The 288,358-nt window shown below is 39.7% G+C and overlaps 2 protein-coding genes and 1 long non-coding RNA gene across 9 annotated transcripts; 1 reads left to right on the top strand and 2 right to left on the bottom strand.

Moving 5' to 3' along the window:
- Positions 1-18,150: 18,150 nt before the first annotated feature.
- On the bottom strand, positions 18,151-93,815 carry MFAP3L (microfibril associated protein 3 like). 2 transcript variants are annotated; one of them, XM_043971078.1, is made up of 3 exons: positions 93,692-93,815; positions 56,699-57,135; positions 18,151-25,514 (listed from the first exon to the last, which is right to left on the bottom strand). In XM_043971078.1, the coding sequence occupies exons 2-3, from the start codon at positions 56,997-56,999 to the stop codon at positions 24,562-24,564; spliced, it is 1,254 nt and encodes a 417-aa protein (XP_043827013.1). In that variant the 5' UTR covers positions 57,000-57,135; positions 93,692-93,815; the 3' UTR covers positions 18,151-24,561. The 2 variants fall into 2 exon arrangements, with proteins under 2 accessions (XP_043827013.1, XP_043827012.1); XM_043971077.1 differs by having other exon boundaries at positions 93,562-93,808.
- A 2,024-nt stretch (positions 93,816-95,839) lies between these two features.
- On the top strand, positions 95,840-181,221 carry LOC122732623. The gene is made up of 3 exons (XR_006353632.1): positions 95,840-96,063; positions 177,318-177,413; positions 180,483-181,221. It is a non-coding gene; the product is annotated as an uncharacterized LOC122732623 (long non-coding RNA).
- Positions 146,287-186,440, bottom strand: AADAT (aminoadipate aminotransferase). 6 transcript variants are annotated; one of them, XM_043972890.1, is made up of 14 exons: positions 186,160-186,440; positions 184,710-184,810; positions 183,366-183,534; positions 173,043-173,175; positions 168,834-168,908; positions 167,132-167,341; positions 165,611-165,676; positions 160,009-160,091; positions 158,963-159,059; positions 154,278-154,339; positions 153,016-153,080; positions 151,013-151,119; positions 149,426-149,527; positions 146,287-147,207 (listed from the first exon to the last, which is right to left on the bottom strand). In XM_043972890.1, the coding sequence occupies exons 1-14, from the start codon at positions 186,177-186,179 to the stop codon at positions 147,166-147,168; spliced, it is 1,332 nt and encodes a 443-aa protein (XP_043828825.1). In that variant the 5' UTR covers positions 186,180-186,440; the 3' UTR covers positions 146,287-147,165. The 6 variants fall into 6 exon arrangements, with proteins under 6 accessions (XP_043828825.1, XP_043828827.1, XP_043828826.1 ...); XM_043972892.1 differs by having other exon boundaries at positions 186,258-186,371; XM_043972891.1 differs by lacking the exon at positions 186,160-186,440 and adding an exon at positions 185,665-185,852 and having other exon boundaries at positions 184,710-184,812.
- Between the last annotated feature and the right edge of the window lie 101,918 nt (positions 186,441-288,358).

Raw genomic sequence — 288,358 nt, forward strand, 5'->3', positions numbered from 1 at the left:
AGTATCAGAGGAACCCAGATCTACCTGACACCAACTCAAAACTAGCCACAATGCCATAATGCCACAGTGCATCTGAGGAAAAAATTACAGTCATAGGATCCCATGTTGAGAGCTGGAAGAGATACCTAAGAGTCATCCAGTCCCACCCTTCCTCTATGGATGAAGAATTTTATCAGATTGACTTAAGCGACTTAATTAAGTTTACACGGGTAATAAATGACAGAATTGGGATTTGAACCCAGATCCTTGGACTCCAAATCCAGTATTCTTTCCACTGGTCTCTTTCTTCCCAGTGATCTTGTCACTTGAAATGGATTTTGAATTACCTTCAGAGCTGGGATCTTTCTCTCCTCTCTCTCTCTCTCTCTCTCTCTCTCTCTCTCTCTCTCTCTCTCTCTCTCTCTCCCTACCTCCTTCCCTCCCTCCTTTCCTTCCTTCCTTTCCTTCTTTCTTTCTCTCTTTTTAGAAGCCTATTTATTCAAATCAGTAGCAGAACAAAAACTCCCACTGAGAGAGAGATAACTCAACTCAACAAAGAGAGAGGGTCTTAGATCTCACCCAAGAGGAAACTCCCTGAAGTCTTTAGAATAGCAAGCTGGGAATCTGGGCATGATGGAGACTGCTCACTCCCTTCAAGTCTTCCCAGAATTTTTTCCTTTAGTAGTCTGAAGTGGAGTTCTCTCTCAAAGCTGGAATCCAAGCATGCTGGAATGATGAGTCTCCAAAGGGGAACTGTTGAGAACTGAAGCTCTCCCCTCTTGACAAGTCCATCCTATCTCTCATGCAGGGCAGGGACCTATGATACTTCTTTTACATTTTTTTTTTTTTTTAGGCAATGGGGGTTAAGTGACTTGCCCAGGGTCACACAGCTAGTAAGTGTCAAGTGTCTGAGGCTGGATTTCAACTCAGGTCCTCCTGAATCCAGGGCTGGTGCTTTAACCACTGCGACATCTAGCTGTCCCCTCTTTTACATTTATAAATGCCCTACATGACATATTCTTTGTAAGCTCTTTCATACAAGTAACCAGTAGTAATGCTGTTGTATAATTATAATACCCCTATCATCTCTCCATAGCCCTTTGTGTTGCCCATATTTTTTAATTCTTCTGATTCCACGATTCACAGCCATTTACTACCACTGAAAAGTACTACTAGCAATTAGAAGTACCTGGCTTCAATCCTGGAAGTGATATTCACTGGCTGTGTGACTGGGCAAGCCAATAAATCTCTCTGAGACTCAGTTTCCTCATCTGTAAAATAGGCATAGAAATGTTTTTACTACCTATTCCACAGTTTCACCGTGAGGAAACTGCTTTTCCAACCTCAAAGTGCTATAGAAATGTGAGTCATGATGATCATTCCACAGATGTACGTGCTTATTGGCAAAGAAGGAAAAGGAACTCAATGAATAGGATTTTTTTCCCCAGGCAAATGGAAGTGCAGGTTACATTGCAATCGCTTGTGTAATTAATAACATTGAATTCCAGGAGAGTTAGCAGGAACAATAAACCTTAAATTTAAACCATGTTCCCTTGCAAGAAAAACAACATTGTTGCCTTCTATGGGCACCCAGATCCAGTGGCTCATGCTAATAGGATTATAGGGTCATAGATTTAGAACTGGAAGAGAACTTGGAGGACGTCAAGTCCAACCTCTCGTTTTACAGATGAGGAAACTGAGGCCCATTGAGGATACATGTCTTGTCCTGGGTCCTCCTAGGGAGCCTAAAGAAAGCCCAGAAAACAGCAGCATGGAAGAGGGACTACTTTATGAAAAGAAGTTCAAAAGCATGTCTATGTTTTGTTTTGTTTTTTTTAATAGTGACTGTGGATCCTTTCTGATCTACAAACAGGACAAAAATGATTCACACACAGACTGATGAGGGCTATTGTTGATTAAGGAAATGGGAACCAGATTCAGCACCAGACCATGGAGAGCTCTGATTGCCAAGAATTACAGAACTGGATTTGGGAGAGATCTCAGAAGTTGTCTTTTCTAATTCATCCTTGAATACTAATCTCCTTTAAATCAGGCCCTCCTGAGTTTTTATTTTTAAAATAAATTATTATTGTTGTCTCTTGTTTTTACATTACCTATGTTTCCCTCTCTACTTTCCTCCCTTCTCCTAGAGAGTCTATGAAGAGTAAAAGAGAGAAAAGAAACTATTCAGCAAAACTAATATATAAAATGTGTAATATATAAATATATATTTTATATTATACATTACATATTTATATATCACACATCTCTCTCTCTCTCTCTCTCTCTCTCTCTCTCTCTCTCTATCTATCTATCTATCTATCTATATCTGACAATATAGGTGAAATCACTACACCCATATTGCTCCACCTCTGCAAAGAAGCCAGGGTAAGGTACCTTCTCACAGGTCTACTCTGGGATCAGACTTGGCCCTTATACTTTGTCAGCATTCATTTCTGATTATTTGGTTGTAGTTATTTCCATTTACCTTATTGTATTCATTATTAGTACTGCTTTTCTGATTCTTCTTAATCTCTTGCATCAGTTCATGAGTCTTCCAATGCTTCTCTGTAATCATCATTTCTTATATTCCATCGCATCCAGGTACCACAACTTGTTTGGACATTTCTCAATCAGTGGGCATCTACTTCATTTCCAATTCTTTATTACCACAAAAAGTTCTATTATAAATATTGTCTTGGATATGGGCCTTTTCATTGTGATTTTGCTCTTTGGCATATATGCCTATCAATGGAAACTTGGTGTCAAAAATCTTGGAAATTTTAGCCACTTTCTTCATAATAATTCCAAAGTGCTTTCCATATTGACCCAGCTTCTTATTGAAAATCACTATTAAACTCAACAACTCGGGAGGGTGTTTTAAGATGGCTCAGGAGGAAGCCTAATCATTTGCATCTTGGCTCTGAATCCATTTCCATCTTTCCCACTAAGAGTATTAATTAAATGTACATGCTCAGGAGGGTAGATCAGTGGGAGGGCTAAGGTAAGGCATTATTCAGGGTAGCAGCTGGTGTGATGTATGAACAAAAGGCCATAGCATCATGATGTCAGATACTACTTCTGCAATGTTCATATATGGATAATATGGTTTGCTACCAAAAACATGGGATCCCAAGATTACAGGATTCAGTTGAGGAGAGGTCTTTAAAGGTCATAAAATCCAAATTGTAGATGAATAAAGTGAATCTCTCCCAGAAAGTATGACTTTCCCAAAGTTATAATGCAAGTAAATACCAGAGGTATGATTTAAACTCAGATTTTCTGCCTCCATTAACAGTGCCTTTCCCCAGTATCAGTTCCTTTTCTTGTCTCTCCATTTATGGAAGCTACCACATGACCATAATCCTATCAGTATTACTTCCAATTTGCCAGCCCAGGTCATTGTTATGGTGTGTTTATTAATGGTGGGGTAGGAGAGGAGGAGGGGAGGTGGTCAGAGAGGGAAAATTCAAGATCATACTGCTAAAGAGAGAAGGAGGAAGGAAAGGGTACACATGTATCTTTTTTAAAAATAGTATTTTATTTTCTCCCAATTATACGTAAAGACAATCTTTAGCATTCATTTTTACAAAAGTGTGAGTTTCAATTTTTCCCCCCTCCCCTCCCCTTTTCCTAAAATGGAAAGCATTTGGGTATAGGTTATAAGGGGGCATATTTGTATCTTGTATCTGCTCTGGTAAGAAGAGCTAACAATTGCTAGCATTTATATAGAACCTATTCTATTTTAGGCACTGTGCTAAGTGCTTTACAAATATTATCTCATTTGGTCCTCACAACTACTCTGGGAGGTAGGTGCTATTATTATCCCATTTTACATCTGAAGATACTGAGGCAGTCATATGATAAACAACTTGTTCAGTGCATACAGCTAACAAGTATTTGAGGCTAGATTTGATTTCAAGTTCTCCTGATCCTAGGACTTAATAGAATATTCTAGATGTGGCTTGGCTAGAGCAAAATATGGTGAATGAACCATTTTTGTCTGTCTCATATTCCTCACTCATATATATTGAGCTTGAAGTACCCTGGAATGTTTATTATTCATGTGAATATGTGATCCCAGCAATGTGAGCATTTATTCCATACTGTGGATCACAAACCATTGATCCCTACCAATTAAGTTGTTTGTTCTTCCTTTCAAAGAGGACCAAGGACATCATGGGATGATGTCTTGACTCATGTATGAAATAGATTTAAGTGAAGCAGAGTTGCATAAAGTTGCACAAAGCCTCACTCTTCCAGAGTCATCAAAGTCCAGTGGCAAGACAAAAATCAGGACAAGTGGCAATGGCCTTTGATGCAGTGTGGATGATCTTGTCATCTTAGATATCTGACCAAACTCTTAAGTGCTTCACAGAGCCCGCTTCAGCCACCTGCATGGCCATTTGAACAAATTGCTCTCATCTATCTATTCTGTCATGGAAAGTCTTCACATGCTTGGGGAAGACATCCCTTTAACTCACCAACAGGTTTGAGGCTATTGGTTACCCTCAATCTGGTTTAGTTTCTCTACTGTGATGGTTTTACTAGAGTGTGGGCGTTGTATGTGTTACAGCTTTTTGGAACCATAATTAAGAGCTGGGTGAAGGTGGACACCAAAGGTGGGTGAGCAGTCCTGAAAAGGGCTCAGCAAACCCTTACACTAGAGGTACTAGTCCTCCCTGAACACCCCAGAATGTATGATTCTTATCAATGACTTCCATATGTTAGCCACAGCATATCCACCCAACATACTAGAGCCCTTTCTCACTTTTTTCTTGAAATTAGAAGGATACTAAATGATGTCAATAGTTATCCATTGGTCGTCCTTCATATTCACCACATAGCCCACCTCTTTTTTTTTTTTGCTCATTTATTTCTTTGATGACATTCTGTACATCACTGCTATTTCCATGTGGTTTCCTCTATTAGAATTAGATTAGCTTCTTAAGGGCAGGGGCTGCCTTTTGCCTTCCTTTTGTATCCTTAGTGCTTAGCAGAGTGCCTGCTACATAGTAAGCTCTTAAATGCTTCTGACTGTATAATTTTTTTCACTTTCATATTTCCTTGATGCCATTGAGGAGGTGTAGCCTGATCACACATACTTTGTACATCTATCTCCATTGCCCTTTAGATGATCCCAAGTTTCAATTCTTCAGATTCTATAGTCTTGTTATTCACACTACAGCCATACTACAACACTGGAAGGCTATTGGTATTAAAAAGTTGAGCAGCTGAGTTAGGGAAGAAGTTTGGGGTCATTAAAAGAGTTTCCCAGTTTTCCCAAAGGTGATTCAGCCCACTTTCTCCCTCTTGTTTAAATATGGGCATAGCTGATTGTCCATTTGAAGCTTTTTGACCTGCAAAGCAATTCATTAAAGCCTCCAAACACTTTTTCACACCAATGATGCAAGAGTGGCATTTCACTTATTCTCTACCTCATTTGTCCCATGTAGAGGATAACAAAGAAGATTTGCAGAGTAAAATTAATGAAAGGAAGAGGTAGGCTACTTCGAGAACACTTCATAAGAAACCATGGATTGGCTTTCCATAGTAGCAATATCTACTTTGTTGAATGATAACCTCATAGGAGGATTCTTCATTTTCATTATTTTCATTCCTTGATCTTTTGCATCATTTGACACTAGATTGTAGTTTTGGAGGGGCTTGATGGCAAGAATTCGGAAGTGTGTATCACAAACTCCTTGGGCAGTCTGATAAAGACTTTGGGTTCCATCTCAGAGTAATGTTTCTAAATGCATAAAATAAAATACATTGGATTACAAAAAAACCCCAATCATATTAATGTAAAGATGATATTTTTATTTCCCATTCAAATTCATTAATGCCCCGAAACCTATCTCTGGGTCTTTTGGGATTTGTTGGACCTCAGGTTAGGAAGCTTTGAGGGAGGAAGCCGGAAAGAGTTGAATTTATCAGAAATCATCTTTGCCAAAACCTGAAATAATTCTCAAAGGATCATGAGCCTTAGGCAGAGTGGAGCCAGCTATATAGTATGAGTTATAGTTCAGAGTCTCACCCTGTCTAGGGAGGGAATTGTGGCTTACAGGAGCTGACTTCTGTGTTTCTGCTTTTTACTAGTTTTCTTTTTGTTTTCCATAGGAAAAAGAAATCTGAAGCAAAGCCAAGGCATTTTGGCCAAAAAAAATTCACTGAACCAATGACTATCTGTAGTCCATTTGCAGGGGATTCAGATATTGTGTTCAGACAAGGGTGCATTTTTATTCTGCTTGATCCCCTGGCCAAATTAAGATACTTGCAGAGAACATGACAGTGTATTGCTACCAAAGTCATTTCAACGTCATAAATTCTTTCCTTTGGATTTTGTGCTGATTTGTAAATGCTCAAAATTGCCTGACAGTGAGAACCCAAAAGTGGACAAAGGCTCTTTCAATTAGTGGATGGAAGTGGCCCCAAAAGAGAGGAAAATTGTAAAAGGAACTTTATTTCATTGTTTAAAGAAGGCATTTATGTAGGGAAACAACAATAGCAACAACAACTTGGAGATGAGGCAGATGGGAGCTGTAAAAATCCAGAGCTCAGAAGTGGTTGTGTCTGCATATGGTTGTCAAAAAAGGAAGGAGGGAACCATGCATCTATTAAGCAGCTATTTTGTGCCAGGCACTGTGCTAAGTAAGGGCTTTACAAATATTCCCTTCTGATGCCTACAACAGTACACACATCAGAACACAAGCTCTCCCAGGTCCTACCCATCTGGGAAGGCTTCAAACTTCAGAGACAGACATAGGTAGCTATCGTCTGAGGATCACCCTAAATCCAGGGACTCATAACTAGGCTGGCTGAAGAGTGCTTAGTTTTCCGCCAGGGAAGTGTTCCAAGATACTTTCTGAAGAGCAATGGAGGGGTTTGGCTCTGTTGGTAGAGGGAGGAGCAGTGGAGGAAATCACAGATGCTTCAAGAATGGAAGAATAAGTTCCATTAAAATGCCTTTAGATAAGTTTAGGTCACCTTAATTCAGAGGAAACCTGCTAAGACCCTACTCCTGGCAAGGCAGTGCCATCCTCTGAGGAGAAGAAGTGGGTCATTTTCATTCAAGGCAATTCGACAGAGCTTGGGTTGAACTTTCAGTTAAGTAGAAAATCAAGGCTGGAGGATATATAAATAACATGAGTATTAGAACTGAGATAGCTCTTGGGGGAAAGATATAGATCAGAAACACTAATGAAATGACACTTAGACTAAGAACTTGATTGTAATGGGTTGTTTTAATGTGCCACACTTAATAAACAAAGAAGCATTTTAAGATGTTTTAGTATCTCTGTCTAACTAGAATCTTGGCCTGGGTTTTCATAAAAGGAATGGGGATTTTTTCAGAGGTTGCCATCTGGTTTCATTGAAGGGAGAGGGTATATTTTCTTTGAAATTTTTAGATTTTTAACAACTTGGGTTTTATACCCAAGAACATTAACTTGGATACTTGCTGTTGGATCAATCCAATCCAGTCCAATCCAGCAAGCATTCATTAAGCTCTGGCTATGCACAAGGCATTTTATGTGTTGGGCAAAGGAGATACAAAGACAAAACAAAATATCCACCCCCCCAAATCCTACTGCTGTTTATGTATCTCAACATCAAAAACAGAAAAGAAAGGCCCTATATATTTGTCAAAATATTCGTTCCAACACTTGTGGCAAGAAAGAATAGGAAAGAAAGTGGATGTTCGTTGATAAGCAAATTGATAAACAAATGGTGGTATATGATGTACACAGTGATAATGAAGTTGATGCATGCATTGCCAGTGTTTGGGGGGTTCCAAGGGAAAGTGTGGGAGAGAAGAGATACTAGGCTGCCTATCAAACTGAAGGTCTACGGAGCTGTTTTGCTGACCTCATTGTTGTATGTATGTATGTATGTATGTATGTATGTATGTATGTATGTATGTGAGACCTGAACAGTATGTCAGTGCCATGCCAGTAAACTGAATCAATTCCATTTGAATTGTCTTAGGAAGATTCTGAAGATCACTTGGCAGGATAAGATACCAGACACTGAGGTCCTTTCTTGAGCTAATCTGCCAAGCATTCAAATGTCACACAGAGAGTGCAACTCTGATGCCCTGGGCACATTGTTCAAATGCCAAATGTATGCTTGCCTAAAAGACTATTTTATGGAGAACTTATACAGGTCCAGTGCTCACATAGTGGTCAGAAGAAGCGATACAAGGACACTCTCAAGGTCTCCCTGAAGAACTTGTGAATTGATTGCGTGACATGGGACATACTGGTACAGGACTGCCTGGCATGGTATATCTTCACTGAAGAAGGTGCTGTGCTCTATGAGCAAAGCAGAATTGCAGCAGCTCAAAAAGAAACACGAGATGTACAGATTTAGAGACATCTCCATCCCAAATGTTCATATGGATTGTTTGTGGGGCACCTGTGGTAGAGCATTCCAAGTTCGTATTGGTCTGATCAGTCACAGTGTGAGATATACTGTAACTTGAGTCCAACATAGTGATATCATTTGATCCTCTTTGAGAATGAAGGACAACAACCAATTAACAATTATATGTGAATGGAATGGAATATGACTGTGCCATAAGGAATGGTGAATATGAGCAATCCAGAGAAACATGGTTGAGGGAATGAACTGATGCAGAGTAAAATAATCAGAACTAGGTAAACCATCTACACAATAACGACAACACAGTTAAAGAACAGAGAAATGAAAAACAACTAAATGCTGTAAAATTGTAATGAAGAATTTTGACCTTGGAATAGACATGAGGAGATACAAGTCTTTCATTAGAGAGGTGGAGGACTATGTATGTGACACACTGCATACATTATCAGATATGAGTATATGTCATTTGGTTTTCCAGTACTGTTTCTTTGTTTTTGTTGCAAGGAAGGACTCGTTTGGATGGATGGGGGAAGGGTATATCCAGAAATAAATAAAAATGAAGGAAAGGTATTAAACTTTTAAAAATAAAAGAGAAATTATAGGAAGAAACAAATTTGACAACCAAAAAGCAACGTCTGCCATTTAAGGAGATTACATTTTATTTTTTGTGGGAGAATATGTTATATAAACATATATATGTATATACACATATATAAATATTTGGAATTACATGTAGTAATTTGGAATTATACATATATACATATAAATATATACATACATACATATATCTATATCTATATCTAGAAAGATAGATAGATAGATAGATAGATAGATAGATAGATAGATAGTAATTTGAGGAGAAGGGAGAGATCACTAATAATTAAAATACATTCAGTTATTGTTGTAGTTGGTCCAGTGACATTATGAGACGATATCTTGATTTGGCCTGAATTGAACTTAAGTGAGGCAGAATCGCACAGTCACCAGCCTCACTCTCTCTTCCAGAGTCATCAAAGTCCAGTGGTAAAACAGAAGTCAGGAAGACTGAGAATGGTTTGGGATGCAGTGGATGACATTGACATCATAGATGTCTGACCAAACTCTAAGTGCTTCACATCACCTGCTTCTGCTGCTGTTGGAACAAATTGTTCTCAGCCCCAGTTCCACTGCCAGGGAAAGCCTTCACGTACTTTGGGTAGACGCTTCCCCAGCTCACTGATGGGTTTGAGGTTGGTTACCCTCAACCTTGTTTAGCCCATATGCCGAGAAAGTTTTACCAGTGTTTGGCTGCTGTGCATGTTACAACTTCTTGGAGCCAGAGGTGAGAGTTGGTGAAGGTAGACACCAAAGGTGGATGAGAAGCCCTGAAAAGTCCTCACACCAGAATTGCTAGTCCTCCCTGAGCACCCCACACACCCAATTTACATTCAGTAAATAGCATTTGGGGAGTTATTACATTTAGCACTGAGGTCGATACCTTTGAAGAAGAAATAAAGATCATGGATAAGACTTAGGACCAGAATTAATTTTAATCTTTATATTAATTTGACTACCAGAGGGCATTGATAGCCACTCAATTCTGAGAATATGGATCCTGGGGAGTCCTAGATTCATGTTATCAGTTTGTACATTCTCTGCTGGTCGGAGGTTGTAAATGCCACATTTTGTGGTTCTCAGAGTTGGTGACCTGCCTTCCAATTCTTCATATCTCATTGGTCAGTACCACTTCATTTTTAAGGGTGTCTAGATATACCCAAATAGAGGTTAACTCTGAGCCCTCACATATTGGCCACATCTTCTGCCATTTCTGAACTTGCTCTCTTTAAATGAACCCTACTGATGTAACTTTGAATAATGGAGTTGTTTCTCCAGACACATATAGCATTTACTATAGAATCAATAAGTAAATGGGTAGTGTGTAAAACAAGGGGGGCCTCCATCTTTCTCAACCACTTCTTGTGTTCAGCTGTAATAATGCATTTGATTTTTGGTTCTCTATAAGCTGTAGTTATTTTCAATGAGTGTTTGACTGCCTTGTATTTAGTTTTCCACTCCCACCATTTCACTCCAGATCACCTTTTCTTTTTAAATTTGTGAAACTGATTTGAAATGAACAAAATCCTCTTGGAACTAGGTGAGATTAATAGAATTAAATTCTAGCCAGTAAATAATGAGATGTGTTCTTAACAAATGTATTAGGTCTAAGTGGGGTGAGATGATTTCTTTTGGGGGGGATGATTTTTTCTTCCAGTTTTTAATGCTTTTTGCATATTTTTCTAATAATAAACATTTTATTTATAGTTTTGAGTTCCAAATTTTATCCCTCCTTCCTTCCCTCCTCCCACCCAGGTGGTAAGCAATCAGATACGGGTTATACATGTGCATTTATGTAAAATATTACCATATCAGTCATTTTGTCTAAGGAAACTTGAATAAAAGAAAAAAATGAAAGAAAGTAAAAAATAGAATGCTTCATTCTGTGTTCCATCAATATCAATTCTTTCTTTGGAGGTGGATTGCATGCTTCATCATTAGTCCTTTGGGGTCATTGTATTGTTGAGAATAGTTGTCTTTCCCAGTTCTTTATCAAACAATATTGCTGTCTCTGTGCACAATGTTCTCTTGGTTCTGTTCACTTCCCTATACATTAGTTCAAACAAATCTTTCCAGGCCTTTCTGAAATCATCATGCTTGTCATTTCTTATAGCACGATAATATTCCATCACCATTATATACCACAGCTTGTTTAGCCATTCCCCAATTGATGGGCATTGGATATGATTTCTACTCCATCCTTAAACTAGGCTGCTAGATTTAGAGTTGGAAGGGACCTTAGACATGAAGTGCAATCCCCCCAGTTTACAGATGGGGAAACTGAAGCCCAGAGAATTGAAGTGACCATCGTTAGGCAGAGCTGGGATCCAGACCCAGCTCTTCTGCCTCAAAATCTCTTGCCCTTTCCACTTTATTAATGCACCCTACAACTATATATATATATATATATAATCTTAAAAAAATCTACCAAGTGACTGTGAACCTGTCAATATCCTAGATTTAAAAAGTTCCCTGTAAATATAGGATTCATTTGGACCTTGGAGTCCTAGAAAATTCATAGTAACAGTTTATTAACTTCCCCTACAGCTGTGGTACTTGTGATCAGGCAAGGGAGTGCAAGCAACACAGTTTCCAAAGGAGGCATGGCTCACAATTTCAGCAGGATGGCTCCTGTGATGCTGACACAAAATCCTGGACCTGGAATTCATGGAATGAGCAGTGGACTTGGGAGCTGGGTGAATGCAGTAGAAAATGCCTTTTCTTCGTCCTGGCCTCCTATCACTGGGAAGGAACCCTGACCTCTATAGTTCATATCTAGCCCATGACAGGATAAGATGGGAGGACTCCATGTTTGATCTTCAGCAAAGAGAAACCTGACATTATGGCTGCTGGTCCAGGAATCTTTTACTAATTAAAACGATTGTGCATATGCGCAGCTGATTTAATAAATTTTCAGTGTGGTTTGGATTACTGACACACACACTAACACACACACACACTATTTTAGTTGCACATCAAAAATTCACTGATCTCAGGACTATTGCTGGACATGGGCAAAGCTTCGTAGAACTTTAGCTTTGGTGTCCTCCCACTTTCCCTCCCGTGAATCTCTTCCACCTCCCCCTTGACCTTCAGGGCTCCTTGCCTAAGCCTCCCACTAGAGCATCCCACCTAATCCTGCCCTCCTTGAGTAGCACTCGTCTCCAAAATTATATCCCATTCCCAATAGAATAGTGGATGGTACCCAGACCTCTCAGCACAGTGGCGGATGCTACGCTTATGAAACAGGAAGAGCTGGGCTCAAATGCTACTTCCTTGCTTGGAGGTAGTCGGTAGCATTGTTGATCACTGATCCTGGAGTTAGAAAGAGCAGACTTCAAATCCAGCTTCAGAGACTTCATATTTTTGTGTCCCTGGGCAAGTCACTTAACCTTTATCTGTCTCACTTTCCTCAACTGTAAAATGGAGATAAAAATAACACCTTCCTCCTGGGGTGGTTGTGAGGATCAAATGAGGCATTTATAAAGTGCTTAGCACAGTGCTTGGCACATACTAGCCAGTTAAGAAATGCTTGTTCCCGGGGGGGGGGGGGGCAGCTAGGTGGCGCAGTGGATAAAGCACCGGCCCTGGATTCAGGAGTACCTGAGTTCAAATCCGGCCTCAGACACTTGACACTTACTAGCTGTGTGACCCTGGGCAAGTCACTTAACCCCCACTGCCTCACACACAAAAAAAACCACAAACAAACAAAAAAAAGAAATGCTTGTTCCCTCTCCTCTTCCTTCTTGCTCCAAAAGGCTAGAGGATAAATGATGCTTAGTCCTGTAGCTCTTGCATTTTTCTTTCTACAATGAACTTAAACCAACATCAAGGTTGATATCCATCCTCTCCTGGGCCCTGGATATTGAATGCTCCCTTGTTTTCCTGAGGTAGTGAGAGCTGGAAAGGTAACATGAGACTCTCACTGGCACAGACCTAGATACGGTAGCCCACATTTCAGTGCCTGTCAGCCGGGATTGCCCCATACCTTTTCTTTCTGAGAAGGACTGGAGAGACCGCTTGGAAGCTCTGGGAGATAAAGAATGCAATTTCCTGCCTCCTTGAGAATAAAGGGCATGGAGGAGAAGATGTCACCATGCTGTCCTGTGATGTCTGCCTTTTAGCTTCCCAAGACATCCTGGGTAATGCGTCTGATAACAAACCAAATTAGCTCTTGATGATCTTGAAGCCTCGGCAATTACTAAACAGTGGGCCAGGATCAACTGATGGCTGATTAGGGATGCTTAGCCTAGAACAAGGGCTTCTCCATCTGAGGACCATAAATGTGGCTTTTAAGAAGATTCTGATGAATTTTTGTAAGTTTTTCAATATGATCAGTGTCCTTTGTAATGCCATGTGTTTTCTTTTAGGCATCTAAAAATATTCTGAGGGGCAACTAGGTGGTACAGTGGATAAAGCACCGGCCCTGGATTCAGGAGGACCTGAGTTTGAATCCAGCCTCTGACACTTACTAGCTGTGTGACCCTGGGCAAGTCACTTAACCCTCATTACCCCCCCTCCAAAAAAACCAAAAAACCAAACCAAACAAACAAAATATTCTGAGAAAGGATCCATGGGACACATACAGAAAGGTTAAGAACCCCTGCTTTAGAGGGATTCAAGACTTAGGAAGTAGGTTGAATGAAATGACTGCAAGGTCTTTTCTCACTTTAAGATTTTATAATTCTTTATCAGTCGACCTTCACATAGTAGAAAGACTAATGCCTTAGAGTCAGCTAACCAGCATTTATTAAACTCCTCCTCTATGTCAGTACTATATGTCACTGTGCTAAATCCTGAGGATTCAAACAAAGAAACACAAAAGACAGTCCCTGCTCTCATGAAAAAGGGGAGAAAACTTGCATACAATTATGTCCTACCAAGAATTTATATAGGATCAATTGGAGATAATTAAACACAAGAAATGCAATGGCATGTTGGGAAAAGGTGTTGACATCTTGCAGAAGGTGGGACTTGAGTTAAGAAGTGAAAGAAGCTTTGTAATGGGATGACTTTTTACAATGTGTGTCCTTCTGAACATGCCCTCACAGCTTCCGTTTTTCCCTCTTTCAAATAGGGGATAGTAAATAGCACCTACATCACTGGGGTCTAACAGCCAACATGATGTATTGCAAACCTTCAAGTGCTGCATAAATGTCAAGTAGTGATAGGAAGGAGAGCAGCAGGAGGAAATACTCTCCACATGAGGATTCCCAGCAGTGATGGAAGCCAATGGGCTCTTCCCCCATGCCCATGTCATTTGGAGATCTTATCATCAGCATCTTCACTAAGGGTGGAATGAAAAGTAGTGATCTCTTTCAAAAAGATTTGGAATCCTTACCTTGGTGATTTCAAAGCTTGTTTTGGTTTGGTTTTTACGCACAATGTTCCTCCTAAACCCTACCTATATTATCAACTTGGGAGAAAAAAATAATATTTTTCTATAGTAACTTCTGAGCCTCAGAATTAATTTCTCTTCTTTAAGCCCCTCCCCCCTTAGAAAAATGAAAAAGAAAATCAAAACACAAAGTCTATGGTATTGGCTCTGATTCTTACTTGCTTTGGGACTGTTGGCAATTTTACTTCAAACCGGTCAGTGCCCTCCATTTATATAACAGTAAAATGGTATATAACAAGCAGACACCAACATGGTGAATATTTTCATCTCAGAAATGAAGATGTAACCCAATGAAAATTAACATCTTATGAATTTTACTTAGTAGGATGTAGAAATACATTAAGGAGACACATTTTCTCTTTAGATTTCAATATCAGAATTCAGCTCAGAGGGATAAGGCACAGTTCCAGGGCACTCACTCATTTTCCCCTGGATCCTGAAGCTTAACCATGTGTGCCACCTCCAATGTTATTTAACCCAGCTGTGCTATGTAGTTCTAAATCAGAGTAGGAAGTTTCCAAGGCTAAAGTAGGTGAAAGCAATGGCATGCAGTCTAAGGCTTATGGTGGATAAAGTATTGGACCTGAAGATTTGGCCTCCAATGGTACCTCACACACTTACCAGTAATGCCAAAGTTGCTTTACATCTCTGGGTCTCAGTTTTCTTATCTGTACAATAAGCGTGTTGGACTTGATGAGCTTTGAGGTCCTTTCCAATTTTAAATCTACGAGCCTGTAATTGGTGAATGGTGGGAAATACATGGCAGAGAAATGGAGAGATTTTACTTACCTTACTTTTAATTACAAGAATATTTAAAACTCTTGTAGCTCTTGAGAAGTCAATTTACTATCACCACCAAAGGTCTTTGAGAAACTGGAACTTTTCAAAGATGAGTCTAAAGTAGCTTGATAAATTCTAGGTTAAAAGTTTAATTCTTTGAGCAACTGAATTCCAGGTGTGGCACAAGGGGGTAGATTTTAATCTCGTTAAGAATGAGGCACATAGGGGCAGCTAGGTGGCACTGTGGATAAAGCACTGGCCCTGGATTCAGGAGGACCTGAGTTCAAATTTGGCCTTAGACATTTGACACTTACGAGTTGTGTGACCCTGGGCAAGTCACTTAACCCTAATTGCCCTAAAAAACTGAAACCAAACCAAAACACAAACAAACAAACAAAGAATGAGGCCCCTAACTTGTAATAGGCTCCTATACCTACATCTGGGTACTCCTGCATACCCCTCCCAGGTACTCTGCTCTGGACTTTCTCCCTCTCAATATTTGGCTGGAAATTTTCAACTTTTTGGCTAATGGTCATCTATCCTCCAGGGACGTCAGAGATCCACCTATTGGGGATCCCATTCCTTCCTAGCACCTGTTGCTCTTCAACTCTCTTCTCTGTGGGATGGATTCTGAGAATGGAAACTTGGAAGAGTGGTTATAAATCAATCAAAGAGCATTTAAGTATCTACTGTGTCAATACTAATAATAGGTGATTTAAAAAAATAGATAGCATTTATTTAGTCCTTTAAGGTGTTTTACAAATATTATCTCATTTTATCCTTACAACCACCTTGGGAGATGATATAGTTATCCCCATTTTACAGATGAGAAAATTGAGATAAATTGTTAGCCTTAAGAAACCGAGCCTCCTCCTAATGTTCTGTTTTCCAAATTAGAGGCACAAGAAACTTTTTTTTTGGCACACAAGAAACTTAAAAAACTACATTTTTGTGCTCTAAATCACTATGGATTAGAGAAATGCAAATTAAAACAACTCTGAGATACCACCTCATACCTATCAGATTGGCTAATATGACAAAAAAAAGGAAAATAATAAATGTTGGAGAAGCTGTGAAAAAATTGGAACACTAATGCATTGTTGGTGGAGCTGTACCATTCTGGAGAGCAATTTGGAACTATTCCCAAAGAGCTATAAAGCTGTGCATACCCTTTGATCCAGTATTACTACTACTAGGTCTGTATGCCAAAGAGATTATCAAAAAGGGAAAAGGACCCACATGTACAAGAATATTTTTAGCAGCTCTCTGTGGTGGCAAAGAATTGGAAATTGAGGGAATGCCCATCAATTGGGGAATGGCTGAACAAGTTGTGGTATATGAATGTAATTGAACACTATTGTGCTGTAAGAAATGATAAGCAGGCAGGTTTCAGGAAAACCTGGAGACTTAAGTGGACTGATGCTGAGTGAAGTGAGCAGAACCAAGAGAACATTGTACACAGTCATAGCAACATTGTGTGATGATCAACTGTGATAGACTTGGCTCTTCTCAGCAGTGCAATGATCCAAGACAATTCAAAGAACCCATGATGGAAAATGTTCTTCTCCACATTCAGAAAGAACAACTGTGGATTCTGAATGCAGATTGAACCATACTGCAGCTACTTTTTGGTTGTTTTTTTTTTCTCCTTTTTTGAGGGTTTCCCTTGTGTTCTGATTCTTCTTTCATGACTAATGCAGAAATATGTTTAATGTGATTCTACATATGTAACCTATATCAGATTGCTTTCTGTCTTGGGGAGGGGGGAGGGAAAATTTTGGAACTAAAAATATTATGAAAACAAATATTGAAAACTATCTTTACATGTAACTGGAAAATAATAAAATATTTTGATGATTAAAAAAATTACATTTTTGGAAGTGTTACATTGATATTCATGAAATCTTTCTTGTAAATCTTTCTTTGCATTCTGAACTAACATTCTATTTTCTTCAGATGAACTTAGCTTTACCTTAGAACCAGAGATTGAAGAGCTACAAGGGAGGACTTGAAAGGTCATTTAGTCTAATCTCCTGATTTAACGGATGAAGAAACTGAAGCCTAGATAGCTGAATCCATTTGTCTAAGGTCCTTAAGGTATTAAATGGCAGAGCCAAGATTCGAACCCATGACCTTAAAATGCCACATCGCTATTACTTATGGGCTATAGGACTCAAGTTATAGCTATTACTTTTCTTCTGCTGCCTGTGTATTAAGCATTACTATACTAATTTTGATTTTTCTCTTCTTCCTCTATTTGTTTTCTATTTCTTCTCCATACTTCTGCTTTTCTTGTTTCTTGGTTCATCCCCATTTCCTTGTCTTCTTCCCAGTCGAGTAGCATTCTGTTTCTAGAGCTTCTAGGTTGACTAATTGACCAATGAGAACATTCTCTTGAAATCTGCTTCTATTTTAGGGCTTCTCTGTAGGGAAAGTTCTCCCTGACAGTAAAATATTCCAGTTATTTGAGTTTTCTGGATAAAAGGGACTTTACATATTAGGTCTGACAGAAACAGACTTGGGCAGGGGGACTTAAGGCTGCTGTCTACAGGGTCCTGACCCCAAAATTAAATTCTAAGGTAGATGAATGCTATAAATTATGTCAAGAGGAGACTATTTCAGGCTAGAGATAAGCTTTATAAAGGTTATTCCAATTTACCCTTCCCTCCAAAAGGCTGCACAGATGCAAAATGTGATCACCGAATTGGTTGAGTACAGGTTCATGTTGGGGAAAGGATGGAGAAACCCACAATAAGCTGCCCTTGTTTTCTGAAAAACTGCATACACATTCAACAAACCCTGTGCAAATTCTTTATTGAAGCAACAATCAGTTTACAGGATGAATCACACTTTTTTTTGGGCTGTTGTCACATCCACTTAGATGCTGCCATTTGTTTACATCTTTGAACTTCAAAAATGAACATTTACAGTTCACAAAATCACCAGACAATTTTCTATTTCTGCTCAATCTCTTTTTCTTTTACTTATATACCCATTCCATGGCAACAAAGGACTCCCAGAATGACTGAAATATAACAAATCAGACTTCAGTGCGGTCACTCTCTTTGAGCCTAACAAGCTTTTAACCACTCTGTGATGTCTGAGAGATACTTTGAAGGCTTCTGATTTTTGTTTAGATGGAAGGCAATTACGACTGTATTTGAGTAGAAATGCTGCTTTGTCGCTTTTTATGCTCTCTCTTTTCAATTTTTGAGTATAGTTATACCCTCTGGGACTTGACCATTTACATCTCAGCCTTTAAAAGTCTCAATTAAAGGCTCATTGTTCATTATTGTCCTCATATAGCATTTACTTGTTTACTATTCAGGACACTCATGCCTCTAGATAAGATAAAAAGTAGCTTCACTAAAATCCAAATCTCAAATGCTCAGTTGGATCCAAAACTAATTCCAATAATATTTTTTTTTCTTCTGGGGGTGGGAGAGAGGGGATTGTGTAGTGTCTGTGATACCACGAGAACTCCCAGTGTGGATACCCTTCCACCTTTGTAGAACTAAAACTCAACTACAACTTAGTCTTAGAGAATTCCCTGGTACTGAAAAGTTAACTTGCCCAGGGTCACACCACAGTATATGCCAGAGGCAGGATTTCAGCCTTGGTGTTTCTGACTCCCAAGGGCAGCTCTCTAGCCATTAAGCCACACTGCCTTTCATCAGGATTAACAGCAGCAACAAAATATTTTCTGTTGATTTTTAAAGTTAATATATCATTATAAAAATAATGAGTATCCCAAAGCCAATAGGTGCTTAGTAAATAATTACTTATTGAATGAACAATGAGATAAGATAAAGTTTTAAAAGGCAAATTATCAGTGAGCATAGAAGCTGGGTCAGAGATAGGGGAATTAAACTCTCCAAACAATAGCAAAAGGCTAAAATCTCCAAACAATAGCAAAAGGCTGTCTGAAGATTGAATCAAATAATAGCTAAACTGCATTCAGAGATCAGATTTTCAGAAAGATGGGTCCAAAATAACATTACCTTCCCATTACTGAAATGCTAAGGTGTGAAAACTATGAAACCTCTGATCAAACATTGACTGTGACTTCAAAGTATGAACAATGATACAGTGGTTTTCTAATGTGATGTTTAAAGTTTTTGTTGTTGTTGTATTTTGTTTGGGTGGGGCAATGAGGGTTAAGTGACTTGCCCAGGGTCACACAGCTAATAAGTGTCAAGTGTCTGAGGCTGGATTTGAACTCAGGTCCCCCTGAATCCAGGGCCAGTGCTTTATCCACTGCGCCATCTAGCTGTCCCAGCATGTTTAAAGTTAAAAAATAAAAACAAAAACAAAAACACGTTCCCTCTGTGGTTTAGGTTGGAGTTTCTACATATGAGTTAGTTGACGTTGGTCTTGATTTTCATTCATACTGTGTTAAAATTAGAAGCTACTTCTGAGATGATCCAGTTCCCTTCAATTTGCCAGTGAGGCCCAACGAGGTGCTCATAGTTACACAAATTGATAGAAGGACCATTACAACAATTTGGATCCCTTGGCTTCCGGGCCAGTTTTTTTTCTATTACACCTCTCTGCCTCTCTTGCCTAATCAATAACCCCCAAATGTTTTTTGGCACCTCACATTGATCACTAGAAACAATAGAAAGCCTGTGCTGATCTCACATCACAAAGTGACAATTGAAGCAATCACTTGCGACATGTCATTATTCCATTGAAATACATCTACACGATTGAAATATACATATATTTGTATACTTAAAATCGTTCATTTTTCCAAGTGAAAAGAGTCTGAACTTCTACCAAAAAACAGAACTTATTTCCCATAGAGGAAGGGATCATAGATCCAGAGCTAGAAAGGACCTCAGAGGCCTTATAGTTTAACCTTCTCATTTCATAGATGTGGAAACTGAGGCCTGGAGGGGGAGAAGTGACTTGCCCAAGGTCACACAGCTAGTAAGTATCAGAGGTGGCATTTGAACCCAAGTCCTCTGATCCCTAAGCCAGTGCTCTTTCCTGTTTAAGGATCTACCTCTTTGTGTAGGACATCAGGCCCCTCCACCTTGGTGCTGAATAGGATGCTCATAAGCATCCCATCCACATCCCTAGGGATGTTAAAGTCACAGGCCAAGAGTACTTGGTATGGTGGAGAACATTCAGATATATGAGAGATTTTGATACACCTTGTACCACATTTGGTTCCTAGAAAGTTAAGTCAAGTATTGATATTTCTGTTCATTATGATGTACAAAAGGATGTGGACAGTAGCGTATGTGCCTTAAGCATATGAAAATATAATATATAAAACAGAACTATTATAAATTACATATATTCTCAATATAAAATTCTGTATTTTCCACTTAGAGAACCCAATAAAGTTCAACCAGGCTGATAGGTCATTTAAGTGGATCAAATATACACACATTTCTGAGGCTTCTCCAGTCTTTTAAGAAGCAAACACAAGGAAGAGTCTTTAGAGAGAAGACAAGCATCAGGAAGTTGAGCATCTGCCTGATTTTAGGATGACTGCCTACTAAGATCCAAAGGACATGGCTTGGAATTAATTTGCTGTTAAGATTAAAACAAAAAGAAAACCCAAACATGCACACTCTGGGTATACTTCAGTTGGATTGCTCTGAATTTCTGTGCCACTTTTTTTTTTCCCTGACATCTTTGAAAATTCAGCTGGGAGACAAGAGGTTTTTTCAGATCTCAGATCCCAGCAGGGCCCAGACCAAGCTGCCAGGATGGGGAATAAGTAGGTAGTATTAATGAAGGGAGAGCTCTCCTTACCTTACACGACAAAGGACTGTTTTAGAAGCTTTACAGTTAGCAGCTTAGAAAAATCGAGTTACTTCCTTTAGCCCAAAGTGATGAAAACCAATCTTCTGAGTACCCATCTCTATTCCTGCTTCATGGGAAATCTCTCCTTTATTAGCTACCTTTTGCTAAATAAGAACCAGTGTGGAGTAAGACACCTCTGAAGGGAAATACACATGTGGTTGTGAGAGGGACAAGGGTTGAGAGGCTCAGAATCAGAGAGAGAACATTCTAAATCACAGGATTACAAGATCACTGATCTACAGCTGGAAGGCACCTTAGAAGCCATCAAGTCCAGCGCCTTCCTTTTTCAGATGAGGAAACTGAGGCCCCAGAGAGTTTAGAAGACTTGCCTAAGGTCACACAGGTAATAAATATCAGAAATCTGATTAGAATCTTCTCTCTCTGATTCAAGAGCCAACTTTTGTATGTAGACAATGTGTATTTAGTAAATTTTATCTGTTACACATCTTAATTCTTAGTGATCTGACATCACCATGAAATGTTAAAAGACCTAGGAAAGCCTCCAATATAGTGGGTTGATACTGGGTAATTTCTCTTTGGGAAGATGTCAGAAGACACAGGACAGGAATAGTGCAGGATGAGAAAGGGAGGATGGGTTTCAATCTGCACCAGTGGAGGAATTGTCCACATTGATGGGATCGTGGAAGCTGTCCCCCTAGGGAGGAATACCACTTGTTGACTGCTCATGGCAGGAAATCCACATCTTTGTGATTCTGAAGGGAAAGGGTTAGACCCCCTCTTCCACTTTTACCAAGTCAAAGCCCAGTGTAACGTCACCTTCCCTTTCCACAACACAATTTCTAGCCACTCATGATGGTGACTTCTCTAAAATAGATGAGAATTGTTATCAAACTCATCAGAAAGGAAGCTAAGATTTTCCTATGCAGAGATAAAGTGTTAGAAAGGTCATTCTCATTTTCTTTTTTCTTATGATTGCCACAGATGCAAAACCTATAACTATTACTAGTTTTGAGTGTAGCTTTGTCCAGTTATCATTCATGGTACTGGAAATTGTGGCTAAATCCATAATGGGCATGCTTATATGTGTTCAAACCACCTCTTTTCATGCACATGCTGTGATGCTCATTCAGTGGAATAATGTCAGCACTCTCACACCAATCAGCTTCTTACACCAAGCAGCTAGAAGTAAACAGAGATTCTTCTGGGCGATCCCTAAACTAAAGGCTTTGGCCCTTCACACACCAAGGAGACTGAGTTACCTTGGCTAAAAATGGATCATAGAACAAGAGCAGGAAGGGTCATCAGAGGCCATCTAGTCTGACCCCCTCATTTACCAGATGAAGAAACTGAAGATGGAGGTTGAATGCTTTCCAATGGTCACTTGGCTAGTTAAGTGTCAGAGGCAGGATTTGAACCCAGGTCACTGGATACCAGAATCAGTCATTTTCTACTGTGACACACTGACATACCAAGTAACAAGATGTATCTGGGAATCACAGGTGTGGTGTGTGGTGTGTATGTGTGTGTGTGTGTGTGTGTGTGTGTGTGTGTGTGTGTGTGTGTGTTGGGGTGGGTTCTGGTTTTGCCCCAATGTGGTTGTAGGGTTGTATAGTGAGATACTCTACTCTGGATATTAAACTACTGAAATCCACCCATTTTTAGTTTGCTAGTCCCACGCAACTCATATGATGAAATTTGGATGCTGTGAGTAGTGTCAAGGAAGTGGTAATCTATTGCTCAGAAAGGGGAGAGTCAACAGCTTTACTCATTCTTAAAGCAAAACAACATAGGTCATGTTAATATGATGAATTTCTTTTCAAAGAACATTCCAAAGCTTGAGAAAAAAGATGTTTCCTTCTTGTTGACTTTGATTTTAGTCATTTTGCTTTTATTAAGTAATATAAAACTGTTAGTATTCTAAGGAGGAAACTGAAAGAAATCCTTGATTAGCACAGTGCCTGACACAAAGTAGGTGCTAAATCCTTCCTTTCTTTCTTTCTTCCTTCCTTCCTTCTTCTCCCTCCCTCCTTTCCACAACCACCCACAGCATCTCATTTTTTTTGCTAGTAATAGCATAGAATTTTTTCAGAGCTGAAAGTACTTTTAGAGATGATTTAATAAGACCTTCGCATGAGATCGTCATAGAATCATAGATTTAGAACTAGAAAGTAGCTTAAGATTCCATATTTAACCCCCTCATTTTATAGATGAGGAAACTGAGGCTCAGAAGTTAAGGACCTTACCCAGGGTAACAAACTGGTTATCAACAGAACCAGGACTAGAGTCCAGGTCTCTTGAATCTAGTATTTTTTGTTTTGTTTTGTTTTTGTTTTGGACACTAATCTGCCCCTCACCTGCTTGTTTTCTCCCACAGACTCTAACAAGTTTTGGTAGGAGATCCGGTAAAAGTGTTAGATAGAAGGCTTCTATCTCATCTCTTGGGCCAGGAGCTGACTAGACATTCTCTTCAACACACTTGGTCCTATCCCTTCCCAGAGTTTCATTTCACCAAATCTCATCTTCTGTTTGAGTCACCTGATGGCAGGGACACAGCAGACATTTCCAGGGGAGCTGCTCGAAGATGACTCCTCGGAGCTTATGCCTGATACCTTTCTCTTTTGAAGCCATGTCTGTTTCTAGGATCTTAGTTATGGGAGATGACATTGTTTAATTGTGAACAAAACTGGATTGGCGGATGGGGTGTCAGGGAAGGGATACATTTAGCCTGTGAAAAATCTCCCTCCACATATCAGTGTGGCTCGCCAAAGGCCCTCAGAACCCAATTGGTAAACAGGTTTTTATTTGGCTCTTAAAGTGCTGCATCCTGGGCAGGAACCTCATGTTCACAACAGCAATTTCATTGTACAAAATGCAACAGAGGAAAGTAGGAAAGGGTTGGGGAAAGAAAGAGAAAACGGACTTCTTCTTCAGGAAGTCTGGTCACTCTTTGCAGCACTACAAACGGCTACTAGATGTCAGCCCTGGAACAAGGGACTGATACAAAAGCCTCTGAGGTAAATGTTTCAAGGGGGAAAAATAATATATGTATACAGAGAGACAAAAAGGGCAAAGACAACTAAACCAGAAAGAGCAATTAATATTAATATAATAACAATTACTCCATCATAACCGAACAGCATTGAAATGGGGGAGAAAGTGCCAAATAATCCATGGACATGCTTTTTAAAAGGGAAAAGAAATGCAGTGTACAAATTACTAGCGGAGAGGACTTTCTGGTGTCTGAAAGCAAAAGGAGTTCTCAAACTCAGAAGGATCTAGGGTAAGGGTGCCTTCTGCCACCAGGTCAAGCAGCCTGGAAGAGAGCATGGCCTAAAACATCCATGCCCACAACTCGACGGGGTCATAGTCTATCCTATGCCATCTCTTCCACCCACTGATGTCTCTGGTGCACTTTACTAGTAGGAGGAAGGCAAGAGGGAGGAGCTCTAGTCACACACACTCAGACACACTCAGACACATACACTGCATTAATACCTTTCCCCTTTTAAAAGAGCATCACTCCTATGTATGTATGTTATGATAAGTCTACTGGTAAGGCTTTAGCGGCAAGTACATACTATATCTGTGTTACAAGGAGCAGCCCCTGATTTTCTCGATATGCATAGCTTTTTCAGTGTTAAGTATTATACATGGCTTTCATAAATAATACAGGTATTTGTTACATTTGCCACGGCTGGCTCAGTAGGCTTCAGGTGAGCAGGTGCCGGCTGCCCTATAGGGGGCACAGGTTCCGAAGGGGGTGCTGACTCTGAAGGCTCTACCTCCCCAGAAGCCTCAGTTTCTGCTGACGGCTCCACGGGTGGTTCTGGCTCCTCTGGTACTTCATCTGCCTCTAGCACCTCCTCATCCTTGATCTCTACTTGTACCTCTTCCTCTTGGTCTTCCATGTGGTCCTTTTTGGACGGCGGGTGAACAGACACCTTGATGGCAATCTGCTGAGGCTGTTCATGAAGGGATGAGGCATCTGAGTCACCAGTGGGGGAGTCACTTCGCTTGAGAGAATTGGGGATCGTATAGACCTCATCCCCATCGGCGGCCTCTTGGCCCTCAGGGGTATGCCTCACAAAGTTCTGGCCTTGCTCCTCCAGGCCCACCACTTCCATGATTTCTTCCATTATCGTCCTACAGTTCATAATGAGGGGAGGCAGAGGGACGCTCCTGGCCAGCTCCTCGATATATCGGGCAAACTCCATGGTTTTGAACTGGGTAACTTTGGCAAGCTCAAGGGTTTTGGCTGAGGTGATGATTGGGATACGCTTAGCAATCTCAAAGGCCTTTTGTAGTTTCTCGGCTCCTTCTGTCCTAAAGAACTCATTGATTGCCTTCTCCGTCTTCTTCAAGTGGCTGCTCATCATGCACAGTCTGGTGATGTTCAAGACCATGACTATGGTAAAAGCCACCAGGCAGACAATCATGTAGTAGATGCCCATGTCCCCAGAGGTGAAGATGACTCTTAGTGTCACTGTATTGTTCACGGTGCCATAGATGTTAGAAGCGACACATGTGTATTTACCTCGGTCTGAAAATGACACCTGGGTAATGTTCAGTAGTCCATTGTCTTGAATCCACCATTTTCCTATTGGGAAGGAAGAAAAAAAATTCACTGAAGGATGTACAATGACTATGTTTCGGCACCTGCTGTGCAAGGCTAGCTAACATATACCACCAAACACACTCTCAAGTCAACGATAGAACCTTTAGACCAGAAATCAGCATGTAGGAATGTAATTTCTGTTCTTCAGACATCTTTACTTGGAGATGTCCAAGAACTGTTTTAATTTGCATCATGTATTCAGTGTTCCAGTAAGGATTTTTCTCAGGTTCGAGGGAGTTTAAAACTTGTTAGAGTCTAAAGGAAGTCTTCGATTTCCTTTGTAATTCCATGAATTTTGTTTTATGCACTTAAAAAGTTACTTTTAAAAAAGGGTTCATACACTTAACTAGACTATCCCAATGACACAAAAAAAGGTTAAGAACCACTGGTCTAGAGTGTGTGTGTGTGTGTGTGTGTGTGTGTGTGTGTGTGTGTGTGTGTGTGTGTGTGTGTGTAGGGTCAACTTAAAATGTAGACTTATTCAGAAATTTTTTAAAATTCGGACTTCCTACATGAATTTTAATAGAACAGAGATTGTTAACCTGGGGTCCATTAGACCCTTGCTTTGAGGGGGTCCAGGAAGTTCATTAACAAGTTTATTACAAGTTACTCTAATGTATTACTTAAAGGTTTTTTTTTTGTTTGTTAAGTATAGAATAACAAAAATCTTTTAAAAGAAACACTTTCATAAACTTTTATTGATTTTGGTTTTGCATCAGTCATTTCTGGAAAGCTGCTTCCCCCTATCTATTATTTACCTTCCTCCTTGCCCCACTCAGAGCTGAAGTGTCCTTTGTCAGAAAGGAAAGTTAAACAAAACTACCCAAAATGTTGATAGCATCCTACAACGTATACAACATTCTTTCCTAGTTGTGTCCCTTGCCTTTCTACTGAGGGGAGGGTTGCAGGAGTGTAATGCTTAACAATTATTTCTCCAGGAAAAAAAAAGTATAGAACATACTTTTGAGTTTAATCTGCTATTATTTCTCCATCACTTTCTTACGTCTAGGCTCTCAACAAAAAATTAAGTCAAGTCCCAATTTGTAGTGTTTGCTGATTTTCTCAGGGGTAAATGTTCCCATTGAAAATTTAACAATCATCTCTTAAGAACCTTTATGAGATGGTTCCAGCACAACCCTGAGAGATAAATGTTTCCTTCTCTGTTCCCCAGAACCAAAGCTGGTTTTTCAATTTCTTGCAATCTAGATTTTTTCTTTATCCTGCTATAGGTTCTGCTTATATCACTATCAATTTATGAAATTTCTGTTATTTGAAACAACCTGAAGTTCCTTGGTTGCTTCGTTGTAAGTTGCTACCATTGTAGAAATTCAGAGCCTGGTATTAATTTGCTTCCATTGAGTCTGGATGTACATTAAGAACTCATAAAGTCTTTACTAAACCTGAAAGAAATATTCTCCCTTTCCTTTTCCTACCTCATACCCCACTGAACACTCTTTCTCTCCCTGTTGCCCTCCCCGCTCTCTCTCTTTCTCCAAATGGGTGACATTGGCTAAGAATTGCAAATCAAAGGAATGCCCATCAATTGGGGAATGGCTAAACAAGCTGTGGCATATGATGGTGATGGGATATTACTGTGCTATGAGAAATGACAAGCAGGATGATTTCTGAAAGGCCTGGAAAGACTTATTATGAAATGATTATAGTGAAGAGAGCAGAACCAAGAGAACACTGTGCACAGAGACAGCAATATTGTATGAAGAACTGGGAAAGACTTAACTATTCTCAACAATACAATGATCTAAGACTATCCCAAAAGACAAATGATGAAGCATACTATCCACCTCAAAAGAAAGAAGTGATATTGATTAAACACAGACTGCAGAATTCTATTTTTCACTTTCTTTCATTTTTATTCAAGTTTTCATATACAAAATGACTAATATTGTAATATGTTTTACATAATCATACGTGTATAACCTATATCTGGTTGCTTATCACCTCAGGGAAGGGACAGAGGGAAGGATGGATAAAAATTGGAACCCAAAACTATAAATAAAAATATTTATTAATTAAAAACAAAACAAATGGGCCACATTGGTCCCAGCCTAACCCCAGGAATATAGTGTTGGCTGATCCACACTTTATGTTGAGGATCTTCTTGGATTTAGAATAGGTTATGGCTAGATTTGTGTCTCTCTCTATGGAAGACACATGCCAAATAATTCAATGGCTCTGAATTTTAATTTGCGAGTTTGGTCTGATTCTAAGTTACTTGGGAAAGGAAGAGAACAAGCATTTACTGAGTGTCTACTATGTGCCAGGCACTATTTTATATACTTTTTGGGAAAACAAATACTATTTCGTTTGATCCTCGCAACAACCCTGAGAGGTAGGTGGTATTATGTTCATTTTACAGTTAAGGAAACTAAGGCAGAGGTTAAGTGATTTGCCTAGGGTCATACAGCTAGTTAAGGATCTGAGTCTGGTTTTGAATTCAGATCATCGGACTCTAGGCCCACCTCTCTATCCATTGTGCTACCATCTGCCTCTGTCTATCCTGTAGAGTACATATTCTTAACCTAAGATTCAGAGATTCTAATTTTCAGGGGCTCCATGAACTTGGATGGGAAAAAAAATTTACAACTTTATTTTCACTAACCTTTGGTTTCTTTTGTAATCCTATATACTTTCTGCTTTTAAAAACATTACTTTGAGAAGGGATCTGTAGGCTTCAGCAGACTGCCAAGGGCATCCGTGACACAATAAAGGTTAAGAATCCCATTTGTAGAGGATGTTAACAGGGAATCCAAGTGAGACCCAGAGGACCTTGGCATCTAAGCATCACTCTGTCAGAAGGCTCATGAAGAGATGCAGATGAACTTCTTAGGGATACTTAAAAAATCAGCCATGTTCTGAATACATGCTGGCCACTCTGGGGCAGAATTAGTAAATACTAGCTTCCACTTAGGAGGAAGCTAAGGGTAGGCACATTTAACTTGAACTATTTCCTCTGCTAAATGTAGTTTCTAACGATCCTTTCCCTAATGCCGTTATCGTGTGGACCCCAATTGTGGCATTCAAGGATGTTTCACATTTTGGGGGGAAGGTTCCTTTTCTTTTTCAGTGGCACAGGGGACTGACTCGAAGGTTACATGGAACTATGGGAAAAAGTTTCTGTGCCCCTTATGTCAGTAAATTCCATAAATACAACATTAAAATGGGCCAGTCACTGAATCATATTACATTTGGGTTTGGATGCACTAATGTGACATTTAGTTGTAACATATTAATGATGTTGTTGGTGGTGGTGCTAGAGTAGGTGGATGGGAGTCAATGGTTAGCTGAGTCATGGAATCCTGTAGTCATGCCTATGGGGGCTGGCTTGAATCAAACCATCTTGGCAAGACTTCTCTCTATCCTGCCTCTCTTCCAACATTCCCCTTTTAAGGGGTTCCCTTAGAGACCCGGGAAGCATTTTCCAGATGATTTACAGTTTTGATAGTGAATACCTCTATGTCACCTCTACGTCAGCAAGTTTCACAATCCTAGGGGGTTGGCCTGTCTACTATGCCACAGTGATCCCTCTCAGGGTGGGACTAGAAATGAGTATTACATGGGATGGATGGCTAGGTTGACAGGGGTGAGATGGGACATTCTTTTATACTAGGCACAACTTGGTGCAGTGGAAGGAGGTTTATTAGACTTGGGAGTCAATGACCTGAGCTTTGGAAAAGTCACTTAAACTCTCTTGGCCTCAGTGTCCTGTAAACTAAGGAGGCTGAACTAGATGATTTCTTAGGTCCATCCCAGATCTAAATGAACAGTTCTATAATCCTGTAAATACTGATGACAAATGCTAATAAATTCATAAATACTAATGAATTTCAAGAATTCATAAATGTGGGGGCAGCTAGGTGGCGCAGTGGATAGAGCACCAGCCCTGGAGTCAGGAGTACCTGAGTTCAAATCTGGCCTCAGACACTTAACACTTACTAGCTGTGTGACCCTGGGCAAGTCACTTAACCCCAATTGCCTCACTAAAAAAAAAAAAAAAAAGAATTCATAAATGTGAATGAACTAATCTGCCAAAGAGAGTTGGGGACAGTCTGTCCTGCTCAAAGGGCCAGATGGCTGGTCCATCTTCATCCTTCTTGAGGCATAAATAATCAGGAAACACCACAGATACATGTTTCAATGTGTACTACCCTCAGTGACGTGGACATGGCTCATTTGAATAAATTTTGGGATGACAGATTGAGAGCTGAGAGGAGCCTCAGCAGAGGTTTGAGCCTCTCACTCTATAGCTTAAGAAACTGAGGCCCAACAGGGCTAAGTAACTTGCCCAAAGTCACATAGGTTCACGTATCAAAGGTAGGCTTTGAACCCAGGGTCAGTGCGGTTCTGCACTCTGCTGCCCCTGATACTGGTTTGGGGTCTAGTCCTTGATCTTCTCACAGGGCACAGGATTCCCAGGAAAGATATCATTCCGGCTCACTGACAACTCAGACTGAGACTTTTTCCCTGTATGCTTTTCTCCTCTCCTCTCTCTCCAGAAGGAGAGTATTGCATTAGGTTCTGTGGGCATAGATTGCACACCACTCCTGCCTCTGCTAGGATCCAAGAGAGATGGGTCTGCTTGCCAAGTCTGCTTGCGTGGATGAAGATAGGGGGCAATGAGAGCATTAAGAGAGTGGTGCAAGAAGGGGCGGTGTCAAGGGCAAAGAGCAATTGTCTTATAAAAAGTTACAGTTTCAATAGTGATAACTGCATTCAAGCCATTGCTGTGGAATGGGGAATCCTGAAATGTATCCTAATTACAACACACCAATGTTCTGATGGAACAAATGCCCTTTTGAAAGGCATTTCGGCACAGTTGGAGTTCTCTCCCGGCAGGAAGAGATTGCACTTAACTTTTCCTAGAAGGAAGGAGTCTGATGACCTTTACCAACCAGTTTAATCAGGGATAACTACTTGATAAGCTCCCACAACGCCCCTTATGCATAGTGAAAAGGAGGCACAAATCGCAAATCAAATAGGTAATATCTAATTAAATAACATCTGCAGACATTAGGGGGAAAACAGTGAGCTATTAAGAATATGAATGATGGAAAGAAAGAACACTAACGTGAGGCCAGACAGTGAGTAACTGTAATGATCAATCTTGGCCCTGGAAAAGAAAGGAGGAAGAAACGCCTCCCTTCTTTTAGAAGATCAGGTACAAAAAACCCAAATATACATCCCAGGAAGATTGCCATATCAATAAATTTTGCTTCAATGTTTTTCTTTGTTATTTTCAGTTGCCTTCTTGTGACCCCATTTGGGGTTTACTTGGCAAAGATACTGGGGTGGTTTGCCATTTCCTTCTCCCCCTCATTTTACAAATGAGAAAACTGAAGCTAACAGGGCTAAGTGACTTGCCCAGGGTCTCATAGCTAGTAAGTGTCTTAGGCTAGATTTGAACTCAGGAAGAAGAGTCTTACTGACTCTAGGCACAGCACTCTATCCATTGCATCACCTAGCTGCTCTTTGTTGTTATAAGACCAGATTTTTCTGGGGATCTGGGTAGGAGTTTGGCCAGCCCAGCTAATATCCAGATGGACATTGTTCTTATACGATAACGTACTATAATATGTTATGTTACTATAATACGTTATAATACGTTGATGTTGCTATACTATGAAATATATTTCTACTATCATATTATACTATAGCATAATATTATTATGATGATATTAATATTATTATATGCTAATCATATTTCTATTACTTATATACTATCATACTATTATACTATAGTGTAATTTTAGCATACTTTAGTAATTATACCATTGTATAATTACTATATTATACTACCACACTATTATTATAATGTAATAGAATTACTATAGTATAATCTTCTATAAATACTATAGTATAATTATTATAGTATAGTAATATGCCATTGTTACTATATTATTCTACAATGATAGATGACTACTACTCTGCTATAGTAATATTACCATTTGGGAAGGAAGGAAATGAGTATTTATTAAGCACCTACTATGTTCCAGACACTGTGCTTAGGGCTTTATAAATATTATTTCATTTGATTCTCACCACAACACTGAGAGCTAGATGCTAGTTTAATCTCTATTTTACAGTTGAGGAGTCTAGGCAGGCAGAGGTTAAGTGACTTGCCCAGGGTCTCATAGCCTGTAAAAAGTCTAAGGCTAGATTTGAATTCAGATCTTGCTGACTCCAGGCCCTATGTTCTATCTACTGTGCCCCATAGCTGCCTCTATGACATAGAAGTTGAGTATAACCTAGGGTTATACATCTAAAAAGTGTGAGAGGAGGCATTTGAATCCAGATCTTTTTTATACCATGCCCAGCATTCAGGGCCATGAGGGCTATTTTGGGTCCTTCTGTCAATCTCAGACCAATGCCTCCTGGAAGATATGATGAAGCAAGCCTCACACATGCTACAGTATGGAGTCTTGGGCACAATGAGCATTGTGTGAGCCTGCTGTTGGGAAGGGGCTTGGCTCGTTGCCTCAGAGCATGCACAGAAAGAGCAGAATCAATGGCAGGGCCACATGTTCATGGCTTCAGGTAAAGTCTCCAGGTTGACCAAAGACCCTCTGTGACCAAGGCACCCAACCAGACCTAACTTCTTCAATTGATACCCCTCTGACACAGGGCAGGACCAAGTTTATGGTCAGCCAGGATACGAGAAGAGAGTCATACTAAGTTGTTAATAACTAATAAATAAACCTCCCCCCCCAACACATACACATTATGTTACTATCCTTAATATGTTACCCTTCTCACAGGCACTACAGATGGCATATTAACAGAAGCAGTGCTTTTGGACAAACTGGATGATTTCTGCAGGCTTCTTTTTCTTTCACTTGGTTGTCCAATGAATCAAGGGAGCCTTGTATTCCAAATGGAATACTGTGCAGATGGTCTCTTGAGAAAGATTTACTCTTGCCCTCTCTGGGATGCCCGACCAACCCAAGACTGCTTGGAGGGCATCTGGTCCTCCTCTTCACAGCTATGTGGCCTTGTTGGCCATGCTGACCCTTCTCCCAGCCACGCAACAGCTGCAGCTGACGTCTTCATCGGCAGAAAGGCTGAACGAGTCACATTCCCACATGCTGATGCATTGAAATGAAAAGACAATAACTGCTGCCATGTATTCTGCTTTTTAAAGATTAACAGAGAGATGCAGGAGTCAGAAACCACCCATCTTACAAATTTTGAGAGGGTAATTATCTTCCAGTGAGGCAAGTTGCATTTTTGGGGACAGACAAGAAGGGGAATGGAACACCAAAAGCATGATGGTTGATGTGATGTGGTGGAAATAGCAAGGGGCTTCATTCAGAGTTAGAAAGACCTGGGTTAGTTCACTATGAAGTCACTGATGTCCACAGCCACGTTGTCATCTCTTTGAGCTTTAATTTCATCGTATAAAATGAGCTTACAACTAATATAGTTTTTGTTGAGAAAAGTGTTTTTAAATTTCTCTTTTCAAGTGTCTATATAAGAGTGAGTTACCATCTGTATGGGAGATTCAAGGTATGTTTTATTTTGTGGGGCAATGAGGGTTAAGTGACTTGCCCAGGGTCACACAGCTAGTAAGTGTCAATTGTCTGAGGCCGGATTTGAACTCAGGTCCTCCTGAATCCAGGGCTAGTGCTTTATCCACTGTGCCACCTAGCTGCCCCTCAAGGTATGTTTTATAAAAACAAAATTCAAACTCAGAAAAGTTTTTTCCTTATCATGTCCTTTGCAGTCTCCCCACCTCCTTCCCCATTCATCATATACATATTATCAAGAGTTCCACCTTTTGAGTTCAGGGATACTTTGCCTCTCTTCCTCAACTCATGGACGTTAGTCACCAAGGAGGAACTCTCCCATCCTTTCCATATAACAAAAGCAGAGTGTCCCCCACAGCTGCACGAGAGTATTACATGTTTATAAATTCAGGAACTCTCTATTTCAATACTTCAAAAAGGCCATTGTCAATGAAAACGTTGTTAAACTAGCCAGCCAAATAGAGTCTTAGGGCAGCTCGAACAAGCTATTTGCTATACCATGTGAAACAAAGGTGACCGAGAATAATATGAGCCCAGTTCAAGATTATAGCAGGAGGAAGGTAAAGGTGAGAAGAAATGATTGTTCCTGGCCCAGAGGTTTTCTATTCTAACTTAAAAGTTTAAATAAAAATGTCAGGAGGAGCTTAATGCTACATGGCATAGTATTTAAGTGATAGACTTCGATTAAAATAGACCTCAGCTCAATCCCATGTAAGGCATTTATTTGTTGTCTGGCTCTGGGCAAGTCACCAAAGGACATTTTTCTCATCCATAAAAGGGGGAGGGTAACTATAGGACCTCCTTGCCAGGGTTATATGAGACTCAGGGAGATAGTGTTTTTAAAGCCTTGAAATGTTATCTAAATGTGAGCTCCACTGTTTTTTATCATTACTATTACTCCTTATTGTTGCTATGTTATATCATGCATGCTCTTACCTCTGAGCTATATCATCAAGGCAGTTTGGTGTAATGGAGGGATAGCTGGTTTTGGAGCTAGAAAGACCCAATTTTAAACATCACCTCTGACCCCTGGCCAAGTCACTTAACCTCTTAGTGTCAGGGCAATTCTCTAAGACTTAGCTATAGAAAAGTTGCTGGTCTATGTTGGTAGAAGGACTTCCCTTAGCTGAGAGTTCCCTCTACCAATGAAATCAAAGGTCTACTTCCTATCTCTATTATATAATCCTTGGGGGAATCTCCGCATCATTTTCTGGACTCCATCATCTCCAGAAACTGATTATTCAGAAAGATAAAATCAACTCTGAAACTCATTGCTCCTCAGATCCCCTGCCTCTGGGGCCCCTCCCTCTTTCTGGTTGGAGAAAGTGGAGGGGAAGACATCTGGGAGCTCATCCCTGATCCTCTGCTATTGAAGGAGAGCAGCCAGGGTGTTCTTGATATCATCGTACCTGGATACTTTCCTGGACTTATCACCTCCAGAAATTCAACATTCTTCAAAATGAATCATTTCTGAAACTCCTTACTTCCATCAGATCTAACCCTGGCTTTAGGACTTCATCATATCATATTCCAAAGGGGGACTTTCTCTTTCCCCCTTCTCCCCTTCTCCCAGACTCTTAGCTTCTTTTTATGTGTCTTTTTGCATTTTTTTTATGTGTTCTTTTTACAGTTCACTAGACTGTAAGCTCCTCTAGGGCAAAGACTGTCTTATGGTTTTCTTTGTATTTCCAGGGCTTAGCCCAGTGTCCGACAAATAGTACATACTTAATAAATGTTTATTGACTTTGTTGTTGATATCATATCACAGATGATGGGCTGGGTTTTAGGGAGTTGTTTATTATTATTTCTATTATTATACTAGCCTAGCAAAGCCAACCTCATTGCATAAATCAAAGATTGACTAATGCCGGTGGGAAAAGATCAACACACCCAAGACATGTTGAAGCACAATGTGATGTCAACATGGATGTTATCTAGCAATTGGAAAGAGAGGCAACCACCATCATCCTGACTGACGCTCAGAGGCAAAGGTGGAACCACAAGAAAGTCTATAGAGCAACAGAGCCTAGTCTAACTATAAAGATAACAAATATAGGTCATGAAGATCGTAAGAGCTACTTGTGCCTCTGCAAGCTCTCCTTGAAAGGTTTAAACAAAAGGATGAGGAGGTTCTCTGGTTGTGTCATGCAAAGGGAATAGAGGTTATATGTCAACAGCTGGAACTGGAACTGAAGAAGGAAAGATCCTAGAAGAATCATTGGGAAACAAACATGTTGTTGTTCAGTCGTTTTAGTTGTGCCCAACTCTCTGTGACCCCATTTGGGGTTTTCTTGGCAAAGATACTGGAGTGGTTTGCCATTTCCTTCTCCAGCTCATTTTACAGATGAGGATACTGAGGCAAAGAGGGTTACGTGACTTGCCCAGGGTCTGAGGCTGCATTTGAACTTAGGTGTTCCTGACTCTAGGCTCAGTGATCTATCTATTCACTGTGCCAAACTAGCTGTGTTCCTCCTTCCCCCCAATCAGGACTCAAAGAATCTACTAAGTTTAGCCATTCAAAGAATAAGGATACATCAAGAGGCAATACTCTGGAAATTTCTTCTATCAATGTAATCAAAGGTCTAGTTCCTATCCTTATTTTAAAATCCTGTGGGAGGGGGAAAATCCTGTGGAAATTCTCCTTATCATTTCCCACTTAGCTGCTTTCCTGGATTCCAGCATTTCCAGAAAACTAGTCATTCTGGAAGTTTGTAAAATGGAATTGATAGCCTTGGGGTTGGGGGGCGGGGAGAGGTTCCTTCTAGGTATAGGTCTGTAATCCAATGATTTTAAATTCTGTAAAAAACTGCTCTTTCTAAACACTGTCTAGTAAAACTACAAACCTTCCGAATTCTTCCCCCACAGCCTCAGACTAGGATTTTGGGTGAAATTGATGTGTTCTATATCAATGTTTCTCAACCGGTGTTGCCAGGAACCCTGAATCATCAAGTTTGTTTGTTTTTAAATGAATCTTAAGTTGTTAATGGGCATTAAAATAATACTTTTGGATGATTTTAATACAAAGCTCTGCCAAAGTTTTATTTAAACTGAAGGGATCTACCGCTATGGAAAAATTCTGAAAGCCACTGTTGTATACAAATGTTCCTCCTCAAGGTCCTACATTGGTGCCCTGGGGGTGACCCTATGTTCCCAAGGGCTACCCCAGGGGAGTACAAGTCCTGAAGTTTCTATCAAACTGGAGAGGATTCAAGAATGGGCATGGGAGAGACTGAGTCCTCTGGCATAAGGATTCAGAAAGGAACTTAGAGGTTATATGATTCAATTCCTCCATTTTATGGAGGGGAAAATGAGGTTCATAGAAGGTACACTGCCTGAAGCCACAAAAGAAGTTGAGTGGCAAAGCTGAAATTCAATCCCAGGTCGTTCAATTCCAGATAATTTCTTCCCAATTCCTCCTCAGGTAGTGGTCCCTGTCCCCTTTGCAGAAGTCTTCAAGCCAATGCTGACCATCACTTGCTGGGTATGATGTATGGATACCTTTTTCAGGTAAGGGTAGGAGCCATGCACATATGTCCTTCCAAGAGGAGAGCTTGGTCTACCCAAGCAAGAAGTGGTTTCATTGAAGTGACATTGCAATGATTGTTCATAATTTGAATTCCACAAGCCTTCTGTAAGCATGTATAACAAAACTGTACTGTGTAATCTATTCTTGCTTATAAATGTTACATACACATATATGCATGTATAGGTATACACATATGCATATACACATACTATAAACACAGTATCAGAACTAGCTCCAGTTTATCCTGTATACATCTCATTCATACATTGTTGTCTACATATTGTTTCCCCCATTAGACTGTAAGTTCCTTGAGAGCTCTTTTTGTTTTTCTTTGTATCCCCAGTACTTAGCACAGTGCCAGAAGCATAGTATACAAGCTTAATAAATGCTAGTTGACTAGTACTGAATACTTTCAGAATACCCATACACCCACCCATGCACCCCCCCACACACACACACATATTGTGCTCTTGGGATGCTTCTTATTTGCATACACAAAAATATACAGAGGCAGGGTGGAATAATAATAATAGAATCCTAGGTTTACAGTCAAAGAGATCCAGGTTCAAATCTTACTTTTGACACTTGCTATATGGCTGTGGACAAGTTATTTAAACTCTGTATATTTCAGGCAACTGAAATAATCTAAATTTCAGGTAGCACTTAACTAAAGTTCTAGATAGGACTAGAACTTTATCTAAATCCCTAGACCTTATCTAAATTTCAGACTGGTTGCAGTGCCTGAGTGGAGGGAAATGAGTTTCCATCCTAGGAGTCTCCTATACTACGGAAATCACAGGTCCTTCTGGAATTTGCATTTAATATATTTAGAAGTTTCTTGTAGGTTATTGAGCTTGCGCTCCTTGGGAAAAAAAAAAAAGAATTAAAACCAAATATATAGGGGGTAGCTAGGTGGCACAGTGGATAAAGCACTGGCCCTGGATTCAGGAGGACCTGAGTTCAAATCCGGCCTCAGACACTTAACACTTACTAGCTGTGTGACCCTGGGCAAGTCACTTAACCCCAATTGCCTTACCGAAAAAAAAAAAAAAACAACCAAATATATAAGTGCACGACTGCACCTTCTACGGAGTCTTAATGGAGTTGATGACAGGTTCTATAGGAATCTAGACATAAAAACCATCTTCTGGATGATATTGGTGCCACGTGCTCTCTAGCCCCTCCCCCCTAAGAAGCCTCCTGAGAGTATCAGGGTAGACGTGTCCTATATCATAACCAGCAAAGATGATTTCGCATAATATTTAGAACAGAACAGAAATCTATGGGGGGGAGGGGTGTGATTCACAGTTGTTCTACATTCCCTTAAAGTTTCCCAAAAAAAAGGGAGTAGGTAGCAGAAGGCGGGTTCTTTTAAGATAATATAATATTGGTAAAAATATAGGCTGCATTTATTCTTCAAATCTGGCTTGTTCAGAACCAAAGTGCAGCCTATAATTATACTCTTAGTAGGGGAGCAAAGAGGAAAGTGATGAAGACAAAGAGAGCATTGATAAAAAAATGAATAAAACAGCTTTAATTCAAATATGAAAAATAATTCATAGTAAATATTAATTTTAATACAATATTTTTGAATCATTTCTCCAGGATGTTTCTATTTTTTTTTCCTTTGAAAGAGATGATACTTTTTTTTTTTAGTGAGGCAATTGGGGTTAAGTGACTTGCCCAGGGTCACAAAGCTAGTAAGTGTTAAGTGTCTGAGGCCGGATTTGAACTCAGGTCCTCCTGACTCCAGGGCCAGTGCTCGAGATGATACTTTTAATAACTGAATGATTCTATCCTTCAATAGGTAGAGAAAGAGACAAGAAGAACTGATATTTTGGATCTGGGTTTGAATCCCACATCTGCCATTAACAACCTGTGTGAACTTGGGCAATCAGTTTCTCTGGGATTGAGTTTCTTCATCCATAAAATTAAGATGTTGAACTAAATCCTCTAAAGTTCCTTCCAGTTCTAAAATCTACCAACTGGTGAATGCGAATGCTAACTCCTGGTCACAGTCATCTTTGAAGGATGATGAAGAACTTCATAAGATTATGAAACAAAGAATGAAGGAGAGGTGCTATGGGAATAAAGGACGAATATTCTATTTTTTTTTCTTTTAAAGGGAAGTAGTGGGGTTTTTTTGTTTGTTTTTTGTGGGGCAATGAGGGTTAAGTGACTTGCCCAGGGTCGCACAGCTAGTAAGTGTCAAGTGTCTGAGGCCGGATTTGAACTCAGGTCCTCCTGAATCCAGGGCCAGTGCTTTATCCACTGTGCCACCAAGCTGCCCCTTAAAGGGAAATAGTTTTTGAGTGGACTCTTCAAACTATATTATAGTGGGTTTTGCTTTGATTCTGGGAAAAATTCTAGGACCTACTAAAGTGATTGTGAACACAAGGAAGGATCACAATAAGGCAACATAGTACCAAATCAAGTCACCAAGCACCTACATGTGCCAGGTAGCTAAGCAGCACAGTAGGTAGCACACCAGCCCCGGAGTCAGGAGGAACTGAGTTCTAATATGACCTCAGACACTTCCTAGCTGTGTGACCCTGGGAAAATCCCTTAATCCTGTTAGCCTCAGTTTCCTCATCTATAACATGAGCTGGAGAAGGAAATGGCAAACCAGTCCAGCATCTTTGCCAATAAAACCCCAAATTGGGCCATGAAGAGTTAGACACAACTGAACAACAACAACAACAACAATGTGCCAGGACAAACTTTAAGTGTCTCAAGAAATGAAAGTTAGTCTTATCATATGAGAATAATTCCATTTCCCCTTTTGGCAACCTTACTGGACTGATGGATTAGGGGAATGCTACCAATAAAGTTTACACAGATTTTTAGCAAAATCTTTCAATACTACTGGCGTGGCCAAGACAGAGATTGTAGGCTAGAAAATGGTGGATTCAAGACTGGATGGATGACCAGACCCCAAGTGTAATCAGTTAGCTGAATGTTCCAGGGAGCTGTTTTACATTTTTACAAATGACTTAGATAAAAGCATAGTTCACATGCTTATCCAATTTCCAGATGGCACCAAAGCTAGGACTGATAATATCTCAATGACAGAGCCATAATCCAAAATAATCTTGGCAGGCCAGAATACTGGGCTGAATACCTCAGTCCCACCCAGCTTTAAAAGTATATCCCTAAAAAAAAATAAAAAAATAAAAGTATAATCCTATGAATCTGAGAAGATGGCATTTGGTTGAGATAAATAGCCCATATTTGAGTGTTCAAACTAAGTCGTTTTAAATTTTCTCAAGTACAAGATGGGGGGATGTCCACTGGGTAGGTTGCAACTCATCTCAAAGAGATCTAGGGTCTTTAGTAGCCTGCAAGTTAAATGGAAACCAGTAGTATGAGGCCACAGAATCTCTGAGGTCATTTCATCTAACTGCCCCCTTTTGTAGCTGAGGAAACAGGCCTAGAGAGATTAAGCAGTTTGCCCAAGATAGGATTTGAAACCAAGTCCTCTGGGTCTAAAACCTGTGCTCATACCATTGTACCTGTCAAAAAAATAAAAAGCTGATGTGATCTGAGGCTGCAGTAAGAAAAAGAAAGTGTCCAGAGGGAGACCACATGTGGATGTTGGAGGTACTTTTAAGAGCCACATTTTAAGGACTGACATTGATGAGCTGCACAGTCCAGAAAGAAGGATAGTGGAGGATCTCCAGATTACACCATAAGAGGATCCCACTGTGGATAAAGCACTGGCCCTGGATTCAGGAGGACCTGAGTTCAAATCCAGCCTCAGACACTTGACACTAGTTGTGTGACCCTGGGCAAGTCACTTAACCCTTATTGCCCTGGGGGGGGGCGGGGAGAAAAGGATCCACAGCAGGGGCTGAGAATTGTTTATTCTGGAGAAGATCATGGTGACAAGATAGTCATCTTCAAGGATAGAAGGCTGGCTGGGGGAAGAGGAATTGTCTTCATTAGGCTTGGTTCTAGAGGACAGAAGTAGGGTCAATAGGTAGCAGATACAGAGGGGCAAACTTGGACTTGATATGAAGAAAAACTTCTTGATAAGTAGAGCTACTCAAGAACGAACGGTTAACATTTTAAATAGTTTATGTGCCATTTCATATCATTTATATAACGCACCAAGAACTTTATCACATTTGATCCTTATGACAACCCTGAGAAGTATTTTCTCCATTTTCTCCATTTTACACATGAGGAAACTGAGGCCAAGAGAGTCAGTTGGTCAGCAAATGTTAAAGTGTCTTGCACTGGGTCACATGGCTAGTAAGGGTCTGGGGCAGTATCCGAACTCTTCAAGTCTTCCTTACTTGAAGTTCAGCACTCTATCTACTGATACCTCTTATAGCCAAAGGCAGTAAGTTCCCTATTACTAAAGATCTTTAAGCCAGAGGGCAGGATGACCGCCTATTGCAGATGTTATACAAAGGATTCTTGGGTGATTCAATTCAATTCACTCATTCATTCAGTTCTACAAATGTTTACTACATGCAGAGTATGCTTGGGCAAGGCACTGGGGATGCAAAGACTAAAAAGGGGTCCCTGACCTCTGTGAGCTTACATTCTAAACATATACACTCAGAAATAACTAGAGATGGTCTCTGTGGTCCCTCCCAACCTTGAGGTTTCTCAGATCTCATTTCAAGGGTACAATATAGATTTGAGGAAGGTGTGTACACCATTAGTAGGCTTCCGCTCGAGGACGACCATGGATCAGCGCCTTGAAGAGCCACAGGCCACAGTGTGGCTATGCAGTCGGATACAGGAGCCGCAGCTCCTGCTGCAAGGTGTGTACACCAATATTCTATTTTCCTGACATCGTGTACCCCCACAAAAATCACCTTACCTAATATTCATTTCACCTAGATAGTAAACTTTCCTTCAAAGGGGTAGGTCTGTAGGAAATGCCTCATGGGCTAGCTAAATAGCATTTGCATTGTCATGTTTGCCTTGCTTTTGACATTTCAATCCCCAAATCATCCTTGATATACAAACCACCAATTTGTAAACACTGGATGGGGATTCCCTAGTCCCATCACGGGGGAGAAGGTAGGGGAATTCCTTCTTATGTCTCTAGAGTAGCAGTATACCCAGGAGAAGGGGGAGGAGAGGGAAACATTTCTAGCCTAGCCCAAGTTGGAATGAAGAACACATATAAGCTACTGACAAACAAGGAGGCAATTTGGAACTACAAACTGTGGCATTTGTTGCCACCTCAAATTAAAAGACCATGGTGCCATTTTATTTTTTTTTCTTTTTGTGTGTGTGTATGAGGCAATTGGGGTTAAGTGACTTGCCCAGGGTCACACAGCTGGTAAGTGTTAAGTGTCTGAGGTCAGATTTGAACTCAGGTCCTCCTGAATCCAGGGCCAGTGCTCTATCCACTGCGCCACCTAGCTGCCCCTGTGCCATTTTCTTCACACAATTTTTGCCCAAGACCCATCCCAGATGCTAATTCCCATCAAACGAGTGACAGTCATTAATTATGGTGAGTTTCCTAGAATAGCTCACAAACTCCTACTACTACACAACATAGATTTCATGTCAGAAGAGTCCTTTGAAGTCATCTAGCCCAAACCTCTTATTTTATAGTTGAAGAAACATGGATTCCAAATTGGTTAGTGACTTACCCAAGGTCATGCTTAGTCCCCAGGTGGCAAAGCCAAGACTTGAACCCATGTTCTCTGACCTCAAATGTAGCATTATTTCCATTTTACCATGGTGCCTCCCATAAAATAGTTGAAAATAATTATATCATGAGTGAAACAAACTTGTGTTAGTTGAGAACTTAACCACATTCTGCAATATCTTTAAGGACAGGAACACTGTATTCTGGGGATGATGGGTAGGTAACAATACTTTAAAAAAAATCAGACTGTCATCACATAGAATGTGGAGGTAGATAACCAGAACATGGAGGCTTTATTTTGTGAGAGCGATACTTTCATTTCACTCTATGGCTTTGGCGTGTATTTCATTGGAAATCAATAGGTCCTTAGCTCATGAAAAGTTCCCTAGGCTTTCTTCAAAACTCCAGTTCGAAATTGTCACTTCCTATAGGAAGGCTTCCTTGATTTCCCCTTGTTCTTAATGTTCCCACTGGACAGCTAGGTGGCACAGTGGATAGAGCACTGGCTCTCAGGTTGGAAGGACCTGAGTTGAAATCTCACCTCAGACATTTGCTAGTTGTGACCCTGAGAAAGTCACTTAATCTCAATTGCCTTAATCATCCAGGCCCATTTCCAGTCGTCCAGATGTCTATCTTGCCACTGGACCCAGATGGCTCTGGAGGAGTGAGGCAGATGACCTTGCACAACCCTCCCTTACTTAAATCTAATTCACTACACATCAAGACATCACAAACGATAACAACAATGTTCCCACCTTTGCCAATTATATTGTAAACAATAAAGATTACACATCTAGAGTTGTAAGGGCCTTACAGATCATTTGGTCTAATTCTCTCAATTTTTAGATGAGAAAACTGAGGCACAGGAAGGTTTAAGTAACTTGCCTCAGGTCACACTTATTGTACTATTGGACAATTTCACACCCTGGTCTCCTCTGACTCTGAATCCAGCAATCCTTTTACTGTAAGCTTAACATATAATAGCACTCACTTTAAAGACAGGGCAGTTCTCCCCACTGAAGGACAGGACTGCTTATTTCCAAGTACATTTACCATTCAGATATTTGCTATTCCCTTTCCCCACTTGAAATGTGGCCTCTATGTCTGTCCCTGAGAACTCAAAGCACTCATTGTCTATGGCAGTTCATTGTATTGTCTTATTATTGTCGCCTCATATTATCTAACTTTTCACGCGTTTATGTCTAGTTTTCCACTGGGAACGGAAGCTTCTCTGGTGGGCAGGGAGCCACATTTGTATCCTACAGGTTTAAGACATGGTGTCTTGCAACCAAAGAATGTGTTTTGGCTGACTATCCTTCATTCACCTAAACAGATTTATTCCTGGGAAGTCAAGTGTAACAAATTTAAGTAAATTAAATTATATTTTAAATATTCAAGGGAGGCTTATTACCCTTTTTGTAGGATGAAGTATCCTTGTGTGATGCAAATAAGATCCTTCAATGTGTTTTGTTCTTAAATGAGGATACACACACACACATAGAGAGACAGAGACAGAGTGAGAGGGACAGAGACAGAGACAGAGAAAGAGAGTAAATAGTTATTCGACTTCCTCTTTATTTTTTTAAAGAAAAGGTAGGGGGAGAGAGTCTTTTTTTTTTCCAAAACAAAAACCGTTGATTTGAATATCAAAGTCAAAAGCAACAGTTTGTGAATCCTATATTCTGAAGATTCAGAATACAAACGTTATGCTTCTTAGGCCAAACATCATGGACACCTCCCCATTAGATTAAAGCAACCAAACCTCTAGGATTTTCCAATGTCATAAAAAAAGTATACTTCTATTAAGTTGTGTCCTTTCTATCCGCAGAAGAATGTAAGCTCCCAGAAGGCAGGGGCTGTTTTTCATTTTGTCTTTATATTCTCAGGGCCTTGCTAATAAAAACTTATTGAATTAAATTAAAGTTATATATCATCTGAAGAGAAGTGGGCACTTTCTTCCTTAAAGTATTTTGAGTTATTTGCTGCTGTTGAGTTGTTTTGGTCATATCTGACTCTTTGGGACCCTTTTTTTTCAGGGCAATAAGGGTTAAGTGACCTGCCCAGGGTCACACAGCTAGTAACTATCAAGTGTCTGAGGCCAGATTTGAACTCAGGTCCTCCTGAATCCAGGGCCAGTGCTTTATCCATTGTTAACATCTAGCTGCTCCCATTTAGGGGTTTTTTTTTCCTTTTTTCTTTTTTTGGTGGGGCAATGAGGGTTAAGTGACTTGCTCAGGGTCACACAGCTAGCATTTGGGGTTTTCTTGAAAATGTTTTGAGTGGTTTGCCATTTCCTTCTCCAGCTCATTTTATAGATGAAGAACTGTGGCAAACAGGGTTAAGTGACTTGCCCAGGGTCACACAGCTAATAAGTATCTGAGGCTAGATTTGAACTCAGGTTTTTCTGGCTCCAGGCCCAGTGCTCTATCCACTGTGCCACCTAGCTGTCCCATTTAGGGTTACAGAATTACCCAAAATATTTTATTTTATCTTTAATGTGGTGAAACCCTTTTGAATTCTCCACGATGCATTAATAATTCCATGAAATTTGCTCAATGTCTTTCTATGTGAATCACCTTAGGAATTAATGTCTTAGAAAATAAATTTGTATGACACTTTTTGGGGGTTTGGTCTGGTTTCATGCTGATGATTAGAAGTAAAGGACAATCAATTTTTAATGCTAGCATGCATACGAAGATTGTTTTGCAGCTGGCTTTGCCAGATGCAACACATTCTTCCAAAAACAATTAACTTTGTGAATAATAGTCTTATCAATGAAGATGGACCCTTCTCTTTGCCCCCTGATTAATCTCCTTAAAAGACAACTGTTGGTAGTAATCTTAATACTGCTCTAATATAACGTTTTACTTTCCTTAAGCAATTAAATAGCTACAAAGGTATGATTTTTCAAACCCAAGTAAATGCAGAAATGGAAATGTGAAAAATAAAGTAGGAATGTCAGGGAAATTTATAATTAGTCAATATGAAGAGTGACCATATCTGATGGCCAATCGTGATACAGATACAATGCCAGGCTAGAAAGCGAGTTCCTGAAGGTCTAACTGAGAGGGTCATGGTATCTAGTGTGAAGCCAGCCACAGCTTATGTGTCTGAAGTGCAGAGGCTCATTACCAGGTTGGCTGCAGGGCAATGAGTTTTTTGATAATAGCAGTTAACAAAGACCTTTCACTAAGGTAGGGCAGCTAGGTGGCACAGTGGATGGAGAGCCCGCCCCTGGAGTCAGGAGGACCTGCATTCAAACGTGACCTCAGATACTTACTATGTGACCCTGGGCAAGTCACTTAACCCTGTTTGCCTCAGTTTCCTTGTCTGTAAAATAAGCTGAAGAAAATAGCAAACTACTACAGTATCTTTGCCAAGAAAACCCCAAATTATGTCAGAGAGAGTCAGACACAACTGAAACAGCTCAACAACCACAACAATTCATTAAAGCAATGGCTCTTAAAATGTAGTCCAGGGACCCATGGGGTCCTCTGAGACATTTCAAGAAGTCCATGAGGTCAAAATATTTTCATAATAAAACCAAGACATCTTAGGTTTTTTTTTTGGTGAGGCAATTGGGGTTAAGTGATTTGCCCAGGGTCACACAGCTAGTGTCAAATGTCTGAGGCCAGATTTGAACTCAGATCCTCCTGAATCCAGGACTGTTGCTCTATCCACTGCGCCACCTAGCTGCCCCAGACATCTTAATTTTTAATACAGTAAGCATCAATAAGATATAATAAACAGAAACCAAGCTTAATTTTTAAGAGTGCAAAGATGTCAAGATCAAAAAATTTGAGGACCACTGGACATGGAAGGGATGGATTAGTAAGAGGAGAAGAAAGAGGAGCTATGCTTAAGAAACCACAGAAATACTGATATAACAATTCTGTGATCTTCTATAGAGGATTTAGATAATTTGTCCAGATGTTCTGCAATCTGCATCAAAGAAGGGAATACTGAGATCACAGACTCATCAAAGTATCATATGTAGTAGTTATTTTACTCTTTAAGAAACTGTAATTTTATCTGTCTATTAGCATGTTTACTATGAAAGCCAATTCTTAATTATTCATAATCAGTGATGGTAGTGAGGTTTGTGCCTGGATAATGAAAATGTATAAGTAATTCCAAGACTAGCCAGTCCTTTTCATCATTTTGCTCAGCAAGTCTTTAATCTAGGGGTTCTTATTTTGAAGTCCGTGAACTTTGAAAAAAAATATTTTGGTAAGATAAGTGTATTTCAATGTAATTTGTTTCCTTTGTAAAGTGAATTATTTTATTTCATGCATTTACAAACATTATTCTGAGAGGCAGGTCCATCACACACACACACACACACACACACACACACACACACACACACTTGTTGTCCCCCATGACTCTCATCAGACAATTTCTCTCTTCCTTTCAGTCATAGCTCAAGCAACATTACAATCGACATGAAACCTTGTCTCATCTCTGCCCCCTCATCTCCCAACCCCACTGCTGGTGTTCTCCCATTCTATATACCTCTTATTCAATTACATTGTAATTATGTCTAGTTATTTTCTTTATATTTATTCTGCATGTACTTATATATGTACATGTCGCCCCATATACAATGTGAGCTTAAGAGAAGGGATGGTTTCTTTTCTTTTTCTTTCTTTTTTTTTTTTTTGGGTCAATGTGTTCCCATCACCCATCATAGTACCTGGCATGTATTGGGTGATTAATAAATGCTTGTTAATTGATTTGATCTCTTTTACTCCCCAAAATAACCATTTGAGTTAGATTGTGTGAGCATTTATTATTCCCATTTTACAGAGCGTAAACTAAGGCTCAAAAAGTTACAGTTATGAAAATGGTACAGTCAGCACTCGAACTCAAGACTCTTAACTCCACATCAAGGCTTTAACTTGGGCAGGGCTATAAGTGACGCCAATTGCAACTGCCACCCATGAGGCAAGAAAATGAGCTTATCTGAAGTAGCAAGGGAGCCAGAGGGAGACAGGTGACATGTATCAGATCACCACTGCTACTCCCTCTCACCCTGATGGAGATAGCCCAGACCCCTGAACTCAAGAGCCTGGGAAATAGCAGTGCTTCCTCCTCTCCCCATCACTGGCCCTGATCCCATTTCATCTCTACAGCCTTCAATTAGGGGAGCAGTTTATGGACAAGGGGCTCCACCACAAACCAACAACTTCTGATCAACCGTCACCAATGGGCAGGTCCACCCTAGAACCCCAGAAATGTCAGCACACCCTAGACCACGGTGGGTCCTGTCTCCAAGTCTAGCCCCCAGGGATGCAATGCCTGTGCAGATGTGACCCGGTACACTATTTATAGAAGGGCTAAATAACCAGAGCGACTGGACACTCAGGAAAGAACATTCTCACCGACAAAGTCCTTGACATAAGGTGCAACAGCAGAAAGTGATCTGCTTTTTATCAGAAGAAATGATGTTAAAGAAGATGCATTAGCAAAAACTAAGCATCATCTTTCAGAGGCAAACATGGAACTTCAAGGAGAAAGAAGACTTTCAAGCATTTGTTATGAAAAGACCTGAACTAAAGAAGATGCATTAGCATCTGCTTTGCAGCCTCACCCTAAGGACTATGGGACCTTACCAGCAGACTTATAAGTGAAACCTCTGTGTTATCTCTCTTCCATAGAATGTGAGCTCCTGGAGAGCAGGGACTGTTGTTCATAGTAAGCACTTAATATGTTCTTCCTTTTTCCCTCCCTCCCTTTCTCCTTCCTTCCTTCCCTCCCTTCCTTTTTTTTATTCCTCTTCTTTCATTTTTTCTTTTTCTTCCTTTTTCTTTCCCTCCTCCCTCCCTCCCTCCCTCCCTCCCTCCCTCCCTTCCTTCCTTCCTTCTTTCCTTCAATGTAGGAGACATGATAGTTACCAATTCACACTGACCAACAAACTCAACATCTTTAACTACATGTTATTACTTTAATATTATGAATTAAAAAGTTGACCTGAAGGTACAATTCAAGCTGCTAGCCATGGATGCTTTACTGCTGTTTGCCTCAGGCACCAGATTCACTAGCTATGTCTCTGTTCCAAAACAAATGTTCTTTCTTCTCTATAGTGCTGCCTTACTTATATTTCCTTGACTTGTCCCACTGCTTGTCACCTGAAGGGAGTATTAACATTAAGTGGGTGAAAGTCAGGCAAGAGTCAACTTTTTTTTTCTACTACTATATTATGAAAATGCTTATCTTATTTCATAAATTAAAAATAGAATAAATAAATTTTAAGTAAAAAAAAAAGTCTGGCAAGAGGATGGAGGTGGGGAAGCAGAAATATAATGGACAAACAGTCCTTGAAATAGCTGGGAGTTGTTCTCATGACATAATAAGTATTGCATGCCTACTCTGTGCTAGGTTCCATGAAACACCTGAAGATCCTGATGCTGTTTTTTTCCTTCATCCTCTGTCAAAAAGAGCACTGAGGGGCAGCTAGGTGGCACAGTGGATAGATCACCAGCCCTGGATTCAGGAGTACCTGAGTTCAAATCTAGCCTCAGACCCTTGACACTTATTAGCTGTGTGACCCTGGGCAAGTCACTTAACCCCAATTACCTCACCCCAAAAAAAGAGCATTGAAAAATATCATTAAAGTTTGGGGTTTTTCTGGCACCACCTCAACACTGGATACTTTTGGCAATATATCTTGTAGCTAACTAAGGGTACACCCTTGAAAGAACTTAAAGGAAGAAAAAAAAGAAAGAAAGAAAAACCTATGAAAGCAACAGGCAGGTCAGTGAAAGAATGCTTGAGTCAAAAGAGGGCAGTCACAATCGTCCTTTCTCACCTACAACCCAAACTAATGGTGGCTGATCACAGAGTCTCTCCCAGAATGGGAAGAAGACTGGCCGGATTTTGTAGCTCTTTCTTCATTCTGTACCACCAGTCTCCTATCTTAGTCAGTACACCAGATCACTCACAGGGGTGCTTATCAGATTAAGCAATAAATCAAACATCTGTAAAGCATTAGTTCCTATGTGCCAGGTGTTGGCTGGACACCAGGGGTATCAAAGACATGAATAAAATCATGCCTGCCCTCAAGGAATTTATCTTCTATTTATTGAAGAGCTGAACTGAAAACAGCTGTGTGGGGCTATTCCTACCCATATCATAGCTCAGTAATATTCCCCAAAGACCTAGCTATTCCCACTCATGAAGAATACAATCCCTTCCATGACTTCACAAACGTTTTCATGATTTGGTGAGGCCAAAAACATTGCTCACCCAGTGCTCAACTTTCTGGGTGAAGAGCCCTCTCTGAACTTGGCTAGCCTGGCTCTCAGGTGACAGACAGTCTCATTGAAGCCATATCTGAAGGCTTTTCCAGCTTGTTCCAATCCACCAGGCTCCGCTGACACAGCCTTTGTGAACCCAGGGGTCACTGTTTTACCAGCAGGAGGTTATCAGAAGGTCCTTTAATCTGTGTGCCTGTCATATATATATGTATGTGTATGTGTATATGTATATGTATGTGTATGTGTATGTGCATATATGTATGTATGTATGTGTATGTGTATATGTATATGTATATATATATGTCCTGATCACGACATCAGCTTCAATACTTACATTATATCAATAATTTTAGATCAATATTACTACGTCAGCAATTTTATATCACTCTTAAATTATACCAATAATTTAAGTGTGAGCAAACAAAAGACTCAGAGGCATGAGACAAAGAAAGAGCAGCTTCCGGACTAGAGCAGAGACAAGGTGCCTCTCCCAGAGGTTGGAACCCTGGTTCCCTCACTTCCCCCATCTTAGGTACAGCTCTGCTCCTGAAATGCTGCCAAATAATAACTTTCTCTCTGCCATTTTGCCTTAAAATTGAAACCTGTATCCATTCATCACTTAAGCCCTGGGGGCCTTGGTTTCTTCATTTAGAAAACGAGAGGATTGTAATAACAACCATAATAAGCACTTTACGATCACAAAGTACTTTTTACACAAGCTCTTACATGAGCCTTACAGCAACACTGGGAAAGAAATGCTGTGGTTTGTGATTCCAGTCTGATTTCTCTGTTCTGTTCTTCCTTTTGTCTTTTGTTCAAAGCAGTTATAAATTCATGGCTTGGTTCCCAATTTAGTTCAATTTAGTACAATGAGAATATTCTTTAAATATATACATATACACACATATGAACTTTTGTGCTGCTCCAGGGTTGGGGGAGGGAAGGGGGGAGGAAACTGTGTGTGTATGTACACAAAAATATTTCTATATATGCATATATTATATTTAGACATACATAAAACACACACTATATTTTGTACTGCCTCTAGAAAATATATATGTGTGTATATTTGTATACAAACGTTATATTTTACCTTTTCATATGATTAACATAATCACATGTAATTAGAATGGCTAACTTGGGCAAAAGGTACATTATCATACCCATAGGAACAGAGATTTAAAGTTGGATGGGGCTTGCGAGAGGTCATCTAGTCTAATCTCTTCACTTTTTATATAAGAGGAAATGGAGGTCAAATGACTTACCCAAAGTCACGCGGAGTTCACAGATGGCAGACCCAGAATTTTAACCCAGGTCCTCTGACTCCAATTCAGAGACACTGCCTTTCCTATGCTGTCACCTTAGGAGTTTCTGACACCCCCCTAGGCCTTCTGATAGCTGTTTGACTCAGTGGTAGGAGAAGCAGGTACACAAGTCATAACAACAGTGAGCTCTGGGGGGCAGCTAGGTGGTGCAGTGGATAAAGCTCCGGCCCTGGATTCAGGAGTAGCTGAGTTCAAATCCGTCCTCAGACACTTGACACTTACTAGCTGTGTGACCCTGGGCAAGTCACTTGACCCCCATTGCCCCGCAAAAAAAACAACAAAAAACAAAAAACAACAGTGAGCTCTGACAGAATACCTTTGTGCACAAAGGAGGTCAATGTAGACCTAATGTTTAATGGGAGCAAAGTGAGGCTACTCTTGTTGGGTTTGTCTTAGTGGTGATTAGCAAGTTGGAGAATGACCACATATGGTGGTCTGCTTTTACCCACGAACAGTCAGAGAGCTAGTTTGTGAACTTGAAACAAGACTGCCATTGATGAACTAACTCCCTGATCAGTTTGCACATTAAAACTAGCCAGAGGGGAAAAGGAATAAGAATGGAGCCAGATGTCATGACTTTAAAAATGCATCCTCTTATGCAGCGGGTATCTTGACCCCATCACTCTTCCCACACATTGGGTGATGGGATTTCAGAGAGGGAAGGGCTCTTGGAGGACTAGCTTCCACTGTGCAGACGAGGAAACCAAGATGGACTTTCTATTTTAGGTCTCCTGTTCTTTACCACCTCATACACACACACACACACACACACACACACACACGTATGTATATATACACATACATATATGTATATATGTGTGTATGTATGTATGTATGTATGAAAGGATAGAGCAAAGTAATCTGGGGAAAATTCATCATTTTGTGGTAGAATCATTGGTGGCTGATATATCTTTCCTTCCCTGCATGGAGGTGTTAGACCCCATAGTCCCCACAACTCCCAATGCCCAGGGATAACCTTGGCTGTAGGATCCATGTGGGTGTTGAATCCAGGCCTGAATCCTATTCCCCTTGTTCCAATCAGGGCAGTGGCCCCAGCAGTGACTCGGCCCCGAGGTAGAACTGGAGAGGAACCGGGGCCAGAGTGTGTAGAGGGCTGTATGTGTCCAGGAAGAGCTCCCATGCGCTATGGCAACTGGCCGTGTGTGATGTCACTTCCTGCTGGCTCACTCTTAAGGGAAGGGCTGTCAAGGTGAGGTAAGGGGATGAATTTGTTGGGAGTTGGAAAAGCATCAACCCCAACCTTCTCTAAGGATGCTACAAGCCTTGGTACCTCTGAGCCTCTATTTCTATAAAATGAGGGGGATAAGACAGATGATGTCTAAGGCCCTTTCCAGCTCTAACACTGTGCCCTGAAATGCCACGTAAGGGCCCCAAAGAGTCCCTGTTCTGAACCTCGAAGATCCAGGAGGGCCTGACCCCGGGAGGTGGAGGTCAGAGCAAGAATCCAGGTGACCCAGGATGAGAGACCAACCAGGCTGATCAGACCATCCACAAATGCTACAGGGGCAGAGGTTGGCCCTGGCACAAAGCCCCAGTACAGGATTCTGCTTGTCTGTCTCATTCAAGGCCTCTAATACCTCACCCTCCAGAGGAAATGACCTTGGGTTTTTCAAGGTGAGGCCAGTCAAGCATAAGCTCTGGAAGCTTCTACCTAGCTGGAGAGGGTGGTAGTGAGCCCAGCAGTAGCCTAGGTTAAACTAACTGAGAGATACTCATCACCAGGTTGGGTATGATGGCTTTTTTTTTTTGGCCACAGAAAAGACTTTCTACCAAGCTTCATAAGAAATACAATCCATATCAATACAGGGCATGCCCACACTTAGGGCAAACTCTTTAAGTGAGGAATTAATTTTAACCACAAAATTATTAAGTATCTATCATGTGCCAGATGTTAAGCTAGGTACAATTATTGTTCGGTTGTTTCAGTTGTGTCCAACTCTCTGTGACCCCATTTGGGTTTTTCTTGGCAAAGATGCTGGAGTGGTTTGCCATTTCCTTCTCTAGCTCATTGTACAGATGAGGAAACTGAGGCAAACAGGGTTAAGTTACTTGCCCAGTAAGTGTCATGAGGCCAGATTTGAACTCACATCTTCCTGACTCCAAGCCCAGCACTTTATCCACTGAGCTACTTAGCTGCCCATGCAGCTAGGTAGTAGGGGATACATATTATAAAAGTGAGATAGTAACTGTCTTTAAGTTCCATACATTCTCCTGGGAGCAATGATTTTACTTAGGTGGGGAGCACCTAGGGAGAGGTATTTTAACAAAAGGATGCATGAATTTCATACTGAACCCAAAACGACCGACTAACTTCGGTCAATTCAACTAGAGCAACATAATTCCTAAGAATTGTTCCTATTAATACAGCACTCTGAAGTCTTACAATACAGAACCTTCTCACAACAACCCTGACAGGTAGGTAGCCCAAGTATAATATTACTACCATTGTATACACAAGGAAATTGAGCAACAGAGAAGGTATGTGATTTGCTCAAGGTCACACAGCACATAAGGGCCAGAGTTGGGACTCACACCCAGAGTTCTTTATTCCAGGTCCTATGTTCTTTCCACCAGTACTAAAGCAATGGTCCACTTATCTGTCAGTAAGACTTTGGAAATCTGAACCATCTAGAACCCTGATAGGAACCCAGAACTCAGGAGTCCTAGTGATGGGATTACAACATCAGAGATGGGGGCAGCTAGGTGACGCAGTGGATAGAGCACCGGCCCTGGAGTCAGGAGGACCTGAATTCAAATCCGGCCTCAGACACTTGACACTTACTAGCTGTGTGACCCTGGGCAAGTCACTTAACCCCAATTGCTTCACTAAAAACAACAACAAAAAAAACATCAGAGATGAAGAACTAGAAGGGAGCTCAGTGGTCATCTGTTTCAATGCATTCATTTTGCAGATGAGGAACCTGACATCAAGAGGCCAATAAGGGATAAGCCCCATGATTCCACAACCAGTGACCTTTCTACCATCCTGTTCTGCCGCCCACATAAGCTTACAACCTGGTTATAGGTAGTAGGGAAGAGAAATTTATTAGGTGTGATAAGCAATAATTACCAGAGAGGAGACGAGAAAATTATCAATTAGAGAAGCAAAGTAAAGGGGAAGCTATTTACTGCTGGGTCAAACGATCCTACATATCATACAAATCTCAATAGCTCTGGAGAGCACAACTGAATTCAGCCCAGAAAAAGGGGAAAAAAAGAAAGAAAAAGAAAACACGAAAAAACATTGATATTACGAGGGACTGAGAAGAGAACTTTGAAGACCAACTGGTACAAAAATCTCATTTCACAAATGATGACTGACCTGCTCAAGGCCTTACAAATAGGAAGTAGCCGCACCAAGGTCAGAGCCCCAGTTGCTGCAGAGAGTGTGTTTGTACATAGTTGTTTGAATGTAGTCTCCCCCATTGGATCGTGAGCTCCTTGAGAGCAGGGACTGATTTTTGGTTTCTTTGTACCCCCAACACTTAGTGCGATGCCTGGCACACAGTAGGTGTCTAATAAATGCTAGCTGATTGAAATTCTTTTGGTCGTTTTCAAGAGCTTTTATTCCATCAGAGGGGGAGGGGGAAATTGTCTTCTATCTAAAGTAGAGAAAATAGAGTTAAATGGAAGTAATCATGTTCATGGCAATGTTTGCAGTCTCACTATGATATGATGATGATGGTGGTGGTGGTGGTACTGACAACGATGATGACTAGAATTTATACAGCATCTACTATGTGCAACTATGGGCACTGTGCTAAGCACTTTACAAATATTATCGCTTTTTATCCTAACAACCCTGGGAAGTAAGTACTATTATTATCCTCATTTTGCATTTGAGGAAACTGAGGCAAACAAAGGTTAAGTGTCTTGTTCAAGGTCACACAGCTAGTAAATATCTGAGGCTAAATTTGAACTCAGGGTCTTTCAGACTCTAAGACCCATGCTCTGTGCACTATGGTGCCATCTAGCAGCTTCTGGGCATCAATATAGCCTTTGGCCATTGGAAGGTAAACTGAGCCCTGATAACTGGTAGACTTGAGAAAAGCACTCTCTACTTGCCTTTACTCCTGTCCTAAGGAGGGAACATGAATAAAAAAGAGGTAGAGACTGGTATGTATAGTCCTGTGAAACTATTTCATGAGTAATCAACTTCCTTGAACCCTTACAAAAAACCTTGTGAGGTGATAGTACAAGTATTATTATCCCCATTTTACAGACGAAATTGAGGCGCAAAGGTTGACAGGCTTGCCCCAGGTCAGGCAGTTAATAAATGGTGGAGCCTAGGTCTTCCGTCTGGTGCTCTTCCCACTACCATGGGCTATCTCTCTTATACTGTCCCTTTTTTGGAATAATCTTGCCTTTGTGACTTAACTAATGGACCTGTGAGGTCTTGGAAAAGTCACTCTTGTAAAAGACCTCGTAAAATAAAGCAGTTGTACTAAGATCCCTTCAAGCTATGAGTCCGTGACTTGAGTGAGTGAGACAAGAATCACTTATTAAGTGCTTGCTATGTGCCAGGCACTGTGCTAAACACTAGGAATAGAAAAAGAGGCAAAAGACTGCTCCTGAAGTCACTCACAATCTAATGGGGGAGACGACACATAGACAAATGCATACAAACAGACTAAATACAGGCTAAATAGGAGAAAATTCAAAGAGAGAAAAGACTTGTATTTTTCCCCAAGATCTAGGTCTCTACCTATTTGCAAATGAGCCATTCGGGGACATCGATGAACTTTTTGCCGTCTAAGTCACCATTTAGCATACTATACTGGGGCTGGGTGGAATGGCTGATGTAAGGAAGACCTGAGTTGAAATCCTGTCTAAGCAACTTACTAGCTCCATCCTTGGATGTATCGCTTAATCGGTTTTGTGCCTTAGTTAACTCATCTGTAAAATGCAGAGAATCATAGCACTTACCTCAAAGATTGTAAGGATAAATTGAGGCAATAGACCCAAAGTGCTTTGTAAACCTTAAAGGGCTGTCTGGCCGCTTACCTCTCACACCCCAAGCAAGATTTATCCACACTAAAGCAGAAGAACCCTGCTTGCTGAGCTAAATTCTCCCCAGGGCTTTAGTCACACTCTTGAAGCAACCTGGGTGCTAAGGGACTTCCATTAACTCTTCGACAAAATGCTCTAAATAAATCCAGCTCGTTAAGAAACACTCTCTCCTCTGCTGTCTTTCTGGCTGTTGCATCTTCCCTTCCTCTACAAGAAGCCATCTGGAAACTCAAGCCAGGTCTCAAATAGCACTGAATGGAAAGACTCCTATGTGATAGCTGAGGATAGGGTTGAGGGACGTGCTGTGATGACTCCTAACAGAAGCAGCTCAAATTCATACGGTGCGCTGAGGTTTGCATGAAGCTTTTCTGTTTGCAGAGTGCTCATCTTATCCTGTGTGGTAGGTGTGATTATTTACACCCATTTTACAAATAAGGAAAATGGGGCTGAAAGGGGGCTTCCTGGTAGGAGTTGATGTGTAATCTGCACTCTGTTATTATAAATGATAGGTGAAAGGTGAACAGACTGCTTTCAAACACAGGCTAACCATAGTTTTATGGAGCTGAGAGCGACCTTAGAGATCATCTGACCTCTCTTATTTTGCAGCTGGAATAACTAAGGCCCAGAGAGGCTAGTTTGTGGCAAAGGTGAGATTAGAACCTTGTACCCCTGCACACAGAGTGCCCCTGCCCTTGCCCCTATCACAAGGGTGTATGGTCAGTGCTGTTTCTCCCTCTCCCCACTCGTTTTCCAGCTCATGAGAAAACATTCAACAACAAGACCGTGTAGACACGGCTTCCATGCAATGATTTAGCTCACAAGGTCCCATTCGGACTGTATGAAATTTAACACAATGTTCGGTCCTACCTCCTCCTGTGCCCTCCTGGTCTTCTTCTTCCTTCAGTAAGCGGCCGTTGGAATTATACCACTTGAAACGGGGATCAGGGATGCCGTGAACATTACAGTTGATCGAGGCACTTTTCCCTTCCTTGACAATCACATGGTCCACTCGGGCAGTAATGACAGGCATGGATCCCAAGACCATGTCTGTGCCGTTTAAAGTGCTGTTAGTTATATTCTTAGCTGCAGCAAGAGTTGCTAAGAGGCTTATTACAAAGGGCACAGGAGGCAAGAAGCATGCTCTCACGCTGCTCTGGAGTGGATTCATTTTTCTTTCTTTGCTCTGGAAGGCCACAGAGAGGTGGCTGGCCGATGGAAACTTCTATTTGGCCAGACGCTGTCCAGGGCAGGCCACAGGAAACACTTACCCTTGATCCATGGAGCTGTTCTTTGATTAAACAAGCCTATAAAAGATTACAGAACAACAAAAAAAGTACTTTATTATGGTAAAAACATTATTACATATTATATATATATATTATATATTGCTGAGAGACAACCCTTCACACTTCTCACCATATAGAGTTTACCTATAAATCCAAATTCCATGGATTGTAAATTAAAACTTCAAACAAGTCCTCTAATGACATATAAAGTCCTTTCACTTTATTTAGTTTTAAAGATATCGGGCTTTGGTTTTTGTTTTTAAAATAGCATCCTGGCTTTTCAAACAATATTCTTTAAAACTTCACCAAAGATCCTCCTACAAGGCCCCATCTTGGTGGGCAGTTGCACTGAGTTTTCAAATGCTAGGCCAAACTATAGCGAGCCCTGGTGGGTTCTAGTACACAGTTCAGAAGCATCTACTATGTGCCATGCAGAGACAGTGTGACATAATGAATAGAGAATTAGCCTAAGAGTCAGGAAGATCTGGGTTCGAGTCCTGGGTCCAATATATACTAGCAGGGGCAGCTAGGTGGCGCAGTGGATAAAGCACCGGCCCTGGATTCAGGAGAACCTGAGTTCAAATCTAGCCTCAGACACTTGACACTTACTAGCTGTGTGACCCTGGGCAAGTCACTTAACCCCCATTGCCCCGTAAAACAAAACAAAACAAAACAAACAATATATACTAGCAGGGTGACATTGGGCAAATCACTAACTCTCAGTGTCCCCAGGTACCTCTCAAAGAATATAAGATGGAGAGAGTGAGTGCTGATTGGTACTGGTAGAGGGAATTTCCTTGTAGCTTTCTCTGTTAATGAAATCATGTATTCATTAAAAAACTAATGTTCGGGGGCAGCTAGGTGGCGCAGTGGATAGAGCACTGGCCCTGGAGTCAGGAGGACCTGAGTTCAAATCCAGGCTCAGACACTTAACACTTACTAGCTGTGTGACCCTGGGCAAGTCACTTAATCCCAACTGCCTCACCAAGAAAAACAAAAACAACAAAAACAAAACAAAAAAACCCTAATGTTCTAACTATCTCTACATGTAACTGGAAAATAATAAAACATTTATATGGGAAAAAAACAAAACTAAACTAAAACAAAAAAACTTAATGTTCTGGGTGATTTGGATATATAGACACAAATGGAAATAAGACTTGCCCTGAAGAAGCTTCCATTCTACAACAGAAGTGTGTGTGTATATGTGTGCATGTGTAACTGTGGCTTCAAGTCTGGGGAATTTGCAAAAGACTTTACTCACTGGTTGAGGATTTCTTCCATCCTGCTTAAAGACAGGACACACATGGTGCCAGACCTTCTTCAGGTGGAAATACAGTAAGAGAAAAAAAAATGTGGCATATAGTAGACATAGGGGAAATCTGGAGCCTCAACATGTTCTTGATTTCCAGTCTGTCTCCCTTGGAACATCAGAGAATTTTCCCTCAGGTGAGATCAGAGTCCAACATGAGGTAACATATTTCACTCCCTGTGGGAGAGCTTATTTATTCACTCTGTGTACTGTCATGTATCTTCTGTACAATGTCTCTGATTTAGAAAAATGGTTTTACTTGCTATTTACTTGATTATTACTTATTACTTATTTACTTGCTACTTGCTATTTGTGATAGGCTTTTGTGTATTATGGGAAGCAGTCAAGTCTTTTGAATAAGCTCTGACCACCTTTTTCTCTTTAAGGCCTAGTGACCAGAAAAAATGGCTTGATCTCAAGAAAAATAACCTCCCCTAGACTAGCAGTAAGTGCGTGGGGGGGGGGGGGTGAAGTGGTGGGGGGGGGGGACAGATAGAGATCATTCTAGTCTAGTATCTATCCCCTCTCTGGGCAGGGTAGAGAGGCCAGTCTTGTGGTCCCTTCTCTCACTCCCTTCCTGGCAGGAATTGAATTTCCTTTTGAGCTTCATTTAGACAAATCTATGTGAAGATACACATAAAATACCCTCTTCCCTAAACAGACACACACAGGTGTGCATGCATGCACATGCACATACACCTGTGTGTTATATAAATTTCTGGGGGAAAGTATTAGCAGGAGGGGGGATTGGGAAAGGTCTCATGTGGGCATTGATGCTTGAGCTGAGCTTTAAAGGAATCTAGGCATTGTAGAAAATCTTAGAAAGGCTGTGAGGAGGGGCCTAGTGATGGAGTATATGTCTATTGTTTGAGGATAAGCCTAGTTAAGTCTAAGACTTGTCACCAGCTTGTCTGTGGAGGATAATAAATTTTTTAGCTCCACACACAGCAGCTCTCCAAGGTTTTGGATAAAGGGATAGATTGCTCTGTGCTTTGGTGGAGAGATTATCCTTGCTGCTGAAATCACAAATCCTTGAAGCATTTTTCAGAACTAGATTATAAAACACTTAAAATTTGGGGTGTTTGCACCCCCAGGGCTTAGCACAGGGCCTGGTCCCTGGTAGGTGTTTAAGAAATGCTTGTTGGGCAGCTAGGTGGTGCAGTGGATAAAGCATTGGCCCTGGATTCAGGAGGACCTGAGTTCAAATCCGACCTCGGACACTTGACACTTACTAGCTATGTGACCCTGAGCAAGTCACTTAACCCTCACTGCCCCACAAAAAAAAAAATGCTCGTTGACTGGTTGATACTTTAAAGTTCCCCCCTCTCCCCCTTCCCAGCTGTAATACTCTGTTTTCATAGTGTGCCTTCCAGGCTTTGAAATGCAATTTCGATATTTGAGTCTCATTTAGAATCACAAGCTCTCCTAACACAGGTGGGCATCACCACTATTACTCCCCTGTTATGCATGAGGAACCCCAAAGGGATAATGTTGGTTGCAGATTCCCAATTCACTCAGTAGGGAAGAAAACACTAGGCTCAGCATGTCAAGACTTTTGAGACTTCCAAGTTCTATCAACTTGGGCCTCTGGTGAGGCTAAGCCAGATGCACTATCACTGTGTGTCCAAGGGTGATAGGAAAGGCTTAAAGAAGGCTTGGCTATTTACAATGACCTTGCAGGGTTCTTCCTCCTCCCTCACTTGGCACTGAATTGTGGTTTTCCTACAGTAGAAGCATAGAGCAGCTTTCCAACCTCAAAAGAGTTTACTAAATTAAATATGCTTCCCTATCAGCTTTTCATTTAAAAGTCATGAAACTGCTAAATAAGTTCCTTTTTTTCCTATTTTTGCTCAAAATATCCTTATTAACATGTATACTTGAAATGGGTAAAATTAGATCAAGGAAAGGTTTTTTTTTTGTTGTTTCTTTTCTCTTTCTTTTAAAAATATGCTTTGTGATATGAGATAGCCCTCTGGGAGGGGGAAGGGGAAAGATACAAGAGGGAATTTAGATGGTAAGAAAATGAAATCTATCAATACAAAATTATGTTTTTTAAATTAGATCACTAAAAGAAATAATGAGTGTCTTTAAGAATATGGTCCACCTTTAGTGGCCCCAAGGCTAAAATGACAAAGGTAGGTAAGGGTCAGAGCACTGAATCTTGGAAGAGCAAAATCTAATAAAGGAACTAGGGTGAACTAGGGGCATAGTGGAGAGGGGAAGGGGTTCAGAGAGGCAGATTTCATAAGGAAACCTAACAATTGCAGCTGTTCTACAGTAGAATGATCTGTCTCAAGGAGTGGTTGTTTCCGTGGTGTTGGAGTTCTTTAAGCAAAGGCTAGGTGGCCTGTGTTTGGCAACTATTGACTACTTAGAGGTCATTCTCATTCAGGGATAGATTCAGGGTTGAATTAGTGATTAGCGGCCTCTGAAGTCCCTCCCAATTCTGACATTCTGTGAAGATTTTGTTCCTGTAAACGTGTGTGTGTGTGTGTGTGTGTGTATGTGTGTGTGTTTGGGGGAATCACACTTGTTATTTCATTGGTGTGGTGAACTTCTATAGGGGAAAGGCTCTTTACCCAAGTACTCTTCAATTTAATGGTCTTGAGGGTTGCCTAGGGCGGGCTTGTTAAACTTTTTTCCACTCAAGACCCCTTTTCACCTGAGAAATTTTTACCCGACCTTGGGTATACGGGTACCTAAAATAGGTATACAAATCAAATATTTACTGCCAATTTTTTTGTGACCCCCACATTGAATTACTTGATCCCATATGGGGTCTTGACCCACAGTTTAAGAAGCTTTGGCTGAGGGGACTGACAGTTTGTCGGTTAATAAGCACTTACTATGTACCAACCTCTACGCTAAGCGCTGGGAGTACACATACAAGCAAAAGAGACTTTCTTCCTCCTGGTGGGGGAAGACACACATAAAGCATGGATGGTCTGGGCCTGTCTTCTCAGTGGAGGTTCTGGGAGGAAGTCCCCAGTGAGAAAAGGGGACCAGAAGGGCATCGAGAGAAAGCGAAGTCTGAAAGGCTTCACGAAAGTCAAGCCCATTCACTCAGTGCATCAGAGGGGCAACTTGAACCCAGGCTTTTTTGTGGCCCAGTTCTCTATTCACTACCCCATCCTGTCTCCTTCACACGTGCATATTAAAGATAGGAAATGGGTGGTAGTGGGGGTGGAACTGATTGAGGAAGATATATTCAGTGGAAGAAGATAGATATTTCAAGAGACTATATATCTACTAAAGCTGGATCTATTTTTCATTTTGAATTCTTCATGCTCTATTGTTTGCCTTCTCAAAGGGAGGGGTGAAGGGAGGGAGAGAATTTGGAACTCAGAATTTTTAAAAATGTCAAGATTTTTTTTTGCATGTAATTGGGGGATATTTAACAAAATAAATAAAAATATATTTTAAAAAGAGAAAATTCTTTATGCTAGCAAAAACAAAAACAAAACCACGGGAAGGGAACAATTCTCCTATTATGTTCTAGTAATGTCTGTAGTTGCTTTGAGCCCCAAACACAGTTATTGTTCTGCAATGACATGCCATGTCTTTGGAGGTCTCATGATGCGGATTTTCATCTCCATGCCATGATTTCCCCGGGTAAACCGATTATTCCCCTCACAAGGAGAAAAAGAGCTTTGGCTTTCAAATGACACACGTGAAGCAGATTGTTTAATTCACAGGTTGTTTGCAACAAAGAATGCCTTAACTAATGAATGCGCTGCCGATGCTCATTTAGGATTCAAACTAAGTATTGAACCGATTGACAATAAACCAGCTTGTGGATTTTAGTGAGTTGAGAGTGCACTGGGTTTCGCTCTACAGGCAACTCTATTGTGGTTGTTGCTTTATACTGGAGTCAATTTATTTGTCACCAAACGGCTGGAATGTAGAAAAATAAAGTCATGATTTAGATGCATGTAAATATTGTTTATATTTGCACACACACATGGGAAGCTTCTTAAGTGCTGTATTTCCTTGTCTCTTGAATTGCTTATGATCTCTTTAATTGTCAGAGTCCATTACTTTGTGGTTAAGTACCAAAGCCCACAGGAATTAAGCTACCAAGTCATTCCTAGGGAGGTGCCACCCAGATAACTCAGAGTAAGTACAAGCAATGTCAGGAAGGGCGGAGCCAGACGCAACACCAGGGTGAGACCAAAGATCATCGGGGAAAGATGGTGAAGAATGCTGGTTCTGGAAATGTACTCACTGCAGGCTTTTTATCTGCATCTATCCACACACCCAGGGGGACACCTGCACGCGTGTGGGACAATGTATGTGGTCCGTACCTGCGTGCTCCACCTAGGACTAGACGCACTATCTCTCAGGCCCCCTGATATTAGAGGAGGTGGGTGGGCACTTCCACTTTCAGATTTTCTCTCTGCCTCCATCAGTTCAGCAATTTTTCCTCTTCTGCATGTCCCACCAGCTGGATTTCTAACTACCCAGACCCCGGCAGCACTTATGCAAAGTACCACCCCAACGCCCCGGGTCATCCCCTCTCCTTTCCCAAAGAGTTCAGAATCTGGACTGAACTCTCTGTCGATCCCAGCTCCTGTCCTTTATACTCGAGGACTTCAGGATACCTGCCATGGTCCCCTTAAGGATCCTGGCCTCTCAATTCACCAGCCTCTTAAACCTCCACGATTTACACCTTCCCTCCAAGTCAGACGCTCACAAGGCTGTTCACACCCTTGATCTCACCATCACCCATACATGTTTTATTGACGTGATCAAGGACGCTGAAATTTCTCTATGAGTGATGAACGCAGGGAAGACAGAAGCACAGGATCATAGTTTTAGAGCTTGAAGGAGTCTTAGAAAACATCTAGTAAGTCCCTTCATTTTACAGAAGAGGAAACTGAGGCCCTGAGAGGTTGAGTAGTTTGCCTGGGGCGAGAGGGGGTACATGAGAAAGGAAGGATTTTAGGGGCAGCTAGGTGGCACAGTGGATAGAGCACCGGCCCTGGAGTCAGGAGGACCTGAGTTCAAATCCGGCCTCAGACACTTGACACTTACTGGCTGTGTGACCCTGGGCAAGTCACTTAGCCCTCACTGCCCCACCAAAAAAAGAAATTGGTGACTGAGAAAGGGAGGATTTTAATCCATGCTCTTCAGTTCTAAATTCATCACTTTTTCCACAGAACCAACCCACATCCAACCATAATCTACTCTTTCCATCTCACACTGCTCATTCTTCCTAAACATACCCTTCATTCCCAGCATGACTTCTAGTCTCTGACCCTCACTGCTCTCCTAGGAGGTCACTTATCTCTAACTTCATCCTCCTTGTTTCCTAATCTTTACCCAAGAGCTCATCAATTTAAGCAAATATAATCAATTCCCTGAATCCCTTGCCTCCTGTCTAATTGTGCCTTGCCAACCCCCAAACCTGGATTATCTTATCCCTTTCATTTGCCTTCTCTGGTCTTATTCATGTACTGTTTACCAACAGTGGAGGCAACTCGACACTAGAATGTTGGGCCCTAATGGGCATAACTGGGCCCTAACATGGCAATCTTTTTATTCTTCCCTAATTTACTCTCTATCATAGAGTGGTTTTTCCAAATCTCTTCTTCCTCAAGTCTCACACACCATCCCTCCCTCCTTCTTCCTTCCTACTCAGTAGAGGACCTACCCACATACTTTACTAAGAAGTCTCCCTAATTCTATATCTCAAGTTCCTCTGACATCATCCCCAATTCTCTCCACCTTCTCTTTAGTCTCTGATGAAGAGGTAGCTCCTCTCCCCGTCAAGCCTGAACAATCCCCCTACTGAGGCTTTCATTCCTATCCCCTCCCATCTCCTCCAACTCATGCTCCTCTCATCCCCTCTCTCTTCAATTTCTCTCTACCCACTCTACTCTTTCCTTGCTGCCTGCATACCCACCATTACTACATCTGTAATAAACTTTTGCTTGATCCTATTTATGTCCCTTTAAGCTATCACACACTCTCTCTCTCTCTCTCTCTCTCTCTCTCTCTCTCTCTCTCTCTCTCTCTCTCTCTCTCTCTCCTCTTTCACAGTCAAACAACTAGAAAAAACTGTTTACACTTGTTGCCTGCATTTCTTGTGGAAGGTAGAACCTTTAGCTGATACTCTTAGGAAGCTAGGGAATCCAGGAGCTAGAAGAGATGAGGAAGGAGTTCCAGGTAGGGAGAGCAGCCAGTGAAAATTCACGTTTGGGAAACAGAGTGTAGGATGTAAGGAACAACAACGAGGTCAGTACCACTGGTCATATATGGTGGGGAGTTAGGTATAAAAAGACTGGTAAGCTGGGAAGGGATCAGTTTATGAAGGGCTTTAAAAGCCAAACAGATGATTTTATATTTGATCATGGAAATAATGGGGAGCCCCTGAAGTTTACTGAATAGAGGGCTGATGGGGTCAGACCTGCAAAGACCAGTTTGATAACTGAGTAAAGGATGGATTGGAGAGGAGAGACTTGAGGCTGAGAGACTGACTGGCTATTGTGATGCCCAGTCAGGAGGTGATGAGGGCTTGGATCAGAGCGGCCTCACCAACTCCCTGCTGGACATTTGGAACTGAATGTTCTATATACATCTCAAACTCAGCATGACCTAAACAGAACTTAGTATATTTTCTTCCAACCCCTTCTCTACTTCCTGCAAGCCAGGAAGGTTCACAACCTTGGAGTCACGATCAATTCTTCACACTCCCTTACCCTTTCCCATATCCAGTCAACTGTGAAATCCTGCTGATTTTATGGAATCAACTGCAGAGAGCACTTCGTCCAAATTCCTCATTTGACAGAGAAAGAAACTCTGGCTAAGCGAGAGTATGTTACTTGCCCCCAGGGTCATTCACTAAATCAGTGATAGTCTGGTCAACTGTGTGCCTAACACTGTGATGTGTGCGCTGATGATAGAGATGAAGTTCATGATAGATACCCCCAAGAAACTTAATATGTCACCTGCAAAGAATATATTTGCACATGAAACAGAAAAGCAAGGGGAGGTGGCACAGTGGATACAGCAGTAGACTTGGCGTCAGGATAGAACTGGGTTAAAACTCGGTCCCAGATACTCATCAGCTGTATGGCTCTGGGCAAGTCCCTTAACCTCTCTCAGCCTCTGTGCAATGGGGGTAATAATAGCACCTACCGTCCAGGGGTGTTGTGAGATAATATTTGTGAAGTGCTTTGTAAACTTCAGAGTTAAATAAATTTTAGCTATGATGATGATGAAACAATTAGGGAAATACTCTATTCAAGCTCCAAAATGGACTGACAGTCATTAAGTGCAATTAAATTCATCAAACCTATACTAAGTGCTTAATGTGCACAAAGCACTATAGGGCTAGGCTCTAGGAATATCAGGTTTTAAAATAACCTAGTCCCAGACCTAGGAATTTCCATAGGAGATAACTATGAACTGTGAACTGAAATTTTTTAAAAAGTGGGGGGGGGGTTCCGATTTTTCCATCATAACCCCTGCTAAAATTATGCCAAAGGGCGAGATGATCTTCAGTGATTATACTTAAATTTAAGGAACTGCACCTAGATGAAAACTACCGATTAATGAAAATTGTTTTAGGTTGAGCTAGATCCAGCTGACCATTCAAAGTTAGAAGGGCTTTGGAGAAACAAGGTATGCATCCTATGGCCTGAAACTCCAAGCCCTGGTTTTACATGAAACTAGGTAACTAGGTTTGTTTTCATAGATATTCACACACACACAGAGAATATAGCTTATGTTTAGGTCTCTAGAGAAAAAGTGAAAGGAGTCCTCAGTTCCTATGCAAGCATTGAAGCTGACAATCCAATACTATATTCAGAAAAACCTTTATTTCACCCTACAGAAAAAGCAACACACCAAGGCCTTACACCCAAACCCAAAGCAGTTAAGACAAATCTCCTTCCCTCTGCAATGAACCCCACCTCTATTCAGAAACATTCATACTCCTCCAGACTCTTAGTGCTACCCAGCAATTGTAGCTTCCCGAAAAACAGGAAAACATTTAGAGTTGATAGAGACTTGACTTCTCACCCTCCAGGAAGCACCAACTCCCCAGAATGCATTCAGACATTAGAAAAATACTATACAAATGAAATAAAAGTTGTTTTGTATGTCAGTTCACGATCTATTACCTTAGAGACAAACACATGGCCAGTTCAGGGAATTGTACCATGCCGCTGTGGATAATGTTTCAAGAACTAAGAAAATATACCACGAGTACAAACGATCTAGCAGCTTGAAATAAAGCTCGACAAAGCATAAGAACAAAGAACACAGATGCCAAACCCTGCCAAAACCAGGGTTTAGCAGAAAGTACAATGAGTAAATTGTTAAGCTTCATGTGACTGTCTGTGGCCTCTGGGAAAACTTCTTGAGGTTAGCTTATTTCTACAAATAATACTGAAATGAAAAGATTTAGCAAGTAGCTGATCTTCCTTCTATCACATGGTCCCTGCCCCTTTCAATGGTATAATTTTATACCTAAATTCTGTTAAGATATAGGCTTAATGAACATCGTGTCTCTGTACCTATGGGTAAGCATGACTGTTGTCCGGCCTATATGTTCTCTGGCGTTCAGGGGAGAAGAGGAATGAGACAGTGGCGGGGCGGGGCGGGGGGGGGGGGGAGCCTCTTGTTTCAGAGTATTTGGAATTGTATGAATATCTTTTCCTTGGTCGTGTTGACTATATTTTCTCCCATCCTCAATGCTAAGTGATCCTAGAAGTTACCTAAAGTTGTGTGTTCTATCCAGCCCTGGTCTTCATACCCAGGATGATTGCTCTAATGATCACTGATACCTTTATGTATGCACCGGCATGACTAAAAAGAATATGTTTTGACTTAGACGGTGGCAATGGCCACCACATGCACAGCTGGTGCTCTCAGCGATACTCCTATGATTAAGTATAAATCTTTATCCATGTCATGCCCACCAACCATGAATGTTCCCCATAACTCTGTCCTGAATCCTCTTCTCCCTCTATACCATTTCGCTCGGTGATCTCTTCTCCTTCCTTGAATTCAATGATCATGTTTATGATGATGATTCTCAGATCTTATTATCCAGCCCACACCTCTCTCTTGATCTCCAGATTCACATTTCCAACTGCCTATTGGACATCTCAAACTGAGTGTACTAGAGACATTGTACATTTAACACCTCTAAACACCGAACTCATTCTTCTCCCCTCGAGTCCTCTCTTTCTCCTCTCTTTGCTTTTACTGTGGAGGGCACCACCAGCCTCTCATGACATGGGATCACAACCTAGGTATCATGCTCCACTCCTCATTCTCTGCCCATTCCCCTTCCCCTACTCACAGCCAATCTGTGGTTAAGGCCTGCTGATTTTACCTTCCTAACATCTCTTGTATATGGGTCCTCTCCCCCAACTTCTAATACTGCCACCACTCTAGTTCTGGTCTTCATTACTTCTTTCCTGGACTACTGCAATGGCCTACTGGTCAGTCACTCTTCCTCAAATCTCTGCCCACTCCAGTTCATCTTCCACTCAGCTTTCAAATTGGTTTTCTTTTTTTTTCTTTTTTCCTTTCTTTTTTTAATAATAAACTTTTTTTTTTTTTTTTTTTTGGTGAGGCAATTGGGGTTAAGTGATTTGCCCAGGGTCACACAGCTAGTAAGTGTTAAGTGTCTGAGGCCAGATTTGAACTCAGGTCCTCCTGAATCCAGGGCCGGTGTTCTATCCACTGTGCCACCTAGCTGCCCCTACTAATGAACTTTTTATTTATAGTTTTGGGTTCCAATTTTTATCCTCTTTCTCTTCCTCCCCTCCCCCCTCCCTGAGGTGACAAGCAATCAGATATGGGTTATACATGTTTGATTATGTAAAACATTACCATATTTATCATTTTGTACAAGAAACTTGACAAATTGGTTTTCTTATGACTTAGTTGATAAGTCTTAGTTGCCTGAAGTTCAGAGAGATTAGTCCACTTGTCCATTGTCACACAAGGAGTGTGTGTCAGAGAGCATCTCTGAATCCATTTCTTTCTGACTCTAAGATTAACTCACATGTTACCTCTTACTTCAGTTAGACTCCAAGTTCCATCAGTGTAGGGACTATTTCATTTTTTGGCAGCTAAGGGGCAGAGTGGATAAAACACTGAACTTCAGGTTCAGGAAGATCTGAGTTCAAATTCTGCCCAGATACTTACTAGCTATATGGCCCTTAATCTCTTTGAGCTTCAGTTTTCCCATCTGTAAAGTGGTGATAATAATAGTACCACCCTCACAAAACTTGTGAGAATCAAATGAGATAACATGCAAAACAATCCATAAACTTAAAAAAACAACATTGTTTCTAGCTATTATTATTCTGACTGTATCCCTATTTGTATTATTTTGTCTTAAGCACCTACGAACTTAAGTGCTAGGTAAATGGTAGATACTTAAATGCACAATAAATTATTATTGATTGATAGTTGATCAGTAATGACAGAAAAAAAACACCAAATAATTTTTTCAAATGGGTAAATTTCTCCTCACCTTCTGCCCTCCCCAATTAAAAAAAAGCACGGATTTAAACATGAACAAGAACTCTATAGGGTAAGATGGGGTGGGGATTGTAAACCACCCAAGTGGAAGGAATCCCCCCAAAACATAAGATCACAGATCGACCCAAGTAATATACCATTTTAGTCTCTATAACCGTTTGCAAGAGCCACAAATAAAACTAATCCCTACGGCATCAGTCTTCTCCCTCCTGCTCAGTTTTAAATACTCATGGTCAGTTCTGAGCAAGGACAATAGACACCCAATTCCACTTGCCAGGGTAATGTGCAGAACAAGCATGTTCCCACAGGCATCCCTCCGGCCTCCAGAAATAGTCATCCAGGCCTTTGGTTGCAAATTAGAAAGGCCCCTATCCCAGCATCGAAGGGCGAATCACTGGTTATGGGCACATGGTCTTCCCCACTGTCTGTGTGTATAAGTTTCTCAAGCCTAGAGAGAATATCCCCACCACCCAGCTCCACACTAAATATGGGGTGCTGTGTGAAGGGATGGGCATGATTTAATGGCTTCCACCCACTGGAGGGCAATGGATTAAAGTAATCTTTGGTATGCCTCCAAAGAGTTAAGATCATAAGATTATAGATTTAGAGTTGGTAGGACCTAAGAGGCATCTAAGAGGCCGGTATTTTAAGAGGGGAGGAAGCTGAAGCCCAGGGAGGTGATAAATGACTTGCATAAGGGCATGGCTAGTAATAACCAAAAGTGAGATTTCATTCCAAGTCCTTTGATTCAGGAGTCAGTGTTCTTTCTACTTTGCTATGCCCTCCCCTCTAAGTCATTAATTTCAGTACTTCAAGCCTTGATGAAGCATTGGAATAGGGTCTTAATGGAGGCTAAAGTGCCCATTTTGGTTAATAATTCACTTATGGACCTTATGACCTATTTACTCATCAGTGACCAGGCACAAACTGTGATTTCTAGGCTCAGAGTGACCCAGAGGATCCACTGGTAGATGCTGACCCTGTCCTTTTCACCTTTTTCATAATTATGAGCAGCCCCTGTTCAGCACTGATGGGTGAGATGGAGGGACAAGGACCAATAACAGTGGGTGTGCCAAGAAGAAAAATACATTTTCTTAAAATAAGCTGTTTTGTTTTTCAAACATAATATAATAAGTAATACTTATTATAAGATTTGGAAAGCATTTTACATATCTCATTTGATTCTCAAAACAAACCTATGAGGTATGTAGCTATCTTTATCCTGTTTTATACATAAGTAAACTGAAGCTGAGGTTAAGGGTGCAGGGTCACACAGCTAGTAAGTATCCAAGGCAGAATTTGAACTCAGCACTCTGACTCCAAGTCCGGAACTCTATCTACTGTACTGCCTAGCTGCTTCTGAAACAAGGATCTGTCAAACTCAGGGTCCTAACAGCCCTATCTTAAAAGACTTAAATTAATTTTTACCCAGAGGAATACACTGGGGACAAGTTCTCAGTTGTTGATTGTAATAATAGGTAACTTTTATATAGTGCTTACTATGTACTAAGGCACTGTACTAAGTGCTTTATGAATATTATTTCATTTGATCCTCACAGCAACCCTGGGAGGCAGGTGCTATTATTAGCCCCAATTTGCAGAGGAGAAAAACCAGGCAAACAGAAGTTAAATGACTTGCCTCTGTTCACACAACTAGTAGGTGATGGAGGCAGTATTTGAACTCAGGTCTTTCTGACTCCAGGCCTATCACTCTGTGCACTATGGTGCCACCTAGCCGTCCCTTGAGTTATTCATCTTGTTCTTCAGCTTGGTCAGTTCCCATGATTTCAGTGTTAATTTCATATAAACATTCTTTTAAGAGATGGTATTCAAAGGAGCAGCTTTTTGCCTATCTATAAGGGACAGATGCAAAAGATGATTTTAATTTGGCAATCACCCCAAACGAAGGTTTCACACTGTTAATCTGTTACTGAATATAAGGGCCAGATAACCTTGAGAATTTGAAGAGACTTAGATGAGTTACTGTTGCTACAGTACAGTAAAGTACAGTAAAGAAAATGGCATTCCCTCTCACCACTCCCTCCTTCTCCATCCCTGCTGGAGGGGAAAGTGCATTTATATTGAAGTTTGTCATTTAGATAAAATCATTACCATTTGATTTTTGAAAAACTAGTTGGGCATCTCTCTGGATTTCTTATTATTTCAATGTGATGTCTTCTATCAGCCAGAAGAGATGGTTATCAGAGAAAAGGCAACTGGAACAGCTCCAGAATTTCAGGGGAGGGTTGGGGTGGGGGGTAGTTTGTTTATGCAGCAGTTAACTTAGCATAAACAGGCCCTTAAAATTTTTTTCTCCTTGGGGTCTAGAATTAAATCATATGCCACAGAATCTATTTAATCCCATACATGTTCAAATATGCCTTTAACCTATACAGTGGAAAGAGGGTGGGGCAGCTAGATAGTGCAGTGTATAGAACACTGGCCCTGGATTCAGGAAAACCTGAGTTCAAATGTGGCCTCAGACACTTGACACTTACTAGCTGTGTGACCCTGGGCAAATCACTTAACCCCAATTGGCTCACAAAAAACAAACAACCCAAAAAGAAAAAAAAAAGAGGGCACAACTTGGGATTCAGAGGAGCTGAATTCAAATTTTGATTTAGCCACTTACTAGATGTATGAATTTGGACAGGTACCTTTTGGCCTCAGATTTCTTTTCTTTCTTTTTCTTTCTTTCTTTCTTTCTTTCTTTCTTTCTTTCTTTCTTTCTTTCTTTCTTTCTTTCTTTCTTTCTTTCTTTCTTTCTTTCTTTCTTTCTTTCTTCCTTCCTTCCTTCCTTCCTTTCTTTCTTTCCTTCCTTCTTTCTTTCTTTTTTGCAGGGCAATGAGGGTTAAATGACTTGCCCAGGGTCACACAGCTAGTAAATGTCAAGTGTCGGAGGCTGGATTTGAACTCAGGTCCTCCAGAATCCAGGGCAAGTGCTTTATCCACTGTGCCACCTAGCTGCCCTGGCCTCAGATTTCTTATTTGTAAAATGCAGGTAATGGACAAAATGGCCTTTGAGATACCTTTTATCTCTAGATGTGTGAAGATTCCTTGCTACATAGATAGTTGGTGCCCCCTTGAAGAGATCCTTAGAGATCATTTAGTTCAACCCTTCATTTTATGGTTAAGGAAGTCAATAAGTTGTTCAGGTGATCCCTCACTGGTGCCCAGGAATCCTTACAATCACCTCTTGCTGACTCTAAGATGGTAAATTTAGAGCTTGGAAGCACTGTAGAAATTATTTAGTCCAATCCAGTGGTTTTACATATCAAGAAAATAAGACCTACAGAGATTAAGTGAAGTACACAAAGACCCATGGGTGGTACTGCATGGTTTTGAACCCAGAGTGCTTTCTCTTGCAGCAACTCTGCCTCCGAAGAGTTGCCTGGGGCTCAGAAAGGCAAAATGAGTCCTTCCTGAATGTCTCATAATGTCTGATTACTGTTTCCTAACCTTTTCTATTCTCTTCAAACCTTTAACTCAACCCCTGCCTTCTTCACTGTCAACAGTGTGTCTCTTTCCTGATTTTGTGAAAAACAGAAGTCATCCCAAGTGAATTACCTCAGTGGGCTTCTCTCTAGCTCAAAATCTCTCAGCATCTCGGTATTTTCTCTTCTCTTTCATTCCCATCTCTTGAGCAAGAACTATCCCTCTTCTGTGCTGCTAAGGATACCCTCTACTTGTATAAACCATCTATCTCTAGTCCCTCCTCACTGGAAAATTGGACTGTTCCAGGAGCCATCCAGGGCTTACCTTGCCTGGTTCCCGGCTTTTACGGCACTTCCTGGATGTGATGTGTACAGATGTGCTACCACTTATGAACCTACCAACCCCTTCCCTCTTTAGAGCTCCTTTATCTTTCCCCCATAAAATATAAGCACCTTGAAGGCAGGACTTGTTGCTTGCTTTTATTTGTAACTCCAGTGCAGCATAGCACAGTGTCTAGCACATAGCAAGTTCTTCATAAATGTGTAATCCATTCATCTATCCATCCCCTCTCTCTCTCTCTCTCTCTCTCTCTCTCTCTCTCTCTCTCTCTCTCTCTCTCTCTCTCTCTTCCCCCCCCCCCATCACATCCTAGCCCATCCCCTCATCTTCAGGATCTTGTTCCCACAATGACTTTCCAAATTCAGTCTTTCTCTCTTTCCTGCTCCTTTCCATCTGTCTACACATATGTTCTGGCCTCTCCACTACTAAAGAAATCCTTTCTCTGTCCCTGCTGCCCCCTCATCTGTGAACCATTGAATAATCTGCTAGAAATACAACTTCATAGGAATATCTGAGTTCAGAACCAGAGCAATGACTAGAAAGGAACAAAAAGGATGACTTGTGCTGATCCTAACAATTAGAATTGTCCAAGTGAGAAGGGGAGGAGAGGTTCTCTTTTCTTGGAGTCTTCAAGTAGAGACTGGACGACTGCTATGTGCAGTATGTAATAATGGAGATGTCCTTGGTGTCAGACCAGATGGCCTCTGAGATTCTGTCTAATTCTCAAGTTCTGCGATTCTATTTCCTAAGAGGGAAAGGTAGGAGAAAGCCAAAAAGGATTCCTTTATACTGTGTGGGGTGAGGAAGCCACATTCTTTTCTTGGTCCCTTCAGACTTGACTCCCAGACACTGCAAGGCCTGATCATACCTCTCTGGCTCTGTTATTCCTAAGCAATAAAGAACCCCTGTATCTTTCTGTTTCTGGTCACATTGTTTCCCCCATTCCTTCCTGAGATGCAGAAATCCAATGAATCCTGACCCCTGTTTTCACAGTATTACTGCACTTTAATAGAGGGATGTCTACTCTGAATACTAAATTGTTGAGGGGGAGGGAAGGAGTGGTGATAGAAGTGTCAGGATGATGTTGGGACAGAGCCCTTGCAAGAGTACACTTGGGAAATGTCTGCTTAATAGTTCAACACAGAAACATTGAAAAGACTTCCATGAACTGATGCAAAGCAAAGTCAGCACAGCCAAGAAAACAGACAAGAGACATAAATAGAAAATATAACCATAACAAAAGAGTTCATAAAGATGGTGACATAAATATTGCAAAATTATCAAGAACCAGAAGCCTAGCTCCAAAGAAGAGATGGGAGAAGATTCCTTTACAGAGGGTGTGTGTGTGTGTGTGTGTGTGTATGTGTGAGTGAGTGAGAGAGAGAGAGAGAGAGAGAGAGAGAGAGAGAGAGAGAGAGAGAGAGAGAGAATGGGGAATTACAGGATCAGAACATTGCATATAACATGATTTTTAAATATAGTGATTTTGCTGATTTTTTTCCTCTTTTCATTAAAAAAATTGTTATGGAAAATAGCTGGGAATGGGGAGTGGGAGGTGAGGGAGCAAGGATACCAGTGGATACCTAAGTGATGTTAAAAAAAGATATCAATAAAAATTTATTTTAAAATTCAATTCACCAAACATTTATTAAACACCTACTATATGTAAGGCATTATGCTAGGTGGGAGCAATAAGATATTTTTAAAACGTTAAAAACTGAATAAATAAAAACAGCTCCTGATATCAAACACACTCTAAAGGCTAGACTATTCACATTTATATTCCATCATTCAGTTTCACAAATATGGGAACCCCCTCTTCCAAAACAAACCCCTTTAGATCATATCACTATCTTTAACATCTATATCATAACTTAGAGAAGTACCTGGGGGTCAAAGAGGTTAAACAAATTGCCTATGGTCTCATAATTGTTAGAAATGAGATTGGAACATAGGTCTTCCTATCTCTAGCACCATATCCAACAAACCAGAGTATGCCTCTTAGGAAACATCTGATTTATAGAAAATTCTTTATTTGATCTTCTCTTTATTTTTGTTATCTAAGCACTGGACATGCCATTTTAAGGGCTATAACCATTTTAGGTTCCATTAATGTAAATACTTAATTGATCAGAAAGCTATTTCATTAGGAGCTTGATGGTCCAAGGAATGAACTTAGAAGTTAATAAAGATGTGACACGTGTGTAGTACTCATCCTTTTTAACTTTGGTTACAACAGGGACAGGAATGACACTATGCAGTCATTCATAATTTTAAAAAAATTTAAATCATACTACTGGGCTATAAGAAATGATGAATCTGATGATCTTAAAAAACATGGATAGACTTGCATGAAATAATGAAGCACGAAATGAGTGGAACCAAGAGAAGATTGTATACAGTAACAGCATTATTGTTTTAAGAATAACTTTGAGAGACTAAGTCATTTTGAGTATTATAAATGTCCAAATTAACTACAAAGGACATATGAGGAAAATGCTATCTACATTCAGAGAAAAAACTGTTGAATAGAAGCATGTATAGAATAGTTTTACATATATATATGTGTGTATATATCTATACGTCTATACATATATAGATATATATTTGTGTGTAATGGTAGCCATCTCTTGGGGGAGCGCAGGGAAGGAAGAAAAAAAAGAAAGTTACATGGTGACTTTAATATATATTTTAAAGGAAGAGCAAATTGTACATAATAGATTTGAAGTTTCATGGGCAAAAAAAAAGGAGTATTCAGAAAAAAAATTTAAAAATTAAAAAATCATACCAATAATTTGGATGATATAGAGAACTCTCAGTTGAGGACATGTCTGCTGCCATTGTGGACAGGTAACTTAGAAGTCTCTAACTTAGAACGTTAGGGAATTTTTAGGAGCCAATGCGAAGTTAAATGATTTGTCAGGGGTCAACACAGCCAGTACCTGTGTTTCTGGCTCTCTTCATTAACCCAAGTTGTCTTTCAGCTTATAAATGTGTAATGCCTTGGGAGAAAGATTGCCACAGTATCTGGCAATAGTTTGCATTTAATAAGTGCTGGTTACATGGTTGATTGATTCTCATTTCTATTAATTTTAATAAATATGAATAACCCCCAATTTATGAACTCATATCTCAAAATTCTATAGGTTGTTTTGAATGTGGCATGCATTTTCTCACAAAAATGATAAAGTGGTAGGCTACCATAGCTGAAGAATAGGATTAATAATAGGGATCAATCTCTTTTCTCACTTGAGCAGGGAATCCCCTGCAGAGCAGTTGGAAAAGGGGCTACCCCGGCTCCCAATCATTGATGGCAGGTCCTTTCATTAGGCACAGGGTGAGGAGTCAGGGAATGGGCTCTGGACTGAGGTGCTAATTGGGATGAAGGGCTCTAATGAGAAGAGGACTGACTTCTTATTTTTCACTTTGCTGCCAATGAATCTTCTTTGGGATGCGGAAGAGAAAGGGGAAGAAAAGAGGGGGTAATGAGACTTTGTCAGAAAAAGAACCAACTGGGTTTGGAGTAAGGAGACGGTTTAGTCCTGGATCTTCACTAAATTAACTTGGGCAAGTTCCTTAACCTCTCTGAGCCTCAATTTCCTCAATTGTAAAGTTGGGCTGGATTACATCATCTCAAAAGTCTGTTCTCACTCTAAGAGTCTATAACAACCAAAGTTTGGGCAAGTGGCAGAAGGGAATCAGGAAGCAGCCTTACTTTATTACTCAAGCCACCAGCTTTGTAACCTTTAGCTGGTTGGGCCAGGAAAACAGCACACTCCCTTATTGGATAACCAAGGACATCCTTTAATTTACTGACTCCCTAAGGAGTTGACTGACTTGTCAGCTTCACCTCTCATGGTTTAGGAATGTATTTCTAACAATGTATCCATTAATAAAATACCATTACAACAAAACAATTTCCTGCTGAATAAATGCTTTGTAGATCTACCACAGAAAATTTAATATTCAATGTTTGTGCTTTTAATAATTTGTAATAATCTACATTTGGGGTTATGTATTTCCCTAAAAGTCTATTATCGTTCTGTGTTAAATGTTGGAAAGACAGTCCATAGAGCTTGTCCATATAACTTGCACAGAAAATGATCACGGGCAAGGACCTGGATCTGGAATTGCATGGGAGGAAGAGTAGACTAGATTGCTTTTAGGAAACTGTGCAGTGCTTCTTAGTCATCTCAAGTTTCTTCTAAGGGGGTTGGTGGCTGGCGGTGGGAGATGGGGGATGGAGGAAAGAGAAGGAAGATTCATCTTTTAAACAACACTCTTCCAAAGACCATCACTTTCCAGGCTTCTTATAATTTTTGTTCCCCTCTCCGCACCCTATGATTCAATGACACTGGCTTCTTTGATGTTCCTTATACTCCATCTCCCAACTTCAGACATTTTTATTGGCTGTTTCCATGCCTAGAATGTTTTTCCTCTTCATTTCTGCCTACTGGATCTTCTGGCTTGTTTGAATCATAGCTATATCCCACCTACTGCAAGAAACCTTTCCCTGTCCTCCTTAATACTAGTGCCTTCTTCCTGATAATACTTCTAAATTCACTCACAAATCAAGACATCATCCTCATAATGTCATTGGTCTTCTTCAAACATGAAGAACAAACAATAACAGTCTCCGAACGATACTGCATATATCATACTTCTACATAGTTGGCACATTTGTCTTCCCTATTAGACTGTGAGCTCCTTGAAGGCAGGGACTCTTTTTAATTCTTTCTTTGTATATCCTGTGCCTAGAACATAGTAAGTGCCTAGCCTACCTAACACTTAGTAAATGCTTAATAAATGCTTGCTGAGCTAGACTTGACTACATAGTTACTACCAAAGACAATTATGAGTTACCCAAGAGAGGTGCATGGAGGGTGGTAGCAGGCTACAATATGTCACCAATGAAAAATGATGTAAGAAAGTCTTAAAGAATGCTATCAGTGGGGACAGCTAGGTGACACAGTCGATAGAGCACTGGCCCTGGATTCAGGAGGACCTGAGTTCAAATCTGACCTCAGACACTTGACACTTACTAGCTGTGTGACCTTGGGTAAGTCTCTTAACCCTCATTGCCCAACCAAATACAAAACAAAACAAAAAGAATGCTATCAGAAACATATGTGACTAGCAAAGGATATGGGCCAATCAAGTTAGAGTGAGGGATAATGGATGAACAGTCTGTGTACTTAACTGGTATTCTTCTAATATTAAGAGACCTAGAGGAAGGCTCCCAAAATGTGGGGTGGATAATTTATGGGGAAACATGGATAAGCATTCTACAGGATGATAATTTATGGTCAAGTTGCAATTAGAATATCCACATGTATGAGATTACAGAACTACTGACGTATCTCTAAGAGCAATTAAAACAGTTAAGATCCCTTAAATGTCTGCCATTTATATTACACTCTTCCTTTTTCAATGATATACACTTTTAATAAGTTGAATTCTCGCACATTTTTCTAGCACATCTTGTAACTTCCAACCATTTCCCAGAAATATTGGATGAATTCACAGAGATGGCTCCCATGAAACTAGCCTTGTTGGGGCTACATAGAGGTTCATGTACCACTTCACAGTTTTCCCACAACCATGCCAAACACAGAGACCCTATAATAAAATGTTACTAAATACTTAACATCTTTAGAGATGCCTCTGGTACTAAGTAAGTAGGTGACATTGGGAAAGTTTCTTCAACTCTGGGCTTCAGTTTCCCCTTCCATAAAATGAAGGAATTGAATTATATTATCTCTGAAGTCTCTTCCAGCATTAACAATCTATGATTCTATGATTCCTGGGCAGAAGCTTACACTAACATGGAACAGCAGAAGAATTGTCTCTCCAGAAAACTGGTTGCTTGGTGAATATGTCCATAATGACCACTCCATTCAGTACCTAATTTAGCTTCAACAACTGCTTTGTTCTTAATGTTGATCTTAAAAAATTTCAGCCCACACCTCTACCCTTAGCCCACCCGCCGCCGAAAAAAACCCCCAAACTATTGTAAGAAGAATTTTACCGTGGGAGTTTGATTAAGGTCATTCAGACACACAGAATAGGAACTGCCTCACCCTTCAATTGAGAAATATTTCAATATTTGTAAAAATATGTCTAACATCTGGAGAGAGTAGATTATTTTTCTTTTTTTTCCTCCTTTATAAGGTCATTGCCATAAATAAATACTGTGCCATGAACATTTCTCTGAGACTTAAGTGAAAACTTTTTTGGACTTTGTGTCACATGAAAAGAATGAATATTTAGTCCTCTCCAAAAATTAAAAAAAAAACAAACAGCAGGGGGAAGTTCTAAAATTCAAAGTATAGTTACATTAACTCTTAATTTGGTTGTTGTCCTTCATTGTCAGAGGAGACCAAAATGATATCACTATGCTGGGGTCAAGGCACAGTGTGTCCAACCATGGCTGATCAAATCGCTATGGGCTCATCAAGTTCTATAACAGGTCAGGCACAAATAGTCCATATTAATTATGGTACCCACATCCTTTCCACCGTTTCTACTAAGATGATAAATGATCGAACCTTTGTTGGTAAGTTGGCTGCATTTACACAATCATTTTATTTAAATGACTGTCACTTTAAGACAAAAGCATTACTTTCAAGAAAGGTGGATGACTTCCTCCCATATCTTCCATTTAATCTGAAGGGCTAACAGGATAAATCAAAGCTAAATGTTTTTAAAAAATGATAGCTTAAAAGTTAACTTAACTTTTGTACTTTATTAAGAGAAAAGTAGAGGCCAGGATGATTTACCATCTTCTAAACAGAAAACTTGGAAAGAAAAGTGACTCCATTTGTTTTCTGGGGTTAGAAAGAGCATACACATCCATCCATCTCTAATTGTTGTTTAAGTTTTAGGATTCTAATGATATATTTATGTTGGTTCTATAAGACTTCTTCCAATGGAGCCATGATACTGATGTTCATGAAAATTGCAACCAGTCTCTATGTCTTAGCTATCCTTATCCATGTCTTTCCATAAGTCCTCCATAAGACCCACCCAGTGACTGGGAGATCTTTTTCTGATCCATTTAACATTTCATAGAGACCAATACAGAATCTGGCCCATCAGCCTCTTATCTCTTTCTAGAAATACATAACCAGCTCATAGTCTTGTCAGCTCACGTTTCCATTGATACATTTCATAGCATTACTCAAGAACCAGTTGACAATGATTCTTTAGCCTACATCATCTTTCTATTGTCCTTTGGGTCATCTAGCAGTGATAAAAGTAAGAAAGTTAGGGGCAGCTAGGTGGCGCAGTGGATAGAGCACTGGCCCTGGAGTCAGGAGGACCTGAGTTCAAATCCGGCCTCAGACACTTAACACTTACTAGCTGTGTGACCCTGGGCAAGTCATTTAACCCCAATTGCCTCACTTAAAAAAAAAAAAAGAATCAAATGAGCAGTGTGAGAACTGAAAAGTGCTATGTAAATATAAAATCACTGGGGCAGCTAGGTGGCACAGTGGATAGAGCACTGGCCCTGGAGTCAGGAGGACCTGAGTTAAAATCCGGCCTCAGACACTTAACACTTACTAGCTGTGTGACCCTGGGCAAGTCACTTAACCCCAATGGCCTCACTAAAAAAAAAAAAAAAGCAAGAAAGTTAATGGTACCTATTCTATTCTGAGCAAAATTCAAATTCTGTTGCTTGGCATTCAAAGCCCATCAGGATCTGCTGCTACCTTACACTTCCAGATTTCTCCCCTTCACCCACTTTATGGTCAAGCCAAACTATACAACTCACTACCCCCTTGATCATAAACATGATTTGGTGCCTTTGCTCAAATTGATCAAAGGAGCCTATCTCCAGAACTAATAGGGACTTCAGAGTCTAATACCCTCATTTTACAGATGACAAAACAGAGGCCCAGGAAGTAAAGAGATTTGCCCAAGGTCACATGGTAATGTGTCTGAAGTGGTATTTGAACTCAGTTTTTCTGACTCTAGAGTGGATGCTCTTCTCACTTGAAGTTTTCTCTGCCTATACCTGGGATATTTTCTCTTTCTATTAAAATCTGCTGAACTACTTACTATCTGTCCTTTAAAACCCAAAATAAAATACTACCTCCTCCCAAAAGTCTCTTCTTCCCTTTGCCTAAAAATCTTCCAAAAGCATGGATGGGTTGTGATATGTATCACTGCAGGGAGATCATCGATGAGGTCGCAGATCCATTAGCGTTACCATGAAACGTTAGGTATTGTATCATAACTGTTGATGTTGATGTCTTACATCTGAATAAGAATATGAGTCTTTGATATTGCTGATCACTCTCTCCTCCTTGATATTCTCTTCTCTCTATTTTTTCAGGACCTCCCCATCTTCTCAATCTTCACTTCTGAATCCTCATTCAGATCATACCCTGTAGGTGCCCTCAGGGTTCTTACCTGGGCCTACTTCTCTTTTCCCTCCTTACTATTTCACTTGGTGATCTCATCAGTCCCCATGAATTTAACTATAATCTCTATGCTGATGACAATCCCATCTATCAGTCCAGCCCCAACACCTCTGCTGGCCTCCAATCTCCTATCTCCAGCTGCCTTTTGGATATCTCACGCTGAATGTCCAATGGATATCTTAAACTCAACACGTCCAAAACTGAATTCATGGTCTTTCTTCCTAAATTCTGCCTTGCTCCCATCTTCCCTATTACTGTCAAGGGCAACACCATCCTCCCAGTCCCTCAGGTTTGACCTTGAAAACATCCTTGAATGCTCCCTATCTCTCACTGCCCACCATCCCGCCAAACCCCATATCCAATCTGTTGCCAAGACCTGTAGATTTCACCTCCACAGCATCTCTCAAATACACCCCCTTCTCTCCTCTGACATTTCAACCACTCTAGTATAGACCCTCCTCATCTCACATCTGGACTATTATACTAGCCTACTGCTGGTCTGGTCTGCCTGCTTCAAGTCTCTCCCCACTCTAATCCATCCTCTATTATTTTTGTAAAGCACAGATCCAAACATTTCAACCCCTACTCGATAAACCGCAGTGGCCCCTATTGCCCAAGATCACATACAAAATGCTCTGTGTAGTATTCAAAAGCCCTCATATCTTAGTCCCCCCCACTTTTTCCAGCCTTCTTACATCTTATTCTCTGTCTTTAAACCAGTGACATAAACCTTCTTGCTATTCCTTGAGCAAGATACTCCTCTCCTTCTCTCTGACTGTAACGGTCTCCCTTGGCTTCTTTCAAGTCCTAACTAAAATCTCATCTTCCACAGGATGCCTTTCCCGATCCCTCTTAATTCTAGTGTCTTCTCTTCTAAAATAATTTCCCATCTTTCCTGCATATTGTTTGTTTCTACATATTCATTTGCTGATTGTTTCCTCCATTAGACTGAATTTCTTGAGGGCAGGAACTGCTTTTTGCTTCTTTTTGTATCCCTAGCTTTTAGAATAGTACCTGGAATATAATAGATGTTTAATAAATATTGACTGACTGACTATTCTCCTACCAGCTAGTTAGCAATTTGAATGCAGGGACTGTGTCTTGTCTAAACTTTGTATTTTACTGAAGCACCTGGCACACTTAAAAGCTAAGAAACCTAGCACCCCCCAGCTCCACATCGATAACTGCCTCCTGGACATCTCAGCTTGGATGTGCCATGAACATCTCAAACTCGACACGTGCAAAACTCAATTCATTGTCTTTTCCCTTAAACCATCCATCTTTTTTTTTGTTGTTGTTGTTTTGGCGGGGCAATGGGGGTTAAGTGACTTGCCCAGGGTCACACAGCTAGTAAGTGTCAAGTGTCTGAGGCCGGATTTGAACTCAGGTCCTCCTGAACCCAGGGCCGGTGCTTTATCTACTGTGCCACCTAGCTGCCCTATCCATCTTTTTAATTTTGTAATAATCGCATTCATTCTCTCTCTCTCTCTCTCTCTCTCTCTCTCTCTCTCTCTCTCTCTCTCTCTCTCTCTTTCTCTCTTTCTCCCTTCCTACCTACTTACCTACCTAATCAGGTTTCAGTGATTTGCCTAAGGTCACAAAGATAGTAAGTGAGGCTATATTTGAACTCTAGTCTTCCTGACTCTAAGCTGGTGTCATTTCCCTATTTATATGAAAAAGTGTTAGCATTATCCTTCCCAGTTTCCCAGATTTATAACTTGGCAATCATCTCTGACCCTTTCCATCATCCTCCATATTCAATTAGATGCCATGTCTCATCAACTTTACCTTCAAAGCATCTCTTCACACCACACTCAGGCCCTCATTGCTTTTTTTTTTTTTTTTTTGCAGGGCAATGAGGGTTAAGTGACTTCCCCAGGGTCACACAGCTAGTAAGTGTCAAGTGTCTGAGGAGGCTGGATTTGAACTCAGGTACTCCTGAATCCAAGGCCAGTGCTTTATCCACTGCACCACCTAGCCTCGCCCCCCCCCCCATTGCTTTTTACCAGGCCTATTGCAACAGCCTCCTCATTGATCTCTCTGCCTCCCTTTCCAATCTTCCCTTCACTTAGCTGCCAAAGTAGATTTTCTTAAATTGTGGATCTGATCATGACACTCCCCTGGCTCAAGAAATTCTGGTCTCTCACCATTGCTTTGAGCATAATATACCAAGTTTTATGTTTGCCACTGAAAATCTTCATCATCTGTCTCCACAAACTATCTTTCCATATTGATTCTACATTATGCCCGCTCATACATTCCAGGCATATGGGCCTTCTATTCCTTGAACATGACATTCTATCTTCAGCCTCCTTGACTTGGTGTGGTTTGGCCACCAACCTGGAATGACCTCCATATTTATGAAGGCATCTTAGAGGCCTTTGCCTCAGTTGTTTGTATTTCCTCCTACTCAGCCCCACTCCAATTATTTTGTATATATTTGGTTTTGTTTACTCATGTCTATGTGGTTCCTCCTCACTCACCCTCTCCCCTAATAGAAAGTGAGCTCTTTGATCTCATATTAGGGACTAATCTATTTTTACCTTCTTAGCAGTCAATGGTTAACAAAATGTTATTTGTGTGAAATTGGAACTTACCTCAATAGCAATTCAATTGCCCTTTCAAGGGTATATACTGAGTCTCTCTTAATACGACCAACACTTTTTACTCAGTGACTTGAAAATGCAGAAATAGAAGAGCCATTCCCTGCCTTTAAGGAGTTTCTAATCTGAGAACACATACAGTTAAATAACAATGACAAGCCAGTATAGTATGAAGAAAGTATTAAAAGGAAGGTAATACACCATCAGTGCTCTGGGAGTTGGAAAGCTGAGAGATTAATCTGTTCTCTATGGGCAGGAGTGTTTAGAAATAGCTTCTGGGAGGAGGAAGAACTTGACCTGACAACTGAGCCAACTATAGCGAGGCAGAAAAGACATGGTCGGCCACTTACTCCCAGAAGTACCTGGGGCAAATCTTTTAATGTCTCTGGGACCCAGTTTCTAGGCCTACAAAACATTATAAGCCAGAGGCACAGTATAAGCCAAGGTCAGGGTTGGGAATCTAGACACAACTGAATTATTTAAAAAGATTTCATAATGCAGATTTCCAGGAATGCTCTTTTGTTACCTCTAAATAGACAGCTCTAATAATTTTTTTTTATCTCAAAGACTCATTTTGACTCAAATGTTAAATGGTAAAGGGGAGGCAAGAAAATGTCCCTGCTAGGATCCTGGGTGGCAGAAAGAAGAGAAGAAAGTTTGCTTGATAAATTCAGTTTCCATAATTATTTCAACTTAGTGGAACAAAGACCTGGAGATGTCGGCTTGAACGTATGGATAAGAATATTTCTAATTCACATATGGAAGTACCAGCCTAGGTGAAGGTGGCTCTGTCTTGAATACTTTCCTCACAAAAATCCTCTGAAGTAAGTAGTGCAAGAATGACCATCCTCTTTTACAGGGAAGGAAACTGAGGCCCAAAGAATGCCCATGGTCACAGAGCCAGGTCTCTCGTCTTTTAGCACCAAATCTTTCATGGTCATGTTGTTTGCACTATTCAGGAAATTTAACAAACATTTTTTTTTCCCTACCGGGGCGTACTTCAGCCCACCCCAGTCCTAATTATCACAAGTTCTGAATGAAAAATGTCTAACAAGTTCTCCCAGTCAAACTGGAAACCCTGACCTGCTTCTAGAAATATCTGGGTAGCTAGCTGTCCACTATAATTCCCCTTTCCCCCACTATTTCCCCACAACCCTGGTGTGTCCCTCTATGATAAGGTAACTCTTTCTACCCTTTCCTTTCCATCTTTGCTCTTGCTTTCTTTCTCTCTGTGTACAGATGTGTGCATGTGTATACACACATATACATATATATATACAATATAGATGTGTATATATATTTGTATATATGTTTGTGTGATTCTTGATCTCATTTCCATTCTGGTCAAGATTGTTCATTATTCATTTCTGGCTATTACAAAGTCTTAAGTCAAGTCAAGAAGCACTTCCCAAGTGCTTAACCTTTTCAAGGCCTTGTGCTAAGCGCTGGGGGAAGTTTAAGTTCTAGAGATCGTATTATAAAATGTGTGCGATTAAGTATAAAGAGAGTTAAGAAGGCTTGGGGTTTATGTTCTAGATTCATCACTTACTACCCAATTGGCCTTGGGTAAAGGTAGTGTAGTGCACTAGGAGGCAGGATGGGCCCGAGAATTCAAGAACCTGGGTTCAAATTCCAGCTCTGCAAATGACTATTAGTGTGAGTTTGGGCAGTTCACTTATCATATAAAATGAAGGGCCTTGAACCAGATAACCTCTTAAATCTCTCTAGGTTTCTTAAAATGCATTTTACTTCTCTGGGTCCCCCATTTTCAGGGCTACAAAACAAGGGGGCCAGTTATACTGCATGATTTCTAAGGTTCCCTTCTAACTCTAAACCTTGAAGCTATGATACTTGGGGCTTAACCGTACACTTGGCATCAATTACAAAAAAATTACATATTTAAAGTTCTGCTTTTATATAAAAGATGCCCTGTTTTATAGGCTTATAGTGCTTGAGCTAGGAGAGACCTTAGAGATCATGTCCAGGGGTTCTTAACCTGAGTTCTGTGAATTTGTTTTTTTTAAGGCAATCAGGGTTAAGTGACTTGGCTAAGGTCACACAACTAGCACATCTCTGAGGTCAGATTTTAACTCAAGTCCTCCTGACTCCAGGGACAGTGCTCTGTATCCATTGTGTCACCTAGCTGCCCCTTCAAGTTGTGATTTTGACAAATATTGGAAGGGGGCAGCTAGGTGGCACAGTGAATAAAGCACCAGCCCTGGATTCAGGAGTACCTGAGTTCAAATCTGGCCTCAGACACTTGACACTTACTAGCTGTGTGACCCTGGGCAAGTCACTTAACCCCCATTGCCCAGCAAAAAAACAAAAAAACAAACAACAACAAAAAAAGACAAATACTGGATTTATAAGCTGGGACCAGTCACTTAACGTATTAGTGATCTAGGAGTATAAGTTGTAGTGAAGGTGCCAACCTGCATCGGCAGAGGGAGTTTCCTTATATAGGAGACCCCTAAAGAAATAACAAGTACAGGTCCTTTCCCTCATGTATGTATATGTGCCCCCTTTTATTAGAAAGAGAAAGATGTTTATTACATAAGAAGATGCTTTCACACAGAAGTTTTTAAGTTAAATTCAATACAAACAACTCCTAACCAAAAATGATCATTGGAAGCACTGAGTCTGGAAAACTGAACAACATGCATCTATCTGTGTTCATGATTTGATACTTTATTTCACAATAAATTTGATGACTATTTTAAACCCAGACACTTTAATGGAATGAATAATCATTATTAAAACTTTTATTTATAAATTAAAGAGGAAACACCAAGAGGCAGGAGGTAGGGGTGCAGATAAGGGTTCAACATTGAATGTCAGAGACAAATTTTGCATTCTTTGTTATTTTAGGAGGACTTTGGGGATCAAGTGTACTACACTTCTGTCTCTGGTGACCTGCTATTATGGATATGGGTATAGCATGTAAAGCAGATCACTGTATTCATTTTTCCATTCCAGTCCTAAATTTATCACTTCCTACTAGACATTCCCCGCCCCCCTTTTCCCATAGACATCTCAATCTGTCCATAACAGGACTCATTCACTTTAACCCTAATTACCGCCCCCCAGACCCTTAAAAACTTTGCTATTCCTTTTGGACGGCACCAACATTCTTCCATTTACCCAGATTTGTAACATAGGAGTCATCCTCAACACCTCCCTCTCACTCACCATCCCCTATAGTCAATCATTTGCCAAATCTTGTCAAATCTGTCTCCATAGCATCTCTCCCCATTGTCGTCTTCTCTCTGCTCACACTATGATCATTCTACTTCAGACCCTCTGTATCACCCATCAGATCTCTCTGTCTTTCTTCTCACAGACCAGGTCACTCATCGTGTCAAGAAGCTTCAGTGGCTCCCTATTGCTTCTAGGATAAATTCTCCTGTTTAGCAATAAAAATAAAATCTCCAGGTGAATTTTACATCACTACTCACACATTCTATGTTCTGGCCAAACTGTACTGCTTGATATTCTCTCTAAGTAATTTAAGGTTCTGTCCCCTGTGGTAGGAATATTCTCCTTCCTCCTTTCTACCTCCTGGAACTCCCTTCAGTACTCTGCTCAAATGCCACCTGCTACAATATAGACTTTCTTCATTCCCTCAATTGTCAGGATCCACTTTGCCTCTTCTGAAATTATTTTGTATATATCCTATATATTTACTTATCTGTGAACACATTGTATTCCATTGAGTAGAATGTACACTCCTTGAGGGCAGGGACTCTTGTATTTTCATCCCCAGTACTTGGTACATAGTAGATGTTTAAGAAATGCTTGTTGATTGATTCGACAGATATTCAGTGCTACCCAAAATGTATGTGTGATGAGATAGGGGGCAAGATAGGAGGATGGGTATGGAATAAATAATACACAATCCAGCCCTAAAAGTTAGTTACACACCCATACACACAAAGTATGATGGGAAAGTGAAATGAGACAGAGGTAAACAAAGCAATAAGGAATTTTAGGAGGAAGAAAAAATTCCCACTTGATCCAAGGAAGGCTTCTTGGAGGACATAACGATAAGGAGAGAAATTGACCAGAGTGTTCTGAAACAGGAGAAGAGGAGAAGGCATTTTTAACTGTCGGCTGCAAAAGCAAAGATATGGAGAGGAGAAGGACAGGAAATGTTTGGGGAACAAGTAAATCTAGTTCAGCTGGGGTAGAGAACCCTGTGAATTTGTGTAGGGAGAGGTGAGATTGCAAAGATAAGGTAAAGTTAAGTTTTGAAGGGTCCTGAATGTTACCACACTTTACTAAATATGAACTTTATTCTGTTGGGGAGCCGCTGAAGGTTTTTAAGTGGTGTCTGTAGTCAGAGCTATGTTTTGGGAAGACTAATTGGTTATTCATGTGTCAGATGGATTGAAAAAGCTCCTGGAGTTGGGTTAAGAAACTATTGCAAATGACCTGGCAAGGAGTAATGAGGACCTGTACTAAGGGTACACTGATAGGATGTAGTGACTGGACAGGTGTGTTGGTGCAGGGGGAGGTGAGGTAACCCACAAAAATTGGAAAGAAATTAAAATGGATGCTGACATTTTAAACCTAGGAGAGGAGAGTGCCATTAACAGAAACAGGAAGAGCAATTTTTATGCTCATTTGAAATTTTTTGTTGTTTTTTAATAGGAGGAAGGTATGTTGAGATCAGTTTGGGGCAGAATGAGTTTGAAGTACTGATGGGATATATCAAAGCAAGCAGGTGGAAATGTGCATATGGGATTTGGGGCCACTAGGTAGGTAGGTAAAAGCTTTAGATATAAATTTGGGAGTCATCTAGATGGCCAGAAGTTATGAGGAGAGACTATATTCATAGGAGTTAGAGCTGGAAGGCACATTCAAGATCATCTAGCCCAATGTCCACATTTCACAGACGATGAACCTGAAATCCAAAGAGAGAGTTAGGTATGGACCAAGACCACAGACCTAGTAAATGACCGAGCCAGGATTCAAACCCAGATCCTTGATCTAAAATTCATGGTTGTTTCCATTATGCCACATTGCCATTCTTGAGAAATGGGGGCTGAGTGAAGACCCTGGTAAAATGATTGCATCTAGGGAAGAGGAGGAAGAAATAGACCCAAGTAATTAGCCAGAGATGGAACTATTAGAAAGGTAAAGGGAGGTCTCATTGTCCTAGAAACAAAGGGTGTGAAGTTTGCAGAAGGAGAGATGCAACAGGGTTAACTGGAGGAGAAACATGGGATGTCCTGAAGAGTGAGGGATGTCGTGAAGAGTGAGGGAGTGAGGAACAGCAGATGGAGCAATGGGCTTGAAGTAAAGAGGATCTAAGTTCAAACCTCACTTCAGTAGGTAAATCCCTTAATCTTAGGGTTCAGTTTCCTCATCTATAGAATGAAGAGGATGAACTCAGTGGTCCTTAAGGGCCCTTCCAACTATAAATATTTGATCCTATGAAAAGGCCAATGAATTTGGTGATTAAGAATGTTACTGAAAGACTTTCAAGAGAGCATTTTCAGTACCATATAAATATAAGCATGTTGGTTATCTAACATACGAACTGCATCATACATATGACAATATATAGTGTGACTTAAACCCCTATAAAATGGCTTTTGTAGAAGTAGGTACTTTTGACCACTAAAGCTGTAACCTATTGGCAGGAAACTGAAAATAGGGGAGCAGATACTGGTGCCTCAGGATAACAGGGGCAAAAATCTATTAAAGACAAGAGAATCCTATTCACCTGCTCATTCATTGGTTCAATAAATGTTTATCCAAGTACCTACTTACTATGTGTAAAAATACTGTGATACTAAGACAAGGTCTCTACTCAGTGATAAGAAATATAGACATATCAGATACAAACCAGTCTGTAAAGTGTTAAGTGGTTTATGAATGTACTGGCAATATGTACTGTGTAGTTCAAAGGTATCCTTTCCAGTTGGGCTGAACAAAGACAACTTCATGTAGTAAGAAGGATCTAAACTGGGCCTAGAAGGATTTGTAGGATATGGGGTAGGGAGAAGGGCACTCTCAGTAGGGAAATGCAGGGAACAAGAGGCTAGGAAAATGAGATTTAAAAAAGAGGAATTAAGTGGATAATCCATTTGGATCATAGATTAAGAGTTGAAAGGGATCTCAGAGGTCCTCTAGCTCAGCATGCTCCACTGCAGATGAGGAATTAAATCTCTGAGAGACCGATTTGATCAACAAGTTAATTCTGACTTACAAGAATGGAGGTGGACTGGGAAGTACCTGAAGAATTCAGACAAAAGAATTCTCCTTCCTCAGGTTTTGAGGATAGCCATAAAAGTACAGCTCTGGCTTGGCCTGTTACTACAAATAAATGAAGTTAACAAAAGGCATCAGATTTTTCGGATGGCCCCCTCCAGTGGAATAAGGTCTGAGTTCTGAGAACCAAACAGAAAGAGTCCAGAATGAAGAACATGTTTCTAAAAGGGTGATCTTTTTAAAAGCTAACCTTTGTAAATATGGTGTATCCTTGCTAATCTTAATGTACCTTGTACTGTAAGATTCTTTATAGTGTAGGGAAGCAATTTCTTGAACTCTGAATGGTTGACTGAGTAATGTGTCTGAAGACCATGAACTCAGGGGCAGGACTATATCTCTAAGGGCAAGGTCTAAAGAAGAGACCTCTCTTTAATCCCTCAAGTAGTGGCACTTGCTAGGACAACACAACCTCAGTGGACAACCTTTTAGGAGTGTCCTTGGGGATTAATGTGGTTTATTAGTCATTTTTGACAGTTTTAAACTATGGAGATTTTTTAAATTCACAATTAACTCAATTTCTCTAATTTTTAATTCAAGAACCTATTAAACTAGTAAAAACTAACAACCATCTGTGCTAGAGAGAATTTTCTGACAACTTTAGGGTAATGTTATCAGAACTCTTAAAACTGAATTATTTTGAATTTTCCCTTGGGCCATACTCTGTTAAAGGGATTATTTATTTCCTTCCAGAAAAGTGTGTAGTCATGCACCAAATGATCCCATTCACTAACCCTCCAAATCTATTGGAAGCTGGTGTTATTTACATCATCTTTGAATGTCAAAAATCACTTGCCTTAAAGAACACTAAATATGCTTATATGGGAGTTGGATCTTGAGTAACCAAGGACCACTTCTTGACAAGGGCTTTTTACTCTTAGCAACTGAATGCTGTTGGAATGGAGTCCCCAGAAGACCCTTTTACCAACTTCTGCTCTGGAAAGAATAGTTAGGTCTTCGTGTGGGTCTGTTAATGGTACAAAAGCTATTTCTCAGTTTCATAAAATTTAGCTAAACACTCTATGCTATGTTAACCTTTTTGCAATTACCAAGTTGCTCCTCAAAAAAATTGAGACACCTGAAACAAAAGTTCTTAGGTTGTTTTTCCCGACCTGTATATGGTATTTTCCAAGCAGTGGATTAGAAAACATGTGTATATATCTACCAACCCACCCACCTACCTACTCACCCACCTACCTACCTACCTATCTACCCTACCCATCATCTATCCATCCATCCATCCATCCATCCATCCATCCATCCATCCATCCATCCATCCATCCATCCATCCATCCATCCATCCATCTTATCAATCTATCTTATCCCTACTAACAAAAGGGATGATCAGACCCCTAGAAATTGGAAACATTTGGAAAAATTGGATCGTAGAAAGTGGAACAGTTGTAAAGCCTACTCAAAAGCAATGGTTTAAGGACAGAGAAATCAAGAACTTTGAAATTCACATTTGACAAACCCATCTAAAGGCACAAGCCCTCTGCATACTGCAGGCAGGAAAGAATGGTTGTTAAAGGTGCTATTGAGACTTTGAGTACCTAGATTTGAGGAATTAGAAAATCACAGAAAGACTACTTAATTAGTTCCTACTGGGGCAAGGGTTTGCTTATCTTGCTTATCTGAAGTCTTATTCTGTAATTCCAGTGGTTTTAAGTGATCCTAAGTATTTTTTTAACCTTAAGTATTTATTCTGATTTGGAGTGGGACCAATGGGGTCACTAGAGAAGAAATCTTCCAATGGGTCAATTACTCCATGTGTAACAATTAAGAAGGTAAAATGATTATAGACTACTGTACTCTCTGTTTAAGATAAAGCATCTGCTTGTCAGCTTAAACCACTTTGCTTAACAATGCCCCTGTGTTTCATGGCCAAACAAAAGTGGGAAAATGTCATAAGTAATATAATAAAATAATGTGAGCAACAGATTGGCATAGTGAATAGAGAGCTAGCCCTGCATCCAGAAAGACCTGAGGTGAAATCCCACATCTGACAAGAGCTGGCAGTGAGACCAGAGCAGCTCGGAGGGCTCCGAGGCACTCAGACTATAGTTTGAAGAGAAGGTGCTTCTGCTCTACGTAGAAAAAAAAAATTTCCAAAACTAATGAAATCACAGATCTAGTCTCTATCTCTATATAATAAATGCACATTTACAGAGCAATGGCTTTAAGGCTGACTGTTTTCCTGAAAACAACCCAGAGAGGTCAGTGAAACAAGTGCTATTATGACCTCCATTTTGAAGATGAGGAAACTGAGGAACACAGAGCCCAGGTCACACATTTAAAGTAAAGGAGAAAGGCAGGCTTTGGACTCCAAGACCACTTTTGTTTCCACCCTACCAAGCTGCCTCTACCATTTCGTTATGCATTAAACATTACACGTGAGCTAGGTTTCCAAGTTTTGAATTTAAAACGAAGGGCAAAGTACAGTCTGTCATAATAACTATAACTTCACTCCAGGCACCTTTAAATACATTGACAACTTAGCTCTAATAGTAGTTTAAATTCTGCAGTGTGGGCAGATAATGGCACTGAAAAATCTTAACTTTTTTTTTTGCTGGCTTGTTTTCAAAAACTGCAAACTCAGTATAGTCTTTTCTTGGGGTAAGAGCCTTTTTTTTTTTTAAAGAAAATAGGTTCAGCTACTAGCACTCTGTATGTGTTTTTAAATCAGAAAAAGGTCTGTTTTAAAAACAGCTGAGGTACGTTTCCACATTTCATCCTATGAAACAATTCGATGCTAACTTGCCCAAGCTTCATCTTCTAGTAGAAACTTGAGCCCACCCTCAGTAATGTCATGCCGCACTTCTTACTGACAGCTCAGCTCCGTGTGCTTCTGCGGCATCGTTGATCAAAAGACACCCGCACCCCCCCCCCCTCCGCCGCCTCCCACATACTTACGCCTCGCGGGCTCCCAGAGCTTCCCAATGAACCCCCCCCCCCCAACACATCTTACACTTCAGTTCGGGAGTGGGAAACTGAGGCACTGGAGGCCAACCAACACACCCCAGGAGTTGCAAAAAAAATCCAGATTCCCACCGCCCTCTTCTGACCACCGAGGAGCGGTGTCCTGGCAGCTCCTCAAGCGCGCAGAGGTGAACAGACTCCCCTTCTCTCTGAAGGTTAATCATGGTCCATCCAACTGCGGGACCGAGGCTGTCTGCTAGCCCCGGCATTCTAGTCCCGGCACCCAGCCGCTCCTGGGTTCCAGGTCCCCGGCAGGCTGCCCGCTGCTGCGCTCTCCCCAGCCACCCCTCCATTGGCTTCTGCCGCATCCTGCGCCCCTCGGAGAAGCTCGCTCACTCGTCACCATGCCCGACATTCGCCCTAGCGCGCAGCCTCCCCATTAGCTGGGCTGGTCAGCCCAAAGTTAGCTGGGGCTAAACGCCGGGCGCAGCCCCTCACTCTCGGCCGCTAGCTACCCTGGCAGCTCGCAGCCCCGGAGTCTCCGGTCCCCGCGCCCTGGGCGCTCGCCGCCGCCGCCGGCTCTCACTCCCCACCCCTCTCCTTCCTCCCCTCGGCGGGCGCCCTCGCTAACCTGAACGCTGCCACTCAGGTAGCCAGCCTGTGCCACACGCGCCATCACCAGCCCGGCGAGACCGGGCTGAGCGCCTCCATCTCTGGCTGGTTCCCTCGCCTGCGCGCCCGAGCCCCAGAGCAGTGCTTACTGCGAGCGGCCAGTGCCCCGATCTTCTCCTCCGTGCGCCGCCGCCGCTGCCGCCGCTTCCTCAGGGATGCACTGGCTGCATGCTGCAGGCTGCGGGAGAGCAAGAGCTGCCTACCCACGGGCGGCCAAAAAAAACCTGCCGGGCTGCTGAGCATGCCCAGTCTGGCTTGCCGGAGTCACGGAGGAGTTGCAGGGAGGCAACTCCGTTCTTCCTGGTTTTAGCAGCAACCAGAGGAAGAGTAGCCGGGGGTGGGGTCGAAAGGAAAAGGGAACCGCCCAGTTCCCAGGAGATGAAACCTGCCTAGGGGGCGGGATGAGAGAAGGAGAAGGAGAAGAGGGAAAAGGGGGAGGAAGGGGAGGGGCAAAAGGAAGGGGAGGGAGAGGAGAGCTGTCAATGGGCTAGGAAAAAAGGTATCTGCAAGTACAAGTTGTTCCCAAGCAGGTTGGGTAGTTCTATAAACCACAGCTCCAACCTCCTCTTAAAATTCATTTTTGTCTAGTTTAATATCAAAAATAACGTAGTGTTGTGGTTCAGAGTGCTCTCAAGCACAGCATCTAGGACCTGAGTTCACATCCCGACTCTAGCACCTATTAACCAATCACGTATGGCCTGGATTGCGTCAGCACGGTCCAGTGGAAAGGATCCTGCATTTGAAGTTCTAATATCAGTTTTATTGTTAGTCTGTGGGTCATTTGATATCCCCGGGCCTCAGTTTCCCCATTTATACAACAAGGGGTTGAATTCGATGGCCTCCGAGGTCCTTTTCAACTCTAAATCTTTCTCTTGTCATCCCATCTTCATCACAGTTCGGTGGGGCAGGTGGTATAGGAGGAATAAGCAACATTTTCCAGATAAGAAAACAGACATTCTGAAGAGTGACGAGGACCCTTTATATTATGAGGTCCTATATAGCTAGCAAGCAGGTGGAATTTGTCCTCAAACTCTTCTGAGTTCGAGTTCTAGCTTCTGCAAGAGGCGAGGGACGCCAGCCTGCAAGTTGGGAATCAAATAATCTCACATGCTATTAGGGACTGTTGACTTTGATAGATAGCTAGGGCGAATGAGAACTCCAAGAAAGGGGAAAAGGTGCTGTGGGCATACATTGGTGGGTGGGGAATCAGATGGATACCGAGAGGATGGAGCATTTAAGCAAGTCTACTTCCCCGCGCCCCCCCCCCCCCCGCCAAAAATAATGCATTTCAGACTAGTTTAAGGATAAAAGAAGGGGAAAAGCGCATCTTGCTTGCCCCACTGTGTTTCCCAGAGAAGATACCTAGCATTTATGTGGCACTTTAACATTAACTCTTTTTATCCTCACAACAAATCTGGGAGGCAAGTACTTATGCCCATTTTATCGATGAGGAAACTAGTTAATGACTTGCCCAGGGTCAAACAGGTAAAATAAATATCTGGGATTGAATTTGCACTTGGCTCTTCCAGACTCCAGGTCCAAGGCTCCAACCTCTGCGCCACCCAGCAGAGCACCTTAGCTCTCAATGTGTTCTTAGGTTTGTTTGCTGCCACTTCTAAAGTCAAACCTTTCTACATTCTGCTGGGAGAATCGTGTGTGTGCGTGCGTGTACACCAACCCTAGAGAATAACACTACATCCATAGGGTGGCCTTGCCAAGACTTAGAGTAAGGGGGTGGTGGTGTTAGTCTGTGAGGACTGAATTCCAAGCTCCTCCCCTCCGCCGTAGCCCATCCTCCCCCGGACCCGCCTCCTTCCCCGCCCCACTCCTTTTAAGGGTTGCATCGCTTTTCCATTCCCTTGCAGCCTCTGCTAAGACCCGGAGAAGCTGAGTCCTTCCCATAGCGACTCTGCCTCGGAGCCTCCAGGACTCACTGGGCATGTTCCGTCGCTAGGTCAGGGTTTGCTGACACGGAGGAAGCTTCTCTTGGCAGCCGTGCCCCTCCACGGAGTACTTATTTCCCCCTTTCCCTTCCTGGGCCCCGGCACAAATACAAGTGGCCCGAGGCAGCTTTGGTCCCCCTCGCCGGGAGGCGCAGAACTAGGTCAGGGCTCCACTGAGCATGCTCGCGGCGGGGCCAGGCTCGGCCGCCTTCCTTCGCTAATCGCTGCGGTGAAGGTCAAGGGCGGGATCGCGAGCCGACCCGGGGAGGGCGAGGGGAGGGATGCGGACCCGGGCCTCGCGCGTGAGCACCTGCGGAACACGCGAAGCTTGCGGAGGACCCCCCAAGGCTTCATTCCGCACCCCACCCCCAGCCCACCCCGGAGCGAGAATGAAGCCGGGAGATGGTGTTTTATTTTTATTTTTATTTATTTATTTATTTTGCGGCGTCTTTGGAACTGGAACTCAAGTTTTCTCCCTGAGAACTTCTCAGCCTTCTCCTTTTTCAGCCCCAAGAAATGTGAGACCTTTTTCGAGGGCCTTCAATTGCCTTTTTCTTTGTGTGTGTGTGTGAGTGTGTGTGTGTGAGTGTGTGTGTGTGTGTGTGTGTGTGTGTGTGTGGCAATTGGGGTTAAGTGACTTGCCCAGGGTCACACATCTAGTAAGTGTTAAGTGTCTGAGGTCGGATTTGAATTCAGATCCTCCTGAATCCAGGGCCGGTGCTCTATCCACTTTAATTGCCTTTTTAACAACACAGGTCACCAGCGAAAATTTATTGTGCAAAGACCCAAGGATGCAAAGACCAAAAAGCCAAAAACAACAAAAAGTAACCCAACAACAAAACATTAAACAGTGCCTGTCCTCAGGGAGCTAACGGCATTCCACTGGTGATGGGGATATTTTAATAAATACCTGATATTTTAAGCTGTGCTTGTCACACCCCTGTCCTAAAGAGAACTTTTTGATGAAATCTGTTGCTTTATCCCTCGAATGCAATACTGTATTATATTCCCTCTTTTTTTTCTTGGAGAACCTTGGATGCACTCCCCTCTCTCTTCCCCATTCTCCACCTATCAAACACAGGCCCCGGAGGTGAGCTGTCTATCATATGGTCAGTGACTGTCAACTAGCATTTAAGTACCTACGATGTCAGGCTCTGTGCTGAACCTTGACGATGTAGGGAAAGGCAAAAAACTGTCTCTGCCCCTCAGAGAACTCATATTCCTGGACCAACACAGATGCTGCAAATTATTTTGGATATGTATGGGAAAGGTATTTTTAACCCACATTTTAGGAAAGGTTCTTCTATTTCTAGCTGTGTAATCATGAGTGATCCTACTTGTCCTCTGTAGGCCTGTTTGCTTTTCTGTTTGTTTGGTTTTTAAAGTGAGGTGGGAATAAGAATATTTGCACTACCTACCTCACAGGGCTGTTGGGAGTAAAAGCACTTTTTTTTTAAAGTCTGAAATTGTGATCATTTGAATCAGTCTCTATTTTGGTTGGTTATTTTTTTTTTGCATTTATTATTCAGTTTATTGGCTTTCCTTACTGAATAGAAGTAGAAATGTCAATCACCTGCCATTGGAGAATACCATGATGTTAAAAAAAAAAAAAAGATGCAGGGATCCTTCATACCAACCCAGATGTTTCTTAGATGAGCTTTTCCACTCAGAGTTAGACTCAAACCTCTAACATCTCTGGTCCAAAGCCTTCCCCTACAAGTGAGGTGTGTATTGTGTGTATGGGGAAACAAAGGGGCAACTTAGGGAATGGAGTTGAAGTGGGTGCCAGGCCTATTTTGAGGACTCTTTGAACCCCCTCCTTAACCTTGAGATCACTGATGGCCTGGGGCCAACCTTCCTTTTGTGAAACTGCTATTGGATCTGTGTCCTCAGTTCAAATTACATCTTTGGGGAAAGAAATGAACTAATATCTAAGGACATGTTATTCTATGTCTAACCATTGTAATGATTGCCAGACCTGAGATCATGAGATAATATTTCAATGGGACCTAATTATTTCAGATGAAGATCAACTTAAAATTCCATTATCATCACTGATAACAAAATGTATTTTATGGGAAAGATGACTTAATTCGTTATCAGAGTCGGTTTACATGCTTCTTAGTAGAGAACTATGGTATCCTAGGTTGTTCTGGGGATGAGATTTGTGTCCGTGTATCATGATGGGTGGCCTGGGGGTCAGAGAGAAATGAAAGAGTGCTTATCAAGTACCTAAGATGCCTGAATTTGAACAGGGCTTTGGGTTAGGGGAAGGTGCTAGATAAGAATGCCTTAAGGAAGCTAGGGGGCTCTGGACTTGGACTCTGCATAGGAAAACCTGAATTTGAATCTTTTCTTAGACACTAACTTTCTAAAGTGGTCTCACTACCCTTGTGACTCTGAGCAAGTCACTTAACCTTAATTTCTTTATCTGTAAAAAGGGGAATAATAATAATAGCACCTCTCTAACCACCCCCCCACCCTGTAAGTGATTGTGAGGATCAAATAAGATAATATATGGAAAATACTTTGTGAACGTTAAAGCTCTATATAAATGGTAGCTCTCTGTCTCTACTCTGCAGTAGGTTGTAGGGTAATGGATAGGTATGGGGCTAAGGAAAGAAGAAAAGAGTTTAGAAGCTATGTGTGCTAGGTTATGTGGTAGAACTTAATCTTGCTTCCCAAGGGCATTTTTGAAAGTTGGTCCCACAGGCAACCCCTAATTTACAACTAGGCTCAAACACTTTAATTGTTTGGAATTCATGAATTTTTCTCATAGAAACAGTTTTATAAACAGTGGTTAGATTTCCAAACCAGACCACAAAAATTCATTTGACCCACATTAAAAAACAAAAACAAAAAACTATCTTCCTTTTTTAAGTACTACCCTGATGCCTCATTATGATATGGAGGTCACCCTGGGATTTGGAAGGTTGTACCAACTGATCCCAAATTCTAGTAGTTCTTACCAAACTGAAAAAACACTGAGTGTAGTCTTAGTGATAAACTGTTGTCCTAAGGATCAGCTTCTTTTGCTAACTTGGTTCTTGGGCAGGTAGCCAGGAGAGCTAAGTGTATTATTTCTGTTTCTTATCCCCTGCCTTATACTTAGGACCTTCCTGGTGCCTGGGTATCAGCCTTCAGGTACCTCACAATCTGTAATGATGAGGTATGATGATCCAATAACTCTCCGAGACTCTGCCCCCTCAACTTTAAGGCCATGGGGTCGATCAGGCTCAACAGACTTGCATTTATCTTACTGTCCAAACATGCTATCACCTCTGGTCCTTGTTTGTTCTGACTGCTGGGCTTACATAAGCTTTGTGGCCTCCACCTAACTTTTACACAGGATTTCCAGAATTTGCTGGTAGGATGATATAAGAAATCTTGAGATGCAAGCAGAGTTCTACCTAGGCAAGCTCTTAATTCAACTTTTTAAGAAAAATTCAATTGTAGGGAAGGATAGAGACGTTAGGACACTAGGAGATTGCTCCTAGGGAAACTTTTGTGGAAGAAGGGAACAAAATGGACCATACTAAGGATAAACTCACTTAGGATATGTCTATGTTTGGGGGCAGCTGGGTGGCACAGTAGATAAAGCACTGGCCCTGGATTCAGGAGGACCTGAGTTCAAATGTGACCTCAGACACTTGACACATACTAGCTGTGTGACCCTGGGCAAGTCACTTAACCCTCATTGCCCTGCAAAAAAAAAAAAAAAAAAAAAGGATATGTCTATGTTTATTGGGGTAGATGGGTAGGGGAAATTGTTCATTTCATAACTTCCAATTTTAATTAATTATTCTTGCTAACTAGTTGCCAAATTTGTTTGTTTCTTCTGCTAAAGGAAGTACAAGGGTTATTCATCCCCTCCAAATTTCAGGAACCTGAACAGAGTTCCAATTGTCTGGTCCTCATTAAAGCTCTAGTTGTAAACATTTTAAAAGGTAGATATTGGCTTTACTCAGGGGGTCTGGAACTCTGTTTAGAATTTAGATTTCATTCTGCTTGGCTATTGATTCTGTGTTTATCTTTGTTGAAATGTTGCAGTTCATGTCTAAAAATTTTCTTCCCCACTTTTGGCATCCACCAAAAGGCAGAAAAAACCCAGAGAGGTTCCATCAATGCTTGTTGTATGAATGAATAAATTAATGTGGTAACACAAAAGCAATACAATATTTAGGTACATTTTCTTAGTGGTTTCTTTGTCAGCATTGTGGCTCATCGACTTATCGTAATTTGTTGCCACCTCTGCTATTAAATTCCACAAGACTACCTTGCTACTTTAATAGGAACAAATTCAATTTCTTGAAGGTTAATATTCATATAACAGGATGAATGTCAATATGATTATATTTATGAACATATATGGCAGCTTTCTTAAAACGTATTTAAATGACACAATAACTCGTGTTTCTTGGAATAAAGGATGGTTTATAGGTAGAACTCAATAATTGCTAATAAGCAATTAGCAATGACATAATTCTAGTAAGAATCATGGTGTCTTGCATGTAGTAGGTGCTTCATTCATTCAGTGAAATACTCTTTCTTAAGTCTTTGCTGTGTAAAAGACCCTGTTCTAGGTGCTGTTTGAAGGAAGGAAAGACATAATAATGGAATAAATCAATCAAGAAGAAAATAGAGTAAGAATATAAAGCAACCGCTTGGAGATTATGACTGGTTGATTCTAGTACTTTCTAATGCTGCAGGCTTATGTGTGTCTTACAGCCTGGGCTACTAATTCTTGAAAATGGACAGAGCTTGTCAGGGCAGGGGCCTTGCTAGTCTTCAAGAACCATTGACTGTCTCTCATGAATATTACATTTAATTATGTTAAAAGTCAATGGGTTGCATATCATCCATGAGGGAAATGGTTAGATAACGACTTCACTTTAAGCCAAAGCACTTGTATATATATGTGAATATATGTCAATGCACATATATGATTGCATATATTATCATCTTACCATTTTTACCATAATATTTAATATTAAGCAGATTGATCTTTCTGATAATTCTGATCATCTTTAATAATGATTTAATTTCACTGATGAGAAGGATAAGAGGGAAAGAGATTAGAAACAAAGAGAATTCCTACTGAAAAGCCTGTATGTATCCCATGCATAACATTACTAACAAATGGTATTTAGGAAGACATCTGCATCCAAAGACTATTTGCCTAATTGTTTGGATTTATGAACAAGGATTTTATTTTATTTGAGAAGGCATATGTTGAAATGAAAAGAGTACCAAACAAGAAATCTGAAGACCTAAGCTTAAACTCTAGCCTCCAATACTTAGCATTTTTAGAGGTGAAGGGGACCTTAGAACTCATTGGATCATTAGATCATGGATTTTAGGACTAGAAAGGACCCCAAAGGTCTAGTCCAGCTTCCCCATTTTACAGATGAGGGTACTGAGGACTAGAGAGATGAAGTGATTTTCCTTGTGTCACACGAGTGGCAGAACCAGGAGTCAAATCCTTTGATTCCATATCCAGCCTTCTTTTCCCTACATGGCTCTGCTTCCCAATAAGATCGACCCTTCCCCCCTCCCTCCAAAGCACAACCCTGATCACTCCAGGGGCTCAGTTCCAAGGCCAGCAGCATGCTTGTTAGAAGAATATTAAGAGAGAAAATTTTTAGAAAAGATACCTTCCCCTTCCCACCATGAAATTGGTACCTTAATTAACTGAATGCATATTGATATGTTTTTTAGATAAGGAGGTTGCATTACGTAAGAATCAAGCAGCGTCACCACAGAAACAAACCTAAGACCCAATCAATCATTCCTGTATATGCAAATGAATGTCACACCAGGCATGGTGCATGACCTTCAATACAATTTGGTTTTGATGTCATCTGAAGAAATTGGCCAAATAATTCATGCAAGGATGGATTAGATGCATTAGCCTGGACCAGTGAAGCTTCTATATTGAATGAGGGGAAATCAAGACTTATAAATATAGTTTAATTTATTATAAAATAAATGTTCCAGATCTGCCATACAATTTTAGAAACATCCTATAATTTGTCATGACAGTTTATTTATGAAAAGACTAGAATGCTGAGTTTTTACAAGAAAACAAATTAGTCAGTGACTCTTCTCTTATGACTTATTTACAGTGGAAATTTTTTAAAAATTAAACATGACATATGAATTTTCATGGAAGTGATTACTGCAACAATAAACCCATCCGTGACATATATTATTTTACATCCTCGACCCCATCTCAAGAAGTTCACTGACTTATAAGCTGAAGCAGTTTATCTAGTTTTTGTGTCACAGAAAGGGAGCACTGGGTTTGGTGATAGAAGAACAAATCCCAGCTCTGACACCGACTCCTTTTGTGACCTTACACACAGTCACTTAATCTTTCTGAGCCTCGTCTCCTTCATCAGTAAAATGAGGATAACATCATCTGTGATGTCTGCTTATCTGCCTGCTTCCTTAGATTGTTGGGAGGGGAGCAATCTGAAAATCTTGAAGTTCTGTATAAAGTTAAGTTGTTAGCATTCTTTGGTGGCCTATGTTTGGAATGGTTTCAAAAGTCCATCATTTGTAGCTTTACTCTGGGTCTGGGAGACCTGACTGGGCCATGAAAGTGGGGGTTGGGATAAGGCTACTTTGAACTTAAATAGGCAATGTAAGTATAGGCTGCATAAATACATTCTAGAAAATAGTCATGCATTGGCCGTGTCCAAAAATGTGTGTCTCTTACTACATCTTGGGTCCATCTCCTCTCTATCAGGAGGTGGGGAGCATGTTTCATCATGGGTCCCCTTGAGACATGATTGGCCACTGAATTGATCAGGGTCTTTTAGGGTTGTTTGTCTTTGCAGTACTGTTGTCATGTGGATTGTTCTTTTGGTTCTACTCATTTCACTCTGTATTAGTTCATATTTCTCAGGATTCTCTTGGGGGATGGGGGTGGAGCACGCAAGGAGGCACCCATCATCCTAAGGATTTTTTTTTTGACAGGGCAATGAGGGTTAAGTGACTTGCCCAGGGTCACACAGCTAGTTAAGTGGCAAGTGTCTGAGGCTGGATTTGAACTCAGGTCCTCCTGAATCCAAGGCCAGTGCTTTAGTCCATTGCACCACCTAGCTGCCCCCATAATTTTTTTTTTTAATTGAATCTCTGACCCCTGGAGGAAATAGTAATGAAGTGTGACTTTTCCCTTTGGCTTTCTTTAATTACCCTCCTGGAAAAAAAATAAAATAAAGTTGAGAGAGGGAAAATGGACCAAGTCATGAGACTATGTCAAGCCAGAGTGTATTGGATACTTAATTCAAAGGGCAAAGGAGAAAGCTGGAATTCACATACATTCAGGGGGACCTGAGTTCAAATCCAGCCTCAGACACTTGACACTTACTAGCTGTGTGACCCTGGGCAAGTCATTTAGCCCTCATTGCCCTGCAAAAAAAAAAAGAAAGAAAAACAAAAATAATACCTCAAATCAAATTTTGGAGTGGTAGAGCCAACAAAATGTCAGGGTGAAACAATTTTCAGCCTAAGAAAACATAATTGGTCTGTGACACTGGGGCGGAGGCTGATCCAAAGCATAGTGCATGTGGCACCAACACCAGCAGTGGGTTTTGAAGGCTGCTACAACAGCAGCTCCCAGAGCTCTCAGTCCAGAGATGGTAAGGGGGTTGGGCAACTGGTCAGAAAGAGATTATAGGGGATCCTCTGTTGGAACTGGGTACAGATGGTGCTGATTGGCAACTTTACTCTCCATGGGGGTTACAGGTTGCAGTTCCAGGGCCAAGAGGAGTGTTAGTGCTTGTGACTGCAGGGGAACAAGAGCCCTTCCTGGGTAGACCAGAGTACTGACCAGAAAAACAATGACCATACGTCTCCCCCAATTACACCACCATAGAAACACAGAAAAGTTGCTGATCCACAGAAATAGTTCTGAAAACAGCAGCATAAAAAATCCTGAAGCTTAAGACAGGGTCTCCTTATCCCAACATGAGCAGAGACCAACTTTAAAAGCCAAGAAATAGGCTAAATATGGTAGGAAAATGAGAAAACAAGCAAAAAAAACCCCAAAACACTTGACCATAAAAAGCTCCTAGGGTGGCAGGGAAAACCAAGACACAAACTCAGTGATAAGAACATGATCTTGAAGAGATGGGCTGAACCCTTCCATAGTATTCTCAATAGATTATCATCAACCAATGCTGAAGCCATTGCCACATACCTCAGGTTGAAGTCAATCCCTCTCTAGCCAAACTTCCAACTGAAGAAGAGTTTTTGAATGTCATTAAGCTCCTTTCATGTGGCAAAGCACCTGGTGCCAATTCTATTCCATCTTAGATTTACAAAGCAGGGGGCCCACTTGTTATATAAAAGTTGGCTGAAATATTCTGGGTTATATGACAGGAGATTATCCCCCAGGAGTTCAAGGATACTTTCATTGTCCATCTCTATGAAGGAAAAGGAAAAAGGTTGTCCAGTGACAATTGCATAACTATCTCTCTCTTAGTCATCGCTGGCAAGATTCTTGCTAGAGTCCTCTTTAATAGGCTGATCTTTCACCTGGAAGATAGTCATCTACCCAAGAGTCAGTGTGGCTTCAGAAAAGGCTGAGAGACAATTGACATGGTATTTGCTGCTCAACTCCAGGAGAAATGCCAGGAGCAGAACAGAGGCTCTGATACAATGTTCATTTGACCAGGGCCTTTGATACTGTCAATCATTAGGGCTTGTGGAAGATCATGGGAAAATTTGGTTACTTTGAGTTGTTCATCAATGTTGTATGCCAGTTTCATGAACATGCTTGAATGGGTTTTGGATAATGGGTGATACTCCAGAGCTTTCCCAGTCACCACTGGAGAGAAGCAGGGCTGTGTGTTTAGTCCCATGTTTTTAGCATGATGTTGTTAGACACCTTTAATGCGAATGGAAATGGCATCAAGGTCAGCTACCACTCTAATGGGAAATTGTTTAACTTGAAAAAGCTGCAAGTCAAGACTAAAGTGGAAGGAGAGTTGGTGTGTGACATTTTGTTCATAAATTATTGTGTACTTAATGCAGCCTCTGAAGCTGAGATGCAACAAAATACGTATGGATTCTCTGCTGCCTGTGCTAATTTTGGCCCAACAGTTAATTCCAAGAAAACACAGGTTCTCCACCAGCCAGCACCACACAATTCATATGTGAAACCATTGGTTACAACAAATGGAGAATTTTTTAATGCTGTGGATAAGTTCACTTACCTTGGTAGTACACATAGGTGATGAGGTGGATGCACACATTGCCAGAGCTAGTTCAGTGTTTTGGAGGCTCCAAAGGAAAGTGTGGGAGAGAAGAGGTATTAGGCTCCTTATCAAACTAAAGGTCAGCAGAGCTATTGTGCTGACCTCGGTGTTGGATGCCTGTGAACCCTGGACAGTATACTGCTGTCATGCCAGGAAATTGAATCACTTCCATTGCATTTTCTGAGGAAGATTCTGAAGATCACCTGGCAAGACAAGGCACCAAACACTGATGTCCTTTCTCAAACTGAACTGCCAAGCATTCAAACCCTACCTAGAGTGGATAGTGTTTGTGATTTGCCTGAAGTTCCACAGTGTCTGAGGTAGGATTTGAACTCAGGACTGCAAGCCTAGCACTTTTTGCCATTCTGCCCCTACCATGCAAATATATTATTGGAAAAAAGAATAAGTATATACCCAGTTGATGGCCAGTAAGTTGCTTCTTCTTTGTATATGAAGAACGGCACAATGTTCTGGGGGGAAAAAGATAGCTTTGTCAAGGTGTGTTACTCTACTCTTCCTTCCTTTCAGGAAATCTTCACCAATTTCAATGTTTGATAGAGGCTCTGGAACTTCTACTTGATATTCACAGAACCTTATTAATCACCTTGAGACTTGCCTTCAAATAGCAACCTTATTTTTTATGCTAATTTTGCTCACTTCTACTTGAGCCCTAAATATCCATGTCACAACAAGCAAGCTCAGTATGATGGCTGAGCCAAGTGCATTCCAGATGATCCCAGGCAGAACTGCAGAAACTTGATCTCTTATGGACTCTGTAATTTGCTACCTTACTCTACTTCTGCCAACATATGTAATCAGTTGCCAAATCATGACACTTCTACCTCTACAACATCTCTTGCATTGGACTTCTTCTTGCTACTGTAATAGACACCGTCTTAATTTAGGTTCCCATGACCTCGTGCCTAGATTATTGCAATAGCCTCCCAATTGGTCTCTCTGTCTCAAGCTTCTCTCTACTCCAGTACATCTTCCATGTAGTTGCCTAAGTGACTTTCTTTAAACTCAATCTATAAAAAAAAAAACAAAAAACAACAACACAAAAAAACTCAGCTCAATCTATGTCATTCCCCAACTCAAGCAACTCCAATGTCTCTCTGTTGCTATTAGGATAAAATGTAAATCTTTGTTAGTTTTTCAAGCCCTTCACAACATGATCCCACCTATCATTGTAGCCTCAATGTTTGTTACTTATTCTCTTACTCTGTGAATCAAGCTAGGTTGGTCTTCTTTCTGTTCTTCATTCACAATAATCAATCCACAATCTCCATACCTTTGCCCTCGCCCTTCCTCATTCTTTGAAAGGATGGTGTCCTTGATCTGTCCCTCTATTTCTTTTGTAACGAATTAATTGTTATTTGAGGTTTTTATGACCCCATCTTTTGGCTAGAATTTGAAAGAAAAACCTCTGCACTGGTCTGGGGCTCCGCAAACCCCACGGTGGCTCCACCCACTGGTTGTAGCTGTTGCCATGGCGCTGGCACCTTACATCATCACCACTAGCTGACACCTAAGTGGGCCTGGCAAAATTATAATGATTGGAAGCCTAGTGAGGGCAGTCATGTGACTGTCAGAGCAGCCAGCCAATTGGCTGGGGACTGTGTGGGGGTGCTGGCATTCTAGCTGGAAGCCAGAAGGCGCTGGAAGAGACTGTGGTGTATTTTCAGCTGATTCCTGGGTAGTGGTGTTTTTTAAGTTGTATAATTTCCCTTTCCCCATTTTATTTCCTTTCCCTTGATCCTACTGATCTTTTTTTTTTTTAAAGTTCGTTCTTGTTAAAATAAATCTTGTTCTGTTTTCAGGGAGGCTGCCAGTCTCCTTCCTTGGCCCAATATTGCGGCGAGCCACTTATCTAACACTCCCCAATTAAAAATTGGTCCCCACACTTTGAATCCTTGCTTAAGCACCACTATCTACACTAAGCATCTCCTGGTCCTCTCAACTGCTAGTGTTCTTCTCACACTATTTATTTATTCTTTTTATATTTATTCTGCATAAACTTATTTAGGAACTTGTCTCCCCCATTAGATTGTAAGCTCCTTGAGAGTAGGGATGGTTTAATTCTTTGTATTTGTATCTATAGCACTTGGCACAGTGCCTGGTATATAGTAGGCACTCAATAAATACTTGTTGATTGATTGATTGCCATATTATTTTGGCAAAAATAAAATAGTGGCATGGGCTTCATTAATTTTTGCGTACTTTTATCATTTGAATTAAATGGAAAGACAGACTCTATCTTGCTAACACAGTCAAATTATACAGTTAAGCACTTTACCCCAATAGATCTCTATTGGACATGTATCACTGGCTCTAGGTAGTGGCAAGGTAGGTACAAAAATCTGCCTGTTGAGATTTAAGAGATATCCCTTCATGTCCTCGTAACCAAGTTGAGGTCTTCCTGGCATAACCCAGACTTCTTCATCCAGGACGTTAACCATCCCTTCTAGCTTTGTGGTAGCTTCAAGTTGGATAAGAATGATATCTTGAATTTTATCAAAAGTTAAATAATAATAATAAAAATGTTTGACACAACATAATTCTCAATTTCTCCCCATTCATTTGCTTCTTCTCCACTCTTTATAAGCATGTTCAAGTCTCACCTATTCTTAAAAAACTTTACCTCAACTCTGCCATCTTCTCCTCAAGTCACTTTGCCCATGTCTGTTATTTTCTCATCCTATAACTTCTTTCCCCTTCAAGGCTAAAGTTCTAGAAGGTATAGTCTATATTCACTAATGGTACTTTTTTGCCACCTATTCCTTCCTCAACCTCTTTTAGTCTGATTGATGACCCTACTACTCTCTTGAAATCTCTTTGAAAGATCACTCTCTGAAAGGTCACCAATGATCTCTTGTATTTTTTAAAATTAATTTTATTATTATTATTATTATTATTATTTTACCACTGACCTCTTAATTGCTAAGCCTGATGGTCTTTCCTTAGTCAGCATCTTCTTGACCTTCTTGTCACTACTGACTACTTTCTTCTGGATACTTTTTCTTTTCTTAGCTTTGTATCCATATCCCTAGAGCCCGGCACAGTGCCTTAAATATAGTAGGTGTGAGAGAGAGTCTCATATCAATTTGATGAGTTCCCTCAACTATCTTGATAAGACCAGACCTAGAGTCAGGAAGTCCTGAGTTCAAATCTAGCCTCAAACACTAAGTGGGCAACACTGGGCAAATCACTTAACCCTGTTTACTTCAGTTTCTTCATCTGTCAAATGAGCTGGAGAAGGAAATGCCAGACCACTCCAATATCTTTGCCACAAAAACCCCAAATGGGGTCACAAAGAGTCAGACACAACCAAAATGATTGAGTAACAACAGCTATGTGCTAGGTACTGTGCTGATCACTGAGGAAACAAAAAAGAAGCAAAAGATGGTCCCTACACTCAAGAAGCTTACAGTCTAATGGGAGAGACAACATGCAAACAAATACATACAAAATAAGCTTTATGCAGGATAAATAAGAAATAATTAAAAGAGAGAAGGCACTGGAATTAAGAGGAGTTAGGGAAGGTCAGAATTAGGACTTCAAGGAAGTCAAGGAAGTCAGTGTTTGGAGTAGAGACAATGACTGGAGCCAAGAAATGGAATATCTTGTTTATGGAACAGCCAGGCCAGTGTCACTGGTACAGAGAGTATATTTTGGAAAGTAAAGTATAAGAAGACTGGGAATTTAGGAGGGCTCTAAGTTATGAAAGTCTTTGAATATCAATATCAGAGGATTTTGTATTTGCTCTTGGAGACAATAGAAAGCCATAGGAGTTTATTGAGTGGAGGAGTGGTGGTGGTGCTGCTGCTGTGGTGCGTGTGTGTGTGTGTGTGTGTGTGTGTGTGTGTGTGTGTGACATGATTGGAACTGCACTTTAGGAAAATCATTTTAGTGACCGAATGGAAGATGGATTGAAGTGGCACTTTGCTGAGAAGGTACAGAATTCCTATTTGGTTCCCATTGACTAGGGCTGTCTCTTAGATGATTGATGGCCTGAGATCCAAGGAAATGGACCCTTGTCTGAGGAGTCATCCATCAGTGTGGTCTGTAAAAGTGAGCTGACAGACCAGCTCATTCCCTCTTTTGGACTTCTTTTTTGCCTTCCTCTGTTCAAGAGACAGGCTAGTATGCAATAGAATTGACCTGTGTTTTGGGAGGGTGAGAACTTGTGCCTATAAATGGTCTCCTTTCCCCTGGAACTAGAAATGGTTATCTTTTTGCAGAGGTCTGTGGGAGATGGATATGCTTTCAAGTGGTGTGAGAGAGCAGAAATCCTAAGAATGGACTTTTCCAACACATGAAAGGGTAGCAGCTAGGATGCTAGACAATTTCCTCTAGAAGCACATGACCGAATCAGGCATGAGTATGCCCACTTGACTGGAGAGGAGAGTCCCAACATGGGAGGTTGCCTGTAGATGACTTCAGTTTCCTAACGTTGAGAGTTTGGGGATTAGGCCTTTTACAGAGAGGAAGAAACTGACTACTTTTGTGTGTATGCTTCATGGAGAAATAAGAAAGCTATTCCCAGAGTTCTTGAATAGCATCCTCCTTGAAGAAAAAAAGCTACTGAACTATTTGGACAGTGCAAATTTGATGGGAAAGGGATTGCTTATTCAGTGGCTCTCAACTGTGCTTGCCTGCTGGGGGAAACCAAATCGTAGGGTAACAGTGCAAGTGTGGCAGAAACTGTGTAGGACCCTATAGGAGGGCTAAAGATCCATCAGAATGTCAAAGTGATTGTCCAATGACAGCCCCAAGTTCAGCATCCTTGTGAGGAGAGCCAATGGACTGTTTGAGTATTTGATATGTTTCTCTGAATGTGGACTCCTGTGAGTACTTCACACTTTATTTTCTATGGGTTGAAAGAAATCTGTCCTACCCATATGCATTGTCACCTTGAATACCTGTGAGCTTAGATCCCATTATCCATATTTGGGAAAACCTAGACATGAACCAAACCTCAGTTGTATTTAGAGATTTTCTTGGGGAAACTCCACACAGAGGCAAAAAGCCAAAGAGAGATAATGGCCCTTCTGGGGAATCAGTCCTCAGGTATGAACTGAGTCTGTGTGTGCCCAGAGGCATTTTGTGTGTGTGGGAAAGTGAAGCTGGTCTATGGGCTAAAGCTGGTTCATAAATGCTTGTTAAATTGGATAAAAAATTAGGACAGTGACCATACTTGGAGCTTTTAAAAAGAAGGCATTTCCAATTAAATTAAGGGTGAGAAGGGAAGGGGAAACTAAGGAGGTATGGCAAGAGGTAAGAAACTGACATAGAAAGCTTTACCTCTGGGTCCATGCCACAAAAAGATCATTTCTGGCTTGTATCCAAAGCCTGACTCTCATTACAACAGAGTAAACTTTTAAGTAGGTACTCATGGGAATTCCAAAGGTTTGACCGTTGAGGACTTAAGCTTAGTTCTGGGTGCATGGGGCTGGATCATGAATAACACACTCTGGTTGGGATAATTACTGGCAGAATGGTCCAGAAGATGACAGGGTATGTGGAAGCCTACTGCTGGGATCAGCATCCAAAGCCTGTGGTTGTTAACATGGACATCTGTGCACTTGGATGGGCAAAAAATGTTGCAACATGAGTTCAATATAATTGGTTTGCTTTGCAATCCTACACATTTTATTTTATGCATTTGAAAACAGTATCCTGAGAAGGTTTCCATAGGTTTTAACAGACTGCCGGCAGGGTCTATGGTACAGAAAAGGGCAAGAACTCCTGATTTAATAAAGCATTCTCAGTTGTGTGCAGAAGGAGCTGAAAAAAGCTGTAGTTGATGGTAAGGGAGATGGGACACTGTGAGAGAGACTGAAATTGTTAGAGATAATTGGGAACAACTGTAATGAAATAAAAGGATGGAGGACAGCTAGGTGGCACAGTGGATAAAGCACTGGCCCTGGGTTCAGGACCTGAATTCGAATCTGGCCTCAGACTCTTGACACTACCTGTATGACCCTGGGCAAGTCACTTAACCCTCATTGCCCTGCAAAAAAAAAAAAAGAGAGAAAGAAAGAAAAAAGAAATAAAGAGATGGACAAGTATGATTATAAGTGAGATGGTCTGTACATCAGCCTTATCGGGGCTGGCACTCAAGAACAGCTTCTATCTGGTGTCCTATTGTTTGGAATGAATGGTGTGTGTGTGTGTGTGTGTGTGTGTGTGTGTGAGTGCGCACGAGTGCATACTAAGCATATACATTTGTGATAATCCACTGTAGGTGTTATTAGAACATCAAGAGGGAGAGGTGAAACATCAAAATTTGGGCTTGCTAGCATAAAATATCATTCCAGAACTATCCTTCATGCATTCAGTACCATTCTTCACAATTCATCTTTCATCTGTTTCTTCCTGTATAGTCACCATCAGCTTCAGTGGGGAATGAAGATTTATGAAGGGGCTAACATTAGCACTGAATTGATGACATATACTAAGATAAAGGACCAACCTATTTTGTTTGTTTGTTTTTTAAAGTGAAGGCAAGGATGTGCTTTTGTTGTTTATATCCCTATAGGTTTTAAGTAGTACACGTAGAATTGCTGCTCAAATATAATCTTATCAAATAGAATATATCATATTTCTTTTAGACAAGACCCGTTGAAGTTTTGCAACACTTGGGTTCAATTCAGGAAATCTCTCACAGAGAAGCTACTGTCTTCCATGAAATAAGAGCCCTGGTTCCTTTATATAGCTGCTTCATGACAAAGGGGATATTGGGTAACAGCCATTCTTCCTCCCTGGGCAAATTTGATTTTATTCTTCTTTTATTTATGTTTTTCTCCTCTGTGCTCCCTCCCATCCCTATTCTTCCTCTCCTCCTCCAACCTCCATTACAGAGGTTTCTTATATGGCAGAACAACTCTTCAGAGTTGTGGCAAAAGCAAACTGATATGTATACACTTGGCATTATTAGTTTTTTAAAATCCCTCTTTGCTTCTGTATCCCATCATTCCCATTTTTCCTAGTATGCACTGGGCTCTGAAAATACTTCCTTTTATTTATGGTGAATTTCCAATGTTTTCAGAGAATGCACAATGGACAGGGTAGAAGGACACGGCAGGAAACTGTCTATTGGGGATGTTTTTCATAAAGTTCTGTTTTTCTCTACATAGAGTTGTATTGTGTGACTGAGGATGTTTTAATGAAGTGTAGCCAGAAGAATAGGAAGCTGGAAACAAGAATCTTCCAGTGTTCTCCTTTGCTCTGTTTCTTTGACTAGTCAGAAGGAAAGAACCCCTCTATTTATGTTTGTTTCTGATTATCCTGCTACAGAATAGGAGAGATACCCAGGAGAGGTGAAACACAATTTGTGATTTGTAAGCACATGGAGTTGTTTTAAAGACAGGCACTACAGAAGAAGAATGTTGATGAAGAACATGAGACAGTGTACAAAGTATTTGACCAGACCCATGTTCAGTGTAAGAAAAAAACTTTCTAACAACTAGAGCTGTTCAAAAGTGGAATGGACCATGTTAGGAGGCAGGGAGTTTCTTTTCCCTGGAGGTCTGATGATAGAAGTTGGGTGACTACTTTTTGGAGTTGCAGCAGGATTTTGATTTGGGTATGGATTTCGACTAGATACTCTTTGAGGTCTCACCTGTATCTAAGATTCTGCCATTGAGCTTCCGTATGGATTGTTTGGTAGAATCAGCATGTTTAGACTGATATTTCTGAAAAAGATGGAGGTTATGCACACTGCTCCACCAGAGAAATCAACTCCATTCACTAGAATTTTCATGGGAATACTTCAGGCTGTCACTGAAATCTGGTGCCTAACATATCATGCATGGTTGTATGATTCAGGAAGATGAAAAGTGAATTGAAAAGACCCATATATATCTTTGGTAAACTGGCTGCCAAAGGAGGGTGAATTAAACTCCAGGCCCATGTGGAGATTTACAGGGAAATGTTAGTGTCTAGCCTTCTTTGTGGTTGCAAAACCTACATATGTTACCCAGCAAGCTTCTTGGGCAATTTCAATAGCTTCACTCACGAGCCATACTTAACATTAAATGGCAAAAGAGAATGACCAAGGATGTTCTGGAATGTAGTCAGTATACCTGAATGAAACAATGCTTGCTGCTATAAAATTCCAAATAACAGGTGGAGAATGAATGACTACAGGAAGCCCTGTGTTTATTTGCTTTTCCTTCTCCCTTAACTGCGCAGCACATTCAATAGATGGTGGTAATTGGCAAGGTGTGGAGTAGTTGTGAGTCTATTGGAGAAACAATTTTTTAAATGAGAAATTGAAAAGACTGTCCTTCAAGTGTGCCTTATTTCCCACCCTCTTGTTTCTACCTAAACCTAAAATACCCTCGCACTCTTATTCATTTTCCTAAATCTTCAAGATGCAACTCAAATGCTACTTCTTTTCCAAATCCTTCCTAAGTATTGCTGATACTCTTGTGATTTCTCCTTTCTCTGACATTCGGTTCTGTTTCTAGTAATAGAATGTTAGGGCTTAAAGAGACTTTGTGGATTATCTAGGCCAAGAGTTGGTAAATTATGGTCCGCAGGCCAAATATTGTGTGCTGCTTGTTTTTATATGGCCTAAGAGTTAAGAATGGTCTTGACATTTTAAAATAAAGTTGTACACTTGTAAATAAAGTCATGTTTAAATTAAAATGTAAAAACTTTGTTTACCAGCTGTCCAAAACAGATAGGAGCTGACTTTGGCCCACGGGCCATAGTTTGCTGCCTCTAGATTGAAGTCAACCTTTTTTTGATCCTTAGACTTCTTGGCTTTTTGGTAAATTTTCCTCTACCCCCTATTCAATAGGAAAGGAAATAAATTCCAGAGGTCACATGCATGTGCACATAAATAAAACAGATTCATTTTTCTTTTTGAAGGATGTGGCCAACATTTGTAACTTCATTGATTGGAAGTCAATTCAAAGTTTCTAAACCATTTCCCTAGGATGATAGAGTTTTTTACCAAATACTCCTCATAGCTCCTTGATAAGTGGGAGCGCCTTTTTCGTCCAACCCCAGACTTTTAAAGAGGAGGCAACTGAATAAGAAATTGACATCCCTCAAGCCATTCAGGTTGAATAATAGAACCTAGCCTTCCTAATGTATGGAGGGATTATGGAAAGACAGACATACTAATATGTTATTGGTAGAGTTGTGAAATGGGCCAACGACTCTGGAAAGCATTTTGGAATTTTATGAAGAAGTTGATGAAAATGTCCATATTTTTTGATTAATAGATCCCATTGCTGGGCATATACCCCAATGAAATCAATGACAAAAAGAGAAGCCCCATATATGCCAAAATATTTCTAATGGCACTTTTTGTAATAGCAAAGAACTGGAACAAAGTAGAAGCCCATTGATTGAGGGAATGGTTAAATGAATTGTGGTATATCTATGTGCTTCAAGAAATAACGACTATGGGGGCAGCTAGGTAGTACAGTAGATAAAGCCCCAGCCTTGGATTAAGGAGGACCTGAGTTCAAATTCAGCCTCAGACACTTGACATTTACTATCTGTGTGACCCTGGGCAAGTCACTTAACCCTCATTGCCCTGCAAAAAAAAGAAAAAAAATGAAAAGGAAGAAATAATGATAATAAAGAATACAGAGAACCTTTGGATGATTTATAGGAACTAGTATGGTACAAAGTAAACAGAAATAAAAGGAAAATAATATATGCAGTGCCTACAACAATGCAGATGGAAAAACGAACAGCAAAGCAATTGGAATTGAATGCTATGGAATGAGAATGAACAAGCTTATTCCTCCCCTTCCCCCAAAGATAGAAGAATGTACCCTCCTCCCCTTTGTTGCAGGCTAGTTTTGTTCAGCTTTTCAGTTTAAGTGACCCAGTGGAAAGAGTTTGGGACTTGACCTCAGGAACACCTGAACTCAAATCCTACTTCCGAACTTAATTAATCTGTGTGACCCTGGGCAAGCTACTTAACCTTGCTTAGTCTCTGTTTCCTTCTCTGTAAACTGGGGACAATAACAACACCTATTTTATAGGGTTGTTGGAAGAAGCAAATGAGGTCCCGTTGTGAAGTTCTTTACAGACCTTAAAGCACTAGCTAAATGTTAGCTATTTGTTATTATAACATTATTATTGTTTTAGAAGGAATGTCTGAGGGGGTATATGGAGAAACATACATGATATAAAAACAAGATATCAATAATTTTAAAAAAGATATAACTCAGTGTACATATTAACCTGTAAATGAGCATCTGCTTGTTATTTTTAGTGAAAATAAGAAATTTTCATCAATTTTACCAGTACCAACTTTTTATCAAGATCCAGCTTTGAAAAATAGAGTTAAGTAAATCTCATGTAGGATTTCAAGTTTGGAGATGCCTTAGAGAAAATCTACTACTCCCTCCTCGTTTAGCAAATGAGAAATCTGAGACCCAGAGAAGGAAGTGACTTCTCTGATATAGATTGTCAGTAATGGAAGCAGGGTTCAAACCCGCGCATGGTAAAGTAATGGATTTGGAGTTAGACATGTGGATTTGAATTCTAGACTTGCTCCTTAAGATAGCTGTGTGACCTTGGGCAGATTATTTGCTCTCTCTGGGCCTCAGTTTCCCCTACGGTAAAATGGGGGTTATAATTGGCACCTACCTCAAAGGGTTGTTAAATGAGATAATATTTGTGAAGTGCTGAGCACAGTGCCTGGCATATAGTAGGTATTGGATAAATGCTTATTTCCCCCCCCCACCCCTTCCTTCCAAGCTTGGACTCTTTCAAATAGACCTGTTGCCTTCCATGATAGGAATATTGTATCAGACTGAAAAACTGCAGCAAAAAACAGGAACTTGCTTTTTCTGTGATCCTTTCAAGGACTGTGTCTTTGTATTTCGTCCGATGCACAGAAATTCAATTGAATGCCCCCTCTATGAAGGACACTAAATTATGCCTCGGGGATAAAAAGATGAAAAAAAATGACCTCTACCTTAAAGGAGCTTATAATCTCGTACGGGGATAAGACAAATGACTATGATATAAGTTAGAATATGGTAAATTCAGACAAGAGCTCAAACAGTATAACATGAGGAAATTCAAGGAGGGTGGGACCACTTCTAGAAGCAAATTGGATAACTTATCCATAGGGGATGTTCAATCACCCTTTATTATTGCTGACAACGATTCCTTCTGTAGATACCTGTGGACACTAATGCTGCATTCTTTCACTTAAATGAATCACAGGTTATACGTGATTGGATCTGGTCAATTTATATCATAAAATACAGGTCCGTAACACAAGGTTAAGCGTTGTTCCCTGCTCCACCCCCCACCATCATTTCTCCTAAATGTGAACTATATTTGGCTTTCTTAGATGATATCACTCTAAATGGAACATTTACTGTCATATTATTCCTGTCTGTGAAGCTTGTTTCAGGAAATCTGAATTAAGTGGAATTTTTTATTTTTATTTTTTGTCCCAAAGGAACCCTGCCACCTGCTGGTAAGGTTCATTTCTCCATCTCTCATCTTTTCATGAAAAGCCTCTGCCTTTTCTTCAATAGGCTTTTAACAAAGATTTTAGAATCATAAGGTTATAGCTCTGGAACTAAAGGAGACCATCTAGTCTAAGGTCATTTTACAGATGAGAAAACTGAGGCTTAGCAAGGTTAAATGTCATGCATAAGGTCCTATCAGTAGTAAGCATGAGATCTAAGACTTGAACGCAGGCTTCAGCTATTTGGGAGACAGGCAGTGGTGCATTGGAGTGGGTCTTAGAATAAGGAAGGCTGGATTCTACTTCCACCTTTTGCTGTGTGTCTCTGGTCAAGTCACTTCTGTCTCTGCGCCCATATAAACTGGAGAGCAGATGCTTATCTATGTGGGTAGAGGGAATTTCTTCACGTGGAATTTCTTAGGTCAATGAAATCACCAGTCCAGTTCTCCACCTCCCCATCCCCCCATTTAAAAAAAATGGCTATTTAACACATTTAGAAACAATCACACACATATTATATATATATATACATATATATATATATACACATGCATATTTTTAGAATATTTTTCTCAGGCCAACTTTTTAAGCTCACCTATAAATAAAAAGGGACATTTCTTGGTGCCCTATGGGACTACTTAATCTTTCAAGTTGCTGAGAAGGTGCCTACTTATATTGGTAAAGAGAATTTCCTCACCTGGGAGTTCCCCATCCAGAACAGGCAACCTGTAGGTGGCCTGTAACACTCCCAAATGTGCCCAGACTAAAATGTAACTGAGACATATTTTACAAAATAGATAAAAATGTAATAAAAATGTATACAATGCTAATATATGGTTTTCTAAGTCAATATGTGCCTGAAGGGATCTTTATGTATGTGGCTCCTCTTTCTACTTGAATTTGACACCACTGTACTGTACCAATGAAATCAGTCTAGTCCCTAATCCTAACCGATCAATTTTGCTTCTCTTTCTTTCCTTTTTTTTTGGTTTTGTTTGTTTTTTGTGGGACAATGGGAGTTAAGTGACTCACCCAGGGTCACATAGCTGGCACGCATCAAGTGTCTGAGGTCATATTTGAACTCAGGTCCTCCTGAATCCAGGGTCAGTGCTTTATCCACTGTGCCACCTAGCTGCCCCCCAATTTTGCTTTTAACCTTAAAGCTTCTCCCATTCTATCCCAATAAGCACATACGTTTTTAAAGCCCCCAGTCAGGACTACAATCAGATTTTTTTCTTGAGCCTCTGGCAAGACTCTGTTTCCTACTTCACATGAGCTTGGCCATCAAATGATGACAATAACACTCAGGTTTTCTGGGAAGCCAATCTGAAGTTCTACCAATCCTCTGGATGGCTGTGCCCATTGACTTGCCTCTCTCCCTGCCACTATATAGCCTCCATGTATTTTCCACCCAGTCCTTTCTTCTTGCCCCTTCTGAGACAGTTACCTATGTGTTAAAAATAGCAATAACTAGAATTTATGTAATGCTTTAAGGTTTGCCTAGTGTTTTACAAAGATGCAGCTAGATGGCTCAATGGATAGACTCTAAGCTGGGTTTAGGAAGGTTTGAATTCAAATCTAGCCTCAGAAAATTCCTAGCTGTGTGACGTTGGCCAAGTCATTTAACCTCTGTTTGCCACTGGGGAAGGAAATAGTAAACCACTCCAATATCTTTGCCAAGAAAACTCGATTGATAAAGTCTATGGGGTCATGTAGAGTTGGACTGACTGAACAACAAAGTGCTTTACATAATTATCTCATTTGATTTTCTATCAGAAATATATACCAAAATGTAGTTTATCCTCTTCTAATTCATTTTCCTCTCAAGAACCCCCCTCCATCCAAATCACACACCCTGTTATATTTTTCCTCTCTTTTACCCCCAAAGCATCCTGAGCTCCTATGCATTGGCACCTCTTGGTACCTAATCAATCAATCAATAGCCATTGTGGAAATTTATTTTGATTTGGGGACCCTACCTTTGGTCTGAGATTGGAAAGCCTTAGGCCCTCAGGGTCTCTTCTGTGTGGGAGGGGCTGGTGCCCCTCCCCCTCTGCTTCAGCTGAGCCCAAAAGCCCCGTGGGCTGTACAAGATGCCAGGTCAGACAGCTGGGGGAAAAAAAAGCCCCCAGCTCCCTCCGACCTGAGCGGAGCTATCCGAAACATCCCGGATAGCCTGTGCTGAGGCACGTGAGGCTGGAGCACAACCCCCCCACCCCCCCACCCCCAGCTGCAGCCCTGGCTGGAGGATTAGCTTGGTATATATAGACCTGGGAGTTAGACAGCAAGCCGGGATGGACGAGAGAGGCTGAGAAGAGGACTGGAGGCTGGTGACAAGACAGCAAAGGTTGGAGAAGACAGACAGGGGGATGAGACGAGAGAGGAGGGGAGGAGACGAACAGTAATGCAGGACTAGGAGCAAGGAGGAAAGGCCGGTGGACAAGATTAAGAGAGGCAGACAAGATTAGAGGGGTGACAAAGGTGGCAGAGGATGGAGCAGACAGACAGAACAGGAGGCAGCGGAGAGCACGGAAGTGGTCAGCACAGGGTACAGGTTGGAGAAAGTGAAGATTAAGAGGAGTTAGAAGAAAGGAGCTGAGCAGGGAAAGTATAACATGCCCTGAGGCCAGAGACGGCTAAGGCCCTTATTGTATTAAAGGTCCAGGCCAGCAGGTGGGAAAGAGACACAGTGGAAAGAGACCGCAGGAAAGCAGTCAGGTTGTACATTTTATTTCCCTGTATTCTTAATTTTAAATAGTATCTCATAAATAAACTCTGCTTGGATTATTTAGTTAAGAGGCTTCTTAATATTTTGCTTATCAATTTGGGAGTGGAGCAGTGTGGTGGAACTTTATATAAACGGCCCATGTTAAATTAATAGCAGTCAGATAGCCAGTTAGTCAACAGTCCCCAGATTAGTCACCCCAGTCAGCTTTAGCCCCCCAAATTAGGCTAGTAAGTCAAAATATTCTCACACCATTCATCAAGCTCCTACTATGTGCCAACCACTGTGCTAAGCACTAGGGATACAAAAAGAGGCAGAAGAAAATCCTTGCCCTCAAGGAGCTTATAATCTAATGGGGGAGTCAATATGCAAAGGAATGTCGGCAAAACAGGGATATATCAAAGAAAGCTTTAAACATCACCCCATTCATTTACACTCAGACCTCACAGGCCCAGGGACTGAGGGAGACAAAAACAACTGTGAGCTGGGCTAGTCAGCAATAGCTGCAATAGGACAGTGATGTCAGCTGTTGCTGCAGCTCTAAGCTTAGCTGCCTGTCATCTAACCCATCACTCACTAAGGCTAGTTTTTCACCCTCCACTGGCTTGTAGGAGAGATATAATCTGCATGACTCTATTTCTATCAATAAAAGATAGCCAGGCAAGGTTTTTTACCTTCAGTCTTGTCTCCATAGTAGAATGGTTAAAACAACTGACTACAAGAGCCTTAGCATCATTCTCTGATGCTCTCCCCCCCCCTCCCCCTGCCCCATGTCTGTACATTCAGCATCTTTTAACAAAGTGGACTGAAATTTTATAGGGAATACAAAATTCTACCATGCTTACTCTTGCTTGGTTTTGAACAAATTTGATTTCATGCCACAAAATATGTTCTTAAATTAGAGGTTCCTAACCCTGTTTTGCATTCTAGACTCCTTGGACAGTCTGGTGAAGCCTGTGAACCCCTTCTCAGAATAATGCTTTAAAATGAATAAAATAAAACACATAGAATTACAAAGGAAACCAATTATATTGAAATGCAGTCATTGATTTATTTTTAAAAACACGTTCACGTAACCCAGGTTAAGCACCTTTACCTTAAAGATTCTCCTCCAACAATGAATACATTAATTATGAATGAATGTTAAGACACACTAGAATCCCTGATTAGATACAACAACTAAAATAAATTTGAGCAAGGGTCTTCCAATTGCCAGTGCCAAGTAAGACATAAAATAGGGAGACTTAAGTCCCCTGGTGTCATTGAAAATGTCCTAGGCAGGCTAGAAATGGAAGACAGATGCATGGTGAGAGCCTCTAGATGCTCCCATATGCCAATGACTTTATGCTGACCCCATATCACGGAGCCTGCTCTGTGAGATCCATGATCATTTAAAAGAAATAAGCCCAACACAGCATCCAGGAAAAAAAACTATGTCATCGAAGAATGCCTGGTGTCTAGACTATGGGCATTCCACTGGGTTAGTTCTTCATTGAGCATACTTAGGTCAGGCTCTGCAGAGTACAGTGAGCAGGGCACAGAATTAATTGGAGGAAGGGAGCAGGTTATAACTACATTTGGGGAGTTGTTCAGTAGTTTCCACAATCTTAGACTGATCCCTTACATAGAAACTCAGCTTTGAAAAAATCCATGTTCTTCTAGTAATGCTATATAGGTAAGAATAATGTATAGTCTTTTCCCCATTACACTGTGAGTTCCTTGAGGTCAGGACTGTCTTCTGCCTTTCTTTATAAATCCTCAGAATAACTTAGTACAGTACTTGGCACAGAGTAGAAACTTGGTAAATAATTCTTGACTGAGACTCTTTAAAGGATCAGCCAATCAACCTGCATTTATTAAGCACTTATTGTGTACCTGACACCATTTTGGGCACTGGGAATGCAAAGATAAAAGTGGAACAGTCCTTGCCTTCAAGGATGTTATGTTCTATTTAAAGGGAGATTACAGGTGGTTCAAAGAGCAGTATTTTGGGTTGTCAGCCATGGTCTGTTTCCAAGGATGAGTTGCACAAAAGATGTGATGCAAATATATTCCTCAGGAAACAAAGAGTATCAAAATTTGGTGAGCTGGTCATATAGGAAGAACAAGGGATGACAAAAGGATAACCCCCCCCCCCAAAACTGCTCTAGAATGTTAAAAAGACCTAGAGTAAGGCACCCAATGTCATATATAGAGGATTGATGGGAGGCCATGGAAAAGTATCACATACGGTAATAAAGATGTATACAAACTCTTACCATTGAAAGAGTACCCACATCATAGGATCACAGGGTCAGAAAATCATAGACTGCCCAAGTTGTAAGGGACCTCAGAGGCCATCTAGTTCAAGCCAAACCTACATAAGAATTCACTTCTATCTACACCATACTTGGCAAATAGTCATCTAGCCTTTGCTTGATAACCTTTAGTGACAGGGTAATCCACTGAAACTCTCCCATTTCCTTTTTGGATAGCTTAAGTAGTTAGAAAGTTCTTCCTTGACTCTAACAAAAATCTTTCTCTACAACTTTTACCCATTGATCTTTCTAAGTTGATATTCTTTGATACTTTAGTGGGTCTATGATTTCATTGATATTGGTATTCCTTTCCAATAATGGAGCTCTCAACGTAGTCAGATCTTCTCATCTTGTGTAACTCTTATCTATGCTCTCCCATATGTCACACACAGAGGCTCTCACCAATGTGCTAGAAACTTTGCTTTAGACTGGGGTATCTGGTATTATGAATAATTTTGGCAGTCTAGTGAAGCTTACAGACCCTTTTTCCAACTAATGTTTTAAAATACATAATATTGCAAAGGAAATCAATCATATTGAAATAAATCTATATGTGTATGCATGCACACAATATAAATATATACACATACATGTGTATACACAAACACATATATGCACATATATGTGCATATATATATATATATATATATATATACATGCATGTACAGACATATCCAGGGAACCCAGGAACACCAGTTCTATCTTTTGACATTGCATGTTACCAGTGCTCCCAACAGGCTTTCCCATTGGTTATATCTTGCTCTCATTATGTGACTGGGCCGCCTTATTTTCCAGTTATAGATTTCTTGAATAACATTCTTTCTACCCTTCTCCAGTTCAATTCTCCATTTGCAATATGTGCAGTAGATAGACCTCTGGCCCTGGCATTGGGAAGACCTCAATTTAAATCCAGTCTCAGACATTTACTAGCTATGTAACCTCTGTCAGCCTCAATTTCCTTATCTGCAAAATGGGGATAATAATAACATTTACTGCCCATGGTTCTTTTTTTTAAATCACATTTTTGAAATGTAATAAACATTTTTATTTATAATTTGGGGTTCCAATTTTTATCCCTCCTTCCCTCTCCTCCCCCTCCCAGAGGCAGCAAGCAATCAGATATGGATTATACATGTATGATTATGCAAAGTATTACCATATTTGTCATTTTACAAGAAATTTGTCATTGTATAAGAAAACTTGATTAAAAGGAAAAAAACTGAAAGAAAGTGAAAAATGGCATGCTTCAGTCTGTTCTATCAATATCAGTTATTTCTTTGGAGGTAGATAGTATGTTTCACCAAGTCCTTTGGGATTGTCTTGGATCATTGTATTGTTGAGAAAAGTCAAGTCATTCACAGTTCTTCATCAAACAATATTGCTGTCTCTGTGCACAACGTTCTCACAATTCTCACACTTCACTTCACACATGCTCACTTCACTATATATCATTTCCAGCTCTTTCTGAAATCATTCTGCTTGTTATTTCTTATAGCACAATAATATTCCATCATCATCATATACCACAGTTTTTTTAGTCATTCCCCAATGGATGGGAATTCCTTTGATTTCCAATTCTTAGTCACCACAAAAAGAGCTGCTACAAATATTTTTGTAGAAATAGGTCTTTTTCTCTCTTGGGAGATGTCTTTGGGAAATAAACCTAGCAGTGGTATTGCTGGATCAAAGGGTATGCACAGTTCTATAGCCCTTTGCTGCTCATGGTTCTTGTGAGGATCAAATGAAATAATATTTGTAAGGTGATTTACAAACCTTAAAGAGCTACATAAATGTTAGCTATTATTATTAGTCATGCAGAGCATGTGCCTTTTGAAATAGAGTAACTATATAACTTAACACCAAAGCCTGGAGGTGTTTTTATATACAGTTAATTGTAATTTAAAAAATTTCTTTGTTAGATACAAAGCCACTGGGGCCTGAAATGGGCTTTAACATTGATGTCTTTTTAAAAAATAATTTTGAACAAGAAATTATTGCATTGTCTGGTCAAGCTAGCTATTAAAACCCAGAGTTGATTATGGAAATTGTTGCCTTGCTTTAAGCTAATATTTGCTGCTATTTGTCTTTAATTTCTTTTTTGTTAGTTTAGCTTTTGGATTTTTGCTGAGCAAAGTTTCAGTGTACTAATTTAGAATCATGAGATTTAGAGCTGGAAAGGCAATCTCTTCATTTTTACAAATGAGAAAACGAAAACCCAGAGTGAGGAACTGACTAGTGAAAGGTCATACATCTAGTAAGGAGCAAAACTAGTATACACACTCAGATTCTCTGTTTCCAAATCCAGTATCCTATCCATGGTACTCCGCCATTTTTTTCTTTAAAGCTCAAGTAGCACATTATAATGTGTATCATATGTCAGAAGAGTTATACCATCACTAGCACCACCACCACCACCATCTTGGCCACCATCTTGTCTGACATATTCTCTCATGGCCCAGTGGAGACAGGCCAGGGCCATGAGTTCAAGAGCCTTGGGAATAGCAATGCTTCCAGGTCAGTTCCCTTAACCATCATCCTATGTAACAACTACTATGGAGATACATCCTGGAAACTTCTCTTGAAGGTGAAGATCCAGAAAAGAAAGTTCTTGCCACCAAAATACTTGGCATCATTAAAGGGTTCAACATCAGAAACTGATACAATTTTATCAATAAAAGTGATATTAGGGGCAGCTAGGTGGCGCAGTGGATAGAGCACCGGCCCTGGATTCAGGAGGTCGTGAGTTAAAATCTGACCCCAGACATTTGACACTTACTAGCCGTGTGACCCTAGGAAAGCCACTTAACCCCAATTGCCTCACAAAAAGAAGAAAAAAAAGAATAAAAGTGATATTAGAGGATAGAGAAACATTACTATCTGTTTTGCTGCTGTCCCCTAAGGACCATGGGACATTTCCAAGAGACTTGCAGTTAGAACCTTCCATTTGTGTTATCTTCTATATTAGAATGTGACCTCCTTGAGGGCTAGTGCTGTCTGACTTTTTTCTTGGTCTATCTAGTTTTAAGCATCAATGCTTTGCACATTGTAAGCGCTTTCTAAATGTTTCATTCATTCATTCACATAGTATAGGTGTTTGTGTTACATCCTACTACTATGCTGTATGCTTCATGCATTCTCAAAACAACTCAAAATAATAAGGGATCCTATCCTATTGATTGCCAGCTCTTCATTCGATTACCATCAGGTTATAAAGCAAAGAGCTGTGCTTCCTGCATTGAAAGAGCATATGATTTAAATAAATACATATATTCAGGCCTTTCTACAATTCTCTATTCTACTCTTTTGAATACTTCCTCTTCAAGACTTTAAAGTTGTCTTTAATCATTAACTGATTAGACCTAGTGTGCTTTGGGGAAATAGACAATACCCAACCTTCAGGGGATTTAGTTAATTGATTTTTGAAAAGGACTTTGAGGATGAGCCATGCTGTTCAAGAGTTATTACTGATCAGAAAAAAATTCTGAAGACTTTCTTATATGAAGAATTAGAAAGGAAATGAATATGGAGAGTTTGCTAATTTGGAATTATGTAGGTACTTACTAAATTTTTCATATATGTATCACCCAGAGATTCTACTAATGGGATTATACCCTAAGAAGGTTAATGGCAGCAAAAAAAGACCTATATTTACAAAAATTTAGTGTTACTATTTATAATAATAAAATGCTGGAAACACACTGTGTAACAAATAATTGGAAATGCCTGAACAAGATATGTTTTATTTTATTTTATTTTGGTTTTTTAATGTACTACAAGAAATGGCAAGTAAAGAATTCAGAGAAACATGGGAAGACCTATATGAAGTCATATCACGTAAGGAAGGCCAAGTCAAAAGAACAATGTAAACAAGGATTGCAGCAGTATGAATAAATAAGACACTCAAAAGCAACGAAACTTATGATAAATATGACATTCAGGGCTAGTACTTATACTATCAGTTATAGTGACCATTCTTCACCCAAAGTCACTAAACTATGCATACGCCCTTATACTTTAAGTCTTGTACTCCAAAGATATTGAAGAAAGAAGAAAAGATTCCTATGTACAAAAATGTTGAGAAAAACACTTTTTTGCTGTTGTACATAATGAGGATGGCTGAGAAAATTATGTATATGATTGTAATGGAATATTATTGCTCTGTAAGATATGATGAAAGATATGGTTTCAGAGAAACCTAGGATGACCTGAATAAAATGATTCAGAATGAAGTGAGCAAGATCAGGAGAACAAGATATGTAGTAACAACAATATTCAGTAAAGACAAATGACTTTGAAAGACTTAAGAACTGATTAATGCGGCAACCAGCCACAGTTCCAGAGGATCAATAATGAAGCATGACACCGACTTCCTGACAGAGAGGTGATAGACAAAGTTGAAGAATGAGACATATTTTTAATATTTGTGTGTGTGTAGGCAATAAGGGTTAAGTGACTTGCCCAGGGTCACACAGCTAGTAAATGAGACTGAATTTGAACCCAGGTCCTGACTCCAGGATTGGTGCTCTATCCACTGTACCACCCACCTGCCCCTGAGACATATTTATAGACATAGCTAATTAGGGGATTTGTTTTGCTTGATAATGGATATTTGTTATAAAAGTTTTGTTTTTTCTTTTTCTTTTTAAGGCAGAAGTAGAGTTGAGAGGGAGAAGAGTATTAGTGATAAGGTTAACAAAAAAAAAAGAAGGAAAAGAAATAAAAGAGGGTCATTAAAATATTCTTTTAAATAGATAAAACAGAAGGAAGACCAGAAGAAATCACACAAACAGGACAGCTTTGAAAGTTACATGTTGAATTTTTTATATGCTTAAAAAGAAAATCAAGTTATAATTGAGATGAACAATTTCATGCATAACCCTCTTATTCTATTCTAGACAACAGCAATTAAAAAAAAATTAACAAAAAGGAAATTCAGGACAAAAAACCAAAGTGGACATACTTCTTGTTAACTGGTAAACTACAAAAATTGAAATGGTATGTACTTAGTATGTAATTAAGCTATTTAGACAGTTTTTAAAAATTGTTTTCTAGGAATACAGTGTGTGTGTGTGTGTGTGTGTGTGTGTGTGTGTGTGTGTGTATGTATGTGTGTTTGTGGGGGGTTGATTTTCCCAAGTGTCTGGTTTATTAAACCAAAATATATACCTAAAATATATAAATGAGTGAATTTTTAAAAACACAGAATTTAAATTCTATGTAAAATCAAAGTGGGTAACAATTATTCTATTTAGATCAGAGTGATCCAGTCATTGGAGGTTGCCACTGACAAATGTTCAAAGGACATTAATAGGCATTTTTCAAAGGAAGAAATCAAAGTTATCAACAGCTACATATATTTTTTTAAATGTTCCAAATCATTCACTAGAGTGAATGAAAATTAATGAAAATTGGAGAAATGTAAATTAAAGCAATTCTGACATTCCACCTCACATCCATCATATTGGCAGAGATAGATAACAACAACAAAAAAGAAAGTAATAAATGTTGGAAAGACAGTGGGAAAACCTGCACATTAATGTTCTGTTGGTGAAGAGCTCTGAATTGGTCCAGCCATTCTGGAAAGTAATTTCGAATTATATCCCAAAAGTTACTAAACTCTTCATATCCTTTGACCTACTACTAGGCCTATACCCTAAAGAGATAAAAAAGGAGAAAATAATCCTTCAAAGTTTATAGCAGCTCTCTTTGAAATGACAAAGAAACAAATGGTTCCCATCAATTGGGAATTGGTTAACAAATTATGGTATATGATTATAATGGAATATTATTACACTGTAAAAAGTGATGAAAGGAACGACTTTGGAGAAGCCTCAGGGGACTTTTATCCATGAAATGAAGAGAACCAGGAGAATAATTATTCAATAATAACATGACAACTTTGAATCACTGAAGAACTGATTATTGTAGTGATCAGCTACAATTCCAGGCCTGATGATGAAGCATGCCACCCATTTCCTGACAGAGAACAGATAGACTTGAGATGTCAAATGAGACATACATTTTTGGACATGGCTTATGAGGGAAAATGTTTTGCTTGACTATGCCTGTTGTTACAAGAATTTTGTTTTTCTTTGTTTTTCTATTTTTTAGTAGGGTAGGTTAAAAAAAACCCACACCAAATGCTGATTAGTTTGCTTTGTTTTTGTTTTTGGTGAGGCAATTGGGGTTAAGTGACTTGCCCAGGGTCACACAGCTAGTAAGTGTTAAGTGTCTGAGGTTGGATTTGAACTCAGGTCCTCCTGAATCCAGGGCTGGTGCTCTATCCACTGTGCCACCTAGCTGCCACATGCTGATTAGTTTAAAAAAAGTTTTAAAATCCCCTTACAATTCATTGGAAGCCATGAGCTATAAGACACTGTTTCTTGGTCCTTACCTAGAAACTTCAGAACCCCGCCCCCCCCCCAAAAAAAAACCCACAACAAACACACACAGAACACTACAGCTAATTAAATCAAACCATTTAGGGAGCAGCTAGGTGGCGCAGTGGACAGAGCACTGGCCCTGGATTCAGGAGGACCTAAGTTCAAATGCCAGGCTCAGACACTTGACACTTACTAGCTGTGAGACCCTGGGTAAGTCACTTAATCCCAATTGCCTCACCAAAACAAACAAACAACAACAACAACAAATTAAATTGCTTAGTGAGTTCTCTCTTCTGCCTCAGTTCAGCACGTCAAGTGAATTCTTCCCTTCTTTCTCCCTTTGCATCATTTTCCATCAAAATGGCTCTTACCTACCTCTTTCCTATGCCTGAAACACTACCTTTGCCAGCTTGACCCCCAGGGATCCAAAGAGTCAGACTTTGAGCATCCGCTTCAGGACTTGTGACATAGCCTGTACATTCTGAGAGGGGGAGATAACATTTGTGGTGGGCTTTATCTCAGGCCCATCCTTAGTCCTGGTCCTCCCAACCTCACATCTTATCATCATTCTCAGGAAGTCCCTCCCAAAGAAGTCCAAATCTCCTTAGAAGCTCCACCTTGTGGCCTGGTATCATGGGGACTTGTCCAATTTGCTAGATGAAGATAATCTTACCCTTAAGCCAAGTAAAAGTGTTAGTTACCCACAAAAATATTTTAAAAGGGATTAAAGTAGTTTCCACTAGCTCTCATTTCCAATTTTCACATATAATAAGAATTGTGATTGTGTCCATCCATCCCTACCCCCTTTTGGTACATTTGATGCCTCTAAAATTATATGGTTGGGCAGCTAGGTGGCGCAGTGGATAAAGCACTGGCCTTGGATTCAGGAGGACCTGAGTTCAAATCCAGCCTCAGACACTTGACATTAGCTGTGTGACCCTGGGCAAGTCACTTAACCCTTATTGCCCCCCCCAAAAGTAAGTAAAATAAAATAAAATTATATGGTCACAGGTCTTTTGGTCTATTTGTATATCCCTGTATCATGTCTTAGGTTGCCAAATCTCTTTGGGGGTAGAAACTTTTTATTTTGTTTAGTTTCTAGAAACCTTCTATACACATGTGCATTTTATGTGGGCTTTTATAAAATGACAGGTATAATGTAAAGTGTTTCTTTTCCATTTGTTATCATCTTGTGCAATTGATTAATAAAAAACAAAGAATTCATCACAATTTTCCAGTTTTAAGAGAAGCATGGGACTTCCACAAGATAACTGTAAAAATTAATACTTAATGGACAAAAGAGAAATAAATGAAGGTATCAAAGTCTAGGTAAGAGAATGGGAAGCACAACATGGTTTTAGGGACTATAATTAAGGACTTGTGTTTTTTTCTCCTTCTTTTGATTTTTAAGGTCAGGTTTCTCTTTTCTTGTTTCTATGTGACTTTTCCCTCATGTTTCTTCCTATAGATAGAGGATTTATTTCTAAAGTTGACAGAATGTCAGTTTCACTGACTTTTTTGCTTCATGTTCTAAATTTACTGCATAGGCTGTAGCAGGAACTCTCAGAGTACTGGGCATTAAAAAATGTGGAAGCTTTCCATGACTTTTTGGGGGGACATATGCTGTAAATAAATTAAATATGCTTTAATTGCAGTGTATTTCAAAGCACCAAATAATGCCTTCTATACTTTGTCTGAGTGTTCATGGAAACTGGTATTTGGAACTGATTGCTGGGCTATCTGGAAATTTTTAATAGAAAACTTTAGAAACCTGGAGGTAGAATTGAATTAAAGGGAAAAGAAATAACACATCCTGTGTGGCAACCTGTTGCTCCAGAAATGACTAATGAGGTTATAGGTGGGACTAGGAATTAAGATTTAAGCATTTCAGCTCTTTCCATTTATAGGACATGCTTTCAAGCTACTCTGCCAATCCCCAAGGTCATTGGCAAGCTGGCTCATCAGAGGACATCTATTATCCCCCCTCAGGTGTCTGGGATAAACTTGAGGGGCCAGGGGTGTCTTTTCTATTACTGTAGCTCATACACCACAAATAGTGTCTTTTCTTTCCTGTGATTATTAACTGAAATCAATTAATCAGCCAGACTTAATTCATTTTCAGAAACAGGTATTTGCTTCAGTGGTATGGTTGAAACAAAACCTCCCTCTCCAATTCTCTGACTCACTCTCCCACACTTTGCTCATTAGACTGTAAGCTTCTGGAGCATTCTTTCTCTTACATATTTGAATTCCCAGTGCTTAGCACAGTACCTGGCACATCAGAGGTGCTTAATAAATGTTTATTGACTATTAACTCACTAGTACACACAGAGTCTAGGAGGAAGTGGGCTCTTGGTTAGATAGCAAACATGTGGCTTTTGGAAAATCCTTTTAGGATTTTTGGAGAGTTCTCAAACTGTTTTCCTTAGTTTTTTCTTTTGGGCTCCTTTTAGAGACTTGAGTCTGACTTTCCTCATTGTATTCACTCTATTCTCAGCTCTTGATGTGGACACTACAGTCAACTCTTGTCATGGGATACTAATAGGATGCCAATGAAAAAAATACAAATCCTTCAGTCCTCTGAAATTCAGGAGGTCCTCCTCTAGCCAAGGGGTGGTGTGTGTGTGTGTGTGTGTGTGAACGCACGAATGCATGTGCCTGTTTATGTGTATAGGTATATGTATATATGTATGTGTTTAGGGTGGGGAGAGGAGGAAGGTAATGTTGTAGAAGAGACTAAGGCCAAGGCCAAAGTTTAGGCACTTTTATCCCTACTATCCACCCTCAAGGGGCAGCTAGGTGTGGATAAAGCATTGACCCTGGAGTCAGGAGCACCTGAGTTCTAATCTTACCTCAGATACTTACTAGCTATATGACCCTGGGCATGTCCCTTAACCCCAATTGCCTTAAACATCTGGGGCCATCTCCAGTCATCCTGATGTATATCTTGCCACTGGACCCAGATGGTTCTGGAGAAGAGAGTGAGGCTGGTGACCTTGCATGACCTTCCCACACTTAAATCCAATTCACTAGGGGGCAGCTAGGTGGCACAGTGGATAAAGTACCAGCCTTGGATTCAGCAGGACCTGAGTTCAAATCTGGCCTGAGACACTTGACACTTACTAGCTGTGTGACCCTGGGCAAATCACTTAACCCTCATTGCCCTGCAAAAAAAAAAAAAATCCAATTTACTGGAAATCACATCACTCTGATGTCATGGTCCTCTTTGAGAAGGAAGGACAAACAATAATCCACTCCCAGGCAATTCCTTCTCAGAGGATAGTTGACTGGAGGTCTCTTTTCTGCCAGATACTCAACTCCTCAATTCCAAATGGTCTTGAGATTTTGTAGATGATCAACAGGGAAAGACCAACTTCCTTAGCCTGTCTGAATATACTTTTATGCCAAATCACTGGTTCATCCAGTGGCTTTCAAAAAATTTAAATTGATCAAGGACTTTTAAAAACTTGGGTTAAAGCATTTGACTGATTCAACAGAGAAATGTTCTCACCTGATTAAGGCATAAATAGGGTGGGATGGGTGACAATGACAGCTACACACTTATTTTAACTAGGGTGAAAGACTGCCAAATCTCACCCTTACACATTGATCCCAAGGGACTATTGTAGTTAGTGGAAATTGTGCTATATTTGGAAACAATCCTCTTCTTTGATATTTACTACCTTTGTGATGTTGGGCAAATTATTTTGCCTCAGTGGGTCTCTGGGTCCATCAAAAGTAAAGTGCAAGTGAAGCTTAGGCAGATGAAATTCAGTTTTGCACTGATAGTATCAATTCAAGTATTTTTATGATGCCCTGAAGGTTTTTTATGGGTCAAAGACCTATGGTGCTTCTCAACTATTCAGTACTGATGAAGCTACATTGATAAGGACATGATCCTGGAGAGATGGGCTAAATGCTTCCATGGTGTTCTCAACAGATCATGATCAACCAATGCTGAAGCCATTGACCATATACCCCAGGTTGAAGTCAACCCCTCTTTAGCTGAATTTCCAACTGAAGAAGAGATTTTGAATGCCACTAGGCTCCTCTCATGTGACAAAGTGCCTGGTGCTTACTCTATTCTCCTTGAGATTAATAAGGCAGGGGTCCACTGCTCATACAAAAGCTGCCTGAAATTTTCCAGGTTATATGGTAAGAGGAGGTCCATTGTTCATATCTATAAAAGAAAAGGAAATAGGTTGTCCTGAATATTTCTCTTAGTCATTACTGGCAAGATTCCTGCCAGAGTCCTCCTTAATAAGTTGATCCTTCACTTACAAGATGGTCATCTACTTGAGGACTAATGTGGATTCAGAAAGGTCTGAGGAATGGTTGATATGGTGTTTGGTGCTTTGTGGAAGATCATGGAAAAATTTGGTTGCCTGGAGAAATTCCTCACTATTCTAGGTCAGTTTCATGATGGCATGCTTGCATAGATTCTGGATAATGGATGTTCTAGAGCTTTCCCAATAACCAATGGAGTAAAGCAGAACTGTGTGTTTGTTTCCATGCTTTTTAGCATGATGTTTTCAGAAATGTTGTTGTATAGCTTCAAAAAGGATGAAAACAGGGGGCATCTAGGTGGCGCTGTGGATAGAGCACCGGCCCTGGAGTCAGGAGTACCTGAGTTCAAATCTGGCCTCAGACACTTAACACTTACTAGCTGTGTGACCCTGGGCAAGTCACTTAACCCCAATTGCCTCACTTAAAAAAAAAAAGGATGAAAACAGCAAGGTTATCAAGGTCAGCTCTTGCACTGATGGTAAATTATTTAACTTGAAATGGCTACAAGCCAAGACTAAAGTGGAGGGAGAGTTGGTGCTTGACTTTTTGTTTGAAAATAATTCTGTACTCAATGCAGCCTCTGAGGCTGAGATACAACAGAGTATGAATTGATTCTTTGCTGCTTGCACTAATTTTGGCCTGGCAATTAATACCAAGAAAACAAAGGTTCTCCCTGAGCTGCTACCACAACCAATCATCTATAGAACCATTGGTTACAGCAAATGGAGAAATTTTGAATTCTGTGGATAAGTTCACTTACCTTGTCAGTATACTTTCCAGGGATGTACACAAAGATGATGGGGTTGATGCTGTCATTGCTGGAGCTATCTTAGTGTTTGGGAGGCTCCAAAGGAAAGTGTGGAAGAGAAGAGGTAATAGATTGACTACTAAATTGAAGGTCTACAGAACTGTTGTGTTGACATCATTGTTGTATGACTATGAAACCTGGTCGGTATACCAGTGCCATGTGAAGAAACTAAATCTCTTCCATTCGAATTGTCTTAGGAAGATTCTGAAGATCACCTGGCAGGATAGGGTACCAGACATTGAAGTCCTTTCTTTTTTTTAAACTTTATTCTTTTTTTTTAAATTACACACACACACACAAAGCCCTTGTTGTCTTTGACAGAAAACCAGAGCAGCTCCATTTCATGAATGATAGCATAATTAAAGCTAAAATGATACAAAAATAATTTGAAAAAATCCCTTGTACTGTATACTCTCAAATAAAGCAATAAAGATAAATGACAATCTTTTCTAATAGCCAGAAAATTGTGCATCATCTACTCAGTTGGGCTTTGCAGTTCAGTTCTGTGTAATCCACACAGTGTGCATACATGTGTGGTCAGATGTGTATATTCTATGTAATATAGAAGCCCCTAATCGGTTTATCTAGTTCTTCTCATTTTTAAGCTACTTGACTGATACAGTTTAGAGTACTACAGTTTCACATGAAACAATGACTTTACATTATTGCTTCTTTGAAATGCTAAGAACTTGTACACTTTTATTTAGCTTGTAAAGGACTGAAATATTATAGAGAACATAATCTAACTTTGCCTTTAAAGAATATGACTCTTTTTTTTTTTTTGCGGGGCAATGGGGGTGAAGTGACTTGCCCAGGGTCACACAGCTAGTAAGTGTCAAGTGTCTGAGGCTGGATTTGAACTCAGGTACTCCTGAATCCAGGGCCAGCGTTTTAACCACTGCTCCATCTAGCTGCCCCCAAGAATATGACTCTTAAGAACTGATTCTCTGAGTTCCAGTGGGAGTGACTTGTTTGACCATTGAAGTCCTTTCTTGAGCTCACATGGATATCAGAAGAAGTGACACAAGGACACTCTCAGAACTTTGGCATCGATTGTGAGACATGGGAGACACTGGCACAGGACCATCTAACATGGCGTGCCCTCATCAAAGAGGGAGCTATACTCTATGAGCAAAGCAGAATTGCAGTAGCTCAAAAGAAACACAAGATGTACACATTTAGAGACATCTCAACTCCAAATGTTCATGAGGACTATTTGTGCCTGACCTGTGGGGACAATCTGGGCTCATGTTGTTCTGATCAGCCATAGTTGGACACACTGTACCTTGACCCCATCATTTTGAGGATATTTTGGTTCTCTTTGAACATGAAGAACAACCACCAACCTACCAACCAGTGCTATTTTCATTTATTTTATTGAAGTCTTTGTGTACGTTGTTCTCTTGATCCTACCTTAATTCATACAAGTCTTCCAATTTCTCTGAATTTTTCTTAAGCATAATTTCTTACTGTACAATAATATTCCATTATATTCATAAACCATGGTTTGTTCAGCCATATGCAATCAGTGAGCACCCACATTATTTCAATCAGTTCTTTAAAGCTTACTTTGGAGTCACAGGACCTGGGTTCAAATTCTACCTCTGATACTTATTATTGTATGATTTGGGGCAAATATTTATCATTCCCGTGCTTCATTTTCCTCAACTGTAAAATTAGGAAGTAGGATTGGATGACTCATGACTATGGGCCATCTATATCTTAATGATTTCTAAGTTTTTCACTAACTCTACAATCCACAATCATTTACTATTGGGTCAGGTTAAGAGTACATGGGTCCTGGGGCAATATGGCCTTATAACTAATGAGCAAGAAATAGAAGTTGGCACAATTTCAATCAATCAATAAGCATTTATTAAATCTATTTGATGGTTTCAATATCATGTCATATTGAATACATTTACACTCTAAAATCAAGGCATTTGTATTCTGCTGCATCAGAGAATTGCTGTTTGATTGTTTTCAGTCATGTCCAACTCTTTGTGACCCCTTTTGGGGTTTTCTTGGCAAAGATAATGGAGTGGTTTGCCATTTTCTTCTCTGGCTCATTTTACAGATGAGGAAATGGAGGCAAACAGGGTTAAACAATTTGCCTAGGATCATATAGCTACTAAGTGTCTGAGGCTGAATTTGAACTCAGTTTTTCTCTACTCCAAACTGAGTATTCTATCCACTGTGTCACCTAGCTGTCCAATCAGAAAATTACCCTCAAATTAATTTTAAAATAAGAATGAGATATTTCAATCATCCCATTAAAGAGAATTTTAAAACACAAATGTGCTTTGCAGACCCTTAGAACTGGAAGTCCTGGGGCAATGCCCTCTATTGCTATTATATTAATATGCCATTCCTTCCTGGAGGCAACCAAGACTAAGTTGGGAAATGGACTCTCCCTCCTCCTTCAAAGCCTTTCTGTCGGTCTTGTTTTGCTCTGTGCCATTTATTCTCCAGCCTGATAGTGTAAGGATGAATTCCATTAGATGCCATACCTGGATTTCATGTGCCCAACTTCTCCCGCATTGCACACCCTCTAAAACTGGAAGCTACATACATTGCTTAATTGATTTGGATTCAGATCTATATTTTTGATTTTTTTTTCCACCACCCTGCATTTCAAGTCCATTGCTGGCCTATAATCCCCATTGCTGTTGTATTTTTGAGCACAGGTTTGACTGTTGCGTTCAGAGTTTTCAGTTTCTTCAACAATTAAGTGCCTGCTATGTGCCAGGCACAATTCTAGGCACTAGGGATACACAGATAAAAAAAATGAAAGTGTTTTCCCTCAAGGGCACTAAAGACTGCTTTGATTGTGTCAAAATGGACTCAAATCAGTTTTCCAAATTATTTTATCTCTGTTTTATCCAGAAACCAGAAGGCTAGATAACTGTCACTGTCCTCTATTTGGTAGTATTATAGCAAGTGGAATATTTAAATGACAAATCCTAAATTTGAACAAGCATTTCAAAGTGCAAATTAAAAACTTAATATTAGACAGACTGACAAGCAGCACACAAGGCAAGTTTTATACTTTAGATCTTTTTAAAAATCCCAATGATGATCATTTTTGGGGATCCTTTACAAACCTTCGGTGGCCCTCCATTATTTCCCAGGGCATTCAACACACTTCATTATCTGACCCTACCATTCCTTTCCAGTATTACTTGATATGACTCCTTTTCACATATTCTATGTTCTAAATAAACTGCACTGCTTTCTATTTCCTCATCTCATCCTGCCTTGTTCTGTCACCGGGCAGTTGTACATGTTTCTTGTGATCAGAATTGACCTCATATTCTCTCTTATAGCAACACACGCCTTAGTAGTTTGAGTACTTGCTGTAGCCAAAAGGAATTCAAAGGTTCAACTAAATTCAACCAAAAGGTTGCCAATCTTCTGATGATGAACCCCTGTTAATTTATTGAGGCTGGTCCTTGGATGACAGGCCTTCATCCACCGCCAGGGTCATACTTGATGCCATGCTGTCACAGGAGGACCTGCCAGCGTTTCCATGTACTCCATAACCATGAAGAAGCCAGAGTCACCTTCATGGAATAAGAACTTACTTTACTGAGGGGTTGTATGTAGCTATTGAATTGAGTTTTCCCTCCTGTATTATGAAATTGATGCTATTTTGGGGTCATGTGTACACTGGACCTCATTGTAACTGTAGGTCAGATATTTGCTCATCATGCTCATCACATTTGCAGAAAATGAAGCTGGCAGATTGCCAGCATACTAGATGACTGAATTTTACTAAAACAAACAAACAAACAAGCAAAAAAACCTTACCAGGGCAGAGCATTGGGCTGAATCTAGTAAAATGAAATTCAATAGATAGAAATGTACTTTGAATTTTTTAAAAAAACAATATTTTTGAGGCATGGGATGATATACAAGGAAGGGTAGATAGCAGTTTGACAGAAGAAGAAATGGAGGGGTTTAGTAGATTGCAAACCCAAAGGGTTAATGGCACGATTTAGCAACCGAAAAAGGCTAATTTGATATTTGGAACTATATTGAAAGATGCATAGGTCCAAGAATAAGATGATGATCCCTCTGTAATGTGCCCTGATCAGATCACCTCTGAAATGTTGTATAATTAGATGACTAAGTGGATAGAACACGGGATTTGGGGTCAAGAAGGCCTGAGTTTGAATCCTGCCTCAGATATTCCCTAGTTGTGTGACCCTAGAAGTGTCACTTAACCTCTTTGTGCCTCAGTTTCCTCATCTGTAAAATGGAGATAAAAATAGCACTTTACCAGAGTTGTGAGGATCAGATGAGTTAACATATGTAAACTGCTTTGTAATTCTTAAAATACAGTTTAAGAAATACATTGATGAGCTGAAAAGAGCCCAGAGGAGGGTCATCAGCATGGTTGAATGACTTTAATTCGGTGTCCTTTGAGGACTGGCTGAAGGAACTGGGATTGTTTAGAAACTGGAGACTCTGAGGGAAGCGAGAGCTACATAGTTAAAGATTTGAAGTACTAACCTGTGGAACAGGGATTAAAGCTGTCCAGCTTGACCTCAGGGGTCAGAACCAGGAGCAGTGAGTGGAAGAAGCCAATGTAGGCTTGATATTAGAAAAAACTTCCAAATGATTAGAGCTGTCCCAAAGGGAAGGGACTACCTCGAAGGTTGTGGGTTCCTCCTCCTAGGAGGGCTTCCAGACTGGATGACCCCTTGTTGAGTCTGTTATAGCAGGCATTCTTTTAGGTATGGGTTGGCTTAAATGGCCTCTGGCCTCTCTTTCAGCTCTAAAATTCCACAATCCTATGCTATAAAGTATAAACTGTTCCTCAATGCAACATTTGCTGCCTACATATCACTTTTCTGTGGCCCATGTTCCTGTGACTATTGGATCTATAATATGAGGGGAAAAAAAGAAAAAAAGAAAAGTCAGAAGAAATGCATGAACAGCCAAGAAAAATCTTCCATTCACTGATCTCTTGGATGAATGGTGTGGGAAGCCAACCTGCACTCATTGTCTGCAGCAGACTCCGTCTGCAGTGTGCCAACATTTATCTCCTGAGATGGGAATCTTTTGATGGTGGTGGCTAGATTAGAACCGCAAAGTGAGTGAGAAGATGTCATTTGAGAGTGCTCCTGTTGAAATAACTCCTCCAGATGGTAGAGACAGATCCTGGCTGTGTTTGTTCTCTGGGACTCAAATGCCTTCGAGATAGGCAGCTGTTTATTGGGAAATGTTCACCACAATGAATCATGTTGAGTGAGGAGGTACTTTTGAATGCTCCTCACATAAAATTTCCAGTTCCTTAAAGAGCTAGACTCCAAGTGACAAAAATGGAGCAAAACTAACTCTGTGACCAGCATTGCTGGTTGTCTTCTGCCCAAATACTTAACAGCAATGGTTTACATGAATTTAACACACAGACTAGGGGGCTCACTCTCCTGACCCCTCCTCCATTGGCAGGTTGAGTACCCAGAGCAAGGTTACTTCTTTCCTTAGGGTCCTAGAAGGAATCCTAGTATTTTTTTCTAATGCTCATGACCCCCTATCTCATTTGTCCCCCTCCCTCCTATATTATTCATCCAGTTACTATCTTCCCAACCAGTTAGCTTCTTCCTCAATATTAATTGCTAGGTGGTGCGGTGTTTAAAGCACCAGTCCTGGATTGAGGATGACCTGAGTTCAAATCTCGTCTCAAACACTTGACACTTACTGGCTGTGTGACCCTGGGCAAGTCACTTAACCCTCATTGCCCCACAACAAAAGAAAAAAAAGAAAGAAGAAAAAGATAAAAATATTATTTGCTAGTTAATTTTTCAATATCAATGACCTAATGAACATTAATGAACACGTAGAAAGTGATATTTACTGAGAAGATATAGCAAGAACATAAGAACAAAACCCTCTGAAACTGGAATTGGATTCTCTTCTACTACATCCCTAGGGAGAATAGGCCCACAATTAAAGTGGCCGTTACAAACATCCTCTGTGCTAGGAACTGTGCTCCAAGATTTACAATTATTATCTCATTTGATCCTCACCATAGCCCTGGGAGGTAGGTGCTATTATTATCCACATTTTATACACAAGGAAACGGAGGAAAACAAAGGTTTAAGTGACTTGTTCAGCTATTCCTGACCCCAGGACTGGTACTCTATCCACTTTGACACAAAGTATTTGATGGAGGGGAGCCCTAATAATCTGTGGGGATCAAGATAGACTTCTTGTGAGATGTGGTCTTTGAGCTAACCTTGAGTCAAACTAGATGTCACAAGAGGCATAAGTGAGGGCTGAGTCCATTTTAGATATGGGGGATAGCTGGGGTCTAGATAGGGAATGTTGTATCCATGGAACAGTAAAAAGGTCAGTAGAGCATATGAAGGGGGAGTAATATGTAATAAGACTGAAAAGGCAGGCGGGGGCCTGATTGTGAGGCGCTTTCAATGTCAGAAGATGACTTTCTGTTTTATCCTAGAGATACTAGGAAGCTGTCAGAACTTCTTGAGTGGGTTAGTGACATATATATCTAAAATACCTTTTTTTTTTTTTTTTTGGAGAGGCAATTGGCATTAAGTGACTTGTCCAGGGTCACACAGCTAGTAAGTGTTAAATGTCTGAGGCCGGATTTGAACTCAGGAACTCCTGACTCCAGGGCCGGTGCTCTATCCACTGCGCTACCTAGCCACCTTCTAAAATACTTCTAAGAGGGGCAGCTAGGTGGTGCAGTGGATAAAGCACCGGCCCTGGAGTCAGGAGGACCTGAGTTCAAATGTGACCTCAGACACTTGACCCTTACTAGCTGTGTGACCCAGGGGAAGTCATTTAACCCTCATTGCCCTGCAAAAAACCAAAACCAAAACCAAAAAAAAACCCAAACCAAAAAAAACTTCTAAGAGACAGCACAAACATCTATCATATAGTAAGGCATCCTCACCTCCTGTTGCAACACAGTCATATATTCAAGCAAGGAGGATATTATTTTGCCTCAGAAAACCTGCTTACCCTTAAATGATGGTCGTGTTAAGAAATGATGATGTCAACTGAGTTTTATATTTGGCTCTTTTCAAGAGGGGACAGGCACTGACAAGTGAACAGATAAAAATTGGATAATGTGAAGTAGAGCTACTTATGACAACTGCTTATGAAACATCCATCCATCCATCCATCCATCCATCCATTCATCCATTCATGGAATATTTATTAAGGACATGCTTGAAGTGGTGTGCTAAGTACCAGAGATACAAAAAAAAAAAGAGCGTTTGCCCAGCAGGAATCAAACCGACATCATTTGATTCCCAATCTAGCATTCTTTCCACTGTGCAACATTTTGTATATATAAAATGTCATTTCAAATCTCAAAGTAATGTATGTCATTAAATGATTCCTTGTATCTTCCCAGGACTGACATTCCTTTAGGATTTCCCACATGGGTGTAAATATGGTTTGGTTATTCCAAAGGGCCTTTCCCTGGCCACTGCTCCCCTATGTGTGTCTCATCCTATTAGAATGTAAGCTCTCTGAGGATAGGGACCATATTTGCTTTTTTATTTGTATCTGCAGCTGTTAGCACAGTGCTTGCTGTATAGTAAGCACTTAATTCTTTTTCATTCATTCATTCATTGATTCAGAATAGGAATGAATATAATTATAATACAATGCAAATATAATACAATCTGAGGTTGGGGTGATTTTAATGCTTAACTCATTTGTGTCCTGGCACAGCTCACTTTCATTTGCTCATAGTGATGAAGTTGTGTTTATACATCTAGTAAATAAGGTTGCGGATCCTTGGATTCATGTTTATCCTGCTGCTGTTGATTTTTTTTTCCTTTTTAAATGAGTTTGCCATTTTATAAATGATTGTTTGTTACAAACTACCAGGTTTGGGTGTGTCTTCAAGGTTTAAATGTATCTTCACATTCACTTTGAACTTGAACATCTTCATCAATTCCTCCCTGGCCTAGATAATTTTCTTCTTTCTTCCCTCTGGCTGTGCACAGTTGAATTCACTGGGCATAATGCCATTAAAAATGTGTTTACTGTGCTACAACAAACCATATGGTGCTTTTGAAAGGGCCTTTATAATTATGTTTTTAAAAATTCAGGGAGAACCCAAACTCTTCCTCTTTAAATGATTAAATTAGATGTTTGCTTTTTAATTATAGCAACTAATACCCCAAAGGAGATCTAAATTCAGGTGTAAACATGGAAGGAAATCAAGATTAGGGATGAAATATGAATTTAATGTACATAGAAGGAAAAAGGGTACCTGTTTTGATAACAGCCAGTAGCTTAATCAATTTTCTCAAAAAGACAATTTAAGATACCTAAAATTTTGTAAATAATAGCTAGCATTTACATATTGGTTTAAGTTTTGCAAAGCACTTTACCAATATTATCTCATTTTATCCTTCCAGCAACCCTAGGAGATAGATGCCATTATTATACTCATGGAGGCAAACAGAGGTTAAGTGATTTGCCCAGGGTCACATAGTGTCTGAGGCTGGATTTGAATTTAGATCTTTCTGACTCCAGTTCTAGCACTCCACTCACTATGATGATATATTTTTTTGACATGAAAGAGATTCCAGAACTGTCTACTTGCTTGCTTCAGTAGCCTATATGTGCTCTTGAAGTGTCCAGGTTCTAACAAGTACAAAATATCTTCATTCTGATCCAATTTATTAATTTTTCAAGAAGTGAGGCAATTCAATGTAATTTTGAAATTATTGAACTAAACTGAATAATAATTTTGAACATCAAACATTAAAGTGGTGCCCCCAAAATCTCTATAAAAACCCAAGTTTTGCGTAACTCAAATTGGAGGATGAATTTTCACCCAGCTTCTTTAAACTAAATATTGTAGGGGCAGCTAGGTGGTGCAGTGGATAAAGCACCAGCCCTGGATTCAGGAGGACCTGAGTTCAAATCCGGCCTCAGACACTTAACACTTACTAGCTGTGTGAGCCTGGGCAAGTCACTTAACCCCAATTGCCTTACCGAACCCCACCCCCAATTTAAATATTGTAAACTTTCTACGTAAAGTTAAATATGATTTCCTATGCTTTAATCCTTCAGGGATCTGTGATTTCATTAGGGTGAGTGCTCTTTCCATTAAAGTCCATCATTAGCTTTCTGCTTCTTAGTAGATTGTCTTAGTGATTCAACTGGAGGTTAGTTTCTTCATGACTTACTTGTTTACACTTAATCAAGCTGGTCTTCACACAACAGACACACACGTGTTTCCAGCACCATATTAAAAGCCTGCCAGAAAACGTTAGTGGTTCTCAAAACTTTTATTTAATTTTTTCTGGCACATTGAACTATTAATTTGGCAACATTCTGAAAGTCAGCTGACTACACTAGCCCAAACTGAGAACAGGCAATTTCTCTTCAATAAAGGCAGCTGTCTTTGTTAAATTGTTTGTAAGTTCAAGATCATATATATATATATATATATATATATATATATATACACACACACACACGTATACATATATAGTGTGAAGTGGTGTGCTAAGTACCAGAGATACAAAAAAAAGAGTGTTTGCCCAGCAGGAATCAAACTGACATCATTTGATTCCCAATCAAGCATTCTTTCCACTGTGCAACATTTTGTATATATAAAATGTCATTTCAAATCTCAAAGTAATGTATGTCATTAAATGATTCTTTGTATCTTCCCAGGACTGACATTCCTTTAGGATTTCCCACATGGGTGTAAATATGGTTTGGTTATTCCAAAGGGCCTTTCCCTGGCCACTGCTCCCCTATGTGTGTCTCATCCTATTAGAATGTAAGCTCTCTGAGGATAGGGACCATATTTGCTTTTTTATTTGCATCTGTAGTTGTTAGCACAGTGCTTGCTGTATAGTAAGCACTTAATTCTTTTTCATTCATTCATTCATTCAGAATAGGAATGAATATAATTATAATACAATGCAAATATAATACAATCTGAGGTTGGGGTGATTTTAATGCTTAACTCATTTGAGTCCTCACTTTCATTTGCTCATGTATGTATGTGTATATTTCATATATACATATATAAATATACACATACACACACACATACACACACACACACACACACACACACACACACACACACATATATATATATATATGGGGCAATGAGGGTTAAGTGACTTGCCCAGGGTCACACAGCTAGTAAGTGTCAAGTGTCTGAGGCTGGATTTGAACTCAGGTCCTCCTGAATCCAGGGCTGGTGTTTTATTCACTGCACCACCTGGCTGCCCCCTAGATCTTATATGTTTTAAGGTTAGTTGGAATAGGTGCTGACCCTGTACTTTTGTTCATATGGGGATGTCCCAGATGAGAAAATGCCCTTTATCAAGTGACGGTTGGTACCTTCTCCTCACCTTAGAGGAGTCTTGGAGCATGTGTTCTTAAACTGTTTTGGTGTCATAGACCCCTTTGGCATTCTAGAGAATCTCATGAATTCCTTCTTAGAATTATGTTTTTAAATGCAAGGAACCAATTATATTGAAATACAATTGTCAAAACACTTTTTTAAAAGTTCATGTAACCGGGGCAGCTAGGTGGCGCAGTGGATAAAGCACCGGCCCTGGAGTCGGGAGGACCTGAGTTCGGATCCGGCCTCAGACACTTAACACTTACTAGTTGTGTGACCTTAGGCAAGTCACTTGACCCCAACTGCCTCACTAAAAAAAAAAAAGTTCATGTAACCTAAGAAAGAACTCTTATATTTGAAAATTGCTTAGAGCCTTAGATATAGAATGATTTGCTCATGGGCACATAGCCAGTATGTGAAACTAGTGGAACTTGAATCCAAGTCTTCTTGGCTCTGAGACCAACTCATTACCCATCATGCCAAAACTGCCTCTACATAAGTTAGTTCATACATATAATAGGCAAGTTTTGTTTATTTTGTAGATAATAGATTTGAGATACTTCCTATGCTGGGTAAGTAAAATTTATATTATATTTATTTATATATCTTTATCTGAAATGTGAGTAACAGAATCCCCAGCTCCTGTACAAGTATTTGAGGTAACATGTATACTTGCTAGAGGACAGCCCTTATTTCACACCACATAAAATGCACCAAACGGTACTCACAGCCACCAGTTAATTGAACTTGGGGCAGCTAGGTGGCACAATAAATAGAGCACTGGCCCTGGAGTCAGGGGGACTCAAGTTCAAATCCAACCTAGGACGCTTGACACTATTAGCTGTGTGACCCTGGGCAAGTCACTTAACCCCTATTGCCTCAAACATCTGGGACCAGCTCCAGTTTTTCTGATCTATATCTTGCCACTGGACTCAGATGGCTCTGGAGGAGAAAGTGAGCCCTGCCTCACTTAAATCCAAGTCACTGCAAGTCATCACCTTACCTCCCAATGTCATGGTCCTCTTCGAGAATGAAGGACAAACAACAACAACAACAATGACTGAACTTAAGGAATCCTCAGTCTTGGAGACCCAATCAGGAGTTGTTTTTGTTCTTTCAATGAGGTACCGAGGCATCAGAGGTGACAGCCAAGACATCTCCATTGTGGAGGCTGGAGCTTTGATGACATAAAGGTGACTTCAGGACAGAGCAGTAGTTACAGAGGAATAGTACTAGCTGTGATTAATGCCTAGCGACCTGAAGAGACAAGTAGCTGCAGGAAAGTTATTTTAGCAACAATTCAGAGCATCTGTCCCTCCAGCCTCCCTGGAGGCCTTAGATGAAGAGGCAAGGAGTTGGAGTAGAATTGTTCTAGCGACAGCATAAGGCAGCTCTCCCTGCAGTGACCTCAGAATGTGTTGTCGCCCTCCCTCAAACCCTACTCAAGCAAGGGATTTGGGTTTTTCCTCCATAAAAAGGAGTGTGTTTGTGTGTGTGTGTGTGTGTGTGTGTTGTTGTTGTTGTTGTTTGACTGGTTGATAAGGGGTTAGACTTTTGTGGTATGGGTTTTCCTTTTATTTATTTTTACTATGTTTAATTAAATGCTTTATCAGGTAAGACCTACACTGGATGGTGGTTGAGTGAAATATATTTCCCCTATTTTGAGGCACAGAGCAGGGCCTAGTGAAGAACACATTCCTCTGTTGCTTTAGTTTTATATTAAAAAAAAATAACATTGAGTTACCTTGTTTCTACCTGTAGGACATTCCTTCTACTTTCTCTAACAATTCATTCTCTCCTATTTTTAGAGCTTGGGTAACCTGTTTTTCTAGAACCAAATTATATGTAATTGTTGTTAATGGCTTCTAAAAAATACTAATAACACCCTGCTATAAAGTAAACAAGCAAATCCGTTTTTAAAAGTCATTCGTTTGTTTATTCATCCATCAAATATTTATTTAAGAAATCTGTCTTAGGGATAGGGAGGGATGCACAGTTTAGAAAAGGCACCGTTCCTACCCCTAAGATGCTTACATTCTAGTACATACATAAGACACAAACACAGAACTGAATTGCTGGTTCAGCACAGATCCATTTGTAGGCATCTGACAGAGACAACAGGTAACTGTAAACAGTTATCTTCTCATTTTTCTCTTCCACCTCTTGACAAATAACCAAAGTAGTTCAAAAGTTGTCTGGCTAAAGAAACAAACTTATTGGAGTCTCTATTGTTTGACGTGAAAAAGTGATACAGAATGATTCAAACCACATTTAATTGAAAGTTAATTTGGGGGGGTCTTAATCTCAAGTTCATGACCTTTAGTTGTCACAAAGTACCCTTATTAGCTTGATTACACTTGGATTGACTTTGGATCAAATTTTCTGTAAGAAGCATGTGTTGATTTCGATCATGTTTCAGTTGACTTTGAATCGCTGAATGACAGATGACATGATTCTTGCCACTAGATACATATGCTTCAACCTTGTGCCTTATTTCGACATAGAAGGCTTTCCTGGTACAGTTAGTAGGATTAAGTTAGTCTAATACAGTTATCCTTAGCTTCCTGGAACAGATGTACTATGAAAAAACTGTCTATAAAACACATTTCTACGAATGAATTCTATAAGAATAAATCCTATTTTTTTCACATTGTCTCCTGTTATTAAAATCAGTCCTAAGATTGTCCACTTGAAAACCTCTGGCCGAGAGGAGGTTGCCAGCCCTGTGCTGTGTTGGGCAAGGTAACGTACTGGTACTGATCACTGTGAGACTTCTGAAGTACTTTCCCAGATCCAGGATTTCACTTCCAGCCATGACACCTTTTCTCCACATGAAATGTTTATAATGACACCAGATGTGTCTAGTTAATTTTATACGCTTAATAATTGGCACCACCATATGATTTGGGGGAAACTCTTTGGGCCTCACCAGTTCTGGGTGATTGTTTTCTGTTTGTCATTCATTCTTGAAGAGGACCATGACATCAGGGTGATACTGTAATGACTTGCACTGAATTGGATTTAAGTGAGGGAGGGCTGTGCAAGGTAACCACCTCACTCTCTCTTCCAGAGCCATCTGGGTGATTGGCAAGATATACATCAGGGCAACTGGAGATGGCCCCAGATGTCTAAGGCAATTGGGGTTAAGTGACTTGCCTAGGGTCACACAGCTAGAAATTGTCTGAGGTGAGATTTGAACTCAGGTTCTCCCGACTTCGGGGCCAGTGCTCTATCCACTGCGCCACCTAGCTGCTCCAAGGTGATTATTCAATTTCTTACTGGAAATAATTTATAATGCTGAACATTAAATAAGTCATGAGAGTCAGCATGGGATAGTGGAGAGTGTAGGCCTTGAAGTCAGGAAGACCTAGGTTTATATCGTGCTTCTGACACACACAGAGTTTGTAATCCTGGCCAACTCATTTAACTCAGTGCCCCAAACAACTCTCTAGGACTTTGAGTTGCAGAGAAGGTTCCAAACTATAATGATAAAGGGAGTTACCCTAACCCTCTACCAGTTCCCATCTCTAGGCTACATAAGTCAAGTAAAAAAAAAAATAAACCATCTTTAAGTTGAAGTATTTCACTGAAAAAAAAAATGCTCTCTTTCAAATTTTCCTAAGTTCAGACTGACTAAATATGTTTTCAAAATGATGAATTCTTGATCTAGAATTCACTATTCAGCTGCCATTAGACGCAAGAAAGTTTAAACTCAGAGGAAAGTTCTTAAGAACTTCCAAGCAACTAAAAAAAAAAAAAGGTGGCAGCAGGGTTTGGAATGTGATCTAATTGAAACAAAGCAACAACAAAAGACAACTTTGCAGTCAGCCATTTTTATAAAAAAAAATCATAATGGTGCATTGTAATTTTTGGCAGTCACTAAAAGGCCTTTCAGGAATGTAATATCCGTGATTAAATCTCTAACAAAGCGCGGGTATAATATCACCACCAATTTCTTCTTTGTGAAATATAAAAATCGACAGTGAAAATCCATGAGTACAAGGATTCTTTTTTTTTCTTCCCTTCATAAAGATTCTTTTATAAGTTCAGCCAGTCTCTGAAAAGCCTAAAATAAAAATGAAGAGATTGTCAGAGAGAGCTCTGTCCTAACTCTATAAGTTCAACCAGGAATGTTTCCTTCCTCCCCCTCCCCTGCTTTGCCCTCTCCCCCTCCCCTTTCTTCCCCTTCCCTTCTTTTCCTTTCCTTTCTCTACTGTCCCCTTCCTTTCCTTTTCTCCCCATGTTGGATATTATCTGGGTGCTAGGTAGCACACTGAATTTAGGAAGACCTGAGTTAGTAACTGTATGACCCTGGATGCCACTTAACCTCTCTTAGCTTCAGTCTCCTCATCTCTAAAATGGGGATGATGAAAGCACCTATCTCAGAGAGTCGTTGTAAGACTCAGATGAGAGAACGCTCACTCACTTGAGAGGTTTGCAAGCCTTTAAACGTGATTTTCCAATATGGCAAAGCCCTGTACAACTGCCAGCTGTTGTATTATACTGTTAGTGCCTCTGCTGTCCCCCTAACATCCTTAGCAACAAATGTGATGGCCAGGAATCTTCTGCCCTTTTATTTTTCAGGGGGCCCTATGCTATATCTGTGGCTTTTTCATATTAAATGTGGAGATAAAATTGTTTTAGGGGAAAGATATGCTTCCATAAACATGGATGAACAGCAAATTCTTCTGAGCTCAGATATGGCATCAATGAATAGAGGATCAAACACTTGTGATTTTCATATCTCAGAGTTTTAGAGAGTTGCCTCAGATTCAGGGAGGTGTAAGTGATTTGCTCAAGTTCTCACAGCCACCATGTAGCTATCAGAGCCAAGATTTGAACCCTCAGCTTCCTGGCTCAAAGGTCAGCCCACTATTCACGAGGCCATGTTGTCTCTCTTAAAGAGCCAGGATTGTTTCTTTGATTGTAAGACTTGAAGGTAAATGCCCAACTTGACGCATGACTAAAATATGACTATCAGATGCAAATCAATACAAGTTCTATTCCCTCTAGTTATTTTTCTATTATGTATTTATGTTTCATATTTACTAGGTTTACTGTATGAAAGTTACTGTATTTATTGAAGACAATCTCTTCATCTTTATCCTAGTTTTTTTGAGATTGGCTTAACTTATAAAAGGAACTACATTTTCCTTCACGGTGTCCTGGTAATTTGTCAACATTGCTCAACAGGCTGGGTAAATCTATCCATGGAGGTATATAATAAATGTTAACTCTAAATTTATTATCTCTCTCTCTCTCTCTCTCTCTCACACACACACACACACACACACACACACACACACACACACACAGTGGTGGGTGGGGAAGGATCCCTCCATGCACTAGGTTTACAGAGGGGAATAAGAGGCGTTTTTAGTTTCTCCACTTTGACTATCACCTCATGGGGAGGGTGGCCTTTGGGGAGCATCTGATTTCAGTCAGTTCTGGCCACTGAAATAGCAACAAAGATAACTGGACATACAATCTACTTGAGCTCCACACTCAAAACCTTTCTAGTTTAGCAGGAATGGCTGGGGCTGGAGCTCCACGGCTCTAGTCCTCAGGAACCCAAGGCAACCCTGACACCATAAAGAAGCACTGGAAGAGGACCTTAGTGGACAACATAGCTAATGTTTTCTGATCTCCCCAAACCAGTATAACCAGAAAGTACTCTGTACTTCATGTGGGTGTTTCATGTTATTCACACATGAACTAGTATTTTCATTTTGTCAGGAAACTAAGAAAATATCCAACTGGGCTATAAGTCCCAAACACATTTGTAACAAACAGGACTGAGGTACATCTATTTACTACAGAGCTGAGGTTAGTTACCTTTTTGGCGTGTCTTATGGACCCCTTTGTCAGTCTGGGAAAGTCTATAGGTTCCTTCTCAAAAGAATGTTTGTTGGCTGTTCCCAGTGGCCTTTGGGATCTTTCTATTTGCTTTGGAGATAAAACCTTCTATATGTGTTGCCTCCCCTGCCAATCAGGATGTGAGCTCCTTAAGGAACTGCCTTACTTGTATCTATTTGTGTCTCCAGTGCTTAGCAAAGTGTTTCGTGCAGATTAAACACTTAATAAATGCTTTATTCATTTATTCATTCATGTATATATAATGGAGGAAATGCTAAATTTTGGTTTGGAGATTTGTGAAAATAAAGATGTAATTTTTTTCCCCATCTAGTTCACAAACCCCCTGAAATCTATCTATAGATCCCTTGGGAGGGGATCCATGGACCCTAGGTTAAGAATGCCTGGTCTACTGAATAAACTGTACTCACCTGGTCCATTTGTTCTGGAGAAGACAGAGAGAAGGAAGCTCTGACATAGGAACTAGGCTTTGAGATATCAATACTGAATGCATCCCCAGGAACTAGTAATACCTAAAAGAGTAGATCTATGTTAATTTAAATGATTCAAATGAGTATAACCTTTTAAAAAGGGTTCTATTAGAAAAGCAACATTCTGGAGAAGATAGAAAGGTAAATTGGAGTTTCTAAGTGATAACAGTCTGATCTCAAATGCTTGGACCCCAAATCTCAAACTCTAAACATAATTTGAGGTTATTAAAAATCTCCAAGGAGTCATATTAGGAATTATTATGATCAATGAAAGCAATAAATGCCTACTAGCAAATCATGCTATGCTAGATACCATACGGAAGTGCCTTCCTTTCAGAATTTGTGATCTAAGATAAATACTGAAATGCACAGATCTTTTTAGGACATCAAGGTGAATGTCAGCAATCAAGTGGCTACACACATGGCCAAAAGAAGTACTTCCTGGTGAGTGAACAAACAAGGGGGTTGAGGGACCTGTCACTTCTTTTCCAGGTAAATGCTGAGGTGGGAACAGTTCAGGAACTGTTGGAATAACTGGAGGAAGCTTGAGTTGGAATGAGTTAGGTGCTCCACATTTAAGGTGTAATTTGAGCAGACTTGGAGGAGGAAATGGGATGAGTAGATGAATAAGGCATTAATGAAATTGGGCCAAGTGAAGAGGGAACATCTATATTACTCTAGAAAGAATATTCTATATTGTACATCACCACTTCCTACCCTCCCACTCTTTATTCAATTTGGCTTCCATCCCTAACCTGACCATGCAATTAGTGTAATGTAGTAGAGAGCAAGCTGGATTTGCAGTCAGGAGGACCAGAATTCAAATTCTACTTTTGACATTTACTAGCTATCTGGTCATGGACAAGGCACTGAACATCACTCACATCTCAACAGTTCTAGGTGCCTCCCCTGTAAAAATGAAGTTGTATCTGATGTCGTACAATGCCTCTTCTAACTCTAAATTGACATCTTATGGTCTTCTACCAATAATCAACCAATGGTCAAATCCAAGTATCATTGCCCTTGAGTTGTCTGCTTCAGGTAGCACCATTTGGCATCTCTTCCTTCTTGAAACTGTCACTCCTTAGTTTCTATGATGCTACATCATCCTGGTTCTCCTAATTTTACCTCCTCATTTATCTCCTTCTCTCTCGACCTTCTCTTTGTTCTTTCATTCCCTAAAGGATCATAGATCATAGACTTAGGCTTCAAAGGGGCCTCAGAGATCATTAAGTGCAACTTCCTTCTTTTATATTTAATGAAACCAAAATCTAGAGATGTGACTTGCTAAGGGTCTTATTAGTTAGTAAATGTTCAAGGTAGGATTGGAACCAATGTCTTTTTGACTCCATGTCTATTAGTCTACATACTTTCCTACATGCAACTCAAAGCATTTAATAATATGATTGAGCAGTAACTGTTTTAGAATTTATGACCATAAAGTTGGGGGGAAATGGGAAATTTTAAGGTCACTTGAATAAAGGATTTAAATTTTTTGTTGAGATGATAATGATTATGATTTTTTACCTCTTTCTGCAAGGCCTTTTCCATAATCAGCTGTTTTGTATTAGAAATACCTTTAATCTTAATCCACAAAAACATTCCAGCATCGGGGATATGCCATTCTGCCAAACCTAGAAATAAAGGAGGGAGGTTAAATATCTTTATTATCTGCAATGATGGTATCGGGGAACCTACTTGATGACGCAAATACTTACCTAATTAACATGTTATCTTGCTCCCCAAAGTTATCCCCCCAAATATAACATCTAAAACATAATTTTCAAAATTCTGATAAATGACACCCCAGATTTCACTTCAGTCAGTGTTTAAATCATCTTGTGTGAGTCCATTATCCAGAACGAACAATTAAACCATTTGGGTCTTTTATTAGTTCATTTGTTTTTTTAAAATAATTATTAGTACAAATAGTTGTGGGATGAAAAAAATTTCCATTAAAAAAATGACTCTTGCAAAAAAGAAAATCTTGGCCTTCATGAAAATGTGTTGTGCTTTCTTTTCTCCTACGCCTGTCATTCAGACTTATCAGAGCAACATCATTATTGTTGTCAAGCAGAAAAGACTTCTGTTATTATCAAGATTTCCCTGGGGACTTTTGGTTCCCTCAAGTTTAGGGCTTAACTATAATTGAGAGAAAGGTTTTTTTTTTTTAATATAAGTGCACCATAGATGGTCATGTCAGTCACTCATTCAACCCAACCTCTTGTTGGGAAATGTGACTTAAATGATATTTTAATGACATACCAACAAAGATTAGCAGACATACATACTCATTTAATGTTTGACATAAAATGTAAATAGGCTAGCAGGATTTAAATTACTTTGGAATGAAAGTTCTCAACAGGTGATTTAGATTGGACTGTTGCCTGAGGTGTCAGGAAGTGAGTGGTACAAACTACTTCTAAAAAGGGTTGTTGCTACTTAAAGTAGAAGCTACTTCTTTAACCTCAAGGTCATAGATTCTCACAGCTGGGTGGGGCCTGTGGGGTGGGAGATGTTTACTTTAACCCCACAGAATCTTAGACTTTCATAGCTGGAAATACCTCAGAGGTCCCCTAGTCCAACCTGTATCACTGCAACATCATCAACAAAGGGTTATGCAGACTTTGCTAAGACTTCCCAAAAGGAGAGAAGACACAGCACCTTAGATGCAGCCAATTTTCCTTCTTTCCAGCTCTAATTGTTGTTTCCTTAAATCAAGTCTAAATTTGTCCCTACAAATTCTACCAACTGTTCCTAGTTCTGCTGCTCTCTGAGGCCATGTATAATGAATCTGGTCCCTCTTCCTCCTAATAGCTTTTTAAATACTTGAGATAACTATCATGTCCCCACTACATCTGCTCTCCAGGGTAAACTTTAGCTGATCCCTGTAGAACTCGCTTTAGAGGCCATTCACCATCCCAGCTGCCCTCTTCTGGATGGCTCTGTAATTCTGGTGGCACTACAGGTAATGAAGGCCCTTCCTATAATGGGGTGACCAGATCCAAACCCAATATCCTACACGTAGTCTCAGTGGGGCAGAGCACAAAGGGATTGTTACCACTCTAGTCTTGGACACCTCACTTTCCGTCCTCTGATAATTACCAGAGTCAATTGCTCTTTTTCATATGCCATCTTCTACTAAAAGTAATGAAAAAGAAACCCCCAAATTCTAGCAATAGACATTAAACATAATTTTTAAAAAGGACAACCTGTGGGTCTATTTAAATTTTAGTGAACATCCCAGATATCTCCTTAGACTAATAAATAATAGTAAAGAAAATGTAATTTTAAAAAACAAAACTAGAAAAATCTTAGTAAATGAAAAATGAAGCACAAAAGGATGGGATTGTGATGGATATTTGTTCTTTATTAATTTTCAGATAATTTTGAGGAAAAGACATTTTGTAGTTGAGGCTCTTGCTGACCTTTTTGTTTGGGCCTACAATTATTAATGATTGGTAATGGGGCTCAGTCCAATGGGGGTAGTTATTGTTTATTTCTAAGGACTTGAGACACAATCCACTGACCTTTGAGCCACTTGTCTGCTGCTGCCAACATGGCATCCCGCTGCTGCTTATAGAAGGCTATCACCCTAGAAGCCAAAAGCCAACAAGAAAAAGTCAGAACATTCTTAGAAAAGGTTACTAACAGGTCTCTGGAGCACAGTTCATAAGAAATTACTCTGGTTTCCCGGCTTCAAAAAGCATGAAGTGCTTGGTAAAAGAAGATAATAAACCTATTTGTCTATGGAATAGCCCCAAATGATGAAGGGAAGAGTATAAACACATGAACCCTGAAAGCAGGGTCACGTTAGAAGCAGCAGAATCAATCACTAGTAGGGGAAGGACGAAAACTAGATTATGTTCTCAGGCCCATAACTAGTGACATGAAAGACTTAGAAACCAGGTCTACATAAACAAAGTAATTACCCTGATTATTCAAACAGTCTGTCTCCTCAGCCCCACTTCTCTATGCTGTTTTTATGGAAATTTCAGTATGTATAGCACTCATAGCCAAAAAAGAGTGTGCCCCCAAATTCTAACGACATTTTAAGCTACTGAAGCTATTATCTTCCACATATCCAGGGGTGAGAGTCTATCATCCTTTGGTTGTTAAGAGTTTTTAGGTAAGCATGTGAGAACCTGGTATTAGATGCTACCTTTGAGACTGTTCATGGAAAATCTGTATATAATTATTCCAACAAGTGACACTTTTTAAATGCTTTTATGATCTTATTATGACAAACAGTATAGAGTAGTGGAGAGAGGAGGTCAGGAAAACTTGAGTCCAGGTCTCACCACTGACATACACCTGCTAGGTGACTGACCCTGGACAAGTCATTAAAACGTTTGGTGCCCCAGGTGACTCTCTAAGATGAGGGGTTTCTGGACTAGAAGTTCCTCATACTGAACAATTCACAGGCCAAGGTCAAAAACATACAACCAAAAACCCCCAAAATTGTCCCAGTTTTTTGGTAGCATTTTAATGAGACAAAGTGATAGGAAATGTCATGGGTAGTAATCCTTAGAATGAACATCTGCTCCATTATTAAATCTCTGAATTATTTTGGCCACCCTCTCTATATACAAAAAGGAAGAACAAAAACAAGAAATTCCATAGAGGTGTTGAAAGACATATAGAGATATGAAGCAACTTCCATGTTACCCCAACCCCTATGATAGGAGCAAACATTCAACAACATCCATTAGAATCACCACCCAAATGGAAACATCTCATTATAAGCACTGAGCTCTTGGGCTCACAAACCTCTTAACAAAAATGTCTATACCTATCTGTGTGTTTCAGGAATCCCTCTTCTCCCCACTGTTGAAGAAGCTGGGCTATCAGCAGCTAAAAGAGAGAAAACAATCATTAGGGTCATGGCTTATTCCCCTAAAAGTGCCTGACACATAGTAGGCACTTATATGCTTATTGACTAACTGACTAAAATTAGCCTATTCTCCACTGTGAAAGGACTGTTTACATTTTTTTCAATTGGCTCAATGTAAAAATGGCTGTTAATCATCTTTAGTGAGCTCTGGTTCTGCAGTTTCTCAGATCCATTCTACCCTGACCCAGAGCTCACTGTAGCAATTCAAGCCCTAAGTACCTGAATTGACAGGTGAAACATTTAATATTGGATCAAAGAAAAAGAAGTAGCTTTATTCCTTTTAATTTATTTTTTTTCTTGAAAAGTGAAATTCATAGCTACACCATTTACACTTAGAAATATTGTAGCATTTATAGCTGGAAGGTCTCTTATAGGTAATTGAGTATGATCCTGTCATTTCACACATCAGGAAACTTAAGCCTAGAGAGGACAGGACACTTGTGCAAGGTCATACAGATAGCAAATAGCAGAGACAATATCTAAGACCCAGGTCCTTTGACTCCAGATCAAGGGCCTCTTCCAGGCTTGATGATAGAACTTTTTTTGAGATGAGGATGAGGAAAGATGTCAAGATTGCTGACAACAAAAATATTTAACCTAATCATGTTACTATCCATGCTAACACAGGGAAATAATGCCTGAGAAGAAACCACTTGAACTTGGGGGGCAGATGGAAAAAATCTATTTTTTTGGAAATGGCCAATGTGGGAATTTCCTTTGCTTGCCTATGTGTATCTGTTGTGATTTTTTCCCCTTTCTTTTTCTGTTTTTTTGTTTTTGTTTTTTGGTAAGGCAATTGGGGTTAAGTGACTTGCCCAGGGTCACACAGCTAGTAAGTGTTAAGTGTCTGAGGCCAGATTTGAACTCAGGTCCTCCTGAATCCAGGGCCAGTGCTCTATCCACTGCACCACCTAGCTTCCCTCCCTTTCTTTTTCAATGGGAGGTCAGAGGTGGGAGGAAGAGAAAATAGATTTTAATTTTAAAAATAACTAAACTAAATTGAAAACAAAGAAAAGTCAAATGAGATCATAAGTAAAATGAGGTCTTGCCTCATTTGTATGGAGTAGATTTGGAAGGGAGGGGGCTTGGAGAGCCTCTGTGATAGAGAGGGCTGCTCCACGGCTAGGAGCAGTCCCACAGCTCCCCATTTCAATTCAATCAATCTTGTGTGTGACTCCTACACAGGGTTAGGTGTGATGGAGATGCAAAGTTATCACAGAAAACCTTCATAGAGCTTATTAGTAGGGGTATATGATGCACAATTAAGTGTAAATCCAAATAACAGATGCTAAGTACATTAGAGAGAAGCAAAACAAAGTACAAAGTCATAGGGGGCAACCTCTATCTGCAAGGCCCTCTTTTCTATCTTCCTATTCTGTTGTTTCTAATCATGCTCATTGCTCTAGAACTCATTTTTTTTCTCCCTTTCTCTGATCTTCTTGGCGCAGCAAAGAACATGATAGGCATGGAGTATTTAAAGGGAACTTAGTCACCATCTTGTCCAAGCCATTCAGGAGAGGAACCCTCATTATAATCTGTCTGATAAGCAGTCATTCATCCTTGCCTTGAAGACATCCAAGTAAAGGACACCTCCCACCTCTCAAGGAAGCTCACCCTACTTTTGGACAGCTCCAATGGTCAGGAAACTTTCTGATGTGAAGCCTAAATTGCTCTCTGTCACATCCACCCATGGTTCCTGGTCTTACATTCCGAGAGGAGACTAAGTCTAGTCCTTTCAACTTGCACATGGCTTTGGTGTCTGCTCTCCCCCAGGGCTTGTTTTCTCCCAGTTGCTTCACCTCCCGTGACATGGATTTAAGGCTCTTCACTATCCTGGTTGCTCTCCTCCAGCTACTCTCCAGCTTATCCATGTCCTTCTTAAATCATGGTACCCAGAGCTGAAATTCCTTAGCACATATCGGTGCTAAGGAGTCATACATCTATTTCCCAGGAATGGTCTATTGGACTGTTTGCTTGAGTGAGATCCTCAGAATTACTTTCCACTGTTGTATGGGTCATGGAAGAGAAGTGGAGTTGTTCTGGTAAGCTCATTATGATAATGAAAAATTCCTGACTTTTTAGGTCATCTCCATGGAGAATATGAGAAATTGACAGTAATTAACAATCTAGCTGAGACATGTGTGGGCTGGTCATGGATTCCTCCAATTCAATTTGATAAACATGTATTTAGGATTTATTAATAAAAAAGATGGAAACCAATGATTCAAGAGCTAGAACTCATATATAAATAAGTCAATCAATCAACATTTATTAAGAGCCTGGTATGTGCTAGGCATTGTGCTAGGTTCTGGGGATAAAAAAAAAAAGCAAAAGACAGTCCTTGGTCTCAAGGAGCTTATAATCTGATAATGGGGAAAATAACATGCAAACAAATAAATAAAAAGCAAGCTATATTCAGGATAAGTAGGAAATAATGAACAGAGGGAAGGCACTGGAATTAAGAGGAATTAACTTTCTCTAGCATCCTTGCCTCAGACTGGACTTACACTGTGGCCTTCAAGTGATCATCACACCTGAGCCTGCAGAGAGTGACTCACATCATCCTTAGACAGGAAGAGGGAGATAGATTGAAAAGCAGCTCTGGAAACCTCTACTTGAGTGAAATCATACAAGGTGGTTATTGTTAATAGAAGGGTCCAAGAAATGTTAAATGTCAACAAATTTCACCCATTTTCTTTCTTTTCCTTTTCCTACCTTGCTACTCTTTTAAAAAATGTGTTATGCCATTCATTCAGGGATGTCTTGACCTTAGGCAAGTCACAACCTCTATTCCTCACTTTCCTAAGCTAGAATGGGGAAAATATAAATTGTAATTTAGGGGTTTGAAGATCACATGGATTCAAACTCTTTGTAGACTCTAAAGTGCTACATTTCAGCTGTTATTACCATTACTATTGCTTTGTCTCATATATAATGCCTACCACCTAGAACAATATTAACATGTAATAGACATTAAGTGATCATTTGATTGGCTTTGACAAGTGGTGTACCTTTGGAAGTGATGACCCAAATCAGAAGGTCTAGATATTATTTAAGCAGACTGGATATATTTTATAAAAAATGATGTAAAAATGTGTAAGGAACATCTTAATGTTATAAAAGTGGAAAACTTCCTTTTGCAATGTAGAGAAATATGCAAAGATCCCACACTAGCATGGTATCAGAGGACACAGATTTGAAAAGTGGTTCTGCCACTCACCATCTGTGTGTCTCAATCACTATGGACCTCAGTTTCCTCACCTGTAAAATGAGAAAGTTGAACTGGATAACCTCTAAAGTCCCTTCCAGCCCTAGATCCACAATCCTCTTGTCTCTTCAATCTACATTTTTCAGGATTGTTTTTCTCTCTAATGGTGTGTTTTGGTTTGTGACCCTGGAATGGCTGCAATAAGGATGTCATGAAACTCAGGATAAAAACCAACCCTAATTTCCTTTATTTAAAAAAATATATGTGCCTAATATGGCATTCTTAGGAGGAAGGTAGGAGCATAAGCCTGTGTGATTAAATAAAATAAATGGGGAGATACCACAATTACAAAACTACTTAAGATTCAAAGACAGAAAGAACCTGAAGCTATGTTGTTTCAGATTTAATTCAAAATGGTCTCTTCACTATGCTTTGTTTCTCCTTTAGATCCTATATCTTAATTAAGATCTTGCAATTAATTAATTGGCCTGAGAGAAGAGACTATTTTAGAATGGTGTTTGGGCTGTAAAGGACCACAGGGATCAGCTAGTCCATCCCCTTCTTTTTAAAGATAAAGGAACAGGGCTACTATGATTGAGTGATTGATGCACACATAACACTTGTCAAGTCAGCAAGAAAGCTTCACAAAGATGGTCTCCTTGGAGTTTCATGACAACTCCGTGAAGTAGGCACAATAGCCATCATCACCTGCATTCCATTTATTTATTTGCAGGGCATGGTGACTTGCCTAGGGTCACACAGCTGATGTCAAATGTCTGAGGCTGGATTTGAACTTAGGTTCTCCTGAATCCAGGGCCGGTACTTTATGTGCTGTGCCACCTAGCTACCCCTATCACCTGTATTTTATAAATGACAAAACTGAGACTCAGAGCTATTAAATGACTCGCCCATGGTTACACATGGGCAAACTAGTAAATGTCAGAGGTGGTATTTCAACTGAGGGCTTCATAACTCCACAGCAATCCACTACCCCATGTTACCTTCACTTCCTCAAGATCACATGGCTTACAAGTGGTAGGGCAGGGGCTAGAACCCAAACATTCTCAGGTGGACAAGGGCCCTTCTTGGAACCCCTCCTCCCTGTCCCTACCACTCTGCTTTATTTTCTTTTTCTTTCTTTCTTTCTTTCTTTCTTTCTTTTTTTTTTTTTTGGTGAGGCAATTGGGTGACTTGCCCAGGGTCACACAGCTAGTAAGTGTTAAGTGTCTAAGGCTGGATTTGAACTTAGGTCCTCCTGAATCCAGGGCCAGTTCTCTATCTACTGTTCCACCTAGCTGCCCCTGCTTTATTTTCAAAACATCTGTTTTCCACGTTCATCATGTAAAGATGTTCCATTTAGCCAATGGTTCCTTACCTGTGTAAAAGTGCTGGTGTGCATCGTTGAAACTTGTGTGTGCAAAACAATTTGATCAATCAGAGGTTTGGGGCCAGTTATAAAACCTATTCTCAACCTGGGAAATATAGAAAAACTATTACACAAGGGACAAAAATAACAGTGATTCACTAGCTACTAAAATTCCTTTAGAAGGCCCATTTCGACTCTAAGGCCACACAGTGTCTTCAAGGGTGTGGATTCTACTAGAAGTGTAAAGCATCCTAATCATTTTATTTCACTTCTCATTGGAAGTGTGAATTTAAATTTAAATATAAATTTTTAATGAATAGTTAAACTATGACCCCGCAATTCTAGAAGAAGTGCATCAAATATATATGAAACTGAAAAATCTAGCAGCTAAACTATTCCACAGACTGAGTTTTATCAATTTTTCTCAACGATTTAAAAACAATTAAGAGCCAAATGTCTTTGAAAAATGGAGGCTCATTAAGGAAGAAAAGGTAGATATTAATAATCGGCTCCCAAAGTTGGCATTTCCATTCTCAGGGCATTTTATTAAGATAAGTGGATTATAAAATGTGCAAAGGAAAAGAATAGCATTTTCAGGGTTGACTTTTCTAAAATGAAAAATCTGATCAGGTTTCATAAGCCTCTTTCTTTTCTTATTTCAGGGTGACTAAAAAATCAATGTGGCCACAGGGCTTGGGCTACATTAAGACAGGTTCATAGATTTCACTGATAACAATAAATAATAGCCAGCATTTATATAGCACCTACTATATGCCAGGAACTGTACCTTAGCACTTTACAGATATTATTTCATTTGAGTCTTTACCAATCGGGGAAGTAGGTGCTATTATTATCCTCTCTTTACAATTGGGGAAACAAACGTTGAGCATCAAAGGTCACAAACATTGAGTGCCTGAGGCTGGATTTGAATTCATATCTTCCTGACCCCAGGCCATGGGCTCTCTTTACTGTGCCTCCTAGCTGCTGGTACATGTATTTTCCTCTATCAAACAATGGTAGTTCCAACATGCATATTATCTGCAAAATGATCTTACCCTGACGACAGAATTTTTGAGAAAGAATCTGTTCTGATGACACGACCATCAGTGTCCATAGAAAGAAATGTTGGTGCCCAAGGCTGAAAAACAAAACCAAAAGTGATTATGAGATTGTAAGAGGCTCCAGATAAGTACTTTCTATAAGTTAATATTTTTTTTTTCTTCTGAAATAGTAAGAGAGGGGCATGGTAGGATGGGATTCCTATAATTCCATTTTCATTAGCTTGGCCCCTGCTGTGAAAGAGAAATTCGACTTCATGTGATCTTGTAAATACTTGGCCTTATTCATGGCTTCTTTAGCAAAATACTATATGTACAGAGGTGAGCCTGAGCAAAAGCTCCAGTTGTAGATGAAACACAAGTTTTATGACCTTTGAGGAAACTCGCAATGTCTCTCAGCCCACAAGAGAGTATCAGGTGAATACAAAGGACTATAGGACAAGTTGGAAATGAAGAACAGTGGGTATGTACAAAGTAAGGAAGAGTTGGCTAGACAAATAAAACAAGGAAGAAGGAAACTAGAATTGGCATAGTTCATAGAATGGTCCTGACTACCCTAACTGGATGTGAAAGATGAAGTCCACAGTCACAATGAGAACAAAAAGGAGATGAGCAAAGGGAGCCATGCATAGACAAACCTTAGGGAGAAATAACACATATTTACATAGTGCTTTAAGGTCTTCGAAGCACTTTCTGCACAATAACCCAGTGAAGTATGTAGTGAGCATATTATTACTACCATTTTACAGATGAGAAAGCAACTTGAGGATCACAGCTAGTAAGCATGAGCATAAGTTAATTTGTTAGCTTGAAGGAATGTACAAAATAAAATAGAAGATGAAAATATAAAATAAGTATACATTTCCTTCCTTCGTTCCTTCGTTCCTTCGTTCCTTCGTTCCTTCGTTCCTTCGTTCCTTCGTTCCTTCCTTCCTTCCTTCCTTCCTTCCTTCCTTCCTTCCTTCCTTCTTTTCCTCTTCCTCCTCCTCCTCCTCCTTCTTTCTCCTCCTCTTCGTCTCTCTCTTTCTCTTTACCAGTGTGCCTATGTTGAGCTATAGAATACCTATATAATGTGGAGCTCTTGCTAAACTTTGTTTCCTGATGACTGTCACTATTTTAACTCCTGCCACTCCTTACTGCTTAAAAACAACAATAACAACAAGAACAACTATGAGTTTGGGCGAAATAACAATAACTAGCATTTATATAGCACCTTAAAGTTTGCAAAGCTTTGTACAGATATTAATTCATATAAAAACCTTATAAAGTAGGTATTATTATCCTCGTTCTCACCGAAGTCACCTCTAGAGTTCTGAGAACTTCTGTGACTACATTGGTAGTGAAAATCAATAGCAATTACTTGCTTAGACAAGCCCTTTCTCACTTTTGTTGTGCCATTTACATTATGATATTTTTGAATAATGACCTTATCCAGGGAGTTGTAGTCTTCCAAAGTCACAAAAGTTTAAGTTCTTATCATTGTGACTAATCATCTCCATCACTTCAATCTTTCCTTAATCAGAGGTCCTTATTATCTTCCTTATTGCTAGCCATAAAAACCGTCTTCATAATTAGACACCTGGCTTTTGATGCCATCTCTGGAGGTAGCTCTCTTTGGTTCAATAACTCTGCCATTAATCTTTTGTGATTTGCATTCATGGCTGCAACTACCTCCTCTATTGTGGTAGAGATGTCAAAATCTAAGTCCCTGGAGTATGGAGATTACCACACACTCTATGAGTGTGTATGCCTCTGCTCAAATTGGGTTCTGTTGTTTCTGAAACTCAAGCCCATGATTAAGAGCTTCGGGTACCTTAGGGGACTCTGACTTTGACATGGCAATGAAGAGCTGTGGCCTTTGGAGCTAATTAATCAGCACGTTGAAAATCCATTTTCTACTGTCAACCTTTAGGCCAAAGCATTGGCCATGGAGTATTGTTTAAGAAACTTAAAAACACAGACCATAGTTTGGGGTCCATAAAAATTACCAGCTCTAGTTCACTCTGTCAGATCAAAATTTATGGGAAACATGATGAGCTGGCTAGCAACTCAAGTCCAGAAGCTCATGTTGCTTCCTATTTGATAGGTCAATAAGAACCCTATAATAAATAAAAATACTACCAATTTTTGGACAGAGAGATAATATTGTTCATCTCAGATAAATCAAATGCCTTGGTTGTATGACCTTGGCCAAGTCATCTTACAATTTTGTGTCTTACTTTCCTTATCTGTCATGAAGAGAGTAATAGTTGTATTACCTACCTGTCAGGGGCATTGGAAGGAAGGTACTCTATAAACCTTATAAAATATACTCTGAATATTGGAGTTACCTGTCCATGGATCTTTGATATCATTGGCATGGATGGTGCTTTTACTCATGCTGATTGCAACCCATTCATTTCTTTCCATAAATCTTCCACAAAGCCTTTACTCAATGTGACAGAGATCTTCCAGGTCCTTAATTTTTCATGTTATTCCTCCTTCTTGAGACACATACACACTCATCTTTTTTTGTTTTTGTTTTTTTGGTGAGGAAAATGGGGTTAAGTCATTTGGCCAGGGTCACACAGCTAGTAAGTGTCAAGTGTCTGAGACTGGATTTGAACTCAAGTCCTCCTGAATCCAGGGCCAGTACTCTATCTACTGCACCACCTAGCTGCCCCCCCCCCTACATCTTTGATGAGGTTTTTAATGCAATTTTTTTTGCACCTAAGTCATCTATGGTTACATATTGTGGACTGATTAAATTCATCATATGTCTTTCCCTTGTTCTTTACATCATGTGACATTTTGATTCTTCTGAAATGATGGTGTTGTGGAATTACATGGTAAATAACAGAATTGTGGTAAACCATGAATAGGAATGGACTATTCTGTGGTAGAAGTATTTTGATTATTAATAATAAGAATGTAGAGTAATAGATTCACAAATGTTAAGACAGAAGGAAAGGAATTAAGTGTGAATAATCTAAATTTAATGAATGTCTCTTTAATGCCAAGCTAATAATAATTTACAAGTTCATGATATTTTAAAGTTTTCTTTTTCTATTTAATACATTTTGTTTCAGGGAAACAAACCAAAAAAAGAAAGGACCCTCCTCTCCAAATATAATATCTGAAAACAAGCAAAATACCACCAAAAAAGTGACCAGTGAATTCTTGCATACTAAACCATAAAATTCTGTTATTTACCATTTGTAAAAATAGTTTGTATATTTTAATTTTAACAAGATATTACCACTATCAACCTTGGCACTTAACCTGAAAGTTAATTATTTAAATAGATATAATCAATGTGTAAATTATCATTTTGGTTCTTTTTTCCATTTTGCATAATTTCATATATCTTCTCACATTTCTGTGAATTGTTCACATTCATCATACCTGTTAAGTGTGTGGTGAAATGATGAACTGTTTTAAATATGCACTTCTCTGATTAGCAGTAATTTTGATCACTTTTTCATGTGGTTATTAACATTTTTGATCACTTTTTCATGTGGTTATTAACTGTTGATTCATATCCTTTGGCCAATTATCTATTGGAAATTGTTGTTTAATATTCTAAGTGTGAGTCACTTTTTTAATAGGTTTTGGATGCTAGTGTTTTATTTCATGTCACCATATTTTTTTCCCCAGTCCCCAGTTCAGTTTGTTTAAATACAGGGATAAAATTATTACATTTGATTCCCTCAATACCTCCTCTATATAATTTTATATTATTTGCTTTTATAATTTCACTAGTATCAATCGAATTTTGGACTCTGAATAAATGTATATACCCTTATCCACACAAAACACAGACCTTGAGTTTCTATAATAATGACAAAATCTTTTCACACTTTTAATGCTTATCCTCCAGATAGTGTGGGGTTTAACCAGAGCCTTCTCTATTCAAGCCACAATAATGGTTTCCTCTAGCTTGCTCCACAAACTTGTCTCCTTCATTCCGTTACTCTCCTATGGCAGGGGGGAGGGGAGGTTCTATTCAATTTCTAGCTACTAGTTCCTCTCCATCCTTCATTAGGTGAAACATCAAAGAGATGACAACTTTTCTACTTCTTCAAGTGTGTGGCTAGAACCAGATTAAAAAGCAGTTCCTATCTGATTTAAATGTGTTTATGCATTAACAAAAAAGAAATATATAAATATGTGTAGTTTTCTAAGTCAGTTTGCAGCTCATAAGGACCTTTATCTATGGTTTATTGGCCCCTTTTTCTATTTCAGTTTGACACATTGCAATGGATTCTAATTAGTACTAGATTCTTTTCCAAGGAGAATTGAAATTTTTCAGTCAGATTAAAAATCTACTTGTCTCACAAGAAAAAAAAAATTCTCTCTGTCTTAGACATTTTGGAGATAAAGACTCATTTTTCTTTTTCTTTGTTTCTTTTCTTTTTGATGAGTTGCTTCCTATTCCCTTGTTTTATTTCTCATCCTCAATTAGAAATCATGTATAATTTAAGTTGGAATCTTCTGTCATGTGATTTTTTACTTCCTGACTGCTTGGAAGATTCTGTTGTTGTTCTGAATATCTGAAGATTGATGACTACATTTCCAGGGGAACTAAATTAGAGCTCCTTTGTTAGCATCTTGTGGATTCTATCCATCTGCACTTTACCCTGTTTTCAAGACCACTGGGAATTTTTTTCTTTGGTTTCCTTGAAATCATCTATGTAGGATATTTATCTATTCAGACTTTTCTAGAGATGAAGAAGTTTCATATTGTCTCAAAAAGCTATGTTCCTCATATTTATAGCCTTAATTTACAGAGATATAAAATCTTCTTTTTCTGCTATTTTGATTTTATTATTTGTTCTGCACACTCTGCAGTTTTGTCTTCTAGATGAACAGTTTTTATTATCATATAATTTATCTTTTGGTTAAAATTTTCCTCAGAATGTTCCAAATGGTTGAACCTCATGTTTGTCTTTTTTCTTTTGTCTTTAATGATTTTAACTTGGTTTTTATAAATAGAAGATCTTCCTTTATGATTCTTGTTGAATTTATTAACCATTTTAAAAGTTCATCTGGAAGATCCAATTTCACTTCTGAAGGATTTTGTTGTCATTGTTATATTCTATTCTTCTGTCTTTTCCTGTTTTCAAAAAATTTATTTATTGTATTGGAAACTTTTTTTCTAACTCAATTCTTCAGTCATTTTCTTTTCTGTGAAGTAATCCCCCCAACCTCTTAAATTTTTCTTTCCTTTCGCCACTATTTTTTGGTTGTTCTTGTACTTTATTTTATATAGTTGTTGATGATGGGGAACTGGGCTTAGTCATAACCCGCCATCATGACAATTTTCAAAGCACAATGTCACATATGATCTTCATAATAATTGTCCATTGGGAAAGACCAGGCAGGTTTTTATCATTGACATATTTTTAAAGAGATGACAAAACCAGAGTTCCAAGGAATTAAGTTAATTTACCAAGGTCACATTGCTAATAAGTATCAGAACTGGCTGATACTAGAACCTAGATTTCCTGACTCTTAGACCACTACATCACTAAATTTAGGAATCAGATGGCTGCCAACAAACACAGAATCTGTTATAGGTGTAGTTATTACTATAATATAAGTATATATGATAACTTACCTTGTTGAATTGGAGAAAATAGTATGGATCATCTTCTATGATGAGAAAATCATATTTTCTTGCCAGCTAAAATATTTAAGTAATATAATTATTTCTTAGGAGCTAATTGGAAGTTAAAGTCAATTAGCAACTTGATTTCTTATATCTGTATCTGTCCTATAAAGTGTGAAAAACTCTTATGGATAGTCTTTTTCAAATAGAAAAATTAACATGAGTAGAAAGGCACCCTCTTTTAAAATATCTCTTAAACCTATATAGCTGGAGACTGCATTCCAGTCCAACAGTCCAATCAGTCAGTCCATGAGCCTATTATGTGTCAAGCACTGTGCTAAGTGCTGGGGATACAAATAAAGGTAAAAGAAGTCCTTGCTGGCATGAAGCTCATAACCTAATGGGAGATTTTTTAACTTACTTAGTTTAATGTAATTTACTTATATTTTTACTTTTCATTTCCCCTTTTAAAAAATGTGCAGTAAAAAAAAAACACAGGGAGAAAAAATGGATGCCTAAGATTAATATCACAAAATATATATTCTGGCTTGGAAAGATATAGGTTGAACTGATATAGTAAAAATAAAATGCAAGCTGTATGTAGTACAGACCTACAGGTTCATGTATAATCCTCTTTTTCTGTTTCAGGGAGATGCTCATTTTATCTGTTGCTTATAAAGAATAAAATGAATAGAAAAAACCCCAAAGTATGCCTGTTTTCTCATAGAGATAATTCCTAATGACATGAGAGTCATGTAATAGTTGGGGGAGGATGAAGGTTAAAAACATAAAATACAACAACATATTACACAGTAAACCTGGGAGGTAATTAATAATAAATGAATTTATAGATATGCACCTCAGGCATAGACCAATATTTCTGTGGATAAAAATCATCCGCGGAAAATAGAAAGGGGGAAAAATCCTCATAAATATTCAACTGTAGAGATGTACTGTGTTTAAACTAATTATCTTTTGCTTTGGTTATAGCTAGTTTATGGACCTAGCAATAAGGCAGCAAACAGGGGTTTTCTTCTTGTTGAGATTTGTCCCCTAACTGCCTTAGTATTCAGATCTATTAATAGGTTTAGAAATTTCCTCTTACTCAGAACTTTTCATCATATCTGAAAAATGACCTTTTCTCCTTCTTATTCCTCTTCCTTCCATCATGTCTATTAGTCACAAAGTAAGAGGCTGTATTTTTAGAGGAAGGAAGACTAATATTCTTCTTGAGACTCTGTCCAGACCTAAGATTTCAATCCTAGTGCGTAAAGTCTCTCCCACGAATGCAGATTGTTAACTCATCTATAAGTCAGAGTCTTAGAGAACTGCCTGAGACACTAATTTGTCTATGGTTACACAGCCAGTATGAGTCACAGGCAAGAAGTGAACCCAGGTCTTCATGATTACAAAGCCAGCTTACTAAATTCATCATGCCTTGCTGTATTCACCATGCCATGCTGCCTCTAGAAACTAACAGTGAACAGGAACAGGGATAGAGGCTCAAGTAGTGAGAATCTCTTGGAATACCTCATATATTTCCTTTTTGCGTTCATATGTTAATGATGTTCCTGTAGGGTTGCTGCCATTTGGAACTGTGTAAAGGAATTTGGGCGTGTGTCTTTCAGGTTTCTGTGCATCCTCTGGTTCCCACTTAGAAAGTGCTGCTCGGAGAGAATCTGGAATAAGCCCATATTGGTCACTGCACAGGCCAATAATGTTGCAGCCCAGAGGCCTCAGCTGTTGAGAAGACATGAACAAAGGAAACCCAAGATTAGGACAAGTGATTCACTGTTTAAAAGTACAGAGGGCTACAGTACCCCAGTGTGGTGTTATGAAGGCTTTGCTGCTCATTGTCTAGGACCTTTATGCTCTTGTAATTGGGTCCTGGGCAAGTCACTCCTCTTCTTAGGGCCTCAGTTACTTCACCTGTGAAATGAGGGAATTAGACTTGATGATCTTTGGTTTCTAGCTTTAAATTTGGGATCCCATGAGGGTAAGAAGCTGGAGGACTGAGTCTATGTTTCTTTTTCCCCTGGCATCTCCTTTCCAGTAAAGTGTTTTGGATCTCAGTGAACACTGTTTTTGGTCAATTATAAAGCACAATTAACTGTGTGAAATGCTCCATATGCTAATACTCATGGCTCACATTTATAAGGTGCTTTATAACTTACAAAGAACTTTATTACTTTTATGAGGTCAACAGAAGAAGTATTGGCATCCCTCTTTCCCCCATTCTCCATTTCTTTGAGATACAAAGAAATTCAGTAATGTTCATAGGCACATGGGGAGTAAGTGTTAGAAAAAGACCTCAAACCCTGAACTTCTAACACCAAGTCTAGTGTTCTTTCTATACAGCCATATTGTTTTATGGATTACTTAGCTACTTGCAAGGATAAATGTAGTTTTTGTTGTTGTTGTTATTTTGTTTTTGAGAGGCAATTAGGGGTTAAGTGACTTGCCCAGGGTCACATAGCCAGTAAGTGTTAAGTGTCTGAGGCCGGCTTTGAATTTGGGTCCTCCTGAATCCAGGGCTGGTGCTTTATCCACTGCGCCACCTAGCTGCCCCCTGATAAATGTAGTTTTAAAGATGTTTTATAGACTCCAATAAATGAAAGGAAATCAGGGGAAATGATTTGGATTCGAAGAGACAAACTAATCAAGTTACCTTCCCAGATATATTCTCAAAAAGAAAAGCAAATGTTCCTCTTGGTGGTCAAATGTAAAACTATACACTGAAGGAAAATCATTCATGTTTTCTTTGTAATGGCAGGAATTTTAGGGCCATAGACCAGATATATCATGGCTATGTAGTCCTAATAAGTCCATCCTAATAAATTACTAACTTTTAATGATATCCATTACATTGATATAGCACTTTATAGCTTTGAACGAATGGTTTCCTTATAATTATACAAACCTCTTAACATCTACTTTTTTCAATTTTTTATGTTGTTCAATAGAAATTTTCAATATATGTTCAAAAACACTTTTTTCAAATTTTAATACTAAGGCTTAGTGATCAGAGAGGTTACATGGCTTGTCCAGAGTCACACAGCTAAGAATTGGTAAAGCTACAACTAGAAGTTAGGTCAACTGATTTTTAATTCAGTGCACTCTGCATGAGGCCATATGCCTTCTGTATTGAAGATATAGTTCCAAGGACGAACAGAAAACTGGATTTTATATACTTATAAAAAAAGGAAGTGTAGCTGTTACCACACATACTCACAGCTGACAGGGTTCCTGGGTAAGCAGGTGTATCCAAGAGGATGTTATCTCCAGGGTTAATGAGCATCTCAAATATCTAATAAAACAGGCATCATTTAGCTTATTACTATATGTCTTCTGAATTTCCAGGCAATTTATGGTACAAGAATAGAGAATAATAAAATTCTATACTAAGGAGAGGGATTTTTTAAAAAATTAGGGCTGCTGGCTTATAGGGAAAAATCAGTTTAGGATCACTGAAGTACAAAGGAAAAGGTAAAGACAGGGAGGTAGATAATTAGTTAAAACCTTGTCATGGTCTGGTAACTGAAAAAATGGAGATTCCACTTCTTTTTAGATATTTCATGGGACGGACGGAAATAAGCATGTGCTCCATTGAGTCTTCAGTGGGGCTTTTCAGTTAATTGTCTCCAAAGACTAGTCATTCTATCACCTATACTATATTATTGTTGTTGTTTGTCCTTCATTCTCAAAGAGGGCCATGACATCAGGAGGTGATGTCATGACTTGCAATTAATTGGATTTAAGTAAGGGAGGACTATGCAAAATCATCAGCCTCACTTTCTCCTCCAGAGCCATCTGGGTCCAGTGGCAAGATCTATATCCATATCTATCAAGATGACTGGAGATGGCCCCAGATGTTTAAGACAATCAGGCTCAAGTGACTTGCCCAGGGTCACACAGCTAGTAAGTGTCAAGTGTCTGAGGCCAGATTTGAACTCAGGTCCTCCTGACTCCAGAGCCAGTGCTTACACCACTTAGCTCCCTGGAATACTATAACTATGGAAACTGGAAGGAAATAGGATAATCAGATCACAGATTTCAAGCTACTATTAGAACATATAGCAGTGTATTAACTTAATATTTTGGCAAATACAAGCCTTCATTTTTATATTTATTTATTTTTCATTTTTCTTTATGGTACATGTTGATTAATTGTTTCCTGCCAGCTAAGATACAGTTTACCATCTACTTTGTGCTTCATTTGCAAATGATCTTATTCTGAGAGGTCCTTGTCTGGGTGTACTGGTACCCATGATTAACCTTCTACCATCCATAGGCTGCATGCTTCAGTCAGAAGGATTTGGGCCCCTATGTGAGCCACATTGCAAAAAGCCTTTTTTTTAAAATTTATTTATTAATTTTTTACATATAAGGTATTTTATTTTTTCCGTTACATGTAAAGATAGTTCTCAACTTTTGTTTATACAAGCTTTACAATTTCAGATTTTTCTCCCTCCCTCCTCTCCCTCCCCCCTCCCCTAGACAGCAGGTAATCTGATATAGGTTATATCTATATATCTATATACATATACATATATATATATATACACACACATATATATATCCATAATAACATTAATCCTATTTCTGCATTAATCCTGTTATAAGAGAAAAAATCAGGGCAGTAATGCAAAACCTCAAAATAGAAAAAAAAAAACAACAGGACCCAAAACAAAAGAAATAGTATGGTTCAATCAGTATCTATACTCCACAGTTCTTTTTTTTTTTTTCTTGGATTTGGAGATCCTCTTCTATCATGAGTTCCCTGGAACTCTTCTGTACCATTGCATTGGTGAGAAGAATATAGTCCATCACAGTAGGTCAACACTCAATGTTGATGATACTGTGTACAATGTTCTCCTGGTTCTGCTCATCTCACTCATCATCAGCTCTCGTAAGACCCTCCAGGTTTCTCTGAACTCCTCCTGCTCATCATTTCTTACAGCACAATAGTATTCCATTGTATTCATATACCACAACTTGTCCAGCCATTCCCCAATTGATGGGCACCCCCTCAATTTCCAATTCCTTGCTACCACGTAAAGAGCAGCTATAAATATTTTTGTACATGTGGGTCCCTTTCCCCCCTCCATGATTTCTTTGGGAAAAAGACCTAAAAGTGGAATTGCTGGGTCAAAGGGTATGCACAGAAAAAGCCTTTTTTTTAATGCTTTACCATGTTGTGGAAGTAACTATGGGCTATCAGAGGCTACGGCAGTTAAGCACAAGGTCTGGAAGATTCTACCAAGTTGGGAAGGCTTCAAATGCAGTCCCTGTGACAAATTGAGTTTGCTGTGCTGGAAACTGCCTAACTAAGTGTGAAGAAGCTCAACAAGGGATGAATCCTTTGGCTATGAAACAGATAAACACACAAAATAGCCCCAAGTGAGTGTCCATGTAGGCAGTGATGGTGGCAGAGGGACAGAAAAGGGGGCAGAGGGTGACAAGAATTACATGGCTTTAGACCAACTAGAAACATTCATTTAACCATTGATATTTAAAATGTGAGATTATTAGCTAGTGACCAAAGAATTGATAAGGGAACTTATTTGCCTCAACACTGATATTTTTGTTCATAAAACCAGAAAATATAAAGAAGAAGCAGCCAAATGGAATGATAGTTCGTACATTTTTCTGCAAATGCAAATAAAAGATATGGTTGTGTGCCATCATGTACCCAAAGGAAATAAGAAATTTCATTCATAGTACTGGTTATCTTTTGGTCATCTAGTATTGGTCATCTCTTCCAGAAGTGCTCATGATAAAGTCTAAGCCATAAGATAAATGCAGTTTGAGGTAAGCTCTATTGCAAGTAATAAAGAAATAGAGACATTTTGTGAAAAGGTTGATAAGACTTCACTGTTTGCGGATTTTTAAAAAAGTGACTCAGAACAAAATGTACCTTAAAGGTTGTTTTTCAATTAGGTGTCTCCCATGCAATTCGTTAAGACCATTCAAGATTCTTTGATAGATACAATGACAAAGATAAAACTTTGACTAATGATCTTTTGACTATAAAAATCAAATGAGTCATAAAGTAGGGAGATATAGACTTCAAAGTGTTCATCAATGCTATGAAGAATGCCCTCTGCATAGTGTGAGAGGGATTCCTTACAGATAGTGAGGTTTTTGAAATACTCCAGTTTGGGGATGACATTGTAGGGATTACATTAAGCCCCTCAATACTATGGGGGCTCCTTTGTGAGACTCACAACAACTACTCAAAAGAAATTGATCTAGGGAGCAATATTAGGAAGAACTAAGTGAAAGAAGAATGCACATTGCCCATAGTATGATAAGCAGGTGGGATGAGTAGCCTTTGGATTAGTTTACAGTATAAATATCTTCAAAAAGTCCAAGTGTAAGGGGCAGCTAGGTGGCGCAGTGGATAAAGCACTGGCCCTGGATTCAGGAGGACCTGAGTTCAAATCTGGCCTCAGACACTTGACACTGACTAGCTGTGTGATCCTGGGCAAGTCACTTAACCCTCATTGCCCTGCAAAGAAAAAAAGGAAAAAAAAAGTCCGAGTGTAAGATGGGTCATGAAGTAGTCCTAGGAGAAGGGTGGGCTTGGCTGTATTTGGAAAACTGTAGCACTTTTATGGAACACCACAACCTCCAAGGATTAAAAATTGATAGTGACCCAAAACTGTGATGGTGATACACTTGTTGGGGATGTCAAACAACATGAAATTACCAATGAAGACTTAATAATAAAAAGGATAGACCATGTGTGACTGGTAAAAGAGATGATGGAATCATAAGAAAAAAATGAAGAAGTAACAGATGGACAGATGGGAAATGTGGCATCAATAACCAGAAGTTGTTAAAGCAGCAGGGATTCTTTTTGTGTCATGGACCCTTTTGGCTGACTAGCAAAGTCTTTGAACTGTTCCTCAGATGAATATTTTAATGTGCATGAAATAAAATGCATAGGATTATAAAGGATATCAATTATATTGAGATATAATTACCAAAATATTTTTTAAATGTTCATTGACTCCCAAGTTAAGATCTTCTGAAGTAGAGGAAGGGCTTCGGTACAGCAGGTAGACGATGATGGAAGGTATATAGAAGGCATGGGAAGATTTACAATTTGCCTCCAACAATGATTTAAGGATATACTGAAGCAATCATTGTTCAGTAATGTTAATATTCTAATCAATTCTGTATTATTTGCATTGATAGGAGGAAGCAGAAATATAGAAAATCAACCCAAAAGTTATTTCCATTTGGCTTGGGTAGGCAATCAGCAACACACATACCCCTCATCTGTGTCACTCCCCCAGTCTTCAGCCCAAATGGTTACTAAAGAGGTACCAACTAGAATCTAGAACACAGATGATCCACTTATGCGTAATGAAGTACACGTGTTTATAAATACATTCAATTCTACCTATAGGATCCATATTCCTTTCAATCTTACTTTACAAAGGCCTTCTTGGCTCCCAGTGGTGATGCATACATCCATTTGTCCTTGTTCAGGACTGAACTGGGCAGTGAGGGGCTTGTGGAGTCTGGTCTGGAACTTTTTCAGCCAGGACAACAACTCTGGAATCCTAAAACATAAATTAAATTTCAATTATTTGTTTTTCCTCAGTGCATAATTCATTCTGTATTATTCTGAGGCAGGCTTATATGGGTTACCTCGAAATTGCCTTTGGGCACCTTGCAGTGAAAAATATTTTCAATTCAGCTCAACAAACATTTGTTAATCACCTAAAATGAGGAGAACAAAGATAAAAACAGAAGAGTTCCTGACCTGATTTCAAGGAATTTATATTACAGTGGGGGGATGTAACATAGCGCATTTTGCCACTGGAGACATAGGATCATAGAATTAGAAACTGGAAGGAACGTTAGTGGCTTTCTTATCCAACCCCCTTGTCTTAAACATGAGGAAATGAGGCTCATAGAAGTTAAGTGACTTACCCAAGGTTACAAAATGTTTGTTTCACTGGCAGAATTCAAACCTAAGTTTTTTGACTCCAACTCTACAGGACCACAAGTAAATACAAAGTGAGCATGTATACAGTACTCATGTAATTTCAAGGTGTGTGTGTGTGTGTGTGTGTGTGTGTGTGTGTGTGTGTGTGTGTGTGTGAGCTAACTGGGAGAAATAAAAAAAGACCTCATCTAAGAGGTGGCTCCTGAGATTTATTTTGAAAGAAGGTATAGAGATTCTACTAGGCAAAGCACATCTATAAAATGGCATGAATTCAGAAGCTGGAATGTTAGTATGTGGGGTAACAGCAAGTCAGTTTGACTGTACTGAAGTGTGAATAAAGGGGAGTAATAGAAATTAGAATGAAAAGGGAGGTGGGAATTAAATTGTGGAGGAAGTAATTTTAACCAAAGAGAACCATTTAACAGAGACCAAGAAGATATTCTTTATTACTATGGACAATTATCAACAGTTCCCTTTAAGTTGTTCTTTATTGCACTTCATAACTTAATTTATATGTCTTTTCTGTGCTTTGGGAGGTCCATCCCCAGATACTTTATGCATTTTATAGTTATTTGGAATGAGACTTCCCTTTCTATTTTTGCTTCTTGGGTTTTGTTATTATCTTATAGAAAGGCTGTTCGTTTTTGAAGATTTATTTTGTAGCATGCAACTTTGCTGAAGTTATTACCTCATTTAATATCTTTTGATGATTCCCTAGAATTTTCCAAGTAAGCTATCATATCAGATGGTTTTATTTCCTTTTCACCTTTCATCCTGCCTAAATTTCTTTCTCAGCTTATTTCTAACATTTCTGGAACTATATCAAATAACTGTGGGAAGAATAAGCATCCTTGCTTCATTCCTGTATTGGGAAAGATCTTTAATGGTATCCCCATTTCTTATGATACTTGCTTTTAGTTTTAGAGAGGTGATTTTTATACTTGGTCATAATGAATGATATATTGGACAAATCATCATAATCTGTTTGACAAGATATGGTTTAAAATTTTTGAGTCAATATTCATTAATGATACTAGCCAATAGTTCTCCTTATGTATTTAATATTTATCTGGTTTAGATATTAAGACCATATTTGAAAAAAAAAAGACTATATTTGGGGCAGCTAGGTGGCTCAGTGGATAAAGCACTGACCCTGGTTTCAGGAGGACCTAAGTTCAAAGTTGGCCTCAGACACTTGACACTTACTAGCTGTGTGACCTGGGGCAAGTCACTTAACCCCAATTGCCTCAACCGCCGCCCCCCCTCCCCAAAAGACTATATTTGTTTCACAACAGGATCTTGGTAGAGTGATTTCTTTCTCCATTTTTGATAATAATTATGAATTACTAATTTTCTTTTAAAAGTTTGATAGAATTCTCTGGTGAATCCATCAGGACCAAGATTCTCCTCCCTCACACCCACAATTTGGTAATGTTTTTACAGCTAGATATATTTATATCTATTTCCATTTCTATCTAGCCTTCTGACAGTTTGGGTATTTTATATTTTTTAAGGCATTCCTTTATTCCTTTTATGTTCTCAGTTTCGTCAGCAATAGCAAGTTTAACATTAAAAAAAAAAAACCCTCTCCACAAAAACTAAGATCATGGCAACTGGTTCCATCACTTCCTGGCAAATAGAGGAAGAAGAAGAAGAAGAAGCAGTGTCAGCTTTTCTATTTTGGGGCTGAAAGATCACTGCTGATGGCCACTTGCAACCATTAAATTAAAAGATGCTTGCTCCTTGGAAGGAGAACTATGGAAAATCTGGACAGCATACTATAAAGCAGACATCACCTTGCTAACAAGAATCAGTATAGTAAAAGCGATGTTCTTCTGATAGTAATTTATGGCTGTGAGAGTTGGACTATAAGGAAAGCTGAATACAGCTGTGGTAAATTAATGGAATTTGGCAGACTGATTGGGATGGGTCACACCTGGCCTGTCCTGAGTGAGGTATGCTGCTGATGTCAGCAGGTGAAACCACTTTCCACAGGCAGTTTGAAGGACCTCCCCTTTTGGGGCAGGGAGAATAAATACTCAGCTGAGGGGAGCTCACTCTCTTTCTGGTGGTGTGAGCTGTAGGAGCAGGCAGAAAGAGGTCTTTTTCCTGGCAGTTTGTCCTGTGGGCCCTGGCTACAAAGCTGTTTCCCATTGAAGCTACAGACCCCCCAGGTGGTAAGTTAACATACGAGTCCTGCTCTTTTGAATTAGCTGAACTGGAAGCAAGTTTGGGGATTGTATAGACTTAGATTACAGTTAGGGGGATTATCCATTTTTCTTTTCCCTATTACCTTGTCTTTGATTTTATTAATTTCACCTTTGCTGTTTATTTTATTCCTATTAATAAAACCTGATTCTTTTGTGGAAAAGAGGCTGTTAGGTTCCTTCCTTATTGGCCTGGGAAAAATATCTAAAAAGGCAGTTCAGAGGAGAGGGAGCTTTGGGCCTAGAGGTCCCTCATTATTTCTGGGACCCCAATATTATGGCAAGTCACTCAATTAACTCTCCCTATATCAAATTTGGCCCCAACACGGCAAAATCAACACTTTAAAATTGTGGTGCTGGAGAAGATTTTTGAGAGTTCCTTACATAGCAGGGAGATCAAATCAGTGAACACTTAAAGAAATTAATTCAGATTATTCACTGGAAGAAGAAATACTGAAGCTGAAGTTTAAATACTTTGGCTATATAACGAGAAGGTGGGAGTCATTGGAAAAGACAGATGTTGGGAAAGACTAAGGCAAAAGAAGGGGATGGCAGAGGATGAGAGACAAATAGTGACGTGGAAGCAACAAATGTGAGCTTGGACAGATTTTGGGAGATGGAGGATAGAAGAGCCCAGCAGGCTGTGGTCAGTGGGGTCATGAAGAGTCAGACATAACTAAATACTGAACAACAACAAACTGTGCATAATGTGTTCTGATTGTTTTTTATTCCTTCTGGGTTTGTTGTAATTTCACCTTTCTTATTTCCTATTTTATTAATTTTTATTTTTGGCACTCCTTTTTTTTTTAACAGATGAGTAACTTTATCAGTTTTAGTAGTCTCTTTAAAAAGCAGCTTTACTTTTATAATTTTTTTTTGTTTCTAATGTGTCTATTTCCCCTCTGTCTTGTGATTATTTTAGTTTTATTTGTTGGCTTCCTGCTTTTTAAAAAAATGCATATTCAATTCATTTATTCTCTCTTTTCCTATTTTGTTAATGTATGTTTGGAGAAATATGATTTTTTCCTGAGGACTGCTACATCTTAGAAATTTTGCCATATTGTTTAATCATCCTTTTTTCATATAATTATGTTTCTATGATTTGTTCTTTGACCCACTCATTATTTGGTATTTCATTGCTAAAACTACATTTGTATCTGTCTTTTATTTGTGGTCCTTGAACCAGTGACTTTTTATTGCATTACATAAAGGATGTATTAACTATTACTTTTTATATTTGTTTTCAATATCACTGTACCCTATTATACTGCTCTTACTTTTGGTGAAAGTTTCATTTAATTCTGAGAAATATGGATATTCTATTGCTGTCCCATTTGGAAAACAACAAAATCAGCTCTATTTAAAGGATGCTCCTGGGTTTGAGTCATCTGCCTACATAAGCGGCCACGTATATTACTTTTGGAGAATTAAGCTGCTGCTTTGAACCTGCAATAAAATTGGTTTACTTCTTATTACAATGGTACTTTTCCTTGCTTGTGAGAATCCATGAAGGGGATTACTAACAGTGGCTAATTATCAATTACAGATCTCCCTTGGATGGGCAATGGAATGAAGAAATAAGCAGAGAGGTTAAATTCATAGCATCTATCAATGATGGAGCCCCATCCAAGAAGGAAAAATGGTAAGACTCTCAGTTCCTAATATCCTATATAATCATAGCTAACATTTACATAGCACTTTAAGGTTTACAAAGTTACATGTATATAAATATATGAGATATCTTTTAGTAACATATTGTATAATTACTTATATTCTATAAAATTATATGTTTGTGTGTGTGTGTGTGTGTGTGTGTAATTTTATCTTCAAAAATAACCCTGTGAGGTAGGTGGTATTATTATTCCCATTTTACTGAGAAAACTACTGAGGCTAAGTGAGGTTAAGTAACTTGCCCAAAGTAAAAGAGCTAAAAAGTATCTAATGCAGGATCTGAATTCAGGTCTTTCTGACTCCAGGTCCAGCACTGTAACCAATGTGTCACTTATATGTTACTGTGTTTTTATGTAGCAATATCCCCTGCCCTCCAAATTACTGTGAACCTGGGGGGAGACCTTAGATAGTAGGGCAGTTGTGAGAAAATGTAAATGTGGGGTGAGGAGTGTGAAGATGTTGCAAGGGAAAGAATAAGGCTGGGGCATTTTGGAACAGTATGATGATTTCCTCCCATGCCTGGTGTGGGTGAATTAGCATTGTCTTAAGCAAGGGGTTGTGATGGTTCCTGAGGGATGGATGGGAACTCTGGGCCACCTATGTGGGTTGATGATGCAGGGGAGGGTGTGGTGCAATTGTGATGAAACAGGAGACCTTAAGATGACCTGTGAGTTCAGCAAGAAAAGAAAGAGAAACCTCGGAGAAACCCCAAAAGGGATGAGCTGGAGAATGGAAAGAGTAGAGAATAAAAGGGGAGTGGCAACACAGAATGCCTGGAAGAAACTTTTTAATGCCTTCAACCTGTGCTAAGTTAACAGAGCAATGGGAGACTGAACCTGCACCCTCTCTATATAGTTTACACCATGGGATTCTTTCAGACATTAGTAAAAAAAAAAAACAAAAAACCTGTACACCCTCCTTTCCTTTGCAGAGGTGGAGGACTCTGGGTACAGAATATTGCATTTGGTGTCAGGCTTTTTCAATGTGTTTTTTTTGGTTTGTTTTTTGTTTTTAGTGAGGCAATTGGGGTTAAGTGACTTGCCCAGGGTCACACAGCTAGTAAGTGTTAAGTGTCTGAGGCTGGATTTGAACTCAGGTCCTCCTGATTCCAGATGTTGTTTTAATTAATTAATTATTTCTTTTTAATTTTAGTTCATTGTTATAAGAGCTGGTTCTTAAGGAGGGAGCAAGATATCCTGGGAAATGTCAATGATGTAAAACACAAAAGTTATTTAAAAAATAATTGTAAATTTGAACAGACTGTGAAGGTGCTGAATAGGCTAGATATTAAGGAGGGTGAAAATGAATTAAAACCATGAATGCCAAGGTCAAGATCTTTGGAGAAGCCTCTTCTCACCATTACCCTTCCCTTAACTTTACTCATGAACAGTGGAAGCTGAATGTTACTCAAGAATGATAGTGGCAAAAGCCCAGTTAGGAGGCCTTTTTGTTTCAGAGGGGGCTGAGAATTCTTCATTGCAACATATGCAATAACTTCATCTGCCAATCCCAAATCCAAAGTGTCACAGTTTCACACGGGATTAGATAGGAATGGGGCCTGCATCTCTCACTTCATTAGCCTAGGGAACTCTGGGTGAGGAGAGTCCCTCTATCAAAGTTGTTGTTCAGTTGTATTTGACTCTTTGTGACCCTGTGGACCACAGCATGCCGATACTGTTCATGAAGTTTTCTTGGCAAAGATACTGGAGTGGTTTGCCATTTCCTTATGCAATGGATTAAGGCAAACAGAAGTTAATGACTTGCCCAGAGTTACACAGCTAGTAAGTATCTGAGGCTGCATTTGAACTCAGGTTCTCCCAACTCTGGAGCCAGTGCTCTATCCACTGAGCCACCCAGTTGCCTCAATCAAAGTAGTAATAAACAATCTGTAATCTTAAATTGTTGCCTAGAGCAAAGTGTCACAAACATGGGTCAGGCTGCAGGCCCAGCACTCCTGAGTATAGATCCAACCAGACTAAAATGTAATTGAAAAATATTTTACAAAATAAACAAGAAGATAATACAATATAGATGATGCTACCATGTGTTTTTTCTAAATCACTATGTGGCTGCAGGGATCCTTATGCACAGTTTGGTGGCTCCTGTTTCTATCTGCATTTGGCACCACTGGCTTTAGAAAACCGATAGGCTAATAGATTTTTTCCAAGGGCATAGAGCCCTTGAGTGTCAGTGATAAGATTCCTGGGTTCAAGGTCAGTTCTCTACTCACTAAACCCCATTCCTGGCTCACTTAAGGTTAGAGTTTGAACTATTTTCTAAACTCCCAATGAGATAATATTTGTAAAGTGCTTTGAAAGCATCAAAACACTATGTAAATGCCAGTTATTATAGATATTAACATTATTATTCTAATCTCAGGCTTCAAGGTTAGGTAGAGAATTCTGGCCCAACCAACCAATCAAGCAAGCCACATTTGAACCCTATAGGAATTAATTTTCCAGGGTCATGCTGACCATGTGGTGATAGGGCCAAGGACTTCATGCTCTTAAGTGTTGAAGGAAGCAAGCACAAGTTTCTAACATTCAAATTTTACAGAGGCACATGAATAATTCTACAGAACGCAATGTCCTGAACTGTATTTTGGAGTCTCTGCCAGTATAGAAAAAAAAAAGAACATAGTTAATTATTAGAGAATCTTTGGCAAATGGGTCTGGAGAGAATTTCAAAATCAATTAGTTATCATTTGGTTTAACCGAAACTTTTGAACTATGTGGAAGTCTCCAGAAAGTTTACTGTATCTTTTGGTACACCCAAGTCACAAAAAGGGACACTGGGAATGGAAGGCTAGTTAACACTGGCTCTGTGGTGGGGGGCAGTTACTGTCAAGAGTTTTCTGCTGCTATATTCCCGTTTTCAGACTCTTTACTTCTCCCTGCCATCACATATGACTTTACATAAAATAACATCAATATTTTAATTATTATCTTGAGTAAAATCACAGGATCATAGATTCAAAGCTGGAAAGGACTTTAGGGATGATGTAGTCCAACCCCACTTCCCCACCCCCTTTCTTTTACAGATGAAAATGAGACTCAGAGAAATTGGCTGACTTCCCTGAAGTGACAGAGGTGACCTGGGAGAAACAAGATTTGAATGGAGGTCCTCTGGCATCATGGCTTTCCATGATAGTACACTGCAGTCCAACTATGTCCCAGGGCCAATGATCAAGGGAAGTCCAGAGGATTGAGAATGGGGGATTGCAAAAAAAAGGATCAAAACAGCCATGAAGGAAAGAACTAGAAGAGAAGCAAGATACCTTATCAAAGAAGGCAACTTCCTTCTCCCTTTCAAAACACTTGCTTGTTGCTTCCAGCTCCTTATTGAGAATCATTTTCTTTTCATTTTAATTATTTTTCCAATAACACGTAAAGAGATTTTTTTGAGTTCCAGATTTCACATGTAGCTTTTGGAGACATGGAATGATGTTACTCTGACTTGGTCTGGATGCAATCTTATTAAATGGTGGTCTAATGTCATCTGAACTCTCCCTTCCCCCCAATTCTGAGGATCACAGGCAAGGAGGCAAAAGGAATCTCAGGGACCATCTAGTCTAATGATATTTTTAAAAGAAGAATCTAAGGCCAAGAAAAGTTAAGAGACAATGTCCAACTATTACACAAGTAGCAATTGTTGGAAGCAGGACACTTCTTTTTGTATTTCATTGGCCAAATGCAGCTAAAAAGTACTCGTATTTCTCTTAAGTCAGTATCTAATTGTGATGCCCCTCTTTATGATTAAAAAGGTAAAATAAAACAACTTGTGGCATATATGTAGACTGTAATATCTTTTCCTAGAGGTTTTTTGTTTGTTTTTTTGTCCAGGGCTCTTCCTGGTATGGAGAACTCTTGTAAATTAGTAACAACCTAGTCAATTGTAGCCTTCGAGAATTGCCCCAGGGCACTGAGAGGTTAAAATGTGACTTGTTCAAGGTCATACAACTGGTATATGTCACAGGCATAACTTGAACCCAGGTTTTCATAGGCTGGCTTTCTATCAGTCATGCAACACTTTGTGTTTCTTAGGCTGAAAATCTGGGACTTCACCAACCTTCAATAGGCTACATTTGGGGTCATTTTTGTGACTCTCTTAAATACCAATATAACCACCACCTACAGGTCTAGTGCCCAAAGGGGCATCTGTTTTCGGTGGTTAGCAAAGTGATGGGATGATTTTAAATGCCATCCTGCAGGATTTTGTCAAAACTGAGAATGCCCTCAGCTTTTCTAGTAACTATATGGCAGCATAAATCACAGAAGTGGTCATTTTACTTTTAGAAACATCAAATTGAGCTATATAGAAATGGCATTTTTAAAACAAAAAATATACTGATTTTGTAGTCACCATTCCAGTTGTACTTAATAAATGTCATTTTAATGAGCAGTCAGTGACCAGAAATGCAATGCAGAAGTCTAGACTATAAGCAAATATTTTGATAATCAAGTTTAGAATTAAGAATGTTTCAATGAAAAAATAAGGGCCAAAGTTGATCTTATTCATCTTTGCATCACCTACAACACTTGGCAATGCCTTGCACATGCTAGGTATTCAATAAATATTTGTTAGATGAATGAATGAATGAGAATATTTAGACTGTGAACTCCTGGAGGTCAGGGATGTTTCCCTTCCCCCCCTCCCCAGTATTTTTGTACCCCCAATGCATAGTACAGTGCTTGGCACATAGTAAGTACTTAATAAATGCTTGTTGACTTGTCTTTGTGTGTGTGTGTGTGTGTGTGTGTGTGTGTGTGTGTGTGTGTGTGTGTGTAAGCTTAATGTACATTTCCATATCTAGACATATACATTTGTGCATCCAGATGGGTTTATATACATATATACTATAAAAGCCTCTGGCACATGCTGACTGTGTGACCCTGGGAAAGTCACTTAATGTCTTAGTGCTTTAGGCAACTCTTTAAGATCATAAGTTATAGAGAAGGTGCTGATCATTAGTAAAGGGAATTTTCTCAGCTGGGAGTTGCTATACCAAAGAAATCATAAGTCCAGTCCCGTGTGTGTGTGTGTGTGTGTGTGTGTGTGTGTGTGTGTGTGTGTGTGTGTGTGTCTAGTACCTAGTGTGTGTATATTTTACATTTACTTTGAATTCTACATTTACTTGTTTGTGTACAAATGAGACCCGAGTTCAAATTGAGTCTCAGACACCAGTTACGTGATACTGGGCAAGTCATTTTACCTATTTGTCTCACTCTCTTCATCAGTGAAATGGGGGAAAAACAGCACCTACCTTGTAGGGTTGTTGTGAGGATCAAATGAGATAAAAATTGTAATGCATTTAGCACGGTGCCTGCCACATAGTAGATGTGTGCTCCACCCCCCCCTCATATGTATATGTATACACATACATACATATATATACATGTATATATGTATATGCATGTATGCATGTATGTGTATGTGTGTATATATATAATAGCTGTTATTGTTGCTATTGTGTTTATTCCCTCTCTTCCCAACCTACCTTGAGGTCAGGGACTGTTTCTTTTATCTTTGGAATTCTAGTATCTAGCACAAAGTAGGCACTTAAGCCCTGTTGAATTTAACTCCTGATCCCAAAGTAGGCACATTTCTGCCTATTGTGAATGAGCATTGCTTTGGCAATTTAGTATATTTCAGAACTCACTGGTGTGACCCTCCCTCTGCTGGTTCACATTGAAACTCGCCCATGCAATGAGAACCCATCTTAGCTATTACTATTTTCCAATAATTTCCCCCATTGCCAATATTTCCCCTTCTATTCTGTTTCCCCAGCTCTCCAATCTAACCCAGATTGAAAGCTTTGTTAGAAAATACTGTAACTAACTCTTCTAAGCACAGAATTTACTACATTGCTGAGACTCTTGAAAATTGGGGCATAAAGTTACCATGTTATCTTTTTGATAGCTACCCTGCTGAGGCAGAATATTGAAGTGCTCTCTTCATTAAATCTTCCCCAAATTCAATGGTACTTCCATCTTCTACAGTGATCTTTGCAGTCTTAAAAGGGAAAGTGTTAGGGTTTGGAGCTCCTCCAGCCAAAGAAATGAGTGATGGTGGTGATTTCTGTATGAGTTCAGCTAGAGGAAACACAGAGAGGGAGAAAATGACAAAAAAAAAAAAAATCCTTCAGTCTAGGCTATCATTCTTCAACAAGGAAAGTACAAAACATGTTATAGCCTGTGAAATTATCTCTTTCCCTCTTCAAAATATAGAAGGCTGAAAGAACTTTCATCTTACTTCAATATGTCACAAGACCTACATTTCATTGCAGAGTGATCTTTCCACCAAAGCTGAATAAGATCCCTATACCCCTTGGTGATGGAATGGTGGTGTTCCCTGGATTTGAATGCACCTATAATACTGTGTGACTATGAGCAAGTCACATCTGCCTTCACATCTATGGGTCTCAGTTTCCTCCTCTGTATCTGAAGTAGTCTGGTTTCCTCATTGACAACTCTAGTTCTTACTCCTGTGAGGCTCAAATGAGAGACAGCATCAATGAAATGCTAAATAACATAAGCTATTATTAGATGGTCTTCAAGAATGGCCAATACTTTCAGTTTACCAATGAAATAATTGTGATCTGAAAACCTCTCCCTGGTTGACACTTTTGACTATCTCCATTAACTCAAACACCACTGCTTATACGAGGCCTTTCGGGACCTTTCCAACTCATTAGATCTCTCACTGTCGTGAAATCATTTTGTTTTGCTCTTTATTTACATTTTAATTGATTTTTGTTTATGCTTTATTTACTTATTGTATACATAGGATCATAGATCCAGAGCTGGAAGGGATATTAAGTGATCTAATTCCAAGCTCTCATTTCCCAGAGAAGGGCCTCATTTGGCCCACAGAAGTTAAATAATTTGCCCAAGGCAGGAAGGCAGTGTGACATTTTGTTTCCTCCCAGTGGATACAATTGTCTTGAGGGCAGGGCTTTCATTTTTGTTTTTATCTATCCAGTGCCTAGAACAGTTTCTCAGATATGTAGCATTTGCTTCCTAAGTGTTTGTTCAGTTGAACCAAACCTTTTTTTTTTTTTACCAGTACTGTCTTGTTGACCTAATTTGTTTTCCTCTACCCACCTTCTAAAGATGTGGCAACTCTAAGTGGGTGACCCAGATAAAATGTTCACAGCAGTGATCAGGAAGCAAAATAAAGGTCTGGGATAATCAATTCATGATCAAGGAAAATGAGACTCGAATACACTTGTGCAATCTTTATCTGATAACAAAGAAACCATACTCACTCAGGACTCTTATTGGAGAAGGCTTTCTTGCAGCACTCACTGCTGTGAGAAATCGGGTATAATTCATGTTTGCAAGGCTGATCAGAAACGGCAGTCCCTTTCTTCAGTGTGTTCAGGATTAGAAAAATAAAACAATGAATTTCCCAGTACAGTAATGCCAGGTTAGGCTGCCAAATTTTATTCTGCTCAATTTGGTTTGACGAAAGGGTAATTGATGATTAAAACATTTATAGTATTTTTATAATCTCTGGAGTAGGTGAAGTAGTAGGTGGCCAAACTCCTGAATGATAGAGGAAGAAGATCACACTTATCCTTAAAGTATTTTTGGCTTTGTCAGTCTAGGGAAGCCTATGGATATACTTTTAAATGCATAAAATATAAAGAGTCACAAAGGAAGACAATTATACAGAAAGTTTTAAAAAATTTTGTTGAGCATTGTCAAGTTATTTATTAAATATTAATACTAACAGCAAGCATTGATAAGGCTTGGGAGGCAATTTACATATGTTATTTCATTTGATTCTGATAACCTTGGGAGGTAGGTCCTATTATTATCCCCATACTACAATTGAAGAAACTGAAGCAGACAGAGGTTAAGCAAAGATTACAAGGCTAGTATCAGTCAAACTTTGAATTCAGGTCTTCATGACTCCAAGTTAAAAAATTAAAAAAAAATCATAAACCCCATAGAAGCGTTTTTTTACCGCTATTTTTAAAAGGCTATGGGAACTGTGATTACTGTGGCCAAACTCAGGCAGTGGCAAGGTGCCGGAGGTGGGGTCAATAGAGTCAGAGGATGTGGGTTTGAATCCTGGTTTTGCTACTTACTACCTTGTGTAACCTCAGGCAAGTCCCTCCGGGGCCCAGAGCCTTAGTTTCCCCAAATGTAAAACACACAGGGTCGGGAATAGATGGTTCTGAAGTCCCTTCCAGCTGCTGTCCAAAGCTCACCTACAGACTTTCTCATGCAAGTCGGCTTCAGGCTACAAGCATTTATTAGGCTCCTACTGTGAACCAGGCATTGTGCTAAGCCCCGGGGATACGGAGAAAGGCAAAGTCGCCGTCCCTGCCCTCCAGGAGCTCACAGTCCAAAAGGGGAGACCACACTGAGCCATACTCGAATGAAAGGGTCTTTTCTGGACTGGCTTGGGGAAGGGGGGGCGGCGCGGGAGGGATGGAGTCCCTGCTTTCCGGAGCCAATCAGGTTGGGCCTTCGGCTCCCTGCCCCTTCCTTTAGCACCAACCCCCGCGCGCTCCTCTAGGAGAGCCCCCACCTCCACCGCCCCGCCCTCGACGCTGGCCAATGGTGTGCCGCCCTGGGCTTCCCGCCCCCTCACGTAGCCACGTGCTAAGCAAATATGGCGTCCCCCTGGCGGGCTTGGGGAGGGGGGGGGGGGAGAGTGTCCAGACTTCCCAAACTAGACGGCTCCCTCACCCCAGCTCCGCTCACCGGGGCAGGGGGCGCCTCATGAGGGGAGGAAAAAGGGCGCGCGGTGTCCACCCGAGCCGAATATGATCGCAACGCAGAAGCTCAGAAGGAGCCGTTACCTCTCCCCGGGAGCTCGCAGCCGGCAAAGGTCGTTCCCTCGTCAGGGAAAAGAGACCGCGGTGGGACCCGGCAGCCTGCTCGCGCGCGGTTCCCAAGGCCGAAGAAGGCTGCCCGCTCCTGGGAGGCGGGGAAGGCTTCCAGGGGAGAGCGCCGCGGGCGCTTTGTGATCCTTTCCTGCCATCTGCTGGCCGTGCCGGAGAACGGCACTCCTTGCAATTCATTGCAATTCCTCTAACTTCCGGCTTTCCTCCTCAAAGGCCTAGACAAAGGCAAACAAAACGTGCCCCGACCTCACCGGGCTGACCCTACTGGGGAGAGAGGTGGGACTCTAACAGGTCCACAGGGCAGGCAACAAATTTATATTAAGCGTCGGCTGTGGGGCCGACACTGCAGAAAAGTAAATATAGAATAATTACAAGAGCGCTAACAGAAAGGGGGGGCGACGCTTGAGTTGGGTTCTAAGAGATGAAGGCTTCTTACATGTTACTCTCCTCCTACACTTTACCATACAGCTTATGCTGGACTACTTGCTGTTCTTCACAGCCTTATCATCTGTGTCTGTATCTAGATGTCATCACTAGTGTCATTAGATTGCCCAAAGATGAGGATGGAAGAAGTGGTAGTGAGGGAATTCCTTTGAAATAGGAATCAGCCCCACAAAAATAATCTTGAAAGTATTACTTATGTTTCCGTTCATACTATTTCCCTACTTTTGAATCTTTCTCTGTCTTCCTTTCTCTGTCTGTGTCTCCCATCCATTCATTGCGGGAAAAATCAAAGAATGGAAATATTAAGGAGTTTTAAAAATCTCTAAATGGGAAATCCAACAGCAGAATCTCATCATACTATGGAGGGTGAACTTGGCTTTTCTGCAAGGTTTGGAAGGTCCATACTGATTAAGTATAGCCCCAGGGATATTTATTAGTGGAGGTATAGTCCCTGTGATCTTTATTAGTAGAAGTATAGTGCCAGTGATATATACTAGTGGTCTGAAGGCCAGATAAGCCAAGCACAAGGAACTCATTACTCAGGGAGTGTATTTTTTAGCCATAGTCAGTCAAGGCTTGCTCTAGTATAGAGAGGTTTTCATCTGCATACGTGGAGAGGAGCTGCATATTCAGGAAATCACAGATCCTTAAAGTCCTGAACAAGTATAGTCTGTTAAAGTACAGATTGTGAAATTTAAGCCACAAACCATTTGGGGTTTCACTGTATTTGTTCCTGTCCCTTAGTAGATAATTAAATTGGTTGTGACTTGCAATTTCTGTTTTGTAAGCATTTTATTTATAAACTCCACTGGAGGTTAAATAAATATGCAAATTAAACACAGTGCAATATCCAAGCATGGAAAAAGCTCAGGCACTTGACAAACGGAGACATCAGGAAGTATTTCTTCACCATGTGAAAGTTTGGTATTGTATCCTGCCTTGTTTTTATAAGTTTTATGTCAAAAAAGGTTTGGAGCATTTAGAATAAGAAGATTCAGTCAATTGTTTATAAGTAATTTTTCAAAATGTTCAATATTAAAGGCTTGATATTAGTAACTTACTAATTAGGTCTGAGGGGCAGCTAGGTGGTGCAGTAGATAGAGCTCTGGACCTAGAGTCAGGAAGACCTGAATTAAAATCTGGCCTCAAGACACTTACTAGCTGTGTGTCCCTGGGCATTTCCTCATCTGTAAAATAGGCTGGAGATGGAAATGGCAAACCACTCCAGTATCTTTACCAAAGAAACCCCCAAATAGGGTGATGAAGAGACTGACTGACTAAACAACAACTAGATCTCATTGGAAATAGGGAAATATTATTTTCTATTTTGATGTAGGCATTTTTGGATGTATAGAGCAATTTCTAAGCCTTCATTGTACAAAAACTTATAATGTAATTGTTACTAGTGGCTGAAATGGGGAGGGGGAAATTAAAGAACATTTATAGATGAACAAACTCTTTAATACCTTTAGGATTAATGAAAAATACCCTCCAGAGGCTCCAACCTACCTTATTATATATTCAGGCTTAGTCTTTCTCTTCATTCACTTTATGGTTCAGTCAAAGTAGCCTTCTACCTGTTCCTTCTATATGACATTCCATCTTCTGTCTTCATGCCTTTCTATAGGCTCCACCCTCTGCCCTTTAGAATTCCCAGTTTCCTTCAAAACTCAGTTTAAATGCCACCTCTTTCACTCTTCCTTTCCTGATCTTCTTCTCCCCTCTCAATTCTTACCCCTCCTAAATTTTATACACACACACACACACACACACACACATATCATGCATGTATATACACAGACACATACTATATATTTATGTATATTGCCATATCTAAATATAATTTTTGTATGTACTAATATGTGTACTTCTCTGTCTCAGTAGAATAAAAGAAAACTTGAGGGTATGGACAGTTGCTTTTCTTTCTTTTTATCTGCCTTTCTTTCTTTTTGTCTCTTTTTCTTTCTTTTTTTTTTGGCATCCTCAAAGATTCAAAGTACTTAGTGCCTGGCACACAGTAAGCACTTAATAAATGCTTGTCAATTGATTGAGTATATAGCATTGCTCAATCAAATGAAGAGTTTGGATTCCTTCCTTGCCTCAGATTGGGACTTGAATAAAAGACATAGGTGTCTAGGTCTTTAGGGTCATATAATCCAACCTCCTCATTTTATAAATGAAAAAAAAATGGGATTTAGCGAAGCTAAGAGACTTCAAAGGCCATTGGCAGGGCCCTGGAATTTATATTCAGATCCTCAGAATCTAATTTCAGACTCTGTACCTTTGATTTTTTTTTTTAATCCATGTAAGGAATTGTTGGTATGGAAAATCACTCAATTAATGAAAACTAGCAACTTGCCTGTAACTTCTTACTATTTTAGAGAGTTGCCCAGACCCCTGAAAGGTTAAGTGAATTTCTATCCCACAGGACTTTGTTATACATTTCAAAAATGCACATTTTCTGTTATACATTGTTAAAACAAAAGGTGGTGGATGGGAAGGATTTGACTCTACCCAGTAGTGTTTGTCCTTCTAAAAATCAGTATTTTGTCGAAGCTGTTCTGATCATTAATTTTTTTCAATATAGCCTCAGTCATGGCTAGCTTTCCCACATTAGAAATGCCTTTAACCAAGAGAACCTTGTACACAGAGACAACAATATTGTTTGATAAAGAACTGTGAATGACTTGACTGTTCTCAACAATACAATGATTCAAGACAATCCCAAAGGACTATTGATGAAACATATTCTCCACCTCCAAAGAAAGAACTGATATTGATGGAACAGACTGAAGCATGCTATTTTTCACTTTCAATTTTTTTCTTTTAATCCAGTTTTCTTGTACAAAATGACAAATATGGCAATGTTTTACATAATCATACATGTGTAACCCATATCTGATTGTTTGCTGCTTCAGGGAGGGGGAAGAGGAGTGAGGGAAAGAGGGATAAAAATTGGAACCTAAAACTATAAATAAAAGTGTTTATTGTAAAAAAAAAAAGAAATGATTTAAATCTGAACCTTCTTGTTACAGGAACGTGGCATTCTGCCCCAAAGGAAAATTACATAAACTCATTTTCTTCTACTCCTTCAAATGGCTTGAAAGAATGAGGAAGCCCTTCAGAAGTCATCTTCTCCCTCATATAATTTTGTATCCATTGATTTATTCTATTTTTAAATATTACCCCCTTCAAAGGAAGGAGATCCCATAGCCTCATGTTATCAAAGAGGATAAAGTATTTAAATTATCACTAAATTGAAAGCATCCCTCTAGAGAAGGAGAGCAATGTTGGACCCATAGCATGAGCAAATCTATATTATATATGGGATACTTTGCAAAGGAGTTTATTTAGAATGGCCATGGCAGATTGGGGAAGGGATCTTTGATTTTGCTGGTATATACAGAGCTCCAGAGTGAGGAAACTGCCTTTAACAATGCAAGTTGACCCTTCTCTGCAAAATTATAGTTACCCCTTCCACATTGTGATTTTCCCCATATATGGTTTTTGTTTTTGTTTTTTGTTAAGTAACTTGCTCAGGGTTACATGGCTAGTAAGTGTCAAGTATCTGAATCCGGATTTGAATTCAAGTCCTCCTGAATCCAGAGCCAGTGCTTTATCCACTGCACCACCTAGGTGCCCTCTCTCCCCCCATATATGGTTTTGATATATTGTGGGTCAGCACAAGGAATTTTTGGGGAGTTTTGTAGAAGCCACAGAAGGCTAGCAGATGACACAGAAATAGTTTAGAAACTCAGAAATGCATAAAATATATGTATAATATAGCCCATGGCCAATACTTAACCCAAATTTTACAACAAGGTACTGTAAACAGAAAAAGAAAAAGAAATCAGACTTCTTCTTTGGTACAAAGGGAGGGCAAAAAATTTTACATGGATTTTCCAGAAGAAGGGGGTGCCCTGCCCCTAACCCCCTCTGCAAGGTAGAAAGGATAACTGTATATTTTTAGACTTGGCAATGACAGGTGGAATCATTTGTCCAGGGTCACACTGCCAGTATGTGTCAGAGACAGGACTTGAACCCAGATCTTCCTGACTCCAAGATAGATTTTGCAGCACAGGCACAGTCTCTCTGCCTATATTGTCCCCCAAAATTTGCATGAAGGGAATACCCAAGGCTGCATGGAAGGATATTAAAACAACCACCACCACCTTAGCTGTAAAACTGAAAATACTATAAAAAAATTAAAAGCCCTTCTGGCAATTCCCATTTTGAAGGTGGTATAGATCAGCGGAAAAAGGCAGAGGCTTTTCATTGAGTGAATGGATTAAGTGTGATAATCCAAAACTTAACAAAAAGAACCTCTTGTCTGGGTTGGAGCGTTTCATTTTCCCATCTCTGCAGGAGACCACTGTTTTGACTCATTTAAGGGCTATCTTTTTTTTTATCCTCTTATTAGACTAGGGCCCACTCCTTGGGAAGTACCCTTTTCCACTAAACTGGAGGTCCTCTACATGCATCCTATTCAATTTAGATTCTCCATATAGATCTGTGGGAGGAACTCCATTGATTGCTTGCTGAGAATAATTCAGGAGGAAGAGGATAGAAATATGATTGCTCAACTATTAGGAATATTAACCTAGAGTTCTATTATTGCAAATCTTGATTTTCTTTCTTAGATTCCCATAAATGTTCTCTAAAATTGTCTTGGAGCAGAGGCATGTAGAAAGGCATGGGGAAACTGCCATTTTGTATATTTTTCTTTTTCTTGTTTTTTTTTTTTTTCCCCAGCAGGGCATTGAGGGTTAAGTGACTTGCCCAAGGTCACACACCTGGTAAGTGTCAAGTGTCTGAGGTCAGATTTGAACTCAGATCCTCCTGAATCCAGGGCCAGTGCTCTATCCACTGCACCACCTAGCTGCCCCTTGATGACTTGGTCAAATCACCAATAAGAAGAGAAATGCAAATTGAAACAATCATGAGATTTTACTCCACACCCTACAGATGGACAGATATGATAAAAGATGGGAATAGTCAATTTTGGAGGGGTGAAGGAAGAGAGGTACACTTAGTGGATTGTTGGTGGAGCTGCGAATTAGTACAACTATTTTGGAAAACAACTTGGAATTATGCAATTAAAGTCACTAAAGTACTCATTCCTTTTGGTCTGGAGATGCCATCACTGGGCTTACACCCTAAAGAAGCCATTGATAAGAAGAAAATCTTATGGCAGCACTTTTTGTGATAGACGAGAATTGGAAAGAATATAGATGTCCACAACTGGTGAATGGCTAAGCAAATTGTGGTGCATGAATATAATGGGATATTACTGTGCCATAAGAAATGATGGATGTGGTTAATACAGAGAAGAATATAAAGATTTACAGGGACTAATGCAGGGTGAAGTAAGCAGAGCCAAGAAAACAATTTTCACAATGACCACAGTAATGGAGATGTGAAGAAAAATCACAAAAACAGTCAAAAGTGAATGTCGCAGAATTATGAATGTAACCTGTGGCTCAGGGTTAGAATGGGTGGGTAATCAATCTCCATCAATAAGAAGAGTCTTTTGCATATGGGATTTGAACCATGGGTTGCATAAAAGAACAAGCTTGAGTCAGCAAAAGAGATAAGAGGAGATGTTCCCATCCTGACAGTATGCAGAGGTCAAAGGTTCACAAGTGTTGACATTGCACACATTTTCAGACTTTTGATGATTTGATCACTTTTTTTGGGGGATTTGAATAGAATTTTATTTTCCAAAATATATGTAAAAACAAAATTTTAACATCAATGTGTTTCAATTTCTCTTCCCCCCCTCCATTTCCATCCCCCACCCTCAAGAATTCAACAATTCAAAATATGTTATACATGAGTAGTCATGGAAAAATTCCCATATTAGCTAGTTGTGAGAAAGAGCAAACAGTCAAAAAACCCCAAACTTCAGATTAAGGAATTGTCAAAGAGGAAAAGAAAAAAAGATTTTAAAATGTGTTTCCATCTGTTTTAAGATACTATCAGTTCTTCCTCTCCAGATGAGCTGCAATCTTCATAAGTCCTTCAGGGTTGTATTGGATCATTGCCTTGGTGAAAATAACCACATGCTTCCCAGCAGATCATCCCCTACTATTGCTGTTATTTTGTATACAGTACATTTCACTCTGCTTCAGTTCATGTAGGTCTTTCCAGGTTTTTCTGATAGTATCCTGTTCATTATAACCTGTATATGGTACCTTGAGCTTGACAGAGAATTTTCTTCAAAAAAGCCCAGCAAAAGTAGGTACCGGGGCAGCTAGGTGGCACAGTGGATAGAGCACCGACCCTGGATTCAGGAGGACCTGAGTTCAAATCTGGCCTCAGACATTTGACACTTACTAGCTGTGTGACCCTGGGCAAGTCACTTAACCCCAATTGCCTCACCAAAAAAAATAAATAAATAAAAAAGTAGGTACCATACGTTTTGCCATTATAATCAACCATCATAACTATTTCCCTCCATCCCACTCCCTTCCCATGACATTAGGTGATCTGATCACTTATTATGCTTTCCTCCTTCTTTTTTGTCATTAAAAATGCTTTTCATTATATGGCTTGGCTCTCTGGGAAGGGGAGAGGAAGGGGAGGTTTACTTCAAGAAATTATGGTGAATTAAAAAATGACTAAAAGACAGCAATAAAAACTTATTTAAAAGAAAAAAGTTAAATGACTTGGAATTAGATTAAGCTTAAATAAAATTGTTTCAGAAAGTCTGGGACTTAAAGGAAGAATATGGCATTAATATTTTCTTTGACAGCCAAGACTCAGAAGAGACTATCAGATTCCTGAGAAAATAGATCTTTTTTAGAATTGACCCAAGGGGCCAAGGGAGCACTTCTTTCTTGGAATTGACCCAGGAGAGCCTTTCACTTCATTAGGGTTGGTAGCAATGGCAGAAAAATGGAGAAAAATAGTTGGTGACCAGAGTGGCAGATTTTTGAGCTCAGGGAGACAGTGGCTGAGAGGTAGTGGTATAAGTGGGGTGGGGTGATCAAGGGTTTGTCACAGGCTGCTGACATCCATCTCTTTGACGTCCTTTCCCAACCTTGGTCCTTAAGAGGACTAGAGGGCAGCTGGGCCTCAATAGAGCCTGTGCAGGAGGGGAAACGGGCTTTCCTTTCCTTTTTAAACCTTTCCCCCCTTAACCCTGAGTCGACTCCTTTTGTTCAAAGTGAAAAAAGTCCTAGTTTGTCACTAGCCCCCCTGTGGGGCCTTTTGTTTGGCTCATGTGCTGCCTTCCTTAAGCTGCATAGACTGTGCTGATTATCCAGCAAAGGACCAGCTAATATGTAGAATGTAGTATCTTCATTGCCTCCCAGCTCTCATTCAATATGAGGTACCCACCCAGGCCTTATTTTTTCTCTGGAGTGTGTCGTTTGTGATAGGGACATGCTTGGGAAAATAATTTTCTACCAGGCCACCAGAAGGTGCTTAGCTTGCAAATGCCAAGGAGAATCCTTCCCTTGACACCTTCTAATCCACTACCCAATATGTATCCATACACATCACAAACATATGTGTATATATACATACATGTGTATGTATATGTGTGGTATAAGAGTATTCTTTATTTTTATTTTTTTGTTGAGGCAATTGGGGTTAAGTGACTTGCCCAGGGACACATAGCTAGTAAGTGTTAAGTGTCTGAGACCGGATGTGAACTCAGGTCCTCCTGAATCCAGGGCCAGTGCTCTATCCACTGAGCCACCCAGCTGCCCCTATAAGAGTATTCTTGATAAACTCCCTTACTTGTCAGGCCCCAATACAATCTAGGAAATCGAATGGAATATTACTCAAAAGATTAAAATAGGAAAACTCTTGTCCACAGCTAGCTCAGAGTCCCTCCCCTGCAGTGAATTATCCTAATGCAGACTTTGGAAAGTCTGAAAAACAAAGTCCAGTACAAGGAAACATGGAGTATGATACAAAACTGTAAAGCAAGGATAGCTTTATTGGACACACACTTACAATGTGAAGGGCAGTCAGTGAGAATAATAGAAATAGGTCAGGTTCACTGCACTGGAATCTGGCCCCCACTGGGGTCCTAGAGGGAATGGGGCATCACTACCAGTTAAGTCTGGAGGGATTTTACAAGGTTCTTATCTGGGCCAACAGGGTAAGACATTGGTCGAAGGGAGTTTGGAGCTTGGACCTGGGGCCTGGTGCTGATTCAAATGAGTGGAATGGGGAGGAAAGATTCCTGGAGAATTGGTAGGTGTTGATAGTTAAACTCTCCAAAGGCCAGAAAAAATAAAGTTCTCTGGGCCACTATTTGGGCACATCTTACTGTGACAGGGTAACTCCAGGGTTCTGAACTTCCTTGAGGTTTCTTCTTTTGGTGGGTTGGGAACGTATTATATCTCTTCCATGGATTCCATTTTCCCAATTCACTTTCTACTGCATTTATAGAATCCAGGACTCAGCATGATGTGATCTCTTCATTTTTTGTCTATAGGAGAAAGTGAAAAGATGACTAGACAAAATATTCCTATATGGAGAGTCTCCTTCAGCTGTCTCCTAGCCATCTTCCTGTCTCTGTCCCAGCTTATCTGTTCTGGAAAGGAGCAATTGCAACAAATAATCTGCAACTCTTGGGATGGGGAGTGGGATAACTGGAAGAAGTTTTCACTTGGCATAGTGAAGAAAGCATATGGTAGAGCGGGACAGTGTGGTACAGTGAAAAGAATCTTCCATCCCTGTTAGATTGTGAGCTCCTTGAGGGCAGGAACTGTCTCTTGCCTTTCTTTGTATTCCCACTCAGTACTAGGCTGTGCCTTTCCTCCCCTGCTTGATGGGGAGCTGTGTTACCCAGGGATCATTAAAAATTCTTCTTCCAATTTATCTCGCAGGGAATCATCTCCTGGAGCTCAGAGGAAAAACACTGAGAGAGAGCAAAGGGCAAACTATCATAGCTATGCTTTGTTCAGTGACCAGGAAATAGGGGCTTCATACTTTCAGTGAGGGTTTAGGAATCAATGAGGTTTAAGTTTCAGTTAAAAAAACAACAACAACAACAACAACAAAAAAACCCCAAACCACAATGATCCCAGGTTCAAAGGAAGAGTTCCTCTGGGTCAACTATGAGGAGAAATTATTTCTTCCAAAAGCTGAGGTTCTCAGCAGGAACATGGCCTGAAGCAATTTCTAATAGTTCCTATAAAAGTCTCACTTTCGAAAAGTGATTTTATAATAGTTTTCAAAAAGAACATTCAGGATTTCATTCTTGGTTGTAATACAATTTCCCCTCCATTGTGTGTGTTATATATAGTCACAGTGATAAGCTATTTTCTGCAAGGGCATAATACTGAACACCCAACTCTATTAAGTATTCCCTTATCAATCATTTTAATTTGTCAGCTTTATTTGTACTTATCAGTCTAAAGCAGATCCTTCTTTTTTATATTTGTAGTTACACTTGTAATTCTTTTAATGTGAGTTTTTGGCAAAGTAATACCAGTACTTTTCGAATGCATTTATACACTTAGGTCGACATTTAATCATTTGGAATACAATTGTTTGAATTAAATTCATGCTTTGCCCACCCCCTCCCCAAGCCGAGTCTTCACTTTCGCTGTGCTGTCCCAGACCAATCGAGGCAGCAAGTTACAGTGAAAGGAGTATTGGGTATGGAGTCAGAGGACCTGGGTTCTAATCCTGGTCATTTATTCATTCTGTGACATTGAGCAAGTCATTTTATCTTTCTCTTCTTGATCCTTCTTTGAATCTCTTCAGCATTGAACACTGTCGACTCTCTCCTCCTCCTAGTTATTCTCTCCTCTGGATTTCCTTGATGTTATTCACTCTTTGTTCTCCTCCTACCTCTCTGATGGCTTCTTTCTCTATTTTGCTATATTTTATTCCATTCCCACCCTGTAACTGTAGGTGTATCCCAAGGGACTCTCTGAATTCCCTTCCTCTTCTCTCTTTCCACTCTCTGTCGCTATTTATTTATTTGGTTTTTGGGCAAGGCAATTGGGGTTAAGTGACTTGCCCAGGGTCACACAGCTAGTAAGAGTCAAGTGTCTGAGGCTGGATTTGAACTCAGGTCCTCCTGATTCCAGAGCTGGTGCTCTATCCACTGCGCCACCTAGCTCCCCCTTCCTCTCTCTCTTAAGGACTCTTTTACCTTCCAAGGTTTCAAATATAATTTTTACATTAAGTGACTTATAAATATATACATACACATACACAAATACACATATGAGGCAAATGGGTCACATGGGAAATGCTTTTATCATGTAGGCTTACCATGTATTATATATATTTTTTACTATACATACTAAGTATATAGTTAGTTTACTATGTATTTTATATAAATATAAAAATATATGTGTATGCTCATGTGCGTGCCTGTGTGTATATTTATACAAACACATCTGATAGATCTATAATGCGTAAAACAATAACCTACCAACATGGCACATTTTAATTCACACAAGGGGATTCCCAAGGCTTAAAAAAAGACATGCCAGGGCAGGAACATGGTAGCTATGGTACCATCTTGTCCTATTGCCATTTAATACCAAGCACTTAATGTGACTAAGGTACTTTGGAACAGGCCTGAGAGATTAAACAGTTGATTCTCCCAGCTTCTTGCCATTATTCTCCCTTTCTAGTCTGATGGCCAGTTGCCTAGTCCTTGACCTTTACAGTTGACCTTTCTTCTCTCTAGTCCAAGGTTACACTCTTTCCTTGAACTTCTCATTGATCTTTGTAGGAGCAAAATCCTTTCCTGTTTGGCCTCCAGGCTCATCCATTTTAAGTTCTGATTATTAGATGCTTGTTTTTGTTTTTGTTTTGCGGGGCAATGAGGGTTAAGTGACTTGCCCAAGTGTCAAGTGTCTGAGGCCGGATTTGAACTCAGGTACTCCTGAATCCAGGGCCAGTGCTTTATCTACTGGGCTACCTAGCTGCCCCTTAAGTTCTGATTAAAACAAGAGGTAACTGGGGGTTGCAGTGGCTCAATCACTTGACCTAGTGTTCAGCTATATCTAGAGGAATATCTGAGTTCAGATTTGGCCCCAGATATTTATTAGGCTGTGTGATTGGGCAGATCACTAAACCTCAGTATCCTATCCTGTAAAATGGGGACAATAAGAGCCCCTACATCTGAAGGTTGTTATGAAAATAAAATGAGATAATATTTAAAAAGCAAACTGCAGATCTTGAAGTTCCATGTAAATGCTAGCTAATATGAGAAAAGAAGAAAGTCCATTAGTGACTTAGGTCCCTTTCCTTTCTTTTTTTCTTTTCTTTTTTTGTGGGGCAATGAGGTTAACTCATGTGACTTGCCCAGGGTCACATAGCTAGTAAGTGTCAAGTGTCTGAGTCTGGATTTGAACTCAGGTCCTCCTGAATGCAGGGCTGGTGCTTTATCCACTGTGCCACCTAGCTGCCCCTGAAAGGACATTAGTGAGAGAGTGGGAACAATCAGAAGAGGAGACAATTGAGGAGGTTTTTTTTCTTCTCACCTTATACCAGGGAGATGGCACTGAAGGATCAACGATCCCACTCTTATGCTTGCTACTTCTTTGACCTTGGGCAAAGTCACTGACTTCCTTATGTTAAGGACTAAAATTCTAGCTAGTCTGTCTAAAATATCCAATGAGTGGTCGTCAATAAATTATAAGCTTCAGCAAGAGTTAGACTTTTAAGCATTTATTAAGGAGAATAAGAATTTGGTAAAGAGAGAGAAAAAGGCCTAGATTCCTATCTATTAAAGGGAGAGCACATTTCTAGCTCCGCTCTCCACCAGAGTCCAAAGGGAAGAGCGCGAGACTGAGCGCCAGTCTCTTCCTTCCTCCTCCCACTCGCCCGCGTCACTTCCTTTTCCCAAAGAAAAGACTCCTGGTCTTGCCCTCAAAGACCTTCACTTCATGGGTGGAACTCTTCTACAGTAAATCTCCAGCAGGTGGCGTCATTCCAATCGTTACAGTTAGGCCTCAGTTTCTTCATCTGTAATTTGAAGGTGCTGAACTAGAACTAATTTACAAAGTGATTTACAAATATTATCTCAGTTTGACTCACAATAGCCCTGGAAGAAAGCTGATGGTATTCTTATTCTCATTTTACAGTTGAGGAAACTGAGGCAAACAGAAGTTAAATGACTTGCTCAGGGTCATACAGCTAGTGAGTGTCTGAGCCTGGATATGGATTCAGGTCTTTTCCAGATCCAGTGTTTTATACACCTTCCCATCTACCTGTCTCAGCAAAAAAAAAAAAAAAAAAATTGAACAGATAGTACTTTTTCTCAGTGTTCAATACTTGCCTATGGAAACACTGTAGTATAGAGTTATTTGAGATATACCAAGGCATTGTGGCCAAATGACTGCCCTTGGGCATCAAGAAGGCCCAGGGTGCAAGTTAGACTTCTGACACATAGTTGCTATTTGACTGGGCAAGCCATTTAAACTCATAACGCCTGGGAAATTCTCTGAGTATGTTACAGAAGTCTGTATGTTACAGTTGCCTGTTGGTACAGGGAGTTTCCTCACTGGGGAACTTCTGACTGATGAAATCATACGTCTTAACCCAAAGAAAATGACAAATCTTGATCTCAGTCTGTTGCATATTACAGTTTTTCCCCTTGCATGTAGCCAGTCTCATCGATTGGATAGCATGTTCTTTGAACCATGGAAACATCTACCATTTTTTTTTTTTTTTTGCTCAGGGCAATGGGGGTTAAGTGACTTGCCCAGGGTCACACAGCTAGTAAGTGTTAAGTGTCTGAGGCCGGATTTGAACTCAGGTACTCCTGAATCCAGGGCTGGTGCTTTATTCACTGCGCCACCTAGCCGCCCCCACCATCTACCATTTTAAAGTCATCCTGTATCCATCCCACCTGGCACAAACCTTTTGCATACAGTAAGCTTAACAAATATGTGTTTAATAAATGAATTAATTTATATAACAGTTTAAAGAAATGTGTCCCGAATGAAACATTGCTCAAGTTAGAGTCCATGTTGCGATTACTGAGGTTTTCAAAGCAGTTAAGGGTTATTGACCAAGTGAAGAATTCATGAGCTGTTGAAAGGGGAGCATGGCCCTTTGGGAATTCTGATGCAAGATGTGCAGCAGATGCAAAAGAAAGCAGAAGTCTGACTGCCAGCAGTGAAGAGGATGAGCCTAATTTAGAATAGATTGAAGAGGGAATTATAGGGCTGGTAAGTGAGAAAGAAAAATAAAATCCTCACAGATAATGAGTGAGGAACTGGGGAATACTTACTAATCAAAATAGAATGGGAGTCTTAACTTGCCCTTTTGGTTTCTAACAGATTGAATGGGCATTAACTATTCTTTTACATTGTTTCCTGTTTTAAGAAAATCTGATTGATGAAACATTCAGAATACTAGGCACATAAGCTAGGTGTGTGATTATTTATTTATTTTTTTGTTTTGTTTTTTGATTTTTGGCCAGGCAATGAGGGTTATAGTGACTTGCCCAGGGTCACACAGCTAGTAAGTGTCAAGTGTCTGGGGCAGCGTTTGAACTCAGGTCCTCCTGAATCCAGGGCTGGTGCTCTATCCACTGCGCCACCTAGCTGCCCCTATGTGTGATTATTTGTATAACAAAAATTTGTGGGTGGTTTTTTTTTTCTTACTAAAAGATTATTGCTTACCTTTCCATAAAGTTGTTTAAAATAGCTATTTTAAAGGCTCCTACTTTTAATTAATTTTACAAATTGATAAGCATTCCTTTTCTCTCCCTCCTGTCTTTTCCCCTACCAAAAAGTAAAGAAAAATAAAACAGTTGTAACAAATATGCATAGTTAAAAACCTCCCACAAACTCCCATATTGACCATGTCCAAATATGTGTCTCATTCTGAGTATTTAATTACTAAAACATTTAAATAGCTTCAGAAGAGTCAGGGGAAAGAAGCCTAAAGGGTAGGACAGCTCAGGTTCACCCATCCATGTGCTGAGGGAGCAGCTGGGGCCACCACAGCACAGCCATTTCCACCTAGGGCGAATGTGGCCAGGGTATTGGATGGAAACAGACAGATTGGGTAACAGCTGGGATGCTTTGGCACTTTATAGAGTGATGGCTCCGTGATTTCTTTAATGTTTGTACTCCGTTCACCAGTGCAAATGGCCAAAGCTTCATGCCTCCTCATTCTGTATGATTATTTGTCCACATTTTGCCATAAAGCACCACGGAGCCATGGCTCACATATAGCACATCAAATTTTACAAAGCATTTTATGTCACCTTGTTTGATTTTCCCAACTCTGTATTACTGTGTTCATCTCATAGAGAACAAAGTTAAATTTCAGAAAAATGAAATGACTTATACTTTGTTACCATAACTGGAAATAATAATAGCTAGCATTTATATAATGCTCTAAGGTTCACAAAGCTTTACATTTGTTCTTTCATTTGGTCCTTATAATAACCCTGGGAGGTAAGTGCTGCTATTATTTCTATGAGGCTGAGGGAGTTTAAGTGATTTGCCCATGTATGGTTACACAGCTCTTAAATGTCTGAGGCAGGTTTTGTTTGTTTGTTTGTTTTTGTTGGGCAGTGAGGGTTAAGTGACTTGCTCAGCGTCATACAGCTAGTAAGTGTCAAGTGTCTGAGGCGGGATTTGAACTCAGGTCCTCCTGAATCCAGGACTGGTACTTTAACCACTGAGCCACCTAGCTGCCCCACTAATGTGTTTTTAATGGCCCTTGGATTATTTGTGATCTTGATTCATATATTATGGGTTTATATAATTCATAGCCATATCATATCAAGGAAAAAATATTGCTATTAAAGAAGAGGTTCCTGCTGGTATACCTTGGATACAACTTTTTGTTTTCTTGGTTAGGAGAGAGATTGTGTATAAGGATAGAGGGAGGGGGCAGCTAGGTGGCACAGTGGATAAAGCACCGGCCCTGGATTCAGGAGTACCTGAGTTCAAATCCAACCTCAGACACTTGACATTTACTAGCTGTGTGACCATGGGCAAGTCACTTAACCCCCATTGCCCTGCAAAAAAAAAAAAAGATAGAGGGAGGGATGGGTAAGACAAGGCCTTGGATGTGATGGGTTAGCACCACTGAGATGGTCAGCATCTCTGGGTATTGTCCTAATATGTGTTTTCGTGTGCTTTGGTAATGCTATCAGTGGAGTCCATTTGTTAAGCAATCTATCAATCAATGAGCATTTATTAAGTGGCTACTTTATGTCAGGCACTGTGCTAGGTAATAGAGATACAAAGACAAAAGTGAAAACAGTACACCCCTCCCCCCCCAGCTTAACTTCTACTTGAGGGTGTGTAAAGATTATGTGCATAGATAGGTAAATATAAATTATATACAAAACAAATTTAAAGTGAAACAGTTTTGGAACTCAAAAAAAGATTAGAAATGTAGATTTGGTACTCATCTGCAGAGATGATGATCGAACCTATTGGTAGCTAATGAAATCGACATGAGAGGGAGTGTAGAGAGAGCTCTAACAATCAACACATTGATCCAAAAGTATCTATTAAGTACCTACTTAACCTGCCAGGCCAGGCACTGGGTCTACAAATACAAAAGTGAGACAACCCTCACCTTCTGGGAGGTTACATTCTACCGAAGGGTACAACACAATCACAGATAAACAATCAAAAACAAGATACGTATAAAACAAATTCCCAGTGAATGAACTTGGAGGATCAGAAAAGGCCTCTTGTAGGAGGAGGTTCTTGAGCTAAACTTTAAAGCCATTGATTTTATTGAAATCACTAAATGCCATTTGCAAACTATCTTTCAGTAGGCCTCTTTTTGGGGAGACTGGTGGGGGCGGCTTTGCAGGGTAAACATCACTTTTTCCTACAAACAGTCATATCTATCTATCTATCTATCTATCTATCTATCTATCTATCTATCTATCTATCTATCTATCATCCATGCATATACATATAACACATAAAATACATGTTTATGCATATCTACAATATAGAAAGATATAAGGTACTGTATGTATATAGTATTATATGTGTATACCGATATAGTTATATTCATTTGTAAATATGTTCTTGTTTTAGTACATATATTTCTAGGATGAACTGAAGTTTACCCTTCAAAGCAGTAAAAAAAAGACATTTATAACCAAATCTGTTAACTACCAAAACTGCTGATAAAAGCACAAAGACAAGATGATTGTGCTAGCAGCCTGTCCTCCATTTAAAAGAAGAAGATTTTCCCATTCGGGATCAAAAAGACTGTACCTTCTGGTAGTTTCTACTTACTTCCAGGATATGAAGATTATACATTAATGCCTCTTGGCTAGTCCTGATGAATGCCTTTCTGGAGGAAACAGAAGGAAATTAAGTGTTCTAAAAGATTTCAGTTTTGAAGAGGGAGAACATTTCAGGAATGAGGAAAAACCTGTGCAGAGCCAAGGAGCCAGGAGGTGGAATGTCAAGAATGAATACAGTAAGTATATTGGTTTGACTGCAGAGTAAAGGGTATGCGCAGAAGTCATGTATAATTGATCTAGAAAGAAAGGCATTTAAGAGAATAGATAATATTTCAATTTAAAGGCAACAGGGAACCACTGAAGCTTCTTGAGTAGAGATATGACATGATTGGATTTCTACTTTAGGAATACTAACTTGCCAGTTGTAGAGGATGGATCAGAGAGGGAAAAAACTGGATATATCTAGATCAAAGAGGAGGCTCTTGCAATAATCCAGAAGAGTGGGGATACATAGGTTAGGTTAGTTGTAGTTTGAATAGTGAGTAGACAGTTGAAAGAGAGGATGAAGAGATAGAATTATGACTTGGCAATTGATTTCATCTAGAGAGTGGGGCTGACACTTACTAGCTGTGTGACCCTGGGCAAGTCACTTAACCCTCATTGCCCAACCCCCAAACCCCCCAAACAAAACAAAAAACCTTTGGGGGCACCTGGGTGGCCCTGGATTCAGGAGGACCTGAGTTCAAATTCAGCCTCAGACACTTAACACTTACTAGCTGTGTGACCCTGGGCAAGTCACTTAACCCTCATTTCCCTGCCAAAAAAAAAATCTGGTTGTTCCAGAGAGTGGGGCCGAATGATAGTGAAGAGTATCTTGTGTAAAGGATAGTGGGAAGACCAGTTTGAATGAGGCATAGGATTTGTGAATGGGAATAATGTTTAATAAAGTTGGAAAGGTAGATAGGGACCAGCTAGTGGGGTTTCTTGAGCTGGGGGGAAGAGCATGATGTGGTTAGATCTGTGCTTTTGGAGAGTCATTTTGATAGCTGTGTGGAGAGAAGGGGATGGATACAAGAGATATTGGAGAGGCAGAAATAAGATTTGGCAACTGATCAGATATGTGGGATGAGTGAGAATGAGAAGCTGAAGTTACACCAAAGTTGTGAACTTGGGGCACTGAAAGGGTGCTGGTGCTTTTAGAAATAACAAGAAAGTTCAGAATAGGGGTGGGTTTTAGAGGAAAGATGCATCCTGTTTTGAATAGGTTGCATTTGATATACCCATGTGATATTCAGTTTGAAATGTCCAGTAGGCAGTTGATAATGTGTGAGTATGCTCCTGGAAGGCAGGGACTGTCTTTTGCCTCTCAAGAAAATAATCAGTGATTAGCATAATGCTTAGCACATAGTAGGCACCTAATATATGTTCATTTGTTTATTGATTGGTTGACTAAAGTTTGGGAGAGGTAATAGGAATGGATACATGGATCTTGAAGACATCTGCAAAGAGATGATTATTAAAACCTTGTGAATAAAAATCTGATGACTTGAGGTCACCAAGTGAGAGTATAGAGGAAAAGAAGGGGCCTCAGAATAATTTTCTGTACCTGTAATTTGAAGGTGGTATATGGTTGAAGATACAGAAAATGAGCTTGAGAAGAAGTCAATCAATAAAATTTTATTAAGGACCTAGTATGTGCCAGGCACTATCCAATTTGTTATGGATACAAATGAGGCAAAAGACAGCCCCTGCCTTCAAGGATCTTATAATTTAATGGTAGTTAAAGTTGTAGGAGGAGAAAGAAAAAAATGTCACAAAACCTAGAAGAGGAATGTGTTTCCAGATGGAGTGGACAGTTAACAGTATCAGATGCTGTATATAGGTCAAGAAGGATGAGGTATGAGAAAATGACATCAGTTATAAAAATTAAGATATTGGGGGCAGCTAGGTGGCACAGTGGATAAAACACTGGCCCTGTATACAGGAGGACTTGGGTTCAAATCCAGCCTCAGACACTTGACACTTACTAGCTGTGTGACCCTGGGCAAGTGACTTAACCCTCATTTCCCTCCCCCAAACAAACAAAAAAACCAAACAAAATTAAGATATCATTGATAACCTTGGAGAGGTTACCCTACATTTGTGTGATGAGGCTAGAAAACCAGTTTTCAAGAAATCAAGAAGAGAGTGAGAGGTGAAAATATAGAATTAAGGAGCAAGTTTGGTGAGCTTTTTCTATGAGTTTTGCTGAGAAATGGAGTAGAGACATGAGATATATAAAATCATAACCTAGAGGGGTGGTAGGATCAAGAGGAATTTTTGTTTTTAAGAGGTTTATTTTTGTTGTTTATTTTTGTAGGTAGGAGAAAAGGAGCCAATTGATAAAGAGAGATTGAAACCTAGGATGAGAGATGATGGGATGATGAAAGGGGAAAAATCCCCAGAGGAGAAAGACAAGAGGGGATGACATCAAGGGCATAAGCAGAGGAGTTGGATTGTCAAGGAAAAGGACCCCCTCTTTCTCTGATTCTCTGAGATGAGAGTCAAGGAGTTAAGAATAGGGAACAACGATGAGGGGATGTGAGAAATAGAATTGATAAAAAGATGGAACTCTAGACTGATGGAGTAAATTTTATCAGTCCGATATGAGTCCACTGTGAAGTAGTGCTATATGTGACTAGAATAGAGAAGTATGGAATAGATGTTGTGGGGAGTGTGATAGAGTCAAATTAGGGAGGATTAGGGGGGCTACTGTAATACAGAGAGGGCCCAATTAAGATTAAATAACATAAATTTTTGGTGGAACATAAAATAGTTGTCTGCCTTCCTCCAGTTGTGTTCAGGTGACAGGCTTGGAGTCAGGAAGACTCATCTTCCTAAATTCAAATCCTGCCTCACACACTTATTAGCTGTGAGACTCTGGGCAAGTCACTTTGATCTTGTTTGCCTCACTTTCCTTTTCTGTAAAATGATCTGGAGAAGGAAATGGAAAACCACTCCAGTATCTTTGTCAAGAAAACCCTAAATAGGGTCAAGAAGAGTTGGACACACTAAAAAGACTGACCAACAACAGGGAGTATTTCAAGGTCAGGGCTTGGATAGATAAGACATGTGTGGCCATGGAAAATTCTTTCGGGTCTTTGGGCTTCAGTTTCCTGATCTTTAAAATAAAATGTTTGCATTATATTGTTCTGTAAGTTTAGGGAACAAATGGAACTAATATGAGAACTCTCAATGCCTTGTTTCCCTGTGCAGTCATGGTTGTACTTTTGAGAAAAGAGTGAGATATGAGAAAACAGGTTTGTGGGGATTTGTGTCTATGGGGGACCCTCTATATCATAAGCACTTCAATGGTCTAGCAAGAATGGTAGACAATAACTCGGCCTGGGGTTTTAAAAAGGAGACATTTAAGATTGGAAGTGAAACTTAGTGTCTGACCATTAGGTGTCGCCTTTTCTCTTCCTTTCAGAGATAATCGTTTTACTACTGAGCTTTGAGCATCCTGCCCCTATCCAACCCACTGAATTGCTTTCAGACGCTTGTGCTCAGAACTGACTGTTCCTTCAATGACTGAATGTTATCTCAGGAGTTTGCCCAGTTGCCTCTGCTTGATACCTAGATTTCTGTTCAAAATAGAAATGCTTTGTTCTCCAGGCAGCTGGTCACATGGCTGCTTTACCTATCTCAGTTTCTCAATATTTCAATACTTCCTAGTTTCTATGATGATAAAAGGGCCTCAGAGACCTTTTGATCCTACCGCTATTGTTTTACGGTAGAGCAAACTGAGGCCTGGGAGGTTAAATGACTTGGCCAAAGCCACATACCTTGTATTGTGTCAGAAGGAGAATTTGAACACAGGTTCTCTGATTCCAAAGTAAATAGATCTGTGATCTCAACCATGTGGTGATCCCTCCTTTCACCAAACCAGATCATACCCCATCCCTATCTTCTTATCCTGTGTGATTCTTAGCCACAGCCTCCCATAACTCCTTTAGAGAAGCCTCTACCCAAAATGCACTACACCCCTTCCTCATCCTCCAAAAATATTTAAAATATTTTTCTCCTCCTCAAGGAATGGCTCTACCTAACCACTCCTGGAACCATGTTGGAGTTGGGGAATCCCTCTTCAGAGTGTCTCTTCGTCCACTTGGCCACAAACATGTCTTGCAAGATACTGTGGTTTAAAGGTCTCTCCTGTTTCTACAAACAGGGGGAGAACGTGTTGGAGAAGATGCTGGGCTCGTCTAGCTTTGGGGTTGCATCAAAGATTGTTTGGCCATTTACATTCTGTTAACAATTTTTAAAATAATTTTATTTGTTAGTTCCTCTTTTTTTTTTTTTTTTTGCAGGCAATGGGGGTTAAGTGACTTGCCCAGGGTCACACAGCTAGTAAGTGTCAAGTGTCTGAGGCTGGATTTGAACTCAGGTACTCCTGAATCCAGGACCGGTGCTTTAACCATTGTGCCATCTAGCTGCCCCTCTGTTAACCATTATAGTAGGTGGTGGTCTCTACTTTAAAGTGAGCCCAACATAGATGTGGTCACCTCTTTACTTTGAAGTGGGTGATACCAGGGGTATCAGGTGATGGTACCAGTAGGTAGCAGATATCAGTCCAGGTTGGTTACCAGAAATTAGTAACTTTGTAGATCTAATAATTTGGAGTCCTTTGCTTTCTGCCAAGTTCTCCTGTATCACAGAGAGATCGCAAGGAATTTTTTTCTGGGCCACATATACAAATTTTACAGAGATTCTTTCCCTTTAATACTATCCCTATACCTCCTTTCTAATTATCCTATTGTCCTTCCCTAATTACTTGGAATAATTTTCTGCTAGAGTCATTTGAATGTTCTTTGATTATATGGTAGCTGGCTCATTCACAGTAATGATGGGGAAGGCCTCCCATACCTTTATTTTGGTCTAATGTTCTGATTAATGCTCTCTTTTTCTCCAAGTATCATCTTTTGAAGGCACCTTGGAGTTTTGCTTGGTACCTTAATTCTAGTGGAATGCACAAATTGGTACTGAGATGTCAGGGACCTGAGGCACATTGTTAGAGTGTGTATTAACTATTTGTTGCCCAGAATAACTAAGCATATTTTTGAATAAGTGGAAAAAATTCTTGTGCAAAGTTTGATAACTTCTTAAATTAAAAAAAGATGAATTCATGTAGATACCAAAAAAACAAAACAAAACAAAAAAAGGCTCCAAAACCTGTCCCTTTTTAGGTTTCTTTTCCCTACTAGAAGTGACTTATTTTATTGGTAGTATAGCAGAGGTGATTGGGGTCCCCCTGATTTGCTAAACTGGAATATCTTCCATGGAGACCTTCATCTATGCTTTGGTGAGGGACATATGTTTTGCTGGGATAAAATGGTAGCTCTTGATTGGTCCCCATGACAGGCCAAGGCCATTGGTGTCAAGAGAAGAGCCCCTTTTCAGGCTGGGTCTGTCCTATATTATCTGTAGGGGTAGAGGGATGGGATTTCTCTCCTTCACTCACCTGCCTGACACACATGGTAGTGTGAGATGTGTTTGCCTACATGAGCCTGGATCTTGGTCTGCCATCTTCTGCCTTTCTGTTTCTTTTCTGAGCATGGGTCGGCAACTTCTATCAATCCTTCATGTATTTGAGAGTTCTTGAGTGAGGGATTTCCTTAACAGCATGATTCTTAGGGGTGATTACCACTGCTTTGTTCAATTAGTGGCTGAAAGACTAAAGATAGCCAATACCCAGTGTGGCCAGAGGATATGGGCCCTGTGATCTGCTTAGATAGTGCAGGTGTAAGTTGAATGTGAAAAATCACTCATTAGTCCTACAAAATTGTCTTTATTTTCTGGGGGAGAAATATAATGAATGGAATGTGTTAATTTTAATATTTTCTGTATTTGTTCATATTCTCTGGTGAGATTTTGTATCTGTGATGTTGGGGAAAAAAGAGAACCCAAAGCAAAAAACTGTGGTTTAACTAATACATATATTGTGTGTGTGTGTGTGTATGTATATATATATATATATATATATATATATATATATATATATATACTTTTTTGGGGGGGGAGCTTCTAGACATGAGTCGTACCTAAGCTTTGATTCAGAAATTTCCTTGCACTTACTCCAAGGTAGGGATATAGTCAAAGAAAAGCATTATCCCATACTTTTGCATCTGGCCTCCAGGGACTGAACCTGACTCTATATGAAACCTGAGTGCCATGGGGTGTGTGTGTGTGTGTGTGTGTGTGCGCGCGCGCGCGTGTGCACACACAAGTGCTCTGGGCTATAGGACACAGTAACAATATGTGATAATTTCTCTGAGCCAGATGACCTGATTCACATCTTGCCTCTGACCCATATGTGATCCTAGGCAAGTCATTGCTTGACCTCAGCGCCCCCAGTCAGCTCTCTCAAATTAACTCTGAGTTGTAGATCAGTATTGGTAGAGGGAGACTTCTGACCAGGAACTACATATACCTATGAAGTCACAGGTCCAGACTGCCCCCTGCCTCCCCACCATATACACAAAAGTCTGTATTCAATTCAATTAAACAAACACTTATTAAGCACTTGTGACATTAAGGCACTGTGATAGGGATACAAAGACAAAGAGCTGAAGCACTTTCTGCCTTCAAAGGGTTTACTTTTTCTTGGAGGAATAGAGCATGTATACAGAGAAGTAAATGCCATAATTTAAAGAAAGAGAGAAGGAAGGAAACAAGCATTTATTAAATGCTGATTATATACCAGGTATTGTGCTAAGCACTTTACAGATACTATTTCATTTGACCTTCACAATGGTCCTGGGAGGGTCTATTATTATCCCCATTTTACAAAGAAGAAAACTAAGGTAGACAGAAGTTAAAAGACTTGCCCAAGGTCACACAGCTAGGAAGTGTCTGAGGCTAGATTTGAACTTAAGGCCCAGTGCTCTGCGGTGAGACACAACTGCCTCTAAGGCTAACACCTGTGGGGAGCGGAATGTTCTCTGGAAGAGGTGGTCCCTGAGGTGTGCTTTGAAAAAAGTTGGGAATACTGGGAGATGGAGGGGAGGAAGGGTTACATTCCAGACATGGAGTGGGATGAGCGGCAATCTGTGAAAAGACACATAGGCAGGAGGTGGGATGTTGTGTCCAGGGAACAACTGATAGACCACTTTGATAGCAATGGAGAGTGTGCAAAGAAGAGTAATAGGAGATGAGAAAGGAAAGGAAGGTGGAAGTCTCCCTGTGCAGGGTTTTAAATGTTGGGCTGAGGATTCTGTATTTTATGTGAGACAGTTGGGAGCCACTGGAGGTGTTTCAGTAGGGGAATGATGGGGTCCCATCCATGTCTTAGGCATATCAATTTGGCAGCTGCACATAGGACAGGTTAGAGAGAGGACGGATGTATTAACATACTCTCGTATTTTACATATGTGTACAGTGTGTGTAGCTGTATGACAAATGATCCTTCAGAAAGTGTTAACTCTTTTTTTTGCTCCCATAAACATAATCCCCCTCACTGTTGTAACTGTTAGCTTTCATCACCTCTTCAGAGTCAGCCGGCTAGAGCAGCCATCTTTCAAACCAAATTTTTGTCTGTTCTGTAGAAGCCCAAATTGGATGGAGCAAGGATCAATAATGTATCTAGCTAATACACTAAAATATAAATGAAATGAATCATAAGAAATGAAATGACTTTTTCTGACAAACCCTGAGACAAATGCCATTGCAGGAAACCTCAGGCTGTCATTCAGAATTGATATTGGAGGGAAATTCTAAGGTGCTGCATGAACTTTGGGGAATAAATCTTCCACGGGAGAGGTGCTCACTGATTTTGATCTCTAAGGACGCTATAGACTTTTGTGGATATTTCAGAGCAGTCCGATACTTTCAGGTAGCCATTTCATTTTCATAATATGATGGATCTTAGGCTAGACAAGATGGTGAGACCATCTAACTCAACCATCTCATTTTACTGATGAAGAAACTGAGGTCCAAGGTGGCTAGTGGAATTGCCCAAGGTCATGGACAAAGTAAAAGGAAGAGTAGGATTCAAACCCAGGCTAGCTAGCTCCAAAGCCTGTGCCAACCTGTCATGCCAACCTTCCATATCTCTTTTCTTGGTTCATAAAATATTAGGGAAAAGGATATTTATCTTGGAATTCTTGCCTTTACATATAAGATCTTATTTTTTTTTTGCAGCCTTTTCCCTCTGTCAAGAAGTTTCAAGACATAAGGTAGAAGTAGCAGCCAGAAGATGAGCCAACCCCAACTGACTCCCTCTGAATCCCCCTTTCCAGAAAGCTTATGGCTGTGCCATCTTTGTTATGAATGCACTCACAGTTCTTGTAGCAAGTTAACATTCTCTGAATGCCCCCACTGAAACCAGAACTTCAGACTACCGAAGAACAGACAGTTGTAATGATGGAATGCAGATGTGTGGATGAGACTCCTCCAAGGAACAAAAATAGAAGTGAAAGTTTGCTTTCAAGGGTGAAGTTTGGGGGAAATTTCACATGAAACAGGAGAAATAAAGAAAAAAGATTCTGGATGTATTCAGAGGATAAACTAAGTGTGATGAGAACTTATATCAAAGGTGAATGTTTTGTATATAAATCTGAGAAATCTAACTTAAAACATGTCCTGATGATCTGAACTGTTCTCAGGCACCAGAGACAGTGGTGCAGTGAGTAGAAGGCCAGCCTTGGAATAAGGAAGACATTTGTATATTCAAGTCCTGCATGTGACTGGGATGGTAGAAATTAGACTGTAAGCACCATGAGAGCAAGAACTGTCTGTTGCCTTTCTTTGTATCCCTAGCACTTAGCACAGTGCCTGACACATAGTACGTGCATGAGAAGTACTTACTTACTGACTGGAAAGTGCACTGGCTAGGTAATCAGAGATGAGTGGTATAACAATTGGAATGACGCCACCTGCTGGAGACTTACTGTAGAAAAGCTCCACCATGAGGTGAAGGTCTCTGAGGGCAGGACCATGCATCTTTTCTTTGGCATCAGGAAGTGACGTTTGCTTGTGGGAGGAAGAATGGGGGAGCCTGGCGCTCTGACTCTCTCTCTTTTCTGAGAATTCTGGTGGAGAAGGGAGCTAGAAATGTGCTCTCCCTTTAATAGATAGATGAATGTATGCCTTTCTTTCTCTCTTTACCAAATTCTTATTCTCCTTAATAAATGCTTAAAAGTCTAATTCTTGCTAAAACTTATAATTTATTGGCAACCACTCATTAGATTTTAGATAGTTTAGCTAGAATTTTAGCCCTAACAGTGGGATTCACATTTCACCTCTAGTACATTAACTAGTGCTATAACTTTGGGAAAGTCACTTAAGCCTATTTTGGTCCTCTGTTTGTTTCTTTTTTGGTCCTCTGTTTCTTGACAGGAAAAATAAGAAGTTTGGGCTACTTGGCCTCTGAATTCCTTTCCTATTCTAAATATATGGTCCTATGATCCTATTTACATCTGCAAGTTACTTTACCCCTCAGTGCCACCAGACAGTTCATGTTATATATTAATTGCTGATTTGTATCAGTGAAGGGACTTCTCACACCTCAAGTTCCCTAGGAATGAAGAAATCATTCCTACAATGATTGATGTAATAACAGTGATGATGATGATGATAACAACAACCATAATAATGATAAATCAGTTCTGTGGAACCACAGGGGTGGCATTTGGTTACCAGGACAGAACATAGAACTTTTCTTCAAAAAGCCTGAAGGTGACATTCAGTCTTGAGCCTAAGAAGCAGGCTCATACCTGCTAAGAGGGTTACAAACTCTGAGCAAAGGAAGAACCTCAAGTTTAGATTCTTTCTTTTTTCTTTTTAAATTGAGTTAACATGTTCAAAGGCCAGGGAATCATTTGGGACAAGAATTTTTTGATCCAATTTAAATTCAAACATCAATCCCACAGTTTGGAAAGTATTCATATTGGCTGAATGTTAATGCTAAAGCAGACATGTCTCATTGGTAACATGACATTCAGACGCGGCCAGTCATCCAGCCCTTGGCAAGAAAGTTCTTGGGATTTTTATGAATATGAATGAGAATGAAGAGAGAGTGTGTTTTAAAGGAGATTTTTTTTTTAAATAAGGGAAGGGAATAAGCATTTATATAGCATCTACTATGTGCCAAGCACTGTGCTGAGCTCTTTACTAAGATCCTCACAACAACCCTAGGCATTTTTATCCCCATTTTTGAATTGAGGAAACTGAGGAAAATAGAAATTTAGGGACTTGCCCGGGGTCACACAGCTGCTAAGTGTCTGAAGCTGGTTGTGAACTCAGATCTTCCTGACTCAAGGCTTAGCATTTTATCTATTATACTACCTAGCTGCCTCTGATGCCCCTTAATGATTAGACAAACCTCACAATTCTGTTGGCAAATATTAAATGTTGTACTTTTTTTTTTAAACCACACATCAATTCATTTTTATTATTCTAGCCAGAGACGCCTAGGGACAGTAATTATTGTCTCTGGGAATGAGAGTTCATCTCTCCACTCTCTTTGTCCTGATTTAATCATTCTTATTACTTTCATGCTCTTTATCATTCCTTTGCAATTATGCCATCTCTACCCCAACATCTTCTCCCACATAACAATGGAAAATAGTAGCAATCTATAGATATTTTCTTCACAGCAACCAGGGCTAAATGTAAAGAATCAGGAAGAATCATACCATTCCTTAAAAAAACCACCACATATTTATTTTTACTTGAACTCAACAAACACCAAATAAAATGGTTATTTCCATATACTCAGAAGGATAAAAAAAGTGGGTTGTACATGAAACTACAGATATTATGTGCTTTTCTTTTAAATTATATAATATATCCATCTTCTAGGTTTCATAGTTTTCTGTGATTCTTTCTGGCCTTCTGTGAATATCTCCTCTGTGCATTAAAGAAAAAAGATGCCTCAATGACCAATGATTCTCTCTCCCACCTCCACCTGCATTCACCTCTTATTGGGAAAAAGGAAAAAAAAACAAAGCGATTTGAATAAATATGTATAGCCATTCTGCGTCCGAAAACGTATGTTTTGTTTTGCATCATGAGTCTATCACCTCTCTGTTAGAAGGTGGCTGGCATGAGTCACTATCTATCCTCGGAATTGTGGTTGGTCATTTCATTGTACATGTGTAAGTTGTTTGTCTTGGTGATGTTGTTGATATTATATAAATTGTCCTCCTGATTCTACTTGCTTCACTGAGTAACCATACTTTTTTTTCATTTCTTATGGCACAGTAATATTCCATTATGAATCAACGATTTGTTCATCCATTTCCCAACTGATGGGCACCTTCTTAATTTTCAGCCCTTTGCCACTACAAAAAAGAACTACTAGAAATATTTTGTACCTACTGCTATATAATTATTATTTTTGTTTGTTTTAATTATGGTTTTTTCAATCAATGGAAAATCTGACTTTTCTCCTTCTCACCTTTCCTCTCACTAAGAAAGAAAAGCAAAATCCTTGTTACAAATATATAAAATCAAACAAAACAAATTCCTGCATTGGCCATGTCACGAAAAATATGTTTTAATCTTCATTTTGATTTTATCAGGAGATGGACTAATATTCAACTCTTCTTCTCCTTGCTTTCTTTATATAATCTCCTATACGTCTGAAGATGCCTTCTAATCCTGCTAACCTGTGCCTCCAATGCCAGAGGTATATACAATACTAACAATAAAGGAAAAATACTTAGAATTATCAGGAAAAAACAAAGACCCCCAAACTTCTGATGATGGATTTATTTCTACTAAAATAGATAAATACCTTTAAAATTTTCTGAGGATTATGTATAGGAGTGTGCTGGTAAATGTTTAATAATTGGCTCTCTTGAAAAAAGAAGTGTATGTATAACTTTCATGTTTAATCTGCAACATGAACATTTTTCCATCACTTTCTTTTCAAAACAATAAATCAAGCCCTGGTTTGTAGCATTTACCAATTTCTGATGTTCATACTGAAAATTTCACAATTGCTTCTCAAGAGCTGGTCTGAGCCACTTTAAGTAGAAACACTGGTTGTGTCTATACATACATTTTAAAAAGGAAACATTTAAACTGAATTAACTGGTCAGTTAAAAACAAACAAACAATGATCTGTGTCTGATTCCTTCTCTCTACTCTGAAGAGGCTGGCATTTACTGGCATGAGGCAATCAGCAGGCCCCCAGGGAGAGAACCTAGGAGAAAAAAACCAAAACATAGGATATGGAGTCTGAGCTTCTGGTTCTGAATCTGAGATCTGCCAGTTAGTCCTTTTGTAATAGGTTCTAAGTGACTCAAGCCAGACTAGTAACTCAAGTTCAAGACTGGAATGAAACGAGCCACTTGCAGAAAATATGATGCTTCATAGCAGGGGAAGGAGCTGAGGAAGGATATTCAGCAGGAAACAGCATTGGTTTAGGTGGGTGCATCTTCCCTGTTCCTGTGATCATCTGTGGACAGAAGCCTAAGAGAGGAGCCAAGGGAGAGGAGCCTTATGCCCTGGCTTTTTTTTGTATTCAAGTCAACAGGAAGATGTATCATTGGCCTAGGCCTTTATTCCCTGGAGCCAATTGCATTGAAGATTTAATTAAAGTGTAAACTCATTAGGGGGCAGCTAGGTGGCACAGTGGATAAAGTACTGGCCCTGGATTCAGGAGGAACTGAGTTCACATTTGGTCTCAGACACTTGACACTAGCTGTGTCACCCTGGGCAAGTCATTTAACCTCAATTACCTCACAAAAAAGTATGTAAACTCATCGAGAGTAGAGGTTGTTTTATTTTGTTTGTGTATCATAGCGCATGGTACATAATCTTTTTTCTTTTTGGTGGTTTTTCCATCATTTTTGACTCTTCATGACCCCAATGGAAGGTTTTCTTGGCAAAGATACTGGAGTGGTTTGCCATTTCCTTCTCTATATCATTTTACAGATGAGGAAACTGAGGCAAATAGGGTTAAGTGACTTGCCTAGGGTCACATAGCTAGTAAATGTCTGAGGCCAGATTTGAACTAAGGAAGATGAGTCTTCCTGACTTCAGGCCCCACACTCTATCCACTGTGCTACCTAGTTGTCCCTGGTACATAGTAGATGCTTAATGTTGCTGTCATTTGTTTTTTGTTCTTGAAGAAGACTATGACATTGGGGTGATGTCATGAATTGCACCAAATTGAATTTAAGCGAAGGAGGGCTGAGATGCTTAATAAATATGTGCTCATTTATCGACTGATTGTTTATTTACTGGTTTCAATATTATTTCAGGAAAAACTGGCCTAACCTGCATGGCGTAGGGTCTCAGGAAAACTTAGTTGGCAGAGCCCTAGGAAATATTCCTCCTACCACAAGCTGTGTGCTCTTGGGCAAATGACTCTTTGGGCCTTAGTTTCAACGTGTATGAAATGAAAATACTAGACTAGATGAGTGGTATCAAACTCAAATAGAAACAATGCCACTAAAGCGAACATAAGGATCCCTGCAGGGGCACATTGACTTAGAAAACCATATAATAACATGATCTATGTTCTATTGTATTTTTGGTTTTGTTAAATATTTATCAATTACATTTTACTGCAGTTAAACCACACATCTGAGAATGGCCGCTCTGGTTCCATGCAGCCTGCGGCCTGGGTGTTTAGCACTTCTGCATTTGATGACTTCCAAAGTCCGATCCAAAGGATCTATGATCCTTTGAAATAGGATCTAGTGGAACAGGTCTAGTGATAATTCAAAAGGGCAAATAGTCTATTTTCCTGGATCAGGCCAGAGTTTATGACATAAACAATATTTAGATAGTAATCAGGAACCAGGAAAGGGGTAAGAAGAGTGGCCTAAAGCTGGAAAAGGTTGGGATAAGGGATCATAAGGGAGCAGGTCAAGGAAAACAGTATGAAGCAAGTAGAGCCTGTCATTGATGAAAGATAACTGTCTTCTGCAATATCTCTGCCAGAGACTGCACTCCTTTGGGACTTGTAAATTACCAAATCCTCCTCCATTAGCCATGTCAACTTCATTGTGGGTTCAGACCGTTTGACTGAATTGACTCAATACATTCTTACCAGCCAATCCAGCTGGCAATAAATACCTGGCCTGAGGATAAAGATCCTTAATGAACTGAATGAACATTGTTCCAAATTAATTAATTACTCAATGTTTAAAAAGAAGCTTTCGATTTGTAGAAGATAGGAAGTTATATAATAATCTTCCTAGAGCATAATAACCATAATTAATAATAATGGCTTACATTTACATTGTGCTCTAAGGTTTGTAAAGCCTTCACAAATATTTGTTTGTCCTCAAAAAATCACTGGGAGGCAGGGGCTATTATTATCTCCATTTTACAGATGAAGAAACTGAGACAGACAGACAGAGGTTAAATGACTCACCCAGGGTCACATAGGTAGTAAGTGAATGAGGCTGGATTCAAACTCAAGTCTTCCTGACTCCAAGTTCAGGACTTTATGCATGCCCAAACATATATGATGATGTCAGAAAAACTTCAGTGACTCCCTATAGCTTCTAGGATAAGATATTTACTTTTGTTTGGCGTGTAAACCTTTCATAATGTAGCTTCAGCCTTCCTTTGCAGGCTGATTGTTCATTATTCCCCTTTATTCTATGTTCTAGTCAAATTGGCCTATTTAACTCTTCCCTAAACTTGGCATTGTCTCTCAACTTTTTGTCTTTCCACGGGAAGCACCTATGATCCAGGATGCACTCCCTTCCTCCTTACTTGCACCTCTTAGAAACTCTTTCTTCACAACTCTGTTCATGTGCCTCCTAGAGGAACTCTTCCTGATCTTAGAGTTAGAGTTAGTGCTTCACAAATAAGCATATAAGTACTTATCTGCTTGTTATATTCCCTCCCAGGACAACATAAATACCTTGAGGGTAGGAACTACTTTAGGTTTTACCTTTGTACCTCCAGTACCTAGCACAGTGTCTTACTGATTGGAGGCCCTTCATAAACTCTTGTTGGAGAGACCAAGAAAAATCTGGAATAGGACCAAAATGTCTATAGAGGTTAATGCCAAAGTATTATACTTGGAGAAATGTCATGGAAGAATACAACTTAGAACCAAGTTTTAAGTTGAAATATTGAGAGATTTTTTTCCCCCTGGGGCAATGAGGGGTTAAGTGACTTGCCCAGGGTCACACAGCTAGTAAATGTCAAGTGTCTGAGTACAGATTTGAACTCAGGTCCTCCTGAATCTAGGGCTGGTGCTTTATCCACTGCGCCACCCAGCTGCCCTGCAAGATTTTTTCAGAATAGAATATGTATGACATTTGTCATGGTTGAATATAGGAAGGAGAAGCTCCCAATGTTTATCAGCAAATATACTTGAGAGAACAGTAACACAATCTTCTTATGGCCTATGTGTAGAAAGGTGATGATATGTAGCAAACTGTCTCTGAAGAAAATCTAATTGGCCTTGTTCAAGTTAGAATTGAAAACCATCAAGACTGCTTTGGCTTGAGCTAAGCAGAATATAGACCTGTCCAAATAGAAACCTGTTTAGTTCTCTTTCTTGTCCTTTCAACTTATCAGAACAAACTTCAAAGCTCATGGCTCATCAGAAGGGAATTTAATTTATTTCAGCATTTATTAAGCACCTAAGAAATTGTGCTAGATATTCCTGCTTTAAAGGTAAGAATGACATAATCTGAGTCCTTCAAGAACATATATTCTGTTGGTACATATTATATGAACAATGAGAGCTCTTTTTTCCCACCAAATCTGATGGCTCAAGTAAAAACCAAGCAGACTTTTTCATTATATAGTCAACATTTATAATACAACAAGGAGGCCCTCTTTGAAAATGTACTGAATGCTTTGATCGGTTTGGAATAGCTTCAAATGATATGGCTGAAAATGAGAGTTAGTATGTTGTGATGGAAAGTGAATGGACTTCAGTGCCAAGAGACCAGACGTGCAGTCCTGGCTCGGCAACTAATAACAGCTGAAGTTTACACAGTGTTTTGTAGCTTTATTGAATTCTTTACGAACATTTGGTCCTTACAACAATCCTATAATGGAAATAGTTTTGAGCATCATCATTTCCATTTTACAGATGAGGAAACTGAGGTCCTTGGTTACATGATGAGCATCCCAAATCAAATTCTCAGTGCCCTAACCATTTCCTGTTAATTAGCTTTGTGACCATGGGCAAGTTATTCGATTTTACCGTCCCTTGATCTTCTTTATTTCTAAAATGCTGGTGTTCGACCTGACCATCTCAAAGGTCTCTTCTAGTATTTGCATTCTATTGTTTATAATTTTCTGCACTTGGGCAGGGCCCATCTGGCTATTTGCAAACAGGTAATAGCCAAGTCAAATGGGTAAGTTTCTGCACATGAACCATAAGAGAAATACTGAGTTAGAAGAATAAGTGAAATGTTAAATATTTGCTACTGTGGATTGTGAAGGAACCACAAAAAAACCAGATGCTGTTATATCAACTAAAAGCGTGTAACTCCAGGTTAAATGATTATCTTATCTCAGGAGCCATATTCCATTTTAGAAAACAAAGAATGTGTCTGCCTACTTAGGATTTTAGTACTTGCTATCAACTTCCCACCAGGAAATTTGTGAACCAGAATATGACTTCTGAGATTTATGAGGTGATGTATCTGCAGATTGATAGTCAGCTATAAAGCAGCTCCTCCATCTCCTTTACAGCTGACATGTGATCCCAGTGCCAAGACCACCCAGTTATTTTTGGGGATGACAGTTTATTGCCTTGACAGAGACTTTAACAACTATTTTGCCCAGTAAATCTTTCCATAAGGGTAGTACCACCCCCTTTTGCCGTTTGGACACTATTCAAAAGTAGCAGATTGATAAAAATCTGGTCTTTATTTGACAAGTTTTGGTGTGCTCAAAATGAAAATTTCAATCCATCATTCTCATATTTTTTGGCCACCTACTTTTTATTTCCGCAGTCCAATTCAACAAACATCTAAGCAGTGCAGAATGGTACCGTGGATAGAGCGATGGACTGGGAGTCAGGGAGACTTACATTTGAATCCCAGACATTTACTAGCTGTGTGACTTTGGGCAAGTCCCTTACGTGCTCTGAGCCTCAGTTTCCTCATCTGTAAAATTAGGGGAGTACACTTGCTGACTGAGGTCTACTTTATTTTAAAATTTATGATCTTATTATATGCCTTTGGGGAATACAAGAGAGAAAGAGAAGAGGAATAAGAATTTATATAGCACCTACTATGTGGCAGGCACTGTGCTAAATACTTTACAACTGTTACATTATTTGATTCTCACTACAACCCTGCAAAGGGAGAGCTGGTATTATCCTTATTATACTGCAGTTGAAGAAACTGAGGCAATCAGGTTAAGTGACTTACTTATAATAGCACTGATTACCCCTCGAGGGATAAGGCTATTCTCTTGATGCTGGTAACCAGTGGATTAGTAGTGATTGGGTGTTTGTAATGGAGGGTTTGAAGACTGAAGTTTGAAAGCGTGGAGGGAAAAAGAGTAAAAACATGAACTTGTGAAAGGTGAGGGAGTCAGTCAGTGGATGCATCACTGGGGTTCATGTTGCAGTGGCCATATGTGGCAGGAGCAGTATTCTCAGCTCTGACCCCTCCCCCAAATTAAGCTAATTTTGCTTAAAAGCTATTGACCATATCCCTGAAACGTGACTGACTCAGGGGACTAAAGGCTTAGGGGGTTGGCACAACTTCTTGGTTGCCTGAGTACAAAATAGCCAGTTTTGATGCCCATCTGAACGCTGGCTTCTAAAGGAAGTCTTCCCTAACTCCTCTTACTTTCAGGGCTTTCCATCTGCTAGTTATTTCCAAATAGGAAATCCTGTACATAGCTTCCTTCGTACATATTTGTTTGCATATTGTCTTCCCCATTAGATTTAAGCCCTCCAGGGCAGGGATGGTCTTTTGCCTCTTTTTGTATCCCCATTATTTAGGACTGTGCCTAGCACAGAGTATGTGCTTAATAAGTGTTAATTGATTGATGCCTGACTGAAGGCCTGATAGGCAATTCATGCTGGGGAACTGTGCTTAACTGAATCAACTTGGGGTGTCCTCAAGGCCTAACTTTGTTGAATAGCTATCTTCTGCTTCGACTCAGTTAATTTCTCTTTGTTAACTGCTGAATGACCTGTAAGAATCTCATTTCTTTCTAATATTGAACAGAAACTATCAGGTCACTGGCCTGAGTTAGGCCCAGCCCAGAAAACCATCAATCAACCAACCAACAAGCATGCGGATACTCTGGGTATTAACATGTAGGGATTCAGTAACTCTCCTTTTAACTTAGACAATTATTTACCCAGGAAAATGGAAGCTCCTTGAGGATAGGGGCTCCCCCCCCCACCAGACCAGGGGTTTTTGGCCTTTTTTGGTGTCATGGACCCATTTGGTAATATGGTGAAGCCTATGCAATCTTTCTCAGAATAACATTTTATTTTTATTTTTTTGCAGGACAATGAGGGTTAAGTGACTTGCCCAGGGTCATATAGCTAGTGACTGTCAAGTATCTGAGGCTGGATTTGAATTCAGGTCCTCCTGAATCCAGGGCCAGTGCTTTATCCACTGTGCCACCTAGCAGCTCACAGAATAACATTTTAAAGTGCAAAAAAAAATTACAGAGGATTACAAAAGAAACTGATTAAAAAAGTTGATGTCAAAATATTAAAAAAAAATTCATGGATCTCAGGTTAAGAACCCTGGTCTAGAAACCATGTTGTACTTGCTCTATTAATTCTGGTTTTGTTGAATTATTCTCAGAGGTCAGCACACTTAGAAGTAGTGCCTGTGGACACACTTTGTCTTGACTTGACAGGAGGGAGTCATTCAGGGTAACCTATGCCTTATTGCATCTCTGGTGCTCTCCTAATACTATTTGGAGGCACAGCAGATAGATTGCTGGACCTGGAGTCAGGATGACTTGAGTTCAAATCTAGTCTCAGATACTCTTATTAGCTATGGGTCCCTGACTCAGTCACTTAATTGCTACCTGCCTCAGTTTCCCTGTGTGTAAAATAGGGATAATAATAGCACCTACCTCCCAAGGTTGTTGTGAAGATCAAATGAGATAATATTCCTAAAGCACTTTTCAAACTTTAAGGTTCTATATAAATGCTGGTTGTTATTATTATTACCTTCTAGAATATGGGCATATTCCCCCAATGGACCCAATATGTCCTCATTAAACCAGGATTACAAAGCTACCTTAGTCATCTTTAGTTTGCTGCTGAGAGACACAGGGGCAAATTATGAAAAACCAGGGGGTACATATTGAATGACAAATATTAGAATTTCAACCTGAACTTGGAAGAATTTACTTATACTATGTGTGTGTTTACATTAATCAGCTGTGCCTCACTTTTACTTCTTTGTCCTCCTTATCTTTTATCTCTCCTTATGTACTTTGTTTAAGTTTTCATTCTGTTATTATTTTCTCTGTTTTTCTTTTTGTTTTATTCTTTTTTAACAATTAAGAAAAACATCAAACTCCCTGCTTAGTGAGAGGTGCCCTTGGGACTTAGTGACCTTGGATTTCTTTTTCTAGGGGAATGCCATACAGGATCCTGTCCACTCCCTCTGAGCAGTCCTTGCTCTCTGTTGACACGATTACTTCTATTGGTCTCCATTTCCACTGACTCTATAAGTCCCAACACCCCAGCCCTTAACTCATATCTTGACCACTTACTTCCCAAGATTCTTCCCTTTCCGGAATTGCCATGTTTGAATTTGATTATTTTGCACATCAATTAATCAACAAGAATTTATTAATTGCCTTCCAGGCACTGTGCTAGAGATATAAATACAAAAGTAAGACAGTATCTACCCTTGAGGATCTGATGTTCTGCTTGTTTTTCACGGAAGAGTAAATACAGGGCACATGCAGTAGAAAATTAATTTCTGATGGAATGCTGCTGCACTGTAAGAGAAGATGAGCAGGTTGATTTTACAAAAACAAGGAAAGACTTGCATGAAATAATGAAGAGTGAAATGAGCAGAACCAAGGGAATGTTGTATACAGTAACAGCAATATTCTTCGAAAATAACTGTTAATGACTAAGCTATTTTGAGTATTTTATCATTCAAATCAACTACAAAGAACCTGTGAAGGAAAATGTTATCTAATTCCAGAGAAAGAACTGATAGATATATGGAAGTGTACATATTGTATGTTTCCGCATATATTTCTATATCAAATTAATTGGTTGGATTTTACTACTGCAGGGAGGAAGGGAGAAATACATCTTAGAACTCAAAATGTGACAAAAAATAAATAAAACAAATATAAGATAAAAAAAGAACTTCAAGTTAGGAAGGGATGGGGTGGGGGAGGAACTAACTACTTGTGAAATCAAGGAGGAGTTACCAACACTTGTTATGATGAGATTCCAACAGATTTTGGATATCTAAAAGGCAGAGGTGAGGATGGATAGCAGTCCAAACATGGGGACAATCAATATAAAGGTGTGTGTGTGTGTGTGTGTGTGTGTGTGTGAGTGAAGATAGAGATAGCTAAAGCAATGTCAAGTATGGAGAGAAGTTTCAAGTAGGCTAGCTGCCATATACAGTAGACTGTGTAAGGGGATTCTTGGGAAATCAGCCTTGAAAAAAAGATTCCAATAAAATTGTGAAGGACTTTAAATACCATGCAAGAGATAGCTACTGGAAGATTTTGATTGGGAGAGTATTGGTCAAATGAATAACTGTCTGAAAAGATTATCTTGTCCTTTTTTTTTTAAAGGTTGAATTTAGTTGTAAAGGAATACCAGATTAATTTGTTATAAGTAAGACATTTCTCACATTAATATCATCTTATTGATGACTTTCCCCTACTTAAATTTAGCATTTTGTTTTTATATTTGATAAAAAGCCTTTAAATTAATCTGTGTTGATCACTATTTTGTACAATATTTATGCATTAGATTAACTGTCAAATAAATTCTGAAGCTAAAACTAATGTCTAATTTTTAATTAGAATTGTAAAATGATTTATTTCCTCCTTTTTCAAATATCCTCTATAGGTAAGGTCCAAAGGTTGGATGCAATTTAAAGCATAGTTTATTAAAATTTTTTATTATTTTAATTATTTATTCTAAACAACATAGGCCAAATAAAAGGGGCATTTCTATATCATAAGATAACATGGAACCATGTACAGCTTGCTTTTTAAAAAAATAAAATAAATTGTACATGTATCTTTAAAAATTGTTCAACTTGTTGGTGATTCTGGATTCCTTTCTGTTCTCTTCTGTGTTAAAAAAAAAGATGCTTCAATGACCAGTCCTCTTCTTTCTTTACTTTTTTGTTTCAGCTGTCCAATCCCTAATTTCTTTACCATTCCTACCTCCCTCAATCCTTCCCTCACACTGTCCCCACTAGAACAACCACAACAAAACTCCATGACAAATATACAGAGCAATGTAATTGACAATATATACAGCCTCCTTTTAATTCTTTCTTTGTTTAGTCATTTTTTAACCTTTTAATTTTGCTGGTGCTTGGCCAATACTTGCTGAATGTTTAGATATGAAGCTTCCCCAATACATGGTAACATTTGTTATTACACTTAACTTTGTGAATTAGTGGAGGACATAGTTATAGTCAAGTCAAATCCTGGGCTGTTATTATGAATTTAAAAGGATTGTTCACATTCTTTGATGGCCATAGAGTTTTGTGGTTTTTAATGGTTCCTGTCCCCATTTAAGAGCAGTCTCTAGTTATTAGCCTAAATTTTCTTGGCTGAGAGTTGGAAGGGTCCTTTCTAGGCTATTCAGTCCCCTCATTTTTCAGAGGAGGAAACTGAGTCTGATAGATGTTAAGGGATCTTACCAGGATCACATGGCCAGTAAATGGCAAAGACAGGATTTGAAGCTAGGCCTGCCTGGCTCCAAGTCTATTATTTTAATGATTGCACAACATTCTCTCCAAATTAGTCTGGATCCCATTTGGAAAATAGTACAGTGTTTCAAAGATCCTAAGCTGTTTGCAGCTTAAAAAAACCCAAAACAAAACAAAACAAAACAGAAAATCCAGATGTGACTTTGGGGGCAAGTCGTAACTTCTCTAGGGCTGTTCTATAAAACAAGGGTGATTGGATGAGATAACCTCTGAGGTCCCTTCAGACTTTAAATTCTATGAACCCATGATTGTAAACTGGGCAAAAATGGAGGGAATCACCAGTTATGCCAATATGGAAGAACAGATTACTAAAAGAAAGGGATACTCTGTGTAGCAAAAAGTCCAACACACATCATAGAGAATAGATAATGAAATATAGTTCCTCCCTCATGACTGAGGGGTGAGGAGGGTGTGTGTGTTGGGGGCCGGGGGAGTGGCCTACTGAGACACAATATTATATATTTTGCTAGATGTAGTCTCTGTAGTGGGCCTTTTTGCTTAATCATTTTTCTCTGTTACTAGAGAGGCTTCAATCTGGAAAGCATGAGTAGGAAATATTCGTGATGTAAGTTGGTAGAGAGGGGAACCTGGAGTCAGGAAGGCCTGGGTTCAAATCCAGCCTCAGACACTTACTAGCTGTGTGACCCTGGGCAAGTTATTTAACCCTCTTTGCCTCAGTTCCTCATCTACAGAATGAGCTGGAGAATGAAATGGCAAGCTACTCTAGTCTCTTGGCCAAGAGAATCTGAAATGGGGTCACAAAGAGTTGGACAGGACTGAAATTACTGAACAACAAAAGACAAAAGGCATCAATAAAATATACTTTAAAAAATGAAGAGAAAATGGAGGGAAATTGTAACCACCCATCTTCTTGGGAGTCTTTTATATCCTGACTTCCTTAATGGATTATTTTTTCCCATCTCATTGAAGTATGCTGCACCCTCTCAACTAAACCAGAGTGTAGAGTACACTCCTTAAACCCTTTCACTTTATCTTTTGGTAGGGTGGTCTGTGGATGGATATAATTGTTAATCTCCACAAGCAGGTACCCAAAGAGAAGACATGTTAGGTGACTATAAAGTTCCTCTTAGTGGCCTATATTTGTACTATATATACCTATTCTGCCTTTTATTCTCTATGTAATGTGGTCAAGATACTTGAATCCTCTCTGGGTCTCAGTTTCCTTACTTGTAAAATAAGAGGGAAGGATTAGACAGACGGTCTCTGACCTCCCTTCAGGTCTAAATTTGTGATTCAATGATCTAAAGAATTCATAAATCTTTTTAGCTTCCCTTAGAACTGCCTAGGAATTGTTGTGGCAAATGCTACTTATTTTCAGTGGCCTGAGTCACAGGGACTGCTGGAGAGGGTGACTGGTTAACTCCTGAGAAGGCCTTGCCCCTCCCCTGGCTGCTGATCTGCCAACTGACTCCTGTATGTTCATGATAAATAGATCGCTGAATAATCCCTCTCACAGATAAACCATAGGAGATTCTTACAGTTGAGATGTGTCAGAATTTAATGCACACAATCTGTCATTCCCTCCTGCTCACCAACTAAACCCAGTGAAACGAAAAAAGATACATCAAAAACCAATTGGGCATTAATTTCCAAACTTTGAAATGCTTGGACTCTTCTTCATTGCTGATACTAGCCTTTTGAGGTAAAAGAATGGAGAAATCCTAGGTCTTTGAATCAAAACCAGAGGAAATAAAATATACAGGAGGGTAATGAATTATGTTTGAAAGTAAAGGGCTGTGTATCCAGACATCAAACATGGCCAACAGAAGCTATTTTATTTTCTTGAGAGTTGCAGATGCATGGAACTCTTTGATTTTTAAAGATTCAACATGAAAAGTCAGTCAAGTAGCTGGAGTCCTATCTCTGAGAGGAAATTAGGTGATGCCAGAGAGCACACTGGAATAGTTTTTTGATATTTCCAATGTAACAATTGGAAGGGCATGTTTCTCATTAGAATTAGTCAAGAACAACTCAATCCTGGTAGCACAATCCTGGAACATGTCAGAAACTCTAGGAAAATGTGTGATATTGGAACCTACATGTAGGGGCAGCTAGGTGATGAAGTGGATAGAATGCAGGACATTAAGAAAGACCTGAATTCAAATCTAACCTAAGAAACTTACTAGTTGTGTGACCTATGGCTTATATGTGAGGGGGATTATTAAAAAATCTGTTTATCATGAACTCACAGGAGTCATTTGGCAGGTTAGCAGCAGAGGAGGGACAAGGCCTTCCCAAGAGTTAGTCCATCAGTCTCTCCAGCAATCCTTGTGATGCAGGACTCTGAGAAAGTCACTTAACATTTGTTTGTTTCAGTTTCTTAATCTATAAAATGGGAAAATAATAGTACCTTCCTCCCAGGGTTTCTGTGAGGATCAAATAAGATGATTATTTGTAAAGCACTTAGCATAGTGCCTAGCACATAGTAGGCATTATCTGTTGCTGCTGCTGCTGTTACTACTGTTACTACGACTACCACTATGACTACCACTACTACCACTACTACCACTACTACCACTACTACCACTACTACCACTACTACTACTACTACTACTACTACTACTACCACTACCACTACTACTACTACCACTACCACTACTACTACTACTACTACTACTACTACTACTACTACTACTACTTCTTTTTGGTTACTCATTATTGATTACTTCTTGTTATACACAAAAAGATCTAAAAGAGAGGCTAATTTTTTTCTTTAGCTTATCATCACTTTTTTCTCTTCCATTTTTGGTGACTGTGATTCATGTGATTTTTGTAGAACTGATTCTCATTCCTTGACCGTTTTCATGGCGAAACCTAAGGTAGTAAATTTAGTGTCTCAAATGACTTGATAGAATCACAAAATATCAGACTCAGAGAATTTGGAAGCTGGAATGGACCTTGGAGAACATCTAGTCTGATTGTCTCATTTTAGAGATAAGTGACTAAGGTCCTTTAATTAACTAATGGCAAAGACAGGACTAGCACTAAGGTATCTCCATTTTCAAGTTATTGGAATCTTAGAATCTGAGATTTAGAAGGAACCTCAGAGGAGCTTCTCATTCAACCCTTGATTGAACAAGGATTCCATTTAAACCAATCTAATAAGGGGCCATCCAGCTTCAGTCTGAAGATCTACAATAAGTCCATTCCCCTTTGGAACAGCACTGATTGTTTAGATCAACTCTAAAATACTTTATTTGAAACTTTCACCAACTATCCTCTAGTTCTGTCTTTTTGGGTGAAAATTATCAAATATATTTATTTTTTTTTTTGGTGAGGCAATTGGGGTTAAGTGACTTGCCCAGGGTCACACAGCTAGTAAGTGTTAAGTGTCTGAGGCCAGATTTACACTCAGGTCCTCCTGAATTCAGGGTCAGTGCTTTATTCAGTATGCCACCTAGCTGCCCCTAAGCTATCAAATATTATCTTAGATTTAATCCAGTTTCCAGTCTGTCAAGATTTATTTGGATCCTGACTCCATGGACAATGTAGACACTCTGTAGATAAGGCAGGGAGCCAGTGAAAGACAAAGAAGAATTCAACCATTTATTCAACAGGTATGGGGGCTAGGATGAGAGGGAGAGGAACAAGAATGGAGTCTACAACCACATGTTGTTTTGGGTGATACCATTTGCCTTTTATATATGAACTCTGACCGAATCTTCTAAGTCCCCAGCAGCCTACTCCCCTTGGAGATGCCCCTGTCTTATGGCTCTCTTTTCTGATTGGTGAGTCTGGCACCATTTCATGAGGCACCCAGGCTCATTCTGCTCCCAGCTCCACTTCTTATTTGACAGATGTCTCTACTTCTCTACCAGGGACATTGCCTAGCCAAGTTATCTTTGCCCATCTGCTTCCCTTCTAGTTCACCTTGGTCTCCCCCTATTAGAAGTTCTTTGAGAATCTCCTCCCCCCCACACACTTGAATTTGTAGCTGTAACACTTAGAACAGTGCCATCTCTGTCTCTCTTCTCTCTTTCTCTCTTTTTTTTTTCTTGGTGAGGTAATTGGGGTTAAGTGACTTGCCCAGGGTCACACAGCTAGTAAGTGTCAAGTGTCTAAGGCCAGATTTGAACTCAGGTCCTCCTGAATCCAAGGCCAGTGCTTTATCCACTGTGCCACCTAGCTACCCCTATTCTCTCTTTCTGACTCCCTTTTTCTGTCTCTTTTTATGTATGGTAAATGTTAGATATTATCATTGTGGTTTGTGTAAGCATAGCCATAGAGGAAATGTGATGTCCTAAAGCATTATACACACTGAAATCTCCCTCTGTGAGAAGGGAGAAGGCAGATGATGGTCTATAAAAGTATCTTGCTCTTTGTACCATTGGATTGGACTAATGTTAAACACTGAAAACTTTCATATAATGATTTAAAGTAAATAAAATTAATTATTTTACTTATGTGATATTATATATTGTGTCATTTTGCTTTATTGTTGTATTGATATTCATAGAAAAGACAAATATATTATGAAATCCAGTGTGGGCAGGAGCCAACTTTGAGAGGGGAAAATGCAATTAGAGTTCAGAAAGTGACTAATAAAAAATTTAATTCTGAGTCATTGAACCTGCTTCCCTTGTGTCTCTTCCTTAACAGAAAAAAAGAAGATTTTAAACTCCCAAGTGGAATAGTTCAGGAAAAGTCAAGTTAGGTTTTCTACTTCATTAGTTTCCTTATTTTTCAACTTCCTTGAGATTTCATAAACCTCATTTTATCTTAATTGCTATAATAGTCACCTGAACTTCATGTGCCAATGCTTTTTAAAAATCTTTACTTTATCTGTGGTTCTTGCTCGTTTTCTCTTTTATCATTAAGTAACCACCCCTCTCCTTTCCTGCCTCTCCCTCCTTTTAATTTCATCCCATCAACAAAATCCTTTTGCACTAACACAAATGAGTCATGAGTCACCCACATATTATCCTGGAAATGATTTCTACGGACAGTGTTTGCATTTTTCATACCACAGACAATCACATGCAAGAGGAGGAGCGAGGATAGATTCCTGAGAAATACAGATTTACAGCATGTTAGCAGCAGGAGGGAATTTAATTTAGTCTAAGCCCATTATACTACAGATGAGAAAACTGACACCTGGAGAAAGGAAAATATTGAAAATTTCATAATGAGTGCATGGCAGGACTTACTCTTCTGGGTCTTTCTCCAGCATTTGACATTGTTGACTACCTGAATAGTCTCTTCTCTTTGGGCTTTTGGGACACTGCTCTCTCTTGGTTTTCTTCTCATTTCAGGTTGCTTCTTCTCAGTCTCCTTTGCTAGGTCATCATCTTTGTCCTATTTCCTGACTGTGGGTGCACCCCAAGATTCTACACCTTCTTCTCCTCTAATTCTGTATACTTTCTCTCTATGATCTCATTGGCTCCTATGGTATCAATTATCATCTCTATGGAGAGTGTGTCTTTGAAGTATGCATCCAGTTCTAGTTTCTCCTTTGAGCACTAACCAGTCCTACATTGCCAACTGGACATTTTCAGCTAGAAGTCTTGTATAAGGCATTTCAAACTCACTACAAAACATAGCCAGAGCCACTTTTCTACTGAACTTTTCTATTTCTGTTGAAGGCAGAACCATCTTTCCAGTCATCCAGTTTGACAACTTCAGACTCATTCCCAACTCTTTCTTCTTTCTCTTATTCCCCTGCCCTATATACAAGCCAATCATTAGCCAAGTTTTGTCATATCTCTCCAACATCATCTTCCATCTCCTCTCTACCACCACAGCCACCATCCTAGTTCTGGTCCTATTGCTTCTCATCTGGATTGTTGCACTTCTTTCTTTCTACTCTTCACTCTTACTAACCCCCTCACTGCTCAACATCCAAACAACTGCTAAATCTCCTTATTTCTCTCTCTACAACATTTCTTGAATATATTCCCATCTCTTCACTCACAAACGCCCACTTTAGCTCAGACTCTCATTACAGGACCTGAGACAATTCTCATCTGGACTACTGCCATAACTTCCTATTTGGTTTTTTTCACTACTACCCATCCTCCACAAGGCTACTGAAGTGCTAGTTGTCTGGCTGATCTCCCTAAAGTGCAGGACCATCATTCCCCTACTCAATAAACTCCAGTGGCTCTCTACTAGCTTTAAGATCAACTTGACAATTCTGTCTGACATTAAAAGCTCTTTGCCACCTGACCTCTTTCTACTTTTCCACGGTTCTTATATGTTATTCCTCTGTCTGTACTTTAAGATCTAGCTAGACAGGCCTACTTTCTTCCTGTACACTTGCCACTCCATTTTTTGGTCACTACACCTTTACATAGCTGTCTGCTGTGCTTGGAATGCACACCCTTTTTCCTCTCACACTTGGAATCTCTAGTTTCCTTCAAGACTCATATCAAGCTGTCCCTGATACCTAAAACTTTTCCTGATCTGCCCGTCCCAGCTGCTAGTGCTCTTCTTTTTAAACCATCTCCTATTCATTTTGTAAATATTATTTCTATAATCTATATCTATATATATGCTAGAATGCAAGCTTTTTGAGGACAGGGCCCATTTTATCTTTGTATCTCTGAAGTTATGGTACAGAGTAGTGCTTAAGAAATACTTTTTTAGGGCAGCTAGGTGGCACAGTGGATAAAGCACCAGCCCTGGATTCAGGAGGACCTGAGTTCAAATCCAGCCCCAGACACTTAATGCGTACTAGCTGTGTGACCCTGGGCAAGTCACTTAACCCTCATTGCCCTGCAAAAAAAAAAAGAAAGAAAAGAAAAGAAATACTTTTTTATTGATTGAGTATCCTACTTGGCATTTCTACTTCAAGCGCCTCTCCTAACCAAACTATGCCCCATGTAGCTTCCAAAGAGCTATTCCTAAGACACAGGCCTGACCAAGTCAGTCCTGTCAGGAAGCTTTGGCAGCCCCGTATTGCCTGGAGGATAAAAGAGAAATGCCTTTTTGTATTTGAAGTCTTCTATAGTATGGCTCCAGCTCACTTTTAGACATTAAAAATTATTCCCCTTGTATACACTGCAGTCCAGTCAAATTGGCCATTTCCTTTCACCTACATTCTTCCTGTGCATAGGCTGTGTTCCTCTTAGAATCTTGGGCTTCTTTTAAAGCTCAGTTCAAGGACCAGCTTCTACATAAGGCCTTTCCAGACCCTTCTAGCAGCTATTTCCTCCTCCTGCCTTGAAATTACCTTGTTATTTACATATATTTTGTATTTACTTATCTGTGAACAGGTTACTTCCCCTGCTCCCCCCCTCCCCCCAGTAAAATGTAATCTTCTTAAAGGCACAGATTCATACATTCATTATTTTTTCTTTCATTAATTCACTTATCTGTCTGTCCATCCATCATCTATCTATCCATCCATCTACATGTCTATCTGTCTACATATCTATCTGTCTATCTAATCTATCATCTATTTGTCTTTCTGTCTGTCTATCCTTCTGTCTATCTATCTACCTATCTAAACCTATTTATCTATCACCTGTCTGCCTGTCTATTGATTTAGTTAGGTGGTGCAGTGCTCTGGGCCTGGAGTCAGAAAGACCAGAGTTTAAATCTGTCTTCAGATACTTACTAGTTGTGTGACCAGGTTAAGTCTCTTAACCTCTGTTTTAGTTTCGCCATCTATGAAATGGAATAATAAAAGTACCTTCCTCTCAGGGTTTTTGTGAGGATCAAAGGAGACAATGTTTGTAAAGCCATCTGCAAATCTCTAGGCACTATATAAGTTCTCTATCTGTCTGTCTGTCTCTCCCTCACATTGATTTCCTAGAAACTAGCAACTAGCACAATGCTTGGCACATAGTAGGTGGTTAATTAAAGTCACATGTACCCAGAACTTCTCTTTACTTTCTTTTTTTTCACACGGGGCAATGAGGATTAAGTGACTTGCCCAGGGCCACACAGCTAGTACGCGTCAAGTGTCAGAGGCTGGATTTGAACTCAGGTACTCCTGAATCCAGGGTTGGTGCTTTATCAACTGTGCCACCTAGCTGCCCACCCAAAACTTTTTCTCCTACACTATGATTATATGGTCAAAGAGAATTATTAAAATATGAATTATATATGATTTGTAACTGATAAATGTGTACAAATAAATCTTTGGGCTTTTCTCACCATTTAATCATTTTCTCACATAATTAGGATTTTTAGATTGGAGGTCACCTAACCCAACCTTTACTTTTTACACATGAGAAAATTGAGACTAAGAATGCTTGAGAGACTTGCCCAAGGTCACATATCAGGTGAGTGCCAGTATTAAAATCCATATCTAAGCCAATCCAACCCAATAAATATCTATTAACTACTTACTATGTATCAGGCATTATGTTAAGCACGGGGGATAATATTAATGAAAAGAAAGACATTCCTTGCCTTCAAAGAGCTTGTAATCTAAAGGGGGTAGACAACACACAAAATGAGGCAATAAAGTGTGTGTGTCTGTGGGTCTTTGTGTCTATGTATGTGAGTGAGTGTGTGTGTGTCCACCAGGGACTACCTAGTGTAGGGATGTCTTGTTCCATACAGTTGAAACCAGGTACAGAAAGAGAGGAGCTGAGGGTTCAGCTTCTTCCCTTTAAAAAGGAAGGTATTGAGAAGAGCTTGGTACTCCATCCTCCAACCCTTCAATCAAGGGGATGAGGAAGCTGAGGGAAGCAGTATCAATCAAGGCTTGAGTTAGCAGCATGGTAGTGAGTTTAGAAGTGTTGAGTTTATCCTGGGCAAGGCATCTTGTTCTCCTACAGTTGAAAATAGGAAGTGAAGCAGATGCAAAGTGAAGTGCTCTTTACATTGTATTACAAGAAATACACCTCATCTCTCAGTGGACTGTCAGCTCTTTCACATTACAGACTGTACTCATCTTCAGTACTGTTTGTGTTCCCAGTCCTAGGCATGGAGTATTGCACATAGTAGGTACTTAGTAAATGTATGTTGATTTGATGCTATTAAAACATCACGATGCTGCTTTGTTATATATCACATATATCATCCAAGAACATCTTGATATATAAAACATCTTTCACTATAAGGGACAAAATCCATAATACATGTTAATGTCACTCCTTCAGTGAGGGCGTATTGAGCATCTACCCCGTGTCCAGCATACCTTTGCTTTATCTGTACTCCAAGAGTGCTTTTTATTCTAAGAATCTGAAGAATTTTTCAATGAATAGCTCAGCTCAGTTTCTAACAATTGTAATTAGGTAAGTAAGTAAAAATGTCAATACAGAATGTATAATACCCCTACCCAGATGGGCTTGGATAGATTCCTAAAGGACAGCCTTGTGTTACTGTGTTATGTAGGGAGACATGAATCTTGGTTGCTAAAGTAACGAGAGAGAGAGAGAGAGAGAGAGAGAGAGAGAGACAGAGAGAGAGAGAGAGAGAGAGAGAGAGAGAGAGAGAGACAGAGAGAGAGACAGAGAGACAGAGAGACAGAGACAGAGACAGAAACAGAGACATACAGACTGAGACACACAGAGAGAAAGATACAGGGAGAGAAAGACAGGGAGACAGAGAGACAGAAAAAGACAGAGAAAAAGACAGAGACAGAGTAAGAGAGATAGTAAGAGACAGAGAGACAGAGACAGAGACAGAGAGATAGAAAAAGAAGGCATGAGAGAGAGAGGTTGAGAGAAGACTTTGCGTGGAAGTCAGAAGATCTTAGAACTGCAGATGTGGGAAAACTAGCACCTCAACATTTCCCTTGATTCTTAGCTCTGACAACCTCAGAGACTTGCTAAGATTAGACCTCTTGAGTGGCATCATTCTCTCCTTGGCTGAGCTGAGATTTCATCTTGCTCCTGAGTCACAGAGTATAATTACTCTACTTCACTCTGTCATCTAAGCTGTATAGCTTCTCTGATTACTACTTTACCATTTGTTTTGACAAAACTATCCATAATTGTCATTTGTGTAATTAGAATATGGTGGTAGCAGAAACCAAGCTGGCCAAGATTAAACTAACTGCTGCCCTCCCAATCTGGAGTAGGATTACTTCCTACCTATAATGACCAGGCAAAGTGACTTTTATCCTGAAACCTCCCCCCACCTCCAAACAAAGCATCTTACCCTCAAACTGCAAATATGTGATGTGTAGTAGATAGATATAATTCCAGTCGAGTACTCATCATGAAGACAGGAGAGTGAATGCTTAGCTGTAGCCCTTCCTCACCTCTACAGAGCTGAAAAATGAAAACTGAAATCTCCCTAGAGACAGAGTAGACCACATCCCAGGACATATTTATTTGTCTAAACAAGTTTCTATAAAAGGGGCCACCAAAGGTTTCCATAGTACTCTTTGATGAGGGCCCACTCAGTAGTGATCTTTGACCTGGTCTTCCTATCTTTCCTGGTGAATATGTGAAATGGGTACATAGCATTAATATGCTATCCAGGCCCAGTGGCTCCTATTGGCATGGTTTAACAATGTCAGAAGAGCAAAAAGGAAAAACAAACAAACAAATCACATAAAAAGGTAGTTTCTGGGTGGAATGGAAAAAAAATGTTTTAAAAACTAGTGCTTTATTGAATGATAACTAAAATAGAAATTACCATTAGAAACTTTAATTTGAATTCTCTGAAATCTTGATCTTTTGTTTTTGTTTTTGTTGTTGTTGTTGTTGTTGTACATTTTGTACTTCTGGTTATGAGGGTTCAGGTGGAGACTGGCCAATGTATGAGTGCTGAGTTTAATATCAGAAATTTCAGATTTTAAGATCTAAAGTATATGCCCTGATGTAACCTGTTTGCAGTCATGATGCTCATGTGGAATAGGAATCCTGTTCCTTAGTGACAATTCATGTAGAACCTGGATTTTTGTAAGAAATAATGGGCTTTTGTCAACACCCAAAGGCCCCAACCAGAGGAGATGGATTTAGATTGATTGAATTAAGTGAGACTGACTGAGAGTGATTGACTTAGCTGATTAACCCACCTGGCTGGCCCTCAAGAGGGTGTTGTTCTCAGAAGCTGAGGGCTTTGCACTCAACCACGAGACCACCCTCAAGTCCAGTGAACCAATGGATTTGGGTAACACTAACCAATCAGCTTGAAGCAGTGTGTAAGGATGGCCTTTTCTGGGGGAGGCAGGAAGTGCTGTTTCCTCTCTCAGTTCAGTTCCCAAACAGGCTGTTGGTGGGTGAAGTGACAGACGGTAGGTGTTCTCTTTTTTCAATAATCAATGCTTAATGCCAAAACTTGGTGCTAAAACTTCTCATTTATAAGTAAACCCTAGCTAGTTTTCCCTACACTTGGGACAGAAAAAGGCTTCCACACATTTAGTTTTACTCATCATATTTTTCAGAACTGAGAAATAGGATGATGAGATGATGACGATGGAGAAAATAATAGGGACAGCAAAGTGGTTCAGTGGATAGAGTGCTGGGCCTGGAGTCAGGAAGACCTGAGTTCAAATCTTCCCTCAGGCATTCATTAAATATGTGAACCTAGGCAAGTCACTTACCCTCTGTTTGCATTAATCCACTGGAGAAGGAAATGGCAACCCACTCTTTGCCAAGAAAGCCCCATGTGAGATCATGAAGAGTTGGACATAACTGAACAACTGAACAATGAGGTGCATAGTGGATAGAGCTTTGGACCATGAATGAGGGAGACCTGAGTTCAAATCCAACCATAGACACTTAACCTCTGTTTGTCTCAGTTTTCTCATCTGGAAAATGGGGATAATAATAGCACCAATCCTAGGGTTGTTGTGAGGATCAAATGGGATAATCATTATAAAACACCTGGGACATTCTAGGCATCATGTAAATGTTAGCTATTGCTATTATTAGTGATGTAAAATAGGCTCAAAAATATAAATTAAGCACTCACTCATCTATACTTTGTTCATCTGCAACCTTCAGTTAACTATTTGAAGGGTGTGTGTGTGCATGTGTGTATGTGTGAGAGAAACAGAAAGGAAGATGGACAGACAGGCTGAGACATGGAGACAGAGAAAAAGTGAGAGAGACAGAGAAATAAAGAGAAACAGAGATACAGAGAAACAAAGAAATGGGAACAGAAGAGAGAAAAGGTGAAAGTAAAAGTGAGGCAGAGAGATAATCAGCCAGCCAGACAAAGACAGAGAGTAAGAGAGAGAGAGATGCAGAGACAGAGAAACAGAGAAATTGACACAGACAAAAACCGAAATACAGAGAAAATGATTGAACTCTCCAACCCGAGGCTTCTTCTTCTTTTTTTTTTTACTATGTGAGTCTATTTATATTAATAACCTGTTCTAAGCTTGGCAGCACTAAACTAGAGAATAGAAACTTAACTAGCTTCTAAGACTTCAAGAAAATGAAATCTCTGCAGAGTTGGGGGCTTCCCTCATTCACCCCTGCCATTCCTTTTCTTTTTGGGTACTTGTGGCATGAGTCAATTGCAGATGTTAGAGACAAAGAATCCCAGCTCCCTTTCTATTCCCCAGGTAGAAAACTTGCCAGCCAGGTTGGGGCGGGGGGGGGGGGGCACAGGAAGACCAAATGAAACCAAACCTACATAAACTATTATGCAAAAAGAGAAAACCTGGTTTTGAGGGTGATCACATTTGATATTTCTTACATCTTTAGCCTTTATTGAAGTGAGTTCTTGATGTAATTGGTAAAGAGGGCATTTTACACAGCTGGAGAAACTTCTTTGCTAGATATATAGGACAGCGTTAATATAACCAGAATAGCGCAGAGAGCTTCTGAAATCTGTTTCAGGATGAAAAGTCACATGCCAGAGGGAATAAAGCAAGAACAATCTGGAGTGTATCATGAAAACAGCAGCTCAGATTTAATTACAGTGTTTCAAATGTACGGATATAATAATTACATTAGCTTGATATATAGTTTAAAAAGGAGTTCATAAAATTAATTCAAAGGCAAGCTGACTGCTATTGCTAATAGTATTATTTCTTCATAGTTTAAAAGATGCTTAGAAAGGAAAGAACACAATTGCTGCATAATATTTAGTAAAAATAGATTAATAGCACAAAGAAGGCATAAAATAGAATAGACCAGCATTCAGATAGTTTATGCAATGTCATGTATAACATATTTTTCCTGCTGGATTTTAGCCAGTTGGTTTGAGAAAAATAAACCAATCCAGATATTAAACTTCCTTAGCCACATTTCAGTATTCTCAGGCTGCTCTAGATGGCAGTGAGGTTACAGAACATTTTGCTTTCATCCTCATAGTAAGGAAGCCCTGTGGTTTATAGATCGGTTTTACAATGCATCTGGGGGCTTTGTTTGTTATCACTTGCAAATAATGGTGATGAGTGTGTTAAATTCTGATAACTGGCTTACTGGCATACCTGAGATATGGTGAGATGAATACAGCGAATGATGTACCATGACTCAAAGCTATATGGGGCATGGAGGTAAAGGAAAGGCACCAAAGATAAAAAGAATCTAGGGGCTATCAATGGAAATAAACACTTACAGACTAAATTTGGATCCTTTTTTCTGTGTAGCTGGATGTCCCATTTTTGTGTATTGAATTCTCATATCTGCAAGCCAAGGACTAATTTGGCTGGCATTAAGGAGGTTAAGTATCTGGAGGTCTATGAATAAAATTACAAAGGCTAGATAGAGAGAATCCATCAATACTAAGCAATGTATTTCTCAGCTTTTGTAGATGAAAAGTATTTGATATGTGTGTGTGTGTGTGTGTGTGTGTGTGTGTGTTTAAGTGACTACTAGGGGAGTTTCTTGGAAAAGACCATTGTTTTTATGGAGGTCTAGTGCTACACATTCGTTCTTATGAATGTCCCCAGGCAAAACAAGAAAAGATATTTTCACTGGCACTCCTTGTTAGTAGAATTAACCAATCAACCAGTTGTACAGTGTTTAGAACAGAGATAGAACTCTGACTAGTAGGTAGAAATTTTTTACATGATTGATCATGAATCTGTAGGTTTTGAGCATATCTCTTACCTTCAACCTGTCCAAATTTCTGGTAAGGGAAAGAACATGCTAGAAACTCATTCAATTATAGGACCATTGATTTGGAACTGAAAGTGTTTAGCCCAATGTCCTTATCTTACAGATGAGGAAACTGAGGCCCTGAAAGTTTCAATGAATTGGCCAAGGTCACACAGCTAGTAAGTGGCAGAGATGGGTTTCACACCAAGGTTCTTTGATTAAGAACCTAGAATTTTCCCCATGTACTTTACTGTCTTCCAGCATTCCTTCTTCTAGCCATGTGGGATACTAGCAGGTTTTCCTTATCAACACCATCTCCCCAACACACAATTTATTGACTACAAGACTTCAGACGAATATCACAAAAGCCCCCCCCCCCCCCCCGCCGCTCCCCACCATCAAAAGCGTTGGGATCCCAGGCTCAGAGTTTCTTTTGTGGCTGTAGAGAATTGCTATATAAAACTATACATTAATATAACACAAATGATTTGGGAAGGAAGGAGGGGTAGGTGAAGAGGAGATTAGATGCTAGTACTAAAGTTAAAATGAACAACAACGAAGAAATAGAAATAAGCAGCAAGTAATCAGAATAGTTTGATTACTAATCAGCGAATTGTCATAGATTGAAATTTTACCTGCAGGCAAATATTTTATTTTTTACATTTTTATTAAATCATACATAGACTTCATCAATTTTATTATTGCATCCATTGCTCTTCCATTTCATAGGCAAACTGGGGCATCAGAAGACCCTTCTGCTGGGAGAGTGATGAGCTAGCATCATAGTGATTGGGTGATAGGGACTGTGAAGTCAGAGCAGGTTCGGCATTAAGATGCACTTGATGCTGTGGCAGAGAACTAGATGAAAAGGATCAACTCTTGTTGGTTTGGTTCCTTACCTCTATGTCTCTCAATTCTGTATATCTAATATTGGGGAATTGGACCAGATGAGCTCTGGAGTGCTGTCCAAGTCTAAATTGGGAATCCTATGATCCATTTAATCTTGGCAGCACCACCCATAGATATAGTCTCAGCACTAAGTTTTCCTCTGGGACCAACGATGGCCCTTGAAAATGCAGCTACAAGATGATGCTCACTTGGAGCAGTTTGGGGATTTCAGTCAGTCTTTCTGCTACTTCTATTCTGACCAAGGTCAAACTAGTCATCAACCAAGGTTGGGGCCTTATCCTTCATTCTCTAATGAATTGCAGAATCTCATGGACTCTCAGAACCTCAATAAATATATAGTTTAAGCCATACTTGAAGTAAATTTTTTCTTGCCACATCCCTAACAGATGGTTGTCCAGACTGTGTTTGGACATCTCCAATAAAGGGAAACTCACAAACTCCTGAGATAGGCTCATTATACTTTTGGATACCTTTGAATCAATAGTTTGTTTTTTTATTAGTGAGGCAACTGGGGTTAAGTGACTTGCCCAGGGTCACACAGCTAGTAAGTGTTAAGTGTATGAGGCCACATTTGAACTCAGGTCCTCCTGACTCCAGGGCTGGTGCTCTATCCACTGTGCCACCTACCTGCCCCTGAATCAATAGCTCTTAACCTTTTTTATGTTTATCACGGGCCTCTTTGGTAGTCCAGTGAATCCTATGGACCCCTTCTCAGATTTTGGTTTCGTATGCATAAAATAAAATATACAGGAATATAAAGGAAATAATTGCAATTATCAAAATATTTTTCTTTCTTTCTTTCTTTTTTTTTTGCAGGGCAATGGGGCTTAAGTGACTTGCCCAAGGTCACACAGCTAGTAAATGTCAAGTGTCTGAGGCCGGATTTGAATTCAGGAACTCCTGAATCCAGGGCCAGTGCTTTATCCACTGCACCACCTAGCTGCCCCTATCAAAATATTTTTAAAAAATCTAGTGTAACACTCTAGTTTTACAGATGAGGAAACTGAGGCTCAAAGTAATTTGTTGAAGATCACACAGGAAATGAATGTCAGAGCCAGTATTGAAACCTCTGATACTAAATCTGGAACTATTTCTATTCTAACATGTTGCTTCTCTCTCTATTTGAATGCTTGGATCATATGTCCTGCATCTTAGTTCTTTTAATCTTTTTTTTTTTTAAGTGAGGCAATTGGGGTTAAGTGACTTGCCCAGGGTCACACAGCTAGTAAGTGTTAAGTGTCTGAGGCCGGATTTGAACTCAGGTCCTCCTGACTCCAGGGCCGGTGCTCTATCCACTGCGCCACCTAGCTGCCCCAGTTCTTTTAATCTTAAAAGCCCTGGTTTAGAATGTATAATCTGTCATTTTCTCCCACTTTCTCAAAGTAGATAATTGTTATCATTGACATGAATCAGAGAGTAGGTCCATCAGTTACTTTGGATTCCAGGGCACAAGCATGTGTTTTTTCCTTTTGTGAATACTTCTTCCTTGTTGAATACTTCATTTATCCTTGTATTCTGTGCTCTGGATTTCTGTTTAAAGTCCACATTTTTTAAGGTTTCACACAAGACTTCTATGTTGTGATTCCTTTAAGTAAAGTGTCCAATCCATGTCTATATGTTTCTTTGTTGATGTCACTGTACAGGAGGGCTCTCTCTATGTCGGGATGTTTCTCTTACATTCTCTTTCCCACCACCAAAATAATGTTCAAAGGGGTGTGCTGGTAAGTGTTTAACAATCAGTTCTCTGAAAAGGCAAGACACTATTAAGTTTAGTCTGCGTTAATAATATTTTTCTCCATCACCTTCTTAAGTCTAGACAATCGATAAAACAATAAATCAATTCTCTGATTTGTAGCATTTGCTGATTTCCAAGGCTTAAGTGTTTATACTGAAAATTTAACAATTGGTTCTTCCACACCCCTTGTTATCCCTTGTTCTACATATGTTTTATGATTGGGACAAATGTCTCATCTCAGTTCTGACTTTATCCTTTGGCCATAAATGTTCCCTCCAATTAATCAATAAATCAATCAAACAGCACTTTCTTGGCACCTATTATGTTTCAGGTACTGTGCTAGGTGCCTGCTGATACAAAATGAAAATGAAGCATTCAGAGCATAACTCAGAAGTTCACATTCTGTCAGGGAAAATATGCATGTAAGTACATGCAAAATAAATATTATATGGAAGAATATTGCATAATCACAGGGATAGGGACTGGATGGGTAATTTCATTAGCATAAGAAAATCTCAGGTGAGGAAGGTCTTTGAACCAATGTTGGTCGATACCTTCTTTGTAACTTGTAGTATTTGAAAGCTGTCTAGAGAATAGAGCATGGCTTGCCCAGAGTCGTGTAGCCAGCGTATGTCAGAAGGAGGACTTGACTGATGTCTTTATAGCTTTGAGATTTGCTCTTTATCCACTACAAGCCACTCCCTCTCTCTTCCAAAATCACAGAAGATTTGGCCTTAGAGCTGGAGGGGGGCTCAGAGAGTATCCTGGCCGACTTCCTCAGCAGACTCTTCAATTCTAGGGAATCTACACTTTTTTCCTAAACTGACCCAGAGATCCCTGGCCCTTTGGCCAATGATATTTACTTCTAAAATGCAGCCTCCTAGATCAAGCGGTCTCCTTTTATGTATCTATCCTCCTCTTGGTGGAAACGTGTCCAGAATTTTTTCTTTTGCCTTGACATCTTTGCTGATTTTAAAGGAGGCCTTGGAATTTCAATTTTCTTCTTGTATTCCCTTTCTGTGATAACCTAATCCTTCAATATACCCATAGTATATTATAGTTTTAGGGCCCTTATTTATGCTTGGGAGCAGAGATATAGCTAAAGCCAGATGACGGGGGGGGGGGGGGGGGGTTTGTACCGTGACATTGACATCTAGGGTGGCATGCTTCCACTCCACGTGAGTCTTTCTTTTCAGTCTACCCTCTTACAGATCACACTGTGCTGGTAGTTTTCTCATTTGGTCTGGGCTTGCAGGGTCCCAATGCCATAGGATTCTTCCCCTGGGCCTTGCCTTTTCTACCCCACGGTGTCCCTATTCCTTCATCCCATAACGGAATTGACCCCAGATAGAAAAATTCCTAGTGAGAGCTCTTCTTGAGGATTTTAATGAATATTTGGAGATTGCACAATGACTGTATTGGCATATAATTATCTCTTTTTTTCCCCCAGTTCCAGCCAAATGTTCTATAATTCTGAGTGCAGAGTTTATAGTTTGCTCGTTTCTCCTTCCTGAAAAGAGGGGCCAGCAGAGGAGTTGGGCAGCCTGTCCCACTTTGGGATAGCCCTAATTGTTAGGAAGTTTTCCCTGATATCCAGCCTAAATTTGCTTCATTTTAAATTCCACTCAATGCTCCTGGTTCTGACCACTGGAACCAGACTTCTATGTGGTTTATACAAACTCCTGCACTGGATCGATTAGCTTAAAAACAGGCCAAGCTTTTCTCCTACATCTGGTTTGTAACAAAGCCCGAGTGTGGATTAGGCTCATGTTCTGATAATTTCCACTCTCTGGAGACCTCTAGCATTCCTTGGCAAGAAATCTACAGAATTGTAGCTGGCCTCCTCTCACTTCCTCACCTACCTAACAGGTCTCTTCTCACCTCCTCTCCTACCTAAAAGAGGAGAGACATCCAGACAGTCAGGCAGGCCTGTGCTCAAGTTTCACCTTGGACATGTATTTTCTTACTCGTTTCCATGGGCAAATCACTAAACCTTTCAGTGTCTCCCATAACTCCCCAATACTATCACTTACAGAGGACTTGTGGGATCTGAATTGGTAGAGAGATTTTCCTACGGAATTATAGGACTAGGCTCATCCCCTCAAAAATGGTGTTATTATTTATAGTGTATACTCTTCAATGTACTTTTATAAGGATTCAATACATAACTATTCTTTTCAAAGCGATCTCATTGTGGGAGTTGGGGTACAGCTTCCAATTTGGAGCAATGTGGTAGTTTGCTATTTATGCTAGAATGATAGGTTACTTTGTGGTATGTTGTCTATATGCCTTTAAGCTACAGCCTTTTTCTTCCATAAATGCCTTGCTCATCCTCTGTAAGCAGATGCACAATTACTTTGCATGTTAGCTTTTGTGACCAGCATCTACTGGGTAATCAGTTGTCCTCTCTTTAGTCATGGAATTTGAGGGCTCTAAGGGACCTCAGAGGCTGTATAATCAAACCCACACCTGAAAGGAATCCCCAGTAGAACACACCTGACAAATGATCATCCAGTCTCTGCTGGAAGACCTCCAAGGAGGAGGTTTTCTCCACTACCTCTTGGGGCAAGCAGGGTTCACTTTGGGACAGCCCTAATTATTAAGAAGTTTTCCCTGGTATCAAGCCTAAATTTGCCTCATTTCAAATTCCACTCATTGCTCCTGGTTCTGCCCACGCAGATCAGACAAAAGAAGTCTAATCCCTCCTCCAAGTGACAATTCTTTAAATACTTGAAGATAACTATCGTGTCCCTGCCCCAGTCTTCTTCTTTTTTATGTATTTTGTTTCCAAGTCTTCTTTTTTTGAGGTTTGACATCCCCAGTTCCTTTGACCAATCTTTTGCCTAGCCTATAGATTATTTTAAAATAGCAGCTTCCGCAACTTCAATTGCAGCTCCCATCATTCAACTTTTGAACTCAGCTTTTGAGTTTTAGAGTCCCAGGCAGAACACACCACCTTTCCTGTGGCTAACAACCTCCCTCCTTTTTATCTTTCTATCTCTGTGATACAGAATTCCCAGCCACCTAAGGGGTCACCCTTTCCCCAATTCTCCTTTCATCCCCATCCATATCTGCCCTATTCCACCTTTCTTCTATTTCACTTCTTACCATGTCTTCCATTGTGTCCTCTGGAATCTCCATTCTGCTCTTAACCTTTCTTTCTATTTTTCAGTGGTACTTAATGGAGACATTGTCTCACTGGCCATCTTTTCTCATTGTTATTCTAACCTAAATAGAAGATTATTAGCACCCTCTTTTATTTCCCCTGACACAATAGTCCTGATTAAGAAGTCAGCATACTCCTTGCTTCCTATTTCTCCTTCCAGACCTGCTCTCTCCCACACATGTGGATACTGGGAAGGGCTGAGTGCACCAATTGTACTTTGAGAAGTGTTAGAGAAGATTGGAGCTTGGCTGTAGCATTTGTGGTGATTCCTATAGATGGGGTTCTGCAGGATATCTGAGTCTTTGGTCCTGGACTGGATTCTTGAGATGAAGACCAACTGTTAGAGGCTTTAGAATTGGACATGAGTAATCTTTTGTTTGAGGGACAGGTATTAGGTTGGGTCCACGTGGTGGAAACCTAATTTCTGAGGATGTCTTGAGTCAGATAAGGGTGTCTTATCATGTCAAGGTGGGGAGAGTGCAGGCTTGAGAAAGGATATGGTGCCTGGAACTATCTTTGGTAAATGCAGTAGACATGGATTCAAATTCCCATCCTGTTACATACTCATTATATAACTTTGAGCAAGTCATTTCATCACTCTAGACCTCCATTTCTTCATCCATAAAATGGATTGGATTAGATGACCTCTGAAGTGTTTTCATATATAAATGCTATGACCCCATAACTAAAAAGAAACCCTTAAATCTTTTGATCTGGCACATTGATTAATTGTGCTGACCCTTTATGAATCCAAAAACACTGGGAGAAAAGCAATAACAAATTAAACGTGGAAGACCACCTATCCCATACAAAAAGTAGTAGCAGGAAGTGGATAACTAAAACATATGCATAGTAACCAATTTCAGAGTTAAATTTGTCACTAAAATATGAAAAGATCCAGGGGAATACCACTAGTCCATTTGGCAGTTGCTCTGTGGAGGATTTATAGAGAGGAATGGACAATGATAACACAGTCTGAGAAGGTGTGGAGAGGTTTCTGTCTTTAAAATCTACTTCTGCTTCATTAATTACCGTGGGAGGTGGATGGTGGGATGAGGCTCCACACAGGTGAAATAATTTATCCATTGAAGTATAATAGGGTCATACATTTAGAGTTGGAAGAAACTTTAGAATTCAGTGAATCTTAATTAGTCATTTCATAGTTAGAAAACTGGGGCACAGAAAGGTTAAGTGACTTATCCAGAATCACACAGCTAGCAAATGTCTGAAATATTCAACCCAGGTCTTCCTGACTCCAGGTCCAATTCTCAATTTATTTCTCAGTGGTTTGGGGCTGGGGAATGAAGTTGGGGAATTTCACCTTTGATCCCAGAAGATGACAAATAGCAAAGGAAAGTGACAAGATTTCCCGTGCTATGTTGAATAACTGCGTGCTCAGTTTAAGCACATTTCCATTAAGGTAAGGACTATGTTTTATTGAAACTTTATAATCTCTTCCAGAGGTTTCATCATCTTCCAAATTTGTGATCCTATGATCCATCATAGTCCTCAGCAACTAGTAGTGGCTTAAGAAATATTTGCTGAATTCCCATTGAATTCTATGAAGGCAGTTCGGTGTAGAGGGAAGAGCACAGTATCTGTAGATCAAAAACCTGTTTGGAATCCCTGCTTTGCCACTTCACTGTGTAATCTTGGCTAAGTCACTTGCCCATAAGAGACTTCTATTTTCTCTGTAAAATAAAAGAAGGGATTTGGTAAGAATATCTCAAGTTTCTTCTAGCTCTGAATTCTATATTTCTAAAATAACAGTAAATCTCTTTGTTGTGGCAGTTTATACCAATCATCCTTTATGTCCTTCTCAGGATACATTATAATGGAGAATATATAAGAAGCAAACCATTCAATGTCACAGTAATACAAGTCTCTGATCCAACCATTGATGCCAGAGGTCAAAGTTGATCAGTTCTATGAAGATCTACAGAACCTAGAAATAACACCAAAAAAGATGCCACATTCATCAAAAGGGGTTAGAGTACTAAAGCAGGAAATCAAAAGATAATTGGGATAAAAGGAAAGTTTGGCTTTGGAGTACAAAATGAAGAAGAGCAGAGGCTAATAGAATTTTGTCAAGGTAACTTGCTGGTTATAGCAAATACTCTTTTTCAGCAACCTAAAAGGTTACTCTACAGATGGTCAATATTGAAATCAGATTGACTACATACTTTTCAGCCAAAGGTGGAGTCAGGTAAAAGAAAATCTGGAGCTAACTGTGGCTCAGACCATGAGCTTCTTAATGCAACATTCAGACTTAAAGAAAGTGGGAACAGGGGGCGGCTAGGTGGCGCAGTGGATAAAGCACCGGCCCTGGATTCAGGAGTACCTGACTTCAAATCTGGCCTCAGACACTTGACACTTACTAGCTGTGTGACCCTGGGCAAGTCACTTAACCCCCATTGCCCCGCAAAAAAAAAACAAACAAAAAAAGAAAATGGGAACAAACAGCAGAACATATAGGTTTTACCTAAATACATATTCCTTATAAGTATGAAGTGGCAGTGATGAATAGATTCAAGGGTTTAGATCTGTTAGAGTGACTGAAGAACTATGGACAGAGGTTCACTATATTCTCCAGGAAGCAGCACCAAAAAAATTTCAAAAGAAAAAGAAGAGCAAGAAAGCAAAATGGTTATCTGTTGAGGCTTTACAAATAACTGAGGAAGAAAGAAAGTGAAAGACAAAGGAGAAAGGGAAAGATACCCTCCTGACTGCAGAATTCCAGAGGATAGCAAGGAGATATAAGAGGGTTTTCTTTTTTTTTCTTTTTTTCTTTTTTTTAGTGAGGCAATTGGGGTTAAGTGACTTGCCCAGGGTCACACAGCTAGTAAGTGTTAAGTGTCTGAGGATGGATTTGAACTCAGGTACTCCTGACTCCAGGGACAGTACTCTATCCACTGTGCCACCTAGCTGCCCCAGGGTTTTCTTAAATGAGCAATGTAAAGCAAGAGAAGAAAACCATAGAATAGAAGAGACAAGATAGAGATATAAAGGGAATATTTTATGAAAAATGGGCATAATAAAAGACAAAATATCGTGGGGACTTAACAGAAGTAGAAGAGATTAAGAAGAGGTGGCAAGAATATCCAAGAACTATATAAGAAAGATCTTAATATTACTGTTAACCATGATGGTATAGTTACTGATCTAGAGCCATATATCTGAGAGAATAAAGTCAAGTGGGCCTTAGGAAGTATTGCTAACAATAAGTCTAGTAGAGGTGATGGAATTATATAGCTGAGCTATTTAAAAATCCTAAAATATGATGCTATTAAAGTGCTACAAATTACTGAACAATTCTGATCATTTCATATGCCAGTAAAGCTACGCTTAAGATTTTGCAAGCTAGGGTTCAGCAATATGTAAACTGAGAATTACCACAAGAGTAGGCTGCTTTTTAGAGGAAGAAAAACTGGAGACCAAATTGCCAAAATTCACTGAATTATGAAGAAAGCAAAGAAATTTAAAAAAAATCTACTTCTGTCTCATTAATAACACTAAAGCCTTTGATTGTGTGAATCACAACAAAATGTGGCCTTAAAGTGATTGGAGTAGCAGAGCATCTTAGTTGTCCCTGGAGGAAACTGTATGCAGACCAGGATGTTAGAAGCAAACATGGAGCTGATTGGCTTAAGATTGAAAAAGGAGCATGACAAGGTTGTATATCATTACCTTATTTAAAATATGCAGATTACATCATACAAAATGCTGGGCTGGATGAATCACAAGCTGGAATGAAGGGTGCTGGGAGAAAAAACAATATTACTGTCATGGCAGAAAGTGAAGAAGAATTAAGAAGCCTTTTGGTGAGGGTGAAAGAGGAGAGTATAAAAGCTGGCTTGGCTTACCACCCAAAAACTAAGATCTTGGCAAATGGTCCCATAACTTCCTGAGGAATAGAGGCGGGAAGAAATGGAAGCAGTATCAGACTTTATTTTCTTGGGCTCAAGGATCATTGTAGATGGCAACTTTAAAAGATTCTTGTTCCTTGGAAGGAAAGCTATGGTAAATCTTGACAGTATACTAAAAATCAGAGACAAAGGTCCTTGCCAACAAAGGTCCATGTAGACAAAACTATGGTTTTTCCAGCAACAATGAGCGTTGGAAGAAAGCTGAGCATCACATAATTGACATTTTCTAATTGTGGCACTGGGGAAGACTTGTGAGAGTCCCTTAGATGGCAAGGAGATTAAATAAGTAAATATTTAAAGAAATTAATCCAGACTACTCACTAGAAGACAAAATACTGAACCTGAAGCTGAACCTGAAGCTTAAAGCTTTGGCTACATAATGAGAAGACAGGACTCATTGGAAAAGACCCTCATGTTGGGAAAGGTTAAAGGCAAAAGGAAAAGGGGAGGGGCAGCTAGGTGGCACAGTGAATAGAGCACGGGCCCTGGAGTCAGGAGTACTTGAGTTCAAATCAAGCCCCAGACACTTAACACTTACTAGCTGTGTGACCGGGGCAAGTCACTTAACCCCAATTGCCTCACTAAAAAACAACAACAACAACAACAACAACAACAAACAAAAACAAAAGGAAAAGGGAAAGCAGAAGATGAGATGAATAGGTAGTGTCATGGAAGCAGTGAGCATGAGTTTGGATAGTTTGAGAGATAGTGGGTGATAGAAGGGCCTGGCATGCTATGGTGCATGGGGTCATGAAGTGTCACATGACTTAATCACTGAATAACAGCAATAAAGATTGTTTCTTCCATTTCCGGATCTGTTTGGTGGTCTGCACCTATTTTTGGTGTTTGATTCTCCATATGATATTTACTGTGTAAAAATTATAGTTACTAAATAATCACATTCATTTATGTAAACTTGGGGTGTAGCTAGATGGCACAGTGGTTAGAGAGCCGAACCTGGAATCAGGAAGTCTCATCTTCCCAAGTTCAAATCTGGCCTCAGACACTTACCAGGTGTGTGACCCTGGGCAAGTCACTTAACCCCTTGCCTCAATTTCCTCATCTGTAACATGAGCTGGAGAAGGAAATAGCAAACCACTTCACTATCTGCCAAGAAAACTCCAAATGACATTACAGAGTTGGACACAACTGAAAACAAAAACAATAAATATCTTAACTCGCCAATTGATATTAGTAAAAACAGCCTGTGTGTAAGTCTTACAATCATGTAAAAGAAAAAATCATAGATGAATAAAAATAATGTAGTTACTTGACAAAGTGCATGTGTTCTTTTCCTTCAGATTTCAAGATTTGGGTTTATATTCTACCTCAGAGACTTGCTGGCTATGTGATCACAAATCACCTACCACTCAATCTCAGTTTCTTCATCGGTAAAATGACAATACTAATATTTGGGATTTTGTAATTCTCAGGTTAAGGTTCATTCCAAGATATCTGATAAATTTTAAATATCTCAAATTTTAAAAGCAAAAAGTTTTAGAGAGAAGCAATGAACAAACTCGCAACACAACAGGGAATAAAATATTGTGACTACTTCTAGAGATCCTTCAAATGCATAAAACAGCCTGACAATCAACTGCAGGTGAAGATGTAAAAAAAAATTCTGTTTAGACATTGAGTCGTAAAGATCTGACTTTCTCTCCCACACTGAGATCCTTAAAATATTTCTGTTGAGCAAATTGCTTGATTGCTAGAATATAACAGCTCAGAAGGGGATCACTTGGTAGGGGACGCATTTTTAAATGTTTACTTTGTGTAAGGCTGTGGTAAGCATCTTGAATACAAAGACAAAAATGAGATATGTCTTGTCTACAAGAAGCTTATGTTTTGATGGAATGTAATATTGTTTATCCAAAAAAAGTTCGCCATTTCCAAAGGGAGATTGAGGAGAATAAGGTTGAACATAGTTTGGTTTTCTTACCTTTCTCATGTATTTTACCCAACAGACATATTGGGGAGAAAATTCTTTATAGAATGAATCAGTTCTGGAAATTATTAGAATAGATCCCAAACATACATGTTTAAAGGCTAGGTAACTGAATCTATATACTATATTAAAAGATTGAGATGTCTTATAAGAACAAATGTAGAAAACTATCTCTACATGTAACTGGAAAATAATAAAATTTTTATAATTAAAAAAAGATTAAGATGTCTAAGGCCACTATTCAAAGTCCATTCATAATAAATCTGAACAAGGGAGATAGAATTACACTTAAGGTTAGAGTCTATTATACTCACTGAATTCAAATTAGACCATTTACAAGGATTATTTGCACAAAAAGGATCTCAAAGAAGAGAAACTTGAAGTGTGAGAGAAGAGTAGATAGAACAGCTGTGGAGCTGACTAGAGAATGGAATTATATTTTTTGATTGATGTAAATAATATTTCAGTTCCTAACAGATGGGGAAAAAGAAGACATTTGAATATCAGGGAAAGGTGGTAACAAAGCCCCTTAAATTATGGTACAAGATAAGGTAAGAAACTACACAAAAGAATTGAAATACTTATAGTCCTGAATTGCAAAGGGAAAGGACTAGTTTGTTCATTTGTCCTTAGTACTGGTATTGTCTAATGACTTTACACCATACAATATCTGGTCCCTCCTTTACTTGTGAGTTCCCTTTAATATTGTCACAAATATGAGGTCCATTTTTGGTGCGGGAACATCTACTCATAGTTCATGCCCCATTGTGGGAGTATTTCTTTTATCATCTAGTCAGAGAACACATTAAGTAGAAGAAACATCCAATTAATTAAGCTACAGGGCACCGTGAGTGACAAGAAAGTTTTCCTCCATTTATGCAGGAATACATTATTCCATGGGTTACCCATCACTAGCAAGAGAAAGGACACACACAGGAAACATGCATGACCATAGAACATAAAAAAGAGGACAAATGTATAGGAACACACGCCGAGGTACTATGATAAAGGTCTCAAGGCCTTTGATTCTGCAAAGTTTCTGATGTACGCTGGGGATGTGTTAATTCTTTCTCTATGTTCTGCTCTGCCATGCTACTCTCTCAGGGAAAATTCTTCTGTTGGATGCCTCATTTGCTCTCTGTTGGGTATTACTGCTACTGCTACTGCTGAAATTTACTGGTCTTTGGCTACTATTGTAGCCTCAGGGAGATGGTTTGATAACCTAAGAGGCCATTAGCTCTTTCCTGATGCTAAACAGGAGCCAATCTTAACCAGCCATCTAATTAGACAAGTACCTTGGCATCATTAAGTCTATCTTTTTGTATTCTTTTCCTCTTGCTAAACTCAGGGCCAAGATCCCAGTGTATTATATTACCTGAGGTTAGAAATTTCTTTTCAGGGGGCAGGTAGGGGGCAGGTAGGTAGGTAGTGCAGTGGATAAAGCACTCGCCCTGCATTCAGGAGGACAAGAGTTCAAATCCAGCCTCAGACACTTGCCACTTACTAGCTGTGTGACCCTGGGCAAGTCACTTAACCCTCATTACCCCAAAGGGAGAAAATTTCTTTTCAACTCCTATAATACCCCAGGTTAGTATTGAGCATCTTTTCAAAATATTCTGGAGACTTTATTCAGTAAAACTATAGAAGAGCTAGGTGGAGACGGCACAACTAGGTTTCTGTTAGCTTGTTTGTTTTTGTTTTTATTCTTCTGTGATGTGCCTGGTTTCCAGGCACAACAACTTGGTAGGAGAGGAGAGAGAGAGACAGACAGACACACAGACACGCACACACACACAGAGACAGAGACACACACAGAGAGACACACAGAGAAACACAGAGAGGCATAGAGAGAGACAGAGAGAGAGACAGAGACAGAGAGAGACATAGAGATAAAGACAGAGAGAGAGACATAGAGACAAAGACAGAGAGAGACAGAGAGACAGACACAGAGAAACAGCGATAGCGACAGAGATAGAGAGAGAGACAGACACAGACACATAGAGACACACATAGAGAGACACACAGAGATATGAAACATTTATTATGTTTATCATGACAGTGGCAGAGCATGGATGAAACCTTTTCTGAAATGGTGTTCCAGACTAGGGACTCACCAATCCTAAAATCAGTCCTCAGAGCAGAGGTATCTCCAAGTTGAGGAGGAGGTAATGAGTGAAGCAAAAGTCAGATTGTCTAGACCTAGGATGGTAATTGACTGATGGTTAATTACCTTGATCAGACCATATCTTTGAGTTTTGTGTTCAGTTCTGGGTGCTGTATTTTAGGAAGGTTATTGATAAGCTAGAGAGCCTCTAGAAGAGGGCAGTTTGGATGGTCAAATGCCTCACAATCGTGCCATGTGAAGACTGGTTAAAGGAAGGGGAATGCTTAGCTTGATGAGAAGAAGGATATGATAGTTGCTATCAAGTATATGAAAAACAGTCATGGTAAGGAGGGGTTAGACTTGTTTTGCTTAACTCCAGAGGAAAGAATGGGACTCAATGAATAGAAGCCGCAAAGAGATAAATTTGGCCTCCATGCAAGGGAAAATCTTCCTGGTGATAAGAGCTATCCTGAAGGAGGATTTGTTGGCTTGGTGAATAGTGGAATGGCCTGACTGAAGGACCTCAAGCCAAGGGCAAGCAGCCACTTGTCAGTATCTGGTAGAGAGGATTCTTGTTCAGGCACAAGTATCACCAACTGGTCTCTGAGGTTCCATCTAATCCTGAGATTTAATGAATGAGTAGATTCCAATTGTGGTAGAGTCTACCATCATCAAGGATGCTTCTGGCAAAATGTTCTTTATAGCTACAAGGGACTGAAACCTTGTCAGATGGATGATGCCAGCGTTATCGCCATTTATATGTAACCCCCACCATCTGAAGGCCAAGTGTGTTACATCTCACTCCTCCCCAGGGTATTCTGGTACCCTTAAGTGGGTTAGGTATGTACAGGCTCCCTGAAAATGGCTCAAGTCCCCACTACTGGTGCTCTTCCAAGTTTAGGGGCTGCTCCCCTGCATCCTAGTTCCATTTAGCCACTAATAGTCAGATTAGCTTTTATACAGAAATATTTACTTCATGAGGCATAATCACAAATATGCATGTTTCCTTCCCCAACAGTTGGGAGATATAATCCTCTGTCACCCCTATACCCCTTCAGTCTCTGGGGAGGAGAAGGTGATAGGTTGGTAGCTTAGCTAAGCTCCTGTGGAACACAGTCCCAGTTCCAAGACTAAACCACCATCTCAGGCTAGAGTCCCAGAAACCCTGGATTCTCAGAGTTTCCATGCTGGTTTGGCCAGCTACATCATCCTATCTGCAATTCTTCCTCTAAGGTTCCATGGCTCCCACTTCTGGGTGCTGGGAATGACCTCTAGCACCTGAAACTGAGGAGGACAAACAACATAGAACAGAAACAAACACGCAGGATCATTTTTTGAGAGCCAGAGAAAAGAGAAAGCAAAGGGAAGCAAGTCCTTTTCCTCTCACAGTTTATGAGTTTATGATGCCCACATTGAGCTGTAGGTGATCATCACCCTGTGGACACAGTAGATAAGTGTTTTCAGAAAGATCATCAGAAGAGAGAGGCAGAAAAAAGAGTGAGTGGCTCAGTCTGGCCAGTTGTAAAGATGCAGGTAGCCAATCAAGGAAGGCTACACCTGCCCAGGTGGTTGGGGACACAGAGGCCTCCATGTTAAGCAATCTAGATATGTTCCAAAGAGCCCTTAAGTTGCTCTCATTTTAGACCAATTGGCTATGTCCAGAGATAGGCAGGTTACATATAGATGAAGACACTAAAACCAAAATAACTTCTCCAAGATCTAGTGAGTGGCCAAAGTAAGACCCGAACACAGAATTCCTCACTGTTCCCTAAATATAAATAGCAGAAGAACATTATGCATTTCCTAAGCTCAGATCTATTGGTGCATCTGCTAAATCTTATATCATTTGTTATAGTACTACTTATCTCTTCATTTCAAGCACTCCAGACTTTCTCCTCTTCCCCCTCCTCCTCCCCACCTTAACCTTCTCTTCCTTTCCCCTTGAGGCCTGTCTTATGAAAGGATCACTGTTGTAGTTCAGCAGTTATAATTTCTCAAGGTTCATTTCTCTCAGGGTAGTAATAAACCTATGAAGTATGACTGGGTCAATATTTCTCCAAATGAGTTCTTTTGTCCATAATTTACACCTAGGAGCAGACACTCCATGAACAGAAAGATAGAATGGAAATAATCTCCTGAGACAACACTTTTAATAGCCAGATGTCATTGCCACTAACCAACTTTCAAAGCTTGATTATGGGGCTGTGGACAAGGACAATCTTGTCCATCGATTCCCTATGTCCACTGCTGTCTCCTTAGATCCTTGTTGTTATTCCCCCCACCCCATCCCCAGGTACTGCAAATACAGATGTCTTTCCCCAATCTCTCTCAATAAGCTTGTGATGGCTGCATCCCACAGGAGTTGAAATTAGACTTCCCAGACTGGGGCATCTTTTCAGAGACAATGCAAAGCAGCTGGCGCTTCATCTTTTTATGGGCCTGCTTTGCATCCTGCTCACATGCCTTGTAATGTAATCTCAAGACACAGCTGTTGTTTCAGAGAGTTCATTCATGTCAGCTGCAATTAAAAAGTCCTTTGTTTCCCAAACATGATTCTCCAGCTTGCCTTAAAGAGCTTTGCAAACCGTGGTTCAAAGCAGCCGGAGGAAAGAAATCTTTATTGTTTGTGGGGAGAAGGTGCATGGGGTTCATTTGCTGGCTTGTTCTGTGATTTAGAGGAGGTACACCTGTGTGTCTTGCCGACAATGGCTTTTAAATAGAAAAATTCCTCAGTCACCACTCCCAAGCTTTAGAGAAATGACTCCATATAAATGTCAATTCGTTAGAATATGAGTTTAAGATGGAAAGGGCCCTAGGACTAGAAGAGCCACATTTCAATCTCAATTCTGATACTTACAGGCTGGGTGACCCTGGGCAAACCTCTTTGAACCTTGGTTTTCTCATAATTGAAATAAGAATAAATAAGACTTGCAGTGGGGTTGTTGATAGAAAGGCATCGAGTAAACCTTAGTTTGCTTTAACAGTGTGAGAAATCATAATAATTATCTTATTTTTGCCTGAACCTGTAACTGAAATAGTGTAGAGAATTCCTGGTACAAAAACTGCCTCTGCCAATCCAGCTTGGCTCTAATTAATGATGTTAGAGAATTGCCTGGGTCACTGACACACTAAGTGATTTGTCCACGGTCACACTGCAAACATGTATCAGTGGTGGGACTTGAACTCAGGTCTTTTCTGAATCTTGTATTCCATAGTACTTTGATCATTTTTTTAAAATTTCATTTTTATGAATGGTGGGCTCACTCCTACCATTTGCTGCCTTCACTCCTACATTTGTGTTGCTAAATGAAGGTGGAGAAAAATCATGCAACCATTTTTATTGGTTCCATTACTGGGTCCTCATTGCTGCTGCAAAATATTACTATATATCTCCTTTATCAACTCACTACTCTTCACATTGGCTCTTTCACACTTTTTCATCTCTCTTCAAATCTCCCTTACTCTGTCTCAGCTGAGAACCTTGCCTCATAATTCACAGAAAAAATTGAAGACATTTCCTGTGACCTCCCTCTTCTGCCCTCTTCCTCATCTCCTATTACTCAGGTGACTTCTGTTGCTCACTCCTTCTTCACCTCTGTCTTATATAATGAGGACTCCTTACTTGGGCCAATCCCTCTACCTGTTCCCATTCCATCCCATCTCCTCCAACAGATTGTCCCCTTTGTCATTCCTGCTCTGTTACTAATTTTCAATCTCTCCCTATCTACTGGTTCATTCCTTATTGCCTATAAATATATTTGTCTCTCCCATTCTAAAAAAAAACCCTCTTATTTGATCATTCCATCTTTATAACTATCATCCTATATCTATTCTGCCCTTTGTAGTGAAACGCCTTGAAAAATAGGTGCCGTCACTTTCCTCTCACTCTCTTCTTAATCCCTTACAATTTGGCCTCTGACCTTGTTAATACACTGAAACTGCTCTCTTCAAAGTTACTAATGATCTCTTAGCTGCCAAATCCAATGACTTTTTCTCAATCCTCATTATCCTTGACCTCTCTGTAGCCCTTGATGCTGTTCACCACTCACTCCCTCTTCCTTGATACACTCTTTTCTGTAAGTTTTGGGGACACCTTTGTCTCCTGGTTCTCCTACTCATCTGACCACTCATTCTCTGTCTCCTTTGCTGGATCCTTATCCACATCATACCCTCTAAGCATAGGTGTCCCCCAGGGTTCTGTTCTGGGTCCTCTTCTCTTATCCCTGTATATTACTTCACTTGGTGATCTCATTAACTCCCATGGATTTAATTACCATCTCTATGCTGATGATTCTCAAATCTACCTTTCCTGCCCCAATCTCTCTGCTGACCTCCAATCTCACATCTCCAAATGCCTTTCAGACATTTCTCAAGCTAGATGTCCAGTAGACATCTTAAACTCAATATGTCCAAAATTGAACTAATTATTTCCCTCCTAACCCCACTCTTCCTTCTGCCTTCCCTATTTATCCTTAGAAGGTAACACCTAACTCAAAATCTAGTTGTCATGCTCCACTCCTATATCTTATACCCCATATCCAATCTGTTGCCAAGACCTGTTGATTTCATCTCTGCAACATCTCTCAAATAAGCTCCTTTCTTTCCTGTGACACTCCCACCAGTCTAGTACAGGTCCTTATTATTTCACAACTGGACCACGACAATAGCCTGATGGTGGGTCTGCCTGTGCCAAGTCTCTCCCTATTCCAATCCATCCTCAATTCAGCCATCAAAGTGATTTTCCTAAAGCTCCCTTACTCAATAAAATCTAAAGGCTCCCTATGGTTTCTAGGATCAAATACAAAATCCTCTCTTTCATGTTGAAAGCCCTTCATAACCTCTTCAGACACTTGACACTTCCTAGCTGTGTGACCTTGGGCAATTCATTTAACCCCAATTGCCTCAAACATCTGGGGCTATCTTCCATTGTCCTGATGTGTATCTTACCACTGGACCCAAATGGCTCCAGAGGAGAGTGAGGTTGATGACTTGGCAAAGCCCTCTCTCATTTAAATCCAATTCACTGCAAGTCATGACATCACCTCCCAATGTCATGGTCCTCTTCCAGAAGGAAAGACAAACAACAACAGCAGCAGCCTCCATGAGCTAGCCTCCTTCTACCTCTCCAGTCACATAATCTTTGGTAGTGACATTCCATGAATAAGATACTCCTTCTCTTGGAACAAGACATTCCAGTTCTTGGCTCTGGACATTTTCTCTGGCTGTCTCTCATGCTTGGATTACAGTTGTACCTCAACATTGGTGGGAGCTAGGGGTATAGGACCCACGTGAATGTGAAAAACAGAATAACCCTAGGCCCCACCTAAAACCTTTATTTTTAATAATTCTGATCATATTTATTTAGCATTCAGAAAGTAAGACAATACACTGTACCCATAAAAAAGTTGCAGTTTCTATGTGAAAGAAATTAGTATCTTAGGTTCAGCGAGTGCTTCAGGGGTTTCCTTCTCTGAAAAGCACAAGCTTTTCATAGAAAAATCACATGACCGAATCTGGATGGTAGAGAGACAAAAAGGAGGCATTCCCAAAGAGAGTGCTTAACCCATAGTTCTGTTTATAATAAATTTATGCATGCATAAATTATTGTGGTAAGTGACAAGATAAATGAATATTATTCAGTATTTATGCATTTATGACTTACTAAATTTTTTTTAGTTTTCTTTACATATGTGCAGCATCTGTGATTTTCCACATTACAGCACAAATCTCTAAAAATTCCCATGTAATTATCGACGGCCAACCTGTGAATAACCAAAACCACGAACGTAAAACCTGTGAATGCCAAGGGATGACAGTAATGAGTTCTATGAAGGCAAGGATTATCTTTTGCCTCTTTTTGTGTCCCAAGCATTAAGGATAGTACATAGTAGTGCTTCTATAAATGCTTATTGATTAAATTCTCAATCTTATGCTCAGTGGAATTCAGATAGAAAACACCCTAGGATAAGTCACTATCCTGCTGCTCTTCTCTTATGTTTAATGTCTGACCAATTAATAGGGAGGAGGATAAAAAGAATTGATTTTTGTAAATAAATAGAAGTACTAAGTTTCAAGAGGTAGGTGGCTCAGTGGATAGAGTGCTGGGTCCAGAGTCAAATCCAGTCTCAGACATTTATTGGCTGTGGGACCCTGGGCAAATCACGTAGCCTCTGTTTGCCTTAATCTGTTGGAGAAGGAAATGACAAACGGCTCTAGTACCTTTGCCCAGAAAACCCCATGGACAGTTATTGGAGGGATATTGTCTGTGGGATCATGAAGAGTGGTACATGACTAAATGACTGAATGACAGCTAATGTTTAAGCTTATTCTGTTGAATTACTCTGTAGAATCATGGAAATCATCTCTTGGTCAAATCCAGTTGCAGAAGGGATTATGAAGATGATAAAGAACTTCTTCCTTTTCCCACTTTGTTTTGATTTCTTTTGCTAGGTTGCTATCTTTTAAGATAGCAACTGCCCCCACTATGTGGGGGCAGCTAGGTGGCACAGTGGATAAAGCACCGGCCCTGGATTCAGGACAACCTGAGTTCAAATCAGGCCTCTGACACTTGACACTTACTAGCTGTGTGACCCTGGGCAAGTCACTTAACCCTCATTGCTCCACCAAAAAAAATACAAAACCAAATCAAACCTAAAATAACAGTCACTTTGGCAATATCTATTAACAGAATGATTTAAAAATTTTTATGGGTTGATATTATGTCCGAGGGATGATTGTGGTGATAAATGAAAATATAGCTGCCTGCTTGTGTGGTTTCTATTATCTTGATTCTCTTTGCCTTTAACTCAATAGAAGAATGATCAAGGCAAGATCCATATATACATCTTATTCTGTTTCCTCCTCCATTTAAGATGCCTTATACATAATTACATTGCCTTGGGTTATGGTGGGAGGCAATGAGGAATTTAGGAGAATCAGGAGTAGAAGGAAGGGATACCTTTGTGTTGATATCACCCCAAAGATGCTAGTTCCAACCAAACCTACTTCTGCTAGGTGTAGTGAATTATTCACTCTCTGGTTGGTTATAGGAGGAGGCACTATCACACATGGCCTCATCTAACTTCCCACTGTGACAAGAGGAATTTCACATGTGTAATGTGTTGCCCAGTATTTGATGGAGGAGGCTAAAAGGGTTAACCAATAATCTATCAATAGTACCTAAAAGGGGTTAACAGACAAACCTAAGACCCAAGCTCTAATTTATATCTGAGCTCCAAGAGGGGCTATAACTTACAGACCCCAACTCCGAAAGGGATTAATGGATAACTCAAAACTTGGGAAACAAGTCAGGGGCTAGGCTCTTGTTACCCACATTAATGACCACCCATAACAAGAACATAAAGAGTCAGGGCATAAGGGGGCGGCTAGGTGGCTCAGTGGATAAAGCACAGGGCCCTGGATTCAGGAGTACCTGAGTTCAAATCTGGCCTCAGATGCTTGATACTTACTAGCTGTGTGACCCTGGGCAAGTCACTTAACCCCCATTGCCCCGCAAAAACCAAAACCAACAAACAAAAAGAGTCAGGTCATAGAAACCGTAACTATAACAAAGACATAGAGACAGCTTATAGAAATTTTAATTAATAACCCAGAAATTAGGCCTGGGAGTGAAACACAGGGACACTCTGACCATGGAAAAAAGGTACCTGCCTCGGGCGTTGGTTTAAGCCCCCAGGAAGTCCAAATTAGGATAAACTCTCCCTTGTACCTCCCTGAAGTGGAGATTATTATGAGACCGATAATCAATTTATCCATACTATGGATATAACTGTCTTTTCTTTCCCTATTTGAGAGATAACGCCATGATGCTCTCCTTGTGGTCACTCACAGTATTGCAATAAAACTTGGGAAACTGAGTCACTGAGTCTTGTCATTCTTTTGGGACGGCTCCTGATCAATTTGACCCTAAATCCATCCCACATCAGCATGGGAATTGAAGAAATACAATTCTAGTGACAGTCCTCTATGTCTGTCTAGTCCCTGAATTCCATCTAAACCAGGCCATCTTCCTTCTATATCACCATCTGTATAACATACCTGCACAGTGTCTGGCATATAACTTGTACTTCTGAAATACTTGTTGACTTGATTTGACCCTGACTTTCTGCATTCCATCTCTTGCTCTGGGAAAGGTAATAAAATCAGTATTAATATTCTTTCTTTAAAGGGCACATCAACTGACATGCCCAGTGGCTTCAGTCACTATCCCTGTTGACTTTCTAGATCCCAATGCCTTTTCTATATGTTGTCTCTGTACATTCAAGTAGGAATGACTTGAAGGTGGAGGTTATTTCTATCCTCAGGACTTCATGCAGTGCCTAACATATAGCAATCCATTAATGTTTTTGCTTTCATTCCTTCATTTATTCACACACAGTACTAATAGGCTATGTGTGTATATATGACTGATGTTCCCAATCAAAGAGAGCATAAGATTGTATTCTTATCCCTGAAGGTGTTAATGGCTCAAATCCCCCCCCACCACCACCATATGACCTCAGACTCATACTCTGGCTGTTCTTTGCTTCCCATTACCCTTCTCACAGCTAGGGAAAAAATGACTTCTTTTTTTTGCTATCCTGCACAGGTTTCATCCATTTTTTGGGGAGGGGAATGAGGGTTAAGTGACTTACCCAGGGTCACACAGCTAATATGTATCAATTGTCTGAGGCTGGATTTAAACTCGGGTCCTCCTGAATCCAGTGCTGGTGCTTTATCCACTGTGCCACTTAGCTGCCCCGGTTTCCTCATCCTTTAAAAAAATTAGAATTATAAATAATTCAGTTGGTCTATAAGTGATACTTCTATAAATATATACATTAAATAGTACAGTATATACTAATATGGTGTCGTATGGAGTATACTGCATGTGCTATAGTACATACTGTGTATAGTATACCGTGTGCTATATAGTATATACCATACTATATTAAGATTTGAAAAAAAAGATGTATCTTTTTTTTTTAGAGGCAGCATGATGTAACGGAAAAGAACTAGGTCCCAGAGACTAGAAGACTTGGGTTCAAATCCTGTCTGATATGTGTGATCTGGGTCAATTATTTAACCTCTGTCTGACTCAGTTTCCTCATTTGCAAAAGGGGGATAATAATTGTTCCTATCTCCCTGGGTTGCTGTGATGATCAAATGAGATAATCATTATAAAGTGCTTAGCATAGTGCCTGGAGCATACATATTAAGCACTCTAACTGTTAGCTGTTACTATATCTTCATGATTGATACTCCTCTGCTATGGATGGAGGATTAACCTTAGTCATGGCAGATCAGATATGTAATCTTAGTAGAATCTGTGGAATGTATTATCATTACTCAGATCTCTCAAATTTTTAAAAAAAAATTAACAATTTATTTTTTTTCTCTCTCCCATTCTACTTATAAAAAGGAAGAAAAATTAGACCTTTGGAACAAATGTGTATAGTGAAGCAAAACAAATCTCTATATTAGCCATATCTATAGATATCTGTCTCATTCTGTATCTTGAGTCCATCTCCATCAGCAAGTGGGTAACCTGCTTCATCACTGGTCGTCTGGAATGGAATCATGGTTTGTCTTTGCATTGATCAGGATTCTTAATTCTTTGAAAGTTGATTGTCAGGGTAGCTAGCTAGCACAGGGGATAGAGCATCAACCCTGAAGTCAGGAGGACCTGAGTTTAAATCTGGCCTCCAACACTTCCTAGCTGTATGACCCTGGACAAGTGACAACTGGATTGCCTCAAAAAAGGGAAACAAATTAAGTTGATTGTTACTGCAATGTTGTTATTGTAAACACTGTTCTTCTGGTTCTGCTCATTTGTCTCCGCATCAGTTCAGATTCTCCTTTGTTTAGAAGCAGCTTTGCTTCATCAACAGATGATGCCTAGAGGGTCAGTGGTCAGAATGACATGAACCAACCCTGAAGGGAAGAGGAAAAGGCATCTGGCCACTGCAGCTAAAACACTCTTCCCAAGCTCTTCCAACCACTGCATTGTGAATATCACAGAAATCTGGCCAACTTGACATCTACATCTGCTAGCCTTGGTTGCAGCACTGGCTTCACTAAAATTCTCTCCATTAAGTCAAGCTTCAGGAGTCCTCTAATGTGTGCCCCAGATTATGCCCCCTCATCCATGTCCTTGTTGCCAAGAGGAAGGAAAAAATAAAGAGGGACAAAATGTTTCTGCTTCACGTTTCATAGGGCTCTGGACCTAATTGTGATAGCTTAGAGTTGGGGAGGGTATGACAGTGACTGTTTTAAACAATGTGAAGTATTTGAATTCCTTGCAAACCATTTTGTGCACACATATATCGACTCTGCTACTGAGTAGGTGGCAAATGTGTGCCTACATTTTCTCATTTGGAAAATAGGCATGGTAATAAGCAAGCCCTCATTTCACACTGTCTGAGTCCTCCAGATAAAGGAGCTATGCACCAATACAAGCCATTATTGTTGCATTGTTCCATTACTGAGGCACAACCCCCCCCCCATTCTGGATATCAAATGACAAATTCTGACCCTACTATGCACATAGTTTAAAAAATAGAAAGTGAAATGACTCTAAAAAATCTTCCATTAACCCAAGAAACTTCTAGTAGATTCTTTCTATAGGTTACATATGCATGAACCTGTTTTATATTCACATAACATTAGTCCTGCCAACTTAAATATAAAACACCATGAAATGCAAAAGGGATGATCAAGAACAGCACACTTTCTACATTGTGTATAAGATGCATGTGTCATATGTGCTGGGCACTGTCCCTCCTCTCTAACCACTTTCTCCCTAGCCTCCTCACCAACCCTCACTGCTCATCCTAGAGGAACTTCCACCCCAGGGTCCTGCTGTCCTCAATGATGACATTTCCTCCTGGAATGAACACCATTTCATGAAAGCTCTAGTCAGGCTTCACTTCTCTTCAGCCATCTCCACATTCTTCTTTCTGGCTATACTTTGCCCCTCCTTCACCCTCAAACTCTAAACTATGAATCATTATCAAAACAATTTTGCCATTGTTCCTAGATGGGGTATGATAATCCATTACCTTACAATCTTGTTTACAGTCCCTGAAACTTTCCTAACCAAAGGGCTCTCCTCTGGCTACTATTTGTGTTGTGTTCCCCATTCAAATATAGGGCAAATCCTTCTGGGCAGGAGTTGTCTTTGTTTCTGTATCCTCATCCCCCATACTTCCCCTCTCCCCAACTGGCTTCCCTCCACTTAGCACAGTGCTTCTCACATGGTAAGCAGTTAGATTTTTCGTTCATTTATGTACTTCTTACAGGACTTTAATTCAAATTAATTCCAATTTGACCAAGGAAACAAAATGCTAGAATAATCTTACATTTTGTATTTATAGATTTTAAGATAGGAAATGGGCAAACTAAATATTGTGTTAACACAAGATTTCAATAATTAAAGACATGAAAGAAACCCCTACAAATTCTGTGTAATTGAATCTCTAAGGGGAAATGGGTTTTTTGGATGGAATCATGTTCATAATGCTCCAGTGGAACTTAGACATCTAGTAAATTGTTGTTCTTATCTATTTGTGAGAATATTTGGCTGTAATACAGCCTGAATGCATACAAACAAGACTGGAACTTATAGGTCATGAAATTGCAGTTTCAAGTATTTTTACTGTATCTTTCTGCTATCTCACACGAGATATTTGTAAAGCTCTTATAGCACATGCCTGCTGATTTATAGGTATTTAATAAATGCATGTTTCTGTTCCCTTCCCTTACTATTACTCCAATACTAATGAATCTATCATTTCATTGATGTAAGATATTCCTCCTAAAGAATTCAGGTTATGACCTACTTATGCTTGACAATTTTATGCAAATCTTGTCTATGTCCTTCCATCTGTTTGCTAGAGAGGGAACACCCAATATGCAGGGACCCTTAGTCAGGCTCATTTGAAGTCACAAAGATAACAGTGGAACATGTGGATTGTGTACTAGCTATCCCTTATTCTTGTCATTGCCCAATTCCTCTTTCCATCATTTATTTCTTAGAAGACAGCCGTTAGACTTCTCCTACATGATTCCATATTTGTAATGTATTGCATCTTGCTCATAGCCACCATGTTCCTCTCCATGGAGGATCATGTTTGGGAAATCCTCACCTTTTCTTCAGAAGCTATAGTGTTCCATGAATCACATATATGAGCAAGCAAGGAAAAAATAGCAATACTACTGTCACAGTAAAATGTACTTATGAGGGGGCAGCTAGGTGGTGCAGTGGATAAAGCACCAGCCCTGGATTCAGGAGGACCTGAGTTCAAATCCAGCTTCAGACACTTGACACTTACTATAGCTGTGTGACCCTGGGCAAGTCACTTAACTCTCATTGCCCATTTAAAATAAAAAAAAATGCACCTGTGAAAACTCTTAGAGGCAAACTTGATTAGGGTATTCTGTTAATTTGTATTCAATTTTGAGATTAAATGAGGCACTCTATGGAAATATTTTAAAAACTCTCCATTTTAGTTTTTCCAGTAATATTAAGAAATACTACTTCTCCAGCCTCTTTCAGGAAGTGAGAACAAAGGCTAAGACCTTTATTTGAAATATACTAAGGTTGATAACCAAACCTGTCTCTTGTCTAGATAGTATGATTGCCTCCTTTCTATCCCCTGAAGTGATTGGTGCCATGACTAACATGGAGATGGCGTCTTCTCAATATATTGATCACAGGAAGGTGATTAGTTAGTAAGATTAGATATTAATGGACTATTAACTGAAAACTGCCTTTTAACATATGAGCTTTTCCTTCTTCAATATTCCCATGAATGAGGGGCAGCTAGGTGGCGCAGTGGATAAAGTACCTGTCCTGGATTCAGGAGGACCTGAGTTCAAATCTGACCTCAGAAACTTGACACTTCCTAGCTGTGTGACCCTGGGCAAGTCACTTAACCCTCATTGCCCCAACCAAAAAAAAAAAAAAAGATTGCCATAAATGTTATGTCAAATTGTCTTGGGTCAGAGAGTTGTATTGGAGGATATGAAGGACAGTTTGGACATCTTTCTTTCCAAGATACAAATGATTTAGATACAGATTAGTCTTAAGTTAAAAACAAAAAGATTTTCTGGCAGGCTTGAAACTAAATCAGAGTACATTATTAGTTTAAATATATTTTTTAACAACTCACAGGTTATTGAACAAGTAATAAAAGAGCTTTATTTAACCCCACATAATAAAGATATGCTACAAAAATATGGTAACATTTTGCTTCTATGTATAAGGCCCCCTCACCTCCATAGGGAAATGTACCTGGTCAATTGGGTCTCCAGTTCTTTATAACATTTTTCTTTGACCTCTTCAGGGTTCATCATGGTGAGAGCACATGCACTGATGGTAGCATAGTTCTGTCCTGCAAATGGCAATCACATTGTCACAAGCCTGCCATTAACTATTTTGGGGAAAATATAAAATTGTTGACTAGATCAGTTTTGATTGCAAAACCTATGCCAGCTTCATCACTCTCCATCACTGTAGCCCCTCCAGAAAAACATATATCCAGATCCAAATTTGGTAAGCTGCCTTCCTTTGCCAGCTTTGTTTTCCTCAGGGCTGCTATTTAGATGTGATACCTGCTGACTTCTCCGGAAACAAGAGCTCTTTTTCTTTCAGGTCTACTGGATTTCATGTTGCCCATAAGTGTGCGTATATTCCATATGCCAATGGTGAGTGGCATCATCTTTGCAAAAATATTTATACATTTGTGTGTGTGAGTTTGTGTATGTTTTGACAACAGGGTAGAATCCCCACTTGCTGTGGTAAGCAAGCCAGGGTTAGGTTGTGTGAAGCAGACACATTTCAGGGCATCTTTTCTAGTCCCTTTCTCATGCCAGGAGATAAGCAGTGTGGTCCTTAAAAAGATTGTTCAGACACCCAGGGAGCTGCCAAATGCCAATGCTGCTTCAGTTCAGTGAGAAGACAACTCTATGGCCTGGGGCACCTGTGTGCAGGATTGTGACTAGAGCAATCAGTGTATCTGCACCTGCTGCTTTGTCACTTGCCCTTCACCACAGGACTTTGGTAGGTAAAAATGGTGAAATGGTATGAGTGATGTCTTTTGACTTGCACATAAATTGGATTTAAGTAAGGCAGAGATGTGTGTCTACATCAAAGAAGGTGCTATTCAGAATAGCAGCAGCTCAAAAGAAACATGAGGTGCACAAATTTAGACATCTCCACTTCAAATATTCATATGGACTATTTGTGCTTGACTTATGACAGAGTATTCAGAGCTCATATTGGTCTGATCAGTCATAGTTGCACACATTGTACCTTGACTTTGCCATAGTGATGTCTTTTTAGTCCTCTTTGAGCAGGAAGGACAATAAATAATCCTTCCCACTAAATGCCAATTCTGCAAGGATCACAAGAAGCAAATAGCATATAAATCAATTCATTCAATGTGATATCAGAAAGAAATCAGAGAAGGTATATAGATGAAAATATACCAGACAATACAAAGAATGAATGAACTCTCCAACTGGGAGTGGGATATATCACTTGAATGGCGAGAGAGTTCTTGATCTCACTGGAAGGGAAATTCCTCAGGGTTTTTAACTTGGAATAGGGACAGGGTTGAAGTACCGGTTTCTTTACCTGTCACTCCCTTGCCATCAGCAGTCTTTCTCTCCCTTCAAATACCTCTCCCTGGAGAGAGTCCAGAACTGCATGACTTGTTTTTTAAAGCAGGAAGCCACAAGACCAAGTTCTTGTTTCATTTTGGATCTCATGAACTCCACCCTTAGGCACGTAACATTGAATTATCAAACCAAGGCAGAAATTCTTATGCAAAATGGACTTGGATCTTCAGGTTACAAGTCACTTTTTAAGTATTATCATAATTTGTTCTCCAGAATTCTATCAAGAATATATTCATGTGATTATATTCCCACAGTTCCTTCAATATTATATCCATCTTTTGTCATCTTTGCCAATCAGTTGACTTGAGTTTCCAAGCCTAGAAGGATTAGGCTTAGCCCCATGGGACATGTTAAATACAGTTATATCTAAGTTAATGAGTATAAAATTATATTTCAAAGATCTATGTGTTCCTTAATGTGGGTATCTCCTTCAACAACACAGACTAAAGCCTTTCTATGCCTCAGTAGCATTCATTAGTTTCTGTAGCCAAAGCCATTCATTACACTCCAGTCACCTTTCTCCAAATTGAGCTCCAAATTGAGCAAGGCTGGTCTGCAGATGAGACAAACACTATCACTGGTTCATACTCAAATATTTTCCACCTGTAGCAGAGCCCTTGAGAAGTCATTACCACCTCCAAGTTACACATACAAGTAAAATTTAGATTTTTTTGTTGTTCAGCTGTGTGGGATGCCCAGGGTCACACAGCTAGTAAGTGTCTGAGGTCGAATTGAACTCAGGTCTTCATGACTCCATGTCTGATACTCTATCCACTGTGCCCCCTAGCTACCCTAGAATTGTAATGGAGGAATACAAATACATTTCTCATTGATGCTTTTTAAAAGCATTTCTCTCACTTCCAAATGATTACTTCCCTCCACAAAAAGATCTCTCTCTGGTAACATAGAAATAAACTAAAATGAAAACAAAACAAATAAAAAACGGACCATGTTTTACAGTATATGTCTTATTCTGTGGTCTATTACCTCTTTCCTAAGAGGAGGGAAACATCTTTAACAATTATTCTTTGTAAAGTTATGACTGGTTACTGCATAGTTCTGATTAGAGAAGTAAATCTTTTAAATTGAGAAAAGTGGATAGACTTGTCTAATTTTCTTATTATTAGAGCAAGTATAGAAAGCTTCCATTTTTGAAAAGTTCTAAACAAAGAAAATAGAAATCATAAAGTTCAATTAAGGCTTGGTATCATTTTAGATGGCTCCTAGATCTTTCCTCTCTCTGTTACTATTTTCTTTTAGAAGGATGGGCATGAGTTTAGAGGTATTTGGTGCTAGGCCACATAGGTGGCCTTTTAAAATTTAAATATATGCACACATACCCACATATTACATATTTTTATTACAAAATGGTTAGATCTATTCAATTCAACTAGTATTTATTAGGTACCATATTCAAAGCACTGTAGGAAGCATTAATGATACAAAGATTTTTTAAAATGTATTTTAAAATTTGATTCAAAAACATTTTTTCCAATTACATGTAAAGATATTTTTCAACATTCATTTTTTTGGGTAAGATTTAGAGTTCCAAATTTTCTCCCACTCTCCCTTCTCTCTCCTGTCCCGAAGCCAGCAAGCAATCTGATATAGGTTATGCATTACAATCATGTTAAACATATTTCCACATTAGTCATATTGTAAGAGAAGAATCAGGACGAAAGGAAAAAAACCCACAAGAAATAATAAACAACAACAAAAGTGACAATAGAATGCTTCAATCTGCATTCAGACTCCACAGTTCTTTTTCTGAATGTGGGGAGCATCTTTCATCATGCGTCTTTTGGCATTATCTTGGATCACTGTATTACTGAGAAGAGTTAGGTCTATCATAGTTGATCATCACACAATGTTGTTGATACTGTAGGGATACAAAGATTACAAAAACAACAAAAAAAACCACCAAAACACCAGGAAACATACTTGCTCCAGAAGCTTACTTTCAACTGGGGGAGAAGAAAAGGGAGTGCCTCTTTAAGGAAAAGGGAAGTGAATCATTTTTTTAAAAATTACTTAATAGGGATAGTAGAGATAGCTAGGAAGAAGGTCTAACACTTTCCATCCATCTATTTCCCCCTCTATTCATCAGTCAACATAAATAGTTTACACATTGGAGAATGAGCATTCTCCAAATAACTATTTCTTACAAAAGAAAAGAAATATCCTCTAAGGCTGAAATCCCTCTATTCTAGGACAACAATTACCTGGACTCCTTGATGGGATACAGCTGACAAAGGGTTAAAGGAGAAAGAGAAAATTGTAGTGAAAACATCAAAATAATACAGTGAGAAATTATGACAATTTATTCAGAACTCCTCATTGTTCAAATTTGACTCCATGAGATCTTGGTACCATATTTAATTTTAAAGACATATAGCAGTTGCTTTGTCACATTATCCTACAGTGGTAATATCTTAACATTACAGAGATTTGTCTGTTTATTTTTATTTTTGTATCTGAGAAAGAGACAGGGGTGGCACGCACTGCTGCTATTTCTGGTTGGAGAAAAATGACTTACATCTTGAACCTTTTCAATTATCCCCATTGTTTCATCTGAAGTTTCATCTCCCCTCCAAGTTCATTATTCAAAAATCATTTGCCACTAAATTATAAGAAAATAGTTTCTTCTACTGCGGAAGTAAAGGAAAGTGAGGGCTAAGTCAATAAACCATTACAAGGCTCTCAAATCAGCAAAAAAGATGCCAGCTCATGACATATGAACCATTCTGATCATCAGACATCCTGCCTGGTTTATGAAGAGTCTAGAATATATATTCTGCGCCACTTCCCCCACCCCTTTTCCACAACTGATGGTCCTTGTCATCTCAACTTCTGGGGTAGTTTTTCTTTTGGAATGGCTCATACTATACAAAGAATCCCTGACATGCTGGTGCTTGGAGAATATACAGAAGATCCTCCAGAGCAACCTTTGTACCTCATTTATTGAATAGAGCCTGGAGTTATTGGCCTTCAAAACTCAATAGCCTAACCCTTAGCTTCTCCTGACTGTGATGTTCACAGTGTGGGCCTGAATGTATTTGTAGGGGAGTGAGTATAATGAGGCTTCATATTTATATAACACTTTAAGGTTTAAAAAGCACTTTATAGATAGCATCTCATTTCATACTGACAACAATCCTGTTAGATAAGTGCTATTATTATCAATCCCATTTTACAGATCAGGAAACTAAGGTTCAGAAACTGAAGTAGTCAGCTAGATGGATAGAGAGGAGGGGTGATGTTGATTATCCCGATTACCTAAACACTGCTCTTTAGTCAAATCTTTTCCTGTTGAATTTATGGAAAAGATAATGATTGAACTTATTTTATCTATAACAATTTCTTCACCACCAACCTTCCAATAATTTGTCTTCCTCAATCAAGTTCTGAAAGGAAAAGGATGCTAAGGTTAGCTTTGGGTTTTAGAAATTGTTGTTCAATTGTTTTTTAGTTGTCTGCCTCTTTGTGACCCCCTTGGATGGTTTTCTTGGCAAAGACACTGGAGTGATTTGCCATTTCCTTCTTCAGATCTTTTTCCAGATGAGGAAACTGAGGCAAACAGGATTAAGTGACTTGCCCAGTGTCATACAGCTTGTAAGTGTCTGAGGCCGGATTTGAACTCAGGAAGATGAGTATTCCTAATTCCAGGCCAGGTACTTTATCTACTGCTGCCTAGTTGCCCAATTTTAGAAGTCATAGAGTACAAAGTCATAGCATTAAAGGATTGAAGGGAGCTCACAAGAGTTTATCCAGGACAGGGGTTTTTAACGTGTGTGTGTGTGTGTGTGTGTGTGTGTGTGTGTGTTGGACTCCTTTGGAAATCTGATGAAGCCAATGAACCCCTTCTCAGAATACTATTTCTAAAAGCTTGTTGACTTGATTTAAAAACTTCTAAACACTTGTTGCCTTGATTTAAAATAAGATCAAATACATAGGATTACAACAGAAACCAGTTATATTGAAATAATGCTGTCAGGGGCAGCTAGGTGGCGCAGTGGATAAAGCACTGGCCCCAGATTCAGGAGGACCTGAGTTCAAGTGCAGCCTCAGACACTTGACACTTACCTAGCTGTGTGACCCTGGGCAAGTCACTTAACCCTCATTGCCCTGCCCCCCTCACCCCCAAAAAAGAAAAAAAGAAATGAAAAGAAATAAAGTTGTTCAAATAGAATTTTTTCCAAAAGTTCAAGGACCCCAGGTTAATAGGCAAATGCTGAACCATTTCACTGAAATTACCTGGGAATTGAAAATATTTCTAAAGAAAACTGCATATATAACGTGTAACCTTACACATGGTTCATATGATTCAAACTGAAGTATTCAGGAGTTATGAATTTGGGAGCATATGTTTAATGTGGATAATCCAAGTATAAGAGCAACTATTTCCTCATCAGTTGGAGAGGTAACATTGTATCATGGATAGAGAGGCAATCTGTGCCTGACATATACCAGCAATATGACCCTGGAAAAGTCACTTAACTGTGCTCAACAAAACTATAAAATTGTAGAGAAGATGCTGACCTTCCGTGGAGTAGTGTTACTTCAACTGGTAGTTCTCTAGAGCAGAGAAAACTCAGTTCTAGTTTCTAACCCTTCCTCCTAAGTTACTTGTTTTGATAGGAAGCAAAGGAAATATGTTCCTAATTCATGCAGGTGGTCATCTTTGTGAAGACTGTTGTATGGTTGAAATAAATACTTTCTTCTCTTCCTTCAGCTTGAGCTCCATATATAATGAGCAGAAGAGGATGGTGTTATAAATTTAAATTGTTCTCTCAAGAAAATATTCCCAAAAGGGCTCCCTCTGTCTTTGTTAACTGAAAAATGAAAACATGCCAAGTAGAGAAAGATTCCCATTTTTCTATGTCCTTTTGTCCTCCATCAGAGGCAGATTTTTTATGCTGATTTATATACCCAAAGTTAAGGGGGGGAAATAAAAGGCCCTAAGACCCCAAACTTGGAAGCCAATCATCTTTTTGGATTTTATGAGCTTCTGCTGTTTCTGAAGAGAGGCTGAATCTTCTTTTGGTTTTGAAAGCTGCTGACAGAGGCAGCCCGTCTTATAAAAAATAAGGAAAAAAGAAAAAGACTGTCAGAAACAGAATGGGGCTCAGGTGGTTATGCCTTTAAGTACTACATACCAGAAGGGCAGATTGCTCAATTCGACTAGATAGGGGATTGACTAAATTGTGGACAAGAAACAATAAGCTCCAAGAGTTTATTGGGAAGTAAGCTTGATTGGCAAGTGAAATGGTCCATTCATATTGTTTTCCATTAAAACCATCAAATAAATATGTCTCTATAAGCACTTGTACATGCATGCATACACATGCAAATATGTATGAATGCACACATGCGTGTCTTTATATGAGTATGTATGTATATACAGAAACAAAGTCTGTTGGCCTGCCTAGAAATTTTCAGTTTGATGCACTGACTAAGCAGGGCCTTTGTCTTAAAGAGACTATGTCATTTTCCCTTTGCCCCTGAGGAGAAATCCTGTGAGAGGACAAATGTGCATGAAGGTGGAGGTGAGCTCTGATACTCTGAGTAAGAATCTGGAAGAAGAGGAACTGGAGCAGACATGGAGGCAAACATTTGAACAGCTACCAAAATGTGATGGTTGCCACCACTGGGTCTGTCCACCATAACCAACAGGAGAAGAGTGTTTGGGGGGATTAGTCATTGCTAAGCTTTTCTTTTGGGAGAACTGATCCAAAACAGGGATTTTTTGGGGTTTGTCTTTCCTTCCTCCTTTTGTCATGGGTGAGAGGTGGTGGTCCTTAGGTATTCCTCAATAAAGAATTACGCTCTTGAACACAGTCCAATTAGAATTAAAGTAGTCTTTTATTTGGCACCGGGAAAGGTGATAGAGAGGAAGGTCAGACACTTGGCCTTCTGGGGAGGAAGAAGAAGAATTCAAAAGCACTTTTTCTAAGGCAGTGGGAAGGGCAAGGCTTTTTATAGAGGATAGATGAGGGGGGACCACTTGAAAACTGGAAAGTTTCCCTTTGGTGTGGGGTGGGGAAAGCTTGGATGCTTGTCATATTCCTGAGAGTTGAGGGGGATTCTTTTTGAAATGATGGTCCTGACCTTTGGGGTTATCTCTGTCTCCTGGCTCCAGCCAAGTCCGTAGACACACCCAAGCCAACATTCTTGCTATAAACCTTTATCTACCCATACTTCCTTGGCATGTCTGTCTTGCTATCTGGTCATCTTTGAATCTGCTTCTCACAGAGGAAGCTCCCTCTAATGGATTCCAAGCTCATGTCATTCTAAGCCTATGTCACCCTTTTCCTGGCTTGGGACAATATGTGTTAAATTCAAAGCTTATTAGTTCTTAAAAGTTAGCTTATATTTCTGTTCAAGTAGTATTGACAACCAGCACAAGACAAAAGTATGGTAAACCATAGCAATTTCTTATTTATAGGTGTGTCATTCTTTGAAATGGGGTGTGGGGAGAGAGAGAGGGGCAGTGACTAATATATATATATATATATATATATATACATATATACGCACACACAATATATATACATATACATACACATATATGCATATATACACACACATATACATAAATGTTGTTGTTGTTGTTTGTCCTTTGTTCTTGAAGAGGACCATGACATTGGGAGCTAAGGTCTTTCCTGGATCTCAGTTTGCCTGAGGCAATACCCATTCAGTGATTAAGGTATGTATGTATGTATGTATGTATGTATGTATGTATGTATGTATGTATGTATGTATTGTGATGTTTAAAATCTAAATGTGGGTTCTATTCTGCCCCCCCCAGTTTTGGGGGGAAATTGGCTAAGATTTATTCATAAATTCAGCAAGAGTTCAGGCTTTTAAAAGCAATTGACTTAGATTAATTTGTTTTTTTTCTCAAGCATTTCAGCACATTTTCACACACATATACACATAACTTCTAAAAGTAGCTACACCTGTATGTATGAGGCAGATTAGTCATTCAGGCTACAGATGTATTTGCTTCATTTAATACTGAATCACAATGCATATTTTGTTGGAGTGAAATCAAGATCCTGGTGTATGCTGTGTATTTGAAGGCTCTTCAGTTTAGAGATTGAGAACTAAGGCTTTAAATATACTACATACATGCAAAAACAAATGGACTAAGGGGCAGTCCTAGTATGAGAACATTTGAGAATGTGCAAGTGCACCTTATACTGACTACATGGTGTGTGTATGGGTATGCGGATTGCCCTTCAAAATATAAAGGAAGACACTATCAGCACGGGCTTCAATACCTCTCTTACACCCCAATTTGTGAGAGAATTGCATTGAGGCAATTAAATAGTTTCTTCCCGATGACTGAAAATGATCATAGCTGTGTTCATCTCATTTCTTTTGCAGTCTCGGACAGGGTATCCTACACTGAAGAGTATTCCTTTGACTTTAAATTGAGTAATCAAACTTGAATAATAGATGAACTTCAAAGATGCTTTGTTAAAAGGTGTGGTGATTTACAACTGAGCACCTAGCAAACACAAGCTTAAACTGAAATAGGATTAGGTGAAATTTCTGCATTTTCATGTAGGCTTTAGAGATAGACTACATGACCTAAATAATGGCTACAAGTTACTTTTAAAAATCCAAGATTTCATTGATTTCCTTGTGCAGATCACAACCTCTCAAGCCTTAATGGGTCGTTTCATGAGTGGGTATGGTCAGAGCTTCAGAAATAATAGAATAATATTTATTTGTTGATGGTCAACTCTTTTTTTCTTTCTTTTTCTTTTCTTTCTCAGGGGAACTATTGTTTTTAAAGACATTCAAGAATGCTTCGGGGGCTTTGGGAGGAAAGAAATTAGAGAGGTCATTTAATTTAAAGGACCGGCTGGATGAATCTTTGCATGGGGAAATGAAATATCTTCCTATAGGATAGACAGCTAGCTATTAGGAGACAAGGAAAAGAATCCAAGATTCTTGGATTTCCTTGGATCCCCTCAGCGTGCTATGCACTTATCTAGTGAAAAGCCACTTTGCAGATATAGCTGCCATATACTTTAGAAGACCACATGTCCAGAACACACAAATTGGCCAGAAAAGATTATGATCTAATAGGTGCCAGGAAAGCTCTTTTTCTTCACGTATAGGGTGTTAAGGGGTAAAATTCTAGCTAGTCTGTCTAAAATATTTAATGAGTGGTCGCCAATAAATTATGAGCTTTAGCAAGAGTTAGACTTTTAAGCATTTATTAAGGAGAATAAGAATTTGGTAAAGAGAGAGAAAGGCCTAGATTCCTATCTATTAAAGGGAGAGCACATTTCTAGCTCCGCTCTCCACCCGAGTCCAGAGGAAAGAGCCTCAGACCGAGCGCTACTCTCTTCCTTCTTCCTCCCACTCCTCTGCGTCACTTCCTGACACCAAAGAAAAGACTCCTGGTCTTGCCCTCAAAGACCTTCGCTTCATGGGTGAAACTCTTCTACAGTAAGTCTCCAGCAGGTGGCGTCATTCCAATCGTTACAAGGGAAAGAAAGCAATCTGGTTTCATCCTTAAGAAATTGGCTACATCTGTTTGTCACAAATAATTTCCTGGTATGATACGCATGGGGCAGAAATAGCAATCCTCTTTTTCTGTGGCACATTTGGAGAAATCAGCTTCATCCTGGAGTCTGGAATTCAGATCTAGCTTTAGACACTTATTATCTGTGTGATCCTGGATGAGTCATTTAACCTCTGTCTGCCTCAATTTCCTAATCTCTAAAATGGGTAATAACGGCACTGACCTCCCAGGGTAGTTTTGAGGATCAAATGAGGCAATCTTTGTAAAGCTTTTTGTAACTCACAGAATACTATCTAAATGCCATTATGATTATTATTCTTTGGGAAACAGACCTGGGTAGTTTTAATAGCCCAGCACTTGAAAGGAATGTTAGAGACAGAGGGAAAAATGGGAAGATAGTGGAGTTGTTCCCTTAAGTCTTTAGACCTAGTGGAAAGTGCTGACCTAAGTGAGAGATCCATTAGCTGGGCATTGGGGAAGAAGGGTGGTAATAAGCTACTGTGACTCTACATGGAATTGAAGGGTTTGCTCTGTTTGTGAAATGCAGGTCTTCTAAATACATTACAATTTCCTGTGTGTGAGGTTTGGGGCTGTGAGGACCAATAACTCAGATCTAGAGCTGTTTGCAAGCTGTAACTTAATTCTTTCCATTTAGGTCAGGTATTTGAGAGGTGTTCCCCTGGGAATGGGGGTGAGTGCTATCTGCTGGAGGCTTAGGAGAATAACAGAACTGAGGAGTTTCAGAAGCCAGTGAACAGGACCTACATGGAAGACAGGAAGCAGGTACTTATTAAGCACCTACTATGTGCCAGGCAATGTGCTAAGCACTTTACAAACATCTCATTTATCCGTATGACAAACCTGGGAAGCAGGTGTTGTTGAGGAATCTGAGGCAGATAGAGGTTAATTGGCTTGCCCAAGTGGCTACAAACAAACTTTCAGGGAGATGGAAAGAGTTGTTGGAAGCAGAGTTAAGGAACATTATGACTTGGAGGATTGGGAGCAGTGAGAGAGTAGTTATTGGTGAAGTGTACTGAGAATACCAGGAGGCAAGAGATATCAGAAAAAACAACAACAGCAAAGACAGAAGGGCCATAGTGATAGCCTTGGTGTAGAGTGTACCTTGATTACCCCCAATGAGAGCCCAGTCAGGTCAGTACTATGAGTCATTGCATAAGTTTTTAGTGGAGCATTACTCATAGGTGTAGATTACTACTTTCTGTGATTTCAGATCTCTATATAACTTGTATATAAAAGTATTTGTGCTTTGAACCTTATTAACCTTTATACTTGTGTAGTACATGTTATGGGGCTTAAGGGGTAGCGTCAAACAGTTGAAGAACTGTCTTTTTTAGTGCTACTGCTCATTAGCCCCTACTACTACATAGATGAAACTATGACTATCATTCAATAATTACAAGTCATTCAGATTTAATCAGCTTTTAGAAAGGAGTATTTATGTAGATGTTATAGTAATGATACTAGAAGTCTGTGAATACACCAGTGAGGGGCTTGTGAGCTATAGCCATAAAAAAGGCATTCCCCAGGCTCTCAGGGCTGCTCCTACACCTTGAGGAAAGACACAATAACCAAACTCTGGGGATCTACTTCATCAGTGTAAGCAGGAGCTTGTATACTCACTCAAGAGCATATTCTATACTTGAAAGGGGAATTGGTAACTACCCCTGTAAGAAGGTCAGATACTAAAATTTCCAGATTATCTGGGTGGAAATAATGAGCAGAGATGTTAGGAGTCTACTAAAGTGTACCTTGACACTTTGTGTTAGAAAGTAACCTTTGATAGAAGTATTAGACCAACACAAAAACCAGAGGCAACAGAATGAATGTTGAAAAATTTAGTTGAAACTTACATGTCTAAGTATCTGTATGTTAGCTATTATGTAGAGAGGACATTTGAACTTTTGATTGTTAATTTTTATAAAATATGGTTGCTAAGCTTTCTTCTTCCCAAGATCTTGGTAGTTTGTCTCTTCCTCTCTTATTTTGCCTTATTTTTCACTTTATGACTCTCTCCTCTCTGATGGTAGTTTTCCTGGGGGTTGTATCTCAAAGTTTCTCAGCCTTGTCTTATGGTAGGCAATTCATGTTTCACCACCCTGCATCTCTGCCCCAACTGACTTCTGGGGAGACAGAATTGGCCTTGGTTGGGTTCCTCCCTTTAGGCTTAGTGGTGTGCCACGCAACCCCCTACACATGTCCTGTCCCATTCCCTCTTTTCCTCAATTCTTTTGTCCAGTAGCCCAGAATATTGCCCTAATGTTTTTATAGAAGTCTCAGCAAATTTCTGAGATTTAGAGTTTGGATCACTGGGGGTCTGAACATGGGGTTGAATTCTGCTGCAAGCCTTTAAGTTGTCTTGTGTAACCCTGCTACCAAGAAAATGATGGGCAGTGGGGGTAGAGTGTGCTCAGTGAACATGAGGAATTAATTCATGGAGGGTTTTTTTCCTTTTACCTTATTTGGATTTTTGATGCCCTTGACTGTGGAGACAGCTGAAATTGCTCTTATCTGTAGTGCACAATTTCTATTTTGGTGGGATTTGAGAAGTCAGGAGGATCAGAGGAAATGACTAATCCTTAACCTTGTTGGTTGCTCCCATTGTTTTTGAAGTTGCAAGCCACCAACATAGAATAGGAGAGTAAAGGAGTCAGTGTGGACAACTGAAAGAGCATTACCTGTAGTGTTAGAAAATCTGTGTTCTAATCCTACTCTGATGCTTACTGTGTGACCAAGCCACTTCATCTCCTCAGGACTTAGTTTCCTCATGTGTAAAATGAATGATCTGAACTAGATGGCAACAGAGATTCCTTCCAACTCTAGATCCATGACTCTTTGTTAACTATTAGCCTCCTTAAAAAAAAAACAAAACCAACAACAACAAAAACTATTAGCTAGCCTCCTTCCCTCTCCCCTCCCCCCAAATTGTCACTTTTCTCCAGTATGTGATAACTATATTTTAATTTAGGGCAAAAACTTCTGAATGTTCATTAGGACTCAAAAATATGTTTGTTGGTCACACTACAGGCTGATGAATGACATTATAAAAGCATTCCAAAAGACCTGTTTAATAACTGACCATTTGACATTATAGATAAGATTTATGTTGTTTCCTGAAATACAAATTTCCAGCACTATTCCTGAGGCCCTAGATTTATACTTAGAATTTGAAAAATGACACTTGGTAAACTATTAGAAATGCTATATCTTATTTAAAGTGATTTTATGAGACCAAATGTCTCAGTTAATTTGGAGCACACACAAGATCTGCAAATTCTATTTACATTTCATGAACCAAGTATTCCTTAACATGGCCACTCATCAAGAAACTTGAACAAAATAGTGTAGGCAGTTTTGCTCTGGATCTTGGCATTTGGAGGTACTAATGATTAATAGGCAATGTTGATAATTGGCTCTTAGTTATAGATACATTGGAGATTCAAGACATGAGAGTATAATGAATAGTATTATCTTAGTGGGTCAACTAGTGCCTATTCACTGTGGGGTTATGGTGACCTGAAAAGCTAGATTAAGAATAATAGCACATACTGTTTTTGCTCTTGGGAGAGTATTTTTTCTTTCTTCCTTTGAATATTTCTAAAGTCTTTTTATATTTAAAAAATAATCAGATCTTTATCTCTGGGGTAGGGAAAGTTCTTAACAAATAATTATTTTAAATAATAAATGTCACAAGTGATTGAAAGCACCTTATTTTAATGACATTCAACAAATATTTATTAAAATTTAACATTTAATATATAACACAAGCAAAGGCTATATGGTACAGTTGATAGAATGTCAAATTTGGAGTCAAAAGTCCTGAGTTCAAGGCTCATTTCAGAAATCAGTTGAGTGAGGATGGATGAGTCACTATACTCTGAGTCTTGTGCAACTTTCTAAGAGCACAAGGCACAGGGATGATCTGCATGTGTACAAGTTCTTCCCTCAGTGATGGAATCCACAGTCCTTGACATTGATATATTTAACATGAGAGACAAAGTTCATTCTTCTGAAGATGAGAATTTCCTAAGATACTCGATAAAAATTTAATAATTAAAAGATTTGTGAATCTGTCTCAGGGGGGAGGGTGCTGCTTCTCCTGATGTAGATCACAAACCTATGGGCCTTTGTTTAATAACTTTCAATGGACAGGTGAATTCATTGATTGGTGGCCAATTCTTTGATGATCAGTCTAGCTGAAGGATTGGTGCTCAGATGAGGGATATATATTCTGTCACTAAGCACATACTTGGAGTGCTTCCAGCTTGGTAGGAGCTACTGAAGCCTTGTTCCACTGGCATAGTTAATGTGAGCCTAATATCTTCTGTATGCCATTAAGAGACAGTACAATATAAGTTTAGTGAAAGACACCAGATAGACACAGAGCATATACTTATGGCCATTCAATTTAAGGTGGCTAAGTAATGTTAATGGTATCAGTAGCCTTTATTTCAGTCAGAAGTCTATTAAACAGAAGTTACCCAAGCTAATAGGTTAGGAACTGTGTGTGGTTTTTGGGAAGCTTAGTCTTAAGGCTGCTATAAAGCAATTTTGTGGGACAGTGGGTAGTTTGCTGGGTCTGGAGTTAGGAAATCCTCAAATCTGGCCTCAGCCACTTGTGATTTGACCCTGGGAACTCACTTAACATCATCTATACAATGAGGACAATGATAGCACCCTACCTCCCAGGGTTGTTGTAAGGAATAAATGAAATAATAATCCTAAAATTCTTAATACAGTAGCTTAGCACATTATAAACACTATATAAATGTTAGCTATTATAATGATACAAGAACTAGAAGTATATTATATAAATTGAAAGTATGTAATGATTGACTGGAAACTCTTATTTTGCATAGGAATTTAACATCAAACCCTCTGTAAGAAGAAATAGATTTTGTGGGAGGACTAATTGAATGAATGATTATTGTTGTTTGTCCCTCATTCTCAAAGAGGACCATAACATCAGGGTGATGTCATGACTAGCAGTGAATTGGATTAAAGTGAGGGAGGGCTGTGCAAGGTCACCAACCTCACTTTCTCCTCCAGAGCCATCTGGGTCCAGTGGTAAAATATACATCAAGGAAGACTGGAGACGGCCCTAGATGTTTAAGACAATTGGGGTTGGGAAATGAATAGACCAGAAGGATGTGAGGCTAGCACTTTGTCATTGCGGGGAGTGTCTATTGTTCCATAGCTTTCTCCAGGGATCAGAAAAGGTGAATTAGGCTCTTAGTGCCACTCCCATGGCTGAGTCACACATTCAGTGGTAAAATAAAATTGTATCAAATCCTTACAGAATAAAATGTACAAATTACTGTGTCCCTAGGGCCGTGACAACATGGGTGAGGGAGAGAGAAGTCAGACAATTTTATTTGCAGTGGGCATGGTCATTCTTCACATTAATAGAACTATGCTATAAAACACATTCTGTGCTTTTAGCTTTTGAATATGAATTGAGAATTATATAGCCTCTTAGGTCTCTTTCCTATTAAAGAGACTGATTTGAGATAGTCTCCTGTTGTAACCATCTCTCTTCCAAAATAGAAAATCATAGAATCTGAGTTGGAAGGGATCTCAGAAGGTCATATAATCCAATTCTTGCTTGAAATATGAATCCTCTCTACAACTCTGGTGCCGCAGAGTTGCCTCAGAGAATAGATGGAAATATTCATAGACCCAGATAGTCTTTTTTCCCTGAGGAAGGCAGAACAGAAGAGTTTCACAAGGCCACAGAACCCATAACTCTACTATTTCCCCAAACTATCCCTTGGTTATCTACTTACTATAGAATTTCCTTCCCTATTGACCTGACCTGAAATACCTCTCCATAGAGTCACTTCTCTGAGCTAGATACCAGAGGGAAGAGGTAGTGTTACCTTATGGATACAGAGAAAGATGCCACAGTTGGGACTAGCACAGAAGAGCTTATTTTAACAGATTAGCAAGCTGTCACCTTATAAGTAAGAAAACAGAATCCGGAGGGAATAGGACACCAGCTAATAATTTTTGGCCAACCATGCTGTTGTGTGCATGTTGTTGAGATGACAATGTATATTTGTTACAAGGATTCTGTTTTTCTTTTTCTATTTTTTTTCTTTCAGTTGGCAGTGGAGGTAGAAAGGAAAGAAAATTAATAAATCCCTTCTAGTCTTAAATATAAGACTTTAATGAACTCCCAGTTTCTTGGGCTCTTTCTTTCTTCCCTTCCTTCCTTCCTTCCTTCCTTCCTTCCTTCCTTCCTTCCTTCCTTCCTTCCTTCCTTCCTTCCTTCCTTCCTTATCCTCCTCCTCCTCTTCCTCCTTCTCCTCCTCATTCTTCTTCCATCTTGTTCCTTCTCCCCAAACAATGTGGCTTGGTGACAAGTGTATGGGCCAGGACTCAGAAGAGCCAAGTTCTCATTCTAGTCCTAACATATGCTAGTTGGTTGACCTTGAACAAACAAATCACTTAACCCCTCAGAAGCTCACAGGACTTTTGTTGTAGAGTCCAAGACTGCCATTTCCTTGATGTTGGGTGACTCCCATTGTGGGAACTCCCCCTCCATAGTTGCAAATCAGCAAAATGTAATTTTTGTTTTAGATAGTTGTCTGGGGACACCATGAGAAACTGAGCATCTTTCCTGGGGTAACAGGTAGGACGTATTGAAAGTAGGACTTGAAACTAGGAGCAATTGAGTTCAAGGCTGGTCCTCTACCTACTGTCATGTTGTAAGGATACTGTACTTGAAAACAAGGCTTAATGGAAGGGAGGCATTTGTAAGTAAAAGCTGAATTTGGCTTTAACAAATGTCAGGTCCCACCTATCACCACATTCAAAGACCCCAGTGGGGGAAGTATGATGTTACAGTGAAGGGAATGAGAGGAGGAAAAAAGAGTGGTATATCAGGAAAACCATTTTGGACATCAGTGTGTGGCCATGGTGGGGTGTTCTTTGGAGCAGTTATGAATGGTAGACGTATATAATAAGTGAAGACAAGTATCACAAGATTAAAGACATGTAGCTTGGAGGGACCTCAGAGATCTGCTACTGCAATCTTCTCATGTTATAGATGAAGAAACTGAGATCCATGTTTATGTTTTTTCTGTCTATCATGTCTGTCATATAGAGAATTTGCCAGTGTGGTTTTATTTCAGCAAAAGAAGATTTTTTCTTAGCCAAAAAGATTTAAAAAATCTTTAAAATTATTTTTAAGTGAGTATGGCTGAAAAAAATCATTTTTTGAAAACTGCTTGGTGGATTATGATGTTGGCTATCTAAAACAATAGTTCATAACAAGAATGATAATCTCCAACCAACAGAATTTTCTTGAGGAAGAGTATAATAACAATGCCCATTTCCATAGCCTTTTATAGGTTAATGGAAATGTTTTTCTTTTTTCTTCTCTTTTTCTTTTTCTTTCTTTTTTTGCAGGGGCAATGAGGGTTAAGTGACTTGCTCAGGGTCATACAGCTAGTAAGTGTTAAGTGTCTGGGGCTGGATTTGAACTTGGGTCTTCCTGAATCCAGGGCCGGTGCTTTATCCACTGTGCCATCTAGTTGCCCATGAAATGTTTTTCTTATAACAACACTGTGATGTAGGTAATGAAAGTATGATTCTACTAAATTTATTTTATTGATGGAAAAACAGGTTCACAGAAGATGGGAGTTGCCTACAGTTACATGGATAGTAAGAGAAGATTTGGCCTTTTCAGGTCTTCTTGACTCCAAGTTCAATGTTTTTTCTACTGCACCACACTTCTCCAGAGAGTGACAATCACATTTCTATGTACAGAGTTGGTGCTTAATAAGTACTTGCTGAATGAATGAATTAATAAGCATTGTATAGTAATCACCAGACAATACATTATTCTGCACAAGCTATTTATTCTCTTTAAGCTCCTTGTCCTAGATATGTCATACTTTGCATTTTATTTCAATTATTTGCATTTATTATGCATTATTGTACTCAATAAACCTTCTGACCTGGTAGTCCCCAATGCTATTTGATTTGCCAGAAGGATGCTGATGGTAGTATTGTTCATCCTCTATTGTGCATGTCTGAGTAAGTCATGTGGCAAATAAAAGCAATCATGCAAAACAAAAGGTATTGAGATCCACTTGACTCTTCATTTTTTGCCTCCCCTGGGCAAGTCAGACACTGAGAGCTCTCACAATGAAATACAATGATTTTGGCTTCTGCGTTTTCTTTATTCTATGAAGGCAAGTGACACATAGCATACATGTTAAGAATATGCAAATTTGAGCACTGACAGTCCCTTTTATTCAGAGCTAGTTTTCATTCTGTCATTTCCCTTATAACTTTTAGTCAATGCCTTTATATTTCTTTCTGACCCTCACCCTTGCGATAGCCCCAGGATGTGTACCTGGAAAAGTTCATAAGAGACTTAATTACAGAAACCCAACAGTTCTTCACACTTCAGGCAGTCAGGGAATAATAGAAATGTCCTACCATGCCACAGCAATATCCTCCATCAGTTTATCTCTCATTTCCCTACCTTTTGCTCCTATTGGATGCCTCAGAGAAAGGCATAAAACCTCCCAGACTGTGTCTAATTGTGTAATACCCAGGTGGGGAAAAATCTCTTCCAGTCTGCAGCTAATGATCAGTTTATGATCTAAGGAAGGAAGATTGATTACTGCTTCCATTCTTATCCTTCCCAGTGTCTGCAATGTTGCTGTTTTAATTCTGATAGGTTTCTAGAGGTTTCTTTCCCTGGGTAGGCTCAGGAGCAGTGCTGGGTTATCTTCTCAGAAAAGACTTGGATTTTTCTCTCCTCCAGGAGTCAGAGCATATGACTGTAAAGGAAAGCTCAGTAATGATAGGATGCTTTTGATTGTGCCTATGAGAGAGACTGAAAGCATAGCAAACAGTGGGAGGAATGATTAGAAAGAAATATTATGCACTGCAGCCTTCTCATTACCATATGTGGGTAAAATATTCGATAGAAGGATTAATTTCTTCCTTCTCCTTCCTCAGGTCCTCTTGGAAATAATTGGGCACCAATGTTTTAATTGACTTAGGTCTTAGCCATTCCATTCTCCTACCCTCAACATGGACTTATCCTTCATAAATAAGTCCGATGAAACAGATGTTACATTTTAAGTAAAGAGCAAATCATTAAATCTTCAGTGCTACACTAGTACCCAAGAAACTTGAAGAACCAGAAGAAGGCCTCTCATGCATTAGGTGGGCATAGGATTACATCCGCCATAGCCTTGACAACTATCTGGTCATTAATAGGGCTCCTAATATCCTTTCCAGTTCTAAATTTATGTCATTGTGATCATTTATAACATAAAATGGAGATATATCCTTGCCATTGATATTTGTCATGGTCATGGAAGAAATCCAGTCCAAAGTCTAAACTGATGAGGGACTTCTGTAGATAGTAAAGTCCTTCAGATACTCTTGTGAATGATATTGTGTTGGTTGCTTCAAGTCTGAGAAAAATGCACAGACTCTTGAGCAAGATCCATAATCATTCAAAAGAATTTGGCCTCAGCCATCCATATAGGAAAGACTGAGTGGATGAGCAATGCCAATTGCCTACATTTTGGCGTGCAGTTAGATGGATGATGTATAGTGTACGTCAATCAATGTGTGTTTGTGTGTATGTATGTATGTACATATATGCCTTGGATAGACATGGCAAATGAACAATGAGTTGAATTAAATAGGAGTAGAACAAGCTACATTGCTTCTGGGAAATTACAAATCTTTTTTAGTGACCCTAAGCTTCTCCCAGAGATAAAGTCACGTGTTTTTAGCCCTAATATTCTACTTATGTTGCAGAATGACTACCACTAATGGATGACTATATTTAGTAGTAGCATTTGTGGCATGATTCTAAATCTTTTTTTTATCCCCATCTGTACGAGGAAGCCAGTGACAGTACATACACATGAGGTTCGACTCCTCAGTTCCTATTATCAGCACCTGCAAGAATCCTGTCTTTTTTTAAGCTTTTACAAAGGAACATTAACTTTTCAGATACAGCAAGAACAGGAGGACAGACACTTCCCTGGAATACTATAGTCTCCAAAGAACTTAAAATAGTGTCACTGAGAGGGCAAAGGAGAGGTATATGGTGGGTATGAGCCACAAATTAGGGACTAAAAATAAGAAGTGGAGTAAAGGTTATCAATGAAGAAAATGTATGATGGAAAAAGAGGAAGGGCTGATCATGTGGTGAGAGTGAAAGACAAATGACCTACATACAGCCTGTATGCTTCAGTGGCATCTTCCCAATGCCAAGAGAAGGGTGTAAGGCCTCCAGGGATTTGAATGAACTTATGGGAACACATGGACAAGAGTCATAAAACACGGACAGAGATGGATAAATTGACACTTGCCTCTTTGGGGGCAATATCCATGTCAGTGAGATCACAGCTCTATTTCAGTACTTGAATGTAATTTCATTGGTATGAGTAAATGATACCCTAGGAGGAAAGGAAGGAACCAAGAGTTTTTTAGGTGCCTACTGTGCTTAACAAATATTATTTCATTTGTTCTTTGATGCAACCTTGTGAGTTAGGTGCTATTATTAGACCCATTTTACAGTTGAGGAAACTGAGGCAGGCAGAGGTTAAAGGACTTGTCCGGGATCACACAGCTATCAGTCACCTGAGATTGGAGTTAAATTCAGTTTTTCCTAATTCCAGGCACAGTGTTCCATCTGTTATATTAACTAGCTGCCTAACTGGTGCATATCACAACTGTTATTCACCTTTTTTAAAAATCTTATTTGATTCTTAAACATGTCTTTCTATAAATCTATTATAAAAGATTCTCCCAAGTATATAGCATAAACAAAAGTTGCTGAAAAGATATTAGGGTTTTATAGAAAGAAAATTCTGAGAGTTATTCCTGGGAAACTCAACCTAGGTCAACATTGTAAAATATACATCAAGTGTAGGGCACTGACCTTTTTCCATAACAAGCACCCATGGACATTTTTTCTTTTTTTTCTTGTTTGCCAACATCATGTTGCCTATATCATTAGCAATGGGTCACCTGGCAAGAAACATTAGCCCAATTTGGAGAAGGATAGTGCCTTCAAGTACTTATTGGCTAAAAGTCCTCTGGAAAACTATGGCTAGAGAGGGTACTGAAGTGTTGTTGTCATGTACACTGGTAGAGGAGAGCTATGTGTCATTCATCTAACTGCATACCATAAAAGGGACTATAGATATTCTTCATCTACCATATGTTTGTGGAGAGTTAGGCCAAATGCTTTTCAGTGGTTACACATGTTGTCCAGAAGCCCATATTAGCCACCTCTGGCCACACAGAAGCAGAGAGGGCTGATATACACAGATCCTACTTTGTTGAGAAGAGGCTGATGATGGTAGGAGAGCAATTAGGATCATATCAGGTGAATGTCTGAGAACAAATGTTCTCAAGTCTATCAAGACTCAGTCTCCCCCTTTGTAAAATGAAAAGATTTGGACCAGATGACCTCTGAAAGTCCCTTTTAACGTTCAATCTTTTTATCTATGATAAATTTTTATTAGATCTTTTGAAATTATAATTTGTTTTTTTTTCTGAAATGAGGATACTGTAATAAAACAGAAGGGGTGGGAGAGGGTACAACAGAAAGCAACTCATAGGCTCTCAGGAGGATGCAAAGTCTGTTTTTTTCCTATGCCCTGATGGTTTTTTGGCTTCAGACATCAAAGCGAGTTTGATCATCTGCTATCACTGATTAATCAGTATCAAAATAGTGATTAAGTCTCCTGAAGTTGACAATAAATATTTATACACTGGTTGCTAGTTTTGTCTGCTTTCATTTCTAAACTTCAAAGTTTCTTTATTGAAACCAAAGGTTTGTTTTCCCTTGGCCATAGGATTCTGATGAATGGGTTAGATGGTTCGACTCAGGTTTTATAGATTTACTTTGCAGTCTTAATGGTGTCAGTCAATTAATCACCTAGCTACTTCTTGAAAGTCCCTTTGAGGTCCTGAAGTTGCTTAGTTGTCTTCTCTTTGTTCTTTGAGAAATCATGGCTGCCTTTCTTCACACTAACAGATGATTATATTGAGTAGTAGCATTTGTGGCGTGCTTCTGAATCTCTTTTTTTTTTCTGGTGAGGCAATTGGGGTTAAGTGACTTGCCCAGGGTCACACAGCTACTAAGTGTGTAAAGTGTCTGAGGCCAGATTTGAACTCAGGTGCTCTAACCGCTGCGCAATCTAGCTGCCCCCCCCCCCGAATCTTTTTTATCCCCTTCTGTAAATGCAATCCAGTGGTGGCACATATACCCAAGGTTCTACTCCTCTGTTGCTTTTATCAGCACCTGCAAGAACCCTGCCTTTTTGAAAGCTTTTATAATGAAACATTTACATTTCAGATACATCAAGAACAAGAGGACAAATGCTCCTCCCCACCATGTCAGGAGCACATTCTCCCCTATACCATCTTATACCACCTAGGTCCCTAGGGAGACTGGGCTCAGATTAAAATAAATTCCTAAATAGCAATGATCCCACGAAATCATGTCCAAAAGCAGTATCTCTGCTACATAATGATCTCTGATCACAGCAGCACCACCATGCAGCTGACTCAAGCCCTGATTGATACCATCTCCTTCAGCTTCCTCTCTG

Source organism: Dromiciops gliroides, chromosome 6, assembly GCF_019393635.1.
Source record: "Dromiciops gliroides isolate mDroGli1 chromosome 6, mDroGli1.pri, whole genome shotgun sequence".
Taxonomy (NCBI): domain Eukaryota; kingdom Metazoa; phylum Chordata; class Mammalia; order Microbiotheria; family Microbiotheriidae; genus Dromiciops; species Dromiciops gliroides.

Bases quoted from the DNA above. Each gene is read 5' to 3' on its own strand.
- MFAP3L (XM_043971078.1), bottom strand. From the start codon at position 56,999: ATGAATCCACTCCAGAGCAGCGTGAGAGCATGCTTCTTGCCTCCTGTG. The intron at 25,515-56,698 runs GTAGGACCGAAC...CCTTCCCAATAG, and splicing joins CCAGGAGGGCACAGGAGGAG to GAAAATGGTGGATTCAAGAC.
- AADAT (XM_043972890.1), bottom strand. From the start codon at position 186,179: ATGAGGCGCCCCCTGCCCCG. The intron at 173,176-183,365 runs GTAGCTATCAAA...TTTATGTTTTAG, and splicing joins CAATATTCTGCCTCAGCAGG to GATTCCAGAGTTGTTGTCCT. The intron at 153,081-154,277 runs GTATAGACATTT...TTTGGCTTCTAG, and splicing joins TTCCTGAAACACACAGATAG to GGTGATAGCCTTCTATAAGC.